This window comes from Fusarium solani (assembly GCF_023522795.1).
Source record: "Fusarium solani strain SB1 chromosome Unknown bctg00000001, whole genome shotgun sequence".
NCBI lineage: Eukaryota > Fungi > Ascomycota > Sordariomycetes > Hypocreales > Nectriaceae > Fusarium > Fusarium solani.
In genome coordinates, this window is record NW_027072156.1 from 1,322,740 (window position 1) to 1,530,928 (window position 208,189).

The window sequence follows — 208,189 nt, forward strand, 5'->3', positions numbered from 1 at the left end:
CGCTTCGAGGTGGTGAGGATGACGCAAAGCGCGGGAGTTGAGCACTGGGGGACCTGACCTAATGGGAGACCGGCGTGGGCATATTGATGCCAGAATGAGAGAGGGATCTGCACTGTAGGGCGGCTAGGGCCAGAGGTTGTGAATCACTGGGACTTGATGTTGCAGGGCTCGATACCACGGTCTAGACGTCCGATAAACGAACGAGGGCGGTGAGAACTCTCTCTTGGTGTTTCTTTTCCACGAGCTTTCGTTGAATTGCTCGGGGATGGTCGTCAAGGGCCCTCGAGGTTGGGTGTTGTTGATGTGAGGCTGGCTTTTCAACACACCGGAGAGGTGATTCCCCCACGGTTCACCAGACCTAGATGAGAGAAGACTCCATATCCCGCCATAACCACACATGACTTACTAGGAGAATCATAAAGGCTCAGATCCCCAAATCGTGTGGGTTTGATTCCACAGTCCCGCCTCTCGCATGGTCCAGGGTAGGAGACACACGATCGATCGAACATTGAAAGATCTCGATCCTTCTGGTAAATATGGATTTGATAGACATGGTAATTTAAAAATTAACGTGCTTTCGTGGGCGGTGTTAGGGTGTAGATTTGGATGCTGTTCAACCGACACCACTGAGGAGGCTGTTGCATGCGTAGGCGCACTTGCCCCCTTTACAGCTCCAATGGATTTGCAAGAGAAGGCAGTCCAACAAGGGAACAGCAACCCGCTCTTAGGGAACCGCAACACTGATTTGTTTCAATGGATTCCTATCGACCCCCCTGACCTCCCCTACGACAGTAGATGGTAGATGGTAGTTGCCTGTCAACCAGCCATAAACAGCAACTTTAAATCAAGCATGCAAGTGCTGCATGTACATGCATGAAACCGCAGCCAGATCCGAAACACCAAAAAGGAACTCACGGAATCAACGCTTCTCACGAAGAGAGACTCGGATGAGCAAAAAATCGATCTCTCAGAGGAGATCTTTATTGAATCACATGCCCCGTACTGGAATCGAACCAGTGATCTTATCATTACTAGTGATACGCTTTACCACTGAGCCAACGGGGCTTGTCTTGTGACTGTTGAAAGGCTGACTCAGAACAGAGCCTATGTCGCTGACTGCGAATGGGACGAGGAATCTACCATCCAGAATGAACATGCATGTCTTCGAGCTGCACACTGTCATATGATGAGGATATTGCTGCAGATAGATTCATGTGATGTGTAATAAATAAGTGTTCGACTGGCAATAGAAAGGACCGGGTTACTCCAATCTAATTCCAAGATGATAAGGACCAAACATGATCTGGCCGATGGTTGCAAGACTGAAGAAGTCGGCTTGTGTAAGACTCTTGACGACAGGCAAATATTGGGCCTCCATGGCATCAAGGTGATCAATTGCTGCTGAATTTGTGTTGAATCATTCTTCCAAGGCCTTATCGAGTAACTCGCGAACAGTCCTTGCATAATCTTCACCATCGCCCTTGAAGCCATTCAACACAACAGTCTTGTCGCGTGACTTGAGACCGTGTGTCAGCTGTAGGCTCGACTTTGGCACCCCCAGGACTGAGCTGAGGACCTGTACGACGGCCTTGTTTGCCTCACCCTCGCGGGCCTGGGCGGCAACGCACAGTTCGATGGCATCGTCGGTGATGGCTATGACGCCCTCGCGGTTCTTGCTGGCGCCGGGCTTGACGTGGAGCTGGAGATGCAGGGAGCCGAGGGGAGACTTTTTGGTGCCTGTGACGAAGCGGATGGCGCTAGACGACGCCATGCTGAGGCTGGAGAGGGAGGAGAGACAGAGACAGGAGGAGAAGAGTGCAGCAGCGAATGCCAATCGTGAGGGGTAAGTACGGAAGGCAAGTAAAGTAATCGGAACAGCTTCGAGTAAGGTTGCCTCTTCTCTTTCCTTCCCCTCACATTGCATGCAACTGTTTTGACTCGTGATAAAAGCTGGAGATTTCGCTGTTGGGTTTGACTGACATTGAATACCTAGAGCAGGCAGCACAGATCAGCGCCTGCCAGGCCTGGAGATGCGGCGTCTGTCGCCTATAGAAGCGCTGAAGCCTCAGGCCAGACAGCGTGCAACCGCCTGGGCCACTGCTCCTGCCGCTCTGGTGCCCCACTGGCGCGGCTTGTCGCTTCACCAGCTGCTGCGGCAGCGCCAACAAACTTGGACCTCGACTACAACATCAAACAAGAGCAGGACATCTTTACTCGCGCCGACCCCTCTCCATCGCCATCGATTCTGGTCCTCCAGGTGCATGTCCGCTGCAGCCGCTGCTATCCTACAGAGACCCAGCGTGCCCGGCGCCATGGCCTCGGCCTACAGCGCATACCATGGCCCTGCCGCCGCCGCGTCGCAATTCACAACTACCGCCTTGGGTCGATGGTCTGTCCTGACCCATCCGTTGCCAGGTTTGTTTCATGCGCCTCTTGGATAGAGGGATGTGTCTTCCTACAAACGGGTGCTGATTATCTGTAGCAATCGACAAGATCAAGTCTCTCCACGTCTACGATTTCGACAACACCCGTGAGTGCCTTTGATGCTCCAATTCTCGCCCTCCCTAACCCATCACAGTCTTCAAAACCCCCCTACCGAACTCGCAGCTCTGGAATGGATACACGATTGGGACATTGTCGAATCAAGAAAAGTTTGTCAACGGCGGCTGGTGGCACGACAGCCGAATCCTCGCTGCCACCGGAGAGGGCATCGAAACGGAAGAGAAGCGCGCGTGGGATGGATGGTGGAACGAAACCATTGTCGAGCTCGTCAGGCTAAGCATCAAGCAGAAGGATGCCCTCTGCGTCTTGCTGACAGGCCGTTCCGAGCGGGGATTCGCTGAGCTGATCAGGAAGATGGTGACAGCCAAGGGGCTCGAGTTTGACATGATGGGCCTCAAGCCCCAGGTCAGCCCGACAAACCAGCGATTCCAGAGCACCATGCACTTCAAGCAGCTCTTCCTCGAGGCACTGATGGAGACGTACAAGCATGCGGGGGACATTCGGGTGTACGAGGACCGCCCCAAGCACACCAAGGGCTTCCGCGACTTCTTTGCCGAATACAACCGCCGACAAAACGTGTCGCCTACACGAGGGCCCTTAGTGGCCGAAGTTGTCCAGGTGGCCGATACCGCAGCGACGCTGGACCCTGTGGTAGAGGTGGCCGAGGTGCAGCACATGATCAACATCCACAATGAAACCATCTCGAAGCAGGGGGCTTCGTCAAGTCAAAACCGGCTCAGGATTAAGAAGACTGTGTTTTTTACCGGATACATGATCGGACCCGAAGACACCAAGAGACTGATCAAGCTCGCCCAAATACCCCAGAACATGCCCCAGCATGAACTCAAATATCACGGCAACAACATCCTCATCTGCCCCCGACCCTGCCCTGCCAGTATTCTGGACAAGGTGGGCGGCATGGGCAGCAAGATGAGATGGGAGGTGGTGGGCACAGGCTGCTTCGAGAATAGTATCTGGGCGGCACAGCTACGGCCTATCCCCCAGCACGCCAAATTTCACACCGACAACCCAGTCCGCTCGTCGTACTGGCACTGAGGAAGGGGGCCAAGCCGATCGATGCTGGCAAGATCCAGAACTGGCAGCCTCTGTCACCAGACAAGACGTTTGACTTTGAGACAGTGGTTGGCGAGAAGGTGATACTCCGTATCGAGCAGGACGACCCGCGAGAAGACGAGTACGAGAGCCTGTTTGCCAACAAGGCGTCGAAGCGGAAGCACACAGGCGAAGACGACTGGAACCAGAGAAACACCCATGGCCACTATGGTGGACGCAACGAGTCCAGGGGCTACCACACGGGTGGACGAGGAGGTCGAGGGCGTGGCAACTCGAACCGCGGCTACCGAGGCAACGCGAGAGGAGGACGGGGAGGACGTGGTCGAGGCGGCGGCTACAACTATCGATCTCTGGACGACGTGGAACCCAAGAACCAGCAGGGCGGCTATGGTCCACAGGTGGATTATGACGATGCCTACCAGGCGCCTAGCCAGAACGGACCACCAGCTTCAGCTCCCACAGGACCCAGCGGAGGATGGAACCAGCAACCACCTCGAGGCCCTGCAGCGCAGCAGGGACGCCCTATGGGAGGTTACGGCGCGAACAACGGCTCAGATCTGCAGAATTACTATTAGAGGTAGTCTATCGCCATTGGCGGTTTTCTTCTCAGCCCCTGAACGTTGGAGAGGGGCAGCATACACTATCTGATTTTTTGTCCTTAAGACAACAAGACGAGACGCGAATCGGCGTCCTTGTTACACGATGCCCTCATGATGGGCGAGGAATTACACGGCTCTGAGAGAAAAGGGGTCTTGCTTGAGACCTGGGTTGCGAGGCGTCTTGGGAAGGGGGAAAACATGGACTAACTGACTGACTGATTGATACCTAAGTAACGGAAACCGTCGAAAGAATGCATACAATATGAGCCGAGAGAGAGCATCATGTATTACTTGGGAGTTGTCTGTCATACTTATCGGGTTAATGAGTCCCTTGATTTCACTTGGTTATCTGGTGCCTGAACCAATGATTGATTGATAACCGCTTGACACAAGTGTCTCACCATGATGTCCTACAAGGCCTCATCTTTCAAGCTTGACAAAGGATGCAGAATCTATTCTATTTGGCAAATGACGTGCTGTGTGCTGGCAGTTCAGAAATACTTGGGGAGCCAATTTGCTTGTAACTACAACAGGTCGTGCGTTGCGCTTGGACTAGACGTAACCCCCTAATCTCTCCAAGTATGCATGTTTCATTAAATAAATAGCTGGTTGGCCTCTACATGGAGTAAGATTTGGCGCCATTGGCGTTGGTATTTTTATTTTCTAATTATTTAATCTTGACGTCTTTTCCTCTTGCCAACACCAATTGATTGCAAGCGACCCAAGAAGCTTTCCAACCGCAATGGCCGAGTCTACGGCAAATATCAGAGTCCATCGCAAAGGTACGCACCTCAACTCCCTTCAAGATGCCAGTAACTGACAATGATCAAAAGGCGATGAAGAGGCTGTACTGCGCGCTCACAAGATCGCCACCCCAGCATTCCGCGATGACCCTCTATTCGCGTGGATCTTTTCTGAAGAGCCCGACGTCGATGCGCGGCAGAAACGTCTAGAGGTGTTTTTCAAACCCGTTGTCAAGTCTGGCCTGGTATGTGGAGGGTATATCCTCGATGCCGCCGACTGGAGCTCCATGATGGTCGTATCAGAGCCGGGGCAGGATTATGACGGGCTGTCGACTATCGTCAAGTGTGGTGGTATTCCTGCCACCTTGTCTGGTGGATTAAGACCAACTCTTGTGAGTAACTGTTGCCCATATCACGCCCTTGTGCGCAAGAAACAAGCATGGTTGTGTCAATAAGAGACTGACATTTCATGACAGCGTCTTCTACTCCAATACCTCACACAAGTCGACAAGGTCAAGCTCAAGTGCCTCCCCAAGTCGCAAATACGCGAGTGCTTCTACATTATCCTCACTGCAACCGAGCCAACTTACCGCAAACAAGGTCTTCTGAGTGCTCAGACCAAACACCTCCAGGAACATGCCAGGAAGGTGGGCAAGCCCGTGTGGCTGGAAGCAACATCACGGTACTCGATGAGCCAGTTCATCAAGCATGGATTCGAGCACATAGAGGACATCAGACTCGGGAAGGGCAAGGTGAACGCCCAGGGAAAGAAGGAAAAGGGAGGCGAGGGCGTCTTGATTGCGTGTATGATCTGGTGGCCTGAGGGTGTCAAGGAAGCTATGAACGAGAAGAAAGGTCTTCAGAAAAAGGACAAAGAGGCTGAATAAGTTAGCCGGTATTCATCTGTGCTTCGGTCAGCTATCATGTAACAGTAGATACTATGCTTAATGTTAATCATACGGTTCAATAAGAGGCAATTTGGGAAGAGCGATGAGGCCATCGCCACATCCAGGGCATCCGGGATAGACTCAAGGTTTCAGGTCAGGATTCATGTCCCGCCGGCCATATAAAGCGCACTATACATCTAAAAACGTGATATCCTTGATGCTATATCGCTGCGTATCCTGAACCAACCCCGGCATTGCCGGAACCGAGGCTGGTCCCCATCCACAAGTGGTGCCATGCAGTGGAGTCGAGACGGGAGTCGACATCGAGAGCCCCCCAGATTTCCCCAACTTTGGTAGCCCTACCGGTAACTTAAAGAGGACGACAGCCGTATGTGAACTCACTTCAACAAGCCAACCACTCGACCTTGACCTTGACGTTGAAATGCCGGCCGGGCATGGTGGGGCCGGGAATGCCCACACGGCCCGGAGCTTCAGTGCCGTTCGGGACTTTGTCTGGCTCCGAAACAAGAACCTCATTGATAGCCTCCTTTCTTATCTATGAAGAGCTCATCGACTTGTTGTTTTTCGTCCTGTAATTACAATAGATCCTTATCTTGTCTTGTCACTTGCGCCCTGTGAATCAACATGTCGCCGTTAATGTCGTCACAATTGTCCCCTGTCGTTGGTCGCACCTCATCGTTCAGCCGTCAGCCACGGTTCGTAGACCCGGCCGAAAGCGGACTTCGGCACCGACTCGGTCAATGATAGCGCAGGCTGACGGTGCACTACGTGCTTCTCTGCATGGCCGATCGGCACGCCTCTGCCCGTAAAGAGACCAGACATGACGGCGGGGCAGCTTCTTCTTGGCTGGCAAAGCTGCAACTCTTTTACCCTTAAGCTTGAACATGAACATGCCCGCGTGATGCTGGCTCGATCCTCTTCTCGTTGAGTCGGGCATCAACGAGACAAAACAGCCTTGAACCGGCACAGAACTCCCGGCCCCTATTCCGCACTCTCCCCTTATCTTACTCCAGAGCCAGGGATATCCGCTTCCGCACGTGGGGCAGGGACTCAGGGCAGCGGATTGAATCTCTGATCCTCGCTCGCCAGACCTTGCTCGCCCACCTGTAGCTCCACATAGCGTTGATACGCCGTCGAAAGAATTTGATGCTCTCCACTTTCGAAGGCCAGGCCGCTGACCTGCTGCTATGTCCGGTGCTACGTCCGCCTGAAAAGGTGAACCAACGATGGGTTCTCGGCATCGGTGCCGCATCGGTCGGCCAACAGGGAGGAGGGAGGGTACCCATCGCCGCTCCCAGTTATCAATCCGTTCGGTGCCTCCTAAATTGTTTCTTTGTCCTGCCGGGAACTCTTTCGCGCTGTCTCTGTTCTGCTGCCCTTGCTGCGGTTGTCGCGAGTTCCTGGACTTCTATTCCGCCTAGAACAGAAGCCGTCTTGGCTCGAGGCATGACGACAATCCCTAGTGAATTTTGCCATCTCCTTCTGCCAAGACGTAGCCCAGAACAGCAATTTCCCACCCATCATGACCAAGGATCTTGAGAAGGCGTCGCCAGATGTTGACGCAGAGACATCGTGTTCTTCTTCTACAGCTACGTCGCCGGTCTTGGAACCCATCAAGACAACCGAGACACGTCGCAGCCGTCCGCGCAGCACAGCATCCAGGCGCTCACATGATTCGGACGTGTTTGAAGCCCTGGAACATGCTCTGACACCAGATCTCGAAACCGAGGCAGAGCGAGCGGCGCGTGAACCCATCACCTACACTCGAACTGGCACCAGCATCGCCAGCGCCGCATCCCGACCACCCGACTTTGAGGTCTTCTTTGAGGAAGGCGATCCCGAGAACCCAAGGAATTGGTCAAAATGGTATCGCGCCTGGATTATCGTTGCCGTCTCATACTCTACCTGGGTCGTGGTCCTGTATAGCACGTGTTACACGGCTTCCATCCCAGGCCTAGTTGAGGAGTATGGATCAACTACCACCACCACCACTTTGGGTCTGACGACGTATCTGCTTGGCCTTGCCGTTGGTAGCTTGATTGTTGCGCCACTAAGTGAACTTTATGGTCGTCAAATGGTGTACTTGGTCTGCTTGAGTGTTTGGGCGCTGCTTATTCTGCCTTGCGCCCTGGCAACTTCGCTGACAGAAATCATTGTTGTGCGATTCTTTGGGTGAGTAGCATTCTCGTCTTATAAGTGCTGAATGGTCGGCTAATTGGTCAACAAGCGCTCTCTTTGGGGCTGCAATGATCTCCAACAGTCCGGGAAGTATTGTCGACATCTCAGATCCCGAGTACCTCGCAGCTGCCATGTCCATGTGGTCGATCGCACCTCTCAATGGACCATCTACCGGACCCATCATTGGTGGTTTTGTTTACCAGTATCTTGGTTGGCGATGGGACAACTGGATCGTCTTGATCCTGGGTGGCGCCGGTGTCCTCATGATGGCAACCGTCAAGGAGACCTACCACCCTGCCATCCTGAAGCGAAAGGCAGCTCGCCTGCGAAAGGAAAACGATGATCCCCGATGGTGGTGCCAGTATGACCAGAAAGTTTCCACGTGGCATCTGATCAAGATCAACATGAGCCGACCCTTCAAGTTGGTCGCAACTGAACCTATCTTGTGGTTCATGGACGTCTGGTGAGTGAAGTTGAGTTTGAGACAGTGATCGACCATTGTCTCAGTCCCCGGCCGTGATCGACAACTCTAACCAATGCGCAGGATCTCACTGATTTATGCCATCTTGTATCTCTGTTTCGTCGCCTATCCGATCGTCTTCCGCCAGCACCGCGGCTGGAACGCTGGCATGTCGGGCCTGGCCTTTGTTGGCATTGGCGTTGGGACCATGCTTGCCATTTTCGCCGAACCTCTCCTCCGTCGCTTGATCAACTCTCAGCCTCGAGATCCGGTGACTGGCAGGCCCCATCCGGAAGCCACAGCCTTGGTCATGGCTATTGGTGCCGTCCTAACTCCTCTTGGTCAGCTCGTGTTTTCCTGGACCTGTCTTCCCAATAGCATCCATTGGGCCATTCCCATCGCCTTTGGTGTGCCTTTTGGCGCGGGTAACACCCTATGCTTCATTTATGGCTCGAATTACCTGGCCAGCGCATATTCGATCTATGCCGCCAGCGCCCTCGCCGGAAATGCCGTTATCCGAAGTATCGCGGGCGGTGTCTTGCCCCTGGCTGGGCCCAAGATGTACGCAGCCATGACTCCTCAATGGGCTGGAACACTTCTTGGACTTCTTGAAGTGGCCATGATCCCGATTCCGTTTGTGTTCTGGAGGTACGGTGCCAAGATTCGGGCAAAGAGTCCGGCAATTCGAGCCCTGAGGGAGGAACAGGATCGACTTGATGCCAAGCGGGCGAAACACCAGAGAAGATTGGAGAAGAAGAAGCAGGAGGCCGAAGGCGACAAACAGAACGAGGAGGGTATTTTGGCTGTAACGGATGCTTCGGGGCAAGATAACAAGGCACTCGGACAATAAGAGATGGATGATAAAGAGGAAAACGGGAAAGGGGCACAAATGGAAAGCTGGGGGATAAAAAGTTAATGATACCATCCATGTTGTATTTGTTTCAAAAGTGAGGGAGAGACACTCGTGAGCCGTCTGATTGGCAAATAATGTTGAAGAGAAAGCAAGCCCTTGAGAAGTTCCTGCCTGAACTCTCAGCCCGACTTGAATGCCACCGTACTCCTCGTGTTAACAGTCTAAGGAAGGAGTGACGCGCAATAACATGTCCACCTCAGCAAGTACCTAATTATCGATAAAGGCAGCAAGAGAAGGATAACATTAACCCCAATGTCAGAGGTCTACATATGAGCTTACATCTCAGGGTCAAAAAAAAAGAAGGGACTTGCAAAAAAGAAATTCTCAATCATTCATATAGGAACAGCCCGATGCGGGGGTCGAACCCGCAACCTTGAGATTGTGTACTCTAGTAAGAGTCTCACGCTCTACCGATTGAGCTAACCGGGCCTCGAACGAGGCGTATGTTGGGAAAATGGCTCGCTGTTGAGCATCATACAGCCAGGCTTGACCGTTTTCTTGCTGGTGAGTTTGAGGATTATGTTACATGTCATCGTGAAGAGACCATCAGTCAAGCAAGGCTCAGCTGTTGAAGTTATAAAATCCCCTGGTGTATCTGGCCCTCCGACCTCGGTTCCTTTGGTCACAGGCTTTACTCGTGATATCGGATCCATTGGTGACTTTCCACCTCAACGGTGCGTCCTGGTGTTGTGGCACAGCAACCTAGGCATGGAGGTTGTTCTGTATGAGTAGCCCGTCGACTCGCCTGCTTTCATTCAGTTTAATAAGGGATGACCGAGGAATAGAGGTAGAATATTGACGATATGCCAAGTGATTCATGGATGCTGGACATGTATAGCCATAGGAGGAACTAACAGCCGCACTGTAGGGTAGCTGCAACACAGCATCATGAGAAGCACTTGAGGGTTGAAAGACGTGAGAGGGAACAAGCACGTAGACTGAGCAGCGAATCTTATCCGAATGACCACCAATATTCTTACAAACAATTCAAATGTTCACCCACAAGCACGTCTGCAACTAAGCCAACCGACCACCCGCCCTCAACGACACAACGAAACGCCGTGTGAAAGTAAATAAGCCTGTATTGTAGGCAAGCTGTTGATTGTTCTTCCTGTTTTACCCACCATCCGATCGCGGTACGCCGGCACAAGCCTCACCATAAGTAAATGCGACTTTTAATGTCCCCGATAGACCTCCATCGCAAGGACAAACACAAGCTGGCCTATCCACGCCGCATAGTTGTCCAACATTGTAGATCCCGATACCAATCCTAGAGAGTGTAGGTACCTTCAACACTCGCTTAAAACCTCCCCATAAATGATACATGGCACGCTCAACAGGAGAAGCGCTCAGTGCCTTCTCCAGTTAACATGGCCTTGCATTTAGTTATCCTTCTCCAACTGCTCCAACTCCTTAAGAACCGAGGACTTGGTGTTGATCTTCTTAAGCTGAGTATCCTCCAGCTTCTCTCCACCAGCCAGGCGCATCTCAAGGTCCTCGATGGCTCGGACCTTCTTCTGAAGACTGCGAATCTTCTTGGCATTGGGGTTCTGGGCGGCATCGGCGGCGGGGGCACCGTTGTTGGGGGCCTGCTGCTGAGGTCCCTGGTGTCCGTTGCCATGGCCGTTTCCGTTTCCGCGGTGAGTGTTGCTGCGGCTGCGGCCCTGGTTGTTTCGGGACTGGCTTCGGTGGTTGCTGTGGCCGCGGCGCTCGGGGCTGCGGCCCTCGCTGCCCGAACCAGCACCGCGATCACGGGGAGGAGGAGCCAAGCTGGCTCCGCCGTTAGGTTCGCCCTGGGGCCGGCCATCTCCCTGGTTGTTCTTCTTGTTACGCTTCTTCTTGTTCTTTGACTTGGACGAGTTCTCATCGCCCACGGGCTCAGCACCCGGAACAGTCCTCACGACTGTAGGGGCTGGCTCAGCAAAGTCGGCGCCAGGCACAGCACGGCGCGGGCGGCCAAAGCCGTTGGGGCCAATGTTGGGCAAGCCGTTGCTCACGACATGGGCAGCACCGCCCTCATCCTCACGCTTGAAGTGAAGAGGCGTAGCCAAGCCACGGGCACCGGGGGACGGTAAGCACCAGCGGGCTTACTGGGGGTCTTGACCGTGCCCAGGTACGCCGTGGCAGAGGCGTGAGGAGTGGGGATGGGGGTGAGAGGATCACCCGGAGCAATGTTCTCGGGGGCCTGGGGCCTCCAGACAACATTGTACAGCTCGACCATGTCCTCGTGGTACATGATGCCGCCGCTGACGTGCCACAGCTTGACACCGTTGTCCACGCGCAGTCGTGGCGAGGTGGTGGCCGTCATGATGTAACGGCTGTCGGGGCTCCATTCGCACACGCTGGGGTTTCCGCTCTCAATGGTGGTGATCTTGCGGAAGTCCTTCTCGAGATCGTACACATCAATCTGACCAGCAAGGTTACCGAAACCTGCAACCAGAACAAATCGACCGGTCGGCGAGAAAGTAATGGTGTTTCGGGGGCTGATCGGGAAGGAGTGCGTCGCAACGGCCCGGTGGTTGAAGATGGTGGCCTTGGCCGGCATGTAGCCATACACAACACCGAACTCTTTCGAGTTTGGCGACCACGATACATCATGGATAGGACCATCCTTGTCCAAGGACACACGAGCGTCGAAAGCGCCGGTGGTGCTGAGCAGATACAGCGTGGTCTCGCCGTAGTAGCTCTTGCCGGAGCGGTCGACGTCGGTCTGTGCCAGCACCAGGAGGCTGGAGCCGTGCTTGTTCCACTTCAGCTGGACCTTGTCACCCTTGAAGAAAGTCTTCTGAGAGATGGGGTTGGTGAACAGAGGGACGTTGAAGACTTTGACGGCGGCGGGTTGACCCTGGGGACATGTTAGTGGTAGACCTAGCGGTGTGGTCAATGTCAGCTCACCTTGCGCTCGGGAACAAAGACTGCAACGGCATGGTTCTGGCTACCGGGAGCGAGGGCGAAGTTAGCAGCCCCCTCAACTCGGAGCTTGTTCCAGACCTTGACGAGGTCGTGACTCTCGTAGAACTGCACCTCGTTGGTGACGAGGCGAGCGCAGTACTTCTCATCAGCTGTGTACTGGAGATTCCAGCCTCCCTGTTGCTTCTGGACGAAGCGGCCGAGGGGCTGCTTGTCGGCGGCGGCGACACCTTCCTCTACGACACGCCAGACCTTGAGGTTCTTGGTCGCATCACCGTTCTCGTCCTTGGCAGGGCGCTCCCAAGTAATGACAAAGGTGCCACGAGGAGAGAAACCGAGCTCGTAGACGTTCTGGATGGGGAGGGAGAGGATCTGCGAGCCAGTGGAGGCGTCGACGACGGTGACGGCGTCGGGGGACGCCCAGCCGAAGAAGCGGCCACAGGCAGAGTAGGCACAGCACCGGAGGTTGCCCTCGGGCTTGGTGAACCCAGCGAGAGGCTCGTAGACGGGCGCAGCGTCAAAGACGCCGATGGTCTTCTGGGTTCGGTAGGCAAACTGCAGCGGAGACGCCATGGCTAGTCAAAGTCACAGTGTCTCGTGTCTTGCGGGGTCTTGTGGCCGGTTGATCAAATGTCTTGTCGGGGGAGGAGATGTAGCTTGACACACTCTCTCTTTGTCCAAGGTTCTTGTAGTCGCGGGAGGGCACCGAAGTGTTTATCGCAATCGTGGGGGCGAAGCTTGCTTGGGCTCAGGTGCTGGTGGGATTGGGCGAGCAGCGCGGAGCGAAAAAGCTAAACGGACAGCGTTGGGCTGGGTTCTGCGCAGCAAAGAGCAGACCAAGTTGCCGCCTGAAAGTTTGTATCGCGATTACGGGAGAAGTGCAGCAGCGGTGATTCGCGGAAGCAACAAGAAAGATGTATGTTGTCGAGGGCGGCGGTTGTTTGAGTATCGTCGCGAGCAAAGCAGGACAACACAACAAAGGGCGGCGGGGGAGGAGGCAGCGGGTGCGTCACAAGCGTGGAATGCGATTGCGTAGCAAAGCGAAGCCTGAACCTGCGAGCGAACAGAGGAGACAAAAAATACGACAAGAACAGATTTGAGGCCGGGAGGGAGATGAAGAGAAGACGGCAAGTCACCCAAGGGGAGGGGAGGGAGGAATTGGCGCGGCAGGGCCGTGATGTTTTGGGCTGGAGGGAAACAAGAAGAGAGGAGGAAGAAGGCGGCGGTGGCCACCAGGCGAAATATGTTTTTTTTTTTCTTGTCCTTTTTTTTGCTTTACCCTTTTTCCCCCTGCACCGCTCGCACTCAAAAAAGACTGCCTGCCTGTCTGTCCCACAACAAGCCACACACGCCACACTACCCCGACAACACACCCTTTTGTGGTCTCTCCTTTCCCGCCGTCGCTTCTTGACTCAGCCTCGGCACTCCAATGGATGGATCTCTTCTCCACAACTGCGCTGCAACCTCTGCAGAAGAACAAACGAACGAACGAACTGGACTTCAGGTGGCCCTTACAGGGAGGGCACATCGAGTGGATATCAGCCCGCGCTTTGAGGCCTCTTTTCGGGGTGTCCATTTTGAGCATCTCAATTGATGCCTGATCCTTGATCTGGGATGTGCTTTAAGCAGCCATAACTAACAATTAACACGAGGGGATTGGGGTTAAGTCCAGAGTTCGTTGCCAAGTGACCGGAATAGAACGGATACTTTAATTCCATATTTGAAAAATTCCATTTAAAAAACTTGGTAATATTAACTTCTCGGGCTTATCCTCACGACTCATTCTCAGCTCAGATTCTTCCCACACGATTCATTGCATGCATCACGTCACCACGCTTTCGCCCTCTCACATAATGGGCTATTTATTACCAGTGCTTACTCCCCTTGCAGCGTGGCTGAATGACTCTGGCCAGTCTTTGTCTGCTCTTCCACGGCTAAATAAACTTGGTGCAAAACTATACGAGATTTTACACTGATACGCCTACACAACCCGTTGTCATTTCTCAACAACTCGGTTAACACCCATGGACAGATAACAGGATTGGCTTCTGGCAACCCAACTCTCATTTCACCACCCCTTGAGCCCTGTGATCCTGCCTCGACACAAACAAATGCCATCACACTGGGCGCCTTTCTAGATTTCATTGTCATGTATCATTGCTACGTGGCACCAGTCAAGTCATCCATTGCTCAACCAAGCATGCAGCCCCTGACACCAATTTTCTCGCTATTTTGCTCAACCAACGAGCCATTGGCATCGTGGATTCTTCCAATCACGTGGCCTGCGTATCTGTCATGGATATTTGGCTGCTGTATACGATATGTCCATCTCTTGGGTGATAGCAGCTGTAAGGGGTATGCGTTTGTCCATGCAACCCGGAAACTATCATCCGTGAATTGAGCCACGTTGTTCATGTGCTTATCCGTTCACCTTCCCTTGTACTTTTCTTTCCATCCACCCTTTTCAAAAAGCCAGAGAGCCTCAGTTGCATATGCGCGGCTGCCTCTATGGCCGCCCTCACCCATAGCCGCCTCCATCAGACTCTGCAACACTCGACCCTGCTTAACTGAGTTCCACACTCCCATGGCGATGGGGTCGTCTTCAGTCTTTCCCCATTCTCCATTTCCAAGCCGGTACAGAATTCTTCCAAGTGTTTGGAATGCCATGCATCTTTGTGCTGGGACTGCACTTCTGGCGAGCCGCGCCAGCTCCGCAATGGTGTATCCTGCAGCCTCTGGGGCTTCTCCATGATGATGTAGACCCTTGGATGAGGGGATAGATCGACTGACCCGTGGGGATAAGAATCGACCCCGAAAGTCAAATCGGAAAGCTGATACCGCGATTTCAGGGTGTGGGTAATAGGAAGAGTCTTTGTCTGCTGGGCTGTCCTGGGTGGGGATGGGGGCCATCCAGGCGAGCTTGCTTGGATCGGCTGGGAGGTTAGGGAAGTATTTCTCATGCAGCGTAGCCAGAAAGTCGGGATCGGAAGGGTCGACGTCAGGAAGGCTTGGAGCAGCTGGGAAGTGAACCGACTTGGGTAGATCGGTGATTGGGAAAATATCGGGGGGTATCTGGGCTGGGGCTTGGTCCTCATCGTAGTCGTCTGCGATCTTTTTTGTCGAGACTGCGGGTGATGGGGATGCTTTATTTTCTGAGTCTGGGTCCTTTGTAGATTTTTCGCCTTGCACCGTATCTTCTGTAACAGATGATGCCATGGTCTTGGATGTATCCTCGATTTTGATCTCGGGCGGAGGCTCAGGCGCCCGTGGTGTTTCGGATGGCGGGGGATCAAACGGTGATGGACCAGCCGGCTCATCGATATTGGCTCGCTGTAATAGCCGTTGGATGAGAGCAGGATTCAGTCCGTTCATGATATCGTTTTGCGCCTGGGCGATCTCGGCGGGGCTCATGCTGGCGAGTTTCTGACGGTTCTCCTGATCGATGCGCTTCTTCTCAACCTCCTCGAAGCCTATATTCGCAGTCGAATCTTGAGCTTTATTCACCTCAGGTCGGTCCTGGGGTTGTGACCGGGCGCTGGGTGTCTGGCCAGCTGACTCGGCGGCGCGTTGCTGTTTGAAGGCAGACGTCCTCCATCGTCGTTTGTGTTGCGGGAACCCGGTAGATGAGATGGGTTGATCGGAGAACTCGACAGGCTTCTTATCGCTAGAGTCGCGCTCGACAATATCACCGATTAAGAGTGTAGGATCCATGGTGTTGTGCAGTCTTGGTCAGGTCGCAAAGGCCAAGCTTAACAATCCTGATTTGATCTTGACGTCTTTTTTCGGTGGAGGCACCGCGGAGAATCTAGAGTGGGGCACGGGCTGACGCGACCCCACATTTTCAAAGTGTTTGGGCGGATTATCCGCGCTGAGTGCCACGTGAAATTGTGAGATTGGAGAATTCCAAAGGAACCACGAAATGTGCAGGCAGGAATAGCACAGGAAAGGCGGCTATCGGGGAGTACGATGAGCCTGATTTGAGCGTAAAAATGCACTCGGAGCTTCCTATTTGAGCAGGTTGGGTGTTTCTCGCATCATTACTCGCCAAATGTCATGCGACATGAGACGGTAAAACGGAGCTGGAATTATCGTGGTCAAGGTTTGGGCTCTGAAACGCGAGTCCCAATTTAGTAAGCCGCCATAATTACGGAAGGATGAGAATGGCAGCACACAACACAAAGGACAACCAGAAGATGGATAATAGATGTGAATTGGAAAGGAGTATATAGCGTGTAACGGACTTCGTTAATATTCTCTTTTCTTTGGATGCCAGAAAGAAACACTTTAAATGGGGATTAAAATAGCAAGCCCCGGATTGAAGCATGTTGCACCGCCACAGATTGGGTGCTGGGGTGGGTGCATTAGCGCCGATCGATCCTCCTTCTTTTCAAAATTCCAGAACCCGTGCGTGGCTGGCAATTTCAATACTGTGCACTTTGGGTTGAAAATGTCCCGCCGCAACATTGAGTTGAAAATGTGGAAAACTGTGTATGGAGTGTATAGATATATCCTGGTAGATAATAATAAACAGTCAGGTAGATTGATATACTTTTTCACTGTTCTCGAGTTACGAAATTTGAGTAATTGGTGTGGCCCATGGGGGAACCTTAATCACCCAGGCAGGTGGAACGTAATTTCCTGATTCAAAGACATTACTCGAGCTATTAGTATCGGCACCGTCCAAGGCCATCGGACGTCCTTGGCATTTTCATTACGCCCAGAGCTTTGCTTTTTATCGGACAGCCCCCCTTGGTCGCGCAACAGATAAGATCTCTCTGGTCAGGGAAGCACGGGGCACCTGATACGTATGCGAAAAGTGCCGATTGGGTGCTGTGACCCCTGCATGGGTGGTCAATCAGCGAGCGACAGCAGGGACAGGTGATTCTCACACAACGGATGCGGAGAGGAATTAGCAGCGTGAATTTTCAAACGCAAGATACAAAAGAGAACTGTACTTTTGAGCTCACTGTTTGCCAGCTCGCCTTGCATTAGCGGTTTGGATAGGAAAACTGGACCTCACAGCCACATATGACCTTCCCGAAAAAAACAAACATGTGGCTGAGTGGCTGCAGCCGCGTTAAATCCCTGTCGACGTAGCGCGCCTAAGCTTGGTTCAACGTTTGGTTCCCGGACGAGACGGTCCACCCGCACACAACCTCTTCCATCCCAAGCCCACAAGCGAAAAGGCGCTGCAGGGGGGGCCCGGCGCGCGCCTCCCAGGGATGATGGACACGGCGGGTGGGTTCATTGAAGGCTGACCCCGGAGGGAACACGAAAAAAGAAGGGTCACAGGCGCAAGGTACAAGTACCCACTCGTGCTGCCACAGTTTAGAGTGGCAGCACGTCCCGGGATACAAAGAGGTACTTGCAAGGTGATTTATTCCTGGTGTTTCCCCACGCTAGACTGCTGACCTGCGTTCACCCACAGCTCGCAGAAGGCTGCTGGTCCCCCTGGGCCCCCTGGGCCCTCCCCCTCCGATGTTGCACATGGACGCTTGGGAATCTGAGGTGGGAGGGCTTGGCTCTGCACCGGCTCGTACCTCTTGTACCTCTATCCGTGCGTCAAAGCCGTCTTGTCTCGTCGAGTGTTTTCTCTATCAGGTCCCGTCCCGTTCAAAAGCATTGCCTTGCGTCTTGTCTTTCGGTTTCCTCTGGCTCTGGGCTCTCGTCTCGCCTTTTCCCGCCTAGCCCGGCTGCCCGTCGTGTCCTGTTGCTCTCTTGATTGACTCTTGACCCCATCCACGAGCCCCGTCCAATTACTTGGCCGACGCCCCCCCTACGACCCCCGTTTCGAGGCTTCTGGTGACGAATTCCCTCGCATCCGAAGCCGTATCAAAGTGATTTCCTGCCTGGTCTCGCCCCCCTTGTGGTGGTTTGGCCCGAATGACTGCGGCATGCCCGTGACGTCCGGCCTATGGTGTTGTTGTCCACGCCCAGCCTAGACTGACTGACTGTTAGTCTCATGAGGGCACCCTCGGTTGGTCTAATCGGCGTTTAATAATGGAATTTCCCTTGTTGCCAGATGATGCTGGTCCGCCCCCTCGTTTCCCCTCGTGCGTCGTGTCGTGCCGGAGTCGTAGCATTCAAAGTTAGCAGCTCTCTTGTAGAAGCTGCTGGCCTGCCCCGTTTTTCTCCTTCCCGCCAGAAAAATAAGAAATGTTGTTGTCGCCCCGAAAAAAAAGGTAGCCATCCCCATCTCATTTCTCCTCCCTTTTTCCTTCCCCTTCTTCCTCTCTCAACCCGCAATCCTCCACCACCCGCCATTTTCCCCCAACGACGACACATGGGATTTGCTCAAATTCATCAATTCGACATCCTTTGCCTATCGTAATTATCACTGAATCACCATCATCTGTTGCGCCCGGTGCTGCAGCATCACTCGCCCGCCTCGAATCGATTCCTCCCCCGCGTCCGACCCCCCTTTTCGCCCGCGCAACCCGCATCGCCCGTTGTGGTCGTTGCCCAACTCAAACGTCGTGAGGCTATTCAGAGATCCGGACAGCTCCACCGCCCGCACCCACCTGCCGCTTCTGGCCACTCACAGCCCGCTTCGCTCCGTTACGCTCCGTCACGCTTTTTTTTCCCGCCTGCAACCAGTTTCTGGCGAGACCCGCGCACCCAAGCTTGGAAGCAATTCTATTCGCTGTACCTGTACCTGTACCCGACCTTTTGGTGCAGCTCCGCGCGACCTAGCGTGTACTGTACCACGTACGTCCACCGCTATTCGCCGCCTTTTCATTCAACCTTTGGTGGTTTGAATCACAGCCTTGCCCGTTTGCGCGCGACACCTTGTTCGATTTCCTCTTTGCAGCGCATGCGTGGTTCTTATTTCCTACACGGGTAATAAGCGCTTTTTTCTTCTCTTTTTGCTCCCCACGATTACAGGAGCCCTTTTCAACTTCGCACGCGGTGCATTCAGCTTCCGGACGATTTCAAGACCCTGGACTATTAAACGTCGTTCGTTTCCCATCCTTGCCTCGGCATGGCCGCGACAGCTGCCGACACGTCCATGTCGCGATACGACTCGTCAGCCGGCGAGCTGTCCTCGCCGCCCTCGGGCTCCCTCTCAGAGCCTGGCTCCCCATCGCGACAAGCTTCGGATAGTCGCGTCCCCCAAGAATATGACGAGATCGTTGTTGTTTCAAGCGACGGACAATATCAACACATCGGCCGGAGCCATGGACAAGGCCGGCCCCCGCTTCCCCTGCCACCTCAATCGGGTACCGGGCCTCCCAGGAGATACGCTCTGGTCGACAACCAGTGGGTGCAATTGACGGCTGCAGGTGTCCCCAGAAAGAAGCCCGGCCGCAAGCCGGGAACCATTGTGAAACCTAGAAACTCGGATGGCAACGAAATCGCCAAGGCTGCTCGTAAGCCTCGCAAGCCGCGCGATCCCAATGCACCCCCAATGCAGCGCAAACGCAAGATTGCGCCTGCCGATGCCGATAACGAGATTGCTGCCGATTCAAAGTCCCTGGCTGCTGCTGCATCTTCTGCTTCCCGTCAGCCACGTGTTTCGGATGTCTCAAACGTGTCAGCCTCATCACCCGCTCAACATCACCAGCAACCGGCTTCCGCCCACCAGACCGACCAGCGCTATTCGCCCAAGATTCCCAAACGAGAGCACTTTGGTTCTATGCAAAGCATTTTGAACTCGGATCCCCCGGCCGAGCGACCGTCGTCCCAACCGCAGCCCCAATCAAACAATTCCACCTCGATGCCTGTTCGCACCAGTGGCCAAAGTTACGATCCTATCCGTGGAAATTACGATCCCGTTCGCGAGACAATGGTTTCCCATAATCCTTACGGCTCTGCTTCTGGTTCTCCTCGAGCTCCTTCTCAAATGCCAAACCGCTCCCCAACCATTGCGAGCTTACTCGGCGGCGGTGATTCCCGTAGCTCATTCCAACCGGCTTCGAATCAGCCCCGTTTCCAAGCACAAGAGCCCTCACAACCATCATCCCCCTCAAAGGAACCCCAGGCAATTTCTACACCTACACCATCATCACGATCACTTGCTCAGGAGGCCAAGAAGGACCCGCCTCCACCACCACCACCTGTCCAGCGCCCAGTTATTAAAGAGTCTAATTTTACAACTATCTCTAACGGCCCTATCAAGCGGTCATCTCCGAAGCAGAAGCCTCATACCGGAGTTTCAACTCCCAAGACCGATAACCTCGACGACATGCAGGAAAGCGAGGGCCGGTCTATTCTCGACTTTGGGCGAGCAAAGCCTGGTGAAGAGCTCCAGGCCCCAACCATTGTCCTCAGCGTCCCGATCCAGGCTGGAGAGACAAATCGCTATGTCAACTTTATGCGCATGGCTGAGGAACGATACGGATGGGACGCGCTCCACCCTCGCCTGGCGGCCAACCGGGACCGCAAGGCTCGAATTGCCGCTGCAGCCGCCTCCCTGGAAAAGGCGGAATCTGGCCGCGAATCGGGTGATGAAATGTCCGTTGATCTCTCCGACGCCGAGGCTAGCAACCCCGACAACGGTGGCACCAGCGGCCCCGACGCCCAGGCCAAGCCTAAGAAGAAGCGTAACTTCAAGGAGGATCAGTATGACGTTGACGACGACTTTGTGGACGACTCGGAGCTTCTGTGGGAGGCCCAGGCGGCGGCCAGCCGTGACGGATTCTTTGTCTACTCTGGACCCCTGGTGCCCGAGGTTGAGAAGCCCGCAGCTGGGTATGTATCTCCAAAACTAGCTGATGTTGACCAGTTACTAACAAATCACAGTCACGAAGGTCCTCCTAAGCGTGGACGTGGTGGACGAGGCAGTCGAGGTGGCGGCAGAGGAGCGTCAACTAGAGGCGGAGCTGGCAGTGGCCGTGGAGGCGGCCCTGGATCTCGCGGAGGCTCAGTAACACGAAAGCCTCGCATCACCAAGCAGGAAAAGGCGCAGCGCGAACGCGAAAAGGCTGAGCGTGAGAGCCTGGCGCAGCTGGCCAAGACCCCGACCCACGGCTACTCACTCAACCCGACCACTCCCTCATTTGCCGTCAGCGAATTGGGCGCTTAGAGGGCATTGAATATGGCACCAAACGAATTACGCAACGACGAAGCCACATAGCTTCTCACTTTCAAGGCGCGACCTTAATGAAAGGGCCCTGGCCTTGGCTCGCTGCCGTGTACAGGCATCCTCGATACCTCACTTCAGACTTGATTCCGCCTTCTCTTCTTTCCTTTTCTTTGTTTTCATATTCCTGCTTTGCGAAGCATGGCTGGCCCGGCATGGCCTCCGCTTTTTTCTTTTCTTTCGAGTTTTTGAATTGTTGGAGAATCGGCGCGTGTGGGATTTCGCATGTATGAAGGGAGAAAACCTACCAGGTCTCGGAATCACGGCGTTCACTGGGTTGTGGATGGATCGATGCAACATGGCAAGAAAGGCACGAAGTGAAGAAAGGATGGGGGGATCTTAGAAGGGATGGGGTTCGGGTTCCTTTCGGAAGGACGAACGGCGATGAGGCGTCAACAGTGAGCCCCACAGTCTCCCAAGCGAGGAGGCTTATTCCCAGGGGCTAGACAGATATGTTTAGAGTAGGCGTTGAGTTGAATGAATGTGAAGATGACAAGACGACAGACGCTTGACATTGAAGCACGTTGCGTGATATGTTGTGTGACGCACTATATGTGAGCATGTTAAGTGAGGCTGTAGATACTCCTCTTCTGCGCTTTGATAACTATATTGATAGAGTTTATGCAACCAATTCTTGTCATGGCTTGAATAAATCAACCAACCTCGTCTAGTTGGCACTAATTGAACTCTTCTTCAAGTATCTTGGCTAGATAACCGCTGATATATAGCCTGAGAGCACACACAAAAGAGATAGCAAGGGCCTTCTCTGCAAGCACATGCATCCGCCAAGTCGCTTTTTCTCTTCTTTGTCCTATGCTCATCCCCTCGTGATTCAACACCGAAGTAAACCAATCACTCCTACTATTGCTCTCTGCACCTCCTGCTATCTCAACTATCTCGAGGTCTCCAAACCGTCTGTTCAACTCTCAAGAAAAAAGGTCTCATGCAAGAGTAAACTCGGAAACCTCACCCATCTCGTTGGCCTGCTGATCGCCGACCTTGTAAGAGGCCCGCCATCGGAGCTTGGCCGAGGTGACCTTTTGGGCGTGGTTGCCCGCGTGCCAGACCTGGACTTCTTGGGTGATGCCCCGGGCCTGCTTGGGAGCAAGGTCACGCCCAGTCTGAGGCTTAAGTTGAAGCTCGTAACCCTAGTATCGGGTTAGCTTGGTGTTCTGGAGGAACAATTAGAGTAATACATACCTTGGTCACGGCAAGCTGGAAGTGAAGCTCGCTGATGGGTTGGGCTATGTTGTTGGAAAAGGCGAATACGATATTAATGGCGTTAGCGGCGGCAGGTGACCGGGTGGCACGAAGCTCGATACGGAGGTTCGTGTTGCTGACGGTTGCCTGGTGCTCCTTGGGCTTGGCAGGCTCAGGAGGCAGCGCCGAAGAGAAGCTCCATTCGTCATCGTCATTGGAGGCGGCTGGAGCCTGCGGCGGCGCGGGGGAAGCCCGCTGCGAGCTGGAAAGGCCGGCGCTGAGAGCAGCAAAAGGATCAGAGGCGGGCTGGGGCGGAGGCGCGTGGACAGACTGCTGAAGTAGAGAGGGCTGTGGTGTAGCTGACTGGGACACGGGCTGTGAGAAGGAGGCGAATTGCGAGAAAGGGGGAGGAGTTGGTGTTGACACAGGACCCTTTGCCGAGTTGTCCTGGGTAAGGGAAGAGAGCAGAGCAGGGCCGGGGATGTCTAAGATGGTGGTTAGTAATCTGATAGAATCCATTATCACCGCTTTGAGCTGGACACTTACTCTGATTTGCGCCGAATCCAAGAGCGATGCCGCCGCCCTGTCCAAAACTGCCCGAATCTCCTCCAATATCCAGTCCAAGGAGATCATTCTCGATACCAGCAGCACCAGAAGCTGGCGCAGGGGTGCTGCTCGACTGGGCGCCATTGCCATTGGACGCGTCGCCGTCAAAGTCGATGAGCGATAGCTCGTTGGCCGCACTCGATGAAGCTGCTGCAGCCCCTGAAGTGGAGGGAGGAGGAGCGCCAGCAGCAACCTTGGCCGCGCCCGCCAAGTCGCCCTTCTTCATCAACTTATACCGCTCCACCGTCCGATGTATGCTGTCATTAATCTCCAAGAGTTTGGCCACGGCCTCGTGGTCATCCGACTCTTCCTCGCACATCTTCTGGATCTTGGGCTGGGCGCTCTGCAGGGCAGCGGCCAACTCGCTAAAGACATCGCCATCCTGCATCTTATCGCCCTCCTGGAAGGCCTCCAACCGCTCCTCCAGTAACCGCGCCTTGGCCTGGATCTTGCCGACCTCCTCGGCAGCTTTTGCGCGGTAGTCTGTCTTGGATCGCGTATCGTAACCAGCCATGATCTTCATGAGACGGTTGGCCTCTTGGAGATCCTCAGGGGTTCCACGTCGAATGAGCTCTTGAAGCTTGGCCGATTGAGCCTCGCGTTCCTCCTCTTCCATCTCCTCGGCAGATTGTAAATTCTAATAGACAGGGTGAGTATGCGATATAGCTGGTTTGGGCGATTGGTCACTTACATCACTGGGGTTAAGAACAGCAGCATCTTCTCTCCGCACTTCGGGAAAGACATAACCCTTATAACTCAGCAACCGGTGCATATCCCTGATGAAGCCCAGATCCTCCTTGTATCGACTCGTCTCGCATATCGTTCCTCGCCACTCTTCAATCGCCTCGAGTATCTTGGCTTGCACACGGGTCGGCCGAATCGGGGGCCGTTCCGGAAACCTCCTGACAAGCTCATTGAGAAACTCTTTGGTGCCGATCTGCAGATGGAAGGGGTATCCGCAGTTCTTGACGCAGATATCGAGCAGGCCGAGGGCTAGCAGGGCCACGTTGGGGTTGCGGTTGTTGATGTATCCGACAATGGCAGTGGCGGCCTCACGAGGAGCGCTGCCCTTTTTGGAGTTGATCAGGTCCGAGATCTCGAGGTTGAGGGCGAGATTGGGCTCGTAGTTCTCGGGACTGCAGGCCGCCTGGATAAAGCGCTGCAGCTGTGAGGGGGTGCGGCCGGAGCCAGCATATTCCCCCAGCGGTCGCGAGCCCCGGCGCGAGCAGAGGCGGCCTCCATGGTATAAAGCTGGTGTTGAAGGGGCGATATATGCGGAAGCTATTCAAGTAGGCGGATCGGGTTGCGCGCGCTGGCCAGACGGTACGACACAATTCGAATACGAGCGTGAGCTGGTCGTAAGGCGGATAGAAGCCGGCGGGGGGAAGGAAGGCAGGGTATAGAGCTCGAAGCCGATGGGATGTGGATCAGGCTGTTGGAATGGAAGCCTGAAGTTGAAGGAGTGGTATCAAGGGAACGAACAGGTTGAAGCTGCTAACCCTGTGACCGTCGCTGGAGCCTGTAGCTGTCGACGTGGTTGCAGGACTCGACCCGGCTTGAAGCCAACAAACAAGGGGGTTATTGAGAGACTGACAGCTTGCGCTAAAGAGGCACCCAACGTGGACCTGGACCGTGGATGGACATGTTGTGCTGAGAACGTGGCACTGTGGCTTCCACCGTAGGTAGAGTGGAGAGCGGAGAGTGGCTGCAAGGCATCGGTGCGTGGAATGTTCCGTTCCGACAATTGATGCCAATTACAGCGGGCTTCCAGGGGACCTTGGCGCTGAAAGAGCTTCCCGTCGGGTGCTAGGGACCCCTGACGTGCTGCAGCCCATAAGTATTTGCCCCTCCATTGAACCCCGCCATGATTCTAGAGGTCGAAACCCAATACAGAAAGAATCTTGGGGAAAAGTAAAAAATAAAATAAATATCGTCACGACATCCATTTCCACCTTTGACCAGCACCCAACGGCTACCTACCCCACGCCATCAACTCCCGAGTAGCATAATCACCAAACATCCATCATGGTCCGTCACAAGAAAGACTTCAACCCCAAGGGCAAGAAGGGAGGTCATGGCCCCCCGCGCCCTCGAGCACCCCGCAACAATGACGGAGACGGCCCTTCATCACGTCCAGCCTTCAAGGCCGCCTGCTGGGACCTCGGCCACTGCGACCCAAAGCGCTGCTCCGGAAAGAAGCTCATAAGGCTCGGCATGATGCGCGACCTCCACCTCGGCCAGCGCCACAACGGCGTCATCATCACCCCCAACGGCAAGCACGTCGTCTCCCCCGCCGACCGCGAGCTCATGGACCAGTATGGCGCTGCAGTTGTCGAGTGCTCTTGGGCGAGGACGAAGGAGGTTCAGTGGAACAAGGTTGGAGGAAAGTGTGAGCGCTTGCTGCCGTACCTCGTCGCTGCCAACACCGTCAACTACGGCAAGCCCTGGCGGCTGAACTGTGTCGAGGCTCTCGCGGCAGCTTTTTACATCTGTGGACACGCGGACTGGGCAGAACAGATCCTCGAGCCCTTTTCGTACGGACCGTCATTCCTCGAAATCAACTCCAGCCTGCTCAAGCGCTATGCCGCATGCACCGACGAGGCCAGTGTGAAGAAGACCGAGGAGGAGTGGATGGAGCAGCTGGAGAGGGAATACACCGAGAGCAGGGAAGAGGGTAACGATGATATTTGGGCCACCGGAAATACTAACCGAAGACGCATGGATCCCTCCGACGACGACGACGAAGAGGATGATGATGATGAAGAGGGCTCCGACAAGGACGACGAGGATAGCATAGATGGCATATACCTGGGCAAGAAACCACAGAAGCCAAGTGCGCAAGAAGAGGAAGAGGAGGAAGAAAAGGACCGCTATGCAATATCCGACGACTCGGATGACGAAGACGCAATGGCCGAGATCCGTCGCAAGGTCCTCGCCTCAAAGACCTTTACAAACCCCAACCAGGACGACGACAAGAAGCCCGCCACCATCCCGAACCCTCATCAACAACGGCAACAATTCAAGCCTGCCACGGATGTGCAGCCAGACTCGGACAATGGAGACAGCGACGAGGATGAGGATGATGAGTTTGACAACATCATTGAGGCTACTCCCGTGACGGACCGTATTGGCTTGGCGAAGCTGGAGAAGGAGCGGTCTCAGGCTACGGTCACTACAAGGACTTTTTCATCAAATGCTGTTGGGGCGCCGTATAGACGGTGATATGGGGAGGTGTGAGAGAAAAGGGGGCTGGATTGGTGAGCTGAGATGGGCTCGATGAGATCACAAAACGAAGTCAATGTTTACTGTGATTTACGAGAACATGAAAATGCAGGCATAAAAGTTGGAAATATGAATCATGATCTATTAATCTCGACATCTTTACATAAATATTGAGATTGTGATATATATCGCCTCCATCCATCCATACCCCCCTTTTCATACATGACCCCCCTAATTCCCTTCATCAGACCATGCTTCATTTAACTAGTCATACATGCCCCCTCCTCTAGGGAAGAGTCTCTCTACTTTTGTGATTTCGTACACTATGCTTTTTTACACTCTTGTTCTTACAATGTGCGCTTCTCCTTGAGGACCTCGTATGTCTGGATCTGGTCGTCGATCTCGAGGTCCTGGAAGTCGTCGAAGCCGATACCGCACTCGGTGCCCTTGCCCATCTCCATGACGTCCTTCTTGACGTGCTTGAGCGTGTCGATTTTGCCTAGAAATGAGTTAGCACAGGAACAAATACTCCAAGCTGGGTCTCCCTAAAAGACAAGACGAGAGAAAGGAGGGGAGAAACTCACCTTCGTAAACGACCTCGCCGGCTCGGATCACCTTGACCATCGAGGTACGCTTGATGGATCCGTTGCGAATCTTGCAGCCGGCAATGGTCTTCTGCACACGCTTCTTGATGTTGATGGCAAACAGCTGCAGCACGTCGGCCTCGCCCAGGACCTTGTGCGAGATCTTGTAGGGCAGGAGGTCCGAAAGGGCGGCCTTGACGTCGTCCACCACGTGGTAGATGACGCTGTGGTCGATGATGCGCACGCCCGCCTCGTCTGCGCGATGGCGGATGTGGGGGAGGATGGTGTTGTTGAAGTTGATAATGATACTCTTGGACGCCGCTGCGTGGTCGACATCGTACTCGGAGATGAGGCCGACAGAGGATCGCAGGATCTTGGACTGGACTTCGTTGCTACCCAGCTCCTGGACGGTGCCGCATACCGCCTCCACCGAGCCGGCCACATCGGCCTTGACGATGAAGTTCTGGAATATGATACCGGGCTCCGACTCGCCGGCTTCCGCCTCGATGCCCTCAGCCTCTGCAGCAGCGGCTGCCTCTTCTGCTGCGGCCTTCTCGCGCTGACGATGCTCCTGCTCGGCAAGTTGTTGCGAGCTCTCTTCTCTGTCGGCCATCTCCTGGCGATATTCAACAGCCGTCTTGGCCTTGCTCTCGTCAGGAGCCTGGATGACCTGTTCACCAGCCTCGGGAAGGTCACGCCAGCCGAGGACCTGGACAGGGGTTCCAGGTGGTGCTTCAGGGATCTCAGCACCAGCTTCGTTGCGGAGGCCACGGACCTTGGCCCACGTCTTACCGGCGACAATGTAGTCACCAAGACGCAATGTTCCTCGCTTGACGAGTACCGAGGCGACCTTGCCAGTCTGCTTGACGCTGGATTCGAGGATCCAACCCTCAGCCATACCGTCGGTCTCTGCGCGAACGTCGAGGATTTCGGACAGGGTGACAATGTTCTCCTCAAGGTCTTCCATGCCCTTGCCGGTCTTGCCACTGACTGGGACAACCTGAACATCGCCTCCAAACTCCTCAAGCTCGACTCCATTGCGGGAGAGATCGAGCTTGACCTGTTCGACCCGGGCGTCCTCCTTGTCGATCTTGTTGATGGCGACAATGATGGGTACCTTGGCAGCTGTAGCGTGCTTCAGGGCCTCGATCGTCTGAGGCATGACACTATCGTCAGCGGCCACAACCAACACAACGATATCGGTGACATTGGCACCTCGTTGACGCATGGACAAGAAGGCGGCGTGACCTGGAGTGTCGAGGAATGTGATTTGCTTTCCAGAGGACATCTGAACCACAAAGGCACCGATGTGCTGGGTGATGCCACCATGTTCCTGAGCAGCAATTGACGACTTGCGAAGCCAGTCGAGGAGAGTTGTCTTTCCATGATCGACGTGGCCCATTATGGTGACCACAGGAGGGCGACTAGGTAACGAGGATGGGTCCTCTGCCGCAGGTCGCGGTCGTAGATCTCGCTGGGAACCAGTGTCGACAGTGGGATCAAATCCATACTCCTGGGCAACGAGAGCTGCCGTGTCACCAGTCATGATGGTGTCGTTGGTGAGCTCCTCGAAGCCCATGGTCTCGAGGTCATGCAGAAAGTCTGCATTTCGAATCTGGAGTGCCTGGGCTAGGTTGGCCACGCTGATGTACTCGGGGAGGAAGATGGGCACTGGCGCATTATTGGCCTCTTCCTCAAGACGCTTCTTGGCGTCCTTTTCAGCCTTCTTGCGCTGCCTCAACTCCCATCGGCGAATGGAGTCCTCGTCCCAGTCCTCGTCGTCGTCCTGTTGCTTTCGCACATTCTTCGGGCGCTTGCCCTTCTTGCCTCGTCGATCATCAACCTCCTCCTCGGCCTCGAAACGGGACTTGCGCCTTGGTTGCTGCTCCTGCGGCGTTTGAAGATCCTGGGACCAAAAATCTTGGACTGCACCAGGCGAAACCTGCGGGCTGCTAGATTTAGAGGTAGTGCCGGGCTTGCCACGGAAGCCGCTGACTCTAGTCTCGAGTGCGTCCCAGAAATCGCCTCCTTTCTCCTCAGTGCTGTCGCTTGTCGTTCGCGCGGCACGCTTCATCTCCCCCCAAGCGGCCTCCCCGGTGGGCCGCTCGGGCGTTACAGGTGCCTTTGGCAGTTGCTTCTCCACGGGCTTGGCCTGGGACTGTGGCTCACGAGTTGGTAATTGCGTGTCAATCTTGCGAGAGCTAAAGGCCCCCCAGGCAGGGGAGGCAGGCGTCGCTGGAGCAGCTGGTTTTTCCAGCTCATTGCTGGACCAAGCCTTGGGCGTCGCCACGGGAGCGGGGGTACGGTCCGTCTTGAAAGCCTCTGCAAGAGCCGTCGAAAGGGCAGCCCTATTCCCGGCCCTGTCTTCAGCCTTGTTTTGGCGCTTCTGCTTCTGCTTCTTGTTCTTCCTCTTTTTGTCATGCTCCTGGCTTGCTAAGGCTGTCTGGGGAGGATCGGGGACCTTTGCGACGGGAGCCGGCTTCTTGGGAGCGAGTCCCATCTTGCTACGAGCTTCGAGCTCATGGGGAAGAAGCGAGGTGGGTTTGGCAGTGTCTGGTGTTGATTTGGCGACTCCAAAAGAACCAAAAGACCCTACTCCAGCCCCAAATCCTCCAGGAAAACCACTGCCCGGGAAGCCTCCCGGCTTGGGAGGGGATCCTTTATCGTCCGGCCGATGAAGCGGGGAGCTCGTTGAGAGGGCTCGCACGCCCAGAGACTGCGTAGGATGGCATGGCAATAGCCCAGGCGCCCCGGTTGATATTATAGAAGTTGATACAGGGCGATCTCTGAGCTGTGCTTCCTTCGGCGAAAGCTTGAAACGGCAGTAGGCGCAAACGAAGGAATTACCGCGTCCCTAGAACTGAATTAGACAATTGGCAATTGAGAGGGCATCCAATGTATTCACCTGCAAGGCACGGGCTCTTAACATTGCCACGATAAGGGATTGACAGACTGGGGGCAAGTCTGTCTCGACATTTGGCGTGATGGTGGGTAGTGCTCAGATCTCGAGCTTGAGTGCCATTCATCATCGGCTCGGCAGAAGCAGACCCGGCTTTTTTTTCAGCCACACCCAGCGGCGTCGGCGTTGGGATTGTCCGCCACATCCACGACACCAATGGCGAGCAGGTGATTTCGATGGATGACAATGAATGAATCAAAACAAGAGGTAGAATTACAAAACTAAATGTTTTGAGGTTATACGTGTTCATGTATGTAGCATACAGTCTTTGAAACTTGGCCCGGCTCAATTGATGCGCGCATGGGCAAGAGACACCTGTTGGACATGACAAGGTCTGTCCTGACATTTTTGTGGACCACCATCGCTCATCTCTAGACAACACATCTCACAACTCTTTAACAGCCACACTCTCCTTAACCCCGAACAACTCCAACCTCCAACGCTCAATCCAGAGCTAAAGACCATCCAATATGGCTCCGAACAAGAGAGCGGCCAAGTCAAAACCCGCCAATTCCTCACCAAAGGATGGCGCACCCCCTTCTCCTTTCAAGAGGCCCCCGGAAGTCCTGGAGCCCTTCATCAGCTCCCTCTCGGAGAAGCATGTCTACATCACCCACGTCGACTCCAAGCCCGCCGACCTGAAGCGCAAGATATTTATGGTTCCTGTCGGCATGAACATCGTCGTCGTCTTGCTCTTTGTCCTGCGCATGTACTGGATCGTCCCCTGGTACTGGAAGCTCATCATGACGGGCCTTGGTCATGACAATGAGACGACCTTAAATACGGCCGACTCGACGTGGTCCGAGATTTCTTGGGAGATTGGTAGACGCGCCTTTACCATGATGGTCGACTTTATCCTCCTTATTTTCGTCTGGCCCTGGCCCGTCGAGTTCGTCGCCGGACAGGCTCGTGGAAACCCGTGCCAGTGGAGATGGCAGGTCGGCTTCCGCGCAAAGGAGATCTACGTGCGCCGCAGCAGGGAATGGGACCAGGTCATCAAGGATCTCTTCGCCGATGAGGATTCTCAGAAGATCCTCTTTGCCTACATCCAACAGGCGACATCTCCCATGCTCCAGGAACAAAAGACTGGCTACCTACTCATGAACGGCCAGTGGGACCTTGACTGGGCGCGCATGATCCTAGCTCACCGTATGGTCGACAAGAAGGAAATCGCCCTGGATGCCTTCAAGAACGTTGTTCTGGTGCACCACCCCGACTTCGGCTGGATGTCCTACGATCCGCGAGGTCCCGCTGCCTCGAGCGAGGACGAGCGACGCCGCCAGGTCTTTGCCTTTAGGGATGCACTTGTGGAGCTTGGAAAGGAGGATTTGTTCTATCGCTGGATTGAGATTGTGCAATACGAGGCGACGCAACCTGGCGGCTTTGGACCTGAGAAGCAGGAGGCCGCGGCCAAGAGGATTCGGGAGCTGTTTGAGGCCCAGAACATTAACTTTGATGAGCTTTGGAGGAAGAGCGTTGGACCAATTCCATCTTGAGCGAGGGTGGCAGGCAGGCAGGGTCGCATTGTATTATACACTATCCAACTATGTAGAGAATATCACCAAAACCGGGCAACATGGATATCGAAAAGCAGCTCAGCAAAAGGAGACAGGCGCAAAGCTGCAAAGACAAAAAGGAGAAGAGAAACAAAATGCGAATATCAGTTTTGATGAAAACACCAAAAAAGAAATTATTCGCCCTGCTCCCGCTCTCACTCAGCGTCGAGACTACAGCGCGCCCTTGCTTTCGCGAAGTATTTGTTTTCACCGGAGTCCAGCCTCGAAAGCTGTCCGTCTAAGGCGGGCGTCCCCGGTGGTCCTTAGCCGGCTCAGTCCAGGGGCTGGCGGTGTTTATGAGAACGGCGCCCGGCACTGACCTAGGTTCGAACTCATGACCTGGGCAGCCTACCCCGTCGGATAGCTGGTTCCAAACCACGAGCTCTACTGCTAGGCCAGTTACCGATCGACCTGTCCGCTGTTGCCAGATGCTCCGGGGTTTTGAATGATAAAAGTAGCTGCGTTGGGGCGGGGTTGGCTGGCTGGCAGCTGGCTGACAGCTGCGCACCCTGTCGGCCATCACGAGGGCAGCATCACCGCCTATGCCCAAGGCGCCACAGCGGTGGCCCGTACTCGAAGCGAAAGCTGCCCAAAGGGGAAGGGATGTCAGTCCAAGTCAGACACCAACGTACTGTCCTTGGTCGGCCATTTAAAATGGACAGACGCCAGGATCTCAAGTCAATGACAATACCACGAGGTACGCCGACCTTTTCCAACTCATTTCAACTAGTTGATATGCCTGAGGCGCTTGATCTGACCATCATGAGCGCGAGGAGCCATGGTCACTTGACATGATTCCAATGTGGTATGTCATGCCACAACTTGATATCCAAATAACCCAATCTGCCCAGGCACCCCTGACTTCAGGAGGCAGGGCTAAGCGCGATCAGGGGCAATGACGGGAGCCAAGAGTTGCATTCACACCCTGGGAATTACTCAATGATGTCGATGGAAGGATAATTCGATGTAGTTACGGCGACTGTGGCTCGCGAATCGGTTTAGGGTCTCGAATCGTTGGATCAAGATTTGCAGAGGATATCCGTCGACAGGATGGGCATCGGAGGAGGTTTGCTAGCAGTGAGCACCGTATTATACCTGGGGAGTAAAAGTTGGGGCATTTGAAGCATGCTGAGCATGTCCCGGTCACCATCTCAGTGAGGTCAATGGATGGCTTGAGGTGAATTTGATGAGATGAAGTTGAAATTGTGTGTGGTGGTGTTTCTTGGCTCTGTGGCTGACTAAGAGCTCAGATTAGCGCATTGCGGCGAGTGGGTGGCACGTGCGGAGAATCCTGGCTCCAGTCCTTTCCTGATGGGGCCATGCTACGTGCTGAGGTACGTACCGTGTACGTAGGGCGGTGAAACAGCTTGGGTTTAGAAGGAAACATGAGAGAGCTCCAGAGAGCCAAGTTGGCAGGATGTATTGGGGAATGAGGCTGAGATAAAGGGAGGCTTGGAGCTGTAGGTGGGGAGCCGACTATTTACACCGAGGGGGAATGCTGACTGTACTCTCCCTCCGAGAGGAGAATCCTGCGCGAGATCAATCAATCTATCCATAGCTTGGTCTGAACTCGGCGATTGCTGTTCCTGGATGTTACAGGTAGAGAGTCGTGTGCGAGCTGTCACAGTCTAGATCCCTTCACGCGACTTTAGATTCAAGCTCTTGGCCTTGTGAGATGCTTCGGGAACGATGTAAAAAAATTATGCAAAAGAGGGCATTCGTGTTTAAAGTTGATAGACGGCTCAAAAAAGACCGGCTATCTCGTATTCCCTCGTCTCCTTCCCTGCATTATCCTCGGCCTCGTTCCTGCTCCCTTCCTTCAAGAGGTCACTCACAGGCAGGCGTCCTATCACACCCTGCGCTGATGCGGAAAATCCCCCTCGCCGGCCGCCAGCGTGTATGTACCTTGGCTCTGCCTTGAGCAGATACACCATCTCATCAGGCTTCAGCTTCTGGACCGAGGTGCACTCTGCACTCTTTTTTTGCTCACCGCCGCCAAGCCTGTTGTTCTTCCTCTTACTAGCACTCGCCAACCCGTTAAAAGCCGTTGAAGCTTGTCCCGTTACTACGGATCATCGTCGGCTGAGAAGCGACAATCAACCAACCAACCCCTGCTCTAGCGTCCCCCAAGAAGCCAGGTCAGTCAGTATTTTTCTCGCCGCGACATTGACATTGGCAAGGCAAGGAGCATTCAAACAAGACGAGACAGGCCAAAACAGCTTCCTCCTCTGCCCTCGGCTTGCCGTTTCGTGCTGTGCTAGGGCCCCCTTTGTCTACCTGCTTAACTGTCACTGGCTGGGTGGCTTCCAGAGCTAACAGACAGACCCAGTCCAAAACCCCTAATTCTTGGGCGCGCCAACCCACCCCATTCAGCCCAGCCCAGGCCAGTCAATCAAGTTCCCGGCCATCAGATTGCCCCTTCAACGTCGCCTCGACAAACCACTTCTCCCGAATAGCCTCGCTCGCTCCGACTCGACTCGGCTCGGTTCCTCTTCCTCCCACCGTCAAATACCCCATCCATCCATCCTCTTCGACATGTCATCGGGATTGACGCGACGCCGTGGTGCGGGCGGCGCAGGTCCCTCAGCTGAGGGAGACGCCAGCAACGGTTCTGGCCCCAGAACGAGCACCCCCAACACCAGGGACAGCGGTCCCGAGACGAGCTACGAGAACACCGAGAATGGCCACAAGATCGCATTCGACCCTCGAGACATTAGCGAGAGCGCTGAGCGAAGCAAGCAGCCCAAGCTCACCCTTATGGAGGAGGTTCTGCTGCTTGGTCTCAAGGATAAGCAGGTAGGCACATGCACCAAAAATGCTTCAGGGCAGCTGTCCTGTTTTGCCTCGGGAGCACGATCCTGACCACAATTCTTTAGGGCTACCTCTCTTTCTGGAACGACAACATTTCCTACGCCCTCCGAGGATGCATCGTCATCGAGCTCGCCTTCCGTGGTCGCATCGCAATGGAGAAGGATGCTTCCAGGCGACGATTCCCTCTCGCAGACCGCAACATCGAAGTCATAGATGACACCCTCACCGGCGAGGTCCTCCTCGACGAAGCCCTCAAGATGATGAAGCAGAGCGAAAAGATGAGCGTCGCAACCTGGATTGACCTGATGAGCGGTAAATAGCCCTGCCCTGGCTGACGAGTCTCGAATTCTCCTCGCTAACGACCCCTTTCTTTGGCATGCAGGCGAGACATGGAACCTGATGAAGATCGGATACCAGCTCAAGCAGGTCCGAGAGCGCCTTGCCAAGGGCCTTGTCGACAAGGGAATCCTTCGCACCGAGAAGCGCAACTTCCTGCTCTTTGACATGGCCACCCACCCCGTCGCCGATGGTGGCGCCAAGGAGGAGATCCGTCGCCGCGTCCGCAACATCCTCACCCAACGAACCGTCGTCCTCAACGGTAGCCAGTTCCTCCCCGAGTCGCTCGAGTTCCGTTACACACGCAGCATCGCCATGGTTTGCGCCGCCTACGCTGCTAACGTCCTCGAGAACGCCTTGTCAACCCTTGGCCACGAGGCCCGCGAGAGGGCCTTTGCGCAGACAGATGATCTGCTTGCTGACTACAGCCAGTGGCCGTTTGGCAAGAAGGCTGTGCAGAATGGCATTGGAGCCAACCTGCCCCAGGCGATTGCAGATGTAGGTTATTCTTGACTCGCACGCACCGCAGAGCTAACACTGTCACAGGAGGTCAACAGCGGCAAGGACAAGGAGCTTCAACTCGAGGTGGTTGCGGCCTGTTTGAGCGTCTTCACCCGACTCGATTCCCTCCTATAGACGTGCTCATCTAGGCCACATGCGTGTCGCCATCATTGAGCATCACGCCTTGGTAACACCCAACCAACTTCCGATTTGCGCCCAGGCCAAGCCAAACCCTTTCTCTCGAGGCCTCCGTTCCGCCGACCTCACCCGCCTCTATAGTTCTCACGAATTGACGACAACAGCCTCGCCGCTCCCGTCAGGGGGAGTATGGCGAGGACCCACGAACCTACACCACCTATCACATGGAGCAATCGAAGGAAATTCCGGGGTCTTGACTTTGGCGCAACGGGACCAGGGCGCAGCTTTCTCTTGACCAGGGCACGCCGAGGACTCGGCTCAACTGCTCTGCCATTCATTGCTGAAGGGCCTGTCATGGATGTTTTACTGGTGGTGTTGGTGGTGGCCCGCATACTCCCGGCCCCTATGCCCTTTTTTTTTAATGTCTTTTTTTGTTCTTCTTCTTTTTTTATCTTGGTCGAGACTCATCTATTCTTCCGTTGTTTTTGGGAAACAAAAAGAAGAGGGACGGAAATGACAGTGTTTGTGTATGTATGTGTGTTTCAGGAAGGCAAAGGAAGGGGGGAGCCCATAGGTTGATACGATACGTGAAGCGTACTAAAGCCAAAGCCGTGTTGTTTGTCGTTGAATTTTCAGGGGGGTAGGGGGGTTCTGCTGGTAAACTGTTGTAATGAGAAGAAAAACAAAAGGGGGCAGATATGCTCTCTCTCTCATGGAACACGGGCGTCCTCTATCTAAAAGAGTGGATTCAGTGGTGCCTTTCTTTTCAGTGGTGATGGTGATGTTTCGAGACGGGTGTGAGCGAGAGATATGAGAACATGGGATGATGGATGGATGGGATCTTGAGAAGAGGGAATTTGCACACCAAGGCAAGGATTCATTCTGCATTAAACGGCGCGTTCAAGGCACGCTCTATCATTCATGTTGATCAAGGGGGAAAACGTCCACTATGTGCTATATGCAATGCCTTGCCTTACAAAGATGAATCTCTGCGCGCCGCTCCTTTGATGCATCAATCCGTCCCCTTTTGCTTTTTTTGCCGACCGGGACTCCTCCAGCGCCGTGTCTTGAGAATAAACAAAGCATAATCAATCTTGCTTTTCTTCAACCCCTTTCGTCTTTCTCGTTGGCATTATGTTTTGACTTTGTCATCCCTGAGCTTCACTTCTTTCGTCCACCGACGCCAAGGCTTCCCTCAAATCCAGGGCGGCCCTTCTTCTTGGCTCCGACGGCAGGCTTCTTCTTCTTCTTACCAGCCTTTCCAAGAAGCTTGTCGTCACGGCGCTTGCGCAGGTTGTCCTCTCGCTTGCGCTGGCGCTCCTTCTGCGCAAGCTTGACACCGTCAGACCGCTCGCGCCAGGCCTTCTCACTCTTCTTCTTGGCCGTCTCCTTGCGCTTGACAGCGCGCTTCAGAAGCGCCTCATCGTCGCGGATCTTCTCGCCCTCGGCGCGGCGGCGGGCCGTCAGCCAAGCATCCTTCTCCTCAATGTCGGCACGCTTCTCGGGGTCAAGCTCCTGAAGGCGCTTCTTCTGGTTCTGCACCTTGATAAGGGCGGTTTTGGCATCTGAAGGACCCTTCTTCTTGCTCTGGTTGAGGACGTAGCTAAGGTCGTGCGAGAGCTTGGCGCCATCACCAAAGGCCACGCGGCCAAACGTAAAGTTGCTAGAGTTCTCGTCGAGCTCGACAGCAGGGCTTCTAACACCAGGGGAGCTGGATGCCAGAGCCTCCTCGCGCTTCCGCTGCTCCTCCAACCTAGCCTGCTTGCGCAGCTCCTGCTTATGGGCCTTGCGAAGCTCCTGCTTCCTCCGCCGCGACTCGATGAGCTCCTGGCGTGTGCGGATGGGCTTGCCGTCGGGGCCGTCAGCTTTTCGGGCGGCACGTAGGGCCTCGATCTTGGCCGCTAGCCGTGCGCGGAGGGCCTCGGTGTCGGCGGGGATCTTGATGTGCTTTGGCTTCTCGGAGGGAGGGATGGTGGATGAGACGGATGTGGTTGTGCTGACAGGCTCAGCAGGAGCCCCGGGGGCAGTTGTCGAGGAGTCGAAGGTGGGAGAGTGTGGCTCAGATTCGGGCATGGAGTTGTCGGTAGCCTCGTCATCCTTTTCCAGTCCTGAGATATCCATGGGCTCAACCTCGCCATCACCTTGAACAGCTGATGTCTCGTCCACCTCCTTTTGCTTCTGGGCCTTGGCGGCAGGACTCTTCGCTTGCTTCTTGGCTTGCTTCTGTGATTTGGGCGTAGGGGCGGGCGCCTCATTGTCTGCATCGGTGGCTTCTGACTTCTTGGACTTCTTCTCAACCTTCTTCTCCTTCTTCTTTTCCTTCTTGGCAGCCTTCTTTTCCTCTTTTCTTGAGAGCTTGGAGGATGTCGCCTCGGGAGCGGTCTTGGCATCCACATCGTCGTCGTCGTCGAGCTTCTGCTTCTTATTGCCTTCGGTCTTTGTCTTGAGGCCCTCGCCGGGCTTCTCGCTGTCAACGCCGGGGACGGGGTCGTAGTCCTCCCACTCATCTTCGTCATCGCCATTGTCTTCTTGTTGCATCTCGCGTAGCTTGCGCTTGTTCTTTGCGCGCTCATCCATAACTTCCTTAGCGTTTCTGTTAAGATCGCTGTCAGGGTCCAGCTTTCCGCGACGGGCGGCGGCGGCCTCTTGCTTTGTCTGCTTCTTCTTGCTCCATTGGTTCTAGAAGAGATGGATTAGCCTCGTCTGTAGGCTTCTGTGCGGGATTGCGCGGTGGATGACAGGTGGTGTGGTTTTCTCTGGGGGCGGGGAGAGGTTGGTTGGTTCGAAGTTAGAAACGTACACTTGTGTCTTCGCCATAGTACATCTTGGCCGGGATAAGACTCAAGAGGCCGTCAAAGGCCTTTGCATGGTCGCGCAGGCGATCCTATAGTGCTTGGGTCAGCTTCACGGCTTCCTATTGCCATGCTTGCCGTGCCTTCATGTTTGGCTGGCGACAGGCGGGGCACGAGAGCAACTGTGAGGACGGACCTGCAGCGAAGATTCGGCCATGGTGAGGACGTGTATCCGCTATGTCGACTGTATTTTCGGAGGAGACGATAGAGCGGTGAGGGTATCCTGGTTGGGTCCCCGCGATGCTCGTCGTGGTGGTTCGTGAGGTTGGAGAGAAAGCTCGGAAGGCGATTTGGCCGACGTCGATTTTTTTGGGGACTCCAGTGATTTTTTTTCTCTGTCCAGTCCCTTCCGTTTTGGTCCAAACGGGCTTTGTGGGGAACCACAGCCGCCTACCCCACCCCTGTACTTTAGCTTACTGCCGCCTCCGCCTCGACACAGACGGGGATAGCCTTCAAGGGTCTTGAGCAGAAGATCTATGATGGTTACAATCATGGAAGATGGCGAGGGCCGATAATTATTGTTCTTTACGGCATACCTAGGTATGAATATCTTCCATAGCAGCCGCTGAAATCCAACTGTCAAGTCATCCATCTCAAGCGCTTAATCGAATCGCCGACATTGACGACATTGAAAGGAGTCTATGTTGAGACGGAAATACATCAATAATGCCTTAGTACCTAGCCGGAATCATAATATTATAATAATATTGGCTATGAATATCAAAAGTTACAAGTGTCTTTTATGCCCTTGCTACCAATCCGTGCCGCCTCTATGCATCTCACCCTGAGTGGACATATCAGAGCAACATCAAGACTGGAACATTAGCTATGACGGCTCTATTGAACCAGTCTAAGACCTCTCCCCGAAATCAAGATAGACGCTTGTTAGTGGCTATCTGCAAACCTTTCCATATTGGCGTTAAGGGAGAAGAGTAACAACGTCAACTCTTCCAACTCTACTCATGCCAAGCATTCGCCCACTTCCTTCTTCTAAGTAGTCTCACATGTCACCCTTCAGAAAACAAAATCATGCGAGAAAAAGATAGTCATCATTTCATGTCGCTATACGCTTTTAGAAAAGCGAGCCGATCACCGTGTAGCATCGGCAACCCATGCTTCAATGCCATGAATGCCGCAATCCAATGCAACGCAATGCCAAACGGGAACCAGCTGATAACCAACCAAAAGGTCTTCTTCAGTCTCGCATCATCGCCATCGCAGCTTTTAGACTGTGCTTCATTTCTTCTTTCCCTTCTTGGCGGCGGCCGTTTCCTTCCGACGAGCCTCCTTGGCCTCAAACTCGGCCTTCTTGGCCTTTTCCAGTGCTTCCTTCTCTTCACGCTCGGCCTATCACCAAGTTAGTAATGAATCGTAGGTAGGCTGATGAGGCCAAAATGGCGGGACTAAAAGACTCACCTGTCTTCGGGCAGCATCGAGAGCGCGCTGCTCACGGATGGCCTTGAGACGGGCCAGATCAGCCTTGGCCTCGTCTGTCTTGCCCTGGGCTGTCAGGCGCATATGTCTCTCCTTTGCGGCAGCTGCCTCCAGAGCCTCGCGCTCACGTCGACTCGGGGCAGCCAGGTTGCTGACCCCCTCTGTGATCTCTTCAACACCCGCCTTGGTCTGGTTGCGAGCCTTCTTAGAGTGATTGGGGTTGGCGGGCATATCGTCATCGTCCTCACTATCCTCTTCGCTGTCGTCGTCATCGTCGTCGCTCGAAGGCAGGTCGCCAACCTCGACAGTCTTAGCTCTCTGCTTGGCTATGGCTGCCTCTTTGCGGGCCTTTTTCTCAGCCTTGCGGTCTTCGCGTGATAGTTCCTGGGCTGGTGCCGCAGAAGGACCAGGAGCGTCGTCGTCATCGTCGCTATCCTCTTCTTCGGTAGTCTCGTCTTCGGTGGTCTCGTCATCGTCGCTGTCGTCGTCGTCATCGTCATCGTCGTCTTTGCGTTTGGCGTCAACGCTCCACATGCTGATCTCGTTGCCATCGGCGTCAACGGGACGAATGTCTCGCGAGAATTTCTTGCCACCTAGATCGTCGTTAGATTCGCTAGGTCAAGAGCAGTAGAGAGTGCAAGAGTAAAGGCCGAAAAACTCACCTCCACGAGCGGGCTTTCGAAACTTTCCTCCGCGACCGCGAGAGCTCGTTCCAGGACCACCAACCATCTTGGGCAATTCGAATGATATAGGTGAAGGATGAGAGAGTGTCGGGTGCTAGTATCGATAACTTGTAGTCGTATACGAAGCTTTAAACGGCGACGTCGGTTGCTAGTGAAAGCGCCAAGTCTATTCTTCTTGGAGTTGTTGAGTGTCGATGTTGGTGTTTGTTTGCTGATCAAACTTGACCGGAGGCGGGGTAGCGGGGTAGCTAATGACGGCAGCTTCCAGTTTTAATACCTATGGGCGGATGTGCGTGAAAGGAGGCAAGATCAAGGGGTCGGATGTTTGCCGATCAGGGATTGATCAGGGTCGGGAGTGACAATGCGTCACTTGATAGAGCAGGCGTGACAGGGATGGGAGAGATTCGCGAGTACCTGTGAAAAGGTTGATGGTGGAAGAAAACAGTTGGATAGGTATCACAAGATAGGCAGGCCAAGAGACATACACAATGTGAAAGAAACACGAAAGAAACCCAGTCCGGAGAAACCTCCTAAAAACAATGTGAACCAAGAGTGTGACTCAACTTAGATGCAACCTGAGCCAAAGAGCATCACGGAACCCCCAATGGATGTGAGCTGACTGTTGGCAGAGACAGAGCAGCCTAACGAGCCCACTGTGAACAAGCCCCGTAAGAGGTCCGGTAGGGTCCATCAATGGAAAATCCACCATCTCCAGAGCCCGCTGCGCGAATGGGAGTGCCCCTGTTTGTCGTGGTTTGATCCGCTCTGGAGAGGGGCACGCGTGCTTTCAACGAATGTCGATGTGCCATTCTTGTCCATCAGGCACACGACACGAGACGGGATGTGCTGCAGAACACAAGAAGAAACCTGGATCCTTGACTCACCGCTGGCGCATAGATAAGTACCTTCCTGGAAGAGCCAAGTTCTGTCGCTGTTGGGCTCTGTTGCGGTGTTGCAGCCACTCATTTGGTGGTTTCATGCTGCAATTGAAACACTGGCAGTCCGTAGAAGGTGGTGTTTGGGGAGATAATCATTGCAACTACCCATTTTAAAGCATAACACAAGCGACAAAATTAATGATTCTAGTTGAATATCAAGCTCATGACATTCTTAGAATGAATGCTATCCAACTTCATGATCTTCCCCCATCTCGCTTCCACAGCAAACCGCCCCCCAAGCAATCACGGCACATTAATTCTCCGCGCTCCGTCGCACCCCACCCGCCGCACAGAACAAAACCACCACGAACCGACCTCTGTTTTGAACTTTTCTTTCCTTTCTTCTTCAACCTACTAGAAAACTGAAATCCTTCAAATTCACTCTGGCTTTCATTTCAATGGATGCAACGGAGGGGAAACTGGAGGAAAGAGAATATTATGTCGCTGACTTACCCTCTGCCCTGTTTTGTGGCTTCGGCTGCGCGTTGGGGGAGAAATTTTGATGCGGCACATGCCTTTCGCCAATAACCTTGGTTTGGAGGCAATGTCCAACGTAGAATTCACTCGTAGATGGCTGATTGCCTACTGTCTGTTTGCTCGCCTCTAAGCAAAGCTTGCAGGCCTTGCCACGACAAGGCCTCAAGGCTGTGTGATGCAGACTTCTTGGTCATGCGCCTCGGCGCGTCTTGAACCATATTCCCAGCTCATGAGCTGCTGGGCATCCGTCTCCAGCTTGGGAGAGATGTGTCCGTGCCGTGTCAGTTGACTTCTATGGATGTTCTCTATTTATGTTCTTCCATAGTGTTGTCACCAAGGTCCACACAGCTTGCCGCGGACATGAGGTGCTAGTGGGAGTTCATCGTCACGGATATATTGTCTTGTTCAACATCCAACCATTATTCAACAAGACCGAGAAGCAATGACAACTCAAATTCTGCCCTGTAATCCTAGTCTTGGCCCAAGAATTCAGTCATTCCAACCCAACGCATATCCATAGCCAAAGGCAATTCTATCACCTCCATCACCATGGTGTACATGCCTAGGTAGTCAAACACCCAATCAAAACAACCCTTCCTCCAGCCCAAAAGTAAACCCTTTACTGAAACAATCATATGCTCTCTTCCATATTCAAAATTCAATCGAAGCACTCTCCTACTTTGGCTCGACAGTTTGTCGCTCCCGTCGTTGTCTTTCTCTCTCTCTCGCAGCCGCAATCTCAGACACTCGGAACATGACATATCCGACCTCGTCGGCCTGGTCCTGATCCATCGGCACGCCAGTGATGTGACGGAGACGTGCGGCTCGCCACTTTGCCAGCTCCTGATTGTACTTCGGAGTGCCTCTCTCAAATATGGTGTTGAACCAGAGTTGCGAATCCCATTGGATTGCCCTGATCTCGGACCTGTGTTGCGGGCTGAGCTTGACGAAATCTTCAAAAGTTGCTGGGTTTTTCCAGTCAACAAAATTGATAAAGTGTGCTGGTGAACGCTTTTCGGTAGTTGATTGGGCTTCGGATGCCCCAAAAGTCTGGTTTGTCCCGTCATCGACAACGCCCTCCGGTGGTTCGACCAACGGGACATACCCATCAGTGTTCACCTCTATTTCCGGACTTGCTGATCCGACGTGAGTAAAGCAAGGCTCAGAGTTGTCGATCTGATCTTTCGGGGAGTGCTCGTGATCCCTCGAGGATATCTGTGTCTGCATGGACGAGGTCAAGCTAGGGGTGCTCGCGGGGCTCAAGGCGGGCCATGGGTTGCCCTCCACAGCCGGAAATTCTGACATATAGGTCGCCGGGGTAAGTTCTTCTTCTTCTTCTTCGGATATATCTGAGTCGTCCGTCAGGTAGCCACCGTCACTCGATAGGAGGTAGTCGGGCTCTTCAGCCAAATCATTGTTGAAGTAGAATGTTGCAGCATAAGGGCCAGGGAAGACGATGCTGGCGAGAGGCTCGTCGTTAATGGACGTACTATTGCTTGCCATGGCGTAGGTATATCGTAAAATGCAATATAGCAAGGAATAGATGGAGATTGTGTAAAAGACGTGATGGAATGTGTTGTTCCTCAGTTCTGGTGTGAAGATCCAAGACTTGGTGGCTCGGTAGGCGAAGGGTGAAGGAAAAAGTAGGTAAGGAGTTATAAGGTTCCTGCCATTACAAATGCGTATGTATCTGTTGGGGAAGGATGTTTCGAGCAGTGCCTTGTTGTAATCGAAGTGTTGGGTCTGTTTACGGGGAAACGACCATCAACTCAGATCCATCTGAGAACAGCCAGTTGTTAAGCTTTTCCTCTGTCGGTCATGCGCAGTGAGGCGCAGGAGTGCTTAATCTCAGTGGTTTCTGGTCGTGTTATAAACTGAGTTTCAGAGTCAGAGTCGAGATACACCTCATTCCTCTGATCTTGGGTGGGAGACTGGTTCTCATATTCACAACCAGCATCACAAGGTCTACCCATCCACGACATTGAAGCAGACCTGGGTGTGGCAGTCTTCGGACGATACATTCATCAAGTTTCCAACAGAAACACTGCCGAACCTATGTCGTTCGTGATTGTCAGTGGATGGATTAGATTTAGAGTCATCTGCAATAAGGGTTCATACCGACAAAGTATAGCCAATTTCTCGTAAGCTCGAGGTCTGTCACATCGTGCAAACATCAAATTTGAAAACGCCTCTGTCCCCCCTTACTTCGACATGGCTTGCAGGACATCTTCCAGTCTCCTCTTCTTGTGCTTCCGCAGCGCCAGCACAGGAGCCGCTCGCTCCGAGGCCACCAGGCTTGGACCCTTCTTAGGAATGGGCTTTGGCTTTGATTTATCTCCTCGGATAACAGAGTTTCGTGTGAATGTGTACTGCCCCGTCGCGAACAACCCCCGGCTTACATATGACGGTCGAGTGTTGATACCGGATCCGCGAGTGCTATGTCCCAGGTGAAGACACGCGAACGGCCGCGAAGGCAGAATGAAGGGCCCGGCAACAGCTTTTTGGGGTGGGAGGGCGCCGCGAGCTTGTAGGTCACGGTCTGAGCTGAGCTGGCCGAGAAATGAGTAGAGCCAGAACGCCCAGGGCTCAAAGGCCACGCCATGACATGCCCGAGCCTCGCTAGATGCAGCATGAGTATCCCACGAAGGTGTTCGCACCTTCGCCATGTCGGTGAGATAGTCGAGGAGCGGCGGTGCTTGGCGATCTTGAACGAACTTTACGGCACATCTGGAATCGCCACATAGCGAGACGAGGTCGTTGTCGATCCTTGCGGCAAGGTCACTAAGACGATGCGTCCGCGTCTCCTCCAACGGCGCAAACAGCATCAGATAACGTAACAGCGAGTCCTCCAGTCCAGAAACCTTTTCGGCCTGCTCCCAGCCATGCTCCAACGCGGCCTCTTCGCTCTGCTTCCAGTCCTCCCTCGCACCCATGACATCGTACAGCGCGAGCGAAGGGAACTGCGACACCCACTGCAACGACTTCTTGGTGGTGGACTGGTCGCCCCATATGCGGAGTATGCGCAGCAACGGGAACGGGTCGGACTTCTCGGTCCACCCCCGGACCAGGCGGTCCGAGACTTGCGGGAAGATAGTGCGGAGCTCATCAGCGGGTTGGATGAGCTCGAGGGCGCCGAGATTGGGCATATCGGCAAGGCAAAGCAAGTCGTGTGTGTTGAAGGAGCATCCGCCTGTAAGAACGAGGTGGGTGATGAAGTCGGTGGGTGGTGCCGTCAATGGAACAGTGTAGCGTGTGAGGTCATTCCCAGGACGGCAGATATGTTGACGGAAGCGATAAAGACTTAGAGTCTTGTCATCTTCTGCCTCTAGAAACAGCTTGGAGAAGAGTTTCCAGGCGTGAAGGCATTCACCTCTGATCAACTGTCAGTTCCTTCCACGTGTTGGCTATCCCGAGATATCCGCCACTCACCTTGCCTCGAGGAACCGCCATATGCGCCACAGCAGACGCGGTGGGAGATCCTCGAGATCTGCCACTGAGCCCACCGAGCCGATGTTATCGGCAACGACCTTGATGACCATGTTTGCCAAGGACCGAGGCCCCCGGACGCCGCGGGCGGTAACGGCGGGATACCGGCGGCGACGGCTCCAGTCTGCCGCGTCTCGATCCGCCTCGGTGAGCGAGTCGCGCGACAGGACCCATTCCTTGAAGACCTGGCCTGTTTCCTGGTCAAACGTGGCAGCCATGATGGAATAAGGTATTTCAAGAAACCATGGGATTATGCCGAGGGAGATGGACGGAGCTGGGGTGAGAAAAATGGTGAATGAGGAGGTGCAAGTGGTCGGATTATTTGGTGTTGAGGTGGTGGATTGATTATCACAGTCTCAGTCAGGCCCTTGCAACATCACTGCCACAACCACATCGGCCTTGATTTATAATAGATGATACTTGAACAGGTCAATCAATCACATTGCCAATTTTTTCTCATTTTTGTTCATTTTACTCGTCTAATTGATTTCTTCCATGGCGGAGATCCCGACTTTGACTATAAACGTCGGTTCCTTCTATTTCCTTTTTTAGGAGGCTCATGCAGGAACACCCGACGCCATTCAACAACGGCCGCCCTGTGATGCCATGGCTTCAAGCCATCCACCTCATCTCAACGTTGAAGCTTCCAATATTTTTAATACACCCGGGTAATTCTTCTTCAGCTGGCATTTATCCATAAACATGCTCGTGGTATCCAATTGCAACGTCTCTCTACTCATATACACCTTTACAGCATGGGCTTGAGGTCCTCGGCCACGGTGAAGGGAGCTTCCGTCTTGCTCTTGATCTCGTCGACGGTGACGCCATCGGCGATCTCTATAAGGGTCAGGCCGTGGGCAAAGTCAACATCAAAGACACCCTAGTCACAATTAGCATCGTATCACGGTAAACGCAGGCTCGGGTTCACTTACAAGCTCGGTGATGATTCTCGACACGCACGCCCGTCCAGTCAAGGGGAACGCGCACTGCTTGACAATCTTGGGGTTGCCCTTCTTGTCTGTGTGCTCCATCGTTACCACAACCTTGGTCTCGCTGGGGTTGCTGACGAGATCCATGGCACCGCCGAAGCCCTTGACCTTGCCTGGAAGCATCCAGTTGGCGAGATCACCAGTGCTGCTGACCTGCATGGCACCCAGGATGGTGAGGTTGATGCGTCCACTGCGGATCATGCCAAAGCTCTCCTCACTGCCAAAAACGGCCGCGCCAGGCTTGAGCGTCACAGTCTCCTTGCCAGCGTTGATCAGGTCGGCATCCTCATCACCCTTCTTGGGGTAAGGGCCCAGACCCAAGATACCGTTCTCAGACTGCAGCTGCACCTCGACCTCGGGGCCGACAAAGCCGGGAGCGAGCATGGGCATACCGATGCCCAGGTTGGCGTACATGCCGTTCTTGAACTCCTTGGCAGCGCGACGTACGATGCGCTCTCGCTTGGCCGCAGTGTCGCCGGTGCCGAGGGCCTTTGCGGCCGCAGGGTCGTTCTCGTCCTTGGCCCAGGTGTACTTCTCAATAGCCTTCTCCTCAGTGCTCTGGATGACACGCTTGACGTAGATACCGGGCAGGTGGACGGCCTCGGGAGGGATCTCGCCAGGCTCAACGATGTGCTCGGCCTCGACAATGGTCATCTTGGCGTTGCGGCCCATGGCACCGTTAAAGTTGTGCGCAGCGAGGCGGAACTGACAGTTGCCGAGCTTGTCGGCCTTGTAAGCCTTGACGAAGGCATAGTCGCCGTCAATGCTGTGCTCGAGGAGGTATGACTTGCCCTTGAAGACCTTGACGTCCTTGGGGTACGAGTACTCGGCAGGAGAGCCATCGGGCTTGTTTCGGAGGGGAAGATCGCCAGTCTGGACAACGGTTCCAAAAGCGGCGGGGGTATAGAAGGCGGGCACTCCCTTACCACCAGCGGCGCATCGCTCAGCGAGGGTACCCTGGGGGGTCAGCTCAAGCTCGACCTCACCGGTGAGGTACATGGTCTCAAAAGTCTTGTTCTCGCCAATGTAGCTGGCAATCATCTTGCGGATCTGCTTCGTCTTCAGAAGCTGGCCGAGACCCGAGTTGTCGGTACCGGCGTTGTTTGACACAGCTGTGAGGCCAGTGATCTCGGGCTTGTTCATGACCTCGTTGATGAGCGAGTCGGGCACACCGCAGAGACCGAAGCCACCGCAGAGGAGTGTCGTGTTGGGCTTCATGTCCTTGAGGGCCTCCTTCGCGGAGGGGAAGACCTTGTTGATCTCGGCGCGGCGAGAGGTGGCCGAGAAGGATCGCGTGAGGACGGCATTGGGCTTGAGGGTGTCAGTACTGCTTCTGGAGCTCGCAATTCACATAGACATGAAAGAACCTACATTAGAAGCATTTCGAGCAAAGGCTCGGAGAGTCCTTAACCGAAAAGCGGCGGAAGGCATCTTGTGAGTTTATGAGAGGATGAGGATGAGGATGGAGGGGTAGAGGTCGAGGGTTAGGCGGGAATAGCTTCAGGATGAATCCCTGCTGTCGGCTATGGGTCGTAGTCGTCTCGAACAGCAATTACAGCTATGAGGGATCAATTGCGCTTCATACACCGATATTCACCTCGCGAGCAGCAACGGCAAGGAAGTAATAAGACGAGACGAGACCCTTGACAAGTTTAAGCCGACAATGACGATGGTAATGGATGGATGCGGGCCGTTGGCGGGGGATTCCCGTTTATTAAGGCCGGCGCTGGCCGCAGCTTTCACGGAGTTTTAAACATACAACCAGGGACCTAGGCTACCTAGGCAGGACCATGGATTCCGCTCCCCTCTCGCATCCGCACGGCATGGAAACTTCGGAAGCGAAACTCGGCATTCGGGGCCGCTTCCGTCGACTGCCAAAACGTCTCCGTCAACGCAACGGCTGCCGGGTAGTGGCCAGCTTGTGCAGCGGGAAGTGGAGGCCCCTCTCTCCAACCAACTGTCCAGCCCGAGGATGATTGAATGATGCCGATGGGCTGGACGCCCATTCAGCTAGCGGCCAGCGGGGGTTCAAGTCCGGGGCAAGCTGTTGGTGGGGGATCGGACCGCTGCTTCTTGGCGGGTAATGGGTTTTCCGCACTGGCCGGCTATTCGTTTCGGGAGTTGTCGTGATGCTTTTCGACAGAGCACTTTGCTGGAAATGACTAGTTGGACGTGTTTCGGAGGTCAAGCAGCTCGGTCTTCAGTCACCGTTGATCTCGGCGGAAATCAAGTCCTATTAGTACTATTTCTCTCAATTGACACTCTGTGTAAGGTCCGTTCCCCGTTCCGCCCGCTTTCCGAACCGAATAATCCTTGTGTGTGTGTGTGTGTGTGTGTGTGGTTTGTTCAACTTCCGCGTCAACGCCTTTCTCCCATGTGACCATGATATTTCCAAAACGCCAGCTAACTCCCCAACCCCTAGATGCTTTTACGCAATGACTCCGTGTCGATACAATTTTGGCAAAATGATCGTTCGTTCTGAACGTCATGAAGAAAAACAAGACAAAACACCGGGTATTCCTTTATCCCCCACTGTCAACTCAACCTGCCACCGTCTAAGCGGCATTGGCATTTTCCGGGTGTAGAGAAATAAGCCCTACCAGGTTTCCCTCCGTGTCGATAAACTCTCCAACGTCCATGATGAACTGTCGGATGCCATATCGTAAGTGCTTGACCTCGCCAAAGTTCTGCTCGATCAACTCCTCAGCGGCGCCGAGATCGGGGACCCGGAGGTGGCACGTCGGTGTAGCGGCGCCAAACCTGGCCATCTGCCGCTTGTGCTCGAGCCGGGCTTGGCTGTCGGGCGTGGTTCTCATCTGGACCAAGGCGCCCGTGATCTTGAGATGGCCCTTGTCTTCGCTCGAGTTAAAAAAGTTCATGGGCTGTACGTCGAAGAAGGATGACCCCCACTGTCGCTTGCTGGGGTCATCAGTCTCTCTTGCGTTCATGTCGCCATAGAACTTCCATCCGAAGCAACGGGAGTAGAAGTCTGCTGCCCGTTGGATGTTGAAGCAGTACAGGATGAGAAAGTCTGGGGTACCGCCGATGACCGGGAGTCGAGGCTTCTGACTAGGGGGTGTGGGAAGGTACTGAGGCTCAGTGTCCAAGTCGGTCAACTCTCGAGACTCATCGAACCCATAGTAACTGTCATGGGAGTCGATCCCACAGAACGGCTCTCTTGGGAACGAAGGGGATGCCCAGCCATTTACAGGGTTCCTCATATCTGGTTGCTCCATGATGGATAGTCTGCCTGCTGGCTCACTACCCTTGACGACTGCAAAAGCGGAGGAAAAGGTCGGCGGCGTGGTCATCTCTGCTGTAGGAGTGCTGAGCGAATCGTGGCCTAGAGATGGTACTGGCGAGGGCGTCCTTCGAGAGGCATCTACATCCATGGCTGACGATGACAGAGAAAGTGGTGATGGCTGGTTCGTGAAGGAGTCCATGGTTGAGTTGATGAAGAAGAAATGACACCAAAGAAATAATGCTGACTTGTCTCAAACTCAGGACTCGATCGATGAATCTCTCTCGAGCAGCCGTCAAAGAAGCAAGGCGAAAGGCCGTGAGGCAACAGTCTAAGACAAACTTCAAGATAAGTAGGTGACGTGACAAGGCGAGCTGAGAACAAGCAAAGCCGAACCAGTCCGTGGCCAAAAGGTGACTTCAGCTGAGAAGCCTCACCACGGATCCTGGCAAGGACCGTCTCGCTCTTATAGCCGGAGCCAGGGTGATGCCAGCTTCCTCCCTACAGGCCGCGTGCTGCCAAAAGCAAAGAACTTGGAGACTGAGACTCAGGAAGCGGAACCTTGGCGTCTGTGCATCCAGGCCAACTCCGGGTAAGTGGTATGGAGGTTGAAGCAAGGAGAGGGCGAGACATCAAAACACACACAAGAACCCAAAACGCGAAGTGGTTCTGCGTCAGGGCCGATTCAAGAGCCAAAGACGTCAAGGGCGGAAGAAACCTGCAGCAGGCTAGGCTAGACCAGGCACATGTATGTAGGAAACTGACGCGACAGCTGCGTGCTTTTCTCCTCTCTTCTTTTCTTTGCTTGCTGAGTCTTGACGCCATCTGCATGTATGTCTGGGGGAGCCGTTCTATCCCGCTTCTTAGTTCTGCTGCCTCTCCTCGTCTTGTTGTTGTTATCGATGCCGGTGAGAGCTTCATCACTTTTTGCTGGAATGGTAAACAAAGGGAAAAGTCCCCGGCGGCCCGCAAGATGACCCAGCCGCTGTCTCAACAGACGGCTGTACCTAATTTACCCGCATTGTTTAGACGAGGTCGGTTGCTCGTGAAAATGAACCTGTCTGGTTGTGAATAGCCCAGGTTGACAATGTCTCAGGTCCCAAATGGCTCCCATGGCTGGCGATCCCTCCCAATCGAGACGAGGACGGCACAGAAGCGGCTGTCAAGTGGATCACGACTGGGCCTGAGCGTGCTGCAAGGCGTTGCACGTCTATGTTTGACAGTTTAGCTAATGGAAGCAAGGGCTGCTTGATGTGATGGCCCAGGTGATTCCAGGAGCCGGTAGCTGCATATTGCAAGCGCAGGGGCAGACGCCGGTCGCGTATTTACTCTGAGCAGAAGAGGTGATGATCGGATCCGTAAAGTAAGGGACTTTGAGACTCGACGATAATAATCCTAGTTTCGGTTCCGATGGAGATCGGCGTTTTTCAAGAAATGACGCGCCGTGAGAGGTTCCCCCATCCCATCCTTTGCTGCAGGGACTCTCACGCACTTTCCTTTCTGGTTGCGTTGCGGTACGTACCCGCCTATCGCCGATAAGCACTCTGATAAGCCCGATTGGGATCTTATCGCCCCGCATGCGCCAGACAGAGGAAAAAAAATTACCTGCCAGACCCAAGCAGACAAATAGTGGCAGTCTCAACACCAACGATTCTTTGACGGAAACCGCCATTATTCGGCTGGCGCAACAACTTCCCCCGTCATCATGGAGTCTAGTTCGAAACGGCGTAAGCTCGATCATTCCGGCTCCGGTCTGAGACATGATGGTCTCATCGACTTTGAGGCCAGGAGCTCGGCGCGAGTCTCAACTGCCAGCACCTTCGTCCTCCAAACCGATGAGCTTCTCAAGGAAGCAAAACTCGACTATGCCAAGGCATTGAAGGGTGTTGATGCGCATCTGCATCGCCTTAAGGAAGCTATCGACTCTGCGCCTCCTCACGATGCTGTGCCTGTTCGTTCACTCGAACCTATTAGCGAGTTTAGAACTAACACATTTTCCAGATTGCCGAAGCTACAGCCAGCTTCGAGAAGAAACACCGCGTCGTCGTTCCCTATCCCGAGCCGAGGCCCGCCAAGGATGCACCTTACAAGCTATCATTTGCCAAGCCGGCTCAGTACAATGTCGTCGGTAGCTACGTCGCAAAGACCATGATCAAAACCCAGGCCCAATTCGGTATCGACATGGTGATTCAGATGCCCAAGGCCATGTTCCAGGAAAAGGACTACACAAGCATGCGATACTTTTACCGTCGAGCATACTACATTGCCTATGTCGCTGCGCACGTCAAGAAAGAGTTGGGTACAGAGATGGACCTTGGTTTTGAACTTCTCAATGAGAATTCTCTCCTGCCCGTGCTCACTCTTCGACCCAAGCCCGAGGAAGAGGAGGAGCCCAAAGAGTCAAAGGGCAAGGCTTCTAAGAAAAAGGCAAAGGCACCAAAGTCACCCTATGTCATTCGAGTTATTCCTTGCGCCCCTGATGGACTCTTCCCCAAGTCAAAGCTCCTCCCGGCCTCAAATAACAACAAGAGCGGCGAAACCGACGACAAGAAGACCCAATTGAGCACCCCCTTTTACAACTCTACCCTCAAGGCAGAGGAGACATTCATCTCATACCTGCGAGTTCTCACACACGCCAAGAACGAGTGCCCGGCTTTCCCTGATGCCTGTGTCCTCGGCAGGATCTGGCTGCAGCAGAGAGGTTTTGGAAGCTCCGTATCTCAGGGTGGCTTTGGACATTTTGAGTGGTCGATAATGATCGCTCTCTTGCTTCAAATGGGCGGCCGAAACGGTCAAGCAGCACTGTCGACGTCGTTGAGCAGCACCGAGTTGTTCAAGGCTGCTGTTCAGTTCCTTTCAACCACCGACTTCAACAAGAAGGCCTTTGTCTTTGGATCTTCCAAGATAAGCCCCGATACTGTCAAAGAGTCTGGCCCGGTCATGTACGACCCGGTACGAGAGCTTAATGTTCTGTCCAAGATGAGCCCCTGGTCAGCAAGTCTTTTGCAGATGCACGCCAAGTCGACCACCGATCTTCTCGCCGACGAAGCCGCCGACAAGTTTGAGCCGACTTTTATTGTTAAGTCGGATGCGCCTTTGCAGACCTTTGACGCAATCTTCGAGATCAAGACCCAGGATATTTCAAAGGCTTCCAAATCTCCTGACCGCAGAGGCCCTGCCTGGGATTTCAGCCTGGAGGCGCACAAGATTCTCAAGAAGGCCTACGGCACTCGAGCCCAGCTTGTGCATTTCCAGCTGCCCTCAAGAAAGGGATGGTCATTGAGCTCCTTCCACCCTTCAGATTCGGACAAGGTCCTTTTTGGGGTCATGTTCGAGTTTGCCCAGATGGCTCGCCAAATGGAGCATGGTCCTCCCGCAGAGGAGCAAAAGGACGCTGCGCGATTCCGGCAATTCTGGGGTGAGAAGGCTGAGCTGCGCAGGTTCAAGGATGGCAGTATCCTCGAGTGTATCGAATGGACAAGCAAGGTCCCTTTCCAGATTTGTGAGGAGATTACTGCCCATATCTTGAAGCGACACCTCAAGATTGTCAAGGAAGAGATTACTCCTTTTGGCGCCGGCTTCTCCAACGTCATCACCTTGTCTCACATGGATAAGGAGGCATTTGATGCAGCTCGACGGGCGTTCCAGACTCTTGAGCATGATATCCGGAATCTAGAGGACTTGCCACTGCAGATTCGCCAGCTTTCACCAGTCTCGCCAGCTGCCCGCTATGCCTCGATCGACGCCCCGATGCCTGGGTTCCACCAGGGAACTATTGAGCCTATCGATGTGAACCTTTACTTCGAGGCCTCAAGCCGATGGCCAGAGAACCTCATTGCGATCCAGGAAGCCAAGATTGAGTTCCTTCTCGACTTTGACAGGCGACTCACTGCTGCCAAAGACAACATTACGACCTATCTCGGCCGAGAGAACCAGGAGATCGGCATTGAAAATCTGGCTTACCTCGATATCGTGTATGACTCTGGCGCATCCTTCCGGCTGAGAATCCACTGCGACCTGGAGGAGACCCTGTTGGAGCGCCAGATCAAGAACAAGACCCTGGACCAGCATGTTCGCGAAGAGTCAGAAGCTGCTTTCGCCAGGTTTAACTGGCTTTTCACAACCCTGCCTATTCATACGCAAACCATCTCGACTTTCTGCACGAGACTTCACTCTCTATCGCAGACCATTCGCTTGGTTAAGCACTGGTTCAACTGTCACAAGCTTTCAGGTCACATCAGTGAGGAGCTTATTGAGCTCTTTGTTCTGCACGTCTTCCTCCAGCCTTACCCCTGGCGGGCACCCTCAAGTGTTTCGACTGGCTTCCTACGAACTCTGACCTTCCTCTCCCGCTGGGACTGGCGTGATGAGCCCTTGATTGTCGACTCGGCTGAGGAGCTGACCAACGATGATCGTTCCACGATTCACAAGGAGCTTGAAACCTGGCGGAAGCGAGACCCTAACATGAACCACACCGTCATGATCGTTGCCACCTCCAATGATCCTTCTGGCCTTGCGTACACTCGCAACGGTCCCTCCAAGCTCGTCGCTTCGCGCATGACGCGCCTTGCCAAGGCTGCTTGCAAACTTGTCAAGGATGAGGGGTACCATCTTGATGTCTCTCAGCTCTTTGATACCTCCCTCGAAGACTACGATGTCCTCTTTCACCTCTCCCGCAAGGCCATTCGCTCCATTCTCCGAGAAGCTGCTTCTGACCCATCTGCCCGCCGCCACTCCCAATTCAAGAACCTCGATGATCGCACGGGTCGCGCACCTCTACCTATCCGAGCTCACCCCGTCGATGTTCTCATGCAGGAGCTACAGCGGGCGTACCAGGACACACTCGTGTTCTTCCGGGGGACGAACAATGGCGAGGATGACGACGCTGTCATTGGCGCCATCTGGAACCCGAAGCTGCAACAGCAAAAGTTCCGCGTTGGTCTGCCATACAACTTCAACAAGGTTGCCGGCGAGGATGACGACGTTGTCGAGGTAAACCGCAAGGCGGTGCTATTGGAGATTGCGAGGTTGGGTGGTGAAGTGATCAAGAAGATTGAGGAGGTTGAGTAGATATATAGAGAAGCGGATTTACATAATTGGACAATACCCATGAATAGACTGGACAAAAGCCTTGGACCTTTGATAAATGCAGCTGCTCTGCTGGAGTTGTTCCTCCTCAAGCTGAACCCCCTGTACAGTCGAGTTATTCCAGGGACACCCCATTGCTTTATAATTTGACAAAAAGCTACGAGAATATGGAGCCTACCGAGCTTCGAGGGACACTAGGTACCTTAGTTCAATATATCAACTCCTGGAAATGATAGCCAGTTGAACGTTGCCGTGGCAGATCAATGGAAGTGTGAGGTACGTACCTAGACCCAATGTGGAAATCGCTTTACGCGCAAAGACGCGTCCCGGCGCGTTCCACCCCTCGCCCACATAATCTTCCTAGCATCACTACGACGACGAGCAACGCCGCCTGGAATCTCAATTCGATACGATATTGGTCGACTCGTACAGCGAAAGACGTCGAAGAGGAGCCGAGATCTTAATTTCTCCAAGAAGCCTGTCATGTCATCTCCAGCCAACGTTAAGGACGAGCCAGTGGAAGAGACGGGCATCTCCAATGGAACAGCGCCGCCAGCACCGGAAGCTAATGCCAACATGGCTGATGCTGAAGACACCAAGAAGGATGTCAAGCAGCTCGAGGATTTGTTTGACGATGTGGATTCGGATGACGAGTTTCCCAGCTCTGCGCCTCCACAGGAGAGCTCACAGGTTGCTTCAGGGCCAGCGTGAGCGCATCAATATTCTTGAACCCTGGCGAGGTAGACTAACTGTTGGCCAGTGATGTCATGTCCATGAGGGCTTCAGATCCAGAAGTCATGCGCAGTTTCTACCAGCGACTATTCCCTTGGCGATACCTCTTCCAGTGGCTCAACCACAGCCCTACCCCTACCAACGACTTTGGCAACCGAGAATTCGCCTTTACCCTTTCGAACGATGCCTACCTTCGATACCAGTCTTTCCCTACAGCCGACATGTATGTTATCTACTACCACTAAAACTTGTACTCTAACGCTGTATCGGCAGGCTTCGCAAGGACGTCCTACGGTTGATGCCCTCTCGTTTCGAAATCGGCCCCGTCTACACCACCAACCCTCGCGACCGCAAGACCCTCGTCAAGTCGTCCGGTTTCAAACCCCTCGCCAAGGAACTCTGCTTCGATATCGATTTGACAGACTACGACGATGTGCGAACGTGCTGTGACAAGGCCAACATCTGCAACAAGTGCTGGCAGTTCATGACCATGGCGATCAAGGTCCTCGACGCCGCGCTGCGGGAGGACTTTGGCTTTAAGCACATCATGTGGGTGTACTCGGGTCGAAGAGGCGCTCACGCTTGGGTGTGCGACAAGAAAGTTCGGAGCATGGATGACCAGAAGAGGAGGGCGATTGCAGGTTATCTCGAGGTGGTCAAGGGAGGTGCTCAGAGTGGGAAGAAGGTTAATGTGAGGAGACCGCTACACCCTCACCTGGCGTAAGTTTGACCTTAACCACTGGAAGAATGTTTACTAACACCTTTTAGACGAAGTTTGGAGATTCTCAAGACTCACTTCCAAGAGGATGTCCTCGATGTACAGGACCCTTGGGCTTCCACTGAACAGGCCGAGAAGTTGCTACAACTCCTTCCCAACCAAAATCTCAACGAGTCTCTCCGAAGAAAGTGGGATGCTGCTCCTGGCCGTGCTTCGGCGTCAAAATGGGCCGACATTGATGCCGTGGCCAAGTCGGGCGCCAGCAAGAACCTCGACGCCAGGCAACTCCTGGAAGCCAAGCAGGACATTGTCCTGGAGTACACCTATCCTCGACTGGATATCGAAGTCAGCAAGAAGCTCAACCATTTGCTCAAGAGTCCCTTTGTCGTCCACCCCGGAACAGGCCGCGTTTGTGTACCCATCAACACCAAGAACCTCGAGGACTTTGATCCCCTAGGCGTACCTACGGTTCAGGGCCTCCTGGCAGAGATTGACGCTTGGAAGGGTGATGAGGATGAGGAAGCCAACAAAAGCACGGCGGATTGGGAAAAGACGAGCTTGAAGCCGTATATCGAGCAGTTTAGACACTTTGTCAATGGGCTAATGAAGGATGAGAAGGATGTCAAGGTCAAGCGGGAGCGCGAGGATACCAGTATGGAGTTTTGAACAGATATGAACGGCTGGACTGATGTCATGACACTGTACACATGCGGTAGACTTGGTATTTATGTAAATTGGCTGGCGCACATGGTATAATATAGGCTCTATGGCTTTGAAGCAGCTTCCTCGGTCTCCTCTTCAGGGACAGGCTCGTGAGCTTCGCCCTCGCCCTCCTCGCCCTCATCTTCGTCCACGTCCCCTGAAGCACCCTCTTGCTGCCTCAGCTGTCCTCCCTTTCGCTTGGGGATAACGCTAAGGAATGCGTCACCCCAGTTCTCGTACTCGAGCCACTTGAGCATGATCTCGACGACGTGGTTCGTGGCGAGCACCTGCCGACTCGCCATCACCATGTACTGGCCGATGGGCAGCCGAGCGGTCCGAATGCCAAGCTGCCGCGCCCGCTTGTAGCACAGGCCCTTTTCGCGGTTCTTGTCGACGAGCCCGCCGATGACGTAGCTCGTGTTGGGCTCAAGCCGCTCGAGCGTGTACGGGGAGTCGGAGGATAGGTACACAATGTCCTTGTACTCTTCTCGCGGCTCAGGCTCAGGGTCGGGCATGGGGAAGGGGTCCCTCTCGTCCCTCTCCCAGGGGATCTTTTCGTCAAGGCTCTTTTGCAGGGGGTCGATCATCTTGCCGCCATTTTCCTGCATCTTCTTGCGTGCTGCCTCAGCGCAAGCAATAAAGTCTCCTTCGAGGAAATCAATGCCCTTCCAGTTCTTGTGCTTGTCCTCCAGCACCTCATGGAAACGCGCAGCCAGCTTCCCGTTCCACCCAGAAACAAACATGTGCGTGCGGAAACGAGCATTCTTGTTCTCCGAGTACGACCTGGTGATCTGGCTCCCGAGCGACACGAGCTCCTTGTCCATCATGTACTGCTCAAAGTCGCAGTCAAAGATGAGCGAGACGGGGACGCTGACCGAGGGGGGCTTCTGGGTCTTCTGGGCGTCCGGATCGATGCCCTGGGCCACGAGGGCGGCCTTTTCCTCGCGCTTGCGGACGCGGCGGGCCTGGCGGTTCTCCTTGCGCTTCTGCTTGCGGTCCTCCTTGCCGGCCTCCCACTCTTGCTGCTTCCTCAGGCGCTTGAGGGCGTTCTTGGACATGGGGGGAGCGTCATCTTCGGCGGGTCGCTTTTGGGGAAGGACTGAAGCTTCTGAGGGTACGGCGGTCTTGGTTTCTTCGCTCACTTCTTTGGCCTCTTGGTCCACGGGAGGCCTCTCTGATGAATCTGTGTCCATGGCAGACATTTTACCTCCTCCTCCAGGTGAAAAAAGGCCTGGAATACTGTTCAAGGCGAAGGTCGTCCAAAGGGTTCAGGTGAGTTTATAAAAGGGTAATCAAGTTTTCGTAAAGGAAGTAAGCTCAAGTTGAGGAATCTGATGTTCTGGGTTTGCGAGGCCTGAATTAGGTTCGACAGCTTGAGTGACGTGTAAGAGCTGCAATCCTCTTATACGGGAGCTTTTCAAAGGCTGCAATTGTCGTACGTTGAAGTTCAGGGCGTTTCTTTCGAGGGCAAAACTTATGAAACGACTAAACAAAGTGATGGTCTTTCAAAGCATATATAAAGACCTTGATAAACGAGTCAGAAAACTCGATTAGAATTTAGCAAGAGACAAACTCAGTGAGTCTGTCTTGACGGCGGATTTTTCTCACTGAGGTCGTTGATGGTGGGGCACTGTCAGAGGTACGTACCGACCGGCCTCTGCAAATTCGCTCCCTGACACCTGACCAATCATGACAAGGCAATTGAATGACCAACATCACGTGTTTCAGTGGAGGCACTCTTGAATCCTCCAGACTTGGGAGCTCGGCTTCAACCTCAGGCCAAAGAATCAAAACAGCTCTCGCATCCCCTCGACGCCAGCCAGAACCGCCATGGAGCTCCCGAAGCGCTCGACTCCCCGGGCTCACTTTGAGCCCGACACCGTCTTCAAGCCCTACGATGTCCTCGACGACACCGCCAAGGCCGGCCTCGTCGGCGGTGCCAGTGGTCTCTTCATCGCCTCGATCCGCAACGCCCTGGCAAAGACAAACGTCGGCGCCCTGAGCGTCTTTACCCGCGGCGCCCCCATCATTGGCCTCGCCAGTATGCATTCCACGTCTTGAGCTTGTCAATTGGTCCATCAGGGGTGCTAATTGGGTCGTCTAGCTGCCGCTCCCGCCGCCTACGTCTTCTTTTCCCGAACCGCCATGAACCTCCGCGAGGAGAACGATCCCTGGTCGGCCGGCTTTGGTGGTTTCATGATGGGTGCTGTCCTCGGTCTTCCCTGTACGGTTTCCGATATCCAATTCGTACGAGAAGTCACATCTGACATGCAGCAGCGAGGAGAATGCCCGTCGTCGTGGGCCTGGGTGCGTCCATTGGTGTTTTCCAGGGCATGTTCTACTACCTTGGCAACCGATACGACACCTTCAAGAAGGAGGACGATACTTTCGAGCGCAAGGAGACGTTCCGACGGACGACTCGATTGCCGCTTGAGCAGACCATCTCGGAGATTGGCGAGGGCCGAGGTAAGTCGCGCACGACGGTAGCCATGATCCCATTCTCACAGCAGCAGGTATCCAACCCCCCGGATACGACGAGCGGAGGGCAGAGCGCCTCAAGGAGAAGTACGGATTCGAGGTTAACCCCGTCAACGCGACTATTGCCGGTAGCCAATGAGCACGGCAAGCGGGCGAGCGGGACGGAAGCGATTGTACATAACTCTTCTGGGCGAAGAAGAGGTGCTACACTAGAGAATTGGAGTTTTGTTTTGTTCCATGTGCGGCTCTGAGACTATGCCTACTCACGCTTGGACAAGACAGGTTGCTTCCAAGGTACGTTTACATATCCCGACACTCCCTTCAACATTACCATTCCCCCTCCCTGCTATGATGATTCAAGGAGTCAGAGGCTGTTTATGATCTTAATGATTACAACACTCGTCAATATCTACATCCTGAGCACCCATCCTTTCAATGAACCGTTTTGATTGCTATCCTTGGCAGTTGCTAACCCAGTTCAGGTGTCTTTCTTGACTGTACACTCACAGCTACAAGAGTCTGAACTCTTGGATCATGGTATGTTCCATCTTTATTCTTTTCTATTTACATCCCCTTGTTATGATGATTCATCGAGTCAGAGGCTGTTTATGAATTAATGATTCCAACGCTCACAATATCTACATCCTGATCACCTGCCCCCAACACGTGAAATGTTCTATCATTATGGTTGTCTTTGTTGCTGACCAGAAAAGTTTCTCTAGTTTTCTATTTGCAGTCATAAGTTGCTCTGATCTCGTGAATTGGTACGTATTAGCTTGATTCCCAATTCCCTTTCACTCCCCCTTATTCTATGATGATCTACCGAGTCAGAGGCTGTTTATGAATTTTAATGATTCCAACGCTCACAATATCTACATCCTGAGAATTCATTTCTTGTTCAATCCATTTACATCAGCAACTCTTTGTAGTTCTTTGCTGACTTTGATGATAGCTTCAACATGTTAAATGCCAGATAAGCCTACTTGGTCTGGAAACTCGATGGTATCCATGCTATCTGTCCAGCTACCACAACCAAAAGCATAGTCACTAGTGCACTCACATTCTAACACGTATTCCATCATATTATATGCAAGAATCAACTTGCCCGTCTCTATCCTGTACTGGGTATCTAGCCCTCCCTTTCCACGCCCATTTTGTTTTCATGACACATGTGTAACCAAAGCCAGCGCCGTGCTGTGTTGTTCCGAACCATATACAACCTATTCCTCTGTACAATAATGACCATTAAAGACTTGTCCAATTTGTGCATGTCCAAGAAATGAGGAGAGATCAAATCTTGACCATCTTGAAGCCGACCTGCACATAGCGAGCAGCGACAACCGCAACACAGCCAATGAGCATGGCAACACCGCAGAACAGTTGCAGACCCAGATAGTCGCCATTCTGGGCCGAGACGATGGCACCGCCGATGGGGCTGCCCGTCAGAGCACCGAAGGACTGGAGGGCAAAAGCAGCACCAACGCGTGTGCCAATCTGACGAATGTCGGAGATTTGAGCGATGAGTGTGGGCGCCAAGCTGATGTAACCTCCCGAGGAGAAGCCAAAGATGATGGCAAAGACGAGAATGCCGGCCGTATCCTTGACGGGGATCCAGATGCACAGACAGAAGAGGCCCGAGATGAAGGTGATGAAGATCATGACGTTGTATCGACCAAGCTTGTCGGCGATGATGCCGGGAATGATACGGCCCAGGATGCTAAGATTGAGTTAGTAAAGGCTTACAGTCGATGGAACTCAGGACAACTCACCTCACAGCGTTCAGGATAGGCAGCAGGTAGGGGATCAGAGTCGGAGACATTCCCGCAGCCTCAGCCTGGAGGAGGACATAGTTGAAGGGGAGAAACATGCCCCACATGAAGAAGAAGAATCCAATGACGGTGATGGCCATGCGAGGCTCTCGAAGGCCGTTGATGTACTCCATAAAGACGAATGGCTTCGGGCGAGGAGGCAGACGGGACTTGACAGTCAGGCAAGAGATGCCAAGCAAGAACAAGAACATGAAGGCCATCGTGCGCATCATCCAGGGAAATCCAACCTCCTTGATCATCTTGTCCATCATGATGGGCAGGACGACACCGCCAAGGGACGAACCAGAGACCATGATGCCAAAGGCGGCGGCGCGGCGACGGAAGAACCAAGTGACGAGAGACGACATGCTGGCATTGAAAACAGCGCTGGAGCCGATGGCGGCCACGATGGACTGGGAGAGAAAGATTTGGTAGTACGATGTCGAGAGGGATATCATCATGAGGCCGAAGACGTAGGCGATGGTACCAAGGTAGAGGAGGTACTTGGGGCCGTAGATATCAAAGAGTCGGCCAAACTGAAGGAGTTAGCAAGATATAAGAGTAAGGGGAGAGGAGGACATACAATGGCACCACAAAAGATCATGAAAAAGACCTCGACTGATAGAATCCAGCTCACGGTAGAGCTATTGTACCCCCTGAGAGGACCAGAAAGGTAATACTTTTGAAAGACACCAACACAGTTTATAAGTCCAAACGTGCAAAACAGCGAACACCACCCTCCAAAGACGACAAGCCAAGCTTCTAGTCCGCCATCCGGGAAGTCGGCGGGCGCCATGCCGGGAGGCGGACCTGGAGGAGCTGGCTGGGCCTTTTCGATGTCGGCCTCAGCCGCGTTGGAGGGCTCTGGGTGGACATTTGCGTTGGCGTCGTCATTTTGGGAGGGGATGATTTGGAGGGATGTGCTGGCGTAGGGTTGGGGGTCTGGCTTTTCCGTGTTTTTGATAGAGGCTTTTTCGTTGACCGTCTCGGAGGACGATGAGATTGTTGAACCGGGCATAGCTGCTGTTTTGTAAGGGGAGGAGGTTATTGTTTGGTTAGAGGAGATGATTTCGCTGGTGTTTGTTGTTTATGCTCTGATTAGTCTGGCAGAGGTCAACTCGAGATGCCAGTAGATGAGATGAGATGGTATGAGATCAACACACCATCAAGCCTTGAAGAGGCGTAACAAATATATATCAACAATTCACAATCCAGCTGCTCTCGGTCTCGCGCACCTCGCACAAGGGGACCCAGGCCCCCAGGATCGCCGTGGAGCCGGGGGTGGGAAGTGGGTGCGTGTGGACTCCCATCTCCCGCTCGGCTCGGTCAGAAGTTAACTCCAAGGGCCGGGGAATTGTCTCCTGGGCTCTCTCCACCCCCCATCTATGACTCGATCGGGTTTACTTGATGAAGTGATGGGTGTAATTCCGTTTTATGGCTTCGGGTTTAAGGACGTGGTGTGATTAAAGGCCGGGGAGAAGAGTAGATACATGATCAAGTATACAGACAAAGGCTCTTTATTAACGAATAAACACAAGCAATCATCGAACCGAGGCTCTAGGTACTCAGACCAGAGCTCTTCACCACCAAAAACTACACCCCAGAAAATCCTCTGTAGGGCTGAAAACAACTCTCGGCTCCAGGAGCAAAGAGCGAAAGGCCGAGTCGCGAAGAAGGAAACTAGGCCAGAAACGTGTCGAGATCAACCAATAGAAGGCCTCACGCAAGGAGATGCTCCATTGCATAATCTCTGAAGCTTACAAAACAATACAAAACTACGCTTGTCTTTCTTTTGATACAAGAGAGTCGGTCATGAACGTGGTAGGTACGTATCCGTGTTCCGGGTAAAATAGCCCGCTCGGATCCGAGTGGGGAACCTGAATACGCCGAATGCTTCAAAGGCCATCCTCACTCTCACTTACAGATTAATAATTTCGGCAACTTTTTATCCTCTTGGAGACTTTTCTTCTTATCCTTGAGTGGGTAACAAGATAATGTCATCAGCTGCAGCTGCATCAACCAGGATCCCCCAAAGCTGCAAGACAGTCCATTTACCCTATTCCGCAAGTCATCATGACCTTTTGATATTGATACACACGCAATGGGCTTATTCTCTATGAATCGGTAATGGTACATGGCAGATGATATCAAAGGCCTTGCTTGTATGCCTGCCTCCTTTCTCGTATCCTCAATATCACTTGTTACTTTTCTACTCTCTCTCTCACTCTCATCGGATAAACTCCTTGAGGTCCTTGTCATCCTCGAACTTGACCTTGCCATCCTTCTCAGCCGGTGTAACATGAATACCTGTCGCCTCACCCTGCTTGGCAGACTCGACAGAAGAAGTCTTGGACGCAGATCCGTCTGACAGCTTCGGCTTGTTGGTCAGCTCCAACGCCTGCGCAAGCACACCGGCAGGAGCATCAGCAATCTCATCCACCTGTCTGTTGGTGAGCACGTCAGAGGCGCGCACCCCTCGGCTCGACATGAGGATCCGGCTCGGCCCGTGGAACTGCAGAAACAGCCGGTCGCCCCAGATGGTCCTCCGAGTCGCCGTGCGCAAGCTGTAGAGTGCCCGTGCCAAGAACTTGTAAGCCTCCGAGCTGCGGACAGTCTTCATCCACTCGGCTTCCGGGATCCACCTCGACAGCGAGGGGACCTGGATCCTCAGGCTGTTGCTCTTGAACCGGAAAGGCTGCGGGGGATGTCTTCCCACCGTGTAGGCAACGACACTGCCGGGATGCGCCACAAACTCCTCGCCCTCCTTCAACGTGAGCTCGTAGATCTGTCCCGGCGCTGACAGAGCAGCAAGTCCTCGCCCGGTCAGATGGGTGTTACCCCAATGCGCCAGCGTGAGTCCGGTCTGGAGGCGCGCCGAGGGAGAGAGTGTGTGTCCGGTCCAGGCGAGCAGCGCATTCCGCTGAGAAACCATCCAGTCTGTCGTTCCATCGAGGTGAAGAACCGTAAAAGTGGTCGTGGGCGACTTGGTTGCGATCAATGCCGTGATGGGCGTCGTAGCCGAAATGCGCTGATAAAGGAACGGGACTCCGAAAAAGGCTCGTGTAGCGGGATTCAAGATTGACAGCGTGGATTGAGCCTGGGGATAGTTAACAGCCATTCTATTCTCTTCCCGGCAGGTAATTGCCTACACTATCAGGCTTGCCGGCGACAGCAACCAGTGTGCCCCTCCGAGTGTACAGCTTCTGCGACGCCGACAGCGTCACCGACAGCAGCGAGTATGGAGCGCCGAGGACCTCGAATCGAGCATCTGCAGCCGATTCCGGTTAGAAATTTTACTGCATAGCACCTCAATGGCGTGGCATACCGGCGGGATCCCTCGTCTCCAGAGCTCCGAAAGCATCAGCGCCGGCCTTGGGCGTCTCGGTGCTCGGGGCGGCGCTGATCTGGATCGCCCGGCACTGGGTGCAGACGTACGACGGCGGTGGCAGCGTCGGCCGCAGGAGTCGCAGGCCACGCGCCGTCCTTAGCAGCGGCAATTGGCCTCGCATTGTGGTGGGATATGAGCTCGCAAGAGCTGGGTATATCTCATGTGAAGCATATCCCATGTCCAACTCTGAATGATGCTAGCGGCTTTTCCCGCGTCACGTGCACTCGTTGTCGTGCCAACCGTAGTGTATATTGCAAGCGAGGTTGCTACCCCAGCATGTCAACGCTGACCGCAACGGACGTGCGAAGGATCCTAGCAATAGCAATCTTCACTAATTTTCCCATGCGGCCAGATCCGTAGGCTGACAACCGCCCATCTCAAAACAAGCTCTGCTTCTTCCTTGCTTCCTTATACCACCTTACGCTATCACCCGCACCCGTCCCTGTCGACCAATCCATCCGAAGCCATGAGTGTCCGCGTTGTAGCCAGGATACGGCCGCTGCTCGAGAAGGAGCTCGAGAAGGAGATCATTGTCAGGGCAGACAGCGCGGAGCCTGGCGCGCCAAACACCATTGTCAAGATCCCCAACCCAAAGAACAATGGCGAGGAGTTCTCGTTCGCCTTCAATGGCGTCTACGACCAGAACGTCAACCAGGAGGGTCTGTTTACTGCTGAAGGTGCGCTCTAAAAAAGCTAATAGTTCTTGTTTTTGCTTGTATCGTGTCGTGTGTTGACTTGAGCAGTGGCGCCACACCTCAAGTCTCTTTTCCAAGGCTACGATGTCACGATATTCGCCTACGGTGTCACCGGAACGGGAAAGACGCACACGATGCGAGGCGGTCTGAAGCTGGCCGACCGAGGGGTGATTCCCCGGCTGCTCAGCAATGTGTTCAGGAGAGGCAAGAAGATGATGAAGGACTCGCAGGGTGAGACAACCGTCCAGGTTGCCCTGTCGTACTACGAGATCTACAACGACAAGGTCTACGACCTCCTCGAGCCTCCTGAGAAGCGGACGCCTACTGGGCTGCCGCTGCGAGCTGAGGCCAATGGCAGGACGGTCGTGGTCGGTCTGTCGGAGCGAGCATGCGAGGACCTCAAGGACTTTGAGAAGATGTACATCGAGGCCAACAACAACCGCGTCACGGCAGCCACCAAGCTCAATGCCCACAGCAGTCGTAGCCACGCCATCCTCCGCGTCAAGCTGACGCAGACGACCGGAAATATGGTTCGGGAGAGCACAGCGTCGGCCATTGACTTGGCTGGATCTGAGGACAACCGTCGCACTGACAATGGAAAGGAGAGACTGGTGGAATCTGCCGCCATCAACAAGAGTCTCTTCGTCCTGAGCCAGTGTATTGATGCCATCGGCCGCGGTGACCGAAGAATTCCGTACCGGGAGTCCAAGATGACTCGCATCTTGTCTTTGGGCCAGAACAATGGCATCACAGTCATGATTCTGAACCTCGCTCCTCTGCGAAGCTACCACCTCGATACCCTCAGCAGTCTCAACGTCAGCTCCCGCGCGAAGCGCATCGAAGTCCGGGAGATTGAGAACGAGATTGTCTACAAGCAAGTTCCTAGGACGAACTCCAACTTGTCTGGTTCCAACGTCCAGCGCCAGCCGTTGCGACCTCTTGCCAACGTCCACAATGTTCACAATGGCAATATCGCTACCAAGGCCGCCGAGGCGAACAAGGCTGCCGAGGCCAACAAGCCCGTCAAGGCCTTTAGCGTCTACACGGACAAGACGAAGCCGGCACCTGCCACTCGTCCTCTTGTGAGCTCCAACCTGTCTCGCCGGACCAACCCAACCAAGCGACCCTCTGAGAATGAGACTCTCGTAAGGCCTAGTAAGATCTCAAGGCCAACAGCCCCGGCATCCATCACGGTGTCTGCGGCTCAGATCGAGGCCATGGTTGAGAAGAAGGTCAGCGAGATCCTCGCCGCGCGTGTGGCGGCTGAGAAGGATGCTCAACCGCCACCTCCAGTCCAGCCTGAGATTAGCGAGGCGGTTCAGAAGCGCCTGGAGGCTTTGGAGAGGCGGATTGACAGTGAGGAGTGGCGGGATGACGCCAAGTCGGATGGACTGAGGTTCCTGCTGGCTGCTCGGCAGCACAAGGAACGGGGTGAGGACGCGGCCGCCCTGAAGATGTACGAGATGGCTCTGCCCTTCTTCCCAGGACAGGCAAAGCTCATCAGCAAGATTGAGAGGCTACGGACGCGGTTGAATGGTGGTGCTCACTCGGGTTCTGAGCATCGAGAGTCTCCCCGCAGGAAGCGAAGGCCCGTCTACGATGATGCCGATGGCGACTATGAAACCGCCGAGGCTGATGTGGACGAGGAGGAGGGTGCCCGTACCAAGTCCAAGTCTCGCAAGCTCAAGGTGAAGGCTCTGAACACAAAGTCCCTCCTCTCTGGTGATGATGAGGGCCCTGCGTCTCCTCGCACGCAGCAGCTCCTTGACATTGTCAACTCGCGCGACCTCACCCAGATCCGAAGCCTCGTCGGCTTCGGCGCCAAGAAGGCCCGTGACCTGGTAGACTACCTCGACCTGGTGGATGGAGACGAGGCCGGTGGCCGGATCGAGAGTCTTGCACAGCTGAGGACAGTGCCAGGCATGGGAAGCCGGACTGTCGAGAGGGCGTACGAGGGATTGGTGGCTTAGGCGTGGTGTGGCGTCTAGGGGATGGATTGATGCTTCTGGTTTGATACCGTATACCCTGTTCGGTTGGACTGGTGCAATGGAAAGCGAGCGGCATGCATGGCAGGGCGTTTTGAGGAGTTTTGCTTGTTGAGATTGGTTTTGTATATTGGGTGGTTGCATGACGGCTGTTGTATGCAGCCGTCGATATAGGTGTTTAATGCTTTATTCGGATTCCCATTTAAAAGGTCGCACAGCGTGAATGCATCGGAATGAATTCCTTGTAGATCGTAGAAAGCTGTGTAACTCGTATCTTGACTATGCAGGATTGACAGCTCATCATCTGTGATCCATGGCTTGGCATCCATGCTATAGGGTTGGAGGATGAGCTCACCTATGACTTGCATACAAAAAGATAGGTCAACAACAAAACTGCGGCCCGTTATTTTTAGCTCCCATGACTGCCGAGAAGGATGAAAAAAAAGTCGCCGATGACTTGTCTCTGTGTGTGTGGAGTGATGAAGTGAGATTTTCCCCCATTGTCTCGTGTCGTGATCATGTTTTCTTTTGCTGACCCGAGAGATGCAAGGCAGGATGAGATCGTCACTCGGACCCACGCAATCTTGAACAAACCTCACGTGGTGAGCTACCTAATCACTTGAGCTTGTTTAGGTTTGCTTCTTTGTGTCAAAGCGAAGGGGCTCAAGTCCTCAAGGGTACTGTATAGAAGCAGTTTTAATCTTACAAGACGTAGTAATATTGCTTAATTTATAACAAGCTGCTTGTTGTACACATCCATTCATATCCACAGAGAAACTCAAAGGCACAAAGAAATCAGCTTAAAATAATGATAAACCCAAGCTCCGGTGAAGGCTGAAGTTACTTGCTAGCAGTACCCTTCTGGGTGTCTTCACATCAAGCTAGACACGACTGGTAGGTACGTCATGTACACTGACGACGCATGCCTGCCCTGGATCACAAGCGACTTTGACTTCCACTTCACACCCACCACAACGCACTGGGTGGCTGGATCCCGGATATTGTACTGTAAACAAGGCTCGGGTCCAACGGTCAGTGGCGTTGATCAGACGGGACAAGACCACACCGTTGGAGAAATCTCGATGGAATCTCGTATCGACGACAACCACCAATTTGACTTTATCGTTGACGGGGAAATCATGTATTACCGTACTGTCAAGCACGTCATACCTCTACGACCCAGACGCATCACATCACTTCAGTGACAGCACATATCCGTGAAAACAAGGTTGAACATGATGGTTCTTGTAATTCATTGGGTGGAAATGTCCACACACAGCCAAAGTCCATTTCCTCATGAACCCCAACCCGAACCCCCGCCTGCATGTGCATTTTTGATGCTATGTACAGGTTTGCAGCAGCGCCCGACAGTTGCCCGTCAGCTCTAAGATAGATAGATACCCAAGCCATGCTGTTTCCCTACATCCATGGGGAAACGGAGCAAGAATGGTATGGTAGGTAGGTAGAATAAGACAAAGATAAAGAAAAAACAACGCCCACAAGGAAAATTAGGTAGGTTCGGTGATACCGTCGGCACGTCCAACTGTAAAGCTCTGCTGTTCCTCTTCCGAATGTCCAGCAAGTTGCCTCATCAGAGTGCTCAGCTGGAGGGAGAGGTGAAGCAGGCGGGACTGGGGAAAAAAGTTGTAACCAAGAAGTGTCAAGTCGTTAAAAAGACCAGCTGAAACGTTTCTGCTGATCCAAAAAAGTGGTAAAAATGGTTTCTCGAGACCAAAGACGTCGACGACTCTCCTGTCGCCGTCAAGCCTCAAAAATGGGGGTATCCGTCAAGTTCCATCCGTCCATCTCATCTCATGTCGCGTCCATGCTCACGCTTTTGTTGCGCCTTCCATGCTACGCCTGCGCCTGAATCACGCCTAAGCTCCCCATCGTTTGCTTTGCGCCAGATCCCGTCAGTCGTACAGAGAGGGTTGCATGAATTTGATGATATGTTTTTTTGTGGTTTCTTTTCTTTTTTTCATCTTTATTGTCCGTGACTCGTTCATCGGATCATGCTGCTCCTTCGCTCTTGGATGCTGGGCATCTCCTTGTTGAAGGATGATCCGCCAAAGTGTGGGATGGAGCTGAAGCGGTTTAGACGCTTGCGCTCAGCGCTCGTCGGCTGTGGTTGCTGCTGCTGTGGCGCTTGGAACTCCGAAGGGAAGTGGCCGCCCTCGAGGGTGCCAGTGGTGGGCGTGGATGAGGAGCTGTTGCCGGCCTTGTCGCCGTGGAGAGCATCCATGTTGGATGATCCCGACGAGGAGCCAGTGCTGTTGGGAGTCTGGTAGACGTACTCGCCGTCAACGTAGACAGCGTTGGAGACAAAGGTGGAACGTCGGTGACGGCGGCGGGTGTAGCGTTGCTCCAGCCGGAAGAGCTCCAGCTTGGCCTGGATCTTGTCCATAAGACTCTTGCCCATTGTTGCGGTTGGTTTGAAAAGGTGAAAGTTGTAGAGGTTGAGTTCAGTGTCGAGAGGAGGCCCTTGTTAATGACTGGGCGACCGTTTCAAGATTTCGGATATCTCGGTCAAGACGTGCGCGTCGAGGGAGGTTGGGGGGATCGTCGCTGAGGAATATGTGGAGATTAGAGACCAAGTACCGCAGACCAAGTCAATGCCGTGCAGTGCAGTGCGTGCGTTTCGTGTCGATTTCTTTGCAGGTATGTTTCGTCTCGGGACAGGTGTCTTGAATTGTCTTGTCTTGACCTTGTCCGGAAAGGGGGCGGGCCGGTTTTGAGCTGATGGATGCTTTCGCGTTGACGAGAGCGATTTGACTGGCTTTTGTTTTGTTGCGTTGCGACAGGCGACTTGTTGTTGGTGATTGGTTGGTTGGGAGGGTGCAGTATTAAAAAGAAAGTATGGGGAGGACGTCTTGAGCAAAAGGAAGCAAATCGCCTGGAATGTTGTTTCCTTGTCGAGGTCCAAGAAGGAGATCAGATCAAATGAATGAGTGGACGGGAGTGGGCGACGGGGGGTAGAAGAAGGGTTGCGAGGAGAGAGTGAGAGGTCGAGACGAGAGGGAGGAAGTGGAATGGATGATAAGACGTGCTGGGGCAAGGCAAGCCAGTGCAGGGCATGGAAGGCAGGGGGCCAGGGGGTCAGTGACCTACCGAGTGCAGCAGCAGGTTAGGGGGCATGGGGCCCGGGGGCAACTGGAGAGGAGACGGTCCAGGTCCCGTCCATCCATCTTCAGGCTCTTCAGGCGCTACAGACAACTCCTGCTAGCCTCTCTCCGCGTCCGCGGCCGCGAGGTTGGCTTCTTGGGTCGGCGCCGGGGAGGAGGGCATGAGGCCAAGCAGGGGGAGACCCGGAAGGTGGGTTCGGGTGGGATCCTCGATGGGTTACGGGGGCCGCTGACTGGGCCTTGAGAGGCTAGGCTGGGTCTTCTCATCCATGGGGTGTCATGGGTGCCATGCGAGTCGAGCTGCAGGACGTTCCATGCGTTGAGTCGAGCAGCCGCTGAGAGGCTCGGGATTTCTGCAACCAAAACGTGGGACCCGCCCCTTGAGGATGCGTCCATGGGATGCATTCGTGGGCAGAGGAAGAGTGCGTGCGTGGAAGATGCAACCTACATAGGGATGGAAGCCGTAGTGAGGCTGGGAGGAACCTGGGCCCGGAGTAGTGGATGTCGGGGTATTGGACCAGAGAGGAAAGGGCAAGGAAGGCCTGGAGGTCTAGAAGAGGCTTACCCAGCATTGGTGCAAAGATGGAATCAATCCATCACCAGAGTGCAAGCATACAACAGTCAGAACTCGCTACCGAGTAGGTATACGAGTCTACTGCTATAATTACAACCGTCAGCCCTCTCTGACGATGCCACGCTGCAAAACCTGCACTCAGCAGACAAATAATTAAAATAAAATAAAACCTGCATTGCCTCGCGCGCGCGTGTCCAAGCTCACTCTCGTTCGTTCGTTCGTCCCATCTGTCAAGGATCCATCCTCCTCTGGTCAACTCGTAATCGCTGAGAAGCTTTTCCCACTCTCCACAGCTCACGAAAGCGTGGCGACCACGGGCCGTATTCGGGATAGCGCCCACCTAACGCTACCCACCGGCCGGCGCAAGCTGGAGCCATCCCTGAGGCCCAGCGCCCGGAAGCGCTAATTGGGACGCCGCCATGTTTTGGCGTTGGCGGGTTGACGCAGGGGGCACACCAACTGAAAAGTTCCAAGGTTCCATCTCCCATGGAGTCTGCGGAAGGGTCTGTTGGTTCCTGGAAGAGGAATGGGCAGCGGGAGGAGGGCTTCCACGCGAGAGAGAGAAAAAAAGACCACATGGTTACGGCGAGTCAGTACCCACAGAAGCCTCCATCTGTGTGGTGATCCCCCGTCAGCGGATGAGATGAGACGATGGTTTGTCTGCTGCCAGAAATAATTCACGAGATGTGTCGTGTCGTGGCGGTGGCTGCTACTGTCGAGTCAATATGAGATTTTAGATGGATCAATGAGGATTTGTCTTCTATCTGCCACACAGTCTCATTACGTCAGGCGAGAGCTGTCAAAGTCTGAACACGAAGCAATGCTATTTACGTTCCAGCTTGATCATGGTTACCAAGCAAATGTCTTCAACAGTCAAGTTTCTTCCTCCCCCTCTTTACCCCTTGAACGCACAGACACTTTGTCCTTCCACCGTAGAGGAATCTCATCCTCAGGGAATAATACATGATGCTGGTAGCTTTTCCCTCTGGCCCCGGGGCCCCTTGTCCCCCCAGCGGCCAGCGCATGGTTCATCGCACATGCTGCATCGGGTATGGCCTCACTTGCGTGCTGCAACCATGGCTCATGCTCTTGCAGAGAGACCCTTTCCCCTTCCAGAGTCAGGCGATCCCAGCCTCCCACGTGCAACACTGACCATCTTTCCCCTCTTTCAAATCTCGAGTAAGTTATCCGATCCCTCTGTGTCTGTCCATGACATTAGCCTACCGAGAGAGGAGCCTTGCAGCCTTGGCTGTTTTGCCAGAAGACGGCCGGCTTCCATAACGGGGTCAAGCCATGAGCTAGCATGACTGACTGCTGCCATTGCTTTAAACTCTGTTTCTCGCTCTACGGATAGTCTACTCTCTGACTATTTCCGAAGGGGGCAACGGTGCGCTGCAGATGAGCTGCCTGTCACTCACAAGATCTTCTTTGTGGCTGGCCTGGATACCACTCGCTCCCTGCAGTGCGAGTCAGGTCATCGGCTGAGAGATCGCCAGGCACGGACTTGGACCCGGCTCGTCCTCCGTCCACTAACGACTCGAACCGAACCTGCTTCTGGCTAATAAAGACTATCGCCTGTTAGCTTCTCTTCAGCACATGTTGGACGCGCTATCGCGTCGACCTCATTAACCAGGGCTGTCCATCACCATCACAATTCACGAATCCAAAGGCGATGCATTGATTGCGCTCAGATGCTGGGCCAACAAGCCGTCATAGAGCTAGCGGCACGGCTGCTGGCCTGACACGTCCGCGCGGACGCCGTCTTTAATTGCTGCAAGTGCAAATGCAAATGCATCCGTACCTGCTTGTCACGTTTCTCAATGCCGATCTGACCCTGATGCCCAATACTGTATGTCATTTCGTCAAATAGATCAACTGGCCGAGTCGTCGTGTCACATGAGACGACGCAGACAACGTCCTTCGTCCCTTCCCAATTTGTCCCGTGCCTGCATCGGCACTGCATTCACGTGAGATCCATGTGAGATGTGAGATCCAACGACTCTGGGCAGGCACAATGAATGGATGCCCAGACTTGATCACCTCATTGTTGATATCTCCATGATTCCATTTCAGTCCGTCCTCTACAACCTTGCCAAGCGTTTCGGGATGAGAACTGCCGCTAGCCAAGAAAGGCACAAATATGTCGTCCTCTTGATCCTACTGTACTCCATCATCTCTCCATGTACCTTGGATCACGGCTCCCCTTTGATGTGCACCATTTCCGTGCTCCAACAGGCGAGCCCTCTACCGTCCCGGGATACCAAAAGGATCCCGTTCCGTTGACTACCGAATCTCCGCAAGTGTCGCTGTCCAGGTTGCACAGATTTGAGATTGTAACGGCATCCTTCTCGGCTCGTCATTGTAGGCGGCTTGCTACATTGAACGGCAAGGCTCAAGGAGTCGTTTGCGTCACACGCATATGAACCGACAACGGCAAGCCGGATGCCTTGATTTATATCAAACTGAGTTTGCTAAATAGCCCGACGGCCTCTCGCTGTTTCTTGATCCACTGCTCGGATAGGCCTGCCCCTTTCCTGATCTTGGCTCAAGGGATCTCCGGGAAACCAAACTGAATTTGGGAAAACAATTCTGTCGTCGGCTATTCTTTTCTCTCCGCGGAGGAAAACACAGAGCACTCGAGGTCCGGTTCACTATACTACCCCTGACAAGATGCAAGTGCATCATACACATTGTGAGAGGACGGTGACAAGACCCAAAACTGTCTCACAAGAGCCTCAAACTCGTACACAGCTTAACCGTACCCAGCAAAATTGCACGGATGTCTCTTGCCGTCCTGCTAACCGGACACGCGTTGTACCATTTACAATGCACCTCTCCGGGACTTATCCGCGTTGATCAATCCTCCGGGGACGCACCAAATCTAAGTATCCGGGATAGGGATGACCTACATAAAAGACGCGAGCCCCTATGGCAATATTGACTGATCTTCTCATCGACAAACGCTGGCTGCCATGAAGTCTTCTATCCTGCTGCAGGCGTTCTTCGCCGCCTCAGCTGTCGTCAATGCCCACAGACTTCCGGGACCTGCCCCTGACCCCAATGCAACCGGCCGAGTGAGGACTGGTGGAACTCAGAAGTTCATCGTTGAAGTTGAACCGGTATTTCATTCCATTCTTCTGGTCAAGTTGAAGCTCACACTGCCAGTATCGAGGCCTCTCCACATTGACGCACCAGTTTCTATCGAAAGCTGGCCCAGGAAGGCCTGCTTTCAAGGAGTTCGAGTGTAGTGATGTCTTTAGCGGTATGGTAATCGAGACTGATTCTGACAATGTCGACTCTCTGCGCCAGATGGAGGGAGTTGTGAACGTGTGGGCTGCCCGTACAATGCAAAGACCCCGAGTCGAGAAGTCAACCTATGGTCCGTCCAAACTCAGGAAAAACTACACGGTCCATTATTCAACGGGTGTTGACAAACTCCATGCCGCTGGCATACGAGGCAAAGGTGCCACTGTCGCAATAATCGACACTGGCATCGACTACACACACAAAGCGGTATGGCACTTCTCACCTTCGTCCCTCGTATGCCATGTGCTGATAAGTCCTAGCTTGGGGGTTGTTTTGGCCCTGGATGCAAGATCAGGGGAGGCTATGACTTGGTCGGAGCTGATTGTAAGTTTGGAGGTGGACTGAGTTTTTGTCAATAGACGCTGATGCTTTTATTAGGGGACACTCATAACCAGAAGAAGTATCCGAAAGTGTCCGACACCGATCCCATGGACTACGAAGGCCATGGAACTCATGTGGCTGGCATCATCGCTGCTGACAATGAGTGGTAAGCTTCAGTTTGCTATCGACGCAAATGGTGAGCATTTAGTCATACTGATTCTTTCCATAGGCTCACTGGAGTTGCCCCTGATGCTGAGCTTCTCATCTACAAAGTCTTCTCTGACGTAAATCCCCCTTCCGACTGCAACGTCTAGCCTGTGACTGACGTGTTATAGGACCCCTGGGAGACTGATGAGGAGACAATCATGCAGGCTTTGTGTGATGCATACAGTGCTGGCGTGAGTCTTGCTTGATCTCAGCCCAGTGCTTCGCTGACAACTTTCAAGGCCGATATTATTACTTCAAGCATTGGAAAGCCCAACGGCTGGAGTGACAACCCATGGGCTGTGCTGGCAAGCCGGCTGGTGGACAAGGGCATCGTCGTGGTAGCCTCAGCTGGAAACGAAGGAGAGATTGGCCCCTTTTACGCTAGTAGCGGAGCTACGGGTCATGGTGTCCTCGCCGTTGCAGCTGCTAATGTTTCAACTCAGCCAAACAGCAACCGAAGTGGTGACGGCTATGGGCCGGTCCCTGTCTACTTTACGACATGGGGACCGACCAACGAGCTCCTCATCAAGCCTGACATTACTGCCCCGGGCTTCACGATTGTGAGCACAGTGTTGGACCAGAGCTATGATGAGTTGAGTGGAACATCCATGGCGGCACCATACATCGCCGGACTTGCGGCCTTGTACATCGGAGAGTATGGCGGCCGTGAGTTTCATGGAGCAGGTTTCGCCAAGATGCTTCATGATCGCATCGCTTCGAGTGGAAGCAGCCTCCCTTTCGTCAACAACCGTCTGATCCCCAAGTTCAGGGCATCGCCATTCCAAGTCGGCACCGGACTGGTTGATGCATGGAAGGTTCTACACTACGACACCCAACTCGATTATGAACCATTTGCGCTCAGGGATACTGAACTGTTCAAACCCCGATGGACCTTCAACATTACCAATAACGACAAGAAGGGACACAGGTACACGTTCAAACTGGAGCCACAAGCTGGGTTCAACATTCTTGACAGAGACTATGGAATTGCGCTTCTCTATGCCGTGGAGCCTCGCAGCATTGTGCCGCCAGTGAGGCTTCCTCATGCGGTTTTTGTCGAGCCTGGCGAGACGAGGGAGTTGAGGTAACTACTGAAAACAACGACTGGGTGTATGTTCTGACAATATCTAGTGTATCTTTTGCGCTTCCTGACGTCGACGACGATTACCTTCCTCTGTATAGCGGCAAAGTCTGCATTACGTCTGACCACGGAGAGAAGTTGTCTATTCCATATGGAGGTTTGTTTTGGCTCTCCTGACATAACGGAACTAGACTAACATACTGGTTTGAATAGGGGCGGCATACGATACTGAAAAGGCCTTTGATAACATGTTTATCAGAGAACCCTTCATTACAGACATGGATCGAGACTGGGCGTATGTTTATTCCTCTTGCTAACGTACTTTGCTGATGAAAGCTCGCTAGATGGTCATTTAACATTGACAAGAACCCGAATGATTTTGTCGAGCTGGGAGCTAGGCTCTCATACGCCTGCGACAACCTTCGCTGGGACGTATGTATCTTGAGAGACCTCGTACTGTGGTGGTGCTAATACAAGTCTAGATATTTGAAAGGGATTGGTCAGAGTCTTTCTGGCACTATCCGCCGGTGGTTGGCGAGCGTGGATATGTCGGTTCCGCGACGACGATGCGCGACGCTGAGCAGTTCTGGTTCTATGACCCTGACGTCAACGACCCAGACGACACGGTTGCTTTCCCTCTGAGACGCGAGCCCCGAGGATTTCGCATCTTCTGGTGGTTTGGTAAGCTTGCCAACGGGACGCGCATTGCCCCTGGAAACTACACGTGAGTCTTTTACGTCCATACGATCCGTGGATCGACCAAAGCCATGAGCTAACGAATGATGAAGGATGCGGTTCGCGGCTCTGAGACCATACGGAAACCCCAACATCTCGGACCACTGGGACATCATGTATAGAGAGGTGGATAACATACAGGTGCTGCCATACAATGGCACGAGCAACTCGACCCAGATCTACCGACGACCCAGACGCTGAGACACGGGGAGAATGGGCTTGGAGACGCATTAATGGCCCTCGACGAAGAGAAGATAGGGATGGAGGCTGGAAAAAGTCTAGTATTCGCATTAATATTTGATCCTTCTACCATTCTCACTGATGTCATGAGTCCAGTAATCGAGTAAAAGATTCATCATATCATATATATGTATATATTTCATGTCAACAACTCCTTTCTAAACCTTGGAGCCCGCTTGCGAGAAGCGATTGAAACCGTCGTTAAAACCGATTTTGCACACCTTGAGCAGCCCCTAGCTGACTCTTGAAACCTAAACTCCATGATGCCTATGAGCCCCCAACCAAAACGCCTGAAATCAGACATGTTGTTCGTTACCATGTATTCTTGAAACACACTATATATTTCCCCCGTCTATGCCCACTTGCCGAGAAGGCTCATCACCACCAGACCAGCGACCAAGCCAGTGAAGGCAAGGACGGTGGTGAGGATGTCGGCATCAGCAAGCTCAGCCTTTTGGCCGTGGTTGCCCGTCATCCAGTCGGCGGCCCACATCTCAACAAGGCCGACCCAGACAAGGATACCAGCAGAGAGGGCGTCGAGGGTGCCAATGGCGATGATAGTAGACTTGTCGTTTCCGTTGAACTGCTGCAAAACACCAATGCCAATGGCCATTCCGATGGGGGTGGTAAAGGCGAAGAGGGCAGCAAGACCAAGCTTCTTCCTCAGAGTGAGACCAGTAGGAGGAGCGACTTCTTCGCAAGAGGTGGTTTCGGCAGGGCAGGGAGCCTTGTCCGAGTCCTGAGCGGAAGAAGTCTCCTGAGAAGGACGAGCGGCGGTGACGACCTGGGCATCGGCTGCTGTTCCGATGGTGGCGATACGGCTTCCAAGGGCAATGCCTTCAAACATTTGGTGGAAGAGAATGACGATGAAGAGGGTGATGAAGTACTCGTCACCAGACACAACGAGGGTCAAACCAATCACTAGAGCTTGTTAGTCGGCATGTCAAATGTTTGGGATGACGAACAACTTACAAAGAGAGTGGAAGATGATACCAGCCTCCATGACAAGGATGCTGAGCACTTCGGTCGAGAAAAAGACACTCTTCCTCTCAGTCGGCGAGAGTGCGGCTGACGCCTTGGCCTTGGCGAGGACGACGCGATGACCAATGTACTCAACGAGGAAAGATAGGAACAGACCGGCCATGACAATGGCGGAAGTGGTGGCCTCATAGCCGAGCTCGCCGATACACTCATTGCTGAACATGAGGAACGCGTGGGTGAAGAGCTAGAGCCAGCGTTAGTTCCCTGTTTCCAAGTCGAGCAACGGTGAAGCAACGTACGTGAACAAAGGCAGTCGAGATGATGATTCCCGTGCCAAACTGCTTCAGGACAATGAGCACCAGGTTGAGCTTGGTGGGCATCATCTTGTGCAGCAGGATAGGGCCAAAGACACCAATGGCGCTCGTGGCAAGGATGACAAAGAGCAGACCAACACGCAGGCCAATGTTGTAGTCTCTCTGGCGAGGCTGGCATGAAGATGAGGACGAAGAGGAAGATCCAGCTTCGCTAGACTCGGATTCACTGTGGCTGCCGCCTGTGCAGTGCCTGGAAGGAGTTGTTAGCCATGTCGAGGATCAAATGTTCGAGCTGACTTACTCAACGCCAGCATGGAAATGGCAGTGCTCGTTCTCGTCGGCCTCGGCGGTCTCTTCCTCCTCATGGTCATGACCTTCCTCGGTCTCTTCGTGATCATGGCCCTCTTCTTCAGTGTGCTCATGGCCTTCCTCCTCATGATCATGGTCCTCTTCAGACTCGGCACCCTCGGCCTGGACAGCGACATCTTCTCCATCAGAGTCTACGCAGTACCTATGGGAACAAGGATTAGTATAGTCCAATAGGATGACACGCTTAGACGCTTACATTTCAGAGCCATGGCTATGGCAGTCTGTGTACTTGGAGGGGACATCCGTGGTAGCGGTGACCTTGATATCTACGAGGTACTCTGTCTCACCAGCGAAGCAGTAACTGCACGAGTTGTGTTAGTTCCGAGCCAGGGGCACTATGTCTGAGAGCAGGGGGACCAACAGATCAGATGCGTGGAGATGACAGCCGGTAATGGCAGTGACCTTAGGCTCGCTTGCAGTTGTCGTAGGGGCACTGGTAGCTCTGGGGGCCAGGTTGGCAGCGGCAGATGCTGCAGTAGAGGCGAGGATGCCCCATTTGGCGAGGGACGACACGGGAGTGTACATGTCGTGGGAGAGGAAGTGCCAAAGAGGTTCTCAGTAGACGAGACGAGATAGGATCCGGCCACAAGGGGTGAGAAGCGAAAGACGCGTGGAAGGAATGGACGAGCCAACTGAAGAAGCAATAATTAAGCTTAATTCTGCTGCAGCAAGGTTGCGTAGCGTGTGGTTGCGTATGCGGACGAGTTGCAGAGTGAAGGCGACGGCTCCTATGGGACGAAGAACTTGAAACGGCTTCTAGATGCGTTAGGGTTGAAGGATCTGGTCTGGTCGGCAAGCAAGATCCGAGAGAGCGAGCAGGGCCTGGTGGTTGGAGGATCTGGAAGGGAAAGGAGGCCAAAAGGGTTGTCGAGCCGTCCTGGGCGAGCAGGTGGTTTTGAGAAAGACGGAGAGAGAGGGAAGAGAGACATTGTCTCAGACTTTTCTTTCAGTGAGGGTCGTCTCATTGCCAATAGCCCAAACGTGCGAAAAGAGTGGATAGTGGTGCTAAGCCGGGGGGTGGTTAGAAGGCTGTGAGGCGTTGTTGAGGACCTTGATGGCCTCGAGCGTGGCCTACGGATGGGCCTGCGCACCGTAGGCACCCTGCGCATGTCCGTGGATCGCTGAGGGCGGGCGGGAGGTTTCCTTTCTGGGCAAGACCGGTCTTTGTGTGAGGACCTTGATGGACAGAAGAAACCCTGTCGCCAAGACGCTTGCCAGGACGCTGACCAAGAAGAGCCTCTGTAATCCAAGCATTCTCCCACGGCGTGCTCATTGTCTTTCAAGGATTAAGCATGTTTCCCGCGCTCTCCCGCTCTGCTAGTTTCTTTGTGTCGTAATATCTCGTCGGTCGTATACCTTGTTGTGCTTAAAATGGCGCGTGCCCATACCCATACAAGGACTCTTTGTTCTCGAGCAAGGGGCGGCTGTTGATAAGGAATTCCAGCAACTGTCAGCAGAACCTCGAGTTCAACCCCACATGGCATATGCCAAAAACAAGGTTAAAAAGATGCCGTCTTTGTGTGTGTGCGGCGTCGATCGAAGGCGGTCGCGCTAGACAACGTTTGAACGGCATAGTTTGAGGATGAGAGTCTATCCTCCCACTCGAGAGTGATTCATGCAGCGTGGGATGCCAGCTAAACCGCTCGTTAGAACATGTCCACCCACGGACAAAGGGCAAAGTATCGTGGAGGCATACGAGATTCCCCATCCCTCATATCATCTCGTCCCATCCCATCCTGTCCCCCACATCCTTGCCCAGGCATGTTGACGACATCGGGGAAATATCGGTGCTCCAGGAAAAAGACTCGAATCTCACGGGCCGTCGGACGCTAGTCAAATGAGATCTCGATGTCCTGTACGTATCCCGCGCGGAGAGTCGTGGCTGGCTGACGAGGGAGAGGCTGATGATAGTTGAGGATGATTTTGCCTTCTATTGGGCGCCATGATCTAGAGTCGAATATTTCTGTGTTTCATTGCATCTTCTCATTCCTGGCATCAGCCACATTTGTGCCAAGTCGTAACTTTATGTCTGGCATTGTTCAACGTTTTTTGCTTTGTTTCCCCCGACGGGCGCATGGTGGCTCGAGGAGACGGTCAGGAGGCTGAGTGCTGTCCTCAAGTAATATCATCAATTCATCGTGGAATGGACATGGAAATGTTCTTACACGAGTGTTGACGACGATGCAGCCTCGCAAGCCTCCCGATGGCTTGCATCTTGAGGGGGCACAAGACTGTCAGGTGACCCCACGGCAGCTTTATGCGGATATCACAATTTATACAATTCATGCCTAAATCCGTTAGCGCCTTTTCGCGTCAGGGACTTTAATTGAGAGACGCCAAAAACGCGTCTCCCGGCCAATGTCAGGAGCTAGCGACGCGACAAGCGCCACTCGATCAACGTCGTCAGGTCCTTTAGCTCGTTGCTCCATCTCAACCTCTTGACCAGGAGTTTTACACTTGATTCAATCCATTTCCGTGCAGCCGGCGACGATATCATCATGGCATCGCGACCCGAATTGAAGGTTGGTTCTGTCTGAATCATCATTGCCGTTCTCTTGCTAATCCATCGGTGCCTAGCTCGACGACGAAGGCGGCTTCATCCGCTTCTTCAAATCACTACCATCAGACAACGATGATACAATCCGTATTTTTGATCGAGGCGACTGGTACACTTCCCACGGCGAAGATGCCATGTTTATTGCCAAAACCGTACGCCAACACCGCTACTATTCTCGACCCTTCTGACTCGACAATCACAGGTATACAAGACCACCTCCGTTGTACGACAGCTCGGCCGAAACGATCACACCGGACTCCCCTCAGTAACAATGACCATGACCGTGTTCCGACAATTCCTTCGAGAAGCCTTGCTCAAACTGGGCAAGCGGATAGAAATCTGGCAGAGCGCCAGTGGACGAATGAACTGGAAGTGCGTCAAGCAAGCATCCCCTGGCAACCTGCAAGATGTCGAGGATGATTTGGGCGGACAAATCGAGTCCGCACCTATGATTCTCGCGGTCAAGATCTCCGCCAAGGCTTCTGAAGCCCGCAACATTGGTGTCTGCTTCGCCGATGCTAGTGTTCGAGAGTTGGGAGTCAGCGAGTTCCTTGACAACGACCTATACTCCAACTTTGAGGCTCTCCTTATCCAGCTTGGTGTCCGGGAGTGCCTGGTTCAAATCGACAAGAGTGAAAAGGAGAAGGACCCCGAGCTGGCCAAGTTGAAGAAGATCATTGATAACTGCGGCGTAGCCATTGCTGAGCGGCCAAGCGGCGACTTTGGCACCCGAGATATCGAGCAGGATCTAGCTCGTCTGCTCAAAGACGAGCGATCAGCTACCCTCCTCCCCCAGACAGACCTCAAGCTGGCCATGGGTTCTGCCGCTTCTCTTATCAAGTATCTCGGCGTTCTCCAAGATCCATCCAACTTTGGCCAGTACCAGCTCTACCAGCATGATCTGGCTCAGTTCATGAAGTTGGATGCTGCTGCTCTCAAGGCCCTCAACCTTATGCCAGGCCCACGGGATGGCTCCAAGACCATGAGCGTCTATGGCGTTCTCAACCACTGCAAGACGCCTGTGGGCAGCCGGCTTTTGGCCCAATGGCTGAAGCAGCCCCTGATGAGCAAGCAAGAGATCGAGAAGCGTCAGCAACTGGTGGAGGCCTTCTACGTCGACACCGAGCTCCGCCAGACCCTACAAGAGGAGCACCTGCGCTCCATCCCCGATCTCTACCGACTGTCCAAGCGATTTCAGCGCGGCAAGGCAAACTTGGAAGACGTTGTCCGTGCGTACCAGGTTGTGATCCGTCTGCCTGGCTTCATTGGCACATTCGAAGGTGTCATGGACGAAAACTACAAGGATCCTCTTGATGAGGCTTACACCACCAAGCTTCGTGACCTGTCAGATAGTTTGGGCAAGTTGCAAGACATGGTTGAGCAGACAGTCGACCTGGACGCCCTGGATCGCCATGAGTACATCATCAAGGCCGACTTTGACAAGGGCTTGCGCATCATCCGCAAGAAGCTCGATCAACTCGACTCGGATATCCGGGCTGAGTTTTTGTCCTCAGCAAGGGACCTCGGTCAAGAGCCTGACAAGAAGATCTTCCTTGAGACCAACCACAAGGTCCACGGTGTATGCATGCGCCTCACCCGACAGGAGGCTGGCTGCATTCGAAACAAGTCCGGTTACCAGGAGTGCTCTACACAAAAGAACGGCGTCTACTTTACCACCAAGAAGATGCAGGCATATCGCCGGGAGCATGACCAACTATCACAAAACTACAACAGGACCCAGAGCAGTCTTGTTCACGAGGTAGTCCAGGTCGCCTCATCGTACTGCCCAGTTCTAGAACGCCTTGCGGGCGTTCTTGCTCACCTCGACGTTATCGTCTCGCTGGGACACGCTGCGGTTCATGCCCCTGAATCGTATGTGCGACCCAAGATTCATGCTCGTGGTGAGGGCCAAACAATTCTGAAGGAAGCCCGACACCCCTGCATGGAGCTGCAGGACGACGTTCAGTTCATTACCAATGACATCGAGCTTACTCGTGACAAATCGTCGTTTCTTATCATCACTGGCCCCAACATGGGTGGCAAGTCGACATACATCCGACAAACGGGCGTCATTGCTCTCATGGCTCAAGTGGGATGCTTCGTGCCCTGTAGTGAGGCCGAACTTACCATCTATGACTCGATCCTGGCCCGTGTTGGTGCCAGTGATTCACAGCTCAAGGGCGTCTCGACATTCATGGCCGAGATGCTGGAAACGGCCAACATCCTCAAGTCGGCCACCGCAGACTCCCTGATCATTATTGATGAGCTCGGCCGTGGTACATCGACGTACGACGGATTTGGTCTGGCATGGGCCATCTCGGAGCACATTGTTAAGGAGATTGGCTGCTCGGCCATGTTTGCCACACATTTCCACGAACTCACGGCCCTGGCGGACCAGTACCCCCAGGTACAGAACCTCCATGTGACAGCGCACATCGGCGGCACTGGCGGTGCAGTCTCTGAGGCTGACGCTAAACGGGAGGTGACGCTGCTGTACAAGGTGGCCCCGGGCGTGTGCGACCAGAGCTTCGGCATCCACGTCGCTGAGCTGGTGAGGTTCCCGGACAAGGTGGTGCGTATGGCGAAGCGCAAGGCGGATGAGCTCGAGGACTTTACAACCAAGCACGAGGACCTTGCGCTGCAGTACAGCAAGGAGGATGTGGAACAGGGCAGTGCTATGCTGAAGCGGGTGCTGGTGGAGTGGAAGGACAAGGTGAATCAGGGCAACATGAGCCGCGAGGAGCAAGTGGCAGCACTCAAGGAGCTCGTCGGAGCGAATGCCGACCTACAAGCTAACCCCTTCTTTCAGTCGGTCAAGGCTCTGTAATATGCGTCGATACTAGGGACGACCTAGGGAAATGGTGTTGGAAGGGTCAAGGGATAGGCGTTTGGGGCTTGGGTTCAACTCTGGGAATAATTTGAGGGCGTTTGTCAGGCAGAAGCCTGGCATAGTCGAGATATATATGTCGGTACTACAGATGTGAGAATCAATGTGAGATACAAGTTGTGTCTATTCTGAGAGGGGTCGCTGTGCCTGTGATGCTAGAGCCGAAGAGATATTTAGAAGTTTACAACTTGAATGAGCTTGAATATGAGAAGTCGCGAAGACATCAAGCCCCGTCCTTCTCTCGGCATGACTCATCCAACGCTGAATGGCTGATCTTCAACTCTGGCAATCGGCTTGCAACTTCAACTTCTCAACACCAAACTCAAGACACAACCATGGCCTCCATCACCATCCGCCCTGCAACTGAAGAAGACCTCCCCTCCATGCTATCAGTCTACTTCTCCGCCTTTTCCCCCAGCCTCTTCTCCCAACGCTGCTTCCCGTCCACATCACCAGACGTCCAAGCCTGGGCCGCCGACAAGCTCCGGTCCCAAATCGGGGCCCCGGGTAATCACGTCGTCATCGCCGAGTCTGACTCCGGCTCCGTCCTCGGCTGGGCCCGCTGGGTCCGCCGGCCCGCCGCTCCATCCACAAGGGCAATCCTCTCCGAGTCTGACTACCCTTCCTCAGGAGACCCGGCCCTTGCTGCGCGTTTGTTCCAAGCCAATGCCAACGCTACATACAAGCACGCGGCGGGAGAGTCGTACTGGTTTCTGAGTACTATCGCCACGGCCAAGGAAGCACAGCGACGTGGCGTTGGATCGGCGCTGATGCAGTTTGGTGTTGACAAGGCGGACGAGGAAGGGTGGATGGCATATCTAAACAGCTCCCCTGAAGGCAAGGGGTTATACGAAAAGTTTGGGTTTCAAGTTGTCGACGAGTCTAAGATTCCAGAGCTCAATATCGTGCAGTATCATATGAAGAGAGCGGCAAAGTCAAGTTCATGATTGGACCTTGTATCATTAAAAAAAGAGAGGAAAATCATTCGCGCTTCATTTATATATAATAGAGATTCCATAAAAGAGGGAAAAGAAAATGACATCAAAAGAAACTCTTCGTGACACGATAAACCGCCCTCATAACAAACGCCCTGTTCCTCCACCGTTCATCTCAGTTAGAATCCATCCTCCTGGTCTAATCCCACTAAAATTCTAGAATGTCTAAGTTTCAGCGAATGATCGCTGCCTTGTTTTCTCTAGACCAATGTAATATCCCCATCTATCGTGAGGCGAGACCGTCGCCAATCTTCTTCCACAGACCGTTGCGCTTCCAGGTCCAGTTCTTGAGGAAGGGGGGGTCCATGCCCGTCTCGAAGGCCTCGTTGCGGGCCTGGATCTGGGCGTTGAGGAGGGTCTGGCGGGCAGCAGCACCGCGGTTCTTCAGATGGGGCATGCGGTCGATGGCATCGATGGCCAAGCTGAAGCGGTCGGTCTGGTTGCGGATGGCCAGCTCGAGAGGGGTGTCGATGTTGCCCTTCTCCTTGTAGCCGCGGACGTGCAGGTTGAGGCTACCGGGACGCTTGTAGGTCAGGCGGTGCACCATCCAGGGGTAGCTGTGGAAGTTGAAGATGACGGGCTTGTCATCGGTGAAGAGGCTGGTCCACTCCGAGTCGGGCAGGCCGTGGGGGTGGTCGGTGTGGTGGATCAGCTTGAACAGGTCCACGACGTTGACGCATCGGATCTTGAGCTCGGGGAAGTGCTCGAGCAGGAGGTCGATGGCGGCCAGGGACTCGTGTGTGCTGATGTCACCGCAAGAAGCCATGACGAGGTCGGGCTCTTGGCCGGCATCGGTAGAGAACTGAGGCCAGATGCCGATACCCTTGGTGCAGTGCTCGATGGCCTGGTCCATGGGCAGATACTGGAGATGCTCCTGCTTATCAGAGACGACAACGTTGACGTAGTTGACGGAGCGCAGGCAGTGGTCCATGACTGTAGCGTGTTAGAAGGGGGAATCCAATATCAAGGGCGAGTCAACACGTACCGGAAAGCAGACAGTTTCCATCAGGAGGCAGGTAGATGCGGACAACCTCGGGGCTCTTGTTTGCAACAACATCGAGGAAGCCAGGATCCTGGTGAGTGAAACCGTTGTGGTCCTGACGCCAGACGACGGCAGTCAGGAGAATGTTGAGGGAAGCGACCTTGGCACGCCACTCAACCTCGAGACACTTCTCGATCCACTTGCAGTGCTGCACATGTTGTTAGTGAGAATCTATACATGGACGTCATGTTCACATACCTGGTTGACCATGGAGTCAATAACATGGATGAAAGGCTCGTAGCTGTTGAGCAGACCGTGGCGACCACTCAGGATGTAACCCTCGAGCCAACCCTCGCAGTTGTGCTCAGAGAGCATCTCCATGACACGGCCGGACTTGGCCAAGTTGCCGCCGTTCTCATCCTCCTCAAAGTACTCACCCATCCAGACCTTCTTGCCGGCAGCGTAGACGCCGCCGAGCTTGTTAGACTCGGTCTCATCAGGGCCAAACAGACGGAAGTTGTTCTGGTTCTGCGCGATAACGTCCCTGAGGAACACGGCCATGTTGGTCATGCTGGCGTTGTTGACGTTGCCGGGGCTGTCGACCTTGATGGCATAGTCCCGGAAGTCGGGCATCTTCAGGGGCTTCTTGATCAGACCGCCGTTGGCAACGGGGTTGGCGCTCATTCGTCGGTTGCCCTCGGGGGTGAGGGCACGGAGAGCAGGAATAGGAGCACCAGCCTCGTCAAAGAGACGCTCGGGCTCGTAGCTCCGCATCCAGTCCTCAAGAAGCTTGAGGTGGGCAGGGTTGGTGGCGGGGTCGGTGATGGGGACCTGGTGAGCACGCCAGTAACCCTCGAGGTAGTTCTCGTCAACCTTGCGGGGGGCGGTCCAGCCCTTGGGACTTCGGAGGACGATCATGGGCCACATGGGGCGGAAGGCCTCGCCGCTGTCACGGGCCTGCTTCTGGAACTTCTTGATCTCGTTGACACAGTGCTCGAGAGTAGCGGCCATGGCCTGGTGCATGGACTCGATATCGTCACCCTCGACAAAGTATGGCTGCCAGCCGTAGCCGAGGAAGAGGTTCTCAAGCTCCTTGTGAGAAATTCGGGCAAGGACAGTGGGGTTGTTGATCTTGTAGCCGTTAAGGTGGAGGACAGGGAGGACAGCACCATCGACAATGGGGTTGAGGAACTTGTTGCTGTGCCAAGCAGTGGCAAGGGGACCAGTCTCAGCCTCACCATCACCGACCATGGTAAGAGCAATCAGGTCGGGGTTGTCGTAGACAGCACCGAAAGCGTGGGAGACTGAGTAACCCAGCTCACCACCCTCGTGGAGGGATCCTGGGGTTTCGGGGGTAGCATGAGAGCCGATGCCTCCGGGGAAGGAGAAGCTCTTGAAGAACTTCTGGAGACCCTCAGTGTCGAGGGTCTTGTCGGGGTACACCTCGGTGTAGACGCCTTCGAGATAGGACTGAGAGAGGACAGCGGGGGCACCGTGGCCAGGGCCAGAGATGAAGATGCTGTCAAGATCGTACTTCTTGATGAGACGGTTGAAGTGCATCCATGTGAAGATCTGGCCGGGAGCAGAGCCAAAGTGACCGAGCAGTCGAAGCTTGAGGTGCTCAGGCTTGAGGGGTTCTCGCAGGAGGGGGTTCTCCTTCAGGTAGATCATACCCAGGGACAGGTAGCAACTGGCCTTGAAGAAGTCATTGTACTGGGAAATCTCCTCCTCGGAGAGCGGGGTGCCCTTGACAGTAGAACGGGCGATGCCAAAGGGCTGGATAGACTTGACCTCAGCCATTGGGAAGTTGTTGTAAGAGACAATTGTTAAAGTTGTGGTTGTTGTTGAACTCTTGCATAAGAGATGAGAAGAGAAGGGAACAGAGGAAAGGGTCGAGAGCCCAACAGGCTCCGAAGACTTCTTATACGGGAGCAGGAGCTGGAGGGGTTGCCAAGGAATCACCAGGAGGAGGAGAGGTCTACAGAGTATAACGGGGAGTGCGGTGAGCAGAGAAGGGTAGAGAGAGGCACACACAGGGCTTCTGCCGCAAGCCTGGGTCTGGGTCTGGGCTGGGTACGGGCAGCAGAAACAGACAAGGAACAACAGCGGCCGTTGGCAGGATGATGGATCAGCAGACGGGTTACATTGGTTGGAACGACGAGCTCTGAACTCAACAGGGCGTGTATGTAATTGCTCATCGGCGTGCAATTGTGACGAGCTATGCTCTCCTGGCCGAAAGCGAGATGGTGGCGTGCGTGGGGGAGGCTCGTCAGAGCAACGCACCGTACCCTACCCTACCGACGGACGGGGAGGACGTCGGCCGTCAAGGAAGACGGGCCGGACAATGGGCGGCAGGTGGGCTGCAAGTGGTCGTCACTCTGGGAGAAGAAGGTCTTGGGTACGGGACGGCATTGCGTGTGGTGGGTAGCTAGGGGAGCTTGCTGGCAGCTGCTTGGTTGGCGATGGTGGTTGACAGAGGTGGTCTGATCCAGATAGTCTTTCAAGGACGAACGCCATGCCCCACTGCCGTGTTCCAGAGGCCCGACACCGATGTCGAATCGACGGGTCGACGGGCGACTGCTTCCCTTGGCTAGCTAGGGGCAACGAGGGCCTGCATAGCATCAGAGTCAGAGTCATTGTCATGATGCGTTGCGCTGCGGTGCTCTGCGGTCGGTGCGGCGCGGCGCATGGCCGTTGTCTCGCCCGTGGTTGGGCGCGCTACTGTAGGGGGAGGTGGCATGTTGAACCCTAGTCGGGCCTTATTCGACGTCGTCCGTCGCCGTCGATTGATTTTTCTGATGAAGGAAGCAGCGTGAGAAGACGTTCGGATGGTTGACATCTGACAAGCCCATCCCCAAGCTGGTCAAGCTTGTCGTGATTGGGGGCCTTGCCTGCCTTGCCTGAGGCGGCGACGGCCGGCCGCCGACGGAGGTGGAGACCCGCTTGCGGTTTTGCCGGCTGTCAATGCCGGCGTTACTTGATGGAAGTCAGCGCGGTACCCACCCCGAGCACACAATTCTGCCTCGCGGACCGAGTACCCCGCTAACGCGCGCAACTCCCCGCCAGGTACCCATCGACCAGCGCCCTAGCGGCTCGCCATGATCCAACATCTGATGCTCAGCCCGAGGTGAAGGCGGCGTCATGATACTTTGACCCTAGCTTTGACTGTACGAGCCTGCTTTTTTTATTGCTATCTTTCAATTCATCATCTCACTTTTTTCTATGTACAGATAGCCAGTCGCCCTTCTCCTTAGTCAAATCTCTCTGTGGGTGGGCTGGCCTGAGACAGAATTGGCCGTTGACCAGCCGATTGGATTCGGTCTCCCAAGAGAGGACGGAACGAGCGTGGCCCAGCTTGTGAAATATGATATGTTAGCTGTGCCACCAGATTGTTGCTGCTTCAGCCCAATGCCTCACCCAGGTTGCATTCTTCGGGTCAATGACCCCCTCTCCTCGATTTCCGGGACCGTGTCTCGAGTCTCTTTTGTTTCCTCCTCCTCTTACTGGGAGCAGTCCCAATTGACTCTAAGCCACGATGACGCCGTCATTATTTTTCTACTGTTTTTTTCTGGCAGTTGCTCTGCAAAGCTCAGACATCACATCTCATGTCTCGGGAAACGATCAACATGGGCCCCGAGCTTCCCGGGGTAGTAACCTATGTAGATACAGTTGTACATCCTCATACGAGTGAATACTCTTCATGCACACCCTCCAGGGGTTAGGGGGGGGAACCTTTGGGTTCTGGCCTTTTTATCCGCCGTTAAACCCTCGCTCGCTTGTTTGATGCTGCAGCACCAGCAGCTAGAGCAATGATGACGGGACGGGGGCTCTACAGGACTAGTTCTAGTTCCACGTCCAGCCCTGATCTGATATTACGTCTTTCGGCGCTCCGATCCCCGATGAGGGGCAGCAGAGCTTCCCTTGGAGGGAAATACGACCGGCGGCAGAGCTCTCGAGGCAAAATTCGATGCGATCCATCCGGAATACCCATGTGCGAGAGGGCCGTCCGTAACGTGGTAGATACTTACGTGGTAGGAAAGTAGCTACCCCTCACTCATGGATGCTATGCTCGGTCTCGCAGCAACAGCAGAAGCAGAATCTTGGAAGCATTCCATCCCATCCATCACACCCTCCATCTCACGCCCAGCCACCAACAGCAGAGCAGAACAAACCCACTCCCCAGACGCGGAACCGTAGCCATGGGCAATTCCCCAAACCGCATTTCTTTGTTTCCTCTTCCCCTGCCGAATGCGATGTTTTGAAAAAGCACCCCCAACCCGCAGATGCCAGCCATGCCATGCACGCGCTCTTCCATGTCCTCCCCCAGGCGCCGCCGCCGCTCTGGTGTGGAGCGGTCGTGACAGCTGAAAGCCCGTGCAGTCTGTCGGTGTCGGGGGTTCTGCGACCGTTGAAGATGCCGATCCGCCTTCTGCACCTAAAAACCTAACTAGAATCCTCTCAAGCGCCAATCCTTGATGACAAGACGCCAGGGTTGCGAGGACCCTTCATCCCTGCTCTCGAAACTTTGACTTGTGCGGTTCTGGCTTCTCGATGGGGAATTTGCGGCTCGCTTCCTCCTGAGGATGGCATGGCTCACGGCGTTGTAAGAATGGATAGACCGTGATGGGTACTATACGGCAAAAGTAGCACGACTCGACGAGGAGGACCGATAACGGTAGGACACGTTTACTTTAACGGACCTTGTACGTCGCCTCTGATGATATATCTCGTGTCACTGAAAGGTTGGACATGTATCATCCATCATGCATCATCAATGCCCTTCTCCGCCTCATCTGCGTTGACAGCAGCAGTAAGTTAGGCGAGATTCAGCCAGATCGTGTTTCCCCATCGCCAAGATCTCTGTCGCGTACCTACGTAAACTACCTTGACGTCGGTTCAAAACAAGCATAACAGATCTAGAAAAAGCACAATCTATCCCCACAAGGCCACAGCTGCCAGTACAGCATCTATCACAACGCACGCAACCATGTCTCTGTCTTCTCGTTGCTGCTGCTGCTGTAACCCTGATGGTCGCATCCCACGATGCAGTTCTAGAATCGCCTGATCGGCACCTGCGCTGCCCAACAGCAACCCTTTCCCTTCGCAGACAGCGTAGAAATGGAATGCTTCCCCTCCAAAAACCACATGTTGTGCCTCTGTATCAATCCAACGATCCTCTCACTCGATGCTCATCCCTTCGCCCCCATCCAATACCGAGACGTCGAGTTGAGCTGCCCACGGAAGCCTGACGTAACGCGCCCCCGCCACCGGCAGACTTACATATAATCCGTCGACGCCTCGCTCCCACCCTCGGTCGGGAATCTGTCTGTTTGCATCTTTAATAATAATAATCATTCAGATCGAAAAAAAGATTCGAGAAAAAAATAGAGATTGAAAAAGGTTTCACAAAAAGAGATTGACACGATCATTATGCGCCCGAGCTTCGATATACCCCATCGCCCCGAGACGCCCAAGCCGGACCCGCCAGTCCCAAACGAGCCCGACAATGGCGAGGGCGATGGAATCACCGACTATCTACGCTGAAGGCAACTAAACAAATACGAGTATTTCTGACACGGCAGATTGTTTCACGGTAGGTTCTCGGCAGCGCAGCTTCGTCTGTCGGCTGATGAGAGAGTGCAGAAAGGATGAGATCGATGCTACCTCTTTTTTTCCACGGCGTTTTTGGTGAGGGCGGGAGGAATGATGATACCAAGTGGCCCTTGAGCCATGAATTGCCCACTGTACAATGAATGATATGCCGCGACGACCTTTTGATTTCATGTCGACTCTTCTATGGGGTTTCATCTGGGAAATTCGATTCGAAGAAATTGTGTTGATAGATGGATTTACGATTTCTTTGGTGAACTTATGCTTTCTCTCTGTAAGAGCTTGGTTTGGGGTCACTCTACGAGAAAGGTTGGGACTGGCGCAACATGATGGAAGTCTGCATTGAAGCGTTCCAAATGGCTGGAAATTGATCTTAGCACAGCCGATACAATTGATCATTTTTTTTAAAAAGTATTTGACATGTATTTCTTGATGGTCATAAGTGATAAACCCTCTTTTGTCCCAACGCACCGGATGAAGATGCCGGGCCGACCCTTTCGCGGCTACTTCACGTACGTCATACTTGAACCTCTCAATTCCATCTCACTTCCGTTCAAACCGATGACACTCAAGTCGGCAAAAGCTTGAAAGGATAAAGAGACCATCATACCTTTGCTATATCAGAGCTCGCCACCTCACTCTCAACTCAGAAGCCCAACTCTGGTCGAGTGAACACACCAAACAGCTTTCCTATAACCCCAACCGCAACGATGAGCGATCCTTCGAACCAGTCCGCTCTATCAGATTCCCTCACCCCGGAGATGATCGAGTTTGCGACCAAGATGTATGACTCGGCTCGGATAGGCGATGTGGCAGTCTTCCAGCAAGCTCTGCCCGCAGGATTGCCCCCGAACCTCACCAACGACAAAGGCGACACCCTGGTAGGACCGCCAGGCTCATATTCCCTGAGAAGCACAGACAGTATTCAAGACTAACAATATCAGCTCATGCTTGCAGCATACCACGGTCACGCTGACGTCGTTCACCTTCTCATCCAGCACGGTGCCGACCCGAACCGTTTGAACGACCGAGGCCAGAGTCCTCTTGCCGGCGCAGTATTCAAGAAGGAAGACGAAGTCATTCAGGCAAGCCTAACCTCATCTAATATGAACCTTGAATGCCTTTGAGAAAAGGAAATCTTATTGACTTGATTGTGTACAGGTACTACTGGACGGAGGCGCTGACCCCGAACACGGCAAACCGAGCGCCGCCGAGTGTATCACCATGTTTAACCAAGAGGATGTGTGGAAGAGCAAGTTTGATGCGGCACCTGGCAAGGGACAGGCTGATAAAGGGCGATCTTGAGAGAATAAGGCTTGACGGGACATGGGGCCGAGGGACATGGGGCTGAATCGGGCCGGGTTGGGTTACCAATCTACAGTATATCACGGATACTGGCAGTAATAAAATAATGTATAATTTATACGAACGCAACAGGAAAAGCGGACGATCTTGCTGCAGACTGCGAGTGCACTACTCTCATGAACGTCCAAAACCCAGTCTCCATTATGGATGAGACGGCTACCCTGAATCAGAGCAATCCCAATCTTGGTTTCTAATTAAGTATTCAGAATTTCCACTTATCACTTGATGAATGGGTAAGTCCATCCTGGTCGAGACTTACACAGGGTACTACCAAGCTTACAACCCTGTACCTCAAGTGCCGAGTTTCGGGGGCTGGGCCTAAGATGCTCACAAGTGTTGATACACAATAGAAACCGAGCCTAAGGTCTTTGTAGTGGAATATAGATGTGCCTGAAAATGGGAGCAGGTGAGAAAGAAAATGAAACGCTTTCTTTGCTCTCATCGTTGAATTGTAGATGTTGCACTCATTAATCAAGGATGTGTCAGGGGCGTCAATGTACAGCAGTTGTAATGTGTAAATGCACTTCAAGGCAGCTTTAGGTACGTTAAGCTATTGTTAACTCATCTCATTGTCTTCAGGGGCGGGACTGGGCCTTCATCGGTATTGGCCTTGAGAACCGTGTAGGCATTCACCTTTACACATACTCACTCCGTGGATATGAGGGCATACACTGGTCCTTCCATTCGCAGGCTAGTGAACTTCCAAAATCATGTAATAAAGCCGCCAATATTCAGCAAGACCGACTTTCAAGAAAATATTCTCATTTTCGAATTACAAGTCTCTTTTGTTGTCAAGTTGAAGTTCGGGCTGAAGTGGTTGATTGGACACGACGGGACCCTTGACTCCTATATAGATGGCCCGTGCACGACTGGGGCAAGGACATGATGAGAAAGAAGGCTGCCACATTTTTTTGGAAGCTTCCATCACAGCTCCTTCCCACTCTGAACCCCGTCGACCTCCTCCACCCCAAAACCCTCTCCTGCAGTCCTCTATAATTTCTTGGACGGAGAAGAACCATCATCTACCGATCCCGACCGCATCCCATCCTCCAAAATGTCTTTCGGAGGCCAAACGCCGACGATCATCGTCCTCAAGGAAGGTCCGTTTTACCCCACCGCCCGCCCGCTTCAGGGACATTCACCCCTCGAAGTCGAAATCCAGGGGAGAAGCACCCTCAAGAGGAGATGCCAGACCGCCACGCGATACGCGGATAGTTCGCTGACTATGGCGCTTTGCAACAGGAACCGATACCTCCCAGGGCAAGGGACAGATCGTCTCCAACATTAATGCCTGTCTCGCCGTCCAGGCCACCATCAAGTCCACTTTGGGTCCCTACGGAGGCGACCTGTTGATGGTTGATGAGAATGGCAGGCAGACCATTACCAACGATGGCGCGACCGTCATGAAGGTGCGATGCGCTCCATGATACACCAAGACCTGACTGACACCGCAAAGCTCCTCGACATTGTCCACCCCGCCGCTCGAATTCTCGTCGATATCGCCCGATCGCAAGATGCTGAGGTGGGCGATGGAACTACCTCAGTCGTGGTCCTCGCCGGTGAGATCCTTAAGGAGGTCAAGGAGCACGTCGAGCAGGGTGTCAGCTCTCAGATCATCATCAAGGGTCTGCGGAGAGCGTCGCAGATGGCCGTCAACAAGGTCAAGGAGGTTGCTGTCAGCACCAACGAGGGCAACCGCCGCGATACCCTGGCCAAGCTGGCCTCGACTGCCATGACCAGCAAGCTGATCAAGCGGAATACTCCTTTCTTCACCAAGAGTACGAATATGACGCTGCAGGTTCGAATATCAGGCTAACGTGACTACAGTGGTTGTCGACGCCGTCCTGTCCCTCGACCAAGACGACCTTAACGAGAAGCTTATCGGCATCAAGAAGATCCCCGGTGGTTCGCTTACTGAATCCCTCTTCATCAACGGTGTCGCCTTCAAGAAGACCTTTTCCTACGCCGGTTTCGAGCAACAACCAAAGTCCTTCGAGCAACCCAAGATCGTCTGCCTCAATGTCGAGCTGGAGCTCAAGGCCGAGAAGGACAACGCCGAGGTCCGTGTGGAGCAGGTTTCCGAATACCAGGCTATCGTGGACGCGGAGTGGCAGATTATCTACAAGAAGCTCGAGGCGGTTTACCAGACGGGTGCCAAGGTGGTGCTGAGCAAGCTGCCCATTGGTGACTTGGCTACCCAGTTCTTTGCCGACCGAGATGTCTTCTGCGCCGGCCGTGTCGCTGCTGAGGATATGGAGCGCGTGGTGCAGGCTACTGGCGCTGTGGTTCAGTCGACATGCTCTGACATTCTGCCCGAGCATCTGGGAACCTGCGGCAAGTTTGAGGAGCGCCAGATCGGCGGTGAGCGCTTCAACTTCTTCGAGGACTGCCCCGAGGCCAAGACATGCACTCTGGTCCTCCGTGGTGGTGCGGAGCAGTTCATCGCCGAGGTTGAGCGATCTCTGCACGACGCCATCATGATTGTCAAGCGAGCGATCCGAAACCACCTGATTGTCGGTGGTGGTGGTGCTGCCGAGATGGAGGTGTCAGCCTACCTTCACCAGTTTGCCGATAAGAACATCCCTCACAAGCAACAAGCCATCATCAAGTCCTTTGCCAAGGCCCTCGAGATTATCCCCCGCCAGCTCTGCGACAACGCTGGTTTCGATGCTACCGACATCCTCAACAAGCTCCGCGTGGAGCACCGAAAGGGCAAGACATGGGCTGGTGTCGATTTCCAGAACGAGGGCGTTGCTGACATGATGGAGCGCTTCGTGTGGGAGCCCGCCCTGGTCAAGATCAACGCCATCCAGGCCGCCACCGAGGCCAGCTGCCTCATCCTCGGAGTCGACGAGACCATCCGCAACGAGGAGAGCGCCAAGCCCCAGGCTCCTGGTCAGCTACCGCCCGGCGCTGCGCAGCGAGCTCTCAGGGGCCGTGGACGGGGAATGCCTAGAAGGTAAACCCGCCCAAAGCCCTAAAGAGAAACATAGGACAGTCATGAGGGGAACATAAAAACAATCCTGGAACATAGAAATGGAAAGCGGGTTTGGTGGTGTTGTCGTGGCTGGGGGTTGGAGGATCTGTATGATACCTAGACTTACGATATCTGACCTCTGGAAAATTGAATGTCCTCCATCTGACAGCACTGGAGAAGCATCATGGCACTTGTCTGAAATGAATATCCATCAAGCCTACGTGACTGAGTAGTGTATAGTCGTGTCAATGGGTATTTCACTTTTTTTCTTAATACCTCTGGCGTACAAAAATCATGCTCATGAGAAAAGAAGATATCCAAAACTCGCCCGCTCCGTTTTATGCCTTGACGAATAACACCACAAACCCATTCCTTGTCTTAGCCCCCTGTCCCTCCAAACCCAACATCATACAAGCTCCTCTCCTTGTGATCCAGCCCCCTATCATCCGTCCCTGTCCCGACACCCATGCTTATGCCACTCATGCTCACCGTCCCGTCCACAACGTCGTCGTCATCCTGGTGCTCTATCAGCATCTCAAGATCACGATCGACTGCGTCAGGTTCAGTAGGTACGACATCCTCGGTAGCGTTGAGCAAGGCTTGGAAGTCAGCTGGTGAGTGGTACTGGTCAAAAGGCGTGAGGTCATGCGGTGAGGTCTGGTTGATGATTTGCGGGTCGATGGGCTGGTAGACGGAGTGGTCGTGAGAATGGTGGCCAGGAGGATCTTGTAGCATGGGGTTATGGTGCGGATGTTGATGTGGATTATGTTGATGGTGAGTAGGATGATGCTGTTGAGGAAGCGTATGATGATGCTGGTGTGAGTGAAGCGTATGGTCGATCGAGTTGCCCTGTAGAGTGTGAGGGGGCGCGATGAGAGAGATGTCGGCAGGGTTAGCATAAGGACTTGGAGTATGATCTGGACTTGGTTGCTGTGATAGCGTCGACATCATGCTGTGATCTTGTAGCGGCAGCACTTGACTCGGCGGACTCGTTGCCTGTATTTGATGATCACTCCCACCAATTGCGCCGGCACCCGATCTTCGTCCAGCTCCATGATTGTTCGCAGACGCAGACTTCCTTGCACCGCCTGGATTAGGTGTCTTGCCCAACTCCTTGCAATCGACGCAACTTCGGATGACGTCGCTAACCGTCTCCTTGATGCGGCTCCAGTGGTACTTCTCAGCAATGGTGGCGGTGGTCTTGTTGATGCCCCCGTGCTGCTGGTTATGAACACGACGGGCAATCTCAAACTGGCGGGCCGGGTCGGATATCACCTCCTTATCCTTGAGCATGAGCTTGTCGCCGTCGAGGAGCTTATAGTGCGTCGCCGCGCTGCGGAGTCTGCTTTTTTCGGCTCGGTCAGCGCCGTTCGGGTACTCGCCGTATTTGAGGTAGAACTTGATCTTGTCGAAACGCTCTTCACTCACGAGTTCCTCGCTTTCACGCGGAGCCAGATCCCGCCCGTAGATGATGGCGTCGATGAGCTGTCCCGGATAGCTCCTCAGGTTGCCGCACCCCTTGACCCGCCCGATGCGCTTAAAGCCCAGGGCGTCCCAGATGCGACACGAGGCCACATTGGTCTCGTAGACGAGATTGAAGACGCTGTAGGTGTAGCCGAGGCGGGGAGCCCAGTCCAAGTACGCCTCACCCATCAGACGACCGACACCACGGTTACGCGAAGCGTCAGTGACGAGGAAGCCAGCATTGCACACATGGCTGCTGCGGCCAGGGTAGTTGGGCTTGATGTAGAAGCTTCCCAGACATTCCCGGGACCAGTCCTTGCCCTCGACTACATCCTCGGCCCGCTCGACGTTTCCAAGAAGCATAATGGCACCAAAGTTCTGGAACCAGTAAGCAGCGAACTTGTCGGCGGCGAACGGCTCCATCATGGGATACGTATCGCCGCCTTCAATCTCCTTGTTGATCTGGTCACACAAGTACGCGAGCAGGGACTCCGGAACCTGGTGCCTTGACGCAAATGGGACAATGGTGGCGACGGTCTGACGATCTCGGAGGGTGACCTGCCGGGGCACGATATCGGCCGGGAAGCCGGGGCTGTTCGGATCCGGGTACGGGGGTTGGCCCGAGACCCGGTAGATAGTGGGGCTCGCCGGATCATCGAGCATGGCCGGCATTTTGGTGGTGGGAGGGTCACAGCCCTTGTGTACCAGTGAGAAAATAAAAGAGAAGAGTGAGGATGCAGTTGGAAAGAGGAAAGGCCCTTGTTGTCCTATAGACGATCAGTTAGCATATCAGTTTTAAAAAGTGTTCACTATCGTCTTTGCTGCTCAGAGCCGCTGTCGCTTTACACAAACACCCACCAACCAGACTGAAAGTGCAGAAAGCAAAGGACAAAGCACATACCAACTGCAGTGAGAGCAAGGCCAGCCCAATTTAATATTCCAACCTCGAGGCCAAGCCACTATGGGCGACTCGTGGATATGAGTCGGCACTGCGAGCCCCAGACCCCGATTTCGCACCGAACGCTATCTCACGCTCCAGGTGCCCGTAGAGCAGCCAGCAACGACCAAGGGTGCCCGCTGTGGTGCGCTGTGTGCTTTGGCTCTCTAGCGCTGGAGCGGCCCCCGCTGCTTATCGGCTGGGGGGTTCTCGTTTGTGGGCGTGTTTCCGCTATCGCTATGGACCTTGGCTGCCCTGGTATTCGCTGGGCGTTGCCTGCAGCCGTTGGGTGCTCCGCTGTGCCCGTGACCGTGCCTGCGCCTGTGCCTGTGCTGGATTGTGCCCGTCGTCGCTGCGCGGTGCGTGCTGTGATGTGCTGTGAATCCGACGTGACTGTGCTGAAATGTTCTTTGGTGAGGGGAAATGCGCGGCCAGCCCAACCCGGGCAGTGGAGGCCGAGATTTGGCATGGAGTGGCATTGGCAGGCACCTCCCGGACCCCGCCTGCCTCCAGAATCCAATCGCGGGGCACCTGCAGGAAGCCACCGAAACCCGCTCCTCCCCGTTGTTGTCAATGGAAGGTGCCAGGCCCATCGTTTATCCGAGTTGCCCGCCGTCATCGGCCTCCCTTCAAGGTATCCCACCAAGGTCGTCCATCACTTACACCATGGATTGGAGCAAAGCTATCTTTCGTACATGCATTTCACATCAACTTACATCATTCCCTGTATACATGCCCACTCATACGCTATTATACATCTGAAATATTGTACACAGCTTTTCTACTTTACTCCTTCTTGCTGCCCGTGATCTCGGCCTCGATAGCCGTGGCAGCCTGCTTGACTCCCGCCAACTGCTCCTCGATGCCCGCTAGCTTGACGCCGTGCGTCGACTCGGCCGCAGTCTCGACGGGAGCTGTCTTGACAAAGGACTCAATGGTTGTCGCCTCCTCCTTGAGACCTGCCAGTTGCTGCTCAATGTCTGCCAACCTCGCGCCGTGTGTTGACTCGACCTTGGCCTCAGCAGGAGTCTTGACAGCAGACTCGATCGCCGTAGCCTCCTCCTTGAGGCTCGCCAGCTGCTGCTCAATGCTTTCCAGTCTGGCGCCGTGCGTCGCCTCGGCCTCCTTGGGGCTTCCCAGAGCAGCCTCGCCCATCATGTCGACCATGTCCTCCTCAGAAACCTGAATGTCCTCCTCGTAGAACTGCTCACGCAGAATCTTCTGTTCATCCTCGCTGAATCCCTCAATGTTGTGCTGCATCCGGCCCATGACGGACTTGCGCTCAGCAATAGCCGCCTTGTTCTCCCGCTGCATGTACTGGACGATATCATGAGGGTTGTGCCAGGGGACTCTGCCCTTCTTGGCGTCCTCGACACGTCGCTGCTGTCCCTTCTGGCCAGCTCGGCCCAGAACACCACCAACAACAGCCATGGCTCGCAGACTATGCACTGTTAGTATCATCGGATGGCCGGATTAAAAGAAACGTTACCTGTCGTCGTTGGCGGGAATGGTATAAGTCACCCATGAGGGGTCCGCGTTGGTGTCAATGACACCAATCGTGGGGATGCTCTTCAGACCGCACTCGTAAAGAAGCGTGTAGTTCTCCAGGGGGTTCAAGCAGACAACCAGATCCGGCATCAGCGGGCGAGCCGAACCTCTGTACTTCTCAAAGCCGTCAAGCTCCTGGTCCTTCTCGTCCACAACCTTGGTTCCGGCCATCTTCAAAATCACATCTCGGTTCGTGATGGCTCCGGGCGTCCACTTGGTAAACAGGTGACAGGCACCAGCCATCTCGGCGGCCTTGGTGACAATCTCCATCTGTCCCTTGCGGGTGCCCACGAAGAGGATCAGGCCGCCTCGGTACGCAACCTCATCCACCACACGAGCCGCTCGTCGAAGGTGCGCCGCAGTCGTCTCTAGGGAGATAATGTGAATGCCCTGACGCACGCCGTAGATGTATCGCGAGTTGGCGGGGTTCCAGAGAGAGGTGCTATGACCCATGTGCGTTTGCGAGGCCATCAGCAGCTCCAGAGTAATATCCTCAGGTCCGGGGGGGTTGTTGACTAGCTCAGACGGGATGTACCGCTTCTCAACCCTCGATCCTAGGCTCCGCGTATTGGCCTGTATACGTTTGAATTCGGCGTACTGCTGAGCGGGCGCGGCAGGTGTTGCCGAGTTCGAGTTCTTGTGGGGTGTCGTCCACACAGCGCCCTTGTGCTCATGCGCAGAGTCGGTTCCGAGAGACATGATGCCATCCTGCACAACCCTCTGCTTCTTTCGTGCGGCTGAGACAATCTTGGGAGGTCCGGTGGCAGACTGGGGGATCTTCCAGGTCTGATCCGTCTGAGTCTCGGTCGTAACTTCGGTCGACAACTGCCGCAGGAGGGACCTCGAGATGGGAGAAGCCAATGTGCGGCGGCCTAGAGCATGTCAGATGGTTACTTGAGGTCCGCAGAGGCCAACTGGCTCACCCTGCCGCACGGCGGCGTTTCTCAGGATCATGGCGACGGATTAGAGGTTACTCGGTAGTCGTGATGGTCGTTCGACGACAGCCAAAATTTGGCCATGGCTTAAGGTCCGGCGTGCGAGATTTTCCGAGCCCGCACTCCAACAACCAACCCCTGCCATCCCAGCTCAGAACCACCACCTCGGTAAGAATTGGACTTTACAGCATCGCCCAATGAATGGAGACATTTAAGTAATCTACAAAGGGAATGTTCTGGATTAGACTTGCAAGGGTAATCTCTACTAAATATCTACAGTCTTCAGCCCCCATCTTCATCATGTCGTTAGGAGAGTGCGTGCACCGGATCTCTTTACCGGCTGGTGAGCCTGGAAATGGTAAAGACGCCCACGATAGCAACGGCCAACATGGCGATAGCACCGGGCAAAAGCAACTCGTTGGGCACGCCAGCGATGACCTGTTCCTGGATAGGTGGCGCAGGAGCCGTCCGGGCTCTCCGTGGTCTCCGCACGGTAGATCCAGCGTCATCATCCTCATCATCCTCATCCTCCTCGTCCTCTTCCTCATCAGGCCACCACTTGCGACGTTCTCGAAGGCCGGCACCAGTGGAAATCGAAGGTGTGGGCACCTCGGCGGGTTCCGAAACTGGGGGCTTCTCAGGATCATGAACGAAGAGGTCAACCTTGTCTCGGTGGGCTTGGCGAGTGAGAAGAACCGCCTCAAGCAGGTCGTTGTCAGTAGTGATGGAAATGGAATCTCCGTCGTCGTCGATAAAGCTGAGCGCAAAGCCCGGACCGGTAATCTTGCCCTCCTCCACAGGAGGGACACCACCAATGCCGTCCGCCTCGGCGCCTAGCTTTGCAGCCACGGCCGCAACAAATGCATCCATGCCTTCCGTAGCGATAACCTTGACACGGTGCACCCGGCCAGAGGGAGCCTTGAACTTGAAGGGGAATGGGCGCTCCTCGGGAGTCGAGTCTCGGCACCGTCATGCAGAAGCGAGCGAGGAGGCGACTCGAGGCCAATGTGAGATGCCGAATCTCCTGGGGCGAGGCTATCGCCGATACGATCCCGGGCTACGTCAGGCGAAGTGAGGCGCGAGCCCAGATTTGTGTGCTGAAGGCTGGCGCTACCCTCCCCGGACATCATAGATTCGGTCTCAGCGTCGAGCGAAAGCCAAAACTTGTTCCACGCAGGTCCCTCGTCGTTGGTATTCGACATGGCATTGATCTGGTCCAGAGTGGCGTACGTGAGCTTGAGAACATCGACCATACCGACAATCTCGCCTCCATCGTTCATGACTGGCAAGTTCAGGTAGTGGCCATCTATGAAACCGTCAGTTTATGCTCCATACCCCTCCCTGTTTGAGCGACTTACCGTGCATCTTCCGCAGCGCCGCCTGGAGGGTCATGTCCATTGGGGCAAAATCGGGGTGAGGAGTCATGACACGCACAACACTGCAATTGGCCGGGTCCAGACCAGGCGCGATCACTCGAAGAACGACATCCTTGCTGGTGAAGATGCCGGTAATGGCACCCTGATCTTGGACCAGCACGGCGGTGGTGCGGTTCTCCTTCATGAGCTGAGCAGCTTCCTTGACCGAGGTTCGCACGCTGACGGTGGTGGGGGGGACGCCGTTGAGGACCGTCTCCAGAGTAGGCCCGGACATCTTGCTGCGCAGAGCCTCAACGTATTGGATAATCTGCTGGGGTTGAGTAGAACCCAGCTCAGACTGAACACCCTCGAGGGCATCGTAGAGTTTTCGCGAGGACGAGTAAGCGCGCTCAAGCTTCTCCATGGCATCGTAGAAGCACTTGGTGATGTCCAGCACACCCGAAATGTCCTGGTTCTCGTCCATAACTGGCAGATGTCGGAAACCCTTGCGAACCATGAGGTCCAGGGCATCGGTGGCGCTAGTATCGGTTCGAGCGCACAGAGGGTTCTTGGTCATGATCTCGGCGATGGTGATGGCCGAGGCCTTTGCACCAGCTCCCACAACACGGAAGGCAAGATCCTTGGCAGTGAAGATACCGGCAATTCGGTCGTCATCGTCGGTAACCAAAACGCAGTCCTCTCGCTTGGCGGCCATCAACTGAGCGGCCTCAGATACAGTGGTCGCGGGCTTGATCTGGAGGGCGGGGCTGGGCTTGAGTGCGAGGACGGTTCCCGGGGGAGCTTTTCGGGTGTGTCGAGCTCGGCTCGTGAGGTGCTTCTTCTTGGACAGGTCATTTTCGAGCTTTTTTCGGATCGCCTGTACTAGAGGTTAGAGATCGGTGGTGCAGATGCAAGTTACGGTGAAGTGAGGTGTATTTGGCTCGGGCAACCCTCGAGCTCGTAGGCAGCGGGAGCGCTCCAAAGACGGGCTCGAAAGTGGGATCGTGCCATTGAATAGACCATGACAGAGTATTCTGGCAAAGAGGTATATATGGTGACGCACCTCATCACGCTTGGACTGCTTCTGGCGACTCGCACTGAGGGAAGAGCTTGTCTCGGCCTGAGCAGTTTCGAGGACGGGACGAGGAATGCTGGAACCGCCGGGGCTGTTGCCGAAAGGCGCGGATCCGCGGCCCTGGTTGCGGGTGGGAGTGCCTCTGTATGTGTTTCCCGACATGGCGACGGGTGAGTCGAGGGTGGTCAACAAGGAGTCGGGCTCGTTGTCACGGCCGGGAGTGGCTCGATGCGGAGGGGTCGGCGGGCGGCAGACGAAGGGGCACCTAACGATGTATTCGGATATCTCTCTGCCAGGCGGAGGCGGCAGTCGAGAAAGAGAAAATTATAAAGGCGCCTGGCCAATCGCAGCACCAGAGATATTGTGCGGGCGGGCGTGAAATGGGGTGACCCTCGGGTTGGAAATGTCAAGACTGGATGGATAACCTAGAACCTGGTAGGCCCAGTTCACCGACCCCTGGTCTTGGTTGTCCGGTGAGCTTTATTGACTTTGGCTGATCATTGGCCAAGCACGTGCCCGCACCATTCGCTCCTCAGGTATCACCGGCAAGTATAGGTTACTAAAGGAAACATCACTCCAGGCAGTTGTTTTCTTGTTCTTCATTCTCTTCCAGCAGAAAGTTTTTGATGTTGGTGCAGCTTATCCCGCATATCGCTTCTTGTGGGTCAGCCCTTGTCACTCTGGTCCTGCAAGCCCATTCGTCATCCATCCCATTCCGTCTTATAAGAGTCGACGCAATATAGCGCGGGCCCTGGTTTGCATGAATCTTGGCTTGACATGATGGGCCCTCCCCGATGAACTAGAGGTCTGTTCAGACGGCAAGAGTAGAGATCCCATAACATGCGGGCAGTCTAGCTGTGCATATCAGCCAGCGAAGAGTTCATGCGATCAGGGCTAGACTTGCCCCAGGCTCGGCACATGGCCAGAAAGAGTTCGGACGGGCTGTTGGCTACTCCCGTCTTCTCGGCAATGCCTTTCCGAGCATGACCTCCCCATTTTATAGTTTATCATGGTAGTTGTGTTGCGAACTTGCCGATCGCTTGAGCAATGCTGAGACAGATAGGTGCAGTAAGAGGACTTAGATGGCACTATTGTCATCCGCCGTGCGAGTCATCACAACATCAAGGATCAGAAACCATTCCCTCGGATCCCGATGGTAACTTTCTTTTATTTGTTCCATCCCCAATATTGTCTCATCCAGCAAATACTCTGATGCGAACTTCCAAGTCGTATTTTCCGAGTAGTATTTCTCGTCTACCTGGGTAGCGAGAATGTCAGAAGCATCCATGCGGAACCTCTCGTTCTGACATAAGCCAACCGCAATACTACAAGATCAAAGCTTCGATAACAACAGACCACAAGCAGATGTCTTGAAGAGGCACAAGCTTCCAAATATTGTTTCGCCAGTCTCTCTCTAAATTGCAACCCCAGAGAAACAAAAACTTCGTGATGGTGAGGCAGTCGACGGAGGTCAGAGAATTGAAGACCCTTTAGTCCTTAGCCGATTCATTGCTGCCTAGGATTGCCGAGTATTGATATCGAGCTGTGTGAGGCTCAGCGAGATGAGGAATGTTACCGAGACATACACACACCGTGGGCCCCCAAGCCACCTCCTAACATCTAAACCAGACGCTCGAGAGCACTCAATAACAACAACCGAAAGCAGACCCCAGAGCGTGTCTAACTAGGTGGATTCAACAGATACAATGAACGATGTGTTTATAAACCCTATAGTGTAGCGAATAAGTTGAGACATGGGTATCAAGATAGATCCATCCAATGTAAAAATACCAAAGGTTCAACGTCCTTGACCTTCTACCGCTGAGTGATGCTCTCATCATCCACCAAAACCAGCAAAGAGGGCTATACGGTGATGAACAACTGCACATGAATCTAGATATAGAAGTCTTCCTGGTCAATCATGTGACTATCAACGGCATCACCGGCATCAACCGAAATATGGCTCGGCAGTGGCTGTTACATGAGATCCACAAACTCGTTGCCGAATCCCCACGCTACCTGAAGAGAGGAGCAAAGTTTCCCAGGCAGTAGCGGAAGCTCGGGAAGGGGAAAAGATGACGAAAGCTAAGTTTAGTATCAAGGGTTTGTGTATCAAGGGTTTCCGAGCTGTCGTCGAATTAGAGCTTCATCCACATACCAAGGAGGGGCGGTGTGTGGAAACGAAAGTAAACAAAACTCGGATTGTATCTCGGAGAGTAAATACAATCTACAGCCGACAGCTCTTGAGGATGATGTAAGATAAATTTCACAAGAATACATAGAACACGTGCGAGAACGTGTGGCACATATCTGTTTCGTATACATAGGCGGGCGATTATCTTCAACACCCAGCAACACTCTTTGTCCATTAGCGTTAAGCCAACTCGGGCGAGAACAAGACGTCAGGTCTCAGCTACCTAGGCGCATCGCCAAGAGATGGAAACCCAGACAACGAGTTCAGGCGGGCAGTACCCGTCCAACGTGGCAGGCGAAGAGCGATATGGAATGCAGGCGGCAGGCCTCTGGGCAGCAACATCCTTGCCCACCATGCGAGATTGCCTGGCATGCAACAAGAGGGGCACTCGCAGCTGAGACACCCTGACTAGGTAGCGATGACGAGCCTGAAACAAGTCGTCACGATATGAGAGGGATGCAAGGATCCGTGGATGCCTCTTGCGAGCGGCACTGGAATGTTAGCTCCTCACGGGGCAGGGCAGGGCATCTTCAGCAAGCGCCGTGTCATGGGGGACGGCGCTTGGATGAGCGGTCGAGCTATTATGGCTGCCGCGGACGAGAAGCGTCTGGGGTTTCAAGATGACCAGCTGAGCTTTGTTAGATGCCATAGGATAAGTGATTGTGATGAGGGCTCCATTTCACTTTTAGCGCAGTAGAGAGATCCCTGCTTCCCGTGCCCGTTAGTTAGGTACTGAATAGGACCTCGGTGTTGAGCGCCACGCACGCGCTTGGGAGCTTCCCGCCCGTCGTCAAAGCTCGAGTCTTTGTGCGATGAAGCAAACTGCTTGGTACTCCCGGTGATGCACATAAAGTGAGTGCTGTACTCCGTACTGTGCATTTAGATGTTCTCCTCAAGTTTATACAGGGAAGAGCTCCAGTCCTGATCCCCATTACAGGGGTCCTCAGCTGCACAAATCCACTACAGCACAAGTTGGACAAGGCTTCTGATTGGTCACTCCTGTCTCACAGCTTCCATGTTGGGCTACCAATGGATCCCTGCTGACAGTAGGTCGTCCGATGGACTTGTTACCGTGGAAACCGTCAAAACATTCAACATGGTCTCTTATCCCTCCCAGAGCTTCCTGGCCTACTACTCTGGCCTACGAACCCACTCTTGCTCTCCATCTCCATCTCTAGCATCACAGCTACCACATTGAGGGAAGCAAAGCTTCTCATATCCCATCTCATCTCGAGCAAGAGCAAAGAGAGATCCATCTACAAACAATCCACCACCTGAAAACGGTGTTGCAACACAATTCATCGATATACAAGTCGACCGAGGCTATTCACTCGACCGAGCACGACCAAACGCTTTCCCAAGCTCGGCATTCATTGCTTGCTTGCGTGAAGTAAAGTAAGTCGCAGAGGGAACTGAAAAGGGGTCATCTAACAACGCCCAGCTTCGAACCACCAGGTTCCCAACGGACACGTTCCGACAAACGAGATCTTTGATCCGAATCCATTCCTTTCGACAATATGCGGTCCGATCACTCGGCGTGTCACGCCCAGATAAGGCAGCACCGTCGTCAGAACTCAACGCCCAGCGGCTTCGAAGGCGCCAACGTCCCAAACAGACTCCCGCGAAACGTTCGACAAGCAGCCCAAGGCCACCGACGGGGCCTCAGCCTCGACATCCGAGGACATCACAACATGGCATCGCCGGCAACACGGCAAGCCTACGTGAGTACAAATACTAACAATGCAGGACTAGTGAACTATACTCAAGAACAGTTCCGAGCCCGCGCCGGCTCCCATCAGAACCCCTACACAAACCTGACAGCAGCAGCAAATGCAAGTGAAAGTTACCTCACCTCGCAGCAGGCCCAGTCGTTTGAACCGTTTGACCCCAGCTCCATGTCCTTCCAGTCCTACAACCCAGAACTCGATGCGCTACTGGGCAGGGGCCAAGCGGCCTATGCCGACAACATGTCAGCAGGTAAGGGTTTTGATGTCTTTGACAATAGCAGTGCCTTTTCCACTCCCACATTTGCCAACTTTGCCGAAAGCCCCTCGGCCCCGGGCTGGGTCTCGGAGGGAGACACCTCGAGCACGCGGAGGAACTCGAGGCGCATGAGCAATGACCTCATGGACCGCGCCGACAGGTTCGACCTGAACGTAGACGGCCTCCCGCGGCCCATGACTCCCCCGAACCAGAACCTACAGAGTCAGTCTCTCGGCTGGGCAATGCCACTGCGCAACGAGGCTGACATGGAGGAAGGCTACCTCCCCCCAACGCCGATCGAAACCCCCAGGACCCGACCGTCAAGGACGAGCCCCGCCCCAACCGCTTCGCCAACGGCTATGATGAATCGATGGAGGAGACGGTCAAGCCCGTGAGGAATCGAGGAGGAAACCCCAGAGTCCAGAACATCTTCCAGGACATAAGACAACAGTCTGAGCAGACTCCGTCTCGTTCGGCACAGCCGAACCCCATGTCCGGGGCTGATTCCTTCTCGATTCCTCTCAACTCGCGCGACTTGATGAGCATGAGCAACTTCAATGACGAGTTCTTGAAGATTGAGGCTTCGTTCGATAGGGATGCGCCCAACGGCCTCCCCGTGGACCAGCAGTTCCCCCAGCGAACCACCCCCAACACTCCCCAGACGACACACTTTATGTCATTTGACAACACGTCTCTTGACAACAAGCCTGACTTGCGACCATACCCCCTGAACGCTCACACTCTCTCCGCGATCCCCATGCAATCGCCATCCCGCCGCCAATCCCCTCATCATCGCCGAACAGACTCCGTGGCAAGCCAAGCAAGCGCTGCCAGCATCGCCAGTATCAACATTGAGGATACCAAGACGGAGACGGGAGTCAGCCAAGAAGAAATCAGTCAGCACATCAGCGGTCCCGACGCCAAGAATGGTCGATGGTACTGTCTGTTTGAAGGATGCGGCAAGGACTTTGGTCGCAAGGAGAACATCAAGTCTCACGTCCAGACTCATCTCAACGATCGCCAATACCAGTGCCCGACCTGCAAGAAGTGCTTCGTTCGTCAGCACGATCTCAAGCGGCACGCCAAGATTCACACGGGCATCAAGCCCTACCCTTGCGAGTGCGGCAACACATTTGCCCGCCACGACGCCCTGACTCGACATCGCCAACGAGGCATGTGCATTGGTGCCTTTGATGGCATCGTGCGAAAGAGCGCCAAGCGAGGCAGGCCCCCCAAGAACCGCCGCCCCGATATGGACGCTCGTATTGAGAAGTCGACCCGAACTCGCAAGAAGAACATGTCCATCAGCTCAACATCGTCGTTCTCGGCGTACTCTGACAGCTCTGTTGTCAACTCGCCCGAGAACGACCTGGACATGCTTGACGACGCCATGATGGACATTGGAATGGGCTCGCAAACCCAGACCCTTGCTCACATGTCGTCTGCTTCCATGTCCTCAGCCCCCATGTCCTCCCTCCCCACCGCGACGATGAACGTGAACGACTATGCCTCTTCTCCCTCGGCCGTCAGCGCACACTCTTACGTCTCCCCCGAAGCCCTGATGGAAAACACCCCCCCGAACAACTACGTCTCCCCTGGAGAAGTCATGGAGAGCACCCCAGCGAACGGGGGATCTCCTGCCAAGAGCAACGCAAGCCGATCCAACACACCCCCTGCACTGTCGCAGTCCTCATCACCGCCACTGCAGTCGCAGGGCTTCTTTGATGTCGACAACGCTCTCAACACGGATGACCTGTCCACACTCTCCGGAACCAGCACCCTGATGACATCGGCTGCCATGGCCGACACCCTTCCCCTGGTCATGAGCGAGCAAGACCACGATGCGCTCCTTCAGTTCTCCAACGACGACAACGACTGCGTGTCGCTATACCGCGACCCGGAGATGCTGATGATGAGCAAGCTTGAGGAAGACCTTGACAACAACGACCTGTTTATGAACAATGGCGATGACTTCTTTGGCACTTCATAACCCGTCTTGTCATGCGTGTCTTTTCTTCTTCTCAAGCTAATTAGCCTTGTACTTTTCACATTTTATCTACACCATGTGTTGACGACGCTCATGTACTGGTCTGGTCATCATATCTGGGGTTCATCATGGGAGAACATAAAAACGGAGTTTTTGGACATGGCCTAAATGCCTCTTGTACACTAGGAGGAGTAATCTGAACGGAGGAGGAGGAGAGGGAAAGGGGAAGGAATATGGTATAGAAATGGGAGGACGGATGGAGTTTAATTGGATGTCATGGGAATCATTGGGTTTCAAAGGGAAAATATGGTCTCGACACGGCCGAGAATGGAGTTGATTGGTGAATGCTCTTGGGTAAATGGCATTTGAATGGAAACATTATTGACGACAATGATTTGATTTGAACAAGTGAAGACTTGGTTATAGTTCAAGAGACGCGTCATTCTGATATTCATCTTCTGTCGACTGGCATATGTGAATGTGAACACTTGGCGATAATTCTGAGCCATGGTTAATTGTTAACATGCAAACAACTCACTGCATGTCCTTCTTTCGTTAATACGGTACATTTGTTTGCCTGTTTGCTCTCATTTGCAATGCGTGTTGCCGCTCATCAAGCTTACTAGTAACCTATACTTCTCCACCACGAGGCAGCTTTGAAAGCCTCTCTCCACAACTACCACGCATAGAATCATCTTTCACACCCCATCTTCGGCTTCCTTTTCTGATTGGCATGGCAGGGCTCTAAGAAACGAACATCATGCTGACTCCTACCGTCGCCAACAAAATCGGCTTCTTTTACGCTGCTGGCAACACCCCGGCAACCAGCCTGACGAGATGTGTGCCCCAAGGCCAAGATGCCACCATCTTGTCCTTAGGCTGCGGTGACTTGCGTAACATCTTGTATACCGCATACACCGAGAAAGGGATGCGTGAGTATTACTCGAGACTCATGATATCCTAGTTGTACTGATTGAGCCTAGCATCGAGAAAGCTCGACTTTACCTGCTGTGATTATGATGACAAGATCGTCGGTGAGTTAACTACCCTGTATCATGACACATGGCAGCCGCTGACAACACACAGCTCGCAATGTCTTTCTTCTTTCCTTTCTCCTTGATGGAGATTGTGAATTGAGCAGTGACAAGCTATGGGATGTTTATTATCATCTCCTCGTGGATAGTGAGACGGCTGCTGCTGTGCTCCAGCAAGCCACCAAGTTGGTCTCCATGTCCAAGAACCTCGAGGACTGGAACAAGAACATCTACGGCAGAGCTATCAAGTTTTGCGATGCCGACACTCTCAGGGATGCCCGACGCGTATGGATCGTCATCAAAGATGCTGCAGAGAAGTGCCAGGCCGGCACCTACTGGAAGGCGTTTGAGGAGAACGTCCAGCCCTCCCAGGACTGCCGTGATGGGATGCTCGGTAATGAGGGCATAAACATCACCGCCATGCGTTCTGCGGCACCCCTCTCTCTGCAGGCTGGACCCAAGCTGTGGGAGATGTCTCAGCAGTATTGGAAGGACGGCACTGTGACGCCCAAAGGAGCGGATGAGAATACTCCGAACCCGCTGCTTGCCTCGCTCCTTTCAGGGGACCAGCTCTTGCATTACGGGACTGACCCGATTCTGGGCTTCCACCTAGCTGCGGGCTATGCTCCTCTCACCGAGTCATCGCCGCTGAAGCCTCAGAACCCTGTTGAGGGGTTCCCTGCTACGGCTGCCGCTCGAACTCAGTTCAATGAGTGGATCGCCGCGTTCAAGTCTGACTTTAGGAAAAACGTTGTTATTCGCTTTGCTATTTCGGATGCCTTGACTCTTTGCCACAGCTTGCAGACTGCAGCTGCAACTGGAAAGTCGGCTAACCTCTACCGACGAGTCTGGGATGCCCGTCCGTTGATTTTGGATGTCAAGGAATATGGCAAAGCAGGCTCTGGACCCAAGACTTTCGATATGATCGACACCTCAAACCTGAGTGACCACATTGGTGCCCTGAATCTTCTCATCGCGGCGGGCCCTCTGCTCAAGGATGAGCCGTGGGCCTCCCTGTTCACTGAGTTGTTGATCAAGCGACAAGGCACTCTTCAAAATGCCTTTGAGCAGCTCATCTGCGGACATGCACCTACCATCTCGCTTCTGCTTGGCTTCAGCCCGGTTCAGTACTGGACCAACGCCAAGGCCGAATCGCACGTCGACGAGCTATTCCTGGGTCTCATGAACAAAGGGGCTCAGAGGGATACCCAGGTCCGAAGTCGACTTGCCTGGAAGCGCGATACCCAGTTCTCTGGCCAGGTGCGTCATGGTAAGCTGCACATCGAAGCGAAGCAGCTTGTCAAGCTCCTGTCACCACTTTACGACTACATGTTTGAGGCCGAGAACGTCTCCAAGGCTCTGGAGAACGCCCAGAGTCGGATCAGTACTTACACGCACTTTATCCGTACAAGCTTTGCTGCCTTTATCAAGGTTGTAATGAACCGAGTTTCTACAGACTGGCCGACCATGTGTTCAACTTTGGTCGACACGATTGCTCAGGATCACCGATTCTACCTGGCCAGCAACGGCATGCAGGACCTGTGCCTTCAGCTTCATCTTCACGGAGTCAACACCGAGCCCTGGATGCTGCAGGAAAATAGGAAGCTGCCGGAGAACGGAACATTCAATCTTTGGAAGTCTCTTCCCCAGCGGTTGCCGTCACCGTGGTGGTTCCGAGAAGCCAAATTGCTCGGCTGTATAAGCACGACAACGAACAGCTCAGACTCGCGTCGCCGCCACTTGTCGGATCGGTTAGGTCGAGTCACGAAGCGACAGAGGCATGGCAGAACATCTTTGGAGACATCCAGATTGTGTTTGGAAACCTCAAGACGTCTAAGTTGCCCAACGAGGATGACTTCCAGGTCACTGTCGAACCAGACAAGGATGGCTGGGCAGGCGACTCCCCTTTGATCGCATCCTTCTACGTACCCACGTCGACGCTGCAGAATGAGCCCAACACAGCCTTGGCTGGCGTCTGTGTCCCACCGACCGGTCAGAACTCCGTGATCTTTGGATCAATTCTCGGCATGAACATGACCGTCTTTGAGACGCAGCTGGATGACAGATCTCAAGTCTTTGTGACGAAGTACCTGCCTGGACAAACCGGTTACCCCTTGATTTGCGGTGCTCTCAAGCCTCTCGACAAGGAAACGAACCCGGGCCAGAATGACAAGACGACGAAGCTCATGGTTGATGTTGCACCTTCCGAGTCGAAGATTACCACTATTGTTGGTCACTTGGACATCACATCGACTAAGGGTAAGACGCTCCTGAAGGAAAAGGTTCCTATTGAGCTGCGCCAGGAGAGCCCTTTTGTCATCGACATCGTCTTCGGGAAGGACAAGCTGGTGTGCCCTGTGAAGTTCCCAGTACCTGTAACCAAGACGGGTATCAGGTCACGCGTAGCTCGAACTACGGGCTACATCGAAGTGATTGCACCATTGGCTGAGCCTGCAGTATCTGAAGAGCTCTTTAATCTTGTCTACCCCGTGGAAATCTCTTCCTCTGGTGTCCCGGCTACGCTTAACACACCGCATTTCAACCTCGACAATCTCCCAATCATTGATCTGCGGAACAAGGAGAAGACGCGTTGGATGACCACGCTCACCTCTCTGCAATTCTCGACGCGAGAGAAGCATCTGCGCGAGGTTAGAGACGACAGCGGAATCTCGGACAACCCAGTTGTCAACCTGAAGGAGTCAATCTTCACCATGTTCATGCTCGCCTCGGGTCTTCAGGGAGGTCAGACAGGCTTGTTTGCCATCACCCACCCCGATCGAGGAGGCATTCACATGCTGGTCTTTGTGTCTGCCATTAGGCTTGATGGAGACGCTGCCTCGGTCGTTCTCGATGCTGCCATCATCCCCTTCACCATGGACCTGGTTGAGTCCGGTAGGATGGAAGCCTTCCTCTTGATTCTTCGAACGCTGGAGTGTGCCTCAATCACTGTGAACGATGCCGAATTGGCCCTTTGGAAGAAAGTTCTCCCGTCGTTCGTGGAGCGATGCCGAACATGGCCTCACGGCCGCAAGTGCGAGTACAAGAGAAAGGGGGCCACCATCCCGCTGAGTCTGAAGGATGGCGAGCAGGTCATCTGCTCATGCGGTAACGGTCGCCTCCCCAAGGACTTTATGTCACTCCCCGAGTGGGACAGCGCGGCTCCCAATGCCGTCCGTGTTGCAATCAGCCCGACGTATGCGGTTCCTTTCGTCGAAGAGGTCATCGACGCTTCCGAAATGCCTAGCATGGAACAAGTAACTTCGCCAAAGGAGCGATGCAGAAACTGCGGAAAGCCCGAAAGTGATAGCGTGACGCTGAAGAAGTGTATGCGCTGCCAGAAGGTCAAGTATTGTTCAGGAGAGTGCCAAAAGAAGGACTGGAGGAAGCACCGTGGAGAGTGTGACGAGTCTTAGGAGCTGTGTGATTGTGAAATGGTGTTGAGGTGAAGGGGTGTTCATGATGAGATGCGAGATGTGATGTGAAAAGCATGGAGTATGGGAGCGATATTGTGTCGAGATGATAGGAGCGATTGGAGTGAAGTGTGAATAGGTAGTTGGTGCATTGAACACGAGTTGTGGGTTTGATGCTTTATCCTCCCTTACCGTACCTAGGCTCCCCGTTTCTACGTCCTTTACCGGGCTTTGAGTTTAACATCCGCCATGTCGGCTGCAGCCTGGAAAGCTTGGTTTCTCTGCGTATATAAGCTCCACGCTTCTTAAATTTGGTCCTTTTTTTTTCTCCTCTTTCACTCTGATCTGATCTGAGCGGGCAGCTTGTTCACACCATTTGTACACCAACATCGTCGCGCCAATGATGAACCCATAGAATGAAGCTATTTAGCAGGGTGGCACCAATGTCACCAAAGCTGCCTACTCTTATGATGGGTACTGAGGTCCAGAATTCTTTTATGCCGTGTTTGCGTATTCATCCATATTATGATTTCTGCGTCGTGAATATCAGGTAAGTATAGGTAGTTCAAGTTGCATAGCTCGCCCTGAAGTCGCGCAAGAGCTGTGGTAGCTCACATGGCAAATGCAAACTCCCTTCCGTAGGTAGTTGGTGTATTTGACACGAGTTGCACACTTAATGTCAACGATAAGGGATGAAGGTGATTATGAAAGACGGAGATTAAAAGCCATTAATGTGAAATATGATAAATGCACATTTAGATGAAGAGCAGCATTGGACTCCCATGTTAACAACTGCAACGCTCTTGTAAGTTCTTACACACTGTCGGTGAGTCCAGAGTAAGTCAAATCCTCCTTCATGATTGGCCCCTCACCGAGCCCGTACCCCTCGGTGCCCTCACCTTACACCGCCTTCACCCTCTGGAGGGGCAGAAAAAATGTCCAGCCTAGCACGCACAGGCAATAGCACAGCTGCTCGCTCCAGCTTGTGGGATTACGAAATCGCAAACCTCCCACTATCTCAACATCTCCCCCCGACCTCGTACTTCTCGACATAGTATCCGCGTGCATCGAGCGCCCCGATCTCAACTATGTCGGCTGCCCAGCTTCTCAACCCCAAGGCCGAGTCCCGAGTGCGTTCCTGTTATACCCCCCGCAGACAAGTGGCCTCGCCGCCTGCTAACCCCGTTGTCGCAGAGGAGGGGCGAAGCTCTCAAGGTCAACATCAGTGCCGGTGAAGGTCTTCAAGATGTCCTCAAGTCTAACCTGGGCCCCCGGGGCACCATCAAGATGTGAGCGCCACTCATGTCACTTTTTCTGCGCTCTGGCTGACTTCTTTGCAGGCTTGTCGACGGTGCGGGACAGGTACCGTTGCCTATCCAAGTGCCCCTCAAAAACGACCCCTTTACTCACCGATAACCACAGATCAAGCTGACCAAGGATGGCAACGTTCTTCTCCGAGAGATGCAAATACAAAATCCCACCGCCGTCATGATTGCCCGAGCAGCGACTGCGCAGGACGACATTTGCGGTGACGGAACCACCTCTGTCGTTATGTTGGTGGGCGAGCTCCTGAAGCAGGCAGACCGATACATCTCTGAGGGACTGCACCCTCGTATTATCACCGATGGTTTCGAGGTTGCCAAGATCGAGGCCTTGAAGGTGAGTCTGGCGATCGCACCCTCAAGACCGTAGCTCAACGTCGTAGTTCCTCGATTCCTTCAAGCTCCCCAAGGAGGTTGACCGAGAACTCCTCATCAACGTCGCGCGAACATCGCTCGCCACCAAGCTCAACGCCACCCTGGCTGCTAAGCTCACTCCCGATATCGTCGACGCCGTCCTCGCCATCTACCAGGAGCCCGCGAAGCCCGATCTGCACATGGTTGAGATTATGAAGATGCAGCACCGAACAGCCTCCGACACCCGGCTGATCCGTGGATTGGCCCTCGACCACGGTGCCCGACACCCCGATATGCCGAAGCGACTCGAGAACTGCTACATCCTGACCCTCAACGTCAGCCTGGAGTACGAGAAGTCCGAGATTAACTCTGGATTCTTCTACTCGAGCGCCGAGCAGCGCGACAAGCTCGTCGAGAGCGAGCGCCGATTCGTCGATGCCAAGCTGAAGAAGATTGTCGAGCTCAAGCAGGAGCTGTGCGGTACCGACGGCTCAAAGAACTTTGTCGTTATCAACCAGAAGGGCATTGACCCCCTGTCTCTCGACGTCCTCGCCAAGAACAACATTCTTGCTCTTCGACGAGCCAAGCGAAGGAACATGGAGCGTCTTCAGCTTGTGTGCGGTGGTGTTGCTCAGAACAGCGTTGACGACCTGTCTGAGGATGTTCTGGGCTGGGCCGGTCTCGTCTACGAGCAGACCCTTGGAGAGGAGAAGTACACCTTTGTCGAGGAGGTCAAGGATCCCAAGTCGGTGACCCTCATGATCAAGGGACCCAACCAGCACACCATCGCCCAGGTGACAGACGCCGTGAGAGATGGTCTGCGAAGTGTTTACAACATGATCGTTGACAAGTCGGTCGTTCCCGGAGCTGGTGCCTTCCAGGTCGCCTGCGCTGCCCACCTGAAGAGCGATGCCTTTGGCAAGACAGTCAAGGGCAAGGCCAAGTGGGGAGTCGAGGCTTTCGCCGATGCTCTCCTTATTATCCCCAAGACCCTGGCTGCCAACGCCGGTCTTGACATTCAGGATGCTCGTAAGTGCTTGTCTTTTATTGAGGCGTGAACGGTGGCTAATGGTATTATAGTTGCGGATATGCAGGACGAGCACGCTGACGGCGCCGTCGTTGGCCTGGACCTTGAGACCGGAGAGCCCATGGACCCCGAACTGGCCGGTGTCTTTGACTCCTACCGAGTCCTCCGAAACTGCATCGCCTCTAGCTCGAGTATCGCATCCAACCTTCTTCTGTGCGACGAGTTGTTGAAGGCTCGACAGATGGGTAGAGCAGGCGGACCGGGGCCTGGCATGGATGGACCTAGCGATCACATGTAGGAGATACCACGTTAAAAAGAGGCTAGACAAAAGGCTCTGGGGCGTAATTGACATGATTACGACTTGCGTCCTTAATATTTCAACTGCTGTGATCCAATATCTCTCTTACAGAGTGCGTGTATGTCTGTTATCAGGGGTTGTATGTACACCACGCTAAGCCCCGCATTCAACGTCAACTCCAAGAAAAAAAATCTTGACCCCGCCATCACAGCCCAGCAACAACCCAATATCACAACCATGGCTTCATACGATTCCGATTCCTCGGACGGCGGCGAGTTTGAGGAGACGAACGTCCTCCTGGGGTATGCCTCCAAGGATGCCGAGGAAGACACTATCAGCAAACTCGGTGGCCATCCTGTACGTACTTGGGCGCCGTGTAATAGATGTGTATACCTTTGCCAGACTAACTGGTAGCTAGGAATGGCTAGACCCCGAGAGCGCTCCCAGCGCAGCCTATGCACGATGCAAGGTCTGCAAGGACCTCATGGCCCTGATCCTTCAGCTTAACGGCGAACTACCTGAGCGATTCCCCGAGCACGAGCGACGTCTTTATGTCTTTGCCTGCCGTCGAGAGACCTGTCGGCGCAAGGAGGGCAGCATTCGGGCCTTGCGTGGTGTGAGAGTATGGAAGGAGGAGACGCCCAAGCAAGAGCCCAAGGAGGAGAAGAAGGAAGAGACAAAGGAACCGGAGAACAAGGGTCCCGGCCTGGGAGAGACGCTGTTTGGAGCCAAGGGTCTTGGAAGTGCTTCTGGCGCAAACCCCTTCTCCAGCGGCGGCGCGAATCCCTTCAGCTCCTCAAGCAACCCCTTTAGTTCCGGGGCACCAGCGAACCCTTTCTCCTCCTCTTCACAGCCCGCAAAGCCTGCATCACCAGAACCAGCCACCGCCACACTCACAAAGACCTTTGCCGAGTCCCTCAACATCAAGGACGCACCGGCAACACCTCCTCCCGCCGCTGAACCCTGGCCCGCGCTGGACGCCCGGGCAAAGCCTTATCCCACCCTCTACCTCGCCGACGCGGACTACGAGACGCTCGACCCCACGCCTAGCAAGGTACCGACCAACGCTCGACTCGAGGACGCTGATGCTGCGGAGCCCTCTGTGCTGGATCGCGAGGCCTTCGAGTCCTCCATGGACGCCACCTTCCAGAAGTTTGCGGACCGTCTGGCGCAGAACCCGGATCAGGTTATTCGATATGAGTTTGCGGGAACGCCGCTGCTGTACTCCAAGAAGGACGCTGTTGGCGAGGCTCTGACCAAGGGTGCTATTCCTCGGTGCAGCAACTGTACCGCCAGGAGAGTGTTTGAGGTCCAACTGACACCAAATGCTATCGCTGAGCTGGAGGCAGATGATCTGAGCCTGGAGGGTATGGAGTGGGGGACTATTATCGTGGGCGTGTGCGAGAAGGACTGCTCGCCGCGTGGCACACCGGTGGGAGAGCCTGGATATGTAGAAGAGTGGGCTGGCGTACAGTGGGAGGAGTTGTCCAAGGGCAAGTAAATGTTTGGATATGCCAGTGAATAAGTCAAGGGATCAAAAGCACAATAGACGGCGGTAGCCACTTTCGTTTCGTATGTGAACCCGAGCAAGGTAATTCCAACAGATCGCAAAGTTCTATGGATGCTCTAGATCCTTGGATGCTTAGCAATAACATGTTCATGTCCGATTAAACGCCTAGATTTTGTAACCCCCTCCATGCTGCCATGCTAGCCTAGCCAAGCCATTCCTGCCTGCCCTTCCTGCCATCCCGTATCATGAAGTCGTCTGTCATGTCAGGTCCATCGACGAGGAGGTGTGCAGGAACCCTTTCACACGCTGCAACCGAAACCCTAAACGGTGTCTTCCCATGACCGCCGGAGCACCCTGGAGAACTGCTCCACGGACACGTCCTCGCGGATCTCAGCCTTCTTGGCCTCATTGTCAGGGTTCGAGGGCACCTTGACGGTACCGTCGTCCTCAACAGACCAGCCAGCAACCTCGGTGACGAACTTCTTAGTCGCCTCCTCGTTGTCGAGACCCAGCCACGACTCGAGGTGGCTGAGCTTGAGCTCGCGGAAGGCTTGTGAGACGAGGTGGGCGATGCGGTGGCGGATGAGGTCCTCAAAGTCGGGGATGTCGGCGATCAGGTCGGCAACCATGTCGTCGTCGAGATCGGCCCAGAAGCGGGCGTACTGAGCACCCTCAAGCTCGCCGTTGAGGGAGCGGAGCTTGGTGATGGCCTCGCCGAGATCGCCAGTGACGATGGATGAGGGGTTGATGAGGTGGAGGGCGAGGGAGAACTGCGACGAGGGGAACTGGGTCATGGTCTTGACCAGGATGTTGGTGATGACCTCATCCTTGATGCGGTCGGGGTTGAGCTGGTAGCTGAGAGGGAAGTTAGCCTCAATTCGGCAGGGGTGATAGTGATAGCTGGGGATGAGGCGTTGGATATCTCAGATACACTATAGGTGACTTCATCTGTGGCCAAGTTGATTCAACCCGCCACAAGTCAGGTAATAGGAAACGTTGACAAAGCAGTCATCATATAACCCAGGGCAAGCACATATCAAGGTCGGGCACTCACAGCTTCAGCAGCGTCCGGTTGGCATTGCAGTCAGTGAACTTTTGCTCGCATTGGTCCTGCAGGTACGTCTCGAGAGCGCCGACAGCCTCGGGGTTGTATCGCTCGAGGCCGTTGATGATGTCGGCGATCTCGTTGGGTCGCTCAGGCGGGTCTTCTCCGTTCATGATGGGCGAGTGAGGGGGGGTGGTCGTTTAAGAGGGGGATGTCGGGGGAGGTTCTCGCGATGGTGGGGCAGAGGAAAGATTTCGATGGTTTGTGTGAGGGACTCGTTTGTGGGTGCCAAAAGGGTTTAGCGTCGAGTCGCGGGGCTGGTTCCTGAGATTCGAGGAGCGGGAGTGGACGTCACGTGGCTTCGCGTGTGCCGTCGTCATAGAGGTGCGCGTGCCTGGCGTTGAAGCTGATGGACGTGAATGGATGCATCTTGGACGATCTTTGGTTGTTTCTTCTGCTGGCCAAGATATTTACTATTTAATCTTTAATACTGAGCGCTGATAATCACCATGCCGAGCCCGACCAAGAAGCGCAAGCTGAACAATGGCACTCAGTCAGCTGTGCCTACACGAGGGCTGGAATACTTCTTTTCCAAGCAAAGACAGAGTGGTTCTGCGGCCAGTAAAACTCCAGAGGCTCAGGATAAAAATGAGACAACGAGAGATGCCCCAGAGAATCTTACGGATGAGGAACTGGCTAGAAAACTTCAGGCCGAATGGGATCAAGAAGTTGCGAATGAACGACAGGCTAATCAGACGGGAACTCGTTCAACACCAAGCGAACAGAATGGGTCAGGGTCCAGAGACGAAAGTCCTGCTGCTTCAGAGTTGAAGCCACCAAAAGCACTTCCGACAATGCCCAAGCCCAGTGCATCCGGAGACCCGAAGAAACCTACACTCGGTCTGCAGTCTGCTGGCATGGCTGAGGATACAGTTTCAACATCGATACCCCTAGACGAGTCCCCTCTCACTTTTGAGCCATCCAAGTATATCCCCCAACTTGAAGAACATTGGGCATCAGAAGGCGGCAACGCCTCCTACGCTCTGCTTACTCGCTGCTTCGTCTTGATCAGCGGAACAACAAGCCGCATAAAGATCGTGGACACGCTAGTCAACTGTCTAAGAGTGTTGATAGAAGGGGATCCGACAAGCCTATTGCCAGCGGTAAGCTCAAATAGTCCTCTCTAAGAATGTCGCTCACTCCTATAGGTCTGGCTGGCGACTAATTCAATATCGCCCCCATACATTTCCCTAGAGCTGGGCCTGGGCGGATCCGCCATATCGAAAGCGTTGCGAAACGTTTGCGGACTTGACAGCAAGTCGCTCAAAGCCATCTACGACAAACACGGCGACGCTGGAGACGTGGCTTTCGAAGCAAAGAGGAAACAGAGTTTCACTCTAAGGAAGCCAAAGCCTTTAACAATCAAGGCTGTGTATCAGTCTCTGATCAAGATCGCCAACAGTCAAGGGCAAGGTAGTGGAGAAGCAAAGCAAAGACTGGTGGATCGGCTACTCCAGGACGCCCGTGGCGGAGAGGAGAGTCGATTCATTGTGCGAACTCTATGTCAGCATGTAAGAGCACGAAACCGGAGCTACGAGCATTTCGCGGTTGCTAATGAGACTCTAGTTGCGTATTGGGGCAGTCAAAACAACAATGCTCATCGCCCTCTCAAGAGCCTTTCTGCTCTCGCGCCCACCGGAAGCAGATTTCCCCCTCAGATCAGCAACTGAGTTATCCAAGCTCAAAAAGGAAGAATTGGCCGAGATTTGGGGCCGAGGTGAAGAGCTCGTCAAGGCTTGCTTCGCCAGGCGTCCTAACTACGATGACCTGGTGCCAGTTCTCCTCGAGATTGGCATATCAGAAGAGTTGTTGATTCGCTGTGACATTGCTCTACACATCCCACTCAGACCTATGCTGGGAAGCATCACACGGGACCTGGCTGAGATGCTTACAAAACTACAGGGAAGAGACTTTGCCTGTGAGTATAAGTATGATGGGCAGAGAGCTCAGATCCACTGCGACGAACACGGAAAAGTCACAATCTTCTCTCGGCATCTCGAACTGATGACAGACAAGTACCCCGACTTGGTTGAGTTGATGCCAAAGATCCGTGGTGAGGGTGTCGACAGCTTTATTATGGAAGGCGAAGTGGTGGCTGTCGATCAAGCAACTGGGGAGCTCAAGAATTTCCAGACTCTCACCAACCGGGCGAGGAAGGATGTTGCCATCGGGAGCATCACTATTGAAGTGTGTCTGTTTTCGTTTGATCTCATGTATCTGAATGGTCAGCCATTGCTGGACCGTCCATTTCGAGAACGACGGGAGCTTCTGCGGTCACTCTTCAAAGAGGTTCCTCACCACTTTACTTGGGTAAAGAGCCTTGATGCTACGTCAGCAGACTCAGAAACTGTCCTCGATTTCTTCAAATCTGCAACGGAGAATAAGTGTGAGGGAATAATGGTCAAGATTTTGGATAACCTGCCTGCACTGCCATACGTTGGAGATGCTGAGGAGCAAGATCCCGAAAAAGCCGAGAAGCCGGCATCAAAAGCTAAAGCGAAGGGGAAGGCCAAATCAAAGAACGCTTCTGGTGAGAACGGAGGGGAAACAAAGACCAAGTCTCGCCGAAAGCCACTATTGGCGACGTATGAACCAGACAAACGACTTGATTCGTGGCTCAAGGTCAAAAAGGACTACAGTTCCAGTTTTGATACTTTGGACCTCATCCCCGTTGCTGCTTGGCATGGACAGGGCCGCAAATCGAAGTGGTGGTCGCCTATTCTCATGGCTTGTCGCAATGAGGAGACGGGAGCCTTGGAAGCCGTATGCAAGTGCATGTCTGGTTTCACGGATGCCTTTTACAAGGCCAACAGAGAGTTTTACGATGATGGAGAGGAGAGCGAGGAGCCAAAGAACACAAGATCACAACAACCGAGCTTTGTGGAGTACTCGGGCCCAAGACCAGATGTTTGGTTTGAGCCTCAGGAGGTATGGGAGATGGCGTTTGCAGATATCACGCTCAGTCCGACTTATACGGCAGCGATTGGTTTAGTCAGTGAGGAGAGAGGGCTGAGTCTCCGGTTTCCGAGGTTCATGAAGAAGAGAGAGGACAAGAGCCTGGAGGAGGCGAGCACAAACGATTTCTTGGCTGGATTGTTTCGGAAGCAAGAGGCAAAGGCGTCGTCAACGAAAGAGAATAAGAACGGGGCTGAGGAAATGGAAGAGGCAGACGAGGTTGAAGAGTGAGCGACAAAGAAGTCTTGAATTGACCATGATTGCTGCCCCAACCATACAATTTTATATACCTCGATGAGTATCATGTGTAAGGCTATTTGCCAGCATTGAGCTTTTGAGCAATCAGACTAAAGATGGCGACTGATCCCATGAAGAGGACAGCATTGTAGAACTGTTCATGTGAGTGTCTTGCCATCGGAATTTCCAGCTCAACTCACCGCCTTTCGAGAGATGTCTCTCTCCTCATCATCAGTTCGAGCCTCGATGAAGAGGCGACGGAGGTTTGGTAAACTGGCCTATTGAGATGTGAGAGGTGCAAGTTGGAGTGTGAACAGAGCTTGCTCACCATTTTAGGGGGTATGTTGCTTTAGGGCATCTGCATCTTCTTGGTCAGAACTGAAGAGAACTAGAGACTCTTACCAAGAGCTAACCAAGGTCGTTTACTTTTCTATCAACACATGGAGAGCCCAGCCAAGGGTCTCTTGTGATGATGTAGATACTGGAGTTTCGAGTTGGCGATGTCGGGAGGTGACTAAGCCGTGTGCGGCTAAAAATAATTGTTAGCGATAGAAGCCACGCTGCACGGGAACGGAAATCAGGCGGCAATTTAGAGTTAGGGGGAACCTGAGTTGGCAGTGCCACTATGTCCACTGAGCGGCAGGGCCCCAGGCTGCGACTTCAGTGGGTGGCAGCCCGTCCACATCCTCGTGGCCTTGGCGTCCATCTTCAGTGACAGTTGCGTCTGCCTCAACCATACCCTCCTTGGTCATCGAACTCCTTTCTTACGTCGCCTTTTCTCGACGACGACGCCTCCCACTTCATACGCATCCTCCGATACGCAGCATCGTCGGCGGATGCGGCCTTTTACGCTTCAGAACAGCTAAAAGGAAACACTCGCCTTATCGAATTCGATCCCCGTTGTCACCGCCGCCTTCTGGACGTCAGAACTCCCGTCCTCCTTCAGCTATCTCTTCCGCCACGTGCCCCTCGACGATCTTTGAACTCCCTCGACGATGGCGGTGAATCGCATCCGCGGCGCCTTTGCCGTGCCTCGCAAGGGCGAGACCTTTGAGCTGCGCGCCGGCCTGGTCTCGCAGTATGCCTACGAGCGCAAGGAGTCGATCCAAAAGACCATCATGGCCATGACGCTTGGCAAGGATGTTTCGGCTCTCTTCCCCGACGTGCTCAAGAACATTGCAACCGGCGATCTCGACCAGAAGAAGCTTGTATATCTCTATTTGATGTAGGTGGATGAACCTTGACAGCTGCTGGGCCTTGCTTGAGCTTCGTTGGGATTGTGTTCGTGGGGTCAGGAGCTAACAGGAGGGCTTAGGAACTACGCCAAGTCGCATCCCGACCTATGCATTCTCGCCGTTAATACCTTTGTCCAAGACTCTGAAGACCCGAATCCACTGATACGAGCATTGGCGATCCGAACGATGGGATGCATCAGAGTAGACAAGATGGTGGATTACATGGAGGAACCCCTGAGGAAGACGCTACGGGACGAATCACCATACGTGCGCAAGACGGCCGCCATCTGCGTCGCCAAGCTCTTCGATCTCAACCCGCAGATGTGCATCGAAAACGGCTTTTTGGAGATGCTCCAGGAGTTGATTGGTGACCCCAACCCCATGGTCGTCGCAAACTCGGTGACGGCCCTGTCTGAGATCACCGAGACGGCACCTGAGACGAGGGCATTGATCGTTACACCTGTGACCCTCAAGAAGCTGCTCATGGCTCTTAACGAATGTACCGAATGGGGACGAGTTACCATCCTAACTACCCTGGCCAACTACGGCGCGACGGACCAGAAGGAGTCGGAGCACATCTGTGAGCGTGTGGCACCTCAGTTCCAGCACGTCAACCCTAGTGTGGTTCTTGCTGCGGTCAAGGTTGTTTTCATCCACATGCAGGCGCTTAACCCTGAGCTCGTGAGGTCATACCTCAAGAAGATGGCCCCTCCACTGGGTATGTCTACCGCAATGCCCCATTGGAATTTTGACTGACATATGTATAGTCACCCTGGTTGCTTCCGCGCCCGAGGTTCAGTATGTCGCTCTGCGAAATATTGATCTCCTCCTCCAAGCCAAGCCCGATATCCTGAGCAAGGAGATGCGTGTCTTCTTCTGCAAGTACACTGACCCACCATATGTCAAGCTCCAGAAGCTGGAGATTATGGTGAGGATAGCAAACGAGAGCAACTACGAGCAGCTGCTTGCCGAATTGAAGGAGTATGCCCTGGAAGTTGACATGGACTTTGTCCGAAGAGCCGTCAAGGCTATCGGTCAGGTGGCCATCAAGATCGAGAGCGCCAGCGAGAAGTGCGTGGCCGCTCTCGAGGACCTCATCTCAACCAAGGTCAACTATGTGGTTCAGGAGGTCGTTGTCGTCATCAAGGATATCCTGCGCAAGTACCCTGGCTACGAGGGTGTGATCCCCACGCTGTGCCAGTACATTGATGAGCTGGATGAGCCCAACGCCCGTGGTTCGCTGATCTGGATCGTTGGTGAATATGCTGAGAAGATCAACAATGCCGACGAGATCTTGGAGAGCTTCGTCGAGTCGTTCATGGAGGAGTTCACACAGGTGAGTAACGTGGACTAGAAAGCCTAGAGACAGACGCTGACTGAGCACGCAGACACAACTCCAAATATTGACAGCTGTGGTCAAGCTCTTCCTGAAGAAGCCTGGCAGCAACCAAGCTCTTGTGCAAAAGGTGCTCCAGGAGGCTACAGCGGAGAACGATAACCCCGATATCCGCGACAGAGCGTATGTGTACTGGCGTCTGCTGTCTTCGGACCCAGAGATTGCCAAGGTAAGGGACTTTAGGAGTGAAGAGTTTGTGCAATTGCTAATAGCTGTTAGAACATTGTTTTGTCTCAGAAGCCCACCATCACGACTACCATGACCACCCTCCCCCTGCTCTGCTCGAGCAGCTCCTTACAGAGCTATCGACTCTCGCCTCAGTATACCACAAGCCTCCCGAGTCGTTTGTTGGCAAGGGCCGTTTCGGCGCCGACGAGATCCAGCGGGCTGCCATCCAGGAGCAACGGCAAAACGCCGCCGACAACCCCATCGCGGCATCCGTTGCTGCCGCTGCGGCCAATGGCTCTGGCAGCGGCGCATCTCAGAACAACATTGAGAACCTGCTGGATATCGATTTTGACGGCGCGGCGCCTGCGTCTCAGGAACAGAACAGCGCATCTGCAACCCCTGACCGCGTGGCAAGCCCAGCATCTGGTGGCCCCTCTGGTGCTATGGCAGACATGATGAGCATGTTTGATGCACCGGCGCCTTCAAGCAGCGGCGCTGCACCTGCTGCTGGACCGAGCAGCGGCATGAACGATCTGATGAATGGATTCGAGGGCTTGAACTTTGGAGGTGCCGCCACCAGCGAGCCTCTTCCGGCGGCGATGCAGCTGCAGCAGGCCCACGGCGGGGCACCACAGCAGCCCAAGAAGGACAGTGATGATTTGCTAGGCCTCCTGTAGAAGCGTGGTATGTCGGAGACGTCTGTCTGTTAGTTCATAAAGGAGTTGGAGAAGCCCTTGGGTGGGAAAAGAACATTGACACATGGTGCTGGCGCAAAAGAGATGAGATGACCACCCAAATCGTCTTGTTATCGCGTTGAACGCTTGCCAAATAAAGAGCCTCTAATTATCAAGTCGATGAATTTGTTCCTCCTCGTAGTGTGTACGGCGGCATGCCTTAAGACGGCCCCTGTACGGATATCTCGTTACCCCAACCTCGTGTGATTCTTGCTCATTCGTGTCGCGTGCCCTTTTTTTCTCTTTTTTCTTTCTCATAAAGCCCAAGCCCATTGTTGGTATATCACTGCATCTCGACGTCGTTGGCCTCGTTGGTCTTGGCGTACTCGTCCGGGGTCTGGCACTTTGCGGTCCAGGCGTGAATGTTGGCGATCTCGTCCTTTAGGGCGGCGTTGACGAGGCGATGGCGCTTGAGGGAGTTGAGGCCCTGGAACTGGGAGGAGACGATGAGGGAGTTGAAGGCTTGTCCGCAGCCGCCTTGTCTTTCGGGTTAGCGATTAATCCTTCCGGGATCGGGGGCATGTCGATGTGACGGAGGCTGGCGCGTGGAGGGGTAAACCATGGAGGGGTTGCTTGGGCAGGTTTACTAACCAGACATGTCTGTGACTTCAACGTGGACGGCACCGAGGCGCTCCTTGATAGCCTCGCGCATAGTCTCGTCTGTGATTTGCGACATGTTTGTGTATGTGTTTGAGAGTTGAAGGGGTAAAAAAGGAGCGTGTGGGAAGGAGGAGTCAGAGGCTGTTGGCGATGAAAGATTGATTGATTAGATATCATCGTGGGGTAAGGTAGAGTTTCTCGGCACCTGGAGCGGGTGCACCGACCACTTGATCGGACAGTGTGTGTTGGTAACCAATTGACACGGTATGAGCTCATTGGACCCTTTGCTTTTTGGTGCAAGCTGCATGAGGCAGGCGCTGATACACTGACCAGTAACACCTTCTCTCAGCTGTTCACGGGCTTGTTCTACTATGAGAGGCTCTGTTCTGAGATTGAATCGTCAACTGCTTCTTCTCCGTTCAACATCTTCAGCATCTGCTAGATCCATATTCTCAACCCGGTTTACGCCTCTGAGCAGATCCTGCTCCTCTTGTCGTGGTCCAACTTCATCTCACCAACATCCCAACTCACCTTCGCCCAAAATGCCTGACTCTGGAGCTTGGGGTGCTTGGCAGGTTGAGCCATCCACCTTCACTAAGCTTGTTGTGGACTCCATGCAGAAGCTGTATGATCCCTCTCTTCACCGTCAAAGTTCGACATACTGACAGATATCAGGTACCCCGAAGAGCTGGCTGACGGAGCTTGGGACAATGTTGGCCTGCTTGTTGGCAACTCGGAGACTGACGCCAAGAAAGGAGTCCTCGTGTCTTGGTGACAAACGACTTGACCTTTCAAGTTGCCGTTGATGCCATTGCCCAGAGCGTGAGCGTCATTGTCAGCTACCGTACGTCTACCTCTTCATGTTTCTGAACCTTGTTAACACTGCGCAGACCCCTTCATTTTTGGCGGCCTCAAGTCCATCACCAACAACGACCCTCAGCAGGCCACCCTCCTCCATCTGGCCAAGGCTGGCATCGCCGTCTACTGCCCCCACACGGCAGTCGATGCCGCTCCCGAGGGCCTCAACACATGGCTCGCTAACATCGTCGCTGGGCCACACAGCTCGGAGCGATCCGTCGCCATCCCCTGCAAGACTGCGCCCCAGACCCATGAAGGCGCGGGTTACGGTGCCATCGGCCGCTTTGAGAAGGAGGTGGCCCTTCCGAGATCCTCATCCGCCTTGCCGATAAGCTCGGCGGCCTCCAGCACTTGATGGTGGCCTCGCCTGTGGGTGCCGAAGTCAAGACCACCAAGGTCAAGAGTTTCGGCGTGTGCGCCGGTAGCGGCTACGACGTTCTCAAGAAGGCCGACGTTGACCTCCTAGTGACGGGTGAGACGAGCCATCACTCTGCGCTGCGGGCCATTCAGCAGGGCCGCACCCTCGTCCAGGTGTTCCACAGCAATTCCGAGCGCGGATACCTTCAGGAGGTACTTGGGCCTTTGCTGGAGGAGCAGTTGAGGAAATCGGTGCCCGAAGCCGAAGTGGTGACGAGCGAGTATGACAAGGATCCGTTTACCATTCTGGACGTGCAAGATCTTGAATCAAAGTGATACGAGGGGCGGTTATCAAGATAGCATGCGTTGTGTCATATTAGAGGCGAGGCGGTTGGAGTTGACATCTCATGGTTGGGCGTTAGGTGATGAGAAAATTACTATTAAAAGCATTGGGTATATTCGATCCGTCATATATCACCGTTCATCCCTGGAAACTCGACTATCCCTCGATAGTCGTCCGTCCCTGGATAGGCGCTCGTCTCTTGATATCCTTGGACTTGGGGTGCTGCTCTTGAGCTCTGGTTGCTTCAGGGCCTCGTCGCCTTCTTGGATGCACTCGTCGACGTCGCTCCCGCCGATTCCCTTCTCTTTCCATGATTCTAGCAGCTTCCTAGGCATGACCCATTCCCTCCGCGCTTGCGCAATCTTGCCCTCCTTGACTAGATTGCGTATCCTTTCTGGCGTCGCTAGCACCTGTGCTGCCAGCTCCCTTGTGCGCTGCTGCCTCGCCTCTGTCTCACGCTTCTTGCCTTGGTCCGAATCTGGTGCTGGAACTGTCTCGCGGAGAGCATCTCGTATAGAGGATGCTTGGCTGTAGATCTGGGCGATGGCCGGATCAAGTGTTGAGGCCATTGGGTTTAGGGGGTCCATATTCGCTCGCATCTAAGGGGTCCAAGTCAACATGCCTGCAGTATCGTAATGGTAACGGGGAGATGTACCTTGCGAATAGTCTCAGTTGCTGTAATCAGCTTGCTGTAATTATCGTAGACCAACGCCTTTTTCTCCGCATCGAGCGCCCGCACCTCGCCCACGACGCGTGTGTACAGCCTCAGCAGCTCCTCGAGACTACTCCCTGCGACAACCTTGCTGACATGCTCCTCGGGGTCAAAGTCAGGTCCGTCGAGTTCGCTGGCCGGCACTTCCGAGTCTGGTATCTCGATCCGTGGGGCCTGTGCTCTTAGATTGTAGTACTCTCTAAGGGCGGCTCGGTTGGAGGAGGTCTTGCGCGGTTGAGGAGCGAACGCGGGCGCTTGGCCGAGGATGGGTGATGCGATGGCCGACCGGGTTGTCTCGAAGGATGGACGTGTAGATGATGTCGGTGTCCTGCGGGGAGGTTCACGGGGAGAAGCGATGGTGGACATTTTTGGCTGACGGTGAATGGAATCGATAGTTGGTGATGCCCTCACTTTGAAGCTGTCTAGATCCAAACGTTCGAGGGGGGATGTACGGGACAAGGCTGAGGCTGAGATGCTCGGGGGGACACGGTGGAGGCCTTCAGTGGACGATGCAGGGGGTCGAGGCGCTAAGTTATAGGGGCGGGTCCACTTTCAGCCGCCTGGAACGTCATTGTTCAGCGAGGCTGCAAAAACACCACAGATTAACTTGGCGATGGTGCAACCTCGTGTCTCGACAGCCTTAAAAATGGACCTCAACGGGCAGCTTAGAGCTTCTATACTGGCTCAGAATCTCCCATACCCATCTACAACCTTTCTAAACTCCCTCATCACAGCGAGGTCTCCTCCACCTCCACTGCCTTCTCTTGTAGCTACGGCAAAGGCCCGCCTCCTAGCAGCAGACATCACCAACAGCACCCTCATAAACACAGCCTCACTACAAAGCCTACCACCAGATGCAGACTCGCCGGAATCACGCGAGCGTCGTCTCCCGAGGCCTGTGCACGTGCAGGTTCTAGATGTGGAGAACATCTCGCTGAGTCGGTGGGAGCAGGTCGAGGAGATGGAGGCTGTTGCGAGGGGAGAGACGACGCGTGGGAGAGAGGTTGTGCGCGTCACTGCAGAAGATGACGATAATCCTGAGACTCAGCAGACTCAGCAGCGTGCAACGACAGCAGCAGCAGCCAACGCGAGGACTGCGAGCAAGAAGGCGACGCATAGGCTCGTGGTGCAGGATTGCAAGGGCACCAAGCTATACGCCCTGGAACTGAAGCGTATCGACGGTATCGGCGTTGGCAAGACCCAAATTGGAGAAAAGATGCTCCTCAAGGCTGGAACGGTACTCGCTCGTGGAATTGTCCTGCTCGAGCCCGAGAAATGCGTCTTGTTGGGCGGCAAGATCGAAGCATGGCAAAAGACGTGGGCGGATGGAAGACTGGCGAGGTTGAAGGAGGAGATCAGGCAAAATGAGCAACAGCAGGCATCATGAAAGGTCTTGGGATGATGTGTTTGGCGTTATACAGGTAGATACCCCCTTTTCTACATGACAAGACATGACTCTTTTCCGCTATCCATGATATCTTTCATGATCGTTTCTTCATACAACATCTAGACCAACTCCTTTCTTTAGATCCCTTCAGTTGCGACGGCCAGCGAGTTCCATCCACTCTGCTCCCAAGGCGCCAGCACCGCCGCCGTCTGAGCATCACCAGCAGCAGTCTCAGTTCCAGCATACGCCTCAGCCCAGATCTTGTGCCTCGAGCAGGCCCCATGGAGGGATACCCCTAGCTGCCACCTTGAGCGCCATCTGCGCTGCGTGTTCATCTCCCGCAGACTCTGCCAGAGCAGCCCAGCCGTGGGGCAGGTCGGGGTACAGCATAATGTCCGTCTGGATTTGAGCCTTCATGTCGTCTTCTGTCTTGCCCTCACCGAGTGTAGCAATCGCACGTAGGACTTGGCCAATCTTGGACTGCTCTGAAGCCGTCACCTTGTCGTTTGTGCGGAGGCCGTGTAGTTCTTCCACAACTGCCTCAAGGCTGTCCTCGTCATTGTCGAGCAGGGCAATGACACCAAGGAGGAGCACCGACTGAACATGATCAGGCCGGCTCTCGATTACCTCAAACAATGCTTCTCGTGCCCTATCTCGCGAGGCCTCGGATCCTTGAGCCCAGAGAACCTGAGCCAACAGACACACTGCATCAGGGTTCCCATCTGACTCTTCCAGAGCAGACTCGAAGCATAAGACAGCCTCATCGAACTGGCTGTCAAAGTACTGCGCGAGACCGACTGTCAAGTGAGCAGAAAGTCGTGCCTTTTTACGCTGCTCACTGGAAAGCTCGTTCTCTGCCTCCTCGCTGCTCAGACCAAGCGCCAGCTCACCACACTCAATAGCCTTTTCATAAGACCCAGCCGCAAGGTAAGCTCTCGCCAGATCCGTCTTGGCCAGGGCAAACTTAGCAAGGCTCTCAGAGGACTCGGTGCTCTCATAGTCAGCCTCGATCGTCGACGAGATCTTTTCAAGCGTATCAACGGCCCGTCCACTCTCGTGCGTACGTTCCTGAAGAAGAGTTGCCAAATGTCCAAACGCCAAGTCCTGCGGCTTGAGGCTCTGGAACTGGTTGAGCGCAAAGAGGGGCTGGATGAGGTTCGCCACGTTGAGGTCGTTGGGAGTCACCGTGAGGATGTGGTCAAACATGGAGCTCGAGTAGTGCCGTCGAGTCGGTTCAGAGGATGAGTCTGCGATCTCCATGGCATGAGTGAATAGTCCTCGAGCTTCCTTCGCATCGCCATGTAAGAGAGCCACGAATCCCTGTCCTAACCAAGCATGTGCGTAGTCGGGGTCAGTTGACTGAGCTCGTGTAAAGACCTCGTTAGCCAGTTGAATATCCCCAGACAAGAGAGCCAGCGTTCCCAGGTTTGTCCAGGCCACAGGGCTCCTCTCATTGAGGTAAAGACTTCTTGCAAAGGCGTGCTGAGACACCGAAGGGTTGATCTCGCTCGTCACAACACCCAAAGCGTTCCAGAACTCCGAGTTTCCAGCCTCCAATTCGATGGCGCGCTTGAAGCACCTCACCGCAGCCTTGACGTAGTTGCTCGACTTCTTCCTAAGTTCCGAGGGGAGGCAGACGTGGGCACGGTGCTCTGCCCATCCAAGGTTGTAGTAGGCCACCGCCTGAGCGTGACGGTCGTTGGATGAGATGTGCACGCCTTGCTTGTGGCACAAGATTGTAGCGTGGATGCATCGAGTGAGGTCGACACCTGGCTGCTCATCATCTGCATACAGGCCCTTGGCAAACACCACCTCAGTGCTCACCTTGTCCACGCTTGCAAAGATCTCGTAGGCCTCTTGCGAGCTGCCTTCAAGCAGTTCTCGGATAGACTGAGTGGGAAAGTCCTTGGTACGGCTCTGTACTAACGAAAAGACCGAGCAAGCATCAGCCACGGCCTTCCAAAAGTTGAATGTCTCGAGCACGCCGCCGTTGGTCGCCTTGGCAAACTCGATTGTGTCAACAGCAAGCTGAGCTGCCTTTCCAAACAACCCCTTCTCAGCTGACGTAAGAGCATTGTCCACCATTGTCTGCATCAGAGCAATGATGACACCTTCCTCGTCGGGATGTGTCTCTATAACCGCCTTGTACAGAGAGATGGACTCGTCGTATTCGCCGAGTTCTCGCTTAATGTTGGCGAGCATGTACTTTGTGAACCAAGTGTCCCCTGAGATGTCCGCCTCAGTCTCTTCCTCGAGCCTCTGGGCATTCAAGATAGCCTTGGTAGCAGCGATATGCCGGCCAGAGTTGTGGTAACTCTCCAAGACCAACCCAAGAGTGGTAGTCCTCAGGAGTGATACGAAGCGCCGCCTGGAATGACACAATGGCCTTGTGAAAGTCTTGCTTGTTCAGCTCGGCCACTCCCAGTGCCGCAAATGGCCAACTGATACCCTTCCTCTTAGATCCAGGCGGTGGCTTCACCTTGCCCGATTCAACAATGCGGCGAGCGACCAGCTCAACTCTATCCCAGTCTCCGTCATCCGCAAAGGACCGGGCCAGTCGCTCAGCTGCAACGACTTCGGCGTGTGACAGCTCCAGTGCCTTTTGGAAACATCTTCGGGATCTGTTCTTGTCCTTAGCATAGTCGGCGTAAAAGACACCGAGATACGTGTATGATGGCGCGTGGCTGAGGTTATTGTTGAGTGCACTCAGCCAGTAGGCATATGCACACTCTCCCTTGCGTTGTTTCCGTGCCGCCTTGCTCGGGTCGATGTTCCAGACACAAACTCCCAGACGATGCTGAGTCTCGCCCAGCAACTCCTTTGAGGCCGTTCCTTGCTTTTCTAGAGGCTCAAGACACTCCTGCAGCTCTTCTTTCGCTGTTTGCCAGTCTCCCTTAAGCGCCTTGACCCAAGCGGCTTCCGACTTGACTCGGATGTTGGTTTCATCTCGTTTCAATGCACGGCTGAGGAAGTCAATGGCCTGGTCGTATTCCTCCTCTTCTTCGTAAATGAGACCAACGCCAATCAGGGCAGCAGTGGAAGTAGTGTCTCGCTCGAGAACCTTGTCGAAGAGGTTCTTTGCTTCTTGATGATGTCGCGGGGATTGGTAGTACACCAAGGCTGTACCAAGCGAGAGGTAATAGGCATCTTCAGTGTGAGTAAACGATAGCCCTGTCTTCTTGCGCTCCTTGACAAGGAGGGCCAGCGCCTTTCGCATCAGTTCGACAGTACTTTCATACTCTCCAACGTGAAGCAAATACTGGCCAACTAGTCGATAGGCAAAAACAGAGTCGGCAGTGGTGATGCCCTCTGTCATCATGTTCAAACGGTCCTCGTCGGTCAGGGGAACAACAAGGGTAGGCACTCCACCATCCTCGTCGTCTTCGCTCTCATCGGACCCGGTACCATCTGGTGCTGCTTTCTCCTGGGGCTTTTCTGGGGGAAGGGCGAGATGGGACTCGTCAGGAAGCTCGTGATAACCTTGTAAAGGTCGCTCTCGGGGAAGAATGAGCAATACGCCCTCAGGATGTCAACATCCCACTCCTTGGTCTCCTTCTTGTCCTGCCACTCTATCGCGATATCCCAGGCAAGTCTGTAGGGATGCTTGATAGCAACCATGCCATCGGCAATATCAACCACCTTCTCGCGCTCTTGGTCCTTTTCAGCACCAGCTGGCGCAACGAGCAGTCGGTCGTAGCAAAGCTGCAAGAGCTTCTCCTCATACGTCCTTCTGAGGTCATCATCGCTTGTCCAGTTGATAAGTTGCCGGTAGACGTGTTCGAGCTTGCTCTGGCTGTAGACCTCCCGCTTGGCCTCGATAGTGACCTCGGATAACTTCGCGCCCAGTTTTGTCCGGCGCTCTCCAATGAGGGTGTTTATCCGGTGCTTCTCAAACTTTTCGATCAGGTGCGCAATGGTCTCGTAGGTCTTTGCGGGATGTGGGAATCGGCCCTCGAGGATGCCGTAGAGGGGGCTCTCGGGAAGCTGTATCCAGAGAGCGTCGGCGTACTGCAGCTCGTCGCCGTGAACACGAGCAAAGTCGACAAACTTGTCCACCACATCTTGGGCCTTGTATAGATCCTCGGCAGCGTGGTAGATCTGGGCCAGGTTGACGACAGCCTGCTGGTAATCGACCAGCTTCTTGGCGTTCTGCTTCTCAAACAGCTTGATCAGGCCCTGCCATGCTTGTGCCTCCTGGGGACGAAGCCATGTCGCAGAGCGATAGGTCTCTTGAGCCTCATCGAGTCTGTCCTTCTTGTCCAGGGCAAATGCCAGGAAAATGTGCCTTGAAATGGATGTCAGCGTAGGCTGCTCATGGCGGGTAGCTATTAGGTCCTCACTCACCCTTGATAATTCTTTGAGTCCTTCTCTATAAGCTCTCGAGCCTTGCTCACTGCATCGTCAAACTTTTGCTGGCGAATAGCATCGTTGATTGCTTTGAGGGCTGCCTTGGTTCCCGACATGATTGTCCAGGCTGTGTTGTTTGTGGGAGTAACCCCACCACGCTCGATTCGTGAGGTTCAGGGTGTGATGATCAGGCAGGCGTGCTTATCTAGTGATGAGTCTCATGGGCGATATTTCCACAGGATTTAATATTCTTTATAACAGTTTGTAACAGAGGCTGAAGGGAGGGACTGAAAGTGAAAGGGCAGGATATGAGATGCTGTTGAAGGTGGGCACCGGTTGGCATCGCCCTACAGCTGCGAGTATTATGTCATTTAGCTGCATATCGATAACCGAAGATACACCGTTTCCAGCCAGCTCCACCCCCACCAGCACAATCACAAACACCATTACCCTCCGTCACAAGTATCACGAGACAAATAACACGGCTGGGATAGAATTAAGTCTATTAACCCCAGGCGGATTCACATTGACCTTGGTTAAGCTTCTACCATGCGTATTATGGAAGCTAGCAATGAATTCACGTTGGATCTTAGAAACACAAATTCACCTTCTCGTCACAAAGTTGGCCACGGGAGACCCAAAGAGCTTCACCATCATGACAAGTCCTACAATCAATTCATTTCATTACCCCCCGGTTGTAGCTATCTCGACAAAATAAACAACGCCACCGGCCAGAATTCGAGCCCATTTCCCCATGCATGCGCCGTCGCTCTCTTCTTGAAAAGCGTGCAATCCATCCAATTCCACCGTCAAACACATACATACAATGTAAAGAGCAGTAGCAACAGCAAGAAACAACCAATGCTTTGAGACTGACAAACCCCCGTGTTTGAAACAGGCCGGCAAGTCTATCACTAGCTTACTTGAATGACTTGATCTTGGCATACAACACCGTGTCGTAGAAATTGTAGTTGGGATCCAGTTCGCAGAAGGGATGTTGAGATAGGAGCACATCCGCTGTAGGACGATCAAAAGGATTTCTAGCAAAATTGTTAGTCGACGCTTCCTATATCTGCCAAGGAGTACTCACACTTGGAAACAATCCATCATGAATGCCACGGCCAATGGGCCAAGAGTATCCTGAATATCCTCGGGAATTGGTGGCCTCTCGCCGTTGGCAAGCTTGTAAATGGCACCAACCGCCTCTTCTTTGGCCCATGGCCGCTTGCCCGCAAACATCTCCAACACCACACAGCCCAGACTCCAAATGTCAACCTTGGCGCTGTAGCCCTCGCCTTGAGACTGGATCACCTCGGGTGCCATCCAAAAGACTGAGCCCTGCATCGAGTTTGTCTTGTCGTTGCCATAGATGTTGTCCGTCTTCTTCGAGATACCAAAGTCACTGATCTTGCACGTTCCGTCCAAGTCCAGCAAGATGTTGTCGGCCTTCAAATCGCGATGCAAAATACCTTCGCGATGCAGATATGCCAGACCAGACAGTGTCTGCCGCGTCAGTGAAGACACAACAGACTCCTCAAACTTGCCGTGCTTGCGAAGACATGATCCAATGCTGCCACCAGAAATATACTCAAGGAAGATGCTGATGCTTGTCTCCTTGCGCTCGCAACCAAGATACTGCACAATATTGACGTGATCCAGATGTTGCATGGTGTCGATTTCCTGGTCCAGAGCTGCGACAAGCTCCTTCATCCTGTTCTTGTCTCCTGCAGCGGCCTTGGGGTTCACCTCAACTTCCTTGACAGCCAAGAACTCTCCAGTGGTGGCATTCATACCGAGGTACACACGACCATAGGTACCTTTTCCAATAAGCTGACCCTTGAACCACCTAAACGTTGTTTGTCGCTTTGGTGCCGTCTCCTGGGGGATCTGTGGCATGATTACGCTGCCACGCCTGTCTGGTCGAATTTGCACAATATTGGCGTTGAACATCTTTGTACTCTTTCGGCGCATAATGTTGCCTGACGCCTGTCCCAGGTTTGTCGAGTTAGACCTCTTGTTAGCTTCGTGAGCTCCACGAGCTACTTCTCGGATAGACTTCATGCGGCCGAGACCACCAGACCGTCGAAGACTCCTCTGTGCCACCGATGTAGGTCGCTGCTGGTCCAAGGCCTTGAGGGTTGATTCGTCAGAGCCCAACGTGTCGTTCTCGTTGTATAGGGATGGCTGTCGGGCCGGGGGTATGGCAGGCGGTGGTTGTGTTGGGGGTTCTGGTGCTCCTGACAACGGAGCTTGTGCTGTCCCTGGGTCACTGCTCTCAGTTCCCTCAGCGATAGGCGACGGAGGCATCCCTCCCTCGGCGCCATCCTCCAGTACGGGTTGATCGAGATCAAGGTTGGGGAAGAAGTCGTCGAGGTTGTTGATAAGGGCATCCGTCGGAGGGCGGTTAGCCCAGACGTCCTTCTCAATGAACGACTTCCGTCGACCAAGTTTGCTTTCCTTCTCCTCAGATTCCCAGCCCTCAGATCGAGGGGTTGTGGGCTTGCGACCACGGTCCTCGCTGCCCTCTGATGTCGGACCGTAAGAGATTGTGGGGGACAAAATGGTCACAGACCGGTGCTTCTTTGCACGCGATGTTTCTACGGTTAGACTGGGCTTCTGGCTATGGCCGTTTACAGCGCCATTACCAGCAGGTTTGCCCTTATTTCTGCTGGCCAGAGGGATCGCAAAGAGACCATCATCGGAGTCATCTCCGCTGTCGTCATCAGCCGGTGGTGGCGGCGCTGCAGGCTTGGAGAATTGAACGTCCGAGTCCTCGAACTCTGTGTCAGGGCCATGCGACGGGCGCCGCTGTGGCTGCTGCGGCTGCGGTGGTGACCTCTGGGGGAATGTCGTCCTCGTCCGCATTGAGCTGGGGCTCGTCTCTGCCGGGGATGATGCCCTTGGCACTGTTTCATATAACTTAGCTTCTGATACACCTGCTGGCTTATCGCCGGGCGGGGGCGTCTCGCTGGGTGAGTAGTCTGGTACGACAAAAGGCATGTTCCCCTTGCTCCAGGTTACAGAACCTGGCGTCGCTACCGAACCACGACTGCTTCGACCCATGTTGTGCTGAAAGAAATCAACGCTAGAGTTGTTATCCTTACCTCCGGGGATTGGCTGTGTCGACATCCGGTTGGGAGATACACCACGATTATTCTTGACATTGGACTGTCCAATCGCGCTCAGGTTCCTTCCCATGCCTGCGAGCGCTGCTCCAATACCAATGCCAGCATTGGCCTGGGGCACAAGCTTGGCCTTCTTGCCCTTCTCCGTCATCTCGCTCTCTCCAGTGACCATCGGCGGGTGTCTAGGCGTAGGATAGCCCTCGAGGCTGCTGCTGGATGATCGTAGGCCCTGGCCTGTCTTCTTACTCAAGGAATTGGCCTTGATCAGTGTGGCAGATGGGTCGCTGGGTGGTGCCGGGGGTCTTCTTTGAGGGAATAGTTGATCAGGGCGCTTGTCTTCGTACGGCGATTCTCGAGGTTGGTCAAAGTCGACATTTCTGCCGACAATACCAGGACCAATCGACTCAGATGGGCTGCCCTTTGCAGCCAGCTTCCTCTTGGCAAGATACTCGCGCTGCTTCCTCTCCATCTCAGCCCTGTAGCTGCTTGCCTCCTGTGCGAGAGTCTTCTCAGTCTTCTCGTCGATCTTGTCATCTGTCAGCGTGTTGGACCGAGACGTCGGCGGTGATGAGCTAGATCGCTGCCTGCTGTTTCCTTGCGTGTCATCGGGTGATGTTCCTGGGGCAAGGTAGCCAGGGGCCAGCGAGGCTGGAACATCTGCGGCCACATTCAGGCTGTTAGCAGGGGGTACTCCGGGCGGAGTAACGAAAAACTTTAGTGTTCCAAGAGGATCACCCTTGACTCTCTTCACCGTCAGAAGACTCTGATCGTCCAGAGGATCCACGTGGTCAAACTTTCCAACTTCGGTGAGGTAGATATAAGAGTTCTCGAAGTCGCCCAGACCCAGATGCATGCAGATGACTTGTCGGACCTCTGCAGCCGACTCCGCCTCAGTAATGTCGCACATTCTAAAGTTCCAATAGTCCATCGTAGCCAGAACATAAGTTCTGACGGGGTTAATTCGTCTTGGTCGTTGATGTACCATGTGGCCGTTTCTATCATCAGGTCCAAAGCCCGTTCCTGGATGATCTAGGTTGGTGTCGCTGCCGTTCATTCCTCGGACCCCCAATCCCATAGGCTTCATGGTACCTTGAGGCGAAGTTGGAGAGTCCATCTCTTCGGGATTTTGCCTCTTCTTTCTTGACAGGAAACTGAGAAAGCTCTTGGAGTCTTTGGCAGAAGCTGGTGTCTCACCGCCTGCTGATCTCTCTCCTGCTTCCAGAGGAGACTGACGAGACCGAATGTCGTGACTTCGACCACTATGAACCATATCTCCCAAATTCATGCCTCGGCTAAGCATGGTCGCAGCATCGGGGGAACTCCAGATCCATAGATGGCGGCACTTGACGAAACAGAATCCAGACTGCTCCGCGATCGATGTCCAGCTTTGATTGTGTTCGGGGACTGAGAGAGTACAGGTGTAGTTGAGGATGTGAATAGCGCTGGCGGAATGCTAGGACTGCCATTGGGGCTCGCTGATCGTGCGGCAGCTCCACGGAATGTTGCTCCCTCGCCCGACTCGCTGACGTTGGGGCTATGGCGACGAGCACCGTCTGTATCGACATGCTTTAGAATATTTCGATGATTTGAATCTGCAGCGATATTGGTGCTGCTAATGCTGTTAGGCATTGTGGTCGCCCTCGTCTGCGAGAAGCGCCGAGTGCTAAAGCCAGGGCCAGGTGCCGTAAGAGGCGTCTGCAAAGAAGTCAGTACGGAACAATTACAAGCCAATCTGGGGGACAAACGTTGGGCGAGTCCATGGGGTCAGTTCCAGCACTTGGTAAGTTGTTCCCATGTCCGCCATTGAGGGACTCTTTGTGACCGTGGGAGCTCGAAATCTTTGACGTATCGGCTGGTCGGCCCGTCACAATGCTCCTAATGAGCCGTCGCATTCTCTTGCCCTCCTCGCGCTCACGGGGCTGGTCCCAGCCGGTACCGCTGTTGGTGCACTCCTGGGCGAGTCTAGGATATACTTGCTGATGCATCATGCCAAAGTTGCCGCGGCCGCCGTGACCGCTGCCGAGCTCGAGGAATTGTGTCCCCTGCAAATTGAGGGCCTTGAAGGTCTCCTGCCAGTCCTTGGAGAACTGGTTCTTGGCCAGCCAGATCAGGACGGTATCGAGGGGCCACTGGGAAGCAACCTCCGGTGGGATGGCAGTCGCGTTGGACGAGTTGGAAGCACCACGCGGCTGCGAGTTGGTGGCCGAGTGCAGGCCATCCATGGGGGTTGTGGCATTTGTGTCAGTTCCGCTTTGAGGCGTCGTGACTGGCCATGATGTCTGCGAGTTGGCAGTCAGGGTTCCGTCTTCCAGACCAAAGGCGGGGATACCAACGCCCTCTCCGTACGTGTCGCCTTGCGGTATGTAGGTCGCACTCATGGCCTCAGTCGGCGGGGGCGGAGGAGGGATAGAAACCGTCTGCCCAGCGGCGATCTGGGCGTGCAACTTGGGGTTGTACGGCTGGTGCTGGCCGGGCGGCGGCGGCGGGATGTTGAAGCCAGGCCGCCCGTCGTACATGCGCCCAAATGCGCCGTGCCACGGGGGCTGCTGGCCGAGGGCACTCGCCGGGGGCGGACCGGGAGGTGGGGGGATCATTACGCCGGAGGCGCCTGGCGCGGCGGGATATCGAGGCGGCGGAGGCGGCAGGTTCATCATGGTTCCCATCTGGCCGGCATTCGGACCTCCCATGGGCGGCGGCGGCGGAGGGACCTGGAATGGCCTCGTGGGATCGGCGCCCGAGACATGTCTCTGGCCAGCCGGATACATGTTGGGCGGCGCGGGGGGCAGCCCGCCTCGAGGAACAAAATGAGCAGAGATCTGAGGATCAAAGAGGGACGGCGACGTGAGAATTCGTGGCAGAGACGGAGGCGTATGCAAGGAGGAGGAAGCGCTGGCGGTCGACGCTCGGGGACGTAAGCTCGAGGCAGATGAGACGGGGTGGAGGAAGTGGGCGGGTGCGGAGGTCGTCGGCAGCTCGGAGGAGGATGAGCCCAGCGGCCGGGGGGGCGAGCTCACGGCCGGGGCGACAGCGGGAGGGTACGAGAAGGAGGACGGAGCCGTCGACGAGAGGGCATAGGCGGGAGTGTAGTCGGTGGAGGAGCCGTCGACGAGGGCGAGGTCCTGAAGGCTGGGCCGCGAGAAGGACTGGAGTCTGGCCTTTGCCAGAGCCTGGTGAGACGCTGTTGCTGTAGCCGCTGGTGTCGTCGCTGTCGTCGTCGTCGTCGCTGGAGGTTGAGGATGAAGGGCCTGTGCCTGTGCCTGTGCCTGTGCCTGACCCGGTGGCAGGTCGAAATTGGCAGCGGGACGGGAAACCCGTCGCAAGCTATCGCTATTCATGGCTTGTGCCTGCGGTGGAGTAACATGGCGTGGAGTTGAGTGGGTCGGATGGACAAGGATACCAGGGCTGGGCCGGGCCTGGCCAGGATAAGCGCTGGAGGAGTGGATTGAGGATTATTGTTTTTTGTTGTTGATTGATGTTGATGGTGTGTTGGTGTTGCTCGGCGGACGGGGAGAAGGATCCAGCAGCTAGAGATAGAGATGGATGGATGCCTTACCTACCGCACAGTAGCAGCAGATCTGCGGCCGGCCTGCTTATCCTCCGAGTCACCACGTGTAATGGCTCAGGTATAAGTCGCAAACTCAAGAGCCCAATGTGTTGTACCACTGACAGAATGGAGGGCGAGGGCGCTCGGCCCCGTGGCATTGGCGACTCTTTCAAGCCCTTATCCTCCACCTCACGTCCCCTCAAAGGAACCCAGCCACTGCTCCGTCTCGCTCGCCCGCAGGCGCCTGGCGCTTGGCGACAGTTGGGATGGTGCGCGGGCAGGGTGTGATAGAGAGCACTTGCAGACGTGTGCTAGCTGTGCGACCTGATGGAGGGGGGCCTGGCGAATCGGGTCCGTCCAACTGTCTCTCAGAGGGGGGCCGCCAGTTGTACGGCCGTTTGCTGACGGGGGTGCTCGAGGTTAAAAGGCATACAACAGATGGGATAGTGAGGTGCTCCGCAGGAGAGGAACGCACGCATGCGAGCAAAGCCTCGGGGGTGACGTTTTAACTATGAACTCAACCTCGCCATTCATTGTCCGACTCCGACACAGCCTAGATAAGGCAGCGAGCCCCTTGCTCCGCGTCGCCTCCAGCAGTTCTCAGCCCTGGCTCGGCTCAGCCTTTAACCCTTAACTGACGCAAGCCCCCCTGGATCGGTTCCAGGGCACAAAGTCAAGTCAGACAAATACGAGGGGCCGCTGACCCAGATTCAAAGTCGTCTCAAAGCCGGGGGCCACTCTTCAACCCAAGACATTGGGTCCTGGCCTTCTCCACAGACCATGACCATGCCATTGCCCGCCGACCGAGCAATTGGTTTTCACTCCGTGGTGGCGTCACACTAGGAGGTCCGCAACATAAGCAGGGAGTCTACCGAAGGCCAAGTTGGTGATGTAGACCGAGATACAGTACTGTAGTGGGCTGGCTACATGCACTTTAGACCTTGCTGGCGCCCTCCATCGTCAACCCATGGATCGGCAGCTCTCTTCGTATCCGGTCTTGAAATCGTATCGCTAATTTCCCAATGTCTTAGTGGATTGCATCTGAGGAACAGTATCTCTAACGTTGCTTTATCAACCTGTGTAGTCGTGTGTAATTCCTCCTCTTGTTCAAACCGCAAGCCAGAACTCCATGCGCATCTCAAGATGCTATCAATTACCTATATCCAAACCCGAATGGCAGTAACCAACCCTTTGCTCCTCCTCTTAAAGCGTTACATAACGCTGCAGCTTCCAAAATTGTATCCGTAGCCCTGCTGGCACTGTTCCAGATACCCTGCCTCCTCATCAGAGCCCACAGGAACATTGTGCTTTCGCACCAGGCCTGAGATCTTGAGGCTCTGCTCTCCCTCTGCGTGCCACCACTTGAGCCTCTGTAACGTTGTTCCCTCATCATCGTCCGTACTCAACTCCCACTTGCCAGATGACACAGCCACCTCACATTGGTCCTTGGGGAAGTGATACTCCGGCAGGAACACAACAGTGGGCGCCTCATCGGGCGCATCCTTTGGTGCCTTCAACTTGAGCTCATATGTGCATTGTCGCAGATTGAACCCAGACGAGAGAACATCGCCATAAACTACTGTAGGGGTAGGGCGCACAAAAGCTTCGGCGGCACGGTATCCGGGGGCATTGGTCAGCTGAGGATCCTTTGTAGAAGGCGCCGAGCTGATGGACGGGTTTGTGAGTGTTCGCTTGAGGTTATCAGGTGTGACAGTCCGGTCGTCAGCCACGTCTTTGCTGGCATTGTTGGTGGCGTTTGTGGTCGCCGTTTTGACGAGGTTCAATGATGACTGAGAAAAGTCCGGCACAGGTGATTCCGGCAGAGGTTTGTCGTCCAGTGACAAGATGGACAAATCCTCGCCGTTCCAGAAATCTCCTCGCTGGTGTTCGTTCCTCGCACAGTACACCCACAGGCAATGACCCTCAAGCCCTGCCCCCTCAACGGCAAAGTAGTTGGCATCGAGAGCTGCTGACTGGCTAGAGTAGTCACCAGTCTTGTATGCCTTCTTATCATCCATGTCATATGGAATGCCAAACTCTGTCAACACACAAGGATGTTTTCCAGTGCGGTCAAGGCCCTCCTTCCTGAGTGTTGCGAGCTGTTCCTTGAGACAATTGCGAATTGCAGTCTCTCCAATTCTGATTGCCAGTGCTGGATGCCAGTACTTGCCTCGCAACACACCCACCACGTCGACGTTCCAGGTGCTATTCCAATGCTTCGTCATCAGGGTGATACCATCGTAGTAGTGAGGAGTAAAGGCCATTCTCGGGTCATCGTCCTCAGTTCCTTTGATCTCAGGTGGCAGTTCCAGGGTGGGGAACTGCATGAGCATTATGCAGTCCTTGTGGATTCCTCGGCATGTCTTAACATATCTGCGCCAGCAATCCATAAAGTAGGTGTTGGTAAACTCGGGATAGTCAATGGTCTTGCCGGTACGTGGGTTCTTGGCAAAGTAATCTTTCCGGAGAAGCGTATCTGTCTCCATATCCCAAACGCCATGCTGTGCCCAGATACATTCGCCGAGTTTCCAGCCTGGATCACGCTTCCATCCGTATCTCGAGTCGTCATAGTCGGCGGGCAGCCACGCAATCTCGCCATGGGGGTCAACGAGCTTGGTTCCAGTCTTGTAAGGGCCAAGTCCTCCCATGTCCCATGTGTCAACCTCGCAAGCACGGCCCATGCCAGTGAGGAAGGTCTGCCACATCGTTGGGCAAGTCCCCTTCTTCAATGGATGCTCCTTGGGGATCACGCTGAGATCCTGATAGCCCGTCATACCCTTGTTGGGCTCGTTCATGCTCTCCCAACCAATGACAACATCATTCTCAAGATCACCAGCCTCGTGTATCCGTTGCGCCAGATGGCCGCAGGCATTCATAAAATGATTCTGGAGATAATCCTGAATGTTGACGCCATCGATGATGCACTTCGGAGCAAAGTCTTTGCCAGCAAAGTACAATGTGAAGATGGTGCCGGCAGCAAGTCGGTAGTAGTTTGTCGACCAAATCATCTTGGGGAACTCGTCGGGGTTGGGATAGGTGTTTTGAACGATGGCCGCCTCGGTCGCAGCAAAGCTCTGGGGGTTGAGTCCGCAAGCGTAGAGAGTCCACAAGGGAGCGCCTGAGCCGCCTGTAAATCGAGACCAGACATCTTGATGGGGATCCATGAATATGTAGAACCCATACTCTTTGGCTATCCTCAGGATATCAATCGTGTGCTGGATGAACTCCTCATCGTAGTGTCCAGGCCCGGCCGCCTCGATCGCCTCCCACGTGAAGATGTAGCGAATGGTATTGAAGCCGTAGCGCTTCAGTCGCGCAAAATGCATTCGCGCGTCCTCCTTTGGGAACGGCCGCTGGTGAAAGGTGACATTATCGCCGTCGAAGAAGTCGGTGCCGACGTGAGAAGGTTGATCGGGTTCGCTGGGGAGCTTCGAATCGCCAGCAACGTTGATGCCGCGAAGCACGACTTGACGCCCATGGCTATCGCGGAACTGACCGTCCTCGATGAGTAAACGGAACGAAGACATGGCTTGCCCAGTATCGACCACTTTGTCGAGAGCGAGAGAGGGAGGTTGGGCGAGTCGAAGGGGGGAATTTGGGGGACAAGCCAAGCTAGCTGGGGCAATGCTTGACGATGACGTTCAAGGCGCTGTGACCATTTAGTCTAGATGAATGACAGGGATACTTGGATCCTTGTTAGTCAGCCGGATATAGGTAGAACCCAATAACTGGGAGTATTTCTGCACAAGAGTCTGTGATAAGAACAGTTGGATCTACATGAGTCTCGAGAGTTGGAAGAATGAGAAGACAACTGCCACTCCAAGTTGTTTAGGTACCTTCTCTGACCAAGGTCATGAGGGCGCGATGAGCGGTCTCGTCTCGACTCCCCCACCTTCCGGCCCCGGGGTTTCCCAAGAACCCGAACATCAGCCGATGCGGTCCGTGGTTCCGAATTCGAATGCGAGAGCAACATGCCATTGGAGAGGGTGACAGAAATGAAATTGAGCTTTGATGTGTTTAGTTGTCATGCGGAATTGCGTAAATGTCTAAACGATCGTGGACAGTTTGAGTTGAAGAATCATCTTGTCAAGAGCAGCGGGGCGCCGGAACCGAGAAGACGCATAAAGAGTTCATCACGTCTTCAAACCAGGTTCCAAACCTCCGAACTCAAGGGGAAAATAACCTCGAGACGAAAAAAAAAACGAGTGTCGGAGAATTAATAAGAATATTCGTCATGCGATGGGGCTTTGTTTGATGAATCTGGCGCTAACATGCAGTTCATCGTTAGTCAGCGGTAATTGGTGTGTAAGCATTCTTGACCTCGAGTTCTAAAATAGATGGGATAGTCGTCTTGTCTTGCGGAATCAGGGGCAGTAGTCATTTATAGGTACGGGGGGGGGGAAAGGGTCGCGATTTACATGACGACGGTCGGAAGCGGAAAACAAGCAGCTTGCGAATCGCTTCGTAAGCTCATTTAAACCCCACAACCCTCGTCGCGTGCTTGCAGCCCATCATCGGCTTCCATCTCACTGGCATCGTCGTAGCCGTCGCTGAATGAGGATTAGCGCACTCCCGTCGCAAATCGGACATTTTTCGCTCCAGCATATCCGAAAAACCCACGCCCGTTAACTCCGCCGACTTAGTACTCCCCTCGCTCAACCAATCCCCATTTCATTTCACTTTCACATAAACTGACCGGCCTCATAACTTGACAAGAGCCTGTCTTGTCCTCTTTACGCTTGCCCTTGATAGGATCTGCATTACGCTGTATCATAGATCTCGCAAGATCCTCAATATCTGACCCACACCTTCGGTCTTTGTTCTGGAATACCCGAGGTGCCGGTCGTGGCTGAACTAACAGACAGACAACCCGACCATCCCCTGCATCTCACGACGCCCGTCTTCGGCACTCTGATCCCGAGTCTTGAGTTGTCAGTATCATCCCAGGGCCAAAAGATATCGACTCTTTGCCTTGATCTCTCGGGGTCGCCAAGGTGAAGCAGTCCGGCGCTTCCGCCGGGCACCTCTGAGACATCCCCGGCTTCTCGGGAAGACACTCACATCACGAAATCTGGCCAAACAGCATACCAGAGGGCCGGTGTATCAGCATCAGGCATCTCGGTGGCCTTGGCTGCATCTCCTGAAGCTATCATTCACCGATACATCCTTCAAGGTGTCGCGCGGGAGCCCATGACGCCTCAACCGTCTGGCCCCGAGAGCCTCTCCTCTGCAAGGGTCTCTAAGCTTGCCAGAAGACCTCACCGCAAGTCGAGAAATGGCTGCTTCAACTGTAAAAGGAGGAAAGTAAAGGTTCGTCTGCTTCGGTTTGGCACCCACCCACGACTTCCGAGCCATCCAACTACAGTCCGGTGCTGACCAAGCCAGTGCGACGAGGTGAAGCCCGCTTGCGCCAACTGCGTGCGCTTCGGTATCCCTTGCGATTTCGCTCCCTTGCCGCCAACTGGCGAGGACCCGTCATCGTCAAGGTCACCTCCCGACTCCAGTGCCGTCCAAGGAGAGTCCTCCACGACGCCGCGCCGTGGTCCGGGCCGGCCACGAAAAGATTGGGCCGCCCTGACGAGACCGCTCCCGCATCAACCGGAGCGAGCCGGGACTTCTCCCCCATCCGCCGCCGCGACTCCGGCGTCGTCTTCAACAGCTTCAACGTCAATGGCCTGTCCTTTGAACGTTGCCGATGCTGAATTCCTATTCCACTTCATTACCCACACCGCTGGGACGCTGCACGATTCTGATGACCCTCAGAAGAGCATTGCGGTTTTCTGGGCACGAAATGTTCCTCAAATTGGATTATCATACCACTTTGTCCTCCATCTTGCGTATTCTCTAGCCGGATACCACCTTGGATATCTAGAACCCAAGGGGACAGAACGCCATGCTCGGCATCGCACCCTCGCAGCGCAACACGCGGAGCTGGGATTGACCGAGCTCAACAAGACTTTGTCCAACCTAAACGAGACAAACTGCGGTGCCCTATATGTCGCTTCCGTACTTGTTTGTTATTGTACCTTTGCAGCAGGACCTACTGGTCCTGAAGACCTCCTCCTCTGCAGCGTGGGAGATGTCGCCGCGCAGCGGTGGTTACCATTAATACACGGCGTGAGATTAATTCGACAATCCATTGAGCCCGCGACATTATTCACGGGGCTTATGTCTCCCCTTGGCGGCGGCGCTGATCCAGAACTGGAGGACCCAAGACCCGAGTATCTCGTCAAAGGATTCCCTCGCCTCCAGTGGATCGAGCCTCTCGAGAAGCTGCGGGCATGGATTGCATCCAACGAAACACCGGATACCGTGTTATTTCTGAGGGCCCACAAGTCACTCTGCGAAATTTACGAAGCCAACTATGGTGATGCGGATGGAGGCTACAACGGCCCAATGACAAATAAGCTTGTGTTTGGGTGGTTCTACCGCCTGCAGGATCTCTTTGTTGGATGTCTTCAGCGGAAAGCACCGCCGGCTCTTCTCTTATTGGCGTACTACGTCCCTTTGTTTAACACGATGACACGATCTTGGTATATGGATGGGTGGGCGGCGCATCTTCTTGATGCAATACGGGGATTACTCAGTCCAGATTTGTTGGGGTGGCTAGAATGGCCTCTAGAAGTGTCCAAGCAAAGGGCATGAAGACATGTAATCATTGGAGTTTCACACCAGCGTATAAACAAGTTAAACAGAACAGACTTAAATATCAGGATTCCACTTCTGCTTATGTTTTGGCCCGTCCCCTGCAACGTCTTGCGTCCCTATCACCTTGGCCCAATATCATACTTTGACATATGGTGGCGGATCAAGTGCCACTTTCGCATCCTTTTCTTTGGTGGCACTTTGTTCATTGTTGATATCCTTCTTCTCGGCAATATCCACCTCTTCCATGGCTTCCTCGGCTGTGGGTTGTTTCTGCTGTTGTCGTCTGCCACAACACCAGCAAGCTTCCACGACTGAAGCAAGCCAGAGAGCCAAGTTGACGGCATCGATCGCCACGGCGACTTTAATTCTGTTGATCGAAAACTTTTGCTCTATATCTGCACTGTTGGAGATGTTTTGGGCAAATACTGCGACAGTGACAAGCCAAAGGAGGCTGATAACACAGTCCCAGGTGACGGCTCCAGGACGGGGAAGGGCGAACCACCATTGGGCTGTTGAACTGAAGGCAGCTAGAACTGCGGCAACTTCGGCATAGATCCAGCTCGCGTGGGCATGTGTGTTGGTTGCAGACCAGTTGGCGAGGTCGGCGCCGTAGAGTACTGCGCTGATGACGGCGAAGATGAACTGGAGACCGCGGAGGGTGACTTGAGCGACTACTCTGGGATGCCATTGGCGGGCCATGTTGGTGACAGACAATGCAATGATAAATAGAGTTTTTATGAAACAGGTAGTCCAAGTTGTGAGATGAAAGAGGAGTCTTGTGTATTGATGTCGAGCATAGATGAGAGATCAAAATGGACGACAAGGGACTCACTGATATACCCGTCCACCCTCAAACCCACCACCGCATCTTCCGTCATGACGCGCAACCTTTCTATTTTAAAGGTCCTTCTTTTTCTAGAAGCTAACACCTCCAACCAACAAGAAGATCGTCGTTCCGAAAACTTATCCTGAATACGAAAAACCCCTTCAGGGGTCCACCCTACTCCAACAGCCATGTGGGCCGGCTGCATGAGGAATGATTCAGGGTCTTTTGATGCTTTGGGCTGATGCCGATCTTTTCTAGAAATATCGTATGGGCAAGTAGCCAGTTGATCCTTCGCTAGAACTCAAAGTGCTCCCAGTTTATCCCTAGTGACAGATGCTTTTGAAGAGCAGGTCCCATGCCCATCATTCCAGCTCGGGTAAGCTCAACATGCGGAAGCAGTAGTTGATGTCATCGTGCATTCAAACATGTCTAATCAAGCTCTTCCGACAGCTTTTCAACAATCTCATTGCCCCAGAGAAGACCCTCCATGACTAACTTGCCTCTCTCGAATCCCTGGCAGACCAAGGCGCAACAGTATGACCAGAGACGGCCACCTGGGTTCTCGATAACCAATACCAGCTCGCCAAGGTCAAGATCTCGATCGCGGCGAATGATGCATATCCCATAGTGACTTGTCCTGCGAATGACGGAACCACACATCGGCCGTGGTTTTCCAATCGAAGAAAACCAAATCTCTTTCGAGTATCCGCACTTGGGCGTCTTTTCAACCATGGTGATAGAAATGGGAAACCAAATCTTGTATACGGGAGATATCTCCCGGTTGACTCTCTTCCATCCATTAATCGAGGGGGGTTCGGCTGGCGGATCTATCCAGCTCTGTTGGCGGACAAAACTCCCATACCCAGGAATCTCGACATGGGACTTGATAGATAGCAGCTTGGGGGAACCTTGGATCCTCACAAACTCGGCTTCGTTGCTTCGGATGTAGAACTCGGTGTCTCGCTTCTTTTGGTGGTTACAGCAGTTACATGTATTGAGACAATCACATGTACGCCGATGGCTGCTTCGTGAGCGGCCTAGGAACTTGATGAGTTCAGTACAGGCGATGTACCTAGTCCATTGTCGAACTGAATCTCCAAAGCTTTGAGCAAAACAAATCTCGGGAGGATGGGGTGTCAAAGGTCCCTTGGCGTGCCGGCATTCCATCCATGATTGGAACATTCGGGCCTCACAGACTGGATCATGAGCCTCGACGTCGTTTTCAAGAAATAATCTGTGCGAAACATGAGGACAAAGCATGGTGCCTGGTTTTAAGACCCCAAAACAAGCAGTGGCATGAGCAGTTGCGATGGGAATATGCCGTGGTTGTTTCTGAGGTTTGCCTCAAGATGAGAAGTTGAAGTGTTGGGCGCAAAGTAAACAATGCCAACCGTGACGGAAGTTGTCAGTTTATATCAGTTCCTCTTAGACTTTGCAGCAGATAAACAGACGGGAAATTTCACATCCCATGACTTCCACATAAGCTTTAGGCGGGCACAGTTGGATAAGGATATGCAAAATGAGAGCTGAACTCCCTCGGTGGTATTCCACTATTAATTCCAGCGCCGACTTATGTAGTAATATGGTAGTTATTCTTTAAAAAAGAGTGAGCTCCTCTTGGATTCTATCCAAAGGCCCGTCCTAGTGAAGGCTTACGGATGAGCACACCACAGAGTTAATGGCACGGTCAATAATTAAACACCACAAATATCAATATTGCGTTACGTTGTAAAGGGTTGGTTTCTCCTCCGGTAGTTTGCCATTGTTATACAAGTTTTCCAGGCCTTTTCTAAGCTGCAGTAGTCATCCCTGAGTATGCCGACATGGACTCGTTCCAGTCTTGCTCTTACGAAGAAGCTCCTTTCTATCAAAGCAGACCAGAATCAAGTTCTTTTAAACTAGGTCGAAGCTATCACTAAACTCGACTCGCTGGACTTCATCTTTGGCAGATTCATTATTCACCAGTTCAGGGCTTGCGACGATCCCAGTGGGGCGTGAGGGCATCCACACCAAGCAGAGAGCACAAAAAGAATGTCCACCAAATCCACCCAACGCAACTGAACATTGTGTTGTGGATCAATGTTCACAGAAAGGAGCAGAATAGCAGCTCGGAAGAGTCAGAAAATAGCACTTTGTATCGCGACGCAAAAAGATGAGTTGAGCACATGTGCTCCCCCGGGAAGGCTCGAACTTCCGATCTCCCGATTGTCTGCAAGTAACAGTCGGACGCTTTAGCCAACTAAGCCACAGGGGATTGAGCCAATTCTGTGATCTCATTGGTTGGGATGCGGTCGTCAAGATGTGTCCTATGGTGGTTTGGCGAAAACGAAGTGAGGACGAGGAAGCCCATGGCTCAATTTTCAGCTCTTCCAATTCCAGAGTTATGGTACTATGAGAACTCGTTTCCATGATGCTGGCATGGACTTGGTAGGTTTTCAAGGCTGCAAGTCACTCCTCAGCTAGAAGCAAAGTGAACAACATAGGGACTTCCAGAAGTGATCAGATCAGATGACAATGTCTTGGACAGAGAGCGACGCCGCAATATTAAATAGTTCATTGTCCGGCCAAGGCGATCAAGCTTCAAAAGCTGAGCGTGGCCAGAACTGATGCCATGCTATCTCATGCAACAAGTGACAGCCGCACACATCATGTCTGTTTCTCCTTGTCAAACTCACCAACCTCGTTTGCCCTCTCAATTTCAGCCCTTGCTCCAGTCCACTTCTTCCTTTTACCATCAAAGAGTCTCCACGCTGCTGCGGTTTGTGGTCCGTCCATTAGCATCTTCCAGAGAGGTCTTTCTCTCCACCAGAACAGCCATCCCTTCCATCCCCATCCAAGATGCTCCTCCACGCCCATGCCAGCTGTTCGGTCAGCCCAAACTAGCCACTCCCGTGCAGGCACCGAGGCTGGGATAACCGTTCCTTGTTGCGCAAGCCTACTGATGCGCTGTTCTTGTTGGTCCATCCAGCGATGCATTTCGGGCTGCGGGGGTAACTTGGAGTGCCCAGCCCATACCTGAGCAATACACATGCTCGTCAAGTCAGCCAGACAGAATGCGCTAGTGATGAACCAAGCACAACCAAGGAACGCGAGAGAGTCCGGTTGCTTGAGGGAAAAGACGTTCTGGTACAGACGCGGCAGGGGGCGATCCTTGGATCCCCAAGCCTTGAGCCAGGCTATAGGCGGCTTGGCGGAGGGGTCTACTTGAGCGTCCAGAATGTCGAAGCCGTTCTTGTATCCCGTGCAGCAAATGATGGCATCAGCTTCCACCACTTGCCCATCAGTCAGCTCCAACTCCTTTGGACCCGTGACCTTCTTAATCCCAGGAATTGTTTTGATATCCCCAGCACGTAGTCTGTTGATCAATGTGTCCGAGACTACCGGGTTTGTCACTTTGACGGAGGGTGCTGGGTCTAATCTCCACGCTGGATCGACATCACCGAAAGCTTTGCTCATGATGGACTTGGCCTTGCGGTTGAAGAGAGCTTCCGAAAGGGATGGACACCATCTCTCCAGGAAGCCGACGATGATTGAGAATCGATGAGTGAAGCCTTTGGATCCAGTGACCTTGTCGATATCACGGGGAAGCTTGCCAGTATGTAAGAGCAGATCTTGAGGGATGAAAGAGTAGAGAACTTACAACAATGGCACCATGATTATGGGAGATGTATATGCTCGAGGCGTGCCCGACCAATATGTCAGCGATGTCGCTTCCCGTGTTGCCAAGTCCCAGAACAACGACTTTCTTTCCAGTAAATGCTTCAGGTCTACATGTCATTAGACATCGAGGTTTTGCAATACTGAAAAGTGGTGAGTTTATGCTTACCTCTTGAATGATTTTGAGTGAAGGATCATTCCCGCGAACAAGCTCGATTTGTAGATCTCAGGCATGACAGGGTTCAGATGCGGCCCTGTGGCGATGACGACTTTATCGTAGTACTCTGAGGGTGCAAGTTCAAAGTCCAGTCGCCATCTGTTGGATTCTTCCTCTCTCGCGACGTGCTTGACTACGGTGTTCAGCCGCAGGTGAGGTCGTAGGTTGAAATGGTCGACATAATTCTCGAGGTACTCATTGACCTGTTTTGCGGAGCAGAAGGGGGGTGTTCCTAGAAAAGTCAGCCCAAGGGAATCTTGTATGTACATGCAGAATAACACATACCCTGTTGAAAAGGAAAATCTGTATAGCAACCCTGGGCATTATAAGATCTTTGCTTGGACTACCATAAGAACAATCGGCGTTACTAACCCGAGCGATAGAGACGTTTACAACAGTTGCTAGAATCCTTCAGAACCTCCACCACAACTTGCAATTGGGCGGAAGACTTACATTCAAGCACACTCAAAGTGTCTTTATCCTCAGTAAAGTGCCAAAGCCCTCCAACATAGCCATTGCGGTCGAAGCCAGTGACGTTGAACCCTTCCTCTAGCAAGTTCTTGACAGCGACGATCCCCATGGCCCCTGGGAAGCGAAAACTCAAAAATCAGTGGGGGTTCGATAAAGACGACGATCTGTACGCACCAAGGCCAATGACTGCAACCCTCTGCTCCTGAGGGCTTGAAGTTGCCATGGCTCAAGCTGGCTTCAAAAGGACGACAGCGCTACCGAAATTGACGTGAGAGATGGGTTGATAAGGGCGGAAACGAGGAACAACTCGGAAAAAGAAAGTGACATGATATCCGTGTGCTAACTACAGGGTGACATTAAAACCACCAGATTCCCATGGGCCACGCAATTCGGCAATCCTCTCGGATCGAAAGTCAAGACTGGGGGCTCTCGCAGGGGGTTATATCGGGTTATATCCGTAGCGTGTGCGCCATTCTCCATGCCACCATTTTAGCACTCAGCTCAGCTCAGCTTTTGTCAGTTTCAGCCAGCCAGATCACAGGCGGGCCCGAATGGGTGGATAATCTTTTATCATGAGATACAAAATCAAGCAGTAACATGATATTTTATCTCTCCTTTTCTAGCTGTTTGGCACGTCTTTTCAATCACAGCTCTCTCCATGTGCTCCGAGCGATTGTTTCTTAGCTTGGCATGCAGAGAAACGTTACAATTGCCAGCTCCGCTCTCACAAAGCCGGGGATCATCTCAATTTGGTTAACAGAGCGAACCAGCCATGACCATAACGAAACAGCTGGGCTCTCATTTGCGGAGACGCAAACGGGTTCACTGGCTTCGTATGAGTTGATCTGGCTAAAACAGAACTATCCGACACTATAGAGTTCTGATCAAAGCCAATGGCGGTGTTGGGTGGAACAAAGCTAAACTTTACCAATTGCCCAGACAACTTGAGAGTTTATGAAATGATTTTATGCCTTGAACAATGCATAATCCACTGCAGAAGGTTTCAAACCAGATGTGTGAGTTGTGGTCAGATCGCCCTGTCTCCCCACACACACATGATAGCCCCCGGTAACAAACCACCCTTCAACAACAAATAAAGCCTCTCCCCGATGGCGCAATTGGCTAGCGCGTCTGACTGTTAATCAGGAGGTTGGTGGTTCGAGCCCACCTCGGGGAGTTGATTTTTTGCAGTTCTCACATACTGATTCCTTTTTGCCAGAGACAGTCTGGTTACACTTTTCCGTAAAGACGCAGCCCGGTTCTTGTTTTACACAGTGCTCCTCTAAGTTTGCCATTGCCGAGAAGATGAACCGTTGTGAGGTAGGTAGGTTGTCACGCTGAGTTTCGGAGCTGGGACAGACAGCAAGCTGCGTCAACCAGGGTGGGCAATTGGTCGCACTGACAACAGGCAAGCTTTAAACAGATCAAAGGATTTTCCAGTCTGTGTTTGGACCCCGTTTGGCTGCAAACAAAAAGCCCTGTTGAAACTTGACTTCTCACCTAGACGCCACCAAGACAGTTCATCAGCACTTACTCAATGGCCGTGTCAACCCCATGATCACACGAGGAATGGCTGACTTACCTTTCACATATGCGAGACATTCGTCCCTAATTCTCCCAGGTGAATCCCAGTCTACATGTTGACATTGAGGCTCGGATCGTTGCTTCGGCCAAGTATTCACTAAGCTGGCCTAACACCGATTCCCCATGGGCTTGGATGAAACGAATCTAGTCGGATTCTAAATATTGTAGAGACCTCCTTTCTTTCATCTCCATTCCATGTTATTGTCATGCAGGTTGTGTTATGCCTCGTTTCTCACCTATTGAACTTCCCGTTGCTCATGTCATCTCGACTCTGCAATGTACCACCTGTGTTGCCAAGTACCGATACAAATTCCACACAGTTTCAGATTATAAAAATCCAGGCATTACACGATTGACTCGTTTATCCTATGGGTTGATATGTCGAGTTGCGATGGGACTTCGTTTCAGTATAGGGTACTCAACACACCCAAGACGAACGCACACCAACTGTTTAGGCGACATCCTGTCCGCATTGGCCAAGCTAACGGTCGACTGTGCTAGACTAGGGCAAAAGTTTAGACTTGCCAGCTGCCTAGTGCTGGCTCGTGCAAGCTCTGGCGATAGTGGGCAGCATCTGGAGGCTCGAGGCAAAACACCAAAAATAGTTGCCATCCACAAAAAATGAACCTGAGCTGAATAACTCCCCCGGGAAGGCTCGAACTTCCGATCTCCCGATTGTCTGGTAATAACAGTCGGACGCTTTAGCCAACTAAGCCACAGGGGAGATGATTTAGGCTGTTGTTGTTGAGGTCCGAGGCCCACTAGTACACACCTATGTTGCTGGCGGTGGAGCAGCAATGGGGAAGAGGAGCTTTGCCTATCCTCTTTGCTGGCTTATTCCAAGGGTTATATGTAGTTGCCATGGCTTGTGTCAAAGACCATATCTCAATGAATGCCATAGACTGGTCTTCAGCAGCGATGCTTCTGAGCTTGGCAGAGGGAGTTGAGTCTCAGACATTTGCATCGGTTGTGGGATGGCTGTATTCATTGGCCAAGATCGGATGATAGCATTCTCTCCTTGAGGCAAATATGAACTTGATGGGTTGCGAAGACTCCTATATCTCAGCCTCTCAAGCCTCACCATGAGCTCGACGACTGTCTCGGTCTACCGGCACAGCGTTGATTCAGAAGCATCTTCACCAGAGGCACGCGCCAAGAACTGCGCGGCAATGGCGTCGATGAGGAGGCACGGGCTAGATGGTCGGAATGCCCGTTTAGGCATGGCTCCAGGGCCAGAGATTCAGACCCCCTAGATTGCTGGCAGCGAGTGGAGTTTTGAGGTCCAAGTTGACGTCGGAAATAGGGGACTACAGCGCTTGAGAGTGGAGAGGTTGCGCGTCTGCAGGAACATGATGCGTTTGTGGATGATAATATGGAGTCGAGGCGGTTGTGAATAGACTATGAAGCACCTAGAGGAAACCGAAACACGAAATGCCCGTTTATTCACTTGATTGTTTGTTGTTTGGCCAACACATTGACCTCTGGTGTTCCTTGGTGTAACACGAGGTGCTCGAGTCCTGTGCACGTGTGCTACTTTGATGAAAGTACCTATCGTAACCGGATCAAATACTTGTCAATTATCCGTCCGTACCTGGCTGCGGCCTCATTCCTTTCAAATAACCATAACAACGGAATACCACCTCTAAATTTATCCTTTTGCTAGGTTTAGCGTTTCTGCTGCTGCAAAAACGTTTTGCTGATCCATCTGCGACCCCCCTAAACGTCCCAGGCACGGGAAGCCCCTGCTAGAGGATGCTAATGTTAGCGCAGGAATAGGGGGCTGCTTCGGGCAGTTCAACCAACCAGCGCCTGCAAAAAGACGTCCCTCTTTTGCCAAGAATCAACTGCCTTCCCTCGTTGGCTCTAGATCCAATCTGACTTAACCGTCTTGCAGCAGACGCGACCACTCTCCCTCTCTGTGTCCCTTGCGCCGTTCCTTCATCTTCGCTTTAGCCTCTTTCTGCCATCATTCTTTCGAGGTCTCCGGCTAGCCTCTGTCTTGTTGCATCTTTGCTTGCTTATAGTACAGGGGGGAAGCGTATTGAGGACCTATAGCTACGGCATGCTGCTCCCAGTGTAATACACGAACTTCCGACCAACGAACCCCTTCTCTGCTCTCGAGACAATCCATCTCGACTCTCATCTCCCACGTCGACACAAGCCTCGAAAAGCCTCGCCTCGGCGAGCCGCGATCCGCCGCAATGCTTCCGCTACGTCGACGTGGTCGCTTCTACACCATAATCTCTATCTTTCTGGTTTTCATCCTCTATCGATTCCTCCAGAACTCATGGGCACGATCGGCCGAATACAATGCGATTCAACAACCTCCAGTGCCGCCTCCAGTCGCTCAGCCACCGCCGGTTGAAGGTTCTAAAGAAGCTTTTGAGCCTGCTGTTGTACCGCCGGTGGTAGAGCTGCCAAACTCTGAGGGCAAGGGCTCGGATTCTATCCCGAAGCCCGTCGTGCCCCAGGGAGACAGCAACCTGCCTGAAAAGGTTGAGACTAGCGAGGACAAGACTCTTCCCGAGAGCATTGAGGCTATCAACGAAAAGGACGAGGCTGCTGGCAAGACTCTTCCCGAAGCTGAAAAGACCGTCCCCGATGCCGAGAAGCCTGCCCAGGAAAACGCCCAAGGTCAAGCCAATGCCGGCACCGAAGGAGTCAAGAAGCCTGAGGAACAGACCTCTCCTGAGATACCTCCCTTACAGGTCAAGGACCCGCCCGTTACAGCCGATAACCCAGATCAGCCTCGCGTCAACGTCGATGGTTCCAAGATTCACTGGACCAAGCCTAAGGAGAACTTCCCTCTCCCCGCCGAGTCCATCATCCCCATCCCGACTGGCACAGCCCCCGACATGAACAGGATCCAGTTTGACTTCCAGCTTGAGGATGAAGGAACCAGGAAAGTCCGCCTTGAGCGAAGGCAGCGTGTCAAGGCGGAGCTGGTGCGTGCTTGGGCCGGTTATCGCAAGTATGCCTTTATGCATGATGAGCTCTTGCCTCTATCCATGGGGTTCCGCGAGACCTTTGGTGGCTGGGGTGCAACTCTCGTTGACTCGCTCGATACCCTCTGGATCGCCGATATGAAAGAAGAGTTTGACGAGGCCGCCAATGCCGTTGCCAAGATTGACTTCACTTTCACCGATCGGAACGATATTCCCGTTTTCGAGACCACAATTCGTTACCTCGGAGGACTTATCGGCGCCTACGATGTTAGTGGCGGTCCGAATGGCAACTACAAGATCTTGCTTGACAAGGCCGTTGAGCTTGCCGAGATTCTCATGGGCGCCTTTGACACGCCCAACCGCATGCCTCTTCTCTATTACCGGTGGCGTGCTCCTTACTCGTCTCAGCCTCACCGCGCTAGCGTCGTCAGTATTGCAGAGCTTGCATCACTCTCGATGGAGTTCACACGTCTCGCCCAGCTCACAGGCGAGGCCAAATACTATGATGCCGTTGCCCGCATTACCAACGCCCTCGTCAAGATGCAGGAGGACGGCACCGAGATTCCGGGTCTTTTCCCTGAGAAAATCAATGCTTCAGGATGCAACAAGACGGCGGCTACTCTCAAGCAGACACTAAGTAAGGAGGCGCAGGGACAGGTTGAAGGTGCCGACCTGACCAAGCAACCTCAAGGCTTCATCCCCGGGGATGACAAGCAGCAGGCTGATGCAGTAACCCCCGCACAACTGCCCCAGGCGGATAGCCGCTGGGAAGATAAGCTGCGTCGCCGTGATGCGCCTCCCGCGCTCCCTGTGCTTGGTGAGCCATACAAGGCCGAGGAGCAGGAAGAGTCCAAACCTGTTACTAACCAGCCCCCGCCTCTCGCTGCCGACGGGACTTCATTGAACTGGGAGTGCGAGCCTCAAGGTCTTGTTCCTGGTTCCTATGCATATGGTCAATTTCACATGGGAGGCGCACAGGACTCGGCTTACGAGTATTTCGCCAAGGTAAGCGGCATATTTAAGCTGTAACAAACACAAGCTGACTGGAGATAGCAATACCTTCTCCTGAACGGCCTCGAGCCCAAGTACCGCAAGCTGTACGAGGATACCATTGATGCGATTAATGAGTGGCTGCTCTACCGCCCTATGGTCAAGGAGGATGGCTGGGACGTCTTCTTCACCGGAAAGATGACCACTTCCAAGAAGGGCGACAGCGAATGGTCCAAGTCATATGAAATGACGCATCTTACATGCTTCATCGGTGGCATGTACGGACTGGGTGGCAAGATTTTTGGACGTGACGGCGACATCGACAAGGCCAAGAAGCTGACTGATGGCTGCGTGTGGGCTTACCAGTCCACTCCTACTGGCCTCATGCCCGAGTACGCTCACCTGGTTGCATGCCCCGCGCTGGAGAAGTGTCCATTCAATGAATCGACATGGTATGAGGACCTTGACCCGTCCTTGGAATGGCGCCAGAACCAACTCACCAAGTGGGAGAAGGGTGAGGAGCAGCAAAAGCTCGTTGAGAAGGCTGCCCCTGAAGTTGCTAAAGAAGTTGCCCCCGAGCCCCTGATCCCAGGCAAGGCTGCACCTGAGGCTGCTAAAGCAGCTGACTCTGAGCCTGTGGTCCCTAAGGCCAAGGCAGCTGAGGAGTCGGTTGACCTGAGTATTGGAGCTGAGCCCTTGATTCCCCAGCCTAAGGAAGTCAAGAAGGCCTCTGACCCTCTGGTTCCCCAGCCTAAAGAGAATGCGGCAGCTGAGAAGCCGGAAGAGCAGCCGCACAGACCGGATGACCTGAGCACTGGCTCTGAGCCCGTTGTCAAGGCCGAAGGTGCTCCAGCTGCTGGAGAGGGACTCTCGAAGCCCGTCAAGAGAGCTGGTATCCCCATGCCTGAACTGGACCGATCAATGGAAGAGGACGACTCGGAGTTCGGATCAGAGCTTCCCGACTCTCTTAAGGCGAAGTTGGGTCTGAACAAGGACGAGACGGAAAAGACTGAGAAGACGGAATCAAGCGAGACCGGATCCGAAAAGAAGCCTGAAGCTGCGCAAGAAGGAGCGAGCACCACTGGCGGACAACCCCCTAGCGTGCCGGACAGCTTTGCGAACAGGCATGCCGAGCAAGTCGCAGCCCCTAACAACCAGCCACCCGAGAAGCCCCTGTCTCACGAGGAGTTCGTCAAGGCCAAGCTCGAGAGGGAGAAGCTTCCCCCAGGATACACCGACATTATCAACAAGTCGTATATCCTCCGGTAAGTTATAGTCCGCTTTCAGCTTGTTTGACATGTGACTAACATTGATGCAGACCTGAGGCAATTGAGTCTGTTTGGTATATGTACCGTATTACAGGCGACACTACGTGGATGGACAAGGGTTGGAAGATGTTCCAGGCCACGGTCACGGCGACTCGGACCGAGTTTGCCAACAGTGCTATTGACGACGTGCTGAACAATTCAGAGCCCGGCTTGAAGGACGAGATGGAGAGCTTCTGGATTGCCGAGACTCTCAAGTATTACCTCCTCCTCTTCTCCGAGCCCAGTCTCATCAGCCTTGACGAGTGGGTGCTCAACACCGAGGCCCATCCTTTCAAGAGGCCATCCTAAGCGCTCGATGCGTGTCTTTGGAAACATGTTAGGAGGAATGAATGCCATGTTTTGGAGGTGTTGCCGTTATGATTGCGAGGGAGGGGAGTGCTGATAGGTTGTACTAATTACTGGGAAAGGTACCATATGACCAAGCACCACGGCGTTTAGGAAAATGGATGGGATGTTATAGTATGGTTAGAAAGGCAACCGAACTGGGTATAGTAATGCCATTTATTCCAAGGCAGCCGGGGAGTGTCGTGTCAGCAACCTGTCTATCATTGATGGGAATGACCTCTCTTGTGTGCCTGTTACAACTTCAACTGCTCGACATTTACTCCCCTGCAGCGTTCCACTGGACAGCGATGGGCTGATGATTGCCCGAGAACTTTGTGCCGCCAAACCACAGCTCGAACCTGAGATCTGCTGGGGCCACGATGACACGGACGTCGAAGCGGCAGATGTAGAACCTGACACCACGACGGAAGCAGGTTCCTCGCTTCTCCTTGAGAACGAGCTGGTGCTGTTGGATACCGGCGAGGTTACTCTTTACCGAGCAGAGCTTCATTGCCCCGGCTGCACATGTCAGTTACGGACAGACTTTGGCCTCTTGGCTATGAGTCGACGTACCTTGCCTGAGGCTTCGGGGTAGCCAGTCTGATTCGTTGTTGGAGACGACAATTTCGGCGTCCCAAGCTCTTGTCGTGTCTCCCTCCTTCAATCTGATCTCGAAGCTGTGGACTATGGGAGCATCAGGGCTGACTTTGTCCCCCTGATATTTGTCAACATGTCAAGTCTTGGGAGCCGTCGAGCAAACTGCGCATACCTTCTTGATCAACCACTGAATCTGGTTTATTGCCCACTTCTTGCCTCTTTCAAAAGGATCTACCCGGACGTCCTCGTCAAAGTGCTTGGCTGGCGAGTACACCTCTTGGACTATGACGCCGTAACTTGCGCGGGCAATCCAATTTGAGAGGACCGACTTGTTGCCTGGCTCCATCATCTGCCTCTTGTTCTCAAGGATGCCACGGGCGACGACGAGTTGTGGTTCTTGTGAGGGAATGACAATGATGTTGCGGGCGTTCGGGTGTTGGAGGCTTGTTAGATGCTGCTGGAGCATCTCGCGCACGTACGCTGAGCTCCCTAGGCCTCCCGAGAGGATGATATACTCCTATTATGGTGTCAGCTATGACTGAGAGCCAGGTAGATGGGTCCTACCACTTGTTCCCTGTGCCCCTTTTCTGTAAGCCAGTTAAGCCGCTCTATTATCCGCCTGGTGATGGCTTCTATCTGGACGTCAAACAGGGCCTGGATTTCTTGCCTGGTTCGTATTAGCCACCAATTTGTCCCTCATCGGAAGGATAACCGACAAGGAAAATAGCATCCGTCCATTCTCGATTTGGAGACCAGCATGGTTGACGTCGTATCCCACGCCCTCCATGAGGATCCTGTATACTTGCTGCATGTACACTCGCTCGCCAAACTTGTGCTTGACACTCTTGAAACCCGGGCTTCGGGCCATCCGCGCCGCAAAGTCGATGGGTAGTTTGAAGTCTGGGTTTGCAGCCAGGCGCTGGGCTACGAGTCTGGCAAAGGCACGGTCGATGAGGGATGAGCCTACACCTACGCCGCTGACAGCGGCAACTGGGGACATTTGCGGGAAGTTGGCGTCTGTCGAAGTGACGCGCATGAGGGCTAGGTCTGTTGTTCCACCACCTGCGTCTACGGTTAGGAAGATATTGTTTGTTTTGAGGTCGATGGCGCCGGTCTTGAGAGTCGCAACGGCTGCGGCTTCGGATTCTGTGAGATCTACAAGAGCCGAGTGTCGCGGACCTTCGGTACCGAAGCCAGCGTCGTGGATGGCGCCCTTGAAGACATTGGTGATGGCCATGCTCGTCCAAGTGGTCGGTACACTGAACAGAAATGTCACAGCCATTGACTTCCAACCGCCAACGTGTTTGATGCCCATTCGCATCTCAATGCTGTCCTTGAGATGAGCGTATACCTTTCGGAGGTAGTCGCTGACGAATTGACGAGCTTCGTCGACGCTACGAGGCGCGTTGGACAGGCCCTGCTGCTGAGCGCCGGCGAGCATGTCCGGATCGAGGAAGATCTTGAAGAAGTCGCGGCGCGTCTTGGACGGCGAAGTATCGTCATCGTCGGCACACATGAAGCCCCAAGATGATATGCTCCCGTCGGCGTTGTATATTAGCGTCGTCGGCACCTTGCGGTCGCCTCGGTCGTCGCTACCAGGCCAGTCGCTGACGATCTGGATGGGAGCTCCTCGCCTCATCCAGGCGACACCTAGGACGGTGAGCTTGAGTTGACCTCATGTGGGAGAGAATTGGGGAGTTACCTGTAAAGGTGGTTCCCAGATCGACCGAGATGGCCAAGTCTGGTTGCTCCTCCATCTTTGCTCGACTCTATCTGGTCTGTTCGTCCTGACAGATTCGAACAGACGGAGGGAGAAGCAGAAGCTCACAGCCGAATTTCCCTACGAGAAGCCTAACGAGGCTGGCGGACCTTACCACACACACACACTCACACCCCCTCCTACAGGATGGCTTGGTAGTGACCAGTTGTATTATCATGGTGAGACAACCCTTGCTCAGCCTGGTGTCGAGACTCGCATTGCATTTGTTCGCCGGTGTGGTGGCTTACAAGGGGGCTTTTTAGCTCTAGGAGGAGACGGGGCAGACTCTGGATTTTGCTGCGAGGGCTGCTTGTTGCTGTTTGTTAAGATTGGCATAGGCCCAGGTTATCTTCAGTTTCTGTCGATTCCTCTCTGCTTCCTTGCTTCTATCATCATCCAAGCACCCCACTTTGGTGGACAGAAACCTTCTATTCACTCACAGCCCATTCATTTTAACTCGACTCTCGTTTCTCTGTCCTCTGCTCCTGGACACGCCTACATTCCTTCTTACTCTGGTTTCTGGCCTCGCTTTGCGAGTCAGTCGCACCTCGACAATGGCTATTCCGGACGGGACCAGCGCTGGTCAAGAGACGACCGTCGATGGCAAGGCCTGGGTTTGGCAGTCCGTAGGTCCGGGCCATCCAGTATCAGCAATGAACACCGTGGATGCCAAAATAACCGTGACAACTATCGCAGAAGGGGGAGCAAACCTCTGGACGTTCGTCTCTTACGTCTCGGCACCAGCATCATCGGCTGTTTCAAGCACGAAACCAGTGAGAACTACTGATGATGGACCCACCATCACAACACAGCCCAGGACAGAGGCATCGTCTACGGGGCAGGATCTAACCGCAGCGGCGTCTGAGACGGGCATTGAACCATCTTCCACGAACGGTTCAGCATCAACGGAAACAGCTGGAGTTGAACCGATCGTGAAGTACAAAGGCCTCACAGACGGGGCAGTTGCGGGCGTCGCTATCGCCTGCGTCGTCGCCGGCCTCGCTCTCGGTGCTGTTGCGATGTTCCTCCTCTTCCGACGACGCCGGAGACAGTCTCAGGCAAACTTCCACCAGGTCAGCAATGGAGGCATTGAGCCAAAGAAGGACGTGATGGTGACCGTTACGCCCTCCAAGAACGACGTCGACCTCAACCAGTTCCTCCTGGACACGATTCCCGACAAGCAGATTGAAGGCGAACTGCACGCTCTGTCAGAGCTTCTCTACCAGCACGTTGAGAGCCACTACCACCGCTCTCCAGTTCATCTCGACGCACAAACACTGGCCCAGAGCCTCGTTCACATCGGTTACTCCCCAGCCGCCTCAGGTCTCGATGCAATGACTGTCGTTGCGTTGTGTCTGGAGCCTAGCAGCCGCCCGGTTGGTTTACGCCATGTTCTGTCACATGTCATCTTCAGCAGCCTCGACTTCAGCTCGGGAAGTAACATGGCGATGCTACCACCAGTCGTAAGAGAATTCCTCAGCACGATCCCCTCAGCTGAAAGCAACGGCACAGCTCCAGGTAAGAAGAAGCCCCCCTCTGGTGTGATCTGTAGTAAGTGGCTGACGCATTGCCTTCCTTCAGCGACATCCCTCGCGCTGTCCAAATGGCGCAGCCTGTCAACCTTGCTCCTTCATCCTACCCCCGCAGACCGGACGCCTCTCCCCGTGCCGGTGGCGGAGGCTTCACAGCAGGCTGGCGGTCTGGCCAATGAGCTCAACAGCTTTCTGCGTTTCTTTGCGCCCCAGGACGCCGCGGGGAGCCAGGAGCAGACAAGTCATCTGCAGGCTGTGATTTTAGAATGCACCAAGCTCGGCTACATTTTGTTGTCTCAGCCCAGTGACTGGAGGTTTGTCTTTAGTGACAAGCAGAGCCGCAGGGTTGTGGTGTGTCCTGGGCTGGAGAAGCTGAGTCACAGTGATGGAACCAGGTACAGGTCTCCAAGGGAGGTTGTGGCAGTTGTTACCATGCCGGTATGAGGGGGATAACCCTTGACTTGTTTCCCAGATTGTTATTATAGGGCTTTGATTGTATCTAACTAACTAATACTGTCTTTCCTAATGCGGGTATTGTGATTTGGTGATAGCTTCAACGCCAACCAATGAGCTGAACAGCCACAACTGCGCACTGTAGAAAAAGCCTAGTCATGTAACACAAACGCCCAATGGGTTATCCCGTGTTGTCTCGACTGATGTTGTCTGGGCCTTTTCAGCCCTGGGCGCCATCCCATGTATGCATACCTACCTGACCGCCGCCACCAACGTCTATCTCCCCATGTCACTCTACCTAGGTGAGTTAAACGTAGGGTGATTCGACTGCAGGAAATACTACCTTAGCCTCGAGGGCTTATCCTCGAGTTGACTACCGAATCACCAATGTCGGGTGACTCTCCTGATCCCCAAGCCTGATTCTGATTTCTACTGTACATATATTTATGCAACTCAGCCACCGCCTTGTTTCTTTTCCTGTATTGGATGGTAAATGTGCAAGTCTCGCTTTTTTCACGTACAAGCCCATTCCCCTCCTCCCGCTGTCGTCTTTACAGTTCTCACTTGGTGGAAATGGGAGAGCGTAGACTAGATGCTTGCGTCCGTCAAGCATAAGCACTCAAATCAGATATACTCGAATCTTTGAAAGTGACAATACTCTTCATCTACATACCTGTCTCAAATCAAGCCAGAAAATTAGAATACGAAACTCTCAAGGGGTTACCCCCCTGGCTTAAACCCAACAATGCCGAACCCTTTCCACGCAACATACAACTTCGTCGCCTGGACCCTGGATCAAGGCCAGGTCCCCAGCGACGTCCGCAGAAGCCTCGAGCTCGTGCGGACCTGCAACAAAGACCTCCAGCATCTCATCGAGCTGCGAAACGAGTGCCTCCCCCGTCTGGAACGTCGCCCCCTCGTCCTCGCGCGCGTCCACTCCATCATTGAGGCTGCCCAGGCGGGGCTTGAGGAGGCATGCACCATCGTCGAGAGGTGTAGACCAGAAGCTCACAGCGGGAGAACACCGCTGGCGAGTCGTGTTGCGTGGTTGCTTGTCGACTCGGGCGAGTTTAGGAACTTGGAGCCTATTGTTAGTCGGCATCATGATGCTGTGCTTGCAGAGCTCAACTTTTTGAGGAATATTGCCATGCTTTCACCGGTTCCTGAAGCTTCAATGGAAGAGGGAAGATGTGTTGTGCAGAAGGAGGCTCCCGTGTTTGACAATATTGCACTCCTGGGGGACATACTGGGAGATATATCAATTGGTGAGTTTGAAGAGGGAAACACCACGAATGGCTTAATCTAACTCGTGGCAGAAGCAAAGCCTCTACCTCCGATTCCCCAAAGTATAACCCCAGTACCAGTCTCGTCGCCTCCCATGACTCTCAACCAGCACCAAGGGTATCAGACCGAGCCACCGAGTTCGCTCATGCCTTCAACACGCAGGATTGGCCTCGCCCCCGACTCTTCAGCGCCAGAGATTCTCCCCATGGGTATGAACCACTCGGCTCCGTCAAGACCGCAGCAAACCTCGGGAACGGGATACATCTCTGAGGACATGACCGGGTTGGCGAACCTCCTCAGAGACACATTGGTCTCTCCCGATATATCATCTCCTCGATATCCTTACACGACAGCCCCGCCCAATCGACCAGTTACAGCATCTTCCAATCCCATGGACAGGACAACACGTCCAGGGGCGATAACACCAGTCCAGACTGGGTCAAATCACCGCCCTTCGTTTTACAATACCAACGATGGCATATCAGACATGGGCCCTGATCGCAGCCAACGGGCGAGCATCGGCTACACACCCTCAGTTTCCTCCTTCGCCTCTCAAAGCTCACCACCGCCCTTGAACAACAGGGCATCAGCGTCTACGCTCCCCGTCTACACCTACGGCGCCACTCAACACCAAAACACATCCTCAACAACCCTCCCAGCTCGTTTCGCATGGGCCGACTCCTCCTCAGCAACCGTATCCTCGTTACCTCAGACATTCACAAGATCCACCATGTCCATGGACGGCACCGGCTGGGGACAGCAGCCGATAGCTGAGCTGGACAGTTCGCCGTATCAGATGGTACCTGTCGTCAGGCCCGCGAGCGACGCAGGCTACCCAGGGAACGACGGCAAGAACCCAGTTGTCCAATTTGTGAAGCAGCTGAATACGATACCCATCGAACTATCGGCGACTACAGACTCATTCCCCAAGACATCTCTGCGAAGACAATCTGCACCATCCGAGAATAGGCATGGTCGAACGGCTAGTCAGTCAGGGGGACTGCCCTCGGAACAGTATATAGAACAACCCATGGCACAACCCAGAGGATTCGACCAGGAGCCAACGAGTGTTAGTCAACCTATTAGGACAAGCAATTCCTTTTCTATAGAACGGCCATGATGGTGGTAAATGAAAGGGGGAGGCGTTCATGACTGGAGGACAGACAGTCAATCTTTTGTGTGTTAACTCATGCTGGTATTTAGCAAGAGTTGTCCAATCCGGAGGATGCACCACGGATGAAATGCTATATGGATCATCTTGAGAGCTGCTGGTGCAAGTATCAAGGGGTTGTGGGTGGGTACATGATTTATGTCACGACGAAATAATGACAATGTGATAGTCCTTGGACAAGTTATATTGATGGACGTTTTGGCAATTTGGAACTGGCTATTTATCTAAGAACTTGACCCTTCAACTTCACGCTTCATCCCATTAATCCTCCTGAATACCTTCAACACGACATCACATCAAGCCATCTCTAGATTCTTCACACTGAAACTCAATGCATGTTTAAAGAACAAATCAAATCATCAAATCAGACCCAATTCTCAATTTCGCACGCGCGTAAAACACTGTCTTGATAATACATGCTTATGAACGTTTCCCATCCTCCTGTCCTGGCGCGTCGAGATACATGTCTCTTGTTGATTCGTGTCGCATCCTTGCCTTGTCGTGGTCCCCGATAGTTAAAAATTTCTCATGGCGCGTTCATCTCCGTCGTCTCTTGTCTCCAAGATCCATCCTTCTTCTCTGTATGGTGCGGTCTATATGCGAACAAAAATCCATGTCTCGTTCGCTTCGTCTGCTCGGAGGACAGGTGCAAAATGACAAGTCTCGGCCATAGGGCCCTTGTTTTCAAGGACCATCCTTCGATTAATCCGAGAACGAGTCCCTGCCAACCGACAAAAGCGTCATGGTGCGGTGCCGTGTATATACCGCCCAAGCCGAGGATGAAAGACCAAATATTACCACCGATCGCTTATCATTTTCGAAAACAAATCATTTCCTGAAACGCCGATGCCGATGCCGTTCGCCCGTTTACCCGTCTTTGATCTTACCGTGGGTAGTCGTGCCAGATGATGTACTGTCGACCTATGTACATTCGTTCGTTCGTTCCTCTTTCGGTCACTCAATCCTCAATCGTTCGCGTTGATTCCACACTATGCGATGTATCCTATACCATCGAACTCAGGACGCTGATACTGAGGATCATGATGAGTAGACCGATTGTTACTACGATGAGGAGTGCGAATGAGAACCAGCCCAGTACCATGGCACTGGTTCCAACGCCACTCTTCACCGCGCCGTTACCAAAGTCTTGTGCGATGACTGATGCGGCAACGGATGCTGTGTGCTGCCATAGCACGGAAACGAGGACGAAGATGGCGGCGATGAAGATCAAAGCGAGCGCGATCTGCGAGACAGGGCGAGACGGGAAGGGCTTGACTTCGCGGTCAGAACCCTCGGAGTCGACCTCCTCGTGCCAGCCGGGGAAAGTGGCGAGGAGCAGGAGGCAGACAAAGGCGAAGATGATGGCAATAATACTGAGAACCAGTCAGTTTACGACTTCTAAAGAATACCAGATTCAAAACTCACATCAGGTAGGGAAAGACAATCATGTCCTTGAACTGAGCAGCCAGCCAGATAAGGTTGAGAGGGTCTTGGTCGACATCGACCTCCTTCGCAAGAGCAGTCGCATTGTTGCTGCACAGCCATGAACCGCCATCAGGGTTGATGCAGATACCAAAGTAGCCAACTCGCGCTTGGAGTCGGGCGTCACCGGCGATGTTCTCGATAGCTGTGTGCACGTTGTAGTCGACTTGAGCTGTGTCGGGCTTTGCGGTATAGGACTTGTAGTAGATGGATAGTAGGAAGATGTCAGGGATGAGCGGAGACGATGATGAACAGCCGGCGAGTAGTAGTGCTATTCACGGTTAGCTTTGTCTTTGATTCTGACGCTGGTGAGACTCACATAGTAGGATAATAGCGATGGCGATGAGAATCATCAACACATGGTGGTAGCCGAGAAATGGCAGTGCACCTAGCGAGGTTCTGTTAGCCATGTGCTTGCGAGACACCGACATTCCAGCCGAGCTGGTGTCTGTCTGGGAATGGAAATCACTCACTATACCAGCCAACTCGCACCTTGGGCGGCGCCGAGGACGAGCTGGTGCTCGTCTCGCTGCTGGAGCCCATTTTTTGTGATGATGTACCGTTCCTCCCTCAAGATGGTGTGTCTTGCAAGTCAAAACGGAGATAACTCTTCGTCCCCGATCAGGGAACGGTGTCTAAGTCGCGCAAGAGGCCGCGTTTCAGCGCGACAATCTGAGGTCCCTGTGGTTTCCTTGCTCTTTCTGCCAGGACAGTCTGCCGCTGGTCCTCTATTCCGTCAACTTCCTCCACTGGGTCAGTACCGGCGAAGTTCGGGCTGTCTCGGGAGAGCAGGCGAGATGCTGTCGATGGTGGAATGCGGGAGCGACGGGTCGATGTCTTTCGAAGTCGACGCTGGAATGCGCGAGAGGGCTGAGACGACGATGGAAGAAACAACGAGCGAAAGTCGGGCCCTAGAAGTGAGACGTTCGTTGGGGGAAATAGGTTTTTGTTAAAAGAGAGTTGCCTTTCGGTGAGCAACGCAAATAAGAGCCTTGAGATCAGTTCACACTTTCTGCAAACGAGGGTCAATACTTGGAAGTTTCTTAATCCTCTCCAAAGTCGATGCGATCCCTTTGGGAGAAAAGGGAGAAAGAAAGGAGAGTCAGTCAGTTAGTTCCAGTCCTAGTCAGTATGGTATGGTACCGAGGAATTGGGCGAATATGCGATGGCTGGGAGAGAGGAATTGGGTGAGGTTGGGTATGCAGTAGGTTTTGACCAACCTCTTGACTTTTTGGGGAAGTCGACGAGTCAGATGGGAGCTCTTTCCCGCCACGTATTTACGGGCCCTCGTTGGCAGGGTGACGTGACGTCGCGACGAGGTGGGGCCACTTCAAGGTCCGTGCGGCCATCTACGGGCACCGGGCAACCCGCACACCGGCGCCGTAGAGGCCGGGGTCATGCTGCTTCAGGCAAGGCTTCACGTTTTTAGTCCCCGAGACCCTGGAGCTTCCGGAGCCAGAAGCTGGACCTGCAGAAGCCTGCTGAGCTGCCCCCCTCCCAAGCTCGGTCTTCAATCAATGGCGTTCGTCCCTCCCTGGGGCGCTTCGTCCCTGGATGGAGGCTTGATCCCTGGACCCCTTACCATCTCTGATCTTACGTAGTCGCTTCGGCTCGTCTACCGCCTTGTTTGCTTCTTGGCCCCCTGGAGGTCCTGGCCGCGCCCAGAAACTGCCCAGCTTCCTTCCTATGTAGGCCAAGGATTACGGCCAGCAGCAGCGGGTCTTGATCTCTATGCGGTTGTCATGACGATTTGGCGCCGTTTCGGGCCTGGCTGGCGAGCTCTGCCTCACCCGTGTAATTAATTACTGCGGCTGCTGCTGCTGCAGATTCGAGCTCTCTGGATACGGGGAGAGAGGGGGAGGGCCTCATGCACCCGGTGTCGACGTGCGTGCTGAGCATTGATTCGCTGTCTGTTTCCTCTTGGGCCTCCCTGCGCCTGTATATCTACCTCGGCACTCCGTATCCCTTGCCAATGTGCCTGATTCATTTGCCCCGTTTGCTCCAAGTAAGCGAGGCTTGAAAAATCTCCGCCGTAGCAGTCTAGTAGCTTTGGCTGCTGCTTGGCTGCTGCCTCCCGAAGCCGCGAAGCCGTTGACGAGATGACGAGTCCTTCATGGCGGCTCCTTTTCCAGACCGCCTCCTGATATTGGAGATCTATGCGCGACGAGCTTGTGCTACAGAAAATAGACAAGATCGGTGGGATGTGCAACTCTTTTTCTCCGGCTCAACCGGTTCGAGATCGAGTCCTGAGTGAGTTGAGATGCAAGTCATCATGACAGCTCTCATGGCACAAACGCCCCAGCCACCGAGTAAAAAGTCTATTAGCCACGCCCTGATCTCGCAATCTACTTGCTTCCACGTCATTACCCGATTTCGACGAGTGAAACCAGTTGATTTCCACATCGATCGCCATCGCATCTAATCAATTGTCCATCCCTTCCTTTTAAAATTGAAACAGTTCATGCTGGTTGCTTGACAGCTTCCACAAGAAACAAGATGCTGGGATGCGTTTATCCATCACATGTAGTTATCGGGTACAGCGGGGCTAGCTCTCCCCACGTCATCCTCTGTAGTAGCAACGTCGCGCGATGAATGGGCTTCATGAACACGACACATGCATGATCAAAATGGCCACCGCAGCTGCAAATAACCAGGGCACGTCGCTCGACATACGAGTCGAGGACTTCCTGGACGATAAGCTTCAGTCGACCACGGACCTGGAAAACCTCGACACACTACTGGCCAACGTGGAGCTACAGCGCAACCAGTTGCAATCCCAGCTGGACACCGCCGTTAAGGAGCTTGAGGAAACTCGACGCACAGCTGATGACCGCCAGAGCTCTCTCCTCGCCCGGATAGAAGAGTTTCAGCAGCTTCAGGACAGCATCGATGTCCGTGTCAAGATCACCGCTGCCTCGGATGCCCCGAACCAGGCTATTGGCCGGCTTCAAGCACCAATGAAGAAGCTTCAGATGGTTGAGCTGGCACAGAAGTATCTTTACCTGCTCCAAGATGTCGAAAAGTTCCGTTCCGAAGCACGGTCTCATCTGCCCCAAAGCCCGAAGGCTGCATTGGAGCCATACGTCAACCTAAAGCAGCTTGCGCACAAGTTGCGAGGCCTACCTGGTCAGGAGGGATTGCACCTCGTCGACTATGTCGAGAAGGTAACCGAATCTCTCTGGAACGAGATGAAGAGTACCATGTCGGCAGAGCTCGAGGCTATCCTGAAACAGAGGAAATGGCCCAAGGTTGATCCCCAGTCCGAGATGGACGAAGAGTGGATCGATTGCTTCGAGAAGCTCCTGGATCTTCAACTTCCCGAGATTGAGTATAGCAAGGGTCTTGTGTCGCTATTGCCGTTCGATACCATGACATCCATCTTTGTCTCCGAGTTTCGTTTCCACTTTCTCAGCGACAAGGCGACGAGTAGCCCCCAGGCGTTCGGCACGCATTGTCTACCTTGGTTCCTCGCCCTCATTGAGAAATGGGAAGACTTTTTCCGGGACAATCTTGGATATCTACTCACGGCCAAGTTTCAGGATACTTCAGTGGCCACCAACCTGGCCTATATCGATCCTGTTTCTGCACTCATTACATCGGTGCTGCCCGTGTTGAAGGAAAAGACGTCTGCCGTGGCAGCCGAGGCTGTCAAAAGCCCGGCCTTTTTGAGCAGCTTCATATCCCAACTGATGAACTTTGACGATAGCGTTCGTTCCAAGTTCAACTATGATGGCGGTGATGCGGAGAACGGTTGGCCTGGCCTGTCGGCGCACATCTTGGATGAGCATTTTGACACCTGGTTCAATGCTGAGAAGGACTTTGCTCTGGAACGATTCCATACTATCATGGAATCACAAGACGCCCGAAATATTGACTACGACTATGCGGTTCAAGGGAAGATGAAGCCAACATACGCTTCCGTGCAAGTCACAGACCTTTTGCGATCCGTGACCAGTCAGTACGAGAGGGTGCGCAGCTTCAAGCACAAGATCCGTTTCTTGATTGGCATACAGCTTGAAATTCTAGACGGCTACCATAGCCGTCTCAGGGACGCCCTTCAGGCATACCAGACCATGTCTTCGACTCTTGGCCGAACTCTTGGCGGGAACAAGGAGGATCTTGCAGTTCTTGAAGGAACGGGTAGTTTTGAGGTGCTCTGCAAGGTGATTGGTAGTGCCGATCATATTGTCAACACATTGAAAGACTGGAGTAATGAAGAGGTAGGCTGCATTACTGCCCTTGCTACCATATGATTCTAACAAATCTAGTTCTTCGTCTCATTGTGGGATGAACTGCAGACTCGCGCAGCTCAAAGGAAGAGCAACATCACAAGCACTATGAGCTATGAAGATGTCAAGGACCGCACCTCTACGGCTGTAGGACAGACTAATGAGGATGGAGCCTTGTTCGACGAGACAGTCGCAGCGTATAGCATGCGCCGCAAGGCTGCCGAGGAACTTCTCGTCGGCGCTCTGGCCGAATCTCACGGGAAGGCGTTCCGAGCCTACACAACCCGTGTTCAGTGGACAACCGTCGGTGAGGCGGCTATTCTTGGTATGTTTTTCTTAATCTCGCTTTGAAGCTCATCTAACGCGGCATAGACGAGATGGCCATCACTCAAGAGCTCGACGAACCACTTCGTATCCTCCAACGCAACTTGGACTTCCTGGCTAAGCCGCTCTCTGCTGCTGCTTTCCGCCGCGTTTGGCGTGACGCCCTCAACAAGATTCAAGATCACCTGTGGCAGAGTGTCCTTCTTCGACAGAACTTCACCACCTACGGAGCAACCCAGTTCCGTCGTGATGGCGATGCCTTGGTTGCCGTTGTTGAGCGGTACATTCCCGGTGGTTCATCTACTCTCGACAGCTTGACAGAGGGAATGAGGCTGTTGAGTCTCCCCGTCGAGGCCAGCGAAGGAGGCGGTCTCACGCTCAAGGAAGCCAGCGATCGCGTCTTCACAGATAGTGACGAGGCTCGTAAGGTGCTCGAAGAACTTGGACTCAATGAGTTGACACCACACAACGCAAGAAACATCTTGCAGCGGCGCGTCGAGAACAATGAGAATGTAGGATGGTGATGAGAATAGATTAATTGGGTATAACAGACAACACCGATTCTTCAATAGATTCTTGAAGGGTCATCATGCTAGACTTGTCATTATATCTTTATCCCAGATATCGAAAGTCAATCTACCCGCTCCATACAACTTGTCCAAAACGTTGAAATAAAAGCAAAGGCTTGAACCCGTTTGCATAGGTCATCATCTACCGTTCCGTATCGCCAACTGGTCATGTTGAAAACCTTCTATGATATCTCACCAGCGCTCGTCAATGTTGATCTAATCGCCGTATCCCGTCCCATTTTTTCGCATTAAAAGTCACCAAGCAGAATCCTACTCCTTTTACACATCTCCTTTTTAGTTGAGGGCCCGCATGGTCATCTCGACAACAGCAAAGGTTCCAGCGCTCACAGGCATGGCCCTCAGCAGGGTAGGGCCAATACCCTTCCAGAAGCCGCGAGCACCCTCGGCGTGCCATGTCTTGGAGAAGCAGTCGCGCATGGTGGTGTAGCGCTGGTTGGGGCCGAAGCCATCGGTCTGCATCTTGCTCTTGATCACGTCGAAGGGGTAGCTGGCCAGCCAGAGGACCTCACCGGCGAGGCCACCGTAAAAGGCGATCTTGTAGGCGGGGATGTCCTTGCGGTCGATCTTGTTGCGGGCGGCGTCCTTGTTCATCATGTACTCGAAGGCAGTAAACCAGGCGCCGTAGGCAAAGGCCTCTCGCCAGATGGTGACGGCCTGGCCGCGGTAGATGCCGCGCAGGATACCGTCGTGGGCGCCGACCTTTCGGATGCAGTCGCCGGGGCCGTCGTACAGGCGAGCAGCTCCGTGGGGCTGGCTCTGGAGACGAATGCGAATGTGCTCGATAGGGCCTGAGAGGACCGAGTTCGCAACACCGGCGAAAGCACCCGCAGCGCTGTACTGGCCGTAGGACAGGTCAGCGCCGCCGTTGCGTTCCTGGAACCAGCGCTTGGCGCCGTTGAAGGCTCCGAACTGGACCGACACGCAGGCGCCGATGCCGATGAGCGGGGTCAGCGTTCCCTTGTAGAAGGCGAGGGCGCCCTCATTGCGGTAGATGGAGGTGGCGGCGTTGAGGGCGGACGAGTACTGAGTTGTGGTTTGGAGTCGGACCTTGACAATGTCAAAGGGCTGACCTGTTTACCGCATCTGTTAGCGATTGAACTTGACAATGCATCTCTTGGGCATCTCAGATCGCATCTCTCGCTCGAGCCAGCTTCTGGCCCATGTGGTGCGCAGTTCGCAGCATGTTCGCAGCTGCATTGATAAGAGACTCACCGATCAAGACCTGCGCAACTCCTCCCACAGCTCCAGAGAACAGATCCTTGGCCGTCTGAATGCCGCTGCTCTGCTTGGCCACCTCCAACTCGAGGGCGTCCATCTTTGCGGTCGCACACGGAGAAAAAAACGAACAACTCCGGCCTCAAATGTCGATCTCTCTGCGCAGGGACTTTTCTCGAAAGCAATTGGCAATCGCAACAAAGAAAGTCAATCGCAAGGACGTGGAAAAGGACAGTAAGCTTGCAAGACCCTGAAGAGATTGCGAAAAAGGAGGAGAAAAGATAGCGAGCAGAAGGCGCTGATAGCGACGGGACACAATCTGGGGTTGTTGCGGAGGGCGCCCGGCAAATGACGTGCTAGGATTACAAAGCCCCGTTACCGGCGACCGGACTATCGGGCCCCGAGTTGTTGCAGGTCTCGGCGACCAGATACCGTGGTACAAGCAGATCTCGGAGCGAGGCCGTGGTCTAGAACAACTTCTTGCCTGTTTCTACACTCTATCGGAGTCTTCTCCGGGATGCATCTAGTTCATTGGCGCCCCGCGTTCGAGGTACCTCTCTATCTTTTCTTCTTCCAGATGGAGATGGCGGGGAAGGAGGGCTGGAAGTCGGCACTGGCGAATTAGGAAGGTGGCCCCGAAATCGGGGTTTAACACCGGATCTCGGGGCCTTATCTTGAAGAGCCGCATGCAGCCGGGACGCCTCCGTTGCAAGCCGTTGTACTGAGAATATCACGGAGTTCTTTTCTATTATTCGAGATCGTCGAGGTTGATCCTCCATGAAACCCAATACATTGCTGGTTTAGATTCGTAGAATAAGCGGCATTCGCTTCTATGCTCATCACAACTCTCCCATCTCTTTTAGTACCGTCTCACGCCCTGCTTCTCGTCTCTCGCATCATTCTGCGCCTGCGCCTGCTGCTCAATCGCCTCCATCAGCTTGCCTACCACCTCGGGCTGGTTGCTGAATGCCGTCTGGAGGATGTTCTCCAACTCAGTCTCCACCTTGGCGATCGGCTTGACTCCAGGTTTCCGGTTCTGTGAGTCGCTCATCAAAGTACCCCAGCGCTGTGTGAAGGCATAGATTGAATGTCGCAACAGCTCATCCAGCTGCTCGTTCATGTCCTCAGCTGTCAATGTCTTGGCAGTTACTGAGGGTGTACCCCGTGACCACAGACTACCACCGATAATGTTTGAAATGAATCCAACCCAATTTTGAGGGCTGAGTGTGTCCCAGATATGGGTGAAGTGCTGCATTGAAGAAGCATGATTCCTGATATCGCCAATCTCTAGAGAAACAAGTTCATTCTTTATAATGAGCAAGTTCTTGACCATGAAAAGGTCGGGATCGGTGCCTGTCTTTAAAGACTTTATCCTGGTCTCTGCACGTTGGAGTACCTGGATCGTCTCTCGTACAATCTTGAAGACAACTGAGCTGTTCTTAGCCTACAACACTGTTAGTCGAGTCCAAGAAGTGTCAGCTGAAAAACATACTGCTCTCTCCTTGGGCATGCAATGCTCATACATGCCAAGGAGCTTAATTGCCTGCTTCACCAAGGGGTGGGCGTTTGAAGACGCCACGCCACCCACTACAGGGCCAATCTTTAGCGAGGCATCCTGAACTGGTGCCCTTGTGATTGATTTCGTAACCTCCGCCTCAAAAGCATTGTCTGTTAATGTCCAGAGATGATGCGCCAGGAGTTGCGAAGTGTACTGCTTGCATTTGATGAAGTAGGGGGATTCAATGTCATCCAAATCGGCTCCAAAGTATTCATTAGCAAGCAACCCAACCACATTGCAGGTAGTCTCCAGTGGTGCTGTGTGCAGCACCGTTTGAAGGTTCGTCACCAAAGGCGTCAAGTTGCCGGGATGCATGATGGATGTGTTGGTGGTCTTGATAGACTGGAAAACCGAGTCCGTTGCCTGGTTCCACATGGGTTCCACGTCAAAGAGCTTCATAAACAGACTCTCTTCATTGTACATGCGCTCAAAGCATTGCTTGATGAAGTTGCGCGATGCCGTCTCAGCTGAGAGGTCTTTGACCTCTTTGTGAAACTCCCCAATATCAGACTGCGCCATTGCTTTGAGGTCGCGATCTCTAGTCACCAGGTGCGTATAGAATATGTTGTTGGCAGTATTCGCATACGTCTCAAAGTGGGTACAAGACTCATTCCGCTGGCCGTAGAAATCGTATGCACGCCGCACAATTTGTCGCACATTAGGAATCAAGCCGAAAGAGTCGAGCATCATCTCTTGGAAACGACCATAGGCGAGAGCATGGCGAGCGGACTCGGATTTTGTGCCAGTAATTTGGCGACCAATCTCAGATGAGACCCTTTCCAATGTGTTCTTGTAGCCGTGTTCAAGCAGGTGAAGTGCCTTTGTGAGAAGCGCAGTGTATCGGGCAAGGTAGGTATCGCGGTCGCGGTATGTCTCCTGAAGGCGTGTTAGTTCCAGCGATCCAATTTAGATATGGTGTCCTTACATGTTTCTCCATGAATACAATGCACGCGTCAATGTTCTCAACCATTTCACCAAACGAGGCATCATCCACCAGCCGACTAGCGCCAGGAGCATTGAGACGCCTTGTCGCATCATCGAGGTAGGCATAGTAATGGAGATCGGTTCCAACTTCGTCAGCCAAGTCCTCCAATCTTCGTTGTTCTTTCAGGAGATCTTCGCATTGTGCTTGGAACGTTGAGGTTTGAGCCTCGACGGATCCGAACGAGTTCGAAAGGGAGGTAAGGAGCTTGAGTGTCGCATTGGCATCTTCGATGAGTCCGTCCAAGTGGCGTTCCGTCAAGGTAAGCTGATCGCGATACAGTCTAGACGCAGTCAGATCAGTCTAGGTCAAGGTGCGGCCGAGGCGTAATTTCATACAGGTATTCTTGTTGGCTAGCGTCAAGCAATTGTTCGTCGTACGACTCGAGACCTTTTGGCTCATGCAATTCTGCCTCGACACTAGAGTCGGGGAGTAGCAAAGCCTCCCATGCTCGATTATTTTTATCCGTCTTCTTGTGTCGTGGCCTTCCATCCTTGGACAGTTGTTCTTGCGCCACTCGATATAAGTCCGAGTACGAGCTCGCTCGACGGATGACGGTAGGTTCTGGGGGCGTGTTGGTGTTCTCGATCTCTTCGTAAACGTTGGGCATTGGCGCTACGACCTCGGATATCTGTCCAGGTTCCTGTAACAATCTTGTGAGCTTCACCAACATGGTGGGGTGCGAATCCAATACGAGGGAGACGTACATTGGGCTGCTGGAGCAGCGACTCCTTTCGACGATGTCCATGACTCTGACTGTGGCTACTCGAATGGCCCCGACCGCCCAGGTCGGGCATGATACTGTACCACGAATCCTCGTACATGGTGTCGATAGAGCTCTCTTGAGCTCAAACGTCGAGGTTCGCTGGGGTCTTCTAGAAGCCACGCAGCAGGCGTTGGAGTTCAAGTCGGAGGCGTGAGCTCCGAGGCGCCGATGACATGGCATGGCGGGACGGCGTGGGGATGTCCGTGCGCCCCGCTAGTCCCTGCAGTGGCGCGTGCTTGGATCTGTGGCTGAAGCCCTTTGTGGCTTCGATGACCTCGACCTGCCACAGTCCACAGAATTTTGCTGGCCTCCAGTACGGTTAGAGCTTCAGCTCTATGACCTCACAACCTTTTTTACCCTTCGATTAACAGTCGATTTCACTGACGACAATTTCAGTGCAACTTGTCCCTTTCACAAAAAGAGTTCACGAGTTGCATTGAGTTGATCGTATATTCTTAAGCGTTCACAACATGAACGCTTCTCAGACTGCTCTTCGGCGAGCTGCCCTCCGCCCCCAGTCCATCGCCACGACTCAACACCAATGGGTTCGTCACGCCAGCAATGTCCCCCGGGGTCCTCGGCGCCGTGGAGGTAAATTGGTTGGATTCGCAGCCATCTTTGGTGCTGCAGCTGCTGGAGCTTACTACTATCCCAAGCTCAAGGAGCAATTTGCGTCGCCTCCCGAGACTCCGGTTAAAAAGGTTCCCACCAAAGCCGATGTCGAGTTTGAGAAGCCTCGCAAGAAGGCCCGTTCCAAGGAGGAGAACCGAGATCTCATTAGCTCGCAGCATGTCCAGGTCAAGCATAGCTGGGAACATCCTGGCGTCTACGCATGGGGTTCCAATATCGGCAAGGTCATCGACCCCAAGTCGAATGATAAATATGTGAAGCTACCTCACCGAATTACCTATTTCGATGACCAAGTACTGCGGGATCTGAAGCTCACCTCGGCTTTCGGCGCAGCTGTCACAGAGAAGGGTGATCTAGTTCAATGGGGACTCGGCTACAACAAAGAGGATCCATCTCCCGTTCCTACCCTCACAGGAAAGGACCTTGTCAAGATCGACGTCTCTTTGGATCGAATTATTGCCCTGTCTCGCAATGGCAAGGTCTACTCTATTCCCTCTTCTCGAGATGACCAGGAAGGTGGTCTCAAGGAGGAACAGCAGAAGAGTTCTTGGTCCATCTGGGGATCCGGTGGTGGAAAGGAGAGAATCAACTTTCGAAACCTGACACCATCTGGTCTTTCTTACGGAGAGTCTGTGACCGACATTAGCAGCGGTTTGGAGCACTGCCTCATGCTCACATCCAAGGGTCGCGTCTTCTCTGCTGCATCCAGTGCTCTCGAGTTTCCTTCCAAGGGTCAGATGGGTGTCCCTGGATTGAGCTGGGGCAACCGACCCAAGGGCCCATATGATCAACCCCATGAAGTTATCACTCTGAGAGGTTTTGATGTGGCTCAGGTTGCCACTGGCGATTACCATTCGGTCATTCTGGACAAACTTGGACGTATCTTCACATTTGGTGACAACTCCTTTGGGCAGCTTGGAATCGATACCGACCATGGACTCTTGACTTCCGACACACCAGTCATGATGCCTGTCAACACACTCTATAGCAGCAGCGGACTTGTCCCAACAGTCAAGACTATCGCTGCAGGCGGAAACAACACCTTCTTCACTGTGGATGCAAAGGCAACAGAGACGCCTACCAACTTGAAAGCCCTTGCCCCGAGCAAGAGGCTCCCCTTGTTGACTGCAGACCTATGGGCTTGCGGTCAGGGAGTTTATGGCACATTAGGTACGGGACGGTGGTCGCATGTGTCAGCCAAGCCGACCAAGGTGAAGAGCCTCTCGTCATTGTTCGAGTTTGACGAGAAGACGAACAAGATGAGCCCCATCAAACTCAAGTCTCTATCCGTGGGCTCTACGCACTGTTCAGTCATCATGGACAACGTCACCGAGACGTCCGTTTCAGGCTCAGCGAGCGCCAACGCAACCAACTGGGGATCCGACGTCATGTTCTGGGGCGGAAACGAACACTTTCAGCTGGGCACGGGCAAGCGAACCAATTTGAACGCACCCGCGTATATCGGGGCGTTGGACAGCGCGCCAGAGGCACGCAAGGACAACAGCCCTGACTTTCACCGGCTGTGCGTAACGCCTCGAACGACGATTCGTCTGGATGGAGGCAAGGGCCGCAAGGTGTCTCTGGAGCAAAAGATTGAGTGCGGCAAGTATGTGACTGGCGTATACTCTTCTGTCTAAGAAAGCAAAACAGTCTGTGGCGAGGAGACTACGAGATCCTGCAGACGAGAAGGATCGATATGTTGTATTTTAAGATATCTAATCATGTACTTGTAAGTCCTGGGTGGAGGACATGAACGGGGCGTTGGGGACGGATTTTGCAACGATCCAACTCTTCTGTACAAAACTTGGCACAATATGCCTTGAAATTGACACACCAGCTCATCTGAGTATGGATATTGGACATTCGTGATGCAAGCATGTTGAAGGAATGGTCACGAGGCACCCGTTGACATGTCTCACCATAGATGGACCTGATACGTGGTGGACACTACGAACCTATCAAGGGAATGCAGCCAGCACTTGAGAAAGAGAACGCCATCAAGGATCCAGATCGATAGGATTCCGCACGTCTGCACCTATTTTTGACCACCCCGCGCACGCAACCTCTGAAACTACCACGAGGGCCAGCGAACCGAAAGCTAAACAGGGGGTGATCCGACATTCCCACGGGAACTTGGGCCAACACGAGTCTCACTGGCCGCGCAAGCACTAGTGGCCAAGTTCAGGTGGACGTGATGTGCAGGTGGCGACGGGATTGTGAATATCATGTAATCGGCAAGAAAGGAGAGGCGCAAGGAGTCGAGTCGTTTAGTAAGAGGCCACTTGAAGTCTTGGATATCCACGTTAATAAGAATCGGAAATGATGAGAAAGGGTCCCCCGAGCCTAAAATAGAACTACTTTTAGACAGCTCGCGCCTAAAATTATCCCCGGCCCTGCCCTGCGGTGGTACAGCAGCAAAACAGGCAAGCAGGAGCCACAAATAATTCTACCAACGTGCCTTCGGTATTTCGTGCCTATCCCAATCCCCGAAGACGGCATCGGCTTCGGAAGGCGCTCTTGCCTCATCATGTTGGTCTGGTCTGCATGATCAGACAAGTCGTGCCTGCCCAGAACCACGGGATCGGGTGGCATGAGCACGTGCCGCGAGACATAGTAGTACGCAGAACAATAAACAGAAAGCCATCTTCTGCAGAACACATCATCTACAGGCCCAACCTTACCCATGACCAGATTCACCCGGTAACCTGGTCTCCACAAGAGGCGAGGATCGGATGTATTCTTGGAACAGACGCAGGGACGGGTGTAGGCAAAGGCACAGACGACTCCTTCCCCACGTTCACGGTTGCGGCCACGGTCACGTTTCTGTTGCAGCTGTTGCCGCCGCTGTGACTGTTGGTGCTGCTGCTGCTTCTGCTGTTCGTGGGCCCGTCTTCGTTGGCGCCGCATCGGGCAGTGAGAATCTCGACCACCATCGCGACTCACCTCGTCCGTTCCGCTGTCATTCTTGTTCTTCTTTTTCTTCCCTTTCTTCTCCTCTCCTTCTTCTCCCTCTTCTCCCCCTCTTGTTTCCCCCTTGCCCTTCCTCTCCGTTCCTTAATCACGTTTGATTCTCTTCTCGCCCACCTCCGTTTCGCCGACGATTACGCCACTATCAAACGTTCGGCCCAAGTTCAAGATTACTCAAGCACCGTCTTTGCCCCCTCCTCATTGACGCGGATCCGATCCCTGCCCGACCTCCACCGGCGAGAGGGACCCGACGCTTTTCCCCTTCTTGCGCGCAAATCTCCTTCTCCTTTGCTCCCGGCACCTCGATCATCCCGACCCCGACCCAGACTCCGATTCGCGACATTGTCAAGTCCTGCTCCTGGCGTCTTGCGCACCTTTTCATCAAGGACGTCGCATCCGTCCGCTCCGACTCTCGGCGCCATGGACAGGATTCCCAAGTTCCGGCGCAAACCCAAGAACCCCACGATCGAGACCGCCGTCGAGCGCTCAAGCAGCGATACTGTCGATAGCATCGCCAGTTCCGAGCTTCAGGCCGCAAACCTTCAACTGCAACAGCAGGGACTACAGATTCAAACCCAGAAGCCACCAGCAAAGCTCTCCAAGAGGGCTGCCTTCCGAAATTTCCGTCTGCGCGGCTCGACCAAGCGAGCCCGCGATAGTCCTCCTGTCGAGTTGCCTTCCAGTCCTCCTCCAGCCGTCGTCAACCACGACGGCATAAAGAGCCGGCCCGCCACGGCGGAAGGTGTTGCGCTGAGCAAGCAGGATGGCACCGGGCCTCGGATTCCTGCATTCTTGGACTCTTCGATGCAGGGTATGTGTAACTTTTGGCGTTATACGCATTGATACAAGTACTGAACCTCATCAGATATCGATTTCAAGTTCCAGGAATTGACGTGGGCCGAACGTGATCGAGTGCTTGAAGGCAGCAGAAACGAAGCGGACGAGGATTTCAAATGGGGGCACTTCAAGCAACTCGATGTGGAAGAGAAGGGTGTCATGGACCGTTACATCAACATCAAACCGTGGAATCACAACCGTATTAGGTTGCAAGTCCCTGCGAACGAGCTCGACTACGTCAATGCCTCCGAGATCGTCCTCACCTCACCCTCGGACCCGAGCCGGGAGCCACTCCGCTATATCGCCATGCAGGGTCCGACCCCGCCATCCATCGAATATGTCTGGCGTATGATCGCTGAGCAGATGGCGTCGCCTGCCGTGATCGTGCAGCTGACCACCATGTGTGAGGGCGGAGTCATCAAGTGTCACCCATACTTTCCCGACAACGAAGACCAGCCAACTTTGATTCTGAACGAGCATGATGCATGGGGCGATGACTGGCAGGGCGAGGTTACGTACGACTCATATGAAGAGCTTGCGGATGGTGCCATTGAGAAGCGCAAGCTACTCTTGCAGCTGAAGGACGAAGATGAGCCCCGAGTCGTGTGGCACCTGCTCTACCGGTTATGGCCTGACTTTGGCGTGCCCGAACTTGAAAATCTCGACGGCTTCTTCGAGCTCATGCGACTATCTCGGGAGCTCAGCGCACCTACCAACCCGCGCATTATTCATTGCAGTGCTGGCGTGGGCCGAACCGGTACTTTCATCACCCTCGAACACCTCATGCGTGAACTCGAACTGGGCACGTTTCAAAATTACGATGAGCCCACTGAAGGGCCTGATCTAGTTTATGAAACGGTTGATAGCCTCCGAGAACAACGTGTGGGAATGGTTCAGGGCAAGCCTCAGTTCTTGTTCATCTATCAGGTCATGCGGAAGCTATGGCAAGACAAATACGGCGTTGATGATGAGGGCAATGAGCCCGCAGCTAAGAGGCTCGAGGTAGGCGATCCGTTCATCGATGATTCACTACCGGACCCCAAGCAAAGCAGCAACAACCTGGCGATTGGGATTGCCAAGTAGCTGAAAGGTGGCCAAACTTGGTTTCGAGGGCGGCAGGCGTTATACGGTCTGGGGTTTATTGCAGTAATTAGCAGGAGTTGTGGGATGATGATCCAGGTTGAGCTGGTCTTTGAATCATGATCGGTGTTGCATGCTTGGGAGGTCTCTGGTCTTTTTTTAACATATATATGTTTCGTAGCGGGCGCAACGGTTTCCCATCTTGCCGCATTGCGCTTATAGAAGAAGGCCTCTTCTGGGAAGAGGTGATGGGTTATTTTGTAGGACTAGGCGAGGAGATTGTACAGGAACCGAGGTTCACGGGTTCATGATGATTAGCATAGAATTACCATCTCGTATTGGAGGTTTCCATGATGCAAAGATTGGAATCAAACATGTTTTGCCCGTTAATATCATTGATTGACAAAGAACGAGTGTGTGAACAGGTTAAGGATATCTATTAAGCTGTTTGCGATGTGATCAAGAATTCTAGTCGATGCTTTTCTTTCGCTTCCTTGCAGAGTAAGGTACAAACTAATTATTTCAGCTTCGGAAGGATAGACTGATTTGTTTTTTTGTTGAATGTTTTTTCTTTCTCTTGTTCAATATTTCAAACCTCCTCAATTATACAAAGACCCAAACCTAAAGCCGCTGAGATATATATCAAAACATTGCAACTTCAACTTCATTACCACAATACCTAAAAGAGAGAACAATCTTCCAGAGATTGTTCCACTCGTCTATGCGCTAATCACCAGCGTCACCGTCTCCTTCTCGGTGACCGTCGCAGTAGGCTGGTCCTTTTCCGTCACCGTCACGGTAAAGTACACGGACACGGTGGGGACGCCGTCGACCATGATGGTGGTGGCGTGGGCGTCGTCGCCGGTCCTGGTGATGGCGACCTTCTCCTGGCCCTTCTCGGGGCTCTTGTCCTTGTCCTTGTCCTTGTCTTTCTCCTCAGCATCGCCGGCATTAGCTGCTTCCGTGGCCGCCGGGGCCGGAGCTGCGCTACTTTCCAGGCCGTCGATGGGGATGAGTTCGATGGGCGTGGGCTCATCGCTGGAGGGGGCAGAGGTTGGCTGGGTGTCGCCCGGCTTCTTGATAGATTTTGTGAGGGTCGTGCCGCCGGGCAAGGAGGGGGCGGCAGTGGGCTGCTCAACAACGGGAGCGGAGGTGGGTGGTTGTTCTTGAGCGGGCTGGGTCGGCTGCTCAGGGATCGGCTGAGTAGGCTGAACTGGTTGTTCCTGAGCTGGCTGAGTAGGTTGAACAGGTTGCTCCTGGGTCGGCTGAGAAGGTTGTTCCGCGACCGGTTGAGTGGGTTGAACAGGCTGTTCTTGAGCTGGCTGGGAAGGCTGCTCAGCAACGGGTTGCGTTGGCTGTTGAACAGGTTGCTCTTGAGCCGGTTGGGTAGGCTGTACCGGGGCAGGCTGAGTTGGTTGCTCAGGGATAGGTTGAGAAGGCTGCTCTGCAACAGGTTGCGAGGGCTGTTCCGCAACGGGCTGTGTGGATTGAGCTGGCTGTTCCTGGGCGGGCTGAGTTGGCTGTTCAGGAACAGGTTGAGCCGGTTGGGTTGGTTGCTCTGCAGCAGGTTGAGTGGGTTGCTGAGAGACAGGCTGTTCTTGAGTTGGCTGACTGGGCTGCTCAGGGGCAGGCTGGGCAGGCTGGGACGGCTGCTCAGCAACGGGTTGAGTAGGTTGAGCCGGTTGTTCCTGGGCTGGCTGGGTAGGTTGCTGAGAGACAGGCTGCTCTTGGGCGGGCTGGCTGGGCTGTTCCTGAACAGGTTGAGTTGGCTGAGCAGGTTGCTCCTGAATTGGTTGGCTTGACACATGGTTGATAGGAAACTCTGTCTGTACGGGAGCAGGCTGAGCAGGCTGCTCGTTAGCCGGCTGGCTAGGCTGTTCTTGAGCGGGCTGAGAAGGCTGCTGGGCAGCAGGCTCGGTGGTCGGCTGAGGAGCACCATCGTCGATAGTGACGATAGTAGTGACCGTCACCACGGGAGGGTTAGGCTTCTGCTGAGCCGCCGATGTAGTTGCTGGCAGCCCCTCGTCGTTTCCATTACTCGGCTGGCCGTTCTCACTGTTACCGCCACCAGTGCTGGGGCTTCCACCCAGGATCTTGCCCGCCAGAGTCGGGTCCTCGCAGGCGATTCTGACACCATCAGGGACGTTGGACATGGGCAGAGCAAAGCACTTCTCCTCAGCATTTCCGCAGGCCCGGAGGTCGTAGGCACCCGCGCTGTTGCAAACGGCAATCTGACCGTTGATACAAGCAGCCTGGCCAGCCATACAGGCAGACTCAGGGGTCAGACCGGCGAAGTTCTCATTGTACTCCCGTGCCTTGACTACGTTGCTAGCGTAGGCAGCGGCGGGGATGGTACTGGTTCCCGTGGGGATACCACCGGGGTTAACGGTCGGGACCGCTGGGTCAGGCTCGCCAGTAGGAACGATCTTGTTCGCCGATGAGGTCTCGGGGGAGGATGGGTCCGAGACGACGACGGTGCTGGTGGGAGGAGCAGCGGCGGGCTGAGTGTTGGAGTCAGGAACTGAAGGCTGAGCAGCCGCCGAGGATGAAGCCGGGGCATCAGGTTGCTCCTGAGCAGCAGAGGTAGGGACCGGAGCACTAGGCTGTTGAGCCTCAGAAGTCGGAGCAGGGTTCTCGGGCTGTGCTGGCTGCGAGCTCGGAGCTGGAGTGTCAGGCTGCTGAACCACCGAGGTCTCAGCCGGAGCAGTTGAAGTCTTGGCCTCAGAAGTTGGGACAGGGTTGTTGGGTTCCGCCGGCTGAGACGTGGGGGCTTGGCTGCTGGGCTGGGCTGCTTCAGAAGTCGTGGCAGGTGTTTCGGGCTGAGCTGGAGCGGCAGATGAAGTTGGAACACCGGGTTCCTTGGGCTCAACCACGGAAACAACACTAGTAGTAGCAGTAGCGGGCTCAGACTCAACTGCCGAGCTTCCAGGGGGCACGACCGTGGAGAAGACAGGAGCGGGCTCGTTAGGCTTGGCGATGGACTCAGTAGAGGCTGCGGCAGTAGAGCTGGGAGCGTAAGCCTGAGATGTCTCGGCGGCAGAAGTTGCCTGCTCAGGAGGAGGCACCGTGTTAAACAGCGGCTCCGATTCGGTTTGCTCCTTGGCTGGCGCGCTCGAGGTAGCAGGAGCGGAAGGCGCCTCAGGGGCTGTGGTCTTTTCAGCTGGAGCAGACTCGGTCTTGACTTCAGACGAAGGCTTCATTTCGCCGAGGTCAACGCTCGACTGAAGGCTCTCAGTACCTGTAGCCTCGGGCTTCTGGGCAGACATGGTGGGAACCTCTGCGGCGGCGGTGGTCTCACCCACAGCGGGCTCAGAGCCAGGAGCCATCTGGCTGGAAGTCTCAGCCTTGCTCGTCGTCTCATTCTCTGCGGGGGCAGATGTGGTATAGTTAGGCTCCTCGGCAGAAGAAGACGCGGGCTGAGTGTTGATGGGCTCCTTGGGCACGATCGAGGTTGTCAGGATCGGGACAGAAGAGGCTTGTGTGTTGGACACAGGCTCCTCAGGCGCCACTGAAGTCGTCTCGACGGGAGCGGAAGGCTGCTGAGATTCAGACTCGGGCTGCTTGGGCACAATAGAGGTTGTCACGATCGCAGGAGAAGACTCTTGCGTGTTACCAGCTGGCTCCTCAACCACGGCTGAAGAAGTCACAGCCGGGGCAGAAGACTCTTGTGAGTCGGATGCAGGCTCCTGAGGTACAATAGAAGTCGTCAGAATCGAAGGAGAGGATTCCTGCGCGCTGCTGGCGGGCTCCTCAGGCGCAGCGGAAGACGTTACCGCTGGGGCATAAGATGTCTGTGGGTCGGAGGCGGGCTCCTTAGGGACAATAGAAGTCGTCACGATAGCCTCTGAGGGGTTCTGAGTAAAAGCAGGCTGCTCCACAGACTTTTCCGAAGTCTCCTCAGCAACTGTCGTGGGCGCGGGAGCGTCGGTGGTCTGGTCGATAGGGATAACCTCGACAGGCTCGGCCGGGCCCTCGGCATCCTTCTCGCCGTTCGGAGACTGAGAGACGAAGGACTGAGGGATGTTTACGTCTGAGTCCAGAGTCGAGAAGATGGGTCGCGGGGTCGACTCGCTGTCTTGGCCTGAGCCATCGGACCTAGAAACCTCGTGTAAGTCATGATGCTCCACACTTTCACGGCAATAAATACATACCCATGGTCGGCCGCAGTAGGGGCAGCTTGTGTGTTTTCATTTCGAATATCTAGGAAAGCTCCAGGAGCTCTTCGGGCTCTGCCGATATAGTTAGAAACGCAGCGTTCTCAATAAACGAGTTCCACGTACATTCTGCCAGTCCAGATAGGGCCAGCCTGGGCGGACTGAGCAGCTAGAAGAAAGGACAGGGCTACTACGAGCCCATTCCTGTTGTACCGCATTTCGGAAAGTATTATACGGACAGTCGAAGGGAATATGAGAGAGAGTAAAAAAGAAAAGGAACGTGTTGGTCAAATCGAAAAAAAAAGGTTCGGCCGTGTAGTTCGTTCGTTCGTCGGGTCAAGTTTCGTTTCGTTTCGAAGAGGTATAAGATCCAAGATTCGCAAGTGACACCAAAGGTCTTTTCGACTTCTTTTTTGCTTCCTCCCTCCCCAGAGCCAATTAAGTGTAAAACAGTCTTGTTCTCGAATCGATCAAAGGAGGACAACTTGTCACAGCGGATGACAAAGGAAGCTGATACACCAAAGAAAGGAAACTTTTTTTCGAAACAGCCGTGAAAGAGGGATTGATGATGTCAACGGGTCGTGAAAGAGAGATGTTGAACAAGAGATAGATGAAAGAGAGTTGCACAGATAGATAGGAAACAATGACACAAAAGGAAACGGAGAGGAAAAAAGAAGATTGAGAGGAAACCATTCAGAGAATATCTCGAGGTGTTAGTGAGGTATGTATGCCCGCTCTGCTGCCCTGCCCTGCGCTGTGACCTGACCCTGACCCCCGGGGCCAAGACACATCGCCCAGCATCACGACAACGGCGGCAGCAAAACTCGTCTCATGGGGCGTCGGATACCATCTCATCGTATCGTGCAGCGAGAAGCTTCCCCCATGCCACCTGGTGGCCAGTCCATCTCGCCCGTCCAGTCGCCAGTCTCACGAGGCGCCCAACCCAAAACAGAGCCAGGGAGAGCCTGGGGTTCCAAGGGACAGCAATGAAACTGTCCGACAACTCTGGGCCAATCACGTGTAGGGCTCCTGCCTTGAAAGCTTAAGCGCGCTGTTTCGCAACTTCCCTGACCCCACACGCGCGGCTCGCTATAATTGGCACCCCTGCCGCTAGCGTGGGTTTTACCCAGGTACCAGGGTACCTACATTAGGGCCCTTCCGGTAGCGGCCAGCGGTCGTCGTGCGCTGTCGGCCAATCATGCCTTCCCCACTGTACCTGCGTTGCGGGCGGCTCTGCACAACCCCAGCCCAATCGATTACTCCCACCTGTCCCATGCCTGATGATGCCCTCACCCGAGCAGATACGATGGCCCCTCAAACATTAGCCAGAAAAGAAGAAAGGTCAGGCCTTATTCGGGCCAGTCGACCCATTTGTGGCTCTGTGGCTAACACGCTGGCCTGCACGGTCTGGACCGGATCAACCCAATCAATTCCCCTTTTGGTTCCCTGATCCCGGATGCATATCCTGAATGGTTACGGATGTCGAGCTTGTCGTCCCCGAAAAGCTTGGCCTGACTCCATCCGTCGCCGCAAACTACCATAGCCGCCCGAGGCCCTTCACCGTCGACCCAAATTACCCAGTCGAGGCTGAGCCTTTTAGCATTGAAGCTACTAAAGGCACGAACATGTCGTTTCTTCTTCTGCTCTGCCGTTGTTTCAGTCCTTGCTCGGTTCCATTCCATGGATGCTTGCTTTCCTCATGCTCATTTCAGTTCATTTCATACAGTATTTTTACACGTCAGAAACGCCACCCGCGTCTATATGCCACCGTTCAGATGCTCCCAGCGTACAGTTCTCCAGGTATTCTAGTAACAGCCACACCGTCTGCACCGATTGCGCCTCCACCATGTCGCCTAATCAGACCTATAGGCCTTTTTCCCAAGGTCTTTCAGGTGCTGTGGATCCAGAGCCTCCCGCTTGGTCTCTGTCCAGTCCACCTCTAGGTCGCCAATGTCCATGGCCCAGCCCTCATTCTCCGCCCGCCGCGTCGTCCTTCTTCGCCGTATCCATCGGAGAACCTCACTCAGCTCCCGATTAGAGTTACTGTGATGCCGTCCGTCTAGGTACCCTTCCACCGTTGCATCGTCGGGCCACTCCCAATACACCCCGTGTGTGTTAAAGTCGGTTAGTACCGTGTCTAGCTTCGTCTGTGTTATCATGGGCTCCGCAAACGCGCGGAACACACACAGCGTCTCTAGCATGTCCAGATCGCGGGGCATCTCGTCCAGATCTTCCATTTCCTCCCGCAGCCTTGTAGGGCTCCATTCTCGGATGAGCCATTTCATCACCTCGGCCATCTCCTCAAACTCTCCCGCAAAGGCCAGCGCCAGCATCAGGTCGTGAGCGTACGGCGCCATCACGGGATCTCGACGTGCTCTCATGCCATCGAGAAGCGACACATCAGTAATCTCCCCCTGCCGTACCCTATCTTGCTCCTGGAGCACTAGGCCGTAGAAGAAGGCCTTTACTCGTGAACCAGCCGACCTGATCAGGGACAGTGCCGAGTCATCCCACACCGGACTCACCTTTCTAGGCGCAACGCCCGCCTCCTCAGCGCCAATGTCGTATAGAACGGCGAGCGCGCTCAGGTCAGCACTATTTGTTTCCACAGCCGCCGACAGCTTCTCCACCTCCCGTCGCAAGATCTTGCGCAGGGTTAGTGTGAACCGGTTGAACAGGAGAAGCGTCATGCCATGCGTAGATTCAATGCGGTCCACAAGGTGCAGCAGCAATCGAAGCTGGGCTTCGAGGCTGAGCTTCAGGCCATAGTGATGCTGACCCAAGTTCTTCAGGATTGGCGCCCAAATATACGAGGCCCAGTTCTGGTTTTTGCGACTGAGACGGGCCTCGGCCAATCTAATGGCACGTAGCATATTCCGACCTCTGTAGCTGGCATTTTTAGAGCAGACATCAATGTATGCTGAGAAGACGGGGAGGGGAATGGTCTTGAGTGCATCAGCTATCGGGCTGGGTGATGTCAGGTTCGCATAATTCTGTTGTGGAGTGCTGGCATCAAGCAGATACTCGTGGGCCTCATCGAGACTGTGAGCATTCGCCACCAGAACCGTGAGACACTGTTCGTCTGGCCTGAGCTTCTGACGTCTCATCATCCCGTAAAGCTCCGCTGGTGTCGGGGGTTGCAGCCGAGACTTTTCGAGCTCCGTCAGGTTGGCTTCCTCTTGCGTGGGATAGTTGAGCGTAGTGTCTCCCGGTAGACTACTTGAATCAGGATCGGCTTCGCGAGCGAAGAGCCTCTGAAACATGGCAGCGTATTCGTCCAGACCTGGTTTCATGTCAGGCTTTGGGGGGTGCCTGAATCTTTCCCATGCCTCATGTGCGTTTCGTGTTGCCTTGATAGAGGCCGCCCAGGAAGCGAGGTCGCGATCTGGGTCAAGCTGCCTCCGTTGCTGGATTGTAGGTGTCCCATCATGGGCCATGCCTTGCAGAACATCGAGCGCAAAGTCAACTTCGCCCTTAGGAAAACCAGCTTCCTGCATCATCATTCCTGCCCGAACCACTCGGGTCCAGCTGTCATCTGGCTCCATCACCTCGTCCATACCGTCTCCCGGTTGTAGATAAGGCGGCCAAGTCTGTGAATAACGTCTTGCGCTGTGAACCTCGTCCCTGTTCTTGGGCATTCCGGCCAGCACCGCTCTGATTGCCTTGAATCCGGTCCTGTCCACCAACAGCGCGGTCGGGAGGCCCCCAGACATGCCCAATAGAATCCGCTGGGCCTCCCAAATATAGGCGTAGGGTATTGACTTGCGCTGTGGTCCAGAGCCCGTACGTCCAGCCACAGCATTGAGCGCAGTGTTGAAAAACTTGCATTGAGCGTGATACGTCTCTTTGGGGTTTCCAGACTTGGCTTCGTAGCGCATGATGAAATCCGCCGCGGCATCGGCCAATTCCATCAACCGCCTCGGCTCTATTCGTCGGCAGTGAAAAGCTAACCTTTCCATAATCTGTGTGAAGTCCTCTGGTGCAAACTTCCTCATGGCTGTCGCTGCCCGACCAGCGTACTTCTTCATGGCAGATGTGGGCTCAGTCTTGTCGGTTGTGTCCCTTAATCGCTTCTTGACGTATTGAATAATGCCGTCCAGAGTCGAAATTTCAGTGAAAGAAGAGCTCAGCCTCAAGAGATAGCTGAGGATAAAGGTGGGCTTCGGCTGATCATCCTCCAAGAATAGCCGGCACCTCTCTTCATCACTTTCGGCAAAGAGAATGTTCATGTACTTGTTCAGATTCTCTTCTGTATGCCCGTTGTGATGAAGGACGCTCATCAAATTGTCCCATTGTTCCTTCGGAGGCAGTAAGTCGGCCATGTCCTCGTTGTTCTCTGGATCGGCCTCGACCTGTTGATACAGGTCCATCTGAATCAGGACAATCGGTAGGCGCATGCTGCGAATAGCGGCAATTTGTCGCTGCATGCTCCGGTTCGGTCGTTCGGTAGCAAGATACTGACGGAGGAGAACAGCTGGACTCTGATCGCTCCATCCTTTCTGCATCTTCAGTCTCCGTTCGACTTTGTGACGCAGGTAGTTCTGCTCGAATACCGGCCCGGTTCGACGAGTCCTCTGCGCTCGGTTTGATTCATGGTGCTCCTGGTCTTCTAGTTGATCGATACCTTCGCGCTTCTTCTCGGCGGCGAGCTGTTGCCTCAACCCAGCGATGGGGCGGTGATCCCAAGTTCGACGGCCGCTGAGTATCTCAGACTCGATACTTTCCGATGTCGACGCATATCGGCGAGTCGCATGCGGATGTAGGGAACAAGCAATCTACGAGCAATTGCTATCAGCGCAACGCTCTACCGAGCAAGGATCTCGGACATACCTTGGCGTGGATTGTCACATTTTGCGACACCTGCCACCCCCGCCTCAACTCCCGAGTGGCGCTTCTCAGCATTTCTCCCTCATGTCTCCGAAGCCGGAAATTTTATATCGGAGGGGATAGGGCGAGCGAGACCGGGCTGTCTGTTCGTGTAATCCGGGATCTATTGATGGAACCAAGTCGGCCGCGGGATGTTTAACAATTTGCATGCGCCAATCGGGGTTATTGGATTACCAGGTCCCAACTTTAATTACCAGCCAATCCTGACGATGGAAGTCAAGCTCCATCATTCGGCCTCACGAGACGGTACTCGGCCGAGAAGGATGAAACGAAGAATAGGTAGAGTTCCTTTATTGGGGTGTTCAGTTTCTATGTTCGTTTATGCGTTGGTTTCATATAGATTCACCAGAAACCTGCCCTTTCATTCGCAGACCTCTTCCGATTCATCTCATAGCTCCCCGGTCCAAAAGAAACAAGGTAAAGTCACTTTTCCTTTTCCTTTTTTGCTTCTACTTTTGTATGATATGGCTTTCCGTAGATACACCAGGAACCAGCCTTGAGTGCTTTTCTCTCTCAGTTATCTTGTGACTCCTTGTTCTTCTTGCTCTCCTTTTCCTCCTCGGCCTTGTCCTTTCGCTTCTGGACCACCTCCCAGTTGTATACTCTAGCAATGGCGACCTCCATGGTCTACAAGTACTTAATCAGCAACTGTACTGCGGAACCTGGAAACACATATGTGAATATACGTACTGTGATCTGTTCACGAAGAAAGTCCAAGTCCTCCTCGCAGTTCGACAAGCTCAGCTTCGCCGTCGACAGCTTCGAGCCCAGCAGCGTCTCGGCCTCATCTATAGGATATGACAGCATCACGTTGGCCTAAACCGAGTCAGCCTCATTCACGCACACCTGTCACGTGTGTAACTGTACCCCAAGCCAGATATAGACCTCCTCAGTCGCGGGGATATTCGCCTTCGAATACAGCGTGTCGTTAAGCTCAAACGTCGTCTCTATCGGCTCATCATCCTCCTACGCCGCCTGTCAGTTGTGGGTATCTTGAAGCAGTCGCGCAGTCCAAACCTTTCTTAGCTTGAGGAATTTGACCGAGTCGAGAGTCTTCTGAATGTCGGGAATCTTCTCCTTGAGGCCCCCCATCCGCTTCTGCAGGTTCATCTCCATAAACTGGTACTTGCTGCCCACCATCCACCGTCAGCACCTGTCCCATCTCCGGCCCCCCAAGACCTGCGAGTGGCCTCTGGCTTCTCTGTCCGTCCGGATCGTCGAGAACTTACGAGATCATTTCTTGGAAGCTTCGCAGGGTAGGTTCGACGTCTTCTCGGGTTGTGACGTAGTCCTCGACCTTATCGACGAACGGGGCGTAGGGGATGCCCCGCGGATTGGTGGGCGTAGCATCTTTACTGTTCAGAGTCAGCGGTTGCGGGGGAATCGAGACATGCAGCTCCTTTGTGCGCTCACCTTGACGCCGCCGCCTTGCCTTGTGTCGCCATGTTGCTGGTATGGACCCGTCGAGAACAGGGCGAGGTATGGAAAGCTGTTGTTGGGCGAGCACAGGTGGGTTTTGCGACAAGGTGACATTTCGTCAGTGGGGGATTGACCGAGGTGGGGTTCACCGAGGTGAGCGGTGAGGAGGGGTATTCTCATGGAGCTCATGGGTCTGTTTCTGGGTGCCTAGCTACACTCTACTCGTATTCTATTCTTCTGTCTTAAGATTAAATTGTTCAATTTTTGGGATCGAGAACGATAGACAATTTACTGAATATCCTCAATACCACATAGCAAGGTTGCTGCGCCAAATACCCGCTCCCGTGCCCCAGCTGGGAATAGAAAACAGCTTCACTCTTAGGATGGATTGTTGGGAAACGATTCAGCAGACTTGAGAGCAACAATTGTCAGGCCTACAGTCTCCGAGAGGTGGTTCTCCACCCCTCTCTCTAGAGTATTGTCTCTCAACATTCTTAGCCAAATGATTCAATGTTGGTAACAATAGATGAATGCAATGAAGCTCCATTCTCAGCCCATTCCCCTAACCGAAAATAAACCCGCTATTTCTTGTGAGCTACCACCAACGCCTGTCAAGAAAGTCTTCAAACAAGCAGATGACGTGCGACCCAATCGACATAAACTCGTGTAGCATGATCCAGCGCAATCATGAGTAAAAGCGCATCCACCAGGACTAAATCAGCAAGGAAGTAACCACTTTAGTCCGTCCGCTTCTTCCCTTCTCCTAAGTCGCCAGTTTCAGCGCTTTTGTCACCACCTTGGGCGGCAGTGTGGGCCTCGGGGCTCTCCTCCTCGTCCCAGTCATCATCAATCTGGTTCTCGTCCCAGTTGTCAACCTCCTCCTCCAAAGTTCGAGACCGGCTAGGGGCCTCGACGACGCCAGTCTCGTGGCCCTCCCCAAGCTCGACATCACCCTGGTCCTCGCCCGGGACGGCAGTGTACCGTCTGCGTTGTCTCTTTCGCTCGAGCATGCGCTTGTGGTACCAGGTGCAGAGACCAAGACCAGCAAAGCTTCCAAAGATATTTGCAACAATATCATACAAGTCGAATTCCCGACCATTGTCAAGGAAGCCCTGTACAAATTCGGAGCCGACGCCGAGCACGAGAGTGCATACGACCAAAGTCATGTTCAAGGTACGCCGGCGGCTGGTGTCGACAACCCAGTAGAAGACGGTCGTAAGGAGGAATAGAGTGAAAAAATGTAGCACTTTGTCGTTGACATATTGGCCGAGCTGAACCGTTGTCAAGCCGGCGTAGGCGGCGATAAATAATAGCAACACGAATGCGCCTAGGGGGCTGTCAGTTTCATACAAGCCATTCCTAATCCATGCCGAATTCACGATCGGGAGAGGACAATCGAGCCCAACCCCAGCAGAGAATCAGCGTGAACATGCGGTGATGACGTACCTGCGAAGGGAAGTCGTATTCTCATGGTGGATAACTGGAGCTGAAGAAGGTAGAGTTTGAGCAAAGCCAGAGCGTGACGTTGAAGCACGTCAGTCTTGTGCACTGAAAAGTGTTCTGATCGAAGTTGACGCCCGACTGTATAGGTAGCGTGTGGTTGACTGAAGCAACTCTTCAAGAATGAAGGTGGAGGGACGTGAGGGCGAGGTTACGACAGCTATTCCGTTGGCGGAGAGGCTGGGATCAGGAGCTGTGAGCACAGAACAAGGGAGCTGCCACATTGCATCTGTGGCTTGCGTCAGGCCATGTGGCGGTGCAGGTCCAGAAGGACAGGGATCGCAACAAAGGTACCAATTGAAAGGTAACAAATGGGGTCGATAACGCGGGAACTTGATGCAAGCCGTGGCAGCCCCAGGCGCAGTAGCTCCGTTTTTACTTGGCAATTTGGTGCCTTTTCATACTGCTGGTGATCTCATGGACCCCATCCCACTGCAAGGCACTTCCCCATGTTCCCAATCTCGTGTGTGACTGGTTGAAGATGATCTGGGGTGGAAGAAAGCTGGCTTTGTTCCTTGGGGTTAAGCTGCTGCGTTTGTGGGCTGCATCCGGGGAAGACGTTGAGAATCGAGCATGTTTGATTGTTTGGAGAAGCATGAATGAGGACAATAGGCAGTGTTGAGCTCAAATTATTCAGGACAGGATATCAAATGGACGCTGGGCAACCCAAACAGTCTTCACCATCAATACAACAAGGTCCTGGAATAGCAGACCCTGTGCGCGCTTCACGTGACTGTTCCAATGACCCAGATGACAAAGACAGCGGAGGTCCTTGTACATCATCGGCCCCGAAACGGAGCCCCAGTCACGGAGTACGGAGTACGTCCCTGACAAACGACCTGAGGGGAGACCGTGCCGAGTGTCGTTTAAACGCGTCAAGAAACAGATACGGAGCAGTGATTCAACAGGCCGAGTACTGTTTTCACAGCGTCAATCGCCCTACAGCACTGTGTCTTGGCAGGCCTCCTCCTGAATCGGCCTCTCCAGGTCCTCGGTACCAGTACCTTTCCCCCGCGAGCCCCCGCGAAAGTCAGCACAACCGCCCTGGAAGCCCGCCTGAAGAGGCCTAGCAGCCTACCAGTCCAGCGCGCGCCAGCGGCCAGCTCAGTCAAGGAAAAGTCTCCGCTTCGGGAAAGGTGCAAGCCTCCCCCCCAAATCCTCAACCTCACCTCTTGAACAGACGACAAAACGGCCCATCGCGATCCATCAAAACAACGCCTTCCCCTTGGCTATTCGTCGCGAAACTCGGCCCGCCATCTCTGTCGATGTCGCTCTTTTGTCCCATGCAGTCTTGATCCTCCCAATCGCCCTCGGTCCGGCCGCACGCGAGCGCATCTCGTTGCGCATGGCGACTCGCGCCCCGTCGTCGCTTCCATCGCCCTGGGCCCATCATGTCGCTCCCCAACGGCCAGTCCGTCTGGCATCCTCCCTCCTTACAGCATGCAAACAGCAATAGAAGTATACCGCATCTCGATGATGTTCCTGCGCGCACGCAGACCCCCGTCGATAACTCGGTCACATTGATGCCTGAGGCACCACTTGATATCGAGGAAGAGAATCGACGCGCCCTCTTCGCCGATCTGTATCGCAAGACCGAGGACAAGGTCGCGCTGCTCTTTGGCGAGGATGGCTCATACAACTATGCCGCGATCAACGCTCTCCGCCGCCTGCCCGCCGCCTCCGCCACCATTATCCCTCCCACGACCGATCACGAGCCCATCAAAGAGCCTCCGCTCAAGAAGGCAAAGCGAGCCATCGATGAGGATGACTACGACGACGATGACGAAGATGAGGATGAGCCCGCGCAACCCGCGCCCAAGCCGCAGTCTTCCGCCGCCGCCGCCAACACGCTGCTCTCCCCCTCGAAATCAGGGAGCTCGCCAGTTCACTCGGTGACATCGCCCGGCAAGCAGGGCGACAAGTCCAAAGATAAACCCGGCGAAGATGCCATCAAGAAATTGGAAGAGGCTCGCACAGCCACCGAAGAGGCAGCGCGTAGGAGCTTCCACACCATATTTCATACTCTCGAAAATGACCGTGCGGCTATGCTTGAGCAGCAGCAACTGGAAGACTCCGAGAAGCAACTCCAAGCCGAAATGGATCACAACCACCACCCAAATCACAGCCACAACCATGCCCCGAATCAAGGCTCCCTCAGCAGCGCGAATCTCGGCGCTTCCAGTCTCACCCTCAAGCATCTCATCGCCCGGATAGACATGAAGCGAGACCAAGTTCGCGCCTCTGATGCAGAATTGAGACTTCTCATGAATGAGGTCCGCAAGAATCGGAGTAAATGGGCTAGCGAGGAGAATGTGAACCAGGAAGAGCTCTACGAGGCACTAGAAAAGGTCTTGACGGAGCTCAAGGCGCATACCGAATACTCGACTCCCTTCCTGAACAGGGTCAACAAGCGAGATGCCCCAAACTACTACAACTGTGAGGCACCAAGCCCAACCAAGCCCCCGCGCCGCTAACATTGACCAGTCATCAAGAACCCCATGGACCTCGGTACCATGACCAAGAAGTTGAAGAGTCTAACATACAAGTCCAAGGCCGAATTCGTCGTGGATCTTAACCTGATCTGGGACAACTGCCTGAAGTTCAATCAGGACATGAACCACCCGTTACGACGTATGGCGAATGGAATGAGAAAGGAGGCAGAGAAGCTCATCCCCCTGATTCCCGACCTCGTCATCCGCTCCCGGGCCGAAGTTGAAGCTGAAGAGCGGCGAAAACAGAACGGCGGCGATGACGACGGCGGAGACGACTCTGACGATGAGCCCATCATGTCATCGCGCGGCCGTAAAGCCGGCTCAAAGGGGACAACCAAAGCCCGAAAAGCACACAACGAGAAGGAAGATACACCAGCCATTGATCAAAAACCCATATTACAAGTGAACGGTCTTCTCGGAAAGGTCAGGGAGGGCTCTGAAGTAGACGGAAGCAACGGGTTCGCCACTCCGATCGCTGGATCAATCACACCAGGCGGTGTTAACGGCCACTCGGGAATTGCAAGCAACGCCGATGCCATGGATATTGATGGGCCAAGTCTCAACGGAATGGCTTTGAACTCGGCGTTTGGAGAGGCTGCTGAGCAAGCATACGAGGACGAAGAGTACAAGGTCTGGAAACAAACGACTAAGAAAGACCGAGCTCTGGTGGCCAAAGAGCGATACCAACTCTTCAAAGACAACAAGTTCAACGTCGAGGCTCCTGCATTGGTCCGTACCAAGAATGGGATGCGACGGTTCCTGAAGCGCCAGAGAGAGGCAGAGGCACAGGGCATCATCACGAATGCCCAAGCAAACTCAGCCGCCGTGGCCACAAAGGACGGGGCGACGAAACCAACCGAGACCCTGGCTGAGGAGATTGAGGAGGAGGCGGAGAAGGTGATCCCAGACTATTACGATGCCCAGAGCAACATCCCCGACATTCACCCAAAACTCCAGTGGATCGAGGATGGAGAAGGGCAAGTCATTAATCAACACGAGGACTTCCTCCGCCTGGTTCCCGCTGGGGGTTTCGTTGCGCCGCAGAGTCGCTTGACCAAGAAGATGGACGAGAACATCCACCAAATCCAGGAAACAAGAAAACTCGCAACAAGGATTTCGGTGATCAAGCAGATGCAAGTCCAGACTCAGGTAAGATTCTTCTGGCTCGCAACAATGGACTCTACTAATGACGCTTAGGTGTACACGAACCAATTCCCCAAGTCCAACTCGGACCCCTTTGTCGAGCAGGACATTGAACCGCATTTCATATCTGACGATGGTCCTGTAATGGCGCCCGAGACCTGCCAGAATGCACTCAAGCGTTCCATTGCCAAGATTCTTTACCACACTGGCTTTGAGGAGCTCCAGCCTTCTGCCATTGACACCTTCACTGGGGTCGCATCTGATTACTTCCAAAAGTTGATCCGAACATTCAACGTCTATAATCAGTCAGAGAAGAAGGCAGCATCGGCCGCAGAAGGGTCCAAATTCCAACCCCGGTTCACCCCAGAGGAGGTGATCCTGCACACCTTGGATGAGAACGGCCACGACATCGCCTCCTTGGAAGCGTACGCCCGAGATGATATCGACAGACTCAGCTCCAAGCTAGGCGGTCTTCACGAGAGGATGAAGATTCATCTCACAGATCTACTCCGTCCCGCTCTATCTCAGGATGCGGGCGCTGACGGAGTGGGTGCCTTCAAGGATGGCAGTGAGCAATTCGTTAGCGGCGACTTTGCTGAAGATCTGGGCGAAGACTTCTTTGGCTTCCGAGCTCTGGGTCTGGACAAGGAGATGGGACTCGATATGATCTCTGTGCCCCTGCACCTACTGCAGACCCGGGTGCGCAACCAGTACCAGATGCAAACCCAGACGACTGGCGAGGCAACAACCGATCTCTTTGATCCATTGTCGGCTTCAGACCCAGTCACCAAGGAGAACATTCAGGACCAGATCGGACTGGTCAAGAACTTCTTCCTGGCTAAGCTGCACGCTAATGGCGATCAGCCTCTCGTTGAGGATGAAGACCTTCCAACCAAGCAGAAGAAGCCCCGCCCTCGTCTGGGTGCAAGCGGAAAGATCGTCACGGCTCAGAAGCGGTCACCAAAGGAGCAGATGGCGCTCGCCAAGAAGAAGAAGAAGATGGAGGCGGCAGCAGCCGAAGCCAAGGCCAATGCCTCGCCCGACAAGGGGGCAGCCTCCAATACCCCTGGCAAGAAGAAGTCGATGACGGCGACAACCGGCACAGCGCCCAACCCTGCGGTGCTCGCCCTCGCCCCCAGCATGGAAAGGCGGGACAGCACTCAGAGCCAGGGCAATGCCAGCCAGACGGACAAGGACGACACCATCGGCATGATGAGCCCGGAGAGCATTGCACAGTAGGCCAAGCAGGGCTTCCGGTAACTCGCATCATGGAGGAGAGAGGGCGTTTGTTTACCAAGACACTGTTGCTCGCAACCTTGAATACGATGTGTGCTCAGTTTAGTCCATCCATCTGTCCATTCTATGGAGATGGATGTGGCAGGGCATATTTACTATTACGCTCAGTTCAGGCCATGTTATCTGACAGCGAAACCAACAAAGACAAGAGAGCGTGCAAACCCCATCGAGCTTCTCTTTGATTCACAATAATCATGTATTATTTTCCCCTGCATCTATTTACTCTCAAACATTTCTCATACCCCAAATATGGCGGCTGTCATTCGAAAGCTGGCATCGTTGCCTCTCTCCTTGCCTCTTATCCCGGTCGACTCATACATATCACGCATCCATTCGCGGCCTTTATTTCATCTTCAGGAGGCTTCGGTAAACCAAGCAGTATCTACACGATACAGGGGAGAAGATGAGCATCCTTTGAACGACTACAACAGCACCAAGCGAGATGGATTTACTCGAGATGGCCTCTTTACCCCTTTTTTTTTTCCTTTGCCCTTCTTTTTCTCTCTCGACATTGGCCATTTGGACAAGAAGACAAAAGCAAAACGTGGAGGCGGTCGGTTTGGCATTCTTTTCCACAACTGCCCGGCGCACGGAAAGGCTCACGCCAGATGGAAGAAGTGAAGGCGAAGCCCTCGAGGTTTCTTTTTTTGTTGTTGCCCGATAACACCCCCTTTTTTATTTGTCTTTGGACTTTGATGAGACCCAGGCGGGCTCTTGTGTTTTGTTATATACGATGAATGGGTGTTTTTTTGTTTCTCGTTTGCTAGAAGGAACTGGATAGCCTGGCTAAGGAAAGGTCGGGCTAGGATGGATGGACGAATGGAATGGATCCGATTTGATTGATGTAACGCACGGCTGGGAGATTCAACGAAGAAGATGATGGATACCTTGGGGAGGAGAGAGATGGACGGCCGTGCGGGTTCGAAAGCTGATGTTGAAGGCAGCGTGTTCCAGAGGCTGCTTGCTTGCTTTCTTGGTTAGAATAGGTAGGCAACTAATAAGCCTTGAAACAAACACCACGGTTCATATGTTTGATGTGAAGTCGGTATATCACGCTCATGACAAGGCACAACGAGGCACAGAGTTGCTGAAGATTGTTGTATTCAGCTTCAACTGCTTCATTGAGAAGCGGTGTTACCTGGTCCATCCGAGTCCCTTGCAAAAAAAGGGAGGCCTCAGACAAGACTGATTTGAGAAGATCAAGACAATCCTCTTTGATATCAAAAAACTTATAAAGAAACAGAATTTCCCAACTCCCACCACCTTTTTTCCAGCCAATCCATTTTTTGTTGAAGGATTCCTCTTTGATATCCCGACCCTTAAAGACCATACGAAAAGCAAACTAGGTATTGCGCCGTGATGAAATGCATGCTGTTGAAACGTTTCGCCGTTTGCCTCATCCATGTTAAATGCGTACGTTGTGTGTTGAATTAGATACCCATCATCCCAGGGTCATCTTGAGTAAGAATGTAGGCACCTTAGATGCCGGCATCCAGACGCCAGCCCTCAACGGGGAGGGGGAAGGTGTTGCACCAGGCGGCAATCTCCTTCTTGAGCTCGTTGATCTTCTCGACCTCGCCGCTGGCGACCTTGGCCTTGAAGTCCTTGAGCTTGTTGGCCTCCTTGGGCAGGGCACCCTGGACCTCCTTGCAGATCTTGATGGACTCGTCAATGTACTTGGCGACGCGCTCAAACTCCTTCTCGCCGAAGCCACGCGAGGTCATGGCAGGGGTACCAATGCGGATACCGCAGGGGGTGAGGGCGCTCTTGTCGCCGGGGATGGAGTTCTTGTTGCAGGCAATGTTGATCTGCTCAAGGACGGCCTCGACACGGGCGCCGTCGAGGCTGTGCTGGCGGAGGTCGACCAGGACCATGTGGCTGTCAGTGCCGTCAGAGACGAGCTTGTGGCCGAGGGTCTTGAAGGTGTTCTCCAGGGTCTTGGCGTTGGAGACGACCTTCTCCTGGTAGGCCTTGAAGTCGGGGCTGGCAGCCTGCTTCAGGGCAACGGCCAGGGCAGTGATGGTGTGGTTGTGGGGGCCACCCTGGTGACCAGGGAAGACGGAGAAGTTGATGGGGCCCTCGAGGTCGTAGAGGGTCTCCTTGCCGGTCTTGGCATCGACGGAGCGGACACCCTTGCGGAAGAAGATCATGGCACCACGGGGACCACGGAGGGACTTGTGGGTGGTGGTGGTGACAATGTCGGCGTACTTGAAGGGGGTGGGGATCACCTCGGCGGCGATGAGACCGGAGATGTGGGCCATGTCGACAACGAGGTAAGCGCCGACAGAGTCGGCGATCTTGCGCATACGCTCGTAGTCAATGAGACGGCAGTAAGCAGAGGTACCGGCAACCAGAACCTTGGGGCGGTAGAGGATGGCGTTCTTCTGGAGGGTGTCGTAGTCAATGATACCGGTCTCGAGGTCGACACGGTAGGGCATGGTCTCGAAGTAGGTAGAGACAGCGGAGATCCTGGGTATCATGTTAGTCCAAGCTCAGCTGTCCAATTGAGTCTACCGTCACTCACTTTCGCTGGGGAGTCTGGTAGCCGTGGCTCAGATGGCCACCGTGGGGGAGGTCAAGACCCATGAGACGGCCGTGAGGGGGCATGATGGCCTGGTAGACCTGGAGGTTGGCGGGGGATCCAGAGAGGCACTGGACGTTGACACCCCACTTCTCGGGGTCGAGGTGGAAGGCCTCGAGGGCACGGCGCTGGCAGAGCAGCTCGATCTGGTCAATGTGCTGGTTGCCACCATAGTAACGAGCACCGGGGTAACCCTCGGAGTACTTGTTGGACATGGGGGAGCCAAGAGCGTCGAAGACGGCGCGGGAGGTGATGTTCTCGGAGGCGATGAGAACGATGGACTCGCGCTGGCGCTGGATCTCATCCTTCTGCGGAGGGTGTAAGCCATTGTCGTCGTGACAAGTGCCAATGCCAATGGGTCAAGACGTACCATGATGGAGGCGACCTCGGGGTCGGAGTCGAGGAGAGACTTCTCGAGCATCTGGACAGAGGTGAGTCAGTCATTCGATATGTTTGGAGGGGCAATGGAGGGGCAGGGCAGCTTACCTCCTTGTGCGACTCAGAGAGCGCATAGTCGGCAGTGAGGGGAGCCATTGTGATGGTTTGAGGTGAGGGATCGAAGCTGTCAAGATGTTTCTTGAGAGTGTGGGAGGGTGGGATGAAGAGGAGGAGAGGAAGGACAAAAAGGTGTGGGAGGAACGAAGGTAAAAGTAGTTATAGTAGCTCGAGGAAAAATTTCGTTACGGCTCCCGAGCGAGCGAATGCGGCCACACAGAGACCACACACGGTAAAATACCGAACGGGCACGGCGGGGTTACTTGGAGGTGCGGGGTCTTTTTCATTGGCGGGGCCTCCGATAATGGGAGATGGACGGTAAGGATGATTCACAGGTGAGTGCAGCTACCCTGTAGGCTACCGGTTTGTGAGCTGTTTGGCTTGTTTGTTGATATGACGCTGATATTTTCTACTGTTTCAGTCTTGTACAATATTCATTTACTGATGTATTTTTCTAAGCTGCGTCGTGTCCTTTTTCTAACTGCCAACCGCTGACTGCGTGTAAAGCTTACTATCACGGGTGCTGACTTCATTACCTTCCACCCTCACCCAACCTCAACAACAACAACCACCACCATGCAGCACTGCACATCCCGAACCACGCCCAGTCATCACTCCAACACAACATCCCGATGACACGTCGAGCAGAAGAAATGCCGAATTACGAAGTTTGTCCGCACCTATTTAACGACTTGACCCGAAGCTATTGCAGCTCAACGGCGTGTCATCCCGCAAAGACCGATCACGTTTCTCCAACAAGGTGAAGCACCCCGCGTTGAGATGGGCAACACCCACACCGACAAGCCTCCCTCAGCTCAGCCATTGGAAATCCACATTTCTCACACAGCCAGAGCTCCAGACACCAACATCTGCGCCCTTCTTGAGCATCATTGTCTGGCTGCCAGTCATCCGAATAGGGCCTAGTCCCCATTCAGCCTTCGTCGGTGTGGCTCAGTTGGTTAGAGCGTTGGTCTCATAATATGACTTGACCTCAGGTCAGGGACATCCAAAGGTCGAGAGTTCGAGCCTCTCCACCGACAAACCTTTTGCCGACGACCCGTATGGGGTCGTTTCGTTTTTTCGTGGGGTTGTCAACTCGCTCCCGTTCTTGAGAGCTTTCCCGAGAGCCGCTCCCCACAAGCACAAGGTCCAGCAACCAAGTGCCTAGTCGGTGTGGCTCAGTTGGTTAGAGCGTTGGTCTCATAGTATGATTTGACCCCAGGTCAGAGTAATCCAAAGGTCGAGAGTTCGAGCCTCTCCACCGACAAAACAAGCTTGTCTATTCGACAAGCGTCCCTTTTTGTTGTTGCGAGCGACTGAGTGAGTGGCCCTGCATCTTGTAGCGAGAGACACCAGCTCTCGGCAACCGCTGTCAGGTCCACTGGCATCAAACCAAATGCCAGTCTCAGCCAGTAGACCGGTCGATGGCCATGTCTCACCTCGTCTCTCTTTTTTTCCTCCCCTGGCCCCAAAGTCATCACACCTCTCTGTTCCACAACTGCATCATTACACAAACCAAAAGGACAAGGAGGCTTCGGGCAAAGGTGAGACAAGTAGAGATGTGCAGTGTGTACCGTGCGGTACAGGGCGAGGCAAGGGAGCTTGGGCTGCTCTGTGGCTGTCAGAGCCGTGGATCTAGATTCAAGGGATGTGCACGGCAGCCCTTCTTTATCAGTTTCGGACCAACCGCCCCAGTGGCGGTCTGTTGTCTGGTTCCTGGTGCATGACTAGATGGCTTTTTGGCGCCGGAATGTGATTTCCAAAAGCCATCACCGCCCCAACGCACGGGAGATGTAGCCGCGGAAAAAAAGCAAGCCACAGAGAGAGTGCGTCAGGTGTTGCCAATCCGGCCAGTTTCAGAGTATGCCATTGTCAACAGAGTTCAGCCAGTCCAAACCTATCCAGAGGAAGCTGTTCCTGAGCAACTGACATCGAGACCTTGAGCGCGTTGACTGAACTGTTGGAAGAGAGGTTGGCCTCCCTGTTACCACGCCGACTCCAAAGTGGCGGCGGCTGATCTGAGACTTTGACGAACATGATTCTAGAAAGACTGGGGTCGTCATGACAGAATAAAACACCATATTCACTAGCCGTTACTCAGGTTAGAGTTCCCGAGGCATAGGGGGATTGGCATGCCAGTGCCCAAGGGACCCTTGGCTATCAATGGGCAGCAACATCTGTGTGTCCAACGAGATCCCGAGACCTAAACCAGGTTCACTAGAGGGGGAAACAAAGGGCAAGAAGAAAAGAAGAGAAGAGAAAAACGATGAAAGCCTATCTGGATCAATGGACACAGAGTCCAATGGCACAACAGTTGAGAACTCCGGAACATGGTTGACATTGGTCGACAGGCATCTAGTCACATGACCGTGTGACAATGAGGAGACAGCCTCTTCGATGCTGAGGATGAGGTGCTTCTAGGCGATTACGCTAGCACACATGAACCAGCTGTGCACAGTTAGTGGGCCGGTAGTTGCCAGAGACGGCCTCCAGGCGTGCGTTAGCGGACCCCTCGGGTCTTTGGGGTTAGTCGGTAATGAACGGAGCCGTTCAGGGACTCTCGGAGGCGATGACGGAGCAAGCTGTCCAAGGACCGTCTCATCTCGAGTCGGCCAGTCGTTTTGCCAATCCGCCCTCTCGAGGAACAGACTGGTCCCGGCGCAGGCTGCTCGCTGCGTTCGGGCTCCATGGGTACCTACCGTCCGTCCCAAGCGTGGAGAGACCAAGCATGGAGGCTGGGGGACAGGGGACCCAACGGCTCTGCTGACCCGTTGCCGGTACGGTACGTAGCCTGCCTGTCGAGACGGCAGCCCAAGCAAGCAAGAGAGCTGGCGCGATCTGTCGGGTGGAGAGATCCCTGGTGATGAATGCCTCCCCCATGTCCCGCAGGGCCCAGGCAGGTCCAGTACGTAAACGTTGGGCCCTGGCCAGATTGGCAGATCACCTCCCATCGGATAATTAAGCCGTACAGGCCGAGGCGAAGGATGATGATGAGGGTGTCGCCTACCAGGGCCAAGTGAGGCTCCCGAGACTTGGCTTCATTGGAGTGCCAGAGACCTCGTCAACGCCAGCAAGAGACGGGAATTTGTTAGGATAGCTGCGTTACCGTCCGCACAGCTGCGTCGAACCGCGCCGAACACGTGTGACTCCCCCGTCCGCTCGTGAATCCACTTTTTGCTGGTTTCCATGGTGGTGGCCACGCCCGCCAGGGCTGCTGGGCTGGGCTGGGCTGGCTGGCTGGCTGGCTGGCTGGCTTTTGCTGTTGGATCACCTGGGGAGGCCCGGGCCGGGGCGACTTCCCCCATCTGGTCTTGTCGACTTCTGGCGCCTCTGGCCTATCCCATTGCAGAACCAGACGGGGAACAGAAGAGAGCAGAACCAACCGAACGAGGAACCAAGCCTAGTGGGCGGGCATGAACTGGAAATGCAAGAGAGAACAGTGGGCGTCGAATCTGACACAGGCAATGACGGAGAGGGCAGCCCTCCTTGTTAGGGCGTCCCCTGAGCGAATGGGATGGGATCGCCGGGGCTTGCAAAACACGAAGCGCAGACAAGAATGAGGAAGAAAAAAAAGCAAGTTAGCATGGGAGGGACGTGGGATGGTGGTGGTGGTGTCGTGCGTGCGGCACAGGCCAATTTTATCAGCTAGCACATTTACAGCACTGGCCGTTGGGCAGTCAATTCCTGGGCACGCTGAAACGAGCACAGCTCGTGGGGAAAGAACCGAAGTGAGTGGCCAGGGCGATATCTTGCGCCGGGATGGAAATGACTGAGCAGATGTAGTATCGATGCCAGAGTTAGATTCATCGTAACGTGAGGAGCGAGGGCTTGGCTGTTGTGCGCCATAAGTGGTACTGTGTAACGTTCGCGGAGCGGCCACGGAAGCCGACTGCAGACATCCAGAGAGCAGCCTTATGGTAGACAGAGTTGACAACGCCAATACCGCCAAGTCGCGCCATGATATATTCGAGTCTTCGAAGACGAATAAACATAGTTTCGACATGTATGTTCCAGGGTAGTTTCACCACTTGGGCCCATGTAGGTGTTTTCGGGAAAACCGAGAAAAACGCGAGCCGTAAATATCTCTGGGTGAACTACGGGTTAAAAATCGTGGGGAAAGGCAGAGAGGCTGGAGCATCCATACCTACCCAGGTAAGCTGTATCACCACAACATCCGCATACAGACACGCTCAAGCTCCAGCAGCCGTGCGTTGCACTGCCGATGTGAAATGTCCCCCGCGCAATGTGGGATCTGGCGGTTTACCTCTACGTACGTACCTATTTTCAAAGCAAATGGCTACGTGGTTGCGACCAGCCTGCAGTTACACCTGCACACCTACGCTGCATCGCGCCGCGGTGCACACTGCACTCTGCATGCTGCACGCTGCTGCGGCAGCAGGAGACTTGCAACCGATGGAAAGACAGGGCCTGGCCAGCGGTCGGGAAGGGGGTGGAACGTCCATCCGTTCGATAAACGACGACGACGTGCTCGCGCTGTTTTTTTTTCTTCTTCAGGTTTCGGGTGTTTGTGCTTCTTTGGCCGCCCAGCCCAAACACTATCGTCGTCCAGTCCATCCGTCAGTCCCACTCAAAGATCACCACTCATTTATCCATCCTGGCCAAGCCGGTACGTACCAAAGG

The 208,189-nt window shown here is 53.9% G+C and overlaps 68 protein-coding genes across 68 annotated transcripts; 31 read left to right on the top strand and 37 right to left on the bottom strand.

Annotated features, from left to right (window-relative positions):
• Positions 1-1,417: 1,417 nt before the first annotated feature.
• MRS44_002512 (uncharacterized protein) lies at positions 1,418-1,771 on the bottom strand (the record flags this gene model as incomplete). Its single annotated transcript, XM_046268073.2, has 1 exon — positions 1,418-1,771. One exon carries the CDS (start codon positions 1,769-1,771, stop codon positions 1,418-1,420), a length of 354 nt encoding a protein of 117 aa, XP_046136618.2.
• Positions 1,772-2,030: 259 nt separating this feature from the next.
• MRS44_002513 (uncharacterized protein) lies at positions 2,031-4,151 on the top strand (the record flags this gene model as incomplete). Its single annotated transcript, XM_065622862.1, has 4 exons — positions 2,031-2,415; positions 2,483-2,530; positions 2,579-3,411; positions 3,474-4,151. 4 exons carry the CDS (start codon positions 2,031-2,033, stop codon positions 4,149-4,151), a joined length of 1,944 nt encoding a protein of 647 aa, XP_065478934.1.
• A 766-nt stretch (positions 4,152-4,917) lies between these two features.
• MRS44_002514 (uncharacterized protein) lies at positions 4,918-5,805 on the top strand (the record flags this gene model as incomplete). The annotated part of the gene is made up of 3 exons (XM_046268074.2): positions 4,918-4,957; positions 5,009-5,310; positions 5,395-5,805. The coding sequence occupies 3 exons, from the start codon at positions 4,918-4,920 to the stop codon at positions 5,803-5,805; spliced, it is 753 nt and encodes a 250-aa protein (XP_046136620.1).
• Positions 5,806-7,348: 1,543 nt separating this feature from the next.
• MRS44_002515 (uncharacterized protein) lies at positions 7,349-9,314 on the top strand (the record flags this gene model as incomplete). The annotated part of the gene is made up of 3 exons (XM_065622863.1): positions 7,349-7,998; positions 8,087-8,467; positions 8,549-9,314. 3 exons carry the CDS (start codon positions 7,349-7,351, stop codon positions 9,312-9,314), a joined length of 1,797 nt encoding a protein of 598 aa, XP_065478935.1.
• Positions 9,315-10,759: 1,445 nt separating this feature from the next.
• On the bottom strand, positions 10,760-12,860 carry MRS44_002516 (uncharacterized protein; the record flags this gene model as incomplete). Its single annotated transcript, XM_065622864.1, has 3 exons — positions 10,760-11,404; positions 11,482-12,222; positions 12,273-12,860. The coding sequence occupies 3 exons, from the start codon at positions 12,858-12,860 to the stop codon at positions 10,760-10,762; spliced, it is 1,974 nt and encodes a 657-aa protein (XP_065478936.1).
• A 1,854-nt stretch (positions 12,861-14,714) lies between these two features.
• MRS44_002517 (uncharacterized protein) lies at positions 14,715-15,998 on the bottom strand (the record flags this gene model as incomplete). Its single annotated transcript, XM_046268076.2, has 1 exon — positions 14,715-15,998. One exon carries the CDS (start codon positions 15,996-15,998, stop codon positions 14,715-14,717), a length of 1,284 nt encoding a protein of 427 aa, XP_046136623.1.
• A 3,271-nt stretch (positions 15,999-19,269) lies between these two features.
• MRS44_002518 (uncharacterized protein) lies at positions 19,270-21,312 on the top strand (the record flags this gene model as incomplete). The annotated part of the gene is made up of 2 exons (XM_046268077.2): positions 19,270-20,978; positions 21,030-21,312. The coding sequence occupies 2 exons, from the start codon at positions 19,270-19,272 to the stop codon at positions 21,310-21,312; spliced, it is 1,992 nt and encodes a 663-aa protein (XP_046136624.1).
• A 998-nt stretch (positions 21,313-22,310) lies between these two features.
• On the bottom strand, positions 22,311-24,819 carry MRS44_002519 (uncharacterized protein; the record flags this gene model as incomplete). The annotated part of the gene is made up of 5 exons (XM_065622865.1): positions 22,311-22,517; positions 22,570-23,054; positions 23,116-23,812; positions 23,867-24,456; positions 24,801-24,819. The coding sequence occupies 5 exons, from the start codon at positions 24,817-24,819 to the stop codon at positions 22,311-22,313; spliced, it is 1,998 nt and encodes a 665-aa protein (XP_065478937.1).
• A 381-nt stretch (positions 24,820-25,200) lies between these two features.
• MRS44_002520 (uncharacterized protein) lies at positions 25,201-26,397 on the top strand (the record flags this gene model as incomplete). The annotated part of the gene is made up of 1 exon (XM_046275158.2): positions 25,201-26,397. One exon carries the CDS (start codon positions 25,201-25,203, stop codon positions 26,395-26,397), a length of 1,197 nt encoding a protein of 398 aa, XP_046136626.1.
• A 347-nt stretch (positions 26,398-26,744) lies between these two features.
• Positions 26,745-29,910, bottom strand: MRS44_002521 (uncharacterized protein; the record flags this gene model as incomplete). Its single annotated transcript, XM_046275159.2, has 3 exons — positions 26,745-26,896; positions 26,982-29,835; positions 29,887-29,910. 3 exons carry the CDS (start codon positions 29,908-29,910, stop codon positions 26,745-26,747), a joined length of 3,030 nt encoding a protein of 1,009 aa, XP_046136627.1.
• Positions 29,911-30,410: 500 nt separating this feature from the next.
• MRS44_002522 (uncharacterized protein) lies at positions 30,411-31,436 on the top strand (the record flags this gene model as incomplete). The annotated part of the gene is made up of 1 exon (XM_046268078.2): positions 30,411-31,436. The coding sequence occupies one exon, from the start codon at positions 30,411-30,413 to the stop codon at positions 31,434-31,436; it is 1,026 nt and encodes a 341-aa protein (XP_046136628.1).
• Positions 31,437-34,031: 2,595 nt separating this feature from the next.
• Positions 34,032-35,279, top strand: MRS44_002523 (uncharacterized protein; the record flags this gene model as incomplete). Its single annotated transcript, XM_046268079.2, has 4 exons — positions 34,032-34,292; positions 34,373-34,619; positions 34,690-35,141; positions 35,190-35,279. 4 exons carry the CDS (start codon positions 34,032-34,034, stop codon positions 35,277-35,279), a joined length of 1,050 nt encoding a protein of 349 aa, XP_046136630.1.
• Positions 35,280-36,443: 1,164 nt separating this feature from the next.
• MRS44_002524 (uncharacterized protein) lies at positions 36,444-38,291 on the bottom strand (the record flags this gene model as incomplete). The annotated part of the gene is made up of 3 exons (XM_046275160.2): positions 36,444-37,961; positions 38,083-38,166; positions 38,271-38,291. The coding sequence occupies 3 exons, from the start codon at positions 38,289-38,291 to the stop codon at positions 36,444-36,446; spliced, it is 1,623 nt and encodes a 540-aa protein (XP_046136632.1).
• Positions 38,292-39,370: 1,079 nt separating this feature from the next.
• Positions 39,371-40,297, bottom strand: MRS44_002525 (uncharacterized protein; the record flags this gene model as incomplete). Its single annotated transcript, XM_046273494.1, has 3 exons — positions 39,371-39,481; positions 39,551-40,161; positions 40,231-40,297. The coding sequence occupies 3 exons, from the start codon at positions 40,295-40,297 to the stop codon at positions 39,371-39,373; spliced, it is 789 nt and encodes a 262-aa protein (XP_046136633.1).
• A 2,044-nt stretch (positions 40,298-42,341) lies between these two features.
• Positions 42,342-43,169, bottom strand: MRS44_002526 (uncharacterized protein; the record flags this gene model as incomplete). Its single annotated transcript, XM_046268083.2, has 1 exon — positions 42,342-43,169. One exon carries the CDS (start codon positions 43,167-43,169, stop codon positions 42,342-42,344), a length of 828 nt encoding a protein of 275 aa, XP_046136634.1.
• Positions 43,170-43,867: 698 nt separating this feature from the next.
• MRS44_002527 (uncharacterized protein) lies at positions 43,868-45,370 on the bottom strand (the record flags this gene model as incomplete). Its single annotated transcript, XM_046268082.2, has 2 exons — positions 43,868-45,038; positions 45,096-45,370. The coding sequence occupies 2 exons, from the start codon at positions 45,368-45,370 to the stop codon at positions 43,868-43,870; spliced, it is 1,446 nt and encodes a 481-aa protein (XP_046136635.1).
• Positions 45,371-45,900: 530 nt separating this feature from the next.
• Positions 45,901-47,572, bottom strand: MRS44_002528 (uncharacterized protein; the record flags this gene model as incomplete). Its single annotated transcript, XM_046275161.2, has 3 exons — positions 45,901-46,032; positions 46,085-47,452; positions 47,513-47,572. 3 exons carry the CDS (start codon positions 47,570-47,572, stop codon positions 45,901-45,903), a joined length of 1,560 nt encoding a protein of 519 aa, XP_046136636.1.
• Positions 47,573-48,696: 1,124 nt separating this feature from the next.
• Positions 48,697-49,584, bottom strand: MRS44_002529 (uncharacterized protein; the record flags this gene model as incomplete). Its single annotated transcript, XM_046280744.1, has 1 exon — positions 48,697-49,584. The coding sequence occupies one exon, from the start codon at positions 49,582-49,584 to the stop codon at positions 48,697-48,699; it is 888 nt and encodes a 295-aa protein (XP_046136637.1).
• A 71-nt stretch (positions 49,585-49,655) lies between these two features.
• MRS44_002530 (uncharacterized protein) lies at positions 49,656-50,639 on the top strand (the record flags this gene model as incomplete). The annotated part of the gene is made up of 4 exons (XM_065622866.1): positions 49,656-49,734; positions 49,782-49,974; positions 50,031-50,134; positions 50,458-50,639. 4 exons carry the CDS (start codon positions 49,656-49,658, stop codon positions 50,637-50,639), a joined length of 558 nt encoding a protein of 185 aa, XP_065478938.1.
• Positions 50,640-51,087: 448 nt separating this feature from the next.
• Positions 51,088-56,586, top strand: MRS44_002531 (uncharacterized protein; the record flags this gene model as incomplete). The annotated part of the gene is made up of 8 exons (XM_046272022.2): positions 51,088-51,333; positions 51,384-54,448; positions 54,500-54,574; positions 54,628-54,668; positions 54,790-55,177; positions 55,231-55,425; positions 55,476-55,922; positions 55,971-56,586. 8 exons carry the CDS (start codon positions 51,088-51,090, stop codon positions 56,584-56,586), a joined length of 5,073 nt encoding a protein of 1,690 aa, XP_046136640.2.
• Positions 56,587-56,684: 98 nt separating this feature from the next.
• Positions 56,685-57,824, bottom strand: MRS44_002532 (uncharacterized protein; the record flags this gene model as incomplete). The annotated part of the gene is made up of 1 exon (XM_046275162.2): positions 56,685-57,824. One exon carries the CDS (start codon positions 57,822-57,824, stop codon positions 56,685-56,687), a length of 1,140 nt encoding a protein of 379 aa, XP_046136641.1.
• A 628-nt stretch (positions 57,825-58,452) lies between these two features.
• Positions 58,453-59,239, top strand: MRS44_002533 (uncharacterized protein; the record flags this gene model as incomplete). The annotated part of the gene is made up of 4 exons (XM_065622867.1): positions 58,453-58,663; positions 58,727-58,846; positions 58,900-59,088; positions 59,130-59,239. 4 exons carry the CDS (start codon positions 58,453-58,455, stop codon positions 59,237-59,239), a joined length of 630 nt encoding a protein of 209 aa, XP_065478939.1.
• A 1,151-nt stretch (positions 59,240-60,390) lies between these two features.
• Positions 60,391-61,926, bottom strand: MRS44_002534 (uncharacterized protein; the record flags this gene model as incomplete). The annotated part of the gene is made up of 3 exons (XM_046278245.2): positions 60,391-60,817; positions 60,870-61,444; positions 61,492-61,926. 3 exons carry the CDS (start codon positions 61,924-61,926, stop codon positions 60,391-60,393), a joined length of 1,437 nt encoding a protein of 478 aa, XP_046136643.2.
• A 1,209-nt stretch (positions 61,927-63,135) lies between these two features.
• Positions 63,136-64,417, bottom strand: MRS44_002535 (uncharacterized protein; the record flags this gene model as incomplete). Its single annotated transcript, XM_046275163.2, has 3 exons — positions 63,136-64,005; positions 64,058-64,176; positions 64,234-64,417. The coding sequence occupies 3 exons, from the start codon at positions 64,415-64,417 to the stop codon at positions 63,136-63,138; spliced, it is 1,173 nt and encodes a 390-aa protein (XP_046136644.1).
• A 345-nt stretch (positions 64,418-64,762) lies between these two features.
• MRS44_002536 (uncharacterized protein) lies at positions 64,763-66,961 on the top strand (the record flags this gene model as incomplete). Its single annotated transcript, XM_065622868.1, has 2 exons — positions 64,763-64,973; positions 65,040-66,961. 2 exons carry the CDS (start codon positions 64,763-64,765, stop codon positions 66,959-66,961), a joined length of 2,133 nt encoding a protein of 710 aa, XP_065478940.1.
• A 2,017-nt stretch (positions 66,962-68,978) lies between these two features.
• Positions 68,979-69,395, bottom strand: MRS44_002537 (uncharacterized protein; the record flags this gene model as incomplete). The annotated part of the gene is made up of 1 exon (XM_046268087.2): positions 68,979-69,395. One exon carries the CDS (start codon positions 69,393-69,395, stop codon positions 68,979-68,981), a length of 417 nt encoding a protein of 138 aa, XP_046136646.1.
• A 4,249-nt stretch (positions 69,396-73,644) lies between these two features.
• On the top strand, positions 73,645-76,523 carry MRS44_002538 (uncharacterized protein; the record flags this gene model as incomplete). Its single annotated transcript, XM_046279338.2, has 12 exons — positions 73,645-73,791; positions 73,838-74,185; positions 74,239-74,302; positions 74,357-74,465; positions 74,529-74,583; positions 74,635-74,697; positions 74,746-75,590; positions 75,638-75,744; positions 75,801-75,882; positions 75,932-76,019; positions 76,070-76,311; positions 76,376-76,523. The coding sequence occupies 12 exons, from the start codon at positions 73,645-73,647 to the stop codon at positions 76,521-76,523; spliced, it is 2,298 nt and encodes a 765-aa protein (XP_046136647.1).
• Positions 76,524-76,914: 391 nt separating this feature from the next.
• MRS44_002539 (uncharacterized protein) lies at positions 76,915-78,751 on the bottom strand (the record flags this gene model as incomplete). The annotated part of the gene is made up of 6 exons (XM_046268088.2): positions 76,915-77,483; positions 77,535-77,787; positions 77,843-78,107; positions 78,159-78,368; positions 78,423-78,527; positions 78,588-78,751. 6 exons carry the CDS (start codon positions 78,749-78,751, stop codon positions 76,915-76,917), a joined length of 1,566 nt encoding a protein of 521 aa, XP_046136648.1.
• Positions 78,752-80,724: 1,973 nt separating this feature from the next.
• Positions 80,725-83,610, top strand: MRS44_002540 (uncharacterized protein; the record flags this gene model as incomplete). The annotated part of the gene is made up of 3 exons (XM_046268089.2): positions 80,725-80,748; positions 80,804-80,935; positions 80,986-83,610. The coding sequence occupies 3 exons, from the start codon at positions 80,725-80,727 to the stop codon at positions 83,608-83,610; spliced, it is 2,781 nt and encodes a 926-aa protein (XP_046136649.1).
• Positions 83,611-84,005: 395 nt separating this feature from the next.
• Positions 84,006-84,617, top strand: MRS44_002541 (uncharacterized protein; the record flags this gene model as incomplete). Its single annotated transcript, XM_046273495.1, has 1 exon — positions 84,006-84,617. The coding sequence occupies one exon, from the start codon at positions 84,006-84,008 to the stop codon at positions 84,615-84,617; it is 612 nt and encodes a 203-aa protein (XP_046136650.1).
• Positions 84,618-84,888: 271 nt separating this feature from the next.
• Positions 84,889-87,447, bottom strand: MRS44_002542 (uncharacterized protein; the record flags this gene model as incomplete). Its single annotated transcript, XM_046268090.2, has 3 exons — positions 84,889-85,598; positions 85,651-85,855; positions 85,906-87,447. 3 exons carry the CDS (start codon positions 87,445-87,447, stop codon positions 84,889-84,891), a joined length of 2,457 nt encoding a protein of 818 aa, XP_046136651.1.
• A 4,520-nt stretch (positions 87,448-91,967) lies between these two features.
• Positions 91,968-92,562, top strand: MRS44_002543 (uncharacterized protein; the record flags this gene model as incomplete). Its single annotated transcript, XM_065622869.1, has 3 exons — positions 91,968-92,138; positions 92,202-92,333; positions 92,419-92,562. 3 exons carry the CDS (start codon positions 91,968-91,970, stop codon positions 92,560-92,562), a joined length of 447 nt encoding a protein of 148 aa, XP_065478941.1.
• A 1,114-nt stretch (positions 92,563-93,676) lies between these two features.
• On the top strand, positions 93,677-95,585 carry MRS44_002544 (uncharacterized protein; the record flags this gene model as incomplete). Its single annotated transcript, XM_046275165.2, has 4 exons — positions 93,677-93,722; positions 93,865-94,031; positions 94,079-94,400; positions 94,450-95,585. The coding sequence occupies 4 exons, from the start codon at positions 93,677-93,679 to the stop codon at positions 95,583-95,585; spliced, it is 1,671 nt and encodes a 556-aa protein (XP_046136653.1).
• Positions 95,586-95,977: 392 nt separating this feature from the next.
• Positions 95,978-97,735, bottom strand: MRS44_002545 (uncharacterized protein; the record flags this gene model as incomplete). Its single annotated transcript, XM_046275166.2, has 1 exon — positions 95,978-97,735. The coding sequence occupies one exon, from the start codon at positions 97,733-97,735 to the stop codon at positions 95,978-95,980; it is 1,758 nt and encodes a 585-aa protein (XP_046136654.1).
• Positions 97,736-98,786: 1,051 nt separating this feature from the next.
• Positions 98,787-100,502, bottom strand: MRS44_002546 (mitochondrial 37S ribosomal protein uS2m; the record flags this gene model as incomplete). The annotated part of the gene is made up of 3 exons (XM_046275167.2): positions 98,787-99,441; positions 99,490-100,420; positions 100,472-100,502. 3 exons carry the CDS (start codon positions 100,500-100,502, stop codon positions 98,787-98,789), a joined length of 1,617 nt encoding a protein of 538 aa, XP_046136655.1.
• A 314-nt stretch (positions 100,503-100,816) lies between these two features.
• On the bottom strand, positions 100,817-103,075 carry MRS44_002547 (uncharacterized protein; the record flags this gene model as incomplete). Its single annotated transcript, XM_065622870.1, has 4 exons — positions 100,817-101,442; positions 101,532-101,789; positions 101,842-102,715; positions 102,902-103,075. 4 exons carry the CDS (start codon positions 103,073-103,075, stop codon positions 100,817-100,819), a joined length of 1,932 nt encoding a protein of 643 aa, XP_065478942.1.
• A 3,549-nt stretch (positions 103,076-106,624) lies between these two features.
• Positions 106,625-109,080, top strand: MRS44_002548 (uncharacterized protein; the record flags this gene model as incomplete). Its single annotated transcript, XM_065622871.1, has 3 exons — positions 106,625-106,828; positions 106,880-107,312; positions 107,363-109,080. 3 exons carry the CDS (start codon positions 106,625-106,627, stop codon positions 109,078-109,080), a joined length of 2,355 nt encoding a protein of 784 aa, XP_065478943.1.
• A 757-nt stretch (positions 109,081-109,837) lies between these two features.
• MRS44_002549 (uncharacterized protein) lies at positions 109,838-113,524 on the top strand (the record flags this gene model as incomplete). The annotated part of the gene is made up of 4 exons (XM_065622872.1): positions 109,838-110,009; positions 110,061-110,111; positions 110,164-111,677; positions 111,815-113,524. 4 exons carry the CDS (start codon positions 109,838-109,840, stop codon positions 113,522-113,524), a joined length of 3,447 nt encoding a protein of 1,148 aa, XP_065478944.1.
• Positions 113,525-114,609: 1,085 nt separating this feature from the next.
• Positions 114,610-118,023, top strand: MRS44_002550 (uncharacterized protein; the record flags this gene model as incomplete). The annotated part of the gene is made up of 8 exons (XM_046268093.2): positions 114,610-114,651; positions 114,716-114,810; positions 114,862-114,883; positions 114,944-115,180; positions 115,227-116,226; positions 116,278-116,518; positions 116,681-116,879; positions 116,941-118,023. 8 exons carry the CDS (start codon positions 114,610-114,612, stop codon positions 118,021-118,023), a joined length of 2,919 nt encoding a protein of 972 aa, XP_046136659.2.
• Positions 118,024-118,352: 329 nt separating this feature from the next.
• MRS44_002551 (uncharacterized protein) lies at positions 118,353-119,250 on the bottom strand (the record flags this gene model as incomplete). Its single annotated transcript, XM_046268092.2, has 2 exons — positions 118,353-118,887; positions 119,087-119,250. 2 exons carry the CDS (start codon positions 119,248-119,250, stop codon positions 118,353-118,355), a joined length of 699 nt encoding a protein of 232 aa, XP_046136661.1.
• A 336-nt stretch (positions 119,251-119,586) lies between these two features.
• On the top strand, positions 119,587-122,323 carry MRS44_002552 (uncharacterized protein; the record flags this gene model as incomplete). The annotated part of the gene is made up of 3 exons (XM_046268096.2): positions 119,587-120,240; positions 120,286-120,648; positions 120,704-122,323. 3 exons carry the CDS (start codon positions 119,587-119,589, stop codon positions 122,321-122,323), a joined length of 2,637 nt encoding a protein of 878 aa, XP_046136662.1.
• Positions 122,324-123,324: 1,001 nt separating this feature from the next.
• On the top strand, positions 123,325-125,805 carry MRS44_002553 (uncharacterized protein; the record flags this gene model as incomplete). Its single annotated transcript, XM_065622873.1, has 5 exons — positions 123,325-123,554; positions 123,645-124,282; positions 124,332-124,900; positions 124,953-125,129; positions 125,173-125,805. The coding sequence occupies 5 exons, from the start codon at positions 123,325-123,327 to the stop codon at positions 125,803-125,805; spliced, it is 2,247 nt and encodes a 748-aa protein (XP_065478945.1).
• Positions 125,806-126,145: 340 nt separating this feature from the next.
• MRS44_002554 (uncharacterized protein) lies at positions 126,146-126,538 on the bottom strand (the record flags this gene model as incomplete). The annotated part of the gene is made up of 2 exons (XM_046275170.2): positions 126,146-126,339; positions 126,454-126,538. 2 exons carry the CDS (start codon positions 126,536-126,538, stop codon positions 126,146-126,148), a joined length of 279 nt encoding a protein of 92 aa, XP_046136665.1.
• A 466-nt stretch (positions 126,539-127,004) lies between these two features.
• MRS44_002555 (uncharacterized protein) lies at positions 127,005-128,013 on the top strand (the record flags this gene model as incomplete). Its single annotated transcript, XM_065622874.1, has 5 exons — positions 127,005-127,087; positions 127,138-127,225; positions 127,282-127,306; positions 127,353-127,615; positions 127,669-128,013. 5 exons carry the CDS (start codon positions 127,005-127,007, stop codon positions 128,011-128,013), a joined length of 804 nt encoding a protein of 267 aa, XP_065478946.1.
• A 138-nt stretch (positions 128,014-128,151) lies between these two features.
• MRS44_002556 (uncharacterized protein) lies at positions 128,152-129,098 on the bottom strand (the record flags this gene model as incomplete). Its single annotated transcript, XM_046268097.2, has 2 exons — positions 128,152-128,619; positions 128,676-129,098. 2 exons carry the CDS (start codon positions 129,096-129,098, stop codon positions 128,152-128,154), a joined length of 891 nt encoding a protein of 296 aa, XP_046136667.1.
• A 280-nt stretch (positions 129,099-129,378) lies between these two features.
• MRS44_002557 (uncharacterized protein) lies at positions 129,379-130,119 on the top strand (the record flags this gene model as incomplete). Its single annotated transcript, XM_046280746.1, has 1 exon — positions 129,379-130,119. The coding sequence occupies one exon, from the start codon at positions 129,379-129,381 to the stop codon at positions 130,117-130,119; it is 741 nt and encodes a 246-aa protein (XP_046136668.1).
• A 249-nt stretch (positions 130,120-130,368) lies between these two features.
• Positions 130,369-134,582, bottom strand: MRS44_002558 (uncharacterized protein; the record flags this gene model as incomplete). The annotated part of the gene is made up of 4 exons (XM_065622875.1): positions 130,369-132,396; positions 132,449-133,549; positions 133,600-134,404; positions 134,464-134,582. 4 exons carry the CDS (start codon positions 134,580-134,582, stop codon positions 130,369-130,371), a joined length of 4,053 nt encoding a protein of 1,350 aa, XP_065478947.1.
• An 803-nt stretch (positions 134,583-135,385) lies between these two features.
• MRS44_002559 (uncharacterized protein) lies at positions 135,386-140,926 on the bottom strand (the record flags this gene model as incomplete). Its single annotated transcript, XM_065622876.1, has 4 exons — positions 135,386-135,506; positions 135,557-138,995; positions 139,052-139,286; positions 139,337-140,926. 4 exons carry the CDS (start codon positions 140,924-140,926, stop codon positions 135,386-135,388), a joined length of 5,385 nt encoding a protein of 1,794 aa, XP_065478948.1.
• A 1,420-nt stretch (positions 140,927-142,346) lies between these two features.
• MRS44_002560 (uncharacterized protein) lies at positions 142,347-144,662 on the bottom strand (the record flags this gene model as incomplete). Its single annotated transcript, XM_065622877.1, has 1 exon — positions 142,347-144,662. One exon carries the CDS (start codon positions 144,660-144,662, stop codon positions 142,347-142,349), a length of 2,316 nt encoding a protein of 771 aa, XP_065478949.1.
• Positions 144,663-146,325: 1,663 nt separating this feature from the next.
• On the top strand, positions 146,326-147,780 carry MRS44_002561 (uncharacterized protein; the record flags this gene model as incomplete). Its single annotated transcript, XM_046279900.2, has 2 exons — positions 146,326-146,445; positions 146,521-147,780. 2 exons carry the CDS (start codon positions 146,326-146,328, stop codon positions 147,778-147,780), a joined length of 1,380 nt encoding a protein of 459 aa, XP_046136672.2.
• A 138-nt stretch (positions 147,781-147,918) lies between these two features.
• On the bottom strand, positions 147,919-148,482 carry MRS44_002562 (uncharacterized protein; the record flags this gene model as incomplete). Its single annotated transcript, XM_046282935.2, has 1 exon — positions 147,919-148,482. One exon carries the CDS (start codon positions 148,480-148,482, stop codon positions 147,919-147,921), a length of 564 nt encoding a protein of 187 aa, XP_046136673.1.
• A 556-nt stretch (positions 148,483-149,038) lies between these two features.
• Positions 149,039-149,869, bottom strand: MRS44_002563 (uncharacterized protein; the record flags this gene model as incomplete). Its single annotated transcript, XM_065622878.1, has 1 exon — positions 149,039-149,869. The coding sequence occupies one exon, from the start codon at positions 149,867-149,869 to the stop codon at positions 149,039-149,041; it is 831 nt and encodes a 276-aa protein (XP_065478950.1).
• A 6,870-nt stretch (positions 149,870-156,739) lies between these two features.
• On the top strand, positions 156,740-160,089 carry MRS44_002564 (uncharacterized protein; the record flags this gene model as incomplete). Its single annotated transcript, XM_065622879.1, has 3 exons — positions 156,740-158,488; positions 158,537-159,738; positions 159,792-160,089. The coding sequence occupies 3 exons, from the start codon at positions 156,740-156,742 to the stop codon at positions 160,087-160,089; spliced, it is 3,249 nt and encodes a 1,082-aa protein (XP_065478951.1).
• Positions 160,090-160,402: 313 nt separating this feature from the next.
• MRS44_002565 (uncharacterized protein) lies at positions 160,403-162,479 on the bottom strand (the record flags this gene model as incomplete). The annotated part of the gene is made up of 6 exons (XM_046280747.1): positions 160,403-160,644; positions 160,699-160,840; positions 160,895-161,239; positions 161,287-161,389; positions 161,439-162,372; positions 162,425-162,479. The coding sequence occupies 6 exons, from the start codon at positions 162,477-162,479 to the stop codon at positions 160,403-160,405; spliced, it is 1,821 nt and encodes a 606-aa protein (XP_046136677.1).
• Positions 162,480-163,035: 556 nt separating this feature from the next.
• On the top strand, positions 163,036-164,457 carry MRS44_002566 (uncharacterized protein; the record flags this gene model as incomplete). The annotated part of the gene is made up of 1 exon (XM_065622880.1): positions 163,036-164,457. The coding sequence occupies one exon, from the start codon at positions 163,036-163,038 to the stop codon at positions 164,455-164,457; it is 1,422 nt and encodes a 473-aa protein (XP_065478952.1).
• A 754-nt stretch (positions 164,458-165,211) lies between these two features.
• MRS44_002567 (uncharacterized protein) lies at positions 165,212-166,870 on the top strand (the record flags this gene model as incomplete). Its single annotated transcript, XM_046283860.1, has 2 exons — positions 165,212-165,731; positions 165,783-166,870. The coding sequence occupies 2 exons, from the start codon at positions 165,212-165,214 to the stop codon at positions 166,868-166,870; spliced, it is 1,608 nt and encodes a 535-aa protein (XP_046136679.1).
• A 1,054-nt stretch (positions 166,871-167,924) lies between these two features.
• MRS44_002568 (uncharacterized protein) lies at positions 167,925-168,946 on the bottom strand (the record flags this gene model as incomplete). The annotated part of the gene is made up of 4 exons (XM_046268099.2): positions 167,925-168,294; positions 168,347-168,674; positions 168,723-168,791; positions 168,877-168,946. The coding sequence occupies 4 exons, from the start codon at positions 168,944-168,946 to the stop codon at positions 167,925-167,927; spliced, it is 837 nt and encodes a 278-aa protein (XP_046136680.1).
• A 2,084-nt stretch (positions 168,947-171,030) lies between these two features.
• On the top strand, positions 171,031-173,480 carry MRS44_002569 (uncharacterized protein; the record flags this gene model as incomplete). The annotated part of the gene is made up of 3 exons (XM_046268100.2): positions 171,031-172,623; positions 172,672-172,957; positions 173,005-173,480. The coding sequence occupies 3 exons, from the start codon at positions 171,031-171,033 to the stop codon at positions 173,478-173,480; spliced, it is 2,355 nt and encodes a 784-aa protein (XP_046136681.2).
• A 339-nt stretch (positions 173,481-173,819) lies between these two features.
• MRS44_002570 (uncharacterized protein) lies at positions 173,820-174,861 on the bottom strand (the record flags this gene model as incomplete). Its single annotated transcript, XM_046268101.2, has 2 exons — positions 173,820-174,616; positions 174,759-174,861. The coding sequence occupies 2 exons, from the start codon at positions 174,859-174,861 to the stop codon at positions 173,820-173,822; spliced, it is 900 nt and encodes a 299-aa protein (XP_046136682.1).
• Positions 174,862-175,620: 759 nt separating this feature from the next.
• Positions 175,621-178,125, bottom strand: MRS44_002571 (uncharacterized protein; the record flags this gene model as incomplete). Its single annotated transcript, XM_046275171.2, has 5 exons — positions 175,621-176,205; positions 176,254-177,195; positions 177,245-177,584; positions 177,640-177,944; positions 178,009-178,125. 5 exons carry the CDS (start codon positions 178,123-178,125, stop codon positions 175,621-175,623), a joined length of 2,289 nt encoding a protein of 762 aa, XP_046136683.1.
• A 412-nt stretch (positions 178,126-178,537) lies between these two features.
• Positions 178,538-180,334, top strand: MRS44_002572 (uncharacterized protein; the record flags this gene model as incomplete). Its single annotated transcript, XM_046275172.2, has 1 exon — positions 178,538-180,334. One exon carries the CDS (start codon positions 178,538-178,540, stop codon positions 180,332-180,334), a length of 1,797 nt encoding a protein of 598 aa, XP_046136684.1.
• Positions 180,335-181,380: 1,046 nt separating this feature from the next.
• Positions 181,381-183,584, top strand: MRS44_002573 (uncharacterized protein; the record flags this gene model as incomplete). Its single annotated transcript, XM_046280749.2, has 4 exons — positions 181,381-181,397; positions 181,453-181,643; positions 181,828-182,475; positions 182,530-183,584. 4 exons carry the CDS (start codon positions 181,381-181,383, stop codon positions 183,582-183,584), a joined length of 1,911 nt encoding a protein of 636 aa, XP_046136685.2.
• Positions 183,585-184,300: 716 nt separating this feature from the next.
• Positions 184,301-187,953, bottom strand: MRS44_002574 (uncharacterized protein; the record flags this gene model as incomplete). The annotated part of the gene is made up of 3 exons (XM_065622881.1): positions 184,301-187,676; positions 187,733-187,810; positions 187,862-187,953. 3 exons carry the CDS (start codon positions 187,951-187,953, stop codon positions 184,301-184,303), a joined length of 3,546 nt encoding a protein of 1,181 aa, XP_065478953.1.
• Positions 187,954-189,588: 1,635 nt separating this feature from the next.
• MRS44_002575 (uncharacterized protein) lies at positions 189,589-192,637 on the bottom strand (the record flags this gene model as incomplete). The annotated part of the gene is made up of 2 exons (XM_046268102.2): positions 189,589-192,510; positions 192,566-192,637. The coding sequence occupies 2 exons, from the start codon at positions 192,635-192,637 to the stop codon at positions 189,589-189,591; spliced, it is 2,994 nt and encodes a 997-aa protein (XP_046136686.1).
• Positions 192,638-193,135: 498 nt separating this feature from the next.
• Positions 193,136-194,067, bottom strand: MRS44_002576 (uncharacterized protein; the record flags this gene model as incomplete). The annotated part of the gene is made up of 6 exons (XM_046272023.2): positions 193,136-193,249; positions 193,313-193,438; positions 193,490-193,588; positions 193,640-193,751; positions 193,852-193,977; positions 194,036-194,067. The coding sequence occupies 6 exons, from the start codon at positions 194,065-194,067 to the stop codon at positions 193,136-193,138; spliced, it is 609 nt and encodes a 202-aa protein (XP_046136687.1).
• Positions 194,068-194,778: 711 nt separating this feature from the next.
• MRS44_002577 (uncharacterized protein) lies at positions 194,779-195,512 on the bottom strand (the record flags this gene model as incomplete). The annotated part of the gene is made up of 2 exons (XM_046268103.2): positions 194,779-195,368; positions 195,488-195,512. The coding sequence occupies 2 exons, from the start codon at positions 195,510-195,512 to the stop codon at positions 194,779-194,781; spliced, it is 615 nt and encodes a 204-aa protein (XP_046136688.1).
• A 1,420-nt stretch (positions 195,513-196,932) lies between these two features.
• On the top strand, positions 196,933-200,415 carry MRS44_002578 (uncharacterized protein; the record flags this gene model as incomplete). The annotated part of the gene is made up of 3 exons (XM_046268105.2): positions 196,933-197,977; positions 198,026-199,182; positions 199,231-200,415. The coding sequence occupies 3 exons, from the start codon at positions 196,933-196,935 to the stop codon at positions 200,413-200,415; spliced, it is 3,387 nt and encodes a 1,128-aa protein (XP_046136689.1).
• Positions 200,416-201,950: 1,535 nt separating this feature from the next.
• MRS44_002579 (uncharacterized protein) lies at positions 201,951-203,587 on the bottom strand (the record flags this gene model as incomplete). Its single annotated transcript, XM_046268104.2, has 4 exons — positions 201,951-202,941; positions 202,997-203,361; positions 203,424-203,474; positions 203,540-203,587. 4 exons carry the CDS (start codon positions 203,585-203,587, stop codon positions 201,951-201,953), a joined length of 1,455 nt encoding a protein of 484 aa, XP_046136691.1.
• Between the last annotated feature and the right edge of the window lie 4,602 nt (positions 203,588-208,189).